The 288,358-nt window shown below is 47.5% G+C and overlaps 1 protein-coding gene and 1 pseudogene across 1 annotated transcript; one reads left to right on the top strand and one right to left on the bottom strand.

Annotated features, from left to right (window-relative positions):
* Positions 1 to 103,675: 103,675 nt before the first annotated feature.
* LOC139260496 (U2 spliceosomal RNA) lies at positions 103,676 to 103,876 on the bottom strand (annotated as a pseudogene).
* Positions 103,877 to 113,317: 9,441 nt separating this feature from the next.
* On the top strand, positions 113,318 to 284,112 carry LOC139255526 (uncharacterized). Its single transcript, XM_070873948.1, has 14 exons — positions 113,318 to 113,464; positions 120,782 to 120,838; positions 125,404 to 125,556; positions 149,334 to 149,459; positions 152,271 to 152,316; positions 156,507 to 156,597; positions 180,058 to 180,199; positions 189,734 to 189,838; positions 208,916 to 209,006; positions 211,054 to 211,144; positions 239,103 to 239,180; positions 272,560 to 272,662; positions 280,904 to 281,040; positions 283,977 to 284,112. The coding sequence occupies exons 1-14, from the start codon at positions 113,318 to 113,320 to the stop codon at positions 284,110 to 284,112; spliced, it is 1,503 nt and encodes a 500-aa protein (XP_070730049.1).
* The last annotated feature ends 4,246 nt before the right edge of the window (positions 284,113 to 288,358 follow it).

Here is a 288,358-nt window from a genome sequence, read left to right as displayed (position 1 = left end):
CCTAAAAAAAACTCACCTATTCTCACCGGCTCCCTGCAGGTCCTCTGGAGCTGGGCGCGGCGCAGCACAAGCTGTAGGGGGCAGAGCTAGGTCCCTGTGCTGAAAACAGTGCTGGGACCTCTGCACAGGCGCGCTACAGTGGGCGCGCATGTGCAGTAGCTCCAGGCGCCCAAAACTGTGGGAGGGGCCCGAAGCACGCAGCCCCTAGCCCTGGCCGAATGGCCTCACTGGGGCTGCGTGGTTAAGGCTCACCTCCCACCCGACCGGACCCAACCCGACTTGACTCCCGCTCTCCCCACCCCGGCGACCCGACCCGACCTCCGCGCTTCCCCCCGACCCCCGGCGACCCGACCTCCACTCCCCACCCCCCCCGACCCGACCTCCGCTCGCCCCCCCCGGTGACCTGACCTCCGTGACTCTCTTCCCCCCCCGCCCCCGACCTCCGCGAGTCTCTTCCCCCCCCCGCCCCTGACCTCCGCGACTCTCTGCCCCCCAACCTCCGCGACTCTCTTCCCCCCCCGCCCCCCGCGACTCTCCTTTCCCCCCCTGACCTCCATGACGCTCTTCCCCCCCCGCCCCCGACCTCCGCGACTCTCTCTCCCCCCACCCCCCCGACCTCCGCGACTCTCTCTCTACTCCCCCCGACCTCCGCGACTCTCTCTCTCCGCCCCCGACCTCCGCGACTCTCTCTCTTCCCCCCCCACCGACCTCCGTGACTCTCTCTCTCCCCCCCGCCCTCCCGATATCCACGACCCCCAGACCCGAGACCCGACGCCACCTACCTGTAAATCCAGCTCAAAGTCTTGGGCCCGGCCGTTCAGCCTCCTTCCCTCCCTCTCCTCTCCTCTCCTCTCCCTCCCCTCTCCTCTCCCTCTCATTCCCTCCTCCCCCTCCCCTCCCCCCCCTCCTCCCCCCTCCCTTCTCTCCTTCCCACCCTCCATCCTCTCTCCTTCCCTCCTCCCCCCTTCTCCTCCCCCCTCTCCTCCCCCCACCCCCCTCTACATCCCTCCACCCCCCCTCTACCTCCCTCCTCCTTCCTCCCCCTCTCCCCACCCACCTCCTTCTCCCCCTCCACTCGCTGTCAGAAACACACATACAGACAGACAGAGAGATCGAGACACTGACAGAGACACACTGGGGGCCGTCCCAGCACGCTGTTGGAGGACTCCCGGTGCTGCAGTCAGTAAGTAGAAAATGTTTTATTTATTGATTTTTTAATTTTTTTAATTTTTTATTAATTTTTTTGGGTTGATTTATTGGTTGATTTATTGGTGTATTTATTATTTATTATTGATGATGGCTCTTTATTTGTAAAACTGAAATGTTTAATGTTTGTAAACTTCCCTTTAAACCCCCCTCCCCCCCATTCCCTACACCTGATTTGTAACCTACGCCTGATTTTCTAAGTGTAGACAAGGTTTTTCTGAGCGTACAAAAATCTACATTTACTCCATTCTAAGTTAGTTTGGAGTAAGTTTACACTGCCTAAACTTTCAAAACGGGCGTAAGTGGCCGGTCACGCCCCCTTTTGAAAAAAGAAATCTGTTCCAAACTGAAACTGTTCTAACTGACTAGAACTGGAGCAAACTAAATGCCGAGAATTGCAATTTCTAAGAAACTCCATTCTAAACCAGTTGCTCCAAAAAAACAGGAGCAACTCAGGCCGAAACTTGGCCCCATAGTCTCTTGTCAAAGCTGTGTGCTTCACGGGAGCTGGTCCAGTGTCCCAGTGGAAATGCAGGAAGATATAAAGCAGTTCCAGCGGCGCAAAGATGAAATGTCTATACAGGCAGACTGCCTTCTGTGGGGCAATCGAGTAGTGGTCCCCAAGAAGGGCAGAGACACCTTCATCAATGACCTCCACAATACCCACCCAGGCATCATAATGATGAAAGCGATAGCCAGATCCCACGTGTGGTGGCCCGGTATCGATGCGGACTTAGAGTCCTGCGTTCACAGATGTAATACATGCTCGCAGTTAAGCAATGTACCCAGGGAGGCGCCGCTAAGTTTATGGTCTTGGCCCTCCAAACCGTATCTAGGGTACACGTCGACTATGCAGACCCGTTCTTGGGTAAAATGTTCCTTGTGGTTATAGATGCGTACTCCAAGTGGATTGAATGTGAGATAATGTTGGCTAGCACGTCCGCTGCCACTACTGAAAGCCTGCAGGTCATGTTTGCCACACATGGCTTACCCGATGTCCTGGTGAGAGACAATGAGCCATGTTTTACCAGTGCTGAGTTCAAAGAATTCATGACCCGTAACGGGATCAAATATGTCACATCCGCCGCGTTTAAACCAGCGTCCAATGGTCAGGCAGAGAGAGCAGTGCAAATCATCAAGCAAGGCTTGAAGAGGGTAACTGAAGGCTCACTGCATGCTCTCCTATCCCGAGTCCTGCTTAGCTACCGCACGAGACCTCACTTACTCACTGGGATCCCACCTGCTGAACTGCTCATGAAAAGAGCACCTAAGACAAGGCTCTCGTTAGTTCACCCGATCTACATCAACAGGTAGAGAGCAGGCGGCTTCAACAAAGTACATACCATATTAGATCAAATGTGTCACGCGAGATTGAAATCAATGATCCTGTATTTGTATTAAACTATGGACAAGGTCCCAAGTGGCTTCCTGGCACTGTCATGGCCAAAGAGGGGAGCAGGGTATTTCGGGTCAAACTTTCAAATGGACTCATTCACCGGAAACACTTGGACGAAATCAAACTCAGATTCACTTGCTATCCTGAGCAACCCACCTTGGACCCTACCTTTTTTGATCCCCCACATACACACCAGTGGCAACCGGCACCATGGTTGACCACGAAGCAGAACCCATCATCCACAGCAGCCCTGCAGGGCCCAACACACCAGGCAGCCCAGCAAGGCCAGCTGCACAGCAGCCCAACGAGGACCCAACAAATGATTCAACAACACCAGCTTTCACACCAAGACGATCAACCGGGGCAAGAAAGGCCCCAGATCGACTCACATTATAAATAGTTACACTGTTGACTTTGCAGGGGAGTGTTGTTATATATGTGGACTTGTATTTACTCTGTACAGCTACCAGAGGGCTCATCCCCTGGAGTCCCAAGGGATCACATAATCCCTTGGGAGCACAGGTATTTAAGGAGGCTTCACAGGTTGGAGAGGCACTCTGGAGACCTGCAATAAAAGACTAAGGTCACACTTTACTTTGAGCTCACAGTATTCAAGTCTGACTCTTTCTCCATACACAAGAGGGTTGCAAATCTATGGAATTCTCTGCCCCAGAGAGCTGTGGAGGCTGGGTCATTGAATATATTTAAGGTGGAGATAGACAGCTTTTTGAGCAATTTGGCAGTAAAGGGTTATGGGGAGCGGACAGGGAAGTTGAGCTGAGTCCATGATCAGATCAGCCATGATCTTATTAAATGGCGGAGCAGGCTAGAGGGGCAAAATGGCCGACTCCTGCTCCTATTTCTTATGTTCTTAAAAAAAAAAGTTTGTGAAAATTTATTTGGCCGACGCATGCACTTCCCCACTGTTACCAGAAATAAATATAGGCTAAAAAAAAAATGAAACTTCTCAACTTATCTTACTCTCTGGACAATACCGCCCTGGGACCCCCGATATACCGACAGCTTTTCCAGTCGGGAAAAGCACCTGCCGGTAAAGCCGCGATCCGATCTAAAGCCCCAGTCGTGGCATGCTCCGTGATGTCATCATGTGGGTGGCGGCAGAGCGCGCAGCGGTACCTCTTGGCACCGCCCCCCACTGCCCAACTCAATTTTTCGGGAGACGAGGAACCCGCTCCGCAGCGACGGTGAGTCCTTAGTCGCCCCTCTCCGGCACCAACAGGTGGCGCTACAAACCAAATTTTGACCCCAAGGAGTTATTGAAATATCACCCAACAAAAAGTTACAATTCCGCACACTCTGGGTGCTTATTATATCATGTTATACAATTGGAGAAAGAAAGAACCTGCATTTATATAGCGCTTTTCACGAGCTCAGGACATTCCAAAGTGCCTCACAGCCAATGTAGTACTTTTAAAGCATGGTCACTTGTTTAATTGTGCTAAGGAAACTTTTACATTCACCCGAGAGGACAGACGGGGCCTCGGTTTAAGGTCTCATCAGAAAGACGAGCACCTCCGACAGTGCAAAACTCCCTCAGTACAGCCCTGGGAGTGTCAGCCTAGATTATGTGTTCAAGTCTCTGGAATGGGACTTTAACCTTCTGATTCCGAGGTGAGAGTGCTGCCAACTGAGCCACGGCTGACACCTTAATTGTAATTTTATTTATTCGTTCATGGGATGTGGGCGTCGCTGGTAATACCGGCATTTATTGCCCATCCCTAATTGTCCTTGAGAAGGTGATGATGAACCACCTTCTTCAACCGCTGCAGTCTATGTGGTGAAGATGCTCCCACAGTGCTGTTACGGAGGGAGTTCCAGGATTTTGATCCAGCGACGATGAAAGAACGGCGATATATTTCCAAGTCAGGATGGTGTGTGTGTGACTTGGAGGGGAACTTGCAGGCGATGATGTTCCCATACGCCTGCTGCCCTTGACTTCTAGGTGGTAGAGGTCGCGGGTTTGGGAAGTGCTGTCGAAGAAGCCTTGGCGAGTTGCTGCAGTGCATCTTGTAGATGGTACACACTGCAGCTACGGTGCGCCAGTGGTGGAGGGAATGAATATTTAAGGTGGTGGATGGGGTGCCAATCAAGCGGGTTGCTTTGTTCTGGATGTGATTAGTTACCATTACAGCACTATCATGGACCAGGTAGATTTCAGCAGTACTGACTCAAAAGTTTTATACAGATAGAAAGATGTAGGAGTGTAGCCATGTGATTATCACTCGGTTGAAAAGTGCCAACATAGTAGGGGAATCCACAATGGTATCAGAGACCCATAAAAAGCAGGTTCTCTTAATCCAACAGGATCTAAGAATATCATGGTACAGATCAGCCATTGAATGGCGTAACAGGCTTGAGATGCCGAATGGGCCTTCAATGTTCCTAATGTGCTGCCAGATTAACTAAATGTAATGTTGGCCTTTATTGCAAGGGGGATAGAGTATAAAAGCAGAGATGTCCTGCTACAACTGTACAGGATATTGGTGAGGCCACACCTGGAGTACTGCATACAGTTTTGGTTTCCATATTTAAAGAAGGATATACTTGCATTGGAAGCTATTCAGAGAAGGTTCATTCGGTTGATTCCAGAGATGAGGGGGTTGACTTATGAAGGTAGGTTGAGTGGGTTGGGCCTATACACATTGGAGTTCAGAAGAATGAGAGGTGATCTTATCGATACATATAAGATAATGAGGGGGCTTGACAAGATGAATGCAGAGAGGATATTTCCACTCATAGGGAAAACTAAAACTTGGGGACATAGTCTCAGAATATGGGGCCGCCCATTTAAAACTGAGATGAGGAAGAATTTCTTCTTTCAGAGAGTTGTAAATCTATGGAATTCTCTGCCCCAGTGAGCTGTGGAGGCTGGGTCACTGAATATATTTAAGGCGTTGATAGACAGATTTTTTGAGAGATAAGGGAATAAAGGGTTATGGGGAGAGGGCAGGGAAATGGAGCTGAGTCCATGATCGGATCAGATCTTATTGAATGGCGGATCAAGCTCAAGGGGCCAAATGGCTGATTCCTGCTCCTATTTCTTATGTTCTTAAGTTTGTTTGAGGTAAATAAGTGCAGGGGGCCATACTTCCCCCACCCCCTCCTTCCCCCAGCGTTTACACTAGGGATTGCCAACTCTGGTTTGGTGTATTCCTGGAGGTTTCATCACATGACCACTTACTTGAACCCCCTCCCCCCACACCCCTGCCATTGGTCCATCCTCCAAGCACCACTGCCGTGCCTCAGCCAATTAGAACAAAACTCTCACTGTTACCCAATTGGATTAATCTTGACTCTTAGTGAAAGAGTCTTTCTTTTTTCCAGATCTCCAATATTTTTCTAACTATAAACAAAAGTGTTCAAAGAAAATGACAAAAACCCTACAATTTTGTTGAACATCTCTGTGACTTCTCTCCTGGGTGTTGCTGCCAGCAGTGCCCTGGAGATTAATAGTCAATTCCCAGAGACTCCAGGCCAGTCCTGGATTGTTGGCCACCCAAGTTTACACTGATACAACAACCGTGTGTGTCTCAACATCCCCCCGTGGAGCCTGGTGAAGATGACCATCCGAATATAAAATGGGGAGACAGTCACACAGAGGTCATAAAGACTTACATTTCAATAGCATTTTTCACGACCACCGGGTGTCTCAAAGTGCTTTATAGCCAATGAAGTACTTTTGGAATGCAGTCGCTGTTGTAAAGTGGGAAACACGGCAGCCGACTTGTGCACAGCAAGCTCCCACAAACAATGCGACAATAACCAGATAATCTGTTTTTTTTTGTTATGTTGATTGAGGGATAAATATTGGCCAGGACACCGGGGATAACTTCGCTGTTCTTCTTCAAAATAGTGCCGTGGGATCTTTTACATCCACCTGAGAGGGCAGGCCTCAGTTTAACGTCTTATCTGAAAGACAGCACCTCCGATAGTACAGCGCTCCCGCAGCACTGCACTGGGAGTATTAGCCTAGATTTTTTATGTATTCAAGTTCCTGGAGTGGGACTGGAGTGGGACTTGAACCCACAACTTTCTAACTCCAAGGCGAGTGTGCTGCCACAACTGACACTATCATCCTCCCTCGGAAGGCGGGAAACAATGAGGCAATGTAAAGACTTCTCATGCGGCAACTGAAACCTTCTGATCGTTCTGAATTAAGTTTGGTTCATTGGAAATTGTAAATATTTTCACTTGAGTGTGAAAATAAAAGGATCTCACAGCTGCCTAACTGTCAGAATATCACCCTCAGGCCTTTCGCTTTGTAAAATAGCATTAGTGCTTTGGCCCGTGACATTAACAGCATTAAGTCCCGGTTTATCTCTCGACAGCACCTGAAATTCCTGGGAAACTGCATTTTTATAGATGGTGACATCCTGCGAGAGACCATCAGCAGCAGGTCGGGGCCATAAAAGGAGGGGTGAGCGGCGGCCATGGGCAGCGTGGCAGTGTACCACTGCAAGGTACAGCGCGAGCTGGTGCAGGAGGGCGACGGCAGCGAACAGTGACGTCATCAAAGTCCAGGTCGGTGATTGGAGTGTGGACAGGTGCAGCAGGAGTGGCGAGGTCGGGGCGAAGGAGCAGCGAGAGAATGTAGAGGGACGTAATCGGGATCCGGGAGAGGCGTGAGTTTGGGGTCAGAAGAAGCAAGAGCCCTGGGGCAGCACGGGCCAGCCCACAATGCGATATGTGTGCGCACCAGGCCCATGCAGCAGAGCTTGTCTCCTGTCATCTTGGGTAACCCTTGCCACTGGACCAAGACCGAGCTCTGTCAAGCCTGTGTGGTGGCTGGTGTGCAACGGCCACCAAACGTTAAAAAAGTCCATATACAGGCATCTTCCACCCTTCAACATGTAGTTTGGGATCTGGAATATTAGGTCCTTCATTGAAACACCTATGAACTCATCCCTTTTTGGTGTGGAAGCAAGTCATCCTCGTTTCGAGGGACTGCCTATGATGATGATCTGTCGACAGCAAAACGGTGGTTGCTCTCAGCCAGGAATGAGCACCCACTTTCAAGCATGTTTGTGCTGCATGAATATCATTGTGCCTTTGAACACCAGTGCCGTGACCCATGGGATTCTTTACACGGTCACCTGTTGACGATGCGGTAACTGACGGAAGACGAGCAGCTCCCCTCGAGCAGCGCTGAACGGTGATCAAATGGGGAATACACTTCACCAGGTAAAACAGAAGAACATAAGAAATAGGAGCAGGAGTAGATCTTACGACCCCTCGAGCCTACTCCGCCATTCATAGAAACATAGAAATCCAAAGCGCAGAAGGAGGCCATTTTGGCCCATCGTGTTCACGCCAGCCGACAAAGAGCCACACGGCCCTCGGTCAGCAGCCCTGAAGGTTACATATAAACCTATGAACAATGAACAATGGCGGAAAGGCAAAGAGCACCCAGACCAACCAGTCTGCCTCACACAACAGCGACACCCCTTACACTGAAACATTCTACACTCAACCCCAACTGGAGCCATGTGATCTCCTGGGAGAGGCAAAAATCAGATAAAAACCCAGGCCAATTGGAGAAAAGAAATCTGGGAAAATTGCTCTCCGACCCATCCAGGTGATCGAAACCAATCCAGGAGATCACCCTGGCTGTATTCGATTCGCTGCAGTACTTACCATCAATAAGATCATGGCTGATCATCGACCTCAACTCCACTTTCCCGCCCAATCTCCATATCACTTGAATCCACAAGACTCCAAAAATCCACCTAGCTCAGCCTTGAAAAGATTGTTTAATAGTAACTCGTGCCTACATAGAGCCGTTAACATTGTGAGATGTCGCAAGATTCCGGGAGGGGGCCGGGTTGGGGGGGTGGGGGCCGGAATCAGTCAATGAACATCAAGCAGGAGTGAAGAGAAAAGAGTTAGGGTGGGCGTGACTGAGGTATGGTTGAGGGTGGTAGTGACAGGAACAGGGGGCGGAGCCCCAGAAACAGGAAATATTCATTTGACCCGAGTTGGAACAGCTGAGAGTGGAACCCGAGTGTTGGGCTGGAGGGGGTTGCAGAGGGAGAGTGGGAGGAGGCCATGAGAGTGTCCACAAACAAAGACAAGGGGCTGGATTTTCAGCTTTGGAGATTTTGGGCGTTAATCACGGCAGAGCGTTCCGGATAGTGCCTGGAAAAGGTTTGCACCTCAGTCAGCAGAATTGGGCAGCTGGGCCCTGGGTTTGGGATGGAGTGCTAAGGGAAGGGTTCCACACCTTTTTTAGGGTGTTAGGCTGGGTGTGCAAATGAAAATCCACTGCTAAAGAGCCAGCTTCAGAGGGCTCGAAGAGAGGCTTCCCGGGGTGGGGGGGGGGGGGGGGGAAATCGCCACAAAAAACATTCCCAATACTTTGCTCACCCCATATAAAGATAAATTGCGCAAATAAACCAAAAAAAAACAATCACGCTTACTCGTTCAGTAATTCCTTCCTTCACTGCTGCTGGGACAGCTCTGACTACCTGATTTGCCAGGCGGTCCCAATAGGGGGCGCTACGGGTCCCACTCCAAACAAACTTCACCGCGCTGTCGCAACCAGGGACGTTGCACGCCGGCTCGACGTTCCCGGGCGGTACTGCCCCGCCCACCCGGAAACCATTTCCATACCCATTACCGCCCCCTCCGGGGCATCAATAGAGATGCAAGCTCGATGCAAATCCTGCTCGAGGAGTTTGACATCACTCCAGAGAGCCCTTGGGGCTTGGTAAGGGCAAGGGGTGGTAGGTGGGATGGGATGGGAGCAGCAAAAGGTTTAGGTGAGCTGGAGCCCCTGTAGGGTGGAACTTGGGAGATGAGTGAGGATAGTGTTGGAGAGGTCAAGCCTGAGTAATGAGTACCTGAGACTTTCAGCTGCATTGGAGGCAAGGCGGGGGCAAGGTGGACAATGTTTGAAAAAGGGAAGTAGGCAGTCTTGGTGATGTATAAGATGTGTCTGACAAATGCAGCAACCCAGAACCAAACATAAGAGTCTCAAAATCAAAATACTGAGAAATCCGCCTAAATAGAGTTTCTGTTTGCCTGATTACAGAGTGCACATGCTCTCCCTCTAAGAAAGAAAGACTTGCATTTATATAGCACCTTTCACGACCACCAGACATCCCAAAAGCGATTTTTTGGAGTGCAGTCACTGTTGCACTGTAGAAAACGCAGCAGCCAATTTGCTCACAGCAAGCTCCCACAAACAGCAATGTGATAATGACTAGATAATCTCTTTGTAGTGATATTGAGGGATAAATATTGAACAGGACACCGGGGAGAACTCCCCATGCTCTTCTTTGAGATGGTGCCTAAGAGAGCAGATGGGGCCTCGGTTTAATGTCTCATCCAAAAGACATCTCCTTCAGTCCTGCACTGGGAATGTCAGCCTAAATGTTTATGCTAAAGTCTCTGGAGTGGAATTTGAACCCACAACCTTCTGACTTTGAGGCAAGGGTGCTATCCACTGAGCCACAGCTGACACCTCCCCATACCAAGCCGACAGAGGTTAGTGTGGTCTTGGACCTGGCCTGGAGACGGTGAAGGTTGAACAGGTTCCCACTGGTTCTGTGGTTTAGTTCCACTCCAGTGGGGAGCTTGTTGAGTGTGAGGTGGAGCATGGCAACGAGGAAAATTGAGAAGAGGGTTAGGGCGATGTTGCAGCCCTGCTGACACCTGGGAGTCCCTGGCCAAAGACTGCCCTAAGTGGAGGAAGTGCATCCAGGAGGGCGCTGAGCACCTTCAGTCTTGTCACTGAGAGCATGCAGAAATCAAGCGCAGGCAGCGGAAAGAGTTGTGGCAAACTTGTCTCACCCACTCTTTTCCTCAACGACTATCTGTCCCACCTGTAACAGGGACTGTGGTTCTCGTATTGGACTGTTCAGCCACCTAAGGATTAATTTTAAGAGTGAAAGCAAGTCTTCTTCGATTCCAAGGGACTGCCCATGATGATGATGATATGATGATACCAAGTCCCAGGGAACTTGGAGCAGGTTGGTAAGAGTCATGGCTTGGGTTCTCCCAAGTGTACACAGGGGTGCTGCTTGATTGTAACTAGCTAAAACCGTATGGCTTAAAGCAGTGCAGAGAAACAGAATGTTTCCTGTTTTTGCGTTAGGTGGGACCACCCTACTCATTCGGTCGCTGGCTTTCAGGCTTTACCAGGAGTTGAGCGGGAAGAATTCCAGCCTCCAGTGACAGGTCTACCCTTCCATTTCCCACCAATGAACGAGGCTGGCTGATCAATCATCAGCAGCATCCTGGAGCACGATGTGTAATAGAGCTCCACCTGGTGGACTACTGTGGTAATGCAACTACTGCTCTCAATACAATAAAGGGTCATCACATGATGACAGTTTCTGTTGGAGCCACCTTGCAGAGTGTGTTTCTTCGTGATGTCGTAAAGAATATATCACACCATGGACCTGCTTGATGTATGTATCGGATTACTAAGGGTTGAATCAGTTCCAGTCTTCCTGACGTGTTATTGTGCAATTATATAGGGCCCTGGTGAGACCACATCCGACGTATTGTGTGCAGTTTTGGTCTTCTTACCTTATGAAGGATTACGTGCCATTGAAGGAATGCAACGAAGGTTCACCAGACTGATTCCTGGGATGGGGGGATTGTCCTATGAGGAGAGGTTGAGTAGATTAGGTCTATATTGTCTAGAGTTTAGAAGAATGAGAGGTGATCTCATTGAAACATATAAAATTCTTACAGGGCTTGACAGGGTAGATGCAGGGAGGATGTTTCCCCTGGCTGGGGAGTCTAGAACCAGGGGGCACAGTCTCAGAATAAGGGGTAGGCCATTTAGGACTGAGATGAGGAGAAACTTCTTCACTCAGAGGGTGGTGAATCTTTGGAATTCTCTATCCCAGAGGGTTGTGGAGGCTCAGTCGTTGAGTATATTCAAGACAGAGATCGATAGATTTTTTGGATATTAAGGGAATCAAGGGAGATAGGGGCAGTGCAGGAAAGTGGAGTTGAGGTCGATGATCACCCCTGATCTTATTGAATGGCGGAGCAGGCTTGAGGGGCTGAATGGCCCACTCCTGCTCCTATTTCTTATGTTTTTATGTTATCTTGGAGCCAACAAGACTCATTGACATCATAATTACTTTCCCTTGAAGAAAGAGCATAGTCACTGGTTAGTTGTAGCATTTCTTCGATGGATGAAGGCTTTATATTGAAAATATTCTCCCAGTAATATCCTTCTTTAAGTAAATTAACTTGCACAGCTGATTGCAATGTCCATCCATTTTTGAGGACTTGATTTTGATCAGTACAAATTTTGCAGCGGGGATATTCTGTCCTCAAGCCTCAATGAGCATTCAAAGTTATTTTCTGCTTGTATAAAAGTGCGGCGGATATGATATTGCAGCTCTGCTTCCACTCAGACTTTCGATATGATGACAGGAATAATGTGGTCAGCAGTCCCTTTGGCTTATATCCATGAATTTCAGAAAACCATTAGTATAAGCTCCGTATTATGCGAGGATGATGAGCACAGACTTATCATTGACTTAAATTAATATTCAGCTAAAACTAAGAGAACCTCGTTTGCTTGGGTGCAAGTTGGCGCTACGTATCCTATATGTTGGGAATAGTAGCACAGTGGTTATGTCACTAGGCCAGTAATCCTGAGGCCTGGACTGATGATCTGGAGATGGGAGTTCAAATCCCAGCATGGTACCTGGGGAATTTAAAATTCAGTTAATTTAATAAATGTGGAAAGGGGGGGAAAAAAAATTGAGTATCAGTAATGGTGACCATGTAATTGCTGGATTGTTGTAAAAACCCATCTGGTTCATTAATGCCTTGTAGGGAAAGAAATCTGTTGCCCTTACCTGGTCTGGGCCTATATGTGACTCCAGACTCCACAGCAATGTGGTTGACTCTTAACTGCTCTCTGCAATGGCCCAGTGTGACACTCAATTGTAATAAATTGGTACAACCAAGTCAGCACTGTGAGAGTACCTTAACTACAATGGCTCACCTGCAAGTTCCCCTCCAAGTCACACACACCATCCTGACTTGGAAATATATTGGCTGTTCCTTCATTGTCACTGGGTCAAAATCCCAGAGCTCCCTCCCTAACAGCACTGTGGGAGCATCTTCACCATACAGACTGCAGCGGTTCAAGAAGGTGGCTCACCACCACCTTCTCAAAGGCAATTAAGGATGGGCAATAAATGCTGGCCTTGCAAGTGACATCCTGTGAATGATTTGAAAAAAAAATTACAAGTGACTACACTTCAAAAAGCACTTCGTTGGCTGCAAAGCGCTTTGGGACATCCTGAGGTTGTGAAAGGAGCTGTATAAATGCAGATCTTTTTTTCCCTCCTTCTGCTCCAAAACTTGCAATGAAAGGGGCACTGTCTCCGCCAGTTCTGCTTCACTCACCTGCCCTCTGGTTCTCTGCCTCCTCCATTATAACAGCTTGCCAGGGGTAGAGCCAGCAAAAGAGCCATTTTTAATTCGCCGATTGAGTGTGATATGGCTGTCTGCAAGGTCATCAAAGTCCAGGTCAGTGCATGGGCAGACACAGCAGGAGCGGCGAGGTTGGGGCGAAGGAGCGGCGAGAGACTGTGGAGGGACATGATCGGGGCCCAGGAAAGGTGTGAGTTCGGGGCCAGGGGCAGCACGGGCCAGCCCACACTGCAATATGTGTGCACACTAGGTCTGTGCAGCAGAGCAGGTCTCCAGTCGTCTTGGTTAATCCTTGCCACTGGACCAAGACCTGGCTCTGTCAAGCCCGTGTGGTGGCTGGTGTGCAACAGCCACCACATGTTAAAAAAATCCACGCACAGGCATTTTCCATCCTTCAGGATGTAGTTCAGGACCTGGAATATTAGGTGCTTCATTGAAACACCTGTGAACTTATCCTTTTTCGGCGTGGAAGCAAGTCATCCTCGCTTCGAAGGACTGCCTATGATGATGATGATAATGGCTGTCTGCAATAACAGGCTGAGAATGGCTTCAAATACTTCCTGCAGCAATTGATTTGTGCCTGCTTCAGGTGACTACGGTTACCTGTGAACTGGAAAATCTGGTCGCAATTTGAAGAGATCATCTGAGCAAATGCAATTGCAATAAACGAGCATCTGTAACTGATGGGGCCAATATTATGGGTGGTGGGCCATAAGAACATTAGAACATAAGAAATAGGAGTCGGAGTAGGCCACTTGGCCCTTCGATCCTGCTCCATCATTCAATACGATCATGGCGGATCTGATCCTGGACTCAGCTCCACTTTCCTGCCCGCTCTCCATAACCCTTGCCTCCCTTATCGCTCAAAAATCTGTCTATCTCCACCTTAAATATATTCAATGCCCAGCCTCCACTGCTTTCTGGGGCAGAGAATTCCAAAGATTCACTACCCTCTGAGGGAAGAAATTCCTCATTTCCGTTTTAAATGGGCGACCCCTTACTCTGAAACTATGCCCCCTCGTTCCAGATTCCCCCACAAGGGGAAACATCCTCTCTGCATCCATCCTGTCAAGCCCCCTCAGAATCTCGTTTCAATAAGATCACCTCTCAATCTTCTAAACTCCAAGGAGTATATGCGCAACCTGCTCAACTTTTCTTCATACGACAACCCCTTCATCTCAGAAATCAGCCGTTTGTGTTTCATGTACAATGACCCCCAGATCCCTCTGTACCGCAGCATTTTGTAATCTCTCCCCATTTAAATAATAATTTGCTTTTTAATTATTCCAAACAAAGTGGATAACCTCACATTTTCCCACATTATATTCCATCTGCCAAATTCTTGCCCACTCACTTAGCCCATCTATCTTCCTTTGTAGATTCTTTGTGTCCTCCTCACAACTTGCTTTTCCACCTATCTTTGTGTCATCAGAAAATTTGGCTACATTACACTTAGTCGCTTCTTCCAAGTCATTAATATAAACTGTAAATAGTTGAGGTCCCAGCACTGATCCCTGTGGCACCCCACTAGTTACAGTTTGCCAACCTGAAAATGACCGATTTATCCCGACTCTCTGTTTTCTGTTAGTTAACCAATAGATGATAGATGACTGTCAAAGTTTGAGGAGATTTGGGCGCTCGATTTTAAAATTCACATTGTTATTTTCAAATATATCCACAGCCTCGCTCCCTCCCTATCTCTGCATCATTCCAGCTCTACAACCCTTCAAGATCTCTGTGCTCCTCCAATTCTGGCCTCTTGCACTTTCCCGATTTGAATCGCATGACCATTGGTGGCCGTGCCTTCATAGAAATATAGAAACATAAAAAATAGATGCAAGAGTAGGCCATTCGGCCCTTCAAGCCTGCACCACCATTCAATAAGATCATGGCTGATCATGCACCTCAGTACCCCTTTCTTGCTTTCTCTCCATACCCCATGATCCCTTTAGCCGTCAGGGCCATATCTAACTCCCTCTTGAATATATCTAACGAACTGGCATCAACAACTCTCTGTGGTAGAGAATTCCACAGGTTAACAACTCTCTGTTAAGAAGTTTCTCCTCATGTATTCAACTATCATTCTAACCTATGTATAAGCTGACCTAAGTTGTACACCTTCAGAACATTGACCACAAGGGGGTGAACTTGTGGGAGACACTCCTAACCTGGATTTTCAGGTATAAAAGGGGAAGCTCCAATCACCTTCATCACTTGAGGTCTTGGTAATAAAGGTAACTGGTCACAGAGTGACCTTCTCTCAAGTATGGGCCTCATGTGCATTTATACTGTAAAGTAGGGACATATCATTGGCGACGAGAAACTGGGATTTAAACCACGCGAGCATGGCCACTAGCAGCACAGAAGAGATGATTGGGGCGACTTTATTGAGAGACTACAGCAAAGTTTTGTCACTAAGGAATGGTTGGGACAGGATTCGGCCGACAAACGCAGGGCTCATCTCCTGACGGTTTGTGGATCCAGAACGTACTCCCTGATGAAGGACCTTCTAGCGCCAGAGAAGCCGGTGGACAAGATGTTCAAAGAGCTCAGTAAGTTGATCGGGGAACACCTTAAACCGGCGAGCAGCATGCATATGGCAAGACTCCGGTTTTACACGCACCGGTGGTGAGAAAGGTAAAGCATTCTAGACTTCGTGGTAGATCTCTGGCGACTGGCGAGTCTATGTAAGTTCCCAGATGCATGCAGAGCGGAGATGCTGCAAGACTTTTTTATTGAGGGCGTCGGGCATGCTGGGGTTTTCAGGAAACTGATTGAGACCTTGGATTTGACCTTGGAAGCGGCGGCTCTGATAGCCCAGACATTTATCTCAGGGGAGGAAGAGACCAGAATGATGTATGACAAAAATCTTGGCTCAAATGCAGCAAATGACCAGGGAGTCAACATTGCTAACACGGCACACAGTTCTCTAGGTAGACAAGGGCAATCGGACATGCCCCAGCATGTAGTCGAACCCAAAGGGGGAATTCAACAGAGACAATGGCTAGCTGAACGGCGATTCATGCCATCGCAATAGACAATGCGGTCAGTAATGGGGCCATCAACACCTGTTAATGGTGCGCTTAAGGACAGTTACAGAGACAGTCAGAGACGATCGACTGATAATGGACCCTTTGTTTCCAACAACGGGGCCTCCAGCTCATGCTGGAGGTGTGGAGGATAACACCCAATATACCTGTAGAAACTGCAACGTCAGCGGTCACTTGGCGCGTATGTGCAGGAAGCCTGCAGCCAGGTTGATATACGAGGAGGCTGGGCCCGATGTAAGCCCTACGAGGCCAAATGAATATTGGGGGAAATCACTGGAAGCTGAAGTTCAGCGAGTTCATGTGACGCACATATACAGTTCATATACCAGGACGCCATCGATAATGATGAAAGTGCTCCTCAATGGCATCCCAGTATTAATGGAGCTAGACACGGGGGCCAGCCAGTCCCTGATGAGTATTAAACAGTTCGAAAGGTTGTGGGTGTCCAAGGCCAGGAGGCCAAAATTATTGCCGATTGATGCACAGCTACGGACATATACAAAGGAAATCATTCCGATGCTAGGCAGCTCCACGGTAGTCATGACCCACAAAGATTCGGAGAACAGGTTGTCACTCTGGATTGTCCCGCACTACTGGGGGGGAGTTGGCTTGCTGTCATGAACTGGAAATGGGATGATGTCAATGCAATTTCTTCTATGGAGCGAGTATTATGTTCACAGGTCCTGGACAAATTTAACTCATTATTTCAACCCGGCATCGGCACTGTCATGGGGGTCAAGGTAGTGATTCACATAAACCCGGATGCCAGTCCAGTACACCACAAGGCCAGAGCCGTGCCGTACGTGATGCGGGAAAAGATAGAATGCGAATTGGGCCGCCTGCTAATGGAAGGCATCATCTCACCAGTCGAATTCAGTGACTGGGCGAGCCCGATCATGCCGGTGCTCAAGGCGGATGGGTCGGTCAGGATATGTGCCGATTACAAGACCACCATCAATCGGGTGTCACTCCAAGACCAGTACCTGCTACCAAGAGTGGAGGACCTCTTTGCAACACTATCCGGTGGCAAACTTTTTTCAAAATTGTACCTGACCTTAGCTTACATGACCCAGGAGCTGACGAGTGAGTCGAAGAAGCTGACCACCATCACGACACACAAGGGGTTGTTTGAGTATAACAGATGTCCATTCTGGATTCGTTCGGTCGCCGCGATCTTTCAGCGAAATATGGAAAGCCTCCTCAAGTCAAGGACGGTGGTTTTTCAAGATAACATCCTCATCACGGGTCGCGATACTGAAGAACACCTCCACAACCTGGAGGAGGTGCTACGCAGACTGGACCGGGTAGGGCTGCGACTGAAAAAGGCGAAGTGCATCTTCTTAGCTCCGGAGGTAGAATTCCTGGGAAGGAGGGTAGCAGCAGACGGCATCAGACCTACTGCGTCCAAAACGGAAGCGATCCAGAGAGCACCCAGACCCTGTAACGCGATGGAGCTGCGTTCGTTCCTGGGGCTCCTGAACTATTTTGGGAACTTTCTTCCCAAATTAAGCACGCTGTTAGAGCTGCTACACATGCTCCTACGCAAAGGTCGCGATTGGGTCTGGGGGGACAGCCAGGAAAGGGCTTTTGATGGAGCATAACAAATAGCGTGCTCTAACAAACTGTTAACATTATATGACCCGTGTAAGAAACTTGTTTTAACGTGCGATGCGTCATCCTATGGTGTCGGGTGTGTGTTGTAGCATGTGAATGCCAATTGTCAGTTACAGCCGGTAGCTTATGCCTCCAGAAGTCTGTCCCAGGCAGAAAGGGGCTACGGGATGGTAGAAAAGGAAGTACTTGCATGTGTATATGCAGTAAAAAAAATGCACCAGTACCTGTTTGGCAGGAAATTTGAGCTGGAGACAGATCACAAACCCCTAATGTCCCTTTTGGCCGACAACAAGGCCGTAAATGCGAATGCATCGGCCCACATACAGAGGTGGGCACTCACATTAGCCGCCTATGACGACAAAATTCGACATAGACCAGGCACTGAAAACTGCGCCGATGCACTCAGCAGGCTCCTACTAGCCACCACTGAGGGGGCAACTGAGCATGATGCTGAGATGGTCATGGCTGTTGAAGCTTTCGAAAGCGAAGGCTCACCTGTGACTGCCCGTCAAATTAAAGTCTGGACAAATAAAGACCCGCTACTGTCTTTAGTTAAGAAATTTGTCCTGAATGGGGACTGGGCAGCCACGATCAGGGCATGCCCTGAGGAATTTAAACTGTTTCATAGGCGCAAGAATGAACTCTTGATTCAGGCCGATTGCCTACTGTGGGGAAACCGAGTAGTCATGCCCCAGATGGGCAGAGAGATGTTTATCAGAGAACTTCACAATGAGCACCCGGGCATTGTCATGATGAAGGCAATTGCCAGGTCACACGTTTGGTGGCCAGGGATAGATGCAACACGTGTGCTCAGCTGGGCAACGCACCCAGGGAAGCCCCCCTTAGCCCCTGGTCCTGGCCCGCCAAGCCATGGTCACGCATCCATGTGGACTATGCAGATCCTTTGATGGGAAATATGTTTTTGGTTGTAGTAGACGCCTACTCCAAATGGATTGAGTGTGCCATTTTAAATTCAAGCTCATCCTCTGTCATGGTAGAAAGTCTACGGGCAACGTTCGCCGCCCATGGACTACCGGATATCTTGGTCAGCGACAATGGCCCGTGCTTCACAAGCACTGAATTCCAGGACTTCACGGCAGGCAATGGAATCAACCATGTCAGAATGGCACCGTTCAAGCCGACCTCAAACGGCCAGGCGGAACGAGCAGTGCAGATATTCAAACAGGGGATGCTTAGAATCCAAGGGGGTTCCCTACAAAGCCGCTTATCACGCCTCCTGTTGACCAATAGATCCCAACCACACTCGCTCACAGGGGTTCCACCCGCAGAACTGCTAATGAAAAGGACACTCAAAACCAAGTTATCCCTTATACACCCGACTATGAAAGAAATTGTTGCGAGCAGGTGTCAGTCACAATGTGACTACCATGACCGGAATGCGAGGGCACGATGTATTGATGTCAATGACCCTGTTTTTGTCCTTAATTACACTGCAGGGCCCAAATGGCTTTCAGGCACTGTGATTGTCAAAGAGGGGAATAGGGTTTTGGTAGTTAAACTTACCAATGGACAAAACTGCTGCAAACACGTGGATCAAATTAAAAGGAGGTTCAGCAACCCCATAGAAGAAGCAGAGGAAGAACACGACGTAGAGTTTACTCCACCACAGGTGACAGAACGCCGGAACCAAGTGGAGAAGAGCCCAGTCACTGTGGGCAGTCCGGACAGGCCTGAGGCACCGCAAACAGCAGACACTCAGGCCAGCGCCCAACAACCGGAGCCCCAACTCAGGCGCTCTACAAGGGAGCGTAAACCTACCAGAGAGACTTAACCTTTGATGCCAATAAGACTTTGGGGGAGAGGTCATGTCATGTATTCAACTATCATTCTAACCCATGTATAAGCTGACCTAAGTTGTACACATTGAGAACATTGACCACAAGGGGGTGAACTTGTGGGAGACACTCCTAACCTGGACTTTCAGGTAGAAAAGGGGAAGCTCCACCCACCTTCATCACTTGAAGTCTTGATAATAAAAGTAACTGGTCACAGAGTGACCTTCTCTCAAGTATGGGCCTCGTGTGCATTTATACTGTATAGTAAGGACATATCAGCTTACCCCTTATCCTTAGACTGTGACCCCTGGTTGTGGACTTCCCCAACATCGGGAACATTCTTCCTGCATCTAACCTGTCCAGTCCCATATGTTTCTATGAGATCCCCTTTCATTCTTCTAACCCCATTGAATACAGGCCCAGTCGATCCAGTCTCTCCTCATATGTCAGTCCTACCATCCCAGGAATCAGTTTGGTGAACCTTCGCTGCAGTCCTTCAATAGCAAGAATGTCCTTCCTCAGATTAGGAGACCAAAACTGAACACAATATTCCAGGTGAGTACAACTGCAGTAAGACCTCCCTGCTCCTATATTCAAATCCCCTAGCTATGAAGGCCAACATGCCATTTGCCTTCTTCACCGTCTGCTGTACCTGCATGCCAACTTTCAATGACTGATGAACCATGACACCCAGGTCTCATTGCACCTCCCCTTTTCCTAATCTGCATTCAGATAATATTCTGCCTTCATGTTTTTGCCACCAAAGTGACTAACCTCATATTTATCCACATTATACTGCATCTGCCATGCATTTGCCCACTCATCTAACCTGTCCAAGTCACCCTGCAGCCTCTTAGCATCCTCCTCACAGCTCACACCGCCGCCCAGCTTAGTGTCATCTGCAAACTTGGAGATATTACACTCAATTCCTTCATCTAAATGATTGATGCATATTGTAAATAGCTGGGGTCCCAGACGGAGCCCTGCGGCACCCCACTAGTCACTGCCTGTCATTCTGAGAAGGACCCCTTTATCCCTACTCTCTGCTTCCTGTCTGCCAACCAGTTCTCTATCCACGTCAATATATTACCCCCAATACCATGTGCTTTAATTTTGCACACTAATCTCTTGTGTGGGACCTTGTCAAATGCCTTTTGAAAGTCCAAATACACCACATCCACTGGTTCTCCCTTGTCCACTCTACTAGTTACATCCTCAAAAAATTATAGAAGATTTGTCAAGTATGATTTCCCTTTCATAAATCCATGCTGACTTGGACCGATCCTGTCACTGCTTTCCAAATGCACTGCTATTTCATCCTTAATAATTGATTCCAACATTTTCTCCACTACTGATGTCAGGCTAACTGGTCTATAATTCCCCATTTTCTCTTTCCCTCCTTTTTTTAAACAGTGGTGTTACATTAGTTACCCTCCAGTCCATAGGAACTGATTCAGAGTCGATAGACAGTTGGAAAATGATCACCAATGCATCCACTATTTCTAGGGCCACTTTCTTTAATACTCTGGGATGCAGACTATCAGGCCCTGGGGAATTATCGGCCTTCAATCCCATCAATTTCCCTAACACAATATCCTGACTAATAAGGATTTCCTTCAGTTCCTCCTTCTCGCTCGACCCTCGGTCCCCTAGTATTTCCGGACAGTTATTTGTGTCTTCCTTCATGAGGACAGAACCAAAGTATTTGTTCAATTGGTCTGCCATTTCTTTGTTCCCCATTATAAATTCACCTGATTCTGACTGCAAGGGACCTACTTTTGTCTTCACTAATCTTTTTCTCTTCCTAAGGCCCTAAGCTCTGGAATTCCCTTCCTAAACCTCTCCGCCTCCCTCTCCTCCTTTAAGACGCTACTTAAAACCTATCTCTTTGACCAAGCTTTTAACCCTAATAGCTCCTTATAGCTAGGTGCTAAATTTTGTTTTGTAATGCTCCTGTAACACTCCTGTGAAGCAGCCTGGGATGTTTAACCAGGTTAAAGGCGCTATATTAATGCAAGCTGTTGTTGTTAACAGCACTATGAGAGTAGGAGAGATCAAAATTTAGTGGCAGCTTGGGGGTGGAAAATAATAAAAAGAAAGAAAGACGGCATTTATATGGTGCCTTTCATGTCTACCGGACTTCTCAAAGCGCTTTACAGCCAATGAAGTACTTTTGAAGTGTAGTCACTGTTGTAATGTTATAATTGTGGCAGCCTAATTTGCACACAGCAAGCTCCCACAAACAGCAACGTGATAATGACCAGATAATCTGTTTTTTTGATTGAGGGATAAATATTAGCCAGGACACCGAGGATAACTCCCCCTGCTCTTCTTCGAAGTAATGCCACAGGATCTTTTACGTCCACCTGAGAGAGCAGACGTTGGTTTAACGTCTCATTCGACAGACAGCACCTCCGACAATGCAGCACTCTCTCAGCACTGCACTGTGAGTGTCAGCCTAGATTTTTGTTCTCAAATCTCTGGGGTGGGACTTGAACCCACAACCTTCTGACTCAGAGGCGAGAGTGCTGCCCATTAAACCACGGCTGGCACTACTGCTGAAATTCAGTTTGAGGAGGACAGATCTTGCGTGGGGCCATTGTGACAGCAAAGTAACAGAGCGAATTCTTTCTCTGATTACTGCTGGAATATATTACCATTGGTTCCCTCTGGTACCTCATGTGTGAGCCTCGATAGTGGGTGCCAGTATTCATCTGTGTTATCACCTGATGGCTAGACATGTATTGCTGCCAAATGTCGACCACATCCCAGCTAACTCAGCACAGTCCTGGACTCAATAATTATAGCAACGTCCATTTATACTCATCATCATAGGCAGTCCCTCGAAATCGAGGAAGACTTGCTTCCACTCTAAAAGTGAGTTCTCAGGTGACTGTACAGTCCAATACGGGAATTACAGTCTCTGTCACAGGTGGGACAGACAGTGGTTGGAGGAAAGGGTGGGTGGGGAGTCTGGTTTGCCGCACACTCCTTCCGCTGCCTGTGCTTGTTTTCTGCATGTTCTCGCAGATGAGACTCGAGGTGCACAGTCCCTTGTGCGTGGTGATGGTGGTCAGTAGTTTGGATTCGTCGGCCAGTTCCTGGGTCATATAGGCTGAAGTGAGGTCCAACTTGGTGAACAGCTTGCCACCTGCCAGCGTGGCAAAAAGGTCCTCCGCTCTCGGAAGCGGGTATTGGTCTTATAGGGACACCCAATTGATGGTGGCCTTGTAGTCGCCACAGATCCTGACAGAGCCATCCGCTTTTAGGACGGGAACGATGGGGCTCGCCCAGTCGCTGAAATCAACAGGCGAGATGATGCCCTCTCACAACAGCCGGTGAAATTCGCTCTTGATCTTTTCCCGCATTACATACTGCACTGCTCTGGCTTTGTGGTGCACTGGCCTGGCGTCCCGGGTGATGTGTATCACTACTTTAGTGCCTTTGAAAGTCCCGACGCCAGGTTGGAATCATGAGTCAAATTGTTGCAGAACTTGTGAGCACGAATTTCACTCCACAGATGACATTGCGTGAACATCCCCCCATTTCCAGTTCATTTTGGCTAACCAGCTCCTCCCCAATAGTGCGGGACCATTGCCCGGGGCAATCCAGAGCGGCAGCCAATTCACTAACCTGTTGTGTGTGACAGCCAAAATTGCACTGCCTTGCACCGGAATGATTTCTTTGGTGTACGTCCGTAATAGTGTCTCAACACGTGCTAATTTTGGTCTACTGGCTTTAAATGGCCATAGCTTCTCAAATTGCTGAACGTCCAATAGTGACTGGCTGGCCCCAGTGTCCAGCTCCATGCATACAAGGATACCATTTAACAAAACCTTCATCATCATGGGTGGCGTTTTGGTGTATGATCTGTGAATGTTTGCCACATGGGCCTGCTGAACCTCGGCGTCCATCGATTCGTCCCAAAAGTCATCCTGCCTCAGAGGACCCATTTCTGGTCCATCCACCTCATATATTAGTCTGGCTGCAGGCTTCCTGCACATTCAAGCTAAATGGCCACTGAGATTGCAGTTCCTGCAGATAAACTGTTGAAATCTGCAAGATCTGGCTGGGTGTTTTCCCCCACACCTCCAGCATGAGTTAAAGCTTCCATTGTTGGGAACAAAGGGACTATGGCCAGGCATTCCACACTGACTGTCCCTTGGGCTGCTATTAAGTACCCTATTAGTGGGTGTCAATGGCTCCATCCCGGGCCGCATTGTCCGCTGTGATGGCGTGAATGTCCGTTCAGCCTGGAATTATCTCTGTTGAAGTCCTACTCTGGGGTCCATTGCTACCTGGGGGGTGTCGAACTGCCCCTGCCTGCCTGCAGGGCTCTGAGCCGCATTGATGATGTTGACTCCCTGATCCCTCGCTGCGTTAGGGGCAGAATTGCGCGCGTATATTATTTTAGTCTCTTCCTTCCCCGCCATGAAAGTTTGAGCTATCAACGCCGCCGCTTCCAAGGTCAAATCCTTGTTCTCAATTAACTTGCGGACCGCATGACCGATGCCCTCGATAAAGAAGTCCTTTAGCATCTCTCCCCTGCAGGCGTCTGTGAACTTAGAGGCTGGCCAAAAGCCGGAGGTCTGCTACGAAGTCCGGTATGCTCTGTCCTTCCTGACGTCGGTGGGTGTAGAATCTGTGTTGGGTCATATATATGCTGCTCGCCGATTTGAGGTGCTCCCTGATCAATTTACTAAGTTCTTCAAAGGTTTTGTCCGCCGGCTTTTCGGGTGCTAGTAAGTCCTTCATGAGCGTGTAAGTCTTTGGTCTGCAGCTGGTCAAAAGATGAGCCCGTCGCTTGTCGGCCGCTGCATCCCCCAGCCATTCTTTCATAACGAAGCTTTGCTGAAGCCTCTTGACAAAATCGTCCCAGTCTTTCCCAACACAGTACCATTCCTCTGTGCTACTGCTGGCCATTCTCGTGGGTCGTGAATTCCCGTTTCTCGTCGCCAATGTAAAGTCCTTACTCTACAGCGTGAATCCACATGAGGCACATTCTAGGAACAAGGGCACTCTGTGACCTTAATTCTTTATTCAAAGGACTCCAAAGACCCAGACCCTGTGTGGGACCTCCTTTTTTAGACCTGTGTGATCAGGTAAGGAGTGTCTCCCACAAGTTCACCCCTTGTGGTCAATGTGTGCATCTAGGTTGAGAGTATACAGTAATACAGTGGTGTTACATTGAGGTTACATATATGACATTTGCCAACCAGAGAATGAACCATTTATCCCAACTCTCTGTTTTCTGTTAGTTAGCCAATCTTCTATCCATGCTAATATATTACCCCAACCCCGTGAACTTTTATCTTGTGCAGTAACCTTTTATGTGGCACCTTGTCAAATGCCTTCTGGAAGTCCAAATACACCACATCCACTGGTTCCCCTTTTTCCACCCTGTTCGTTACATCCTCAAAGAATTCCAGCAAATTTGTCAAACATGACTTCCCTTTCATCTCCGGAATCAGCTTAGTGAACCTTCTCTGAACAGCCTCCAATGCAAGTATATCATTCCTTAAATACGGAGACCAAAACTGTATGTAGTACTCCAGGTGTGGCCTCACCAAAATCAGGGGGAGGGTGCCTGTTTGTGGGGGGGCAGGGATGGGTGCCAGGTTTCATCCCCCCCCTTCCCCAGAAATAACATTAAGTTTCCCCCAGCTATAAACCCCTCCACCCAAAGCCCTATGGAGAATAACAAGAATTAGCACATGGAGAGCAATGGTTCAAGAAGAAGGCCAATTGCCATCTTCTCGGAGCAGCCTGGGATGGGTAATAACTGCCAGTTTTAAATGCTGGCCTTGCCAGCGATGCCCACATCCCAAAAATGATTTAAAACAAAGAGACATCACTGTTGCGGTCGTGGATATAGTTGGTGACTTTGACCAGAGAACAATGTCAGTGTCATGGGTAGGGTGGAAACCAGACAGGATGAACTTAGACAATGTATTTTCATTCGTTCACAGGATGTGGGCATTGCCGGCAAGGCCAGCATTTATTGCCCATCCCTAATTGCCCTTTGAGAAGGTGGTGGTGAGCAGAGGGCAGTTAAGAGTCTTATTTAAGATGGAGATAGACATATTTTGAGTGATAAGGGAGTAAAGGGTTATGGGAAGCAGGCAGGGAAGTGGAGCTGAGTCCATGATCAGATCAGCCATGATCTTATTAAATGGAGGAGCAGTCTAGAAAGGCCAAATGGCCTATTCCTGCTTCTTATGTTTCTTACGAGTCAACCACATTGCTGTGGGTCTGGAGTCAAATATTGGCCAGGCCGGGTGAGGATGGCACATTTCCTTCCCTAAAAGGACATTAGTGAACCAGATGGGATTTTGTGACAATCCGGCAGTTACATGGTCACCATTACTGACACGAGCTTTTTATTACAGATTTATTTAATGAACAGAATCCCTCAGCTGCCGAGGTGCGATTTAAACTCACGGCTCTGGATCATTAGTCCAGGCCTCAGGATTACTAATCCAGTAACATAATCACTTTGCTACCGTACTCTAAATTGGTCCTATAGACTCTGCAATGAGCCTGGGGGAATTTTACAGTGGTGAAGAGATTTCTATAGAAACAGGCAGTTCTTTAAAAAAAAAGGATATTCTGGAATTTTTTTTCAATGTTGTTGACCTCATACCAATGCAAATATTGTGTTTGCACCTTGGTCTGTGGTTAGGTTTGTGCCACATGAATCATAAAGAGGTACTGGACAAACATCTCTTTATTTGAGAAATTAATGTTGTCCACCTAAGAATGCATCGCTATCATAGAATCGTACAACACAGAAGGAGGCCATTCGGCCCATCGTGCCTGTGCCGGAATATCAAATGTATCAAACTAGTGAGAAGCAGTGAGACCCAAATGCACAGCAGGTCTGTCAGTATTCATGACAGTGGCAGCCTTGCTTGGTATAGAATCATAGAATTATAGATTGCAGCACGGAAGGAAGCCATTTCGGCCCAGCGTGTCTGCGCCGGCCGAACAAGAATTATCCAGCCTAATCCCACTTTCCATCTCTTGGTCCGCAGCCCTGTAGGTTACGGTACTTCAAGTGCATATCCAAGTACTTTTTAAATGTAGTGAGGGTTTCTGCCTCTACATCCTTTCAGGCAGTGAGTTCCAGACCCCCACCACCCTCTGGATGAAAAAAACTATCCTCTCTAAACCTCCTACCAATTACTTTAAATCTATGCCCCTGGTTGTTGACTTCTCTGCTAAGGGAAATAGGTCCTTCCTATCCACTCTATCCAGGCCCCTCATAATTTTATACACTTCAATCAGGTCTCTCCTCAGCCGCTGTTCCAAAGAAAACAAACCCAGCCTATCCAATCTTTCCTCATAGGTTAAATTCTCCAGTCCTGGCAACATCTTCGAAAATCTCCTCTGTACCCTCTCTCGTGTAATCACATCTTTCCTGTAATGTGGTGACCAGAACTGCACGAAGTACTCTAGCTGTGGCCTAACTCGTATTTTATACAGTTCAAGCATAACCTCCCTGCTCTTGTATTCTATGACTTGGCTAATAAAGGCAATTATTCCATATGCCTTCTTAACCACCTTATCTACCTGACCTGCTACCTTCAGAGATCTGTGGACCTGCACTCCAAGGTCCCTTTGTTCCTCTACAATTCTCAGTATCCTACCATTTAATGTGTATTCACTTGCCTTGTTAGCCCTCCCCAAATCCATTACCTCACAATTCTCAGGATTGAATTCCCTCTGTGGGGGATCCACGATGAGGCAGGTGGTTGTGAGCCTGGTGGATGAACTGGTATTGTGATTGTTAAACCATTTGCTGATAAATCAGCTAGTTCTTAATAGCAATGTGTTGCTATGGCTTCTTAAGCAATGAACCCATGAAGCAAATACATTACAAAGTCCCAGTCCAAACTTGAGCATATAGATCTAGGCTGACACTTCAGTGCAGTACTGAGGTGGTGCTTCATTTTTAGAGGTGTTGTCTTTCAGATGAGATGTTAAATGAAGACTCCATCTTCCTTCAGGCCATGCTACTATTCACAGATGAGTTCTTCTTGTCTCAGAGTGCAGCGGCAGGTCAGAGTGCAAAGGTAAGAGTTTGGTAAGTGTGAGAGTTCGGGCAAGTGGGAGCAGGAGGTGTTGCTTTATCTTGTTTTCCCCACCAGTGCTGACTCCCTGACTTGGGAGGAAAAGAAAACAAAGTGTGATGTCACAGCAAGAGGTTCGGGGACGTCAGAGCGGCCTATAAAGACCAGCTGGTGTAGCTGCAGCAGGGAGAGAAGGCAAAAAAGTAGAAAGAAATCGAAAGGTGACGTGACAGCCAAGGGGGTAAGTGATTTGCTGATGATTGGTGAGTAGTTTTTCTTTTTCTTTTCTTTATCAGTAAGTAACCTTCAGCGTTATTGTTGCCAAATTAAGTTAATCTAGGGGTTAACTCATGGCAGGAGAGCTCAGAACGTGTTATGCTCCTCCTGTACTATGTGGGAAGTCAGGGATGCTTCCAGTGTCCCTGATGACTACATCTGCGGGAAGTGTATTCGGCTGCAGCTCCTGACAGACCGCATTGCGGCACTGGAGCTATGGGTGGATTCACTCTGGAGCATCCACGATGCTGAGAAGGACGTAAATAGCACGTTTAGTCAATTGGTCTTACCGCAGGTAATGGTTACACAGCCAGATAGGGGATGGGTGACCAACAGGAAGAGCAGTGGAAGGAAGGTAGTGCAGGGGTCCCCTGCGGTCTTCCCCCTGCAAAACAGATACACTGCTTTGGGTACTGCTGAGGGAGATGACTCATCAGGGGAGGGCAGCAGCAGCCAAGTCCATGGCACCATGGGTGGCTCTGCTGCACAGGAGGGCAGGAAAAAGAGTGGGAGAGCTATAGCGATAGGAGATTCTATTGTAAGGGGAATAGATAGATGTTTCTGCGGCCGCAACCGAGACTCCAGGATGGTATGTTGCCTCCCTAGTGCAAGGGTTAAGGATGTCTTGGAGCAGGACATTTTGAAGGGGGAGCATAAACAGCCAGTTGTCGTGGTGCATATAGGTACCAACGATATAGGTAAAAAACGGGATGAGGTCCTACAAGACGAAATTAGGGAGCTAGGAGCTAAATTAAAAAGTAGGACCTCAAAAGCAGTAATCTCAGAATTGCTACCAGTGCCACATGCTAGTCAGCGTAGGAATCGCAGGATAACTCAGAAATATACGTGGCTTGAGAAGTGGTGCAAAAGAGAGGGATTGAAATTCCTGGGATATTGGAATCGGTTCTGGGGGAGGTGGGACCAGTACAAACCGGATGGTCTGCACCTTTGCAGGACTGGAACCAATGTCCTAGGAGGAGTGCTGCTAGTGCTGTTGGGGGGGGGTTAAACTAATATGACAGGGGGATGGGAACCTATGCAGGGAGACAGAGGGAAGTAGAATGGGGGCAGAAGCAAAAGATAGAAAGAAGAAAAGTAAAAGTGGAGGGCAGAGAAACCCAAGGTAAAAAGCAAGAAGGGCCACATTACAGCAAAATCCTCAAGGGGCAAAGGGTGTTAAAAAGACAAACCTGAAGGCTCTGTGCCTCAATGCGAGGAGTATTCAGAATAAGATGGACGAATTAACTGCGCAGATAGCAGTTAACGGATATGATGTAATTGGCATCACAGAGACATGACTACAAGTTGACCAAGACTGGGAACTCTACATCCAGGGGTATTCAACATTTAGGAAGGATAGACAGAAAGGAAAATGAGGTGGGGTAGCATTGCTGGTTAAAGAGGGAATTAATGCAATAGTAAGGAAGGACATTAGCTTGGATGATGTGGAATCAGTATGGGTGGAGCTACGGAATACCAAAGGGCAGAAAACGCTAGTGGGAGTTGTGTACAGACCACCAAACAGTAGTAATGAGGATGGGGACAGCATCAAACAAGAAATTAGGGATGCGTGCAATAAAATTACAGCAGTTATCATGGGCGACTTTAATCTATATATTGACTGGGCTAACCAAACTGGTAGCAATGCAGTGGAGGAGGATTTCCTGGAGTGTATTAGGGATGGTTTTCGAGACCAATATGTCGAGGAACCAACTAGAGGGCTGGCCATCCGAGACTGGGTGGTGTGCAATGAGAAAGGACTAATTAGCAATCTTGTTGTGCAAGGCCTCTTGGGGAAGAATGACCACAATATGGTAGAATTCTTTATTAAGATGGAGAGTGACACAGTTAATTCAGAGACTAGGGTCCTGATCTTGGCGAAAGGTAACTTCGATAGTATGAGACGTGAATTGGCTAGAATAGACTGGCGAGTGATACTTAAAGGGTTGACGGTGGATAGGCAATGGCAAACATTTTAAGACCATATGGATGAACTTCAACAATTGTACATCCCTGTCTGGAGTAAAAATAAAACGGGGAAGGTGGCTCAACCGTGGCTAACAAGGTAAATTAAGGATAGTGTTAAATCCAAGCAAGAGGCATATAAATTGGCCAGAAAATGCAGCAAACCTGAGGACTGGGAGAATTTTGTAATACAGCAGAGGAGGATAAAGGATTTAATTAGGAGGGGGAAAATAAAATATGAGAAGAAGCTTGCTGGGAACATAAAAGCTGACTGCAAAAGCTTGTATAGATATGTGAAGAGAAAAACATAGAAACAGAGAAAATAGGTGCAGGAGTAGGCCATTCAGCCCTTCGAGCTTGCACCACCATTCAATAAGATCATTCCCTCAGTACCTCTTTCCTGTTTTCTCTCCATACCCCTTGATCCCCTTAGCCATAAGGGCCATATCTAACTCCCTCTTGGATATAGCCAATGAATTGGCATCAACAACTCTCTGCGGCAGGGAATTCCACAGGTTAACAACTCTGAGTGAAGAAGTTTCTCCTTATCTCAGTCCTAAATGGGCTACCCCTTATCCTAAGACTGTGTCCCCTGGTTCTGGACTCCCCCAACATCGGGAACATTCTACCTGCATCTAATCAGTCCCGTCCCGTCAGAATCTTATATGTTTCTATGAGATCCCCTCTCATCCATTTAATCTCCAATGTATAAAGGCCCAGTTGATCCAGTCTGTCCTCATATGTCAGTCCAGCCATCCCAGGAATCAGTCTGGTGAACCTATGCTGCACTCCCTCAATAGCAAGAATGTCCTTCCTCAGATTAGGAGACCAAAACTCAACACAATATTCCAGGTGAGGCCTCACCAAGGCCCTGTACAACTGCAGTACGACCTCCCTGCTCCTATACTCAAATCCCCTAGCTATGAAGGCCAACATATAATTTGCCTTCTTCACTGCGTGCTGTACCATAATGCCAACTTTCAATGACTGATGAACCATGACACCAAGGTCTCGTTGCACCTCCCCTTTTCCTAATCTGCCGCCATTCAGATAATATTCTGTCTTCACGTTTTTTCCCCCAAAGTAGATAACCTCACATTTATCCACATTATACAGCATCTGCCATGCATTTGCCCACTCACCTAACCTGTCCAATTCACCCTGTGGCCTCCTAGTGTCCCCCTCATAGCTCACACCGCCACCCAGTTTAATGTCATCTGCAAATTTGGTGATATTACACTCAATTCCTTCATCCAAATCATTGATGTATATTGCAAAGAGCTGGGGTCCCAGCACTGAGCCCTGCGGCACTCCACTAGTCACTGCCTGCCATTCTGAAAAGGACCCGTTTATCCCGACTCTCTGCTTCCTGTCTGCCAACCAGTTCTCTATCCACGTCAGTATATTGCCCCCAATACCATGTGCTTTGATTTTGCATACCAATCTCTTGTGTGGGACCTTGTCAAAAGCCTTTTGAATGTCCAAATACACCACATCCACTGGTTCTCCCTTGTCCACTCTACTAGTTACATCCTCAAAAAATTCCAGAAGATTTGTCAAGCATGATTTCCCTTTCATAAATCCATGCTGACTTGGATCGATACTGTCACTGCTTTCCAAATGCGCTGCTATTTCATCCTTAATAATTGATTCCAACATTTTCCCCACTACTGATGTCAGGCTAAACGTTCTATAATTACCCGCTTTCTCTCTCCCTCCCTTTTTAAAAAGTGGTGTTACATTCGCTACCCTCCAGTCCATAGGAACTGAACCAGAGTCGATAGACAGTTGGAAAATGATCACCAATGCATCCACTATTTCTAGGGCCACTTCCCCAAGTACTCTGGGATGCAGACTATCAGGACCCGGGGATTTATTGGTCTTCAAACGCATCAATTTCCCCAACACAGATTCCCACCTAATAAGGATATCCTTCAGTTCCTCCTTCTCACTAGACGCTCGGTCCCCTAGTACTTCCGGAAGGTTATTTGTGTCTTCCTTCGTGAAGACAGAACCAAAGTAATTGTTCAATTGGGTCTGCCATTTCTTTGTTCCCCATTATAAATTCACCTGAATCCGACTGCAAGGGACCTACTTTTGTCTTCACTGATCTTTTTCTCTGCACATATCTATAGAAGCTTTTGCAGTCAGTTTTTATGTTCTCAGCAAGCTTCTTCTCGTACTCTATTTTACCCCTCTGAATTAAACCCTTAGTCTTCCTCTGTTGAATTCTAAATTTCTCCCAGTCCTCAGGTTTGTTGCTCTTTCTGGCCAATTTATATGCCTCTTCCTTGGATTTAACACTATCCTTAATTTCCCTTGTTAGCGACGGTTGAGCCACCGTCCCCATTTTATTTTTTACTCCAGGCAGGGATGTACAATTGCTGAAGTTCATCCATGTGATCTTTAAATGTTTGCCATTGCCTATCCACCGTCAACCCTTTAAGTATCATTTGCAGTCCATTCTAACCAATTCATGCCTCAAACTATCGAAGTTATCTTTCCTTAAGTTCAGGACCCGAGTTTCTGAATTAACTGTGTAACTCTCTATCTTAATAAAGAATTCTACCATGTTATGGTCACTCTTCCCCAAGGGGCCTCACACAACAAGATTGATAATTAGTCCTTTCTCATTGCACATCACCCAGTCTAGAATGGCCATCTCCCAAGTTGGTTCCTCGACATATTGGTCGAGAAAACCATCCCAATACACTCCAGGAAAGCCTCCTCCACTGCATTGCTACCAGTTTGGTTAGTCCCATCAATATGTAGATTAAAGTCACCCATGATAACTGCTGTACCTTTATTGCGTGCATCCCTAATTTCTTGTTTGATGCTGTCCCCGACCTTACTATTACTGTTTGGTGGTCTGTACACAACTCCCACTAACATTTTCTGCCCCTTGGCATTCCGTAGCTCCACCCATACTGATTCCACATCATCCAAGCTAATGTCCTTTCTTACTATTGCATTAATTTCCTCTTTAACCAGCAATGCCACCCCACCTCCTTTTCCTTTCTGTCTATCTTTCCGAAATGTTGTATACCTCTGGATGTTGAGTTCCCAGCCTTGGTCACCCTGGAGCCATGTTTCCATGATGCCAATTACATCATACCCATTAACTGCTATCTGCGCAGTTAATTCGTCCACCTTATTCTGAATAATCCTCTTATTGAGGCACAGAGCCTTCAGGCTTGTCTTTCTAACACACGTTGCCCCTTTAGAATTTTGGTGTAATGTGGCCCTTTTTGCTGTTTGCCTTATATTTCTCTGCCCTCCACTTTTACTTTTCTTCTTTCTATCTTTTGCTTCTGCCCCCATTCTACTTCCCTCTGTCTCCCTGCATAGGTTCCCATCCCACTGCCATATTAGTTTTACTCCTTCCCAACAGCACTAGCAAACACTCCCCCGAGGACATTGGTTTCGGTCCTGCCCAGATGCAGACCGTCCGGTTTGTACTGGTCCCACCTCCCCCAGAACTGGTTCCAATGTCCCAGGAATTTGAATCCCTCCCTTCTGCACCACTCCCCAAGCCACATATTCATCTGAGCTATCCTGCCATTCTTACTCTGACTAGCATGTGGCACTGGTAGCAATCCTGAGATTACTACTTTTGAGGTCCTACTTTTTAATTTAGCTCCTAGTTCCTTAAATTTGTCTTGTTGGACCTCATCCCATTTTTTAACTTTATCGTTTGTACCTATATGCACCACGACAACTGGCTGTTCACCCTCCCTTTTCAGAATGCCCTGCACCCGCTCCGAGACATCCTTGACCCTTGCACCAGGGAGGCAACATACCATCCTGGAGTCTTGGTTGCGGCTGCAGAAACGTCTATCTATTCGCCTTACAATTGAATCCCCTATCACTTTAGCTCTCCCACTCTTTTTCCTGCCCTCCTGTGCAGCAGAGCCACCCACGGTGCCATGAACTTGGATGCTGCTGCCCTCCCCTGATGAGTCATCCCCTTCAACAGTACCCAAAGCAGTGTATCTGTTTTGCGGGGGGATGACCGCAGGGGACCCCTGCACTACCTTCCTTGCACTGCCAAGATTAATGAAACAAAATGTAGGTCCCTTGCAGTCAGGTTCAGGTGAATTTATAATGGGGAACAAAGAAATGGCGGACCAGTTAAACAAATACTTTGGTTCTGTTTTCACGAAGGAAGACACAAATAACCTTCCGGAAATACTAGGGAACCGAGGGTCTAGTGAGAAGGAGGAACTGAAGGATATCCTTATAAAGCGGGAAATTGTGTTCGGGAAATTGATGGGACTGAAGTCCGATAAATCCCCGGGGCCTGATAGTCTGCATCCCAGAGTACTTAAGGAAGTGGCTATAGAAATAGTGGATGCATTTGGTGATCATTTTCCAACAGTCTATCGAATCTGGATCAGTTCCCATGGACTGGAGGGTAGCTAATGTAACACCACTGTTTAAAAAAGGAGGGAGAGAGAAAACCAGTAATTATAGACTGGTTAGCCTGACATCAGTAGTGGGGAAAATGTTGGAATCAATTATTAAAGATGAAATAGCAGCGCATTTGGAAAGCAGTGACAGTATCGGTCCAAGTCAGCATGGATTTATGAAAGAGAAATCATGCTTGACAAATCTTCTGGAATTTTTTGAGGATGTAACTGGTAGAGTGGACAAGGGAGAACCAGTGGATGTGGTGTATTTGGACTTTCAAAAGGCTTTTGCCAAGGTCCTACACAAGAGATTGGTGTGCAAAATCAAAGCACATGGTATTGGGAGTAATGTACTGGCAGTGACTAGTGGAGTGCTGCAGGGCTCAGTGCTGGGACCCTAGCTCTTTGCAATATATATGAATGATTTAGATGAAGGAATTGAGCGTAATATCTCCAAGTTTGCAGATGACACTAAACTGGGTGGCGGTGTGAGCTGTGAGGAGGACAATAAAAGGCTGCAGGCTGACTTGGACAGGTTAGTTGAGTGGGCAAATGCATGGCAGATGCAGTATAATGTGGATAAATGTGAGGTTATCCACTTTGGCGGCAAAAACACGAAGGCAGAATATTATCTGAATGGCGGCAGATTAAGAAAGGGGGAAGTTCAACAAGACCTGGATGTCATGGTTCATCAGTCATTGAAAGTTGGCATGCAGGTACAGCAGGCAGTGAAGAAGGCAAAGTTGGCCTTCATAGCTAGGGGATTTGAGTATAGGAGCAGGGAGGTCTTACTGCAGTTGTACAGGGCCTTGGTGAGACCTCACCTGGAATATTGTGTTCAGTTTTGGTCTCCTAATCTGAGGAAGGACATTCTTGCTATTGAAGGAGTGCAGCGTAGGTTCACCAGACTGATTCCCGGGATGGCGGAACTGGCATATGAGGAGAGACTGGATCAACTGGGCCTTTATAACTGGAGAGGGGATCTCATAGAAACTTATACGATTCTGACGGGACTGGACAGGTTAGATGCGGGAAGAATGTTCCTGATGATGGGGAAGTACAGAACCAGGGGACACAGTCTTAGGATAAGGGCTGGCCAGTTAGGACTGAAATGAGGAGAAACTTCTTCACTCAGAGAGTTGTTAACCTGTGGAATTCCCTACCGCAGAGAGTTGTTGATGCCAGTTCATTGGATATATTCAAGAGGGAGTTAGATATGGCCCTTATGGCTAAAGGGATGAAGGGGTATGGAGAAAAAGCAGGAAAGGGATACTGAGGGAATGATCAGCCATGATCTTATTGAATGGTGGTGCATGCTTGAAGAGCCGAATTGCCTACTCCTGCACCTATTTTCTATGTTTCCATATTTCTATGTTCCCCCATCTCCTCCTGTGCTCGCTGCCCGTGTCCTAACTTGCACCAAGTCCCACTCACCCATCACCCATGTGCTCGCTGTCCGTGTCCTAACTCGCACCGAGTCCCGCTCACCCATCACCCCCTTTGATCGCTGCCCGTGTCCTATCTCGCACTGAGTCCCGCTCACCCATCACCCCCTGTGCTTGCTGCCCGTGTCCTAACTCGCACCAAGTCCCGCTCACCCATCACCCCCCTGTGCGCGCTTACCTACATTAGCTCCCTGTTAAGCAACGTCTCGATTTCAAAATTCTCATCCTTGGTTTCAAATCCCTTTACGGTCTCGCCCCTCCCTATCTCTGTAATCTCCACCAGGCCCCCGCCCCCGATATCTGCAAGCCTCTAATTCTGCCCTCTTGAGCATCCGTGATTATAATCACTCAACCATTGGTGGCCGTGCCATCTGTTGCCTAGGCCCTAAGCTCTGGAATTCCCTGCCTAAACCTCTCTGTCTCTTTGTTCTTTTGGTCACCTGCCCTAATTTTTCCTTATGTGGCTCGGTGTCAGAATTTTTGTCTTATAACACTCCTGTGAAGCGCCTTGCGATGTTTACTACATTAAAAGCACTATATAAATGCAAGTTGTTGTTGTTGTGTGCTGGCCAATATTTATCCCTTAACCAATTCCACCAAAATAGATTATCTGGTCATTTATATCATTGCTGTTTGTGGGAGCTTGCTGTGCGCAAATTGTCTGCCTTGTTGCCCTGCATTACAACAGGACTACACTTTTTAAAAAAGTACTGAGCTTGTTAAAGGCACTATATAAATGCAAGTTTTTACTTCTCACCTATGACATGGAAGGTGTGAGTTCAACTCTGGTCAAAAGAATGAAACTTTATCTCCAGGTTACGATTCAGCCCCCAATCTAAACTCCCACTTCTCCATCGCCTCTTCGCAATTCCAAAATAAAACATGTTTGGCAAAATATATTTTTCTTGGGGTGGGGAGATGAACCTATGTAGACTCCATGCACAAGTGTTGAGCCTCCATCCAGTTTAGTCTATTATCTACCCTGTTTGTAAACAGATTGAAGGTTTGCCAGATAACATGTTCATAAAGGCAGCGCCCATTAAGGCATCGAGACAGTTAAAGAAGGAAATACTTAGGTTTACATAGCGCCTTTCATGACCACTGGACGTCTCAAAGCGCTTTACAGCCAATGAAGTACTTTTGCAGTGTGGGCACTATTGTAATGTAGGAAACACGGCAGCCAATTTGCGCACAGCAAGCTCCCACAAACAGCAATGTGATAATGACCACATAATCTGCTTTTTAGTTATGTTGATTGAGGGATAAATATTGGCCAGGACATCGGGGATAACTCCTCTGCTGTTCTTCGAAATAGTGACACGGGATCTTTTACATCCACCTGACAGAGCAGATGGGGCCTCGGTTTAACGTCTCATCCGAAAGACGGCACCTCCGACAGTGCAGCACTCCCTCAGCACTGCACTGGGAGTATCAGCCCTGATATCAGAGGGGAAAGAACCATTTTAACTGGGTTAAAGTTGGGGAATAGAGAGGATTCTGCAGTTTTGATACATATCTAGATGAGTATATTCAAAAGGAAAAGAATAAACTTTGCAAGAATGCACAATGATTTATTATTGCTGCAATGTGATCCATTGGAGTGTTGTTTTCTTGGCAATATGACACATTTGGAGAAATGCTCCCTTCATTTCATTATTGTTATATATTTTTGCAAACTGTTGTAGTTGGAAGGAAGTTCTGTATTATAATTTTTTTTTGTAATTTGTTGAATTTGGCAGAGTGCTGATTGTTAATGAAAAGCCAAATACTGCAGATGTTGGAAATTCATAATGAAAACAGAGACCTTCTGGAAACAATCAGCTCTGTTCTGCTGGAAGGTCATCGACCTGAAACATTAACCTTACCTTCCTTTTTCCACAGATGCTACCTGACCTGCTGATTGTATCCAACATTCTCTCTTTTTATTTCTGGCTGTCAATAATTTTGGGTAACGTGTTGTATTGAAACAACACCTTGCATTAATATAGCACCTTTGATATAGTAACACGTCTCAGGGCACTTCACACGAGCGATTTTCAAACAAAATTGGACAAGTCACATAAGGAGATATTAGGACAGGTGACCAAAAACTTAGCCAAAGAGGTAGGTTGTCATCATCAGAGGCGGTCCCTCGAAACGAGGATGACTTCACAGGTGTTCCAATGAAGGATCTAAAATTCCAGGTCCTGAACTGCATGTTGAAGAAGATGCCTGTGCGTGGATTTTTTTAATGTGTGGTGGCCGTTGCACACCAGCCACCACACGGGCTTGACAGAGCTAGGTCTTGGTCCAGTGGCAAGGGTTACCCAAGACGACTGGAGACCTGCTCTGCTGTACAGACCTAGTGCACACATATCGCAGTGTCGGCTGGCCCGTGCTGCCCCTGGGCCCCTGGCCCCGAACTCACGCCGTCCCTTGGGCTTGAGGAGCGTCTTAAAGGAAAGAGGTAGAGAGGTGTAGGAAATTCCAGAGCTTAGAACCTAGGCAGCTGGAGGCACGGCCACCAATGGTGGAGCGAAGGAAATCAGGGATGCGTAAGAGGCCAGAATTGGAGGAGTGCAGAGATCTGGGAGGGTTGTAGGGCTGGAGGAGGTTACAGAAAGTCCATAGATGGATTTGAAAACAAGGCTGAGAATTTTTAAATTGAGGTGTTGTCTGATTGGGAGCCAATGTAGATCAGTGAGCACATGAGTGATGGGTGAATGGGACTTGGGGCAAGTTAGGAATTTTGGATGAGTTCAAATTTATGGAGGGTGCAAGATGGAAAGCTGGCCAGGAGTATATTGGATTAGTCATGCCTAGAGGTAACAAAGGCATGGATGAGGATTTCAGCAGCAAATAAGCTGAGACAGAGGCGGAGACGGGTGACGTTACGGAAGTGGAAGTAGATGGTCTTGGTGATCGAACGGATATGGAGTCAGAAGCTCACCTCAGGGTCAAAAAGGTTGCCATGGTCCAAGGTTGCAAACGGTCTGGTACAGCCTCAGACAGTGACCAGGGAGAGAGATGGAGTATGTGGACTAGGGAATGGAGTTTGTGGCGGGGACCGAAGACAATGGCTTCTGTCTTCCCAATATTTAGTTGGAGGAAGTTTCTGCTCATCCAGTGCTGGACAAGCAGCATAACAAATCAGAGCCAGTGCAGGGGTGGAGAGCGGCGGTGGTGAGGGAGAGCTGGGTGTTGTCAGCACACATGTGGAAGCTGTCATTATGTTTTCGGATGATGTTAGCAGAAAAATAATGAATACTCCCTACGTGTCAGCTGTGGCTCAATTGGTAACACCCTTGCCTCTGAGTCTGAAGGTTGTGGGTTCATGTCCCATTCCAGAAACTTGAGCATAAAAATCTCGGCTGGCAATACAGAGGGAGTGCTGCACTGTTGGAGGTGCTGTCTTTTGGATGAGACGTTAAATCGAGGCCCCGTCTGCCCTCTCAGGTGGACATAAAGGATCCTGTGGCACTATTTTGAAGAAGAGCAGGGGAGTTATCCCCGGTGTCCTGGCCAATATTTATCCCTTAATCAACATCACATAAACAGATTATCCGGTCATTATCACATTGCTGTTTGTTGCAGCTTGCTTTCCACAAATTGGCTGCAGCGTTTCCTACATTACAACAGTGACTACACTTCAAAAAAGTACTTCATTGGCTGGAAAGTGCTTTGGAATGTCCAGTGGTCGTGAAAGGCGCTCTATAAATGCATCTTTATTTCTGTCTATACTAATTCATAGAATCATAGCACGGCCATTCAGCCTGTTGAGCCCGTGCTGACTCTCAGCTAGTCCCACTCCTCCCACCCTTTCCCCGTAGCCCTGTAATTTTTTTTCGTTCAGATACTTATCCAACTCCCTTTTGAAAGATAAAGTTGAGTCTGCCTCCACCACCCTCTCAGGCCGTGCATTCCAGATCCTAAACACTCGCTGCGTAAAGAAGTTTTTTCTTATGTCGCCTTTGGTTCTTTTGCCAATCACCTTAAATATGTGACCTCTTCTGCCAATGGGAACAGTTTCTCTCTATCTACTCTGTCTAGACCCCTCATGATTTTGAACACTTCTATCAAATCTCCTCTCAATCTTCTTTGCTCCAAGGAGAACAACCCCAGCTTCTCCAGTCTATCAACGTAACTGAAGTCCCTCATTCGTGGATTCATTCTCGTAAATCTTTCTCTAAGGCTTTCACATCCTTCCTAAAGTGTGGTGCCCAGAATTGGATGCAATACTCTAGTTGGGGCCGAACCAGTGTTTTATACAGGTTCATCATAATGTCAACACTTTTGTACTCGATAGCTCGAATTTATGAAGTCCAGGATCCCGTAAGCCATTTTAACTGCTTTCTCAACCTGCCCTGCCACCTTCAACGATTTGTGCACATATATCCCTAGGTCTCTCTGTTCGTGCACCCCTTTTAGGATTGTCCCATTTATTTTATATTTCCTCTCCTCGTTCTTTCTACCAAAATGTATAATTCACAGTTTTCTGTGTTAAACTTCATCTGCCACGTGTCTGCCCATTTCACCAGCCTGTCTATGTCTTCTTGAAGTCTATCACTATCCTCCTCACTGTTCACTATATTTACAAGTTTTGTGTCATCTGCAAATTTTGAAATTATGCCCTGTACACCCATATCCAAGTCATTAATATATATCATGAAAAGCAGTGGTCCTAGAACCGACCTCTGGGGAACACCACTGTATATCTTCCTCCAGTCTGAAAAACAACCATTCACCACTATTCTCTGTTTCCTGTCATTTAGCCAATTTCATATCCATGTTTATTCCCTTTTATTCCATGGGCATCAATTTTGCTGGAAAGCCAATTGTGTGGCACTTTGTCAAATGCCTTTTGCAAATCCATGTACACCACATCAACTGCATTATCCTCATCAACCCTCTCTGTTACCTCATCAAAAAACTCAATCAAGTTGGTTAAAAGTGATTTGCCTTTAACAAATCTGTGCTGGCTTTCCTTAATTAATCCACACTTGTCCAAGTGACTGTTCATTTTGTCCCTGATTACTGTTTCTAAATGCTTCCCCACTACCGAGGTTAAACTGACTGGCCTGTAGTTGCTGGGTTTATTGTTACTCCTTTTTTTGAACAATTAATTAATTCCATAATTGTTTTATGCAGTGGATTATATATGGAATGCCAATTATTAATTATTATTTCCTACATTACAACAATGACTACACTTCGAAAAGTACTTCATCGCTTGGAAGAACTGCAACATACGGAATGGATTCCTTATAGAGGACCCCACAGTACAACCTGAAGGATCAAACCTTCCTTGCAAACAGTGAACAACCATCAACCGCCTCAGAACCGGTCATCATCCACTGGTGGAAGTTTAAAGCCTCCCCGTTATGTGACTGTGGAGTTCCTAATCAGACCCTGGAGCACATCATCGAGCACTGCCCTCAGAGGGAATTCGCAGGCAGCCTACAAGATACCCACGCTGTTACACCGGAAACTTTGGCCTGGATACCTGACTTCCTCCAGACGCCCCTTAAAACATACTTCTTTGACCAAGCTTGTGGTCACCTGCCCTAAATTCTTATTTTGCGGCTCGGTGTCAATTTTTTTAAAAATCTCGTAATACTGCTGTGAAGCGCCTTGGGATGTTTCACTACTTTAAAGGCACTATAAATACAAGTTGTTGTTGTTAGATATGGACATTTGATTTGCTATCATACCAAAGAAGAAGATTGGCTGTAAAGCACTTTGGGACATCCAGTGCTTGTGAAAGGCGCTATATAAATGCAAGCCTTTTATTAGAGAGACTTGCATATATCATCATCATCATTATAGGCATTCCCTCGAAATCAAGGAAGACTTGCTTCCACTCCAAAAGTGAGTTTTCAGGTGACTGAACAGTCCAATACGGGAATTACAGTCTCTGTCACGGGTGGGACAGACAGTGGTTGAAAGAAAGGGTGGGTGGGGAGTCTGGTTTGCCGCACACTCCTTCCGCTGCCTGCACTTGATTTCTGCATGCTCTCGGCGATGAGACTCGAGATGCTCAGCGCCCTCCCGGATGTTCTTCCTCCACTTAGGACGGTCTTTGGCCAGGGATTCCCAGGTGTCGGTGGGGATGTTGCATATATATATATATATATATCATCATCATCATAGGCATGCGCTCAGAATCGAGGAAGACTTGTTTCCACTCTTAACATGAGTCCTTAGGTGGCTGAACAGTCCAATACGAGAACCACAATCCCTGTTACAGGTGGGACAGACAGTCGTTGAGGGAAGGGGTGGGTGGGACAGGTTTGCCGCACTCTCCTTCCGCTGCCTGCACTTGATTTCTGCATGCTCTCGGCGATGAGACTCGAGGTGCTCAGCACCCTCCTAGATGCTCTTTCTCCACTTAGGGCGGTCTTTGGCCAGGGACTTACAGGTGTCAGTGGGGATGTTGCACTTTTTCAGGGCGGTTTTGAGGGTGTCCCTGTAACATTTCCTCTGCCCACCTTTGGCTCGTTTGCCGTGAAGGAGTTCTGAGTAAAGCACCTGCTTTGGGAGTCTTGTGTCTGGCATGCGAACAATGTGGCCTGCCCAGCAGAGCTGATCAAGTGTGGTCAGTGCTTCAATGCTGGTGATGTTGGCCTGGTCGAGGACACTGACATTGGCGCATCTGTCCTCCCAGAGGATTTGTTGGATCTTGTGGCCACCCAATGTCTCAAAGCACTTTCCAGCTAATGACATACCTTTGGCGTCGAGTCAGTTGTTGTAATGTCGGAATAATATTAATAGTTTTAATAATTACTAATTTTAATTATTATTAAAAAATATTTTTTACAGGAGGGTGTAAAAGATTGCATTGCACGGGGAGGGAAGGGTGGCCGCACGCTAATCATTTTTGCACTGTGTGGAAGAGAGGAAGCTTCTGCAGCGACCATTCCCTCCGCTAGTGGGGCAGCTTGTGTGAGGCAGCAAGCAAGCGGGGGCTCGGGAGAGTGCGCGCTAGCGGGTGGGTTGCTGAGCCTGGGAGGAGCGGAGCAGCTGGCACTGCGAGTATGAGGAATGCGGGGCGATATGCTGTCAGTCAGACAGCTCTACAGGCTGCTGGGCTTCCCCAGAGGTGAGTTTCTTACACCCCTACCCCCAGCCGCTCCCCCCACCCCCCTCTCTCTCTCTTTTCTCTCTCTCTCTTTCCTTCATGCATACTCATTGAGAAACTTTTCATCAGCTAGAAACACTCCCCGATTGACACTGGAGGGCCCGGCATTCATAATAAAAATTAACTTTTTCAAAGTTAACTTTAAAAAAAAAGTTTTTTTTCTTAAGTTTTCCACACAATCTCCGCACTGAAAATGCTTTGGATTTTTAAAAAATGCCCCAGGAACTTCTGTCTTCTACAGAACCTTTCCTCCCCACCTCTTTTTTTTTACTAACTGTGCTGTCAGTTAAATCAGCGCCATTGTTTCTTTGATATATATATTAACACAAAATGCAATATTTTCTGATCAGATTTAATTGTGTTTCCTGTGGTTCAATGTGTATTTCCTCTCCTTTCATGCAGTAGTAGACCCAGTTTTTATTTTTAGCCACAAGATGTAAAAGGACATCAATCCAAATTTAAGAAACATCTGTGCATTGTTCTGATGTCTTACCAGGTCTCAGAAGTATCTTCGAGCCTCTCCAAGTACAATAGGTTACTTTACCGTACCATAATTATGAGTTCTGCAGGCAAAGATGGCAGCTGCTCGATACACAGCAGGATCCCAGGGATGAGGTGACTGACTGACTAATCTGTGTTGGTTGGGGAACAGTGTTGTCCTGGGCGCTCCCTGTTCTTCTTCACGTAGTGCTATGGAATCTTTAGTGTCCACTGAAACATGCGGCTGTCTTATCTGAAAGGTGGCGGCTTTTGACAGTGCGTCTAAACGTGACTATAAAGTTGTGCTGCCAGGCCAGATCATGTGCTCAGATCTTGGAATAGGGTTTGAACGTATAACCTCCTGAGGGAAACTGGAGAAAAATCATGTACGAAAGCAGCACAACAAACAATTCATTTGTGTTGGGCAACAACAACAACAACAACAACTTGTATTTATATAACGCCTTTAACATGGTGAAATGTCCCGAGGTGCTTCACAGGAGCACTGAGAGTTAAAAACATTTGACACCGAGCCGCATAAGGAGAAATTAGCGCAGGTGACCAAAAGCTTGGTCAGCGAGGTATGTTTTAAGGAGTGTCTTGAAGGAGGAAAGAGAGGTAGAGAAGGAGAGGTGTAAGAGGGAGGGATTCAAATTCCTGGGACATTGGAACCGGTTCTGGGGGAGGTGGGAACAGTACAAACCAGATGGTCTGCACCTGGGCAGGACCGGAACCAATGTCCTAGGGGGAGTGCTTGCTCGTGCTTTTAGGGAGGGTTTAAACTAATGTGGCAGGGGGATGGGGAAGTAAAATGGGGGCAGAAGCAAAAGGTAGAAAGGAGATAAGGAAAAGTGGAGGGCAGAGAAATCAAAGGCAAAAATCAAAAAGGGCCACATTACAACATAATTCTAAAAGGACAAAGAGTGTTAAAAAAACAAGCCTGAAGGCTCTGTGTCTCAATGCGACGAGCATTCGTAATAAGGTGGATGAATTAACTGCGCAGATAGCTGTTAATGCATATGATGTAATTGGGATTTCAGAGTCCGGAAATACTAGGGGACCGAGGATCTAGCGAGAAGGAGGAACTAAAGGAAATTCTTATCGGTCAGGAAATTTTGTTAGGGAAATTGATGGGATTGAAGGCCAATAAATTCCCAGGGCCGGATAGTCTGCATCCCAGAGTACTTAAGGAAGTGGGCCTAGAAATAGTGGATGCATTGGTGGTCATTTTCCAACATTCTATAGACTCTGGATCAGTTCCTATGGATTGGAGGGTAATTAATGTAACCCCACTTTTTAAAAAAGGAGAGAGAGAGGAAACACAAAATTATAGACTGGTTAGCCTGACATCGGTAGTGGGGAAAATGTTGGAAACAATTATTAAAGATATAATAGCAGCGCACTTGGAAAGCAGTGACAGGATCGGTCCAAGTCAGCATGGATTTATGAAAGGGAAATCATACTTGACAAATCTTCTAGAATCTTTTGAGGATGTAAGTAGTAGAGTGGACAAGGGCGAGCCAGTGGATGTGGTGTATTTAGACTTTCAAAAGACTTTTGACAAGGTCCCACACAAGAGATTAGTGTGCAAAATTAAAGCACATGGTATTGGGGTAATGTATTGATGTGGATAGAGAACTGGTTGGCAGACAGGAAGCAAAGAGTAGGAATAAATGGGTCCTTTTCAGAAAGGCAGGCAGTGACTAGTGGGGCACCGCAAGGTTCAGTGCTGGGACCCCGGATATTTACAATATACATTCATGATTTAGACGAAGGAATTGAATGTAATATCTCCAAGTTTGCAGATGACACTAAGCTGGGTGGCAGTGTGAGCTGTGAGGAGGATGCTAAGAGGCTGCAGGATGACTTGGACAGGTTAGGTGAGTGGACAAATGCATGGCAGATGCAGTATAATGTAGATAAATGTGAGGTATCCACTTTGGTGACAGAAAATGATCTGAATGGTGACAGATTAGGAAAAGGGGAGGTGCAACGAGACCTGGGTGTCATAGTACATCAGTCATTGAAAGTTGGCATGCAGGTACAGCAGACAGTGAAGAAGGCAAATGGCATGTTGGCCTTCATAGCGAGAGGATTTGAGTATAGGAGCAGGGAGGTCTTACTGCAGTTGTACAGGGCCTTGGTGAGGTCACACCTTGAATATTGTGTACAGTTTTGGTCTCCTAATCTGAGGAAGGACATTCTTGCTATTGAGGGAGTTCAGCAAAGGTTCACCAGACTGATTCCTGTGATGGCAGGATTGACATATAAAGAAAGACTGGATCGACTAGGCTTATATTCGCTGAAATTTAGAAGAATGAGAGGGTATCTCATCGAAAAATATAACATTCTGATGGGATTGAACAGGTTAGATGCAGGAAGAATGTTCCCGATGTTGGGAAAGTCCAGAACTAGGGGTCACTGTCTAAGGATAAGGGGTAAGTCATTTAGGACCGAGATGAGGAGAAACTTCTTTACTCAGAGAATTGTGAACCTGTGGAATTCTCTACCACAGAAAGTTGTTGAGGCCAGTTCATTAGATATATTCTAAAGGGAGTTAGATGTGGCCCTTATGGCCAAAGGGATCAAGGGGTATGGAGAGAAAGCAGGAATGGGGTACTGAAATGCATGATCAGCCATGATCTTATTGAATGGTGGTGCAGGCTCAAAGGGCCGAATGGCCTATTCCTGCACCTATTTTCTATGTTTCTAGGCGGGGAGTTCCAGAACTTAGGGCCGAGGCAACAGAAGGCACGGCCACCAATGGTTGAGTGATTATAATCGGGGATGCTCAAGAGGGAAGAATTAGAGGAGCGCAGAGATCTTGGGAAGGGTAGAGGAGGATGGTGGGTGGGTGGGTGTGGTGCTTGAGGAGATTACAGAGATAGGGAGGGGCAAAGCCATGGAAGGATTTGAGAACAAGGATGAGAATTTTGTAATCGGCATTGCCTAACTGGGAGCCTCGTAATAATGGAGGCTTGTAATAAAGGAAAGGCAATAATCATGGGTGATTTTAACCTTCATATTGATTGGACAAAGCCAATTGGCCAGGACAACCTTGAGGAAGAGTTCATAGAGTGTATCCGGGATAGTTTCCTTGAACAGTACATTGTGGAATCAACCAGGGAGCAGGCTATCTTAGATTTAGTACTGTGTAATGAGGCAGGTTAATAAATGATCTCATAGTAAAAGATCCTCTCGGAATGAGTGACCATAATATGGTTGAATTTCAAATTAAGTTGGAGTGTGAGAAAGTTGGTTCTCAAACCAGGGTCCTAAGCTTAAATAAAGGAGGACAGAGTTGGTTAAAGTGGACTGGGAAAATAGACCAAAGAATGGGACGGTTGATGAGCAGTGGCAGACACCTAAGGAGATATTTCATAACTCGCAACAAAAATATATCCCAGTGTGAAGGAAAGACTGTAAAAGAAGTGATAACCATCCACGGCTAGCTAAGGAAATAAGGGAGGGTGTCAAATTGAAAACAAAGTCATACAATGTGGTCAAGACTAGTGGGAGGCCAGAGGATTGGGAATTTTTTTTAAGCCAGCAAAGAACGACCAAAAAAATGATTGAGAGGGAAGATAGATTATGAAAGTAAACTAGCACAAAATATAAAAACAGATAATAAAAGTTTCTACAGGTGTATATAAAAATGAAAAGAGTGGCTAAAGTAAATGTAAAGAGGACGAAACCAGGGAATTAATAATGGGGAACATGAAGATGGCAGAGACGTTGAACAAATATTTTGTATCGGTCTTCACGGTAATAGACACTAAAAACATCCCAATAGTGGATAATCAAGGGGCTATCGGTAGGGAGGAACTTAATACAATCACTATCACCAATGAAGTAGTACTAGGTAAAATAATGGGATTAAAGGCAGACAAGTCCTCTGGACCCGATGCCTTACATGCTAGGGTCTTAAGAGAAGTGGCTGCAGAGATAATGGATGCATTGGTTGTAATCTAACAAAATTTCCCGGATTCTGGGGCGGTCCCAGCGGATTGGAAAACCGCAAATGTAACTCCCCTATTTTAAAAAAGGAGGCAGACAAAAAGTGGAAACTATAGACCAGTTAGCCTAATATCTGTCATTGGGAAAATGCTGGAGTCCATTATTAAAGAAGCAGTAGCAGGACATTTGGAAAAGCAAAATTCAATCAAGCAGAATCAGTATGGTTTTATGAAAGGGAAATCATGTTTGACAAATTTGCTGGAGTTCTTTGAGGATGTAATGAGCTGGGTGGTTAAGGGGGAACCAGTGGATGTGGTGTATTTGGATTTCAAGAAGGCATTCGATAAGGTGCACGTAAGAGGTTACTGCACAAGATAAAAGCTCATGGGGTTGGGGGTAATATACTAGCATGGATAGAGGATTAGCTAACTAACAGAAAACAAAGAGTCGGGATAAATGGGTCATTTTCCGGTTGGCAAACAGTGACTTGTGGGGTGCCGCAGGGATCGGTGCTGGGTCCTCAACTATTTATAATCTATATTAATGACTTGGATGAAGGGACCGAATGTAATGTAGCCAAGTTTGCTGATGATACAAAGATGGGTGGGAAAGCAAATTGTGAGGAGGACACACAAAATCTGCAAAAGGATATAGACCGACTAAGTGTGTGGGCAAACATTTGGCAGATGGAGTACAATGTGGGAAAATGTGAGGTTATCCACTTTGGCAGAAATAATAGAAAAGCAATTTATAATTTAAATGGAGAAAAATTGCCAAGTGCTGCAGTATAGAGAGACCTGGGGATCCTTGTGCAAGAAACACAAACAGTTAGTAGCAGCAGCAAGTAATCAGGAAGGCAAGGGGGATAGAACATAAGAACATAAGAAATAGGAACAGGAGTAGGCCATATGGCCCCTTGAGCCTGCTGCGCCATTCAATAAGATCATGGCTGATCTGATCATGGACTCAGCTCCACTTCCCTGACCGTTCCCTATCATCCCTTAATCCCTTATTGATTAAGAAACCGTCTATTTCTGTCTTAAATTTATTCAATGTCCCAGCTTCCACAGCTCTCTGAGGCAGCGAATTCCACAGATTCACAACCCTCTAAGAGAAGAAATTTCTCCTCATCTTTGTTTTAAATGGGTGGTCCCTTATTCTAAGATCATGCCCTCTCTGCATCCACCCTGTTAAGCCCCCTCATAATCTTATATGTCTCGATAAGATCACCTCTCATTCTTCTGAATTCTAATGAGTAGAGGCCCAACCTACTCAACCTTTCCAAACAAGTCAACCCCTTCATCCCCGGAATCAACCTGGTGAACCTTCTCTGGACTGCCTCCAAAGCAGGTATATCCTTTTGTCAATATGGAAACCAAAACTGCATGCAGTATTCCAGGTGTGGCCTCACCAATACATTATATAGCTGTAGTAAGACTTCCCTGCTTTTATACTCCATCCCCTTTGCAATAAAGGCCAAGATACCATTGGCCTTCCTGATCACTTGCTGTACCTGCATACTTTCCTTTTGTGTTTCATGCACAAGTACCCCAGGTCCCGCTGTACTGCGGCACTTTGCAATCTTTCTCCATTTAAATAATAACTTGCTCTTTGATTGATTAAAAGCAGATAAGTCCTGTTACAACTGTACAGGGCCTTGGTGAGGCCACACCTTGAATATTGTGTACAATTTTGGTCTCCTAATCTGAGGAAGGACATTCTTGCTATTGAGGGAGTGCAGCGAAGGTTCACCAGACTGATGCCCGGGATGGCAGGACTGACATATGAAGAAAGACTGGATCGACTAAGCTTATATTCAATGGAATTTAGAAGAATGAGAGGGGATCTCATAGAAACATACAAAATTCTGACGTGATTGGACAGGTTAGATGCAGAAAGAATGTTCCCGATGTTGGGAAAGTCCAGAACCAGGGGTCACAGTCTAAGGATAAGGGGTAAGCCATTTAGGACCGAGATGAGGAGAAACTTCTTCACTCAGAGAATTGTGAATCTGTGGAATTCTCTACCACAGAAAGTTGTTGAAGCCAGTTCGTTAGATATATTCAAAAGGGAGTTAGATGTGGCCCTTACGGCTAAAGGGGTATGGAGAGAAAGCAGGAATGGGGTACTGAAGTGCATGATCAGCCATGATTATATTGAATGTTGGTGCAGGCTTAAAGGGCTGAATGGCCTACTCCTGCATCTATTTTCTATGTTTTTATGTATGTTCCCTCACCTATCAAAGCAAATTATAACTTAAATGGAGAAAAATTGCAAAGTGCTGCAGTACAGAGGGACCTGGGAGTCCTTGTGCATGAAACACAAAAGGTTAGTATGCAGGTACAGCAAGTAATCAGGAAGGGAAATGGAATGTTGGCCTTTACTGCAAAAAAATATAAAGTATAAAGGGATAGAGTATAAAAGCAGAGATGTCCTGCTACAACTGTACAGGGTATTGATGAGGCCACACCTGGAGCACTGTGTATAGTTTTGGGCCCTGTGTTTGAGAAAGGATATACTTGCATTGGAGGCTGTTCAGAGAAGGTTCACTAGGTTGATTCCGGAGATGAGGGGTCGACTTATACATATTGTAGTTCAGAAGAATGAGAGGTGATCTTATTGAAACATAAGATAATGAGGGGGCTCGACAAGGTGGATGCAGAGAGGATATTTCCACTCATAGGGGAAACTAAAACTAGGGGACATAGTTTCAGAATAAGGAGTTGCCCATTTAAAACTGAGATGAGGAGGAATTTCTTCTCAGAGGGTTGTAAATCTGTGGAATTCTCTGCCCCAGAGAGCTGTGGAGGCTGGGTCATTGAATATATTTAAGATGGAGATAGACAGACTTTTGAGCGATAAGGGAGTAAAGGGTTATGGGGAGCGGGAAGGGAAGTGGAGCTGAGTCCATGATCAGATCAGTCATGATCTTATTGAATGGTGGAGCAGGCTCGAGGGGCCAGTTGGCCGACTCCTGCTCCATATTTCTTATGAGGTCATGTGGCAGCACGCGATCTGTTGGGTTAAACTGGAATACAATGATGGATGCCTTGTTCCATCTTGAAATCTCACTACCTTGGCCTGGATACCCCCGGGGTAGGTAAAGACTGCCCCTAATTTGAAGGGAATGTAAGGTCTGCTTATGGGAGTGGTCACTAATGTTGAACCCAAGTTTTAAAGCTAGTGACCCAATGGAGTGCTCTCTACGCGGGAGTCCTCCCTTTATTTATTTGGGACTTGGCCTTGAGAGTGTTGCATGGGGCAGTCCCGTGCAATAAGTTTTTAAAGTCGGTTCACGGACTCCCAGGCCTCCTGCAATTTCTGCGGTCTGGAGGAGTCTGTGTTCCACATGTATGTGGAGTGCGTGAGGTTGCAGCCCCTCTTCCATTATTTGAAGGGGCTGCTCCTCGATTTCTGGCTACACTTCAGTCCCATGCTCCGGCTCTTTGGGCACCCTGTGTGGAGGGGAGTGAGCAGGTCGGAGGGCCTCCTCCTAGGACTGCTCCTGGGACTGGCCAAGGTGGCCATTAGCCGGTCGAGGGGATCGTTCAGCCCGAATGCCTGCCTCTCTTCCACGGCTACGTTCGCGCCAGGGTGTCCCTGGAGATGGAGCACGCGGTGTCCACTGGTACACTCGTGGCGTTCCGCGAGAGGTGGGCACTGGAGGGACTGGAGTGCAACATCACCCCCGACAACCAAATTTTAATTTGACCGTTTTAAGGTTCACAAAGTTTTATTAATTTGTCGGCTCTAGTGGCCTTTTAATAATCTACCCCAACTTGTTCAAAGCTCGACTGCCCATACTATTTCCTGCTCGCACGTCACTCCCGTCCATCCTTATCCACATTGGCTTTTTGTCCTCCAATGCATTAGATTTAAAGTCTTTGTCTTCAATGAGGGTGAGTTAGGATACAGGGAGCAGAGTTTTGGAGGATCTCAAGTATATGGACTACATAGCAGCTAGCAGGTCCACCAGATAGATCCCTGGGATGAGAGAGTGGTCCTATGAGGAGACATTTAGATTGGGCCTATACCCTCTGGAGTTTAGAAGAATGAGTGGTGATCTCATTGAAACATATAAGATTCTGAGGGGATTGGCAGGGTAGAAGCTGAGAGGTTATTTCCCCCTGCTGGAGCGTCTAGAACTAGGGGGCACAGTCTCAGGATAAGGTGTCTGTAATGTCTGGAGCTCCACACTGTGGACTCCTGTGGCACTGCAGCCAGTGCTGTTTATAATAAAGGGACCAGGTCACTTGACCGGTGACTTCTGGAAGATTCTGCCATCTTAAAGCTGTGTGTGCTGTGAGCTCCCTGAAAATATCACAATGGCGACGAGGATGGAATTAAGCGGATAAAAAAAAGCTGCAATTTTTGTTGGTGGAGGATTTTGAGAGCTTCTCTGTTTTGATGAACAGCTACAAATCTGAGATAAATTACAAGCACCTTTGTTTTAACTGCCAGAGTCCAGATGGCCGCGCCTATGGGGGTAATATGGCATTTGGGGGAATTTCAACACGACCGTGAAAGTTTCAGAGCGTATGTGGAGCGGCTAGAAATGTTTTTCACCACAAATAATATCATCAAAGTCCCCGATGATGAGAACCATAACCGGGTGGTGTTGGAACAACAAAGGGCTATTTTCTTAACTGAAGCAGGGTCCGAGGTGTATGAAACTTTGAAAAATTTGATTGTGCCAAAAGACACAACTCTTCAGCAGATTGCACTACAGCCCTGTGCCCTTGAAAATTGCTGAAAGTTATCGTTTTGGAATACGAGATCAGTTAACCATAGAAAATATCAGTGAGTACATTGTATTATTAAAAAAGCTATCTATTCACTGTAATTTCAGAAGCTTTCAGGACCAAGCATTGCGTGACCGCTTTGTGGGATGAAAAATTATGCGATCAGAAGAAAGTTATTGACAACGCCTAACTTGACTTTTGATTTAGCTTGTCAGATAGCTATGTCAATGAACATGGCCGATCAATATTCCCAAGAATTTCATACTATTTTCAGTCGTCAGACAACCGAGGTGAATCGCCTGCAGGTTAAAAGTAATAGGCGGTTGGGCCCCAAAGTCTCAGAAACTGACAATGGTAACAGAGCATTGAAGTCCTGCTATCAGTGCCTGGGACAACACATTGCTCAAAGTTGTCCATATATGAAGGCTTTCAAAGCTATGTATATAAATCCGCAGAGACTACATAGCATGGAAGAAAAACAACAGGACGAGGAGATGTTAGAGCTAAACATCATCAGGCGCACGAGGTTAACTAACAGTGATTCTGAAAGTATCATAATCCGCATAGATGTTGCAGGAATCAAGATACTCATGGAAATCGACACTGGTGCATCCGTGAGTGTAGTACCGGAGTCGTTATACCTCGACAAATTTTGTGATTTCCCATTGGAGAAATCCAAGATAGAGTTGCGAGGCCACTCAGGAGAGAACATTCCTGTGGTAGGTCGTATCACCCTGAAATATAAGGATCAATTTCAGAGCTTGCCTCTAATAGTAGTGACAGGAGACAAGTCTGCCTTACTAGAAAGAAATTGGGTGGGATCACTGAAGTTGGATTGGAATAAGATTTTTCATGTTGAAACGAGATTTGCATCAAAGGATGACGTCATCAAGAATTATCTGAAGGTGTTCTGCGAAAGGCAGTCCGATCCAAGGCTTCAAGGTGAGTGTCAGGGTACAGAAGGACGCTAGATCAGTTTACTACAAGCCACGTTCCGTACCATATGCACTCAAGGAGAAAGTTGAGCAAGAACTCAAAAGACTAGAGCCTGAGAATATTATTTCTAAGATAGATCAATGTAATTGGGCTACACCCATTGTTGTTGTACCTAAATCCGATAGTAAGGTAAGATTGTGTGGTGATTATAAAGTAACCGTAAACCAAGTTCTAGAGGGCAATGTCCCCAATACATTGCCAAATGTAGAAGATTTGTTCACAACAATGACAGGTGGTCAGATCTTCTCAAAGTTGGATCTTACGAATGCCTGCTTACAGCTTGAACTAGATGAGGAGTCCAAGTCATGCTTAACTATAAATACTCACCTAGGTCTATATCAATTTAATAGGCTACCATTTGAAGTGTCTTCCACCCCTGCCATATTCCAAGGTGTGATGAACCAGATTTTGCAAGGTATTGAAGGGGTAGTATGTTATTTGGATGACATATTAATTTCAGCACCAAATAGGCAAATTCATAATAACATATTGAATGAAGTCCTCAAATGGCTAGAGAAGCATAGAGTGTCTGCTCGCAAGTGTGAGTTATTTCAAAACTCAGTGGAGTACTTAGGGTACAAAGTAGACAAAGATGGTTTACATCCAACCAAGGGAAAGCTGGATGCAATCAGAAATGCACACACTCCCAAGAATGTCACTGTACTTCGATCATTTTTGCGTCTTTTGAAATATTATGGGAAGTTCCTACCAAATTTGGTTACAGTATTACATCCACTGAATGAACTATTTGAAAAAACAGGTCCATTGGAAGAGGTCAGAAGAATGCGATACAGCATTCAAGGAGTATAAAAGCAAATTGGTAGAGAGCACCATGTTAGTTCACTATGACGTATCTAAGGAGATCAAGCTAGCATGTGATGCCTCTCCGTATGGAGTTGGGGCAGTGATCTCTCATGTATTACGTAGTGGGGAGGAGAGACCAATTGCTTTTGCTTCATGCACTCTCAGTGCCAGTGAGCGTAATTATGCGCACATCGAAAGGGAAGCTTTGGCATTAATTTTTGGGGTCAAGAAGTTCCACAAATACTTGTATGGTCGTAAGTTTACCATCGTTATAGACCATAAGCCCATGACAGCAATCCTCCATCCAAAGTCCCCAGTTCCAACATTAGCTGCAGCCCGAATGCAGAGATGGACTTTGATTTTGTCAACATATACATATGATATTGAATACAGATGATCAGCTGATCACAGTAATGCTGATGCAATGTCTAGATTGCCTTCCCCATCACAAGTTACACCCGATAAGGAAGAAGTGTTCTATTTTTCATACATTGATGAACTGCCAGTCACAGTTGAAGAGATTGGTCGAGCAACCAAACGTGACCCAGTTATGTCAAAGGTGTATGATTATATTGCAAATGGATGGCCAAACCAGGTAACAGACAAAGATACACATCCATTCTTCATTCGCAGGAATGAATTATCAGTCGATAAAGATTGTATCATGCGGGGTGCAAGAGTGGTTATACCAAATAAATTCAGGTCCACATTATTAGGAGACCTCCATGACCAGCACCTGGAAATGTGCTTGACCAAGAGTTTTGCACGCAGTTACATATGGTGGCCAGGTCTTGATTAAGACATAGAGTACATCGTCAGTCAGTGTACGACATGTCAATCAGTAAGCAAGCAACCACCATCATTACCATTGCATCCATGGAAATGGCCTCCCAGGGTATGGCAAAGGCTACATATTGATTTTGCTGAGCTAGAAGGACAACAATTGTTCATTGTGATTGATAGCCATTCAAAGTGGGTCGAGGTGTTTCCAATGTGGAAAATAACAAGAAGTAAAATATTAGACATTTTACGAAGATTATTTTCTTCGTTTGGCCTCCAAGAAGAAATTGTTTCTGATAATGGAGCACAATTTCATTCAGAAGAATTTGCACAGTTCACGAGCAAAAATGGTGTGAAACATACCAAGGTTCCACCGTATCACCCTGCTTCAAATGGTGCAGCAGAGCGCACTGTACAAATTGTAAAACGTGCCATCATCAAACAGATGTTGGATCCAAATCCAAAGAAATGACAGTTGTCATTGGACCATAAATTGGCTACTTTCCTAATTACATATCTTCAGACTTCTCACACAACTACTGGTAGAACACCAGTAGAGTTGTTTCTCAAATGACAGCCACGAACCAGATTCTCGTTGTTAAAACCAAACTTGGCACAGTCCGTAAAAGAGACACAATTAAGACAGAAAGAGAATCATGATCGAGGTAGAGTACAAGAGAGAAGTATGAAGATGAGAGCGAAGAACCATCACCATAAATGTTAAAGTGATTACTAAAAAGAGTGGTGAAGATATGTGATCCTCGCACATATTTGGTCAACATGTTTGATCATGGACAGGTTAGGTTTGTTTATATTGATCATATTTTACCTACAGACGTGGAAGTAGTTGAATGTGGGAATGATTCAATTATTTCTGACTCATCAGATAGTTTTGATACACCAGTAGCATATCCTACATCAAATGTACTGGAAACAAATCCAAGAGAAAGTTAGCATTTAAGTCTGAGTCCGAGTCAGGCAAACAAACAGTCTGAAGTTAGAGAGAGTTCAATTGGAAATCAAGGGCATCCCTTGGAAGAAATCCTTAGGATCAGCCTCGAATGAGTATAAATTCATCACCATGTTTGGAAGGTTCTGTTCGAGAGCGAAGGTATCCTCTTCGAAACAGAACACAAGTGGTTCAGCTTGATTTGTAAATATGGCAAAATAAGTCCATATCTTTTGTTATGTATAACCATGCAAGTTAAGTATGATGATTTGTTATAATTACTTCTTCATTAAGGAGGGAGAAGTGTAATGTCTGTAGCTGCACACTATGGACTTCTGTGGCACTGCAGCCAGTGCTGCTTATAATAAAGGGACCAGGTCACCTGACTGGTGACTTCTGGAAGATTCTGCCATCTTAAGGCTGTGTGTGCTGTGAGCTCCCTGAAAATATCACCGGGTTGGCCATTTAAGACTGAGATGAGGAAGAATTTCTTCACTCAGAGGGCGGTGAACCTTTGAATTTCTCTGCCTGAGGGCTGTGGACGCTGAGTCTTTGAGTATATTCAAGGCTGAAATCGGTCGTGAAAGGCGCTATAGAAATGCAAGTCTTTTCTTTACTTCTCTTATAACCTTCTTTTATAAACCTTCTCAAAGGCTCATCTTTTTGAATAATCTTGCAGTCATCCATCCTAACTGTCTCACAATTGTTTGGCATTTAGTCCTTTTATCTATTGTTTTTCTTCTCTTCCCCTTTCGCTTCCCCACATAACGCAGCTTGGGGCATTTTGTATGTTAAATGTCGCTTATATAAATGCAAGTTGTTTTTAAGGCAGATAGTTCCTCCTCCGTTAACTTCACAGCAGCTGACCCAAAACAATTTTTGACTATGGACGTGTCCAGTCTCACTGATTTCCAGCTAATCTTCACCCTGTTTGCCCATCAGGGAACTGGTTGAGACTTTTGGTTAGCTTACTATCAACAAAGATAGTATCTCTTTTTAAGTAGCTGGTTGTTCTGAACACAATGGGGGTGTTTTTTAAATGTGCTGCTTATTACATTGTGTAAGAATGTTGTACTCTAGTGTTGTTGCTGGGCTTATTCAGGGTTCTGTTGTGCTGTCAATGTTGTGTTGGGCTTTGATGTAAAGGTGACAGTGCAACTCCGGATTTGGGTCTGGAGTGCAACAGAGTTGGACTGCTTCAGTTGATAATGCATAGATATAATGCTCCTAGACTCAGGTTTGGAATCATGGTCTCAACCTGGTATAACAAAAGTATGGTAGCAGAATACATCAGTTAATTGCACTAAAGCCAATGAGAGACATGTTAAGGTGCTATATAAATGTAAGTTCTTTTCTTGAGTCTGTGTTTTTGCGTTATTTTAATTCATTCATTGGATGTGGACGTCGCCAGCAAGGCCAGCAATTATCGCCCATCCCTAATTGTCCTCAAGAAGGTGGTGGTGAGCCACCATTTCTGGGCCATTTCTCGCAGGGCCATTTCAGAGGACATTTAAGAGTCAACCACATTGCTGTGGGTCTGGAGTCACATATAGGCCAGACTGGGTAAGGACGGCAGATTTCCTTCCCTAAAGGACATTCGTGAACCAAATGGGTTTTTACAACAATCCAGTAGTTACATGGTCACTGATACAGGTTGAACCTCACTTATCCAGAACTCCCTTATCCAGAACCACTCCTCGTCCAGAACCATTCCCGGCCACCGGGTGACATATGTGCAGAACTCCGACATGAACAAATTGAAGTCCTTTCTCGCTACCGACTCCTGCAATCGCTGGCCTGACCCCACGAATTCCCCTAGCTGCCGTGGTGTGATTTGAACTCTTGTCTCTGGATCATTAGTCCAGGCCTCTGGAATTTGAATCCAGTAACATAACCTCTACCGTTCCCCCTATGTGTGTGTGTGTGTGTGTGTGTGTGTGGGGTTGAGGACAGGATTGAGCTCAGTTGTGGTGCCATCCTTGGGAGGGCAGCATTTTTACGCTCACTGTCTGGTGCTCGGATGTGGCCAGTCGGGTGAGATTACTGCGGAGATGCTGATCTTAATAGAATCCAGGATACCTTCAGTAGAGGAGGTGATAAAATGGGGCGGAGAAACAGTGTATCCCTGAATGGCATGGAGTTGGCAGCAAATTTGCAAAGATGTGATTCACGCAGATGATTGTGAAGTTTGTAGTAGTATAGAAACTGGCCATTCCTTCTTGTAGCCTTCATTTCCTGCGGAGCAGCACTGAATTCCAACTCCTCCAGTATCTCACGGGGAACGTGGAGTGAGTACTCTAGGTGAAGGGTAGGCAGGCTACATGCTTGTTTTTACTGATCAGGCTGTGTACAGGAGAATATACTGTGCAACATAAGAACATAAGAAATAGAAGCAGGAGTAGGCCATTTGGCCCCTTGAGCTTGCTGTGCCATTCAATAAGATCATGGCTGATCCGATCATGGACTCCACTTCCCTGCCCGCTCCCCATAACCCTTTACTCCCTTATCGCTCAAAAATCTGTCTATCTCCATCTCCATCTTAAATATAGTCAATGACCCATCCTCCACAGCTCTCTGGGGCAGAGAATTCCATAGATTTATAACCCACTGAGAGAAGAAATTCCTCCTCATCTCAGTTTTAAATGGACAGCCCCTTATTCTGAGACTATGTCCCCTAATTTTAGTTTCCCCTATGAGTGAAAATATCCTCTCTGCATCCACCTTGTCGAGCCCCCTCAGTATCTTAGGTTTCAATAAGATCACCCCCCCTCATTATCTTATGTTTCAATAAGATCACCTCTCATTCTTCTGAACTCCAATGTGTATAGGCCTAACCTACTCAACTTTTCTTCATAAGTCAACCCCCTCAGCTCCAGAATCAACATTGTGAACCTTCTCTAACAACCTCCAATGCAAACATATCCTTCCATAAATACGGAGACCAAAACTGTAGGTACTCTAGGTGTGGCCTCACCAATACCCTGTACAGTTGTAGCAGGTCTTCTCTGCTTTTATACTCTATCCCCCTTGCAATAAAGGCGAACATTCCTTTTGCCTTCCTGATTACTTGCTGTACCCGCATACTAACTTTTTGTGTTTCATGCTCAAGGACCCACAAGTCCCTCTATACTGCAGCACTTTGCAATTTTTCTCCATTTAAATTATAATTTGCTTTTCTATTATTTCTGCCAAAATGGATAACCTCAACCTGCAGACTTAGCTCAGAGTGTGCACTATAGACTGACCACTAAACCGTTGACTCTTACTGTTTGTCAATCACCTGTAACATTGCACGCGGGGCATCTAGACTAAGTATAGTCTGCAGGTGAAGTGGGGAATAATTGGATGTGGATGTACAGATATGATTTGGTCCCCATTTTAAAGTCATACATTCTGTCCTCATTTTTGCATTGCCATTATAAATCTCCACATTTATAATGGAAACTTTCTATGTAAAATTGTCACGCTGTAATTATATCCTTCTGCCAGTGGTGGCACTGCAGCAACTCCACTGCAGGAGAGGATGTAATTAAGAATAGCAGGTGAGGTTTCACAACCTCACTACTTCACTGAACAACAGCAACAACTTGCATTTGTATAGCACCTTAACATAGTAAAATATCCCAAGTTGTTTCACGGGAACTTTAATCAAACAAAATGTGACAATTGAAGGGTATAGGGGAGGAACGAACAAAAGGGAAGGTCCATGATAGGCTGAAAGACAGAAGTGATTAAATGACAAAAGGGATGATGATGTAATAGAAAAAAGGGTGGTAATGGGACAAGTAAAGAAACAAAAGATAAGTCTAGAGAAGATGTAAATGGCAACAGCAGAACCAGGGGAGTAGGACTAGCTGAGAGTTGGCACGGGCTTCTTCCGTGCTATAACCATTCTATGATTCATTACCAGCACCTGCTTTCTGAGAAAATGGGAGTGGTGGTTATAATCTGAAATTGTTGAACTCGATGTTAAGGACAGAAGGTTGTAAAGCACCTAATTGAAAGATGAGTTCTTTTCCTCGACATATTCTCTGCCCCATAGAGCTGTGGAGGCTGGGTCATTGAATATATTTAAGGTGGAGATAGACAGATTTTTGAAGGGAGTAAAGGGTTATGGGCAGCGGACAGGAAAGTGGAGCTGAGTCCATGATCAGATCAGCCAAGATCTTATTGAATGGCAAAGCAGGCTCAAGGGGCCAAATGGCCTACTCCTGCTCCTATTTCTTATGTTCTTATATTAGGACCAAAAGCTTGGTCAAAGTTGGTTTTAAGGAGCATCTTAAAGGTGGATTTAATCGCTCCACCATTGGTGGCAATGCCTTCAGCTGCCTAGGCCCTAAGCTCTGGAATTCCCTCCCTAAATCTCTCCGCCCCTCTTTCCTCCTTTGAGACGCTCCTAAAAACCAACCTCTTATGCCTTAATATCTCCTTATGTGGCTCAGTGTCAAATTTTGTTTGATATTTTCTCCCGTGAAGCAGCTTGTGACGTTTTACTAGATGAAAGGGGCTATATAAATAAGTTGTTGTTGTTGTTGATAATAGAGAGACGGAGGGGTTTAGGGAAGGAATTCCAGAGGGGTCAGTTTAGATTATGTTTCAAGTACTTGAGTGAGGCAACACTCTTCTGACTCCGAGATGAGAGTAGCACTATTGGAGTATCTGTCGACTAAAGTGAGTGAGACTGAGTATTGTGGCGGCGGAAGTCAGGAAAATATTAGTATGCATTTCACACAATTGGACATCTGGGCATGGTTTTTAGAGCAATTCTTTCACAATATTGGAGATGCCCCCAAAATACTTAACAAACACAGTGTTGCATGCCAGTCAGTATCCTTGGTATGCAGTAAGATGTAATTTCCACTTTTGCAAAGCATTGGGCTAATTTGCATGGCTGGCCAGCTTATGCTGCAGAACTATTTCATTACATTGCAACTCCACTTCAGAAGTATGTCATAGATTGTAAAGCTCTTTGGGACATTCTGTGGTTGTGAATGGCATTTTATAAACGCTGCTTTTTTTCTTTCTGCCTTCCTGTCTTTTATTTTCTCTTTCTCTTTTTACTTTCCCCCCCCCCCCTCTTCTTTTCCTTCTGGGTAGCATCCTCACCTCTGAGTCAGAAAGTTGTGGGTTCAAAGTCCCACTCCAGGGACTTGAGCACATAAATCCCAGTGCAGTGCTGAGGGAGTGCTGCACTGTCGGAGGTACCGTCTTTCGCATGAAGCATTAAATCGAGGCCTCATCTGCTGTCTCGGGTTCATAAAAAAGATCCCGTGGCTCTAATTTGAAGAAGAGCAGGGGAGTTATCCCCGATGTCCTGGCCAATATTTATCCCTTTATCAACATCATAAAAAAAACAGATTATCTGGTCATTATCACATTGCTGTTTGAGGGAGCTTGCTGTGCGCAAATTGGCTGCTGCATTCCCTACATTACAACAGTGACTACACACCAAAAGTACTTCATTGGCTGTAAAGCGCTTTGAGTCGTCCGGTGGCCGTGAAAGGCTCTATAAATGCAAGTCTTTCTTTTGCTATGATCTTGGGCTTCTTTACATTGTGAGGCATTCTAAAGCACCATGGGAATAGGAGCTCAAATACAGTTTAAATGACTGCGATGTTGATCTTCTGGCTTTGGAATCGCCTCAATGTTGCCCGTCCCACCATGCATGACGTGCCACTGGAAATAACCTCAACGAGGGAAGAACATTGATCAAAAGGCCTCTCTTCTAGCATGGTGGTCATGCTAGCATAGTGGTTATGTCACTGGGCTGATAACCCAGAGGCCTGGACTTATGGTTCATAAGAACATAAGAACATAAGAATTAGGAACAGGAGTAGGCCATCTAGCCCCTCGCGCCTGCTCCGCCATTCAAAAAGATCATGGCTGATCGGGCCGTGGACTCAGCTCCACTTACCCGCCCGCTCCCCATAACCCTTAATTCCCTTATTGGTTAAAAATCTATCTATCTGTGACTTGAATACATTCAATGAGCTAGCCTCAACTGCTTCCTTGGGCAGAGAATTCCACAGATTCATAACCCTCTGGGAGAAGAAATTCGTTCTCAACTCGGTTTTAAATTGGCTCCGCCGTATTTTGAGGCTGTGCCCCCTAGTTCTAGTCTCCCCGACTAGTGGAAACAATCTCTCTGCCTCTATCTTGTCTATCCCTTTCATTATTTTAAATGTTTCTATAAGATCACCCCTCATCCTTCTGAACTCCAACAAGTAAATACCCAGTCTACTCAATCTATCATCATAAGGTAACCCCCTCATCTCTGGAATCAGCCTAGTCAATCGTCTCTGTACCCCCTCCAAGGCTAGTATATCCTTCCTTAAGTAAGGTGACCAAAACTGCATGCAGTACTCCAGGTGCGGCCTCACCAATACCCTGTACATTTGCAGCAGGACCTCCCTGCTTTTGTACTCCATCCCTCTCGCAATGAAGGCCAACATTCCATTTGCCTTCCTGATTACCTGCTGCACCTGCAAACTAACTTTTTGGGATTCATGCACATGGACCCCAGGTCCCTCTGCACCGCAGCATGTGGTAATTTCTCCTCATTCAAATAATATTCCCTTTTACTGTTTTTTTTCCAAGGTGAATGACCTCACATTTTCCGACATTGTATTCCATCTGCCAAACCTTAGCCCATTTGCTTAACCTATCTAAATCTCTTTGCAGCCTCTCTGTGTCCTCTACACAACCTGCTTTCCCACTAATCTTTGTGTCATCTGCAAATTTTGTGACACTACACTCTGTCCCCTCTTCCAGGTCATCTATGTATATTGTAAACAGTTGTGGTCCCAGCACTGATCCCTGTGGCACACCACTAACCACCGATTGCCAACCTGAAAAGGACCCATTTATCCCGACTCTGCTTTCTGTTAGCCAGCCAATTCTCTATCCATGCTAATACATTTCCTCTGACTCCGCGTAACTTTATCTTCTGCAGTAACCTTTTGTGTGGCACCTTATCGAATGCCTTTTGGAAATCTAAATACACCACATCCATCGGTACACCTCTATCCACCATGCTCGTTATATCCTCAAAGAATTCCAGTAAATTAGTTAAATATGATTTCCCCTTCATGAATTCATGTTGCGTCTGCTTGATTGCACTATTCCTATCTAGATGTCCCGCTATTTCTTCCTTAATGATAGCTTCAAGCATTTTCCCCACTACAGATGTTAAACTAACCGGCCTATAGCTACCTGCCTTTTGTCTGCCCCCTTTTTTAAACAGAGGCGTTACATTAGCTGCTTTCCAATCCACTGGTATCTCCCCAGAGTCCAGAGAATTTTGGTAGATTATAACGAATGCATCTGCTATAACTTCCGCCATCTCTTTTAATACCCTGGGATGCATTTCATCAGGACCAGGGGACTTGTCTACCTTGAGTCCCATTAGCCTGTCCAGCACTACCTCCCTAGTGATTATGATTGTCTTAAGGTCCTCCCTTCCCACATTCCCGTGACCAGCAATTTTTGGCATGGTTTTTGTGTCTTCCACTGTGAAGACCGAAGCAAAATAATTGTTTAAGGTCTCAGCCATTTCCACATTTCCCATTACTAAATCCCCCTTCTCATCTTCTAAAGGACTAACATTTACTTTAGTCACTCTCTTCCGTTTTATATATCGGTAAAAGCTTTTACTATCTGTTTTTATGTTTTGCACAAGTTTACTTTCGTAATCTATCTTTCCTTTCTTTATTGCTTTCTTAGTCATTCTTTGCATTCGGAGACATGAGTTCAAATCCCAACACAGCTGCTGGGGAATTTAAAATTCACTTAACTAAATAAATCTGGAATTAAAAAGCTTGTATCAGTAATTGTGACCATGAAACTATCGGATTGTCATAAAAACCCAGCTGGTCCGCTAATGTCCTTTTCGGGAAGGAAATCTGCTGTCCTTATCCAGTCTGGCCGATATGTGACTCCAGACCCAGTGTTTGACTCTTAACTTCCCTCTGAAATGGAAGCTCACCATCTTCTCAAGGGCAATTAGGGATGGGGCAATAAATGCCGGCCTTGCCAGCGATGCCGACATCCCGTGAACAAATAAATTATAGCTGTTTTGTAGGCCTGTACAAAATAACAATGGGTGACTTGAGAGATGCCCATATTTGTACTGCATCTTGCTCTTGTGGGATTTAAAATTACAGGATCAGTCGACTAACCTTCCACTTTGAGTCTTCAGTACCTCTGGTTGACATTCCTTTATGGTGGTTCCCAGCTGCATGTTGCTGCGTTCATGTGGTGACAATTGTGTAGGGATATGGTGGTGAATGTGACCGGGTGGTTATGGAATGAGTTTATCACGCGGTTCTGACTTGAGTAGGCATTCAGGGAACAATGGCAAAGGTTGGGAGGGGTTGGGTTATCCAGCTGTGAACTGTTTTGCTGGAGGCCGAGACAAGAACGCGGCTGCCATCTTCACGTCGGAGTGAAGTGGCTTTGGGGTGTATGGAGTGGGTGAATAACTCGCTGCAGTTAAGTCCTGGTCTGATCTAAGAATCCACCATCTGTCTCCAGAAGGCTGTCTCACTCTCGCGTCCTGGATATAACACCAGTCCTGTGTGAAGCCAGGTTTGGAAACAGTCCTCGGGGTGGTCCATTGACGCTTGTGGTAACTTCGTAAAATTACTGTGAAGGGTCCTTTTTTCAACGTGATTCTCTGCTCTCTTTGGTAGGAAAAATAAAAAAGCTAATTATTATTTAAATTGGGTCAGATTACAAAATGCTGTGGTACATAGGGAACTGGGGGTCCTTGTGCATGAAACACAAAAAGTTAGCATGCCTGGTGCAGCAAGTAATTAGGAAGGCAAATGGAATGTTGGCCTTTATTGCAATGATGTAACTATTTGTACTGCACTTTTTTTTGACACAGGCGTCTGTCCAGCCCCGCCCGTACTGCACTTTATTGACAGACATGTGACAAGCTCCGTCCCTGTCGAGCTCCGCCCCCCCCTCCCAGTCCGAATCATTTCCTCTATGTGGTGCCGAGAAGCAGGACTTGAGGCCCTGACTCTCTCCCTCCCCCTCCCAGGCGGCGGGGAACCGAGAGCAGCGGTCCTGGGGCTGAGAGAGAGAGAGAGATAGATAAATATTAGCCAGGAAACTGGGGATAACTCCCCTGCTCTTCTTCAAAATAGTGCCATAGAATCTTTTACATCCACTTAAGAGAGGAGACAGTGCCTCGGTTTAATGAAAGACGGCACCCCTGACAATGCAGTGCTCCCTCAACACTGCACTGGGAGTGTCAGCCTAGATTTATGTGTTCAAGTCCCTGGAGTGAGACTTGAACCCACAACCTTCTGACTCAGAGGCGAGAGTGACACCCACTGAGCCACATCTGACACTTTATTTTACATTAGACTTGCTCACAAACATCACTACACTTTAAAAAAAATGTGCCAAACATGCTGCTCATGTTAAGGGTTCATGGGCTTTGGGGGTAATATATTAATATGGATTGAGGATTGCTAACGGACAGAAAACAGAGAGTAGGAATAACAGTTCATTTTCAGGTTGTAACTGGTGGAGTGCCGCAAGGATCCGTGCTTGGGCCTCAGCTATATACAATCTACATCAATCACTTGGATAGATTTCACTCGGTCCCTTCATCTAACTTTGCCGACGATACAAAACTAGATGGAAAAGTACATAAGACCAAAAGAAATAGGAGGAGGAGTAGGCCATTTGACCCCTCGAGCCTGCTTTGCCATTTAATAGGACCATGGCTGATCTGATCATGGACTCAGCTCCACTTCCCTGCCCGCTCCCCATAACCCTTTATTCCCTTTAGTAAGTAAGCTGTGACGAGGATACAGAGAGCCTGCAAAGGGATATAGACAGGTTAAGTGAGCGGGGCATAAGGTGGCTGATGGAGTATAATGTGCAGAAATGTGAGGCTATTCAATTTGGTCGGAAGAATAGAAAAACAGAATATTTTTTAAATGGTGAGAAACTATTTAAAAATGTTGGTGTTCAGAGAGCTTTAGGTGTCCTCATACAGGAAACATGAAGTTAAACATGCAGGTACAGCAAGCAATTCGGAAGTCAAATGACATGTTGGCCTTTATTGTAAGGAAGTCTTGTGCAGGGTATTGGTGAGACCACACCTGGAGTACCGTGCACAGTTTTGGTCTCCTTATCTGAGGAAGGATATATTTGCCTTCGAGGCAGTGCAACAAAGGTTCACTAGATTGATTCCTGGGATGAGAGGGTTGTCCTGTGAGGAGAGATTGAGCAGATTGGGCCGATACTCTCTGGAGTTTAGAAGAATCAACGGTGATCTCATTGAAACATAAGATTCTGAGGGGGATTGACAGGGTAGATGCTGAGAGGTTGTTTCCCTCTGGCTGGAGTGTCTAGAACCAGGGGGCATAGTCTCAGGATAAAATATCGGCCATTTAGGACTGAGATGAGGGGGATTTTCTTCACTCAGGGTTGTGAATATTTAGAATTCTCTACCCCAGAGGGCTGTGGATGCTCAGTCTTTGAGTATATTCAAGGCTGAGATTTTTGGACTCTAGCGGAATTAAGGGATATGGAGATCGGGCAGGAAAGTGCAGTTGAGGTAAAAGATCATCCGTGATCTTATTGAATGATGGAGCAGGCTCAAGGGGCCGTATGAACTACTCTTGCTCCTAATTTTTATGTTCTTATGGGGCCCGTACCTCCAACACAGCAAGATTTGCTTGCGATAGTTTAGCTTCCTCAAACGCTTTCGGGTGGCCTGAGCTTGTGAAAGGTGCTCTATCAATGCCATTTTTTTCCCAGTAGTCCAGTAGGGGAAGCTATATTACACCCATATCCCTTGATTCCCTTAATATCCCAAAATCTATCGATCTGTCTTGAATATACTCAACGACTGAGCCTCCACAGCCCTCTGGGGTAGAGAATTCCAAAGATTCACCACCCTCTGAGTGAAGAAATTTCATAGAGTCATAGAATGGTTACAGCATGGAAGAAGACCATTCAGCCTATTGAGCCCGTGCCGACTCTCAGCCAGTCCCACTCCCCCACCCTTTCCCCATAGCCCTGCAATTTTTTTCCCTTCAGGTCCTTATCCAACTCCCTTTTGAAAGATATAAAATTGAGTCTGCCTCCACCACCCTTTCTGGCAGTGCACTCCAGATCCTAACCACTCGCTGCCTAAAAATGTGGACTCTGGTTCTTTTGCCAATCACCTTAAATCTGTGTCCTCTGGTTCTTGACCCTTCTTCCAATGGGGAACAGTTTCTCTCTATCTATTCTGTCCAGACCCCTCATGATTTTGAACACCTTTATCAAATCTCCTCTCAATGCAAGGAGAACAACCCCAGCTTCTCCAGTCTATCCATGTAACTGAAGTCCCTCATTCCTGGAATATTCCTCGTAAATCTTTTCTGCACCTTCTCTAAGGCCTTCACATCCTTCTTAAAGTGTGGTGCCCAGAATTGAACACAATACTCCAGCTGGGGCCGAACCAGTGTTTTATACAGGTTCATCATCATTTCCACGCTTTTGTACTCTATGCCTCTATTTATGAAGCCCAGGATCCCGTAAGCTTGTTTAACTGCTTTCTCAACCTGCCCTGCCACCTTCAACGATTTGTGCAGATACCCCCAGGTCTCTCTGTTCATGCACCCCCTTTAGGATTGTACCATTTAGTTTATATGTCCTCTCCTCATTCTTTCTACCAAAATGCACGACTTCATAATTTTCTGCGTTAAATTTCATCAGCCACGTGTCCGCCCATTCCACCAGCCTGTCTATGTCTTCCTGCAGTCTATTTCAGTCCTAAATGGCCGACCCCTTATCCTGGTTCTAGACTCCCCAGCCAGGAGAAACAACCTCCCTGCATCTACCCTGTCAAGCCCTGTAAGAATTTTGAATATTTCAATGTGATCACTTTTCATTCTTCTAAAGCTCCTTGACTCGGGAGCAGAAACCCTGCTCGGGTCTTTTTCCACCTGCCCCAGGGGTGAAAAAGGGGGTGCAAAAGAAGGAAGCAAAAGAGAGGGTTTTGCAATGCCAGCAAGCCTGATTCTGCTGCTGAGTTACTGGCATTAACTATCGGCGAAGTGAACTAACCACGCGCTTTACAAAATGCTGGAGAGCTGCCAGCATTTTGCTTGAACTGTACCAGTTCCCGAGTGACCCAGCTGCATTCCTGAATGAATGGAGACTTTTCGAAGCAGTTGGAATTTATCGTGATATCTTAACAAAGCAACTGACCTCTTGCTAACACTAAGCAGCTAACTTTCGGTCCTGAAGGCACTAACATGAAGTGGCCACTCTCTTAAGTGGACCCTTCTTCATGTTATCTGCCCCTACCCCGCCCCATTGACTGGTGACTTTCTCTGCAGGATAATGGAAAAAAACAGACATGCGGTGGTGGTCCCACCAGCAGATGACCGCTCATTCCATTTGCAACAGCTATACAGGCAAAGCGTTGAGAATCCGGAATTCCGGAATACGGATCGATCGGTGGCAGGTTCGTCCGGAATCCGTAAAATCTTCCAAAATGTGGACCCGCCGACCTTGCCGACCTCAAGGTCGGACCTCGCCTCATCCCCTTACCTCGGGGCTTCCTCGCCGGCCCGCCCGACAACATCCTCCTCAGAGGGGCCGGACGGCCTGAACAGCTGCTCGGTGGGAATTCCGACATTCCGAAATCCGGAAATACCCGATCCTGGGCTTGGGTGTTTCCGGATTTGTGACATCAGAAAACAAATCGAAAGTCCGGAAAACCCAGATTCCGGATTTTAGTGGCTGCGCCTGTATTGCAGCTGAAGGTATGGCTGCGTCTCCATTTGGTGTCAAAATCCATGTCTCGGAGGTGGCCTCCGGGGCCTCCACCGACAGCTTCCCCTCCTTGATCTTCCAGCCCTTTACCCTAATCTGGGCTGTTGGACTTCTTTCTTCTTCTTTTTCGTTTGTTTGCATTAAACGTCATATTACACACACTCAGTTGTAGTAATGCAGAATCAGGTCTCTATCAGGTGACGGTGACAGCCGTGGCTCAGTGGGTAGCACTCTCGCCTCTGATTCAGAAGGTTGTGGGTTCAAGTCCCACTCTGGGAACTTGAGCACATAAATCTAGGCTGACACCCCCAGTGCATTGCTGAGCGAGCGCCGCACTGTCGGAGGTGCTGTCTTTTGGATGAGATGTTAAAACGAGGCCCCGTCTGCCCTCTCATTTGGACATAAAATGTCCCATGGCACTATTTCAAAGAGGAGCAGGGGAGTTATCCCAGTGATCAGGCCAATACTTATCCCTCAGTCACATAACAAAAACTGATTATACTAGTTGCTGCGAGATTACTCTATTCAAGATTGCAGTGTGAGCTACTGAACAGTGTTTTCTTACGTTCCATGCATACTACCAATAGATCATGGCTCATCAAAGGTACCTACAAATGCTAAAAGAATAACTACTTAAGCTAAACAACTAGGCACCCAACTCTTCTAATTGCTTTACTATACGCAATAAAACCTAAACAGAGTTATCAAGTTGACGCATTCAGATAGCCTCCAGGCTAGATCCAAGATCGTCCCGTCCTCTGTCATCGAACTACAGTAATTGGACGACACTTGCGTCGGCGCACATTCAAAGGCTGAACTCCAAGCCATCATCAACACCTTCACCAAGGCGTATGAAAGCATAGGCCTTACATGAAATATCCGTCAGACAAAGATCCTCCACCAATCTGCCCCCACCTCACACCACTGCCCCTCGGTCATCAAAATCCACGGCGTGGCCTTGGACAATGTGGACCATTTTCCATACCTCAGGAACCGACTATCAGCAAGGGCAGACATCGACGTCGAGGTCCAACACTGCCTCCAGTGCACCGGCGCAGCCTTCGGTCGCCCGAGGAAGAGAGTGTTCGAAGACCAGGCCCTCACATCTGGCACCAAGCTTATGAGCTACGGAGCTGTAGTGATACCCGCCCTCCTGCATGGCTCAGAGACGTGGACCATATAGAGTAGACGTCTCAAAGTGCTGGAGAAATACCACCAACGATGTCTCTGCAAGATCCTGCAAATCCCCTGGGAGGACAGACGCACCGACGTCAGTGTTCTCGATCAGGTCAACATCCCCAGCATCGAAGCACTGACCACACTTGACGAGCCCTGTTGGGCAGGCCACATTGTCCGCATACCTGACACAAGACTCCCAAAGCAAGCGCTCTACTCGGAACTCCTACATGGTAAGTGATCCCCAGGTGGGCAGAGGAAACATTTCAAGGACACCTCAAAGCCGCCTTGATAAAGTGCAACATCCCCACCAACACCTGGGAATCCCTGGCCAAAGACTTACCTAAGTGGAGAAAGAGCATCTGGGAGGGCGCTGAACACCTCGAGTCTCGACGCCGAGAGCATGCAGAAAACAAGCGCAGGCAACGGAAGGAGTGTGCGGCAAACCAGACACCCCACCCATCTTTTCCTTCAACCACTGTCTGTCCCACCTGTGATAGAGACTGTAATTCCCATATTGGACTGTACAGTCACCTGAGAACTCACTTTTAGAGTGGAAGCAAGTCTTCCTCAATTTCGAGGGACTGCCTATGATGATGACATTCAGATAAGACTGAATGACTCTTGTAAATCCTACTATTATCTTTCCCCTGAAGCCATCCTTTCCCCCAAATCCTCTTAGTCAATTTACAACCCATGCTCATCAGAAAGCTGATTGAACTTTTGGCCCAGCACACGTTGATCTGACGGTCTGCGGAGAGCGAGCTGTGAGGTATTCGGGTAATACGGACATTCGCTCCCACAGAGGCTACCCTCCATTGTTGGTGCAAGTGCAGCATTGACCAGATGACCAATAATGGTGCCTTCTTAACAACAAGACATTGGGAACACAAACCTACCTGGAGACTAATAATTAACAGTGACAGGCTGGGGACCAGTCTGGACTCATGGTGCGTGACAGCAGAGAGAGTTTAAATCCAGACACTGGATGCAGCATCTGTGAGTTGAGAGCAGAGGATTCCAACAGTTTATATGGCCTCGTCTAATTTGTGTACAAGCTAAATGAGACGTGTCCACAAATCTAATCAGTTTGGTGTATTGTAATCCTACCAATATTGATGCTTTCCAAGGAAGTGTGTTTTTAAGCCAATGCTGTTCTGCTTTTACACTGTTGCTGCGACTCTTGAGCTGCTATATATTGGGTTTAGTGCTGTGACCAATGTTCCCTCTATGCCGTGCCATGGGAAAACGTCCCATGCAGGCTGCTCATTAGCTGTGGCTCAGTGGGCAACACTCTTGCCTCCGAGTCAGAAGGTTGTGGGTTCAAGTCCCACCCCAGGGACTTGAGCACAAAAAAATCTAGGCTGACACTCCAGTGCAGTGCTGAGGGAGCGCTGCACTGTCGGAGGTGCCGTCTTTCAGATGAGACGTTAAATCGAGGCCCCGTCTGCTTTCTCAGGTGGACGTAAAAGATCCCATGGTGCTATTTCGAAGAAGAGCAGGGAAGCTCTCCCTGGCGTCCTGGCCAATATTTATCCCTCAATCAACCTAACAAAAATAGATTGTCTGGTCATTATCACGTTGCTGTTTAACTGTTCTCGCTCTCTCTCTCTCAATTTAAAGAGAACGCGCAACAAAAGACACAACGCAGCTCACGGAACATTATTTGTGGCTGTTGCTGTGCATGTTGGCTCCCAGCCAGTGCCAACCCCAGAGCAAGTGGTTTGTTGGGCCACTTCAGAGGGGGTTGAGAGTCAACCACATTAAAAAAAAGGACAACAACTTGCATTTCTCCTGCGCCTTTCACGAGCTCAGGATGTCCCAAAGCACTTCACAGGAAATGAAACACTGATTTGAAGTGCAGTCACTGTTGTAATGTAGGAAATGCAGCAGCCGCTAAAAGTAGCGACACTAAAACAAATCACTAAAGGGTGCTGCACAGGTTAGCAAGGTGCACAAAAAAGCAACCAAGCACAAAGATTTATTTCCAGAGGTATAGAATTGAAAAGTAGTGAACCTTGGATGGATCACACTTGGAGTACTGTATACAATTCTGGTCGCCACATTATAAAAAGGATATCGAAGCACTGGAGATGGTGCAGAGAAGATTTACAAGGATGATACCAGACATGCAAGAGTATACATTTCAGGAAAGGGTGAACAGGCTGGGTCTCTTTTCTCTTGAAAAAAGAAGGCTGAGTGTTGACCAAATAGATGTCTTTAAAATTATGAAAGGTTTTGATAGAGTAGATACAGAGAGAATGTTTCCACTTGTGGGGAAGAGCATAACTAGAGGCCATCAATATAAGAGAGTCGCAAAGAAATCCAATCGAGAATTCAGCAGAAACTTCTTTACCCAAAGAGTGGTGAGAATGTGGAACTCACTACCGCAGGAAGTGGTTGAAGCGAATAGTATAGATACATTTAAGGGGAGGCTGGATAAGCTTATGAGGGAGAAGGGAATAGAGGATTATGCTGAAAGATTTAGATGAGGAAAGACTGGAGGAGGCTCGAGTGGAGCATAAACGCCAGCATGGACTGGTTGGGCCGAATGGCCTGTTTCTGTACCATATATCCTATGCAATCCTATGTAAGCCAATTTTGCACACAGCAAGCTCCCACAACCATCAATGAGCAGATAATCTGTTTTAGTGATCTTGGTTGAGGGATAAACATTGGCCAGCACATCGGGAAGAACTCCCCTGCTCTTCTTTGAAAGACGGCTTTGGGATCTTATATGCCCACCTGAGAGGGCAGATGAAGGTCTCGATTTAACGACACTTTTTTGTTGTTGGAAAAAGCATCTCCGACAGTGCAGCGCTCCCTCAGTACTGCACTGGAGCCTTTCCTGCGCCTCTGGCGAAAGAGGTTGACGGGACTGGCTTTGCAAGGGCCGGGCGTGGAGGTCATCCTCTCGACTCACGCCGATGACTTGCTCCTCATGGTCAAGGATCCCGTTGACCTGTGAAGGATGCGTGAGTGCCAGGAAATTTACTCGGCCGTATCCTCTGCCAGGATCAACTGGGAGAAATGTTCCGGACTCCAAGTGGGTGAACTCCCTACTGGAGGAGCTCAGGCCTTTTGCCTGGAGCACGATCTCTCTATCTCTATCTGGGAGTCTACCTTAGCCCAGACAAGGAACCCTGGCCGGCGAACTGGCAGGAGCTGGAGGCCAAAGTCGCCGCTCGCCTAGGTTCCTGGACAGATTTGCTTCGAGTGCTGTCCTACAGGGGTCGAGCGCTAGTCATAAACCAGCTGGTGGCCGCTATGTTGTGGTACCGGCTGGTCACTTTGACCCCTCCCCCTGCGTTTGTCGCCAAGATACAGAAGAAACTGGTGGATTTCTTCTGGAATAACAGGAAGCACTGGGTCTCTGCTGCGGTCTTGAGTCTCCCGCTTAGGGAGGGCGGTCAGGCGTTGGTGTGTGTCAACACCTTGCATGCGACTCAGACCCTGCAGAGATACCTCTACGTAGAGCCCCCTCCTAGATGGTATGCGCTGGTGACGTTTTTATTCTGCCAGCAGTACTGCCTCAATTATGACACACAGCTCCCGTTTGTGAGCCTGGGGGACCGCCATGCGGAGGCTGCCTGTTTTTTACCAGGAACTCATCAGGGTTTGGAATAGAGTCGCCACCAAACGCAGCTCTCCCTCGTCTGGAGTAGCGGCTGTCCTGCAGGAGCCGCTGCTCAGGAATCTGTACCTCCACGACTGCGGTTTTAAGTGGCAGGCGGACGAGAGGGCTGTGACTGGTGAAGTGACCAGGGTCAGGGACCTGCTCAATGGTGGAGGAGCGGGCTGGATGGCGCCAGACGTGCTGGCACTGCGCCTATCCTGGTCCGGCGCGCAGCCAATGCCATCGAGTCGCTAAAAACAGCGCTGGGCCCGGACTCCATTAGGTATGTCGAGGAGGCTCAGGCACGTGGGGAAATCCCATCCGAACTGACCCCCATCCGAACGGAATTCCTCGTCGGCACCAAGCCTGAAACTTTCCTCGGGAGCCGGCGCCTCACAACTTGAGCCTCCTTGGGGAAATCCCCTCCGTGCCTTTCAATTCTGCGTGGAGGGGATTCCTGTATGAGCTGCTCTTGCACACTCTCCATGTTGCCATCCTCGTCTGTCGTCCGAACATGCCATGGCGCACCATCTTGCCATCCGGAGAGGCGGGAGTCCCCATTGGACTGCACTCTATGCGGGAGTCCTCCCCTTATTTATTGGGGACTTGGCCGGGAGGGTATTGCATGGAGCAGTCCTGTGCAATAAGTTTTTAAGTCGGTTCACGGGCTCCCAGGCTGTCTGCAATTTCTGCGGTCTGGAAGAGTCCGTGTTTCACATTTTTATTGAATGTGCGAGGTTGCAGACCCTGTTCCATTATTTGATGGGGCTGCTCCTCAAATTCTGGTTGCACTTCAGTCACACACTTCTGATCTTTGGACACCCTGTGCGGAGAAGAGCGGGCAGGTCGGAAGGCCTCCTCATAGGATTGCTCCTGGGCATGGCCAAGGGGGCCATCAGCCAGTTCAGGCAGCGAGCGGTCGAGGGGGTCGTTCAGCCCGACTGCCTGCCTCTCTTCCGCGCGTACATCCGCACCAGGGTGTCCTTGGAGATGGAGCACGCGGTGTCCACCGGTACGCTTGCGGCCTTCTGTGAGAGGTGGGCGCCGGAAGGACAGGAGTGCATCATCACCCCCGGCAACCAAATTTTAATTTGATTTTAAATGTCTAAAGTTTAATCTGTTTAAGTTGCCGGTTTTAGTGCCCCCCCCCCCCCCCCCCCCATTTTAGCCAGGGGGCTCTTGTATGAATTGTGTTTTAGTGCTTCAAAAAAAAAGAAAGGGGGCACCTGAAAAGTTTTTGGAGTGTGCCCCCCTCCTCTTTAATCAGGGGGCACTTGACTGTTTTCTACAAAAATAGTTGTAAAGCTGTTGAGTTGTGAGTGGCTTAGCCAGTCACGTGATTTTCACAAGACTCAATAAAACCCCAGCCAGTTGGGTTCGCAGGATCCACGATGAGGCAGGTGGTTGTGAGCCTGGTGGATGAAATGGTAGTGTGTAGTGTGATTGTTAAACCTCTTGCTAATAAACCAACTAGTTCTTAATGGCAATGTGTTGCTATGAATTCTTAAGCAAAGAACCCATGAAGCAAATACGGTGCAACTCGTCTTCCCAAAAATTGGCCTTGGCAATCAGCTGACCCAGCACAGAATGGGGATGGATTCTGCATGGCTCTGTCCTACACTGCGACTGAACCATTGGAGTGGCTAATTGATGAGATTTTCTGTTCATTGGGCAAGTGTCAGCTGTGGCTCAGTGGGTAGCACTCTTGCCTCGGAGTCAAAAGATTGTGGGTTCATTGTCCCACTCCAGAAATTTGAGCACAAATAGCTAGGCCAACACTCCTGTTCAGTGCTGAGGGAGCGCTGCATTTTGGGGGTGCCGTCTTGCAGATGAGATGTTAAATTGAGGCCCCGTCTGTTCTTTCAGGTGAACATAAAAGATCCCATGGCCCATATTTATCCCTCAATTAACATCGCTAAAAAAGCAGATTATCTGGTCATTATCACATTATCTGGGAGCTTGCTGTGCGCAAACTGGCTGCCGCGTTTCCCACATTACAACAAGTGACTACACTTCAAAAGTACTTCATTGGCTGTAAAGCGCTTTGGGACGTCCTAAGGTTGTGAAAAGTGCTATATAAATGCAAGTACTTTGTCTTTCTCTTTTTATTTATCTATCTCTCTCTTGCTTTCTCTGAGAGTGCTTTTTTACATGGCTTTATGTGTGTGTGTATACACGTAAGATGCAGTGATCGTGACCATCTTTAAAAAAGGGGACAAGTCCGACTGTGGCAACTACAGGGGAATCTCCCTGTTATCAGCCACTGGGAAAGTTGTCGCTAGAGTCCTCCTGAACCGTCTTCTCCCTGAGTCGCAGTGCGGATTTTGTCCCCTACGGGGCACAACGGACATGATTTTTGCAGCGGGACAGTTGGAGGAAAAATGCAGTGAACAGCGTCAGCCCTTATACATGGCCGTTTTTGAGGGCGATTTGGAGGGAGCAGCCTGCGACGGCCCGGCCCGGAAATCGGTGCGGTCCCGGCCTGCAAGACCATCAGCAGGCCGGGGCCATTGGAGGGAGCAGCGTGCGGCAGCATACCACTGCAGGGAGCAGCGCGTGCTGCTGCAGGAGGGCGATGGCTATGAAGCCACATCACTGATTGCAGAACGGCAAGAGCCCATAGAGAGAAGTGACCGGGGCCCAAAAGAGGCGAGGGCCTAGGGGCAGCACGGGCCAGCCCACACTGCGATATGTATGTGCGCTCGGTCTGTGCAGCAGAGCTGGTCTCCAGTTAGTCTTGGGTAATCCTTGCCACTGGACCAGGACCAAGACCTAGCTCTGTCAAGCCCGTGTGGTGGCTGGTGTGCAACGGTCACCACACATTTTTTAAAAAATCCCAGCGCAGGCATCTTCCACCCTTTACGATGTAGTTTGTGATTTGGAATATTAGGTCCTTCATTGAAACACCTGTGTACTCATCCCTTTTTGGCGTGGAAGCAAGTTATCCTCGCTTCGAGGGACTGCCTATGATGATGATCTTTGACTTTTGACACTGTCAACTGTGAGGGTCTATGCGGTGTCCTCCTCCGTTTCCGATGCCCCCTAAAGTTCATCACCACCCTCCGCCTGCTCCATGATGACATGCAGGCGGTGATCCTTCCCAACGGATCCATCACAGACCCAATCCACATCTGGACCGGGGTCAAGCAGGGCTGCGTCATCGCCCCAACCTTCTTCTCAATCTTCCTCACTGCCATGCTCCACCCCAGTCAACAAGCTTCCCGCTGGAGTGGAACTAAACTACAGAACCAGGGGGAACCTGTTGAAGCTTCGCCGTCTCCAGGCCAGGTCCAAGGCCAACCCAACCCCTGTCGCCGAGTTACAGTACGTGGACGACGCCTGCGTCTGCACACATACAGAGCCTGAACTCCAGGACATTGTTGACGTATTTACCGAAGTGTACGAAAGCATGGGCCTTACGCTAAACATCCATAAGATAAAGGTCCTCCACCAGCTTGTCCTCGCCACACAACACTGCCACCCAGTCATCAAGATCCATGGCGCGACCCTGGACAAAGTGAACCACTTCCCATACCTCGGGAGCCTCTTATCAACAAGAGCAGGCATTGACGACGAGATTCAACACCGCCTCCAGTGTGCCAGTGCAGCCTTCGGCCGCCTGAGGAAAAGAGTGTTTGAAGAACAGACCCTCAAAACTGCCACCAAGCTCATGGTCTGCAGGGCTGTAATAATACTTTCCCTCTTGTATGGCTCAGAGACATGGACCATGTACAGTAACACCAAGTCGCTGGAGAAATACCACGAACGATGTCTCTGCAAGATCCTACAAATCCCCTGGGAGACGCACCAACATTAGCGTCCTCGACCAGTCCAACATCCCCAGCATTGAAGCACTGACCACACTTGACCAGCTTCGCTGGGAAGGCCACATAGTTTGCATGCCAGACACGAGACTCCCAAAGCAAGCGCTCTACTCAGAACTCCTTCACGGTAAACGAGCCAAAGGTGGGCAGCGGAAACGTTACAAGGACACCCTCAAAGCCTCCCTGATAAAGTGCAACATCCCCACTGACACCTGGGAGTCCCTGGCCAAAGACCGCCCTAAGTGGAGGAATGTACATCCAGGAGGGCGCTGAGCACCTCGAGTCTCATTGCCGAGAGCATGCAGAAATCACGCGCAGGCAGCGGAAAGAGCGTGCGGCAAACCTGTCCCACCCACCCCTTCCCTCAACGACTATCTGTCCCACCTGTGACAGGGACTGTGGCTCTCGTATTGGACTGTTCAGTCACCTAAGAACTCATTTTAAGAGTGGAAGCAAGTCTTCCTCGATTCCTAGGGACTGCCTTTGGTAATGAAAGCCACAAAATAATTACTTTTTCCCCCTGAGATTAATAGGAGAAGGATTAATTGTATTGCATGGGTGAATATTTTTGCCTGCATGTTTCAAGTTTGGACACGCAAAGGATGTAATACTTTGCTGTGAGTAAGCGGTAAGGAATTTATCGAAACAAGTGGCTCAAATAACTTCATAGCCTGCCAAATAATAATACAGCTTGATCAGATTACTGGCTGCAGCAGCCATTTATTGCTATCATAAGAAGTAGGAGCAGGAATCATCCATACATTCCCCCCCCCCGGCCCCATCTAACCCTATCAGCATAACCTTTCTCCCTCATCTACTTACCGAGCTTCCCCTTGAATGCATCTATACTATTCGCCTCAACCTTGTGGTAGCAAGTTCCACATTCTCACCACTCTCTGGGTAAAGAAGTTTCTCCTGAATTCCCTATTGGATTTATTAGTGACTATCCTTTATATTTATGGCCTCTATTTTTGGTCTCCCCCACAAGTGGAAGCATCTTCTCTATGTCTACCCTATCGTACCCCTTCATAATCTTGAAGACCTCGATCAGGTCACCCCTCAGCCTTCTCTTTTCGAAAGGAAAGTGCCCCTGCCTGTTCAGTCTTTCCCGATGGGTATAACGTCTCCGTTCTGGTATCAACCTTGTAAATCTCTCTTGCGCCTTCTCCAGTGCCTCTATAATCCTTGTTTCCCATTCTCTTCATTTGTAGTGATACTCTGGAGTGAACACACGATTGCAACCTGATGGTGCAGTTTGGATGATTTCTTGAATCGGGAGCTTGTGTTTATAACTTGTAATTTGAAACTCCCACGACACCATGGACAAAAGCATGGTTTTTGCATTGCTGTGAAATGAGGAAGGCGATGGGTTTGATCCCTGGGCTGTACCGAGTTACGCAGCATCAGTGAGGGCGACAAAGAGGGTGTTGACATTGGCCTCTGCGGACATGGGCAAGGGATAAAACCTAGCAAGGATTCCCACTCGTCGTTATACTCTTTGTAATACACAGGTACGATGTCCCGAATCTGGAATTCTGAAAACCGGAATTGTCCATAAACCAGACATTTAATTCTGAAAACCGGAATTGTCCGCAAACCAGACATTTAATTCTGAAAACCGGAATTGTTCATAAACCAGACATTTTTTTAGAAAAGCACATTGCAGATGGAGTCGTCCGACGTGTGATTGGTCCGAGCCTTGCCGAATGACCCACATGTGACCTGACCCACATGTGACCCGACCTGACCTGACCTGACTCACGAGCTCCCCCCTCGACCCGAACCGACCTGACCCACATGCTCCCCTCGACTCGACCTGGCCCGACCTAACTCACGTGCTGTTTTAATGTCTGACCCGAAATCTGGAAAAATTCGACAACCGGCATGGCCTCGGCCCCGAGGCTGCCGGATTCGGGATGTCGGATTTTCTTCTCTGAAATCCGGAAAAACCTGAAAACCGTCATGACTTCGGTCCCGAGGTTGCTGGATTCGGGACGTTGTACCTGTATTTGCTTCATGGGTTCTTTGCTTAGGAATTCACAACTACACATTTGATGTAAATAACTAGCTGTTTTATTAGCAAAGGTTTAAGAATCAAGCTGAACCCGACCAGTTCATCCATCAGGCTCACAACTGCATGCCTCATCGTGAATCCCCTAAACCCAACTGACTGGGGTTTTATTGAGTCTTGTGAACGTCACGTGACACACTGAGTGACTTAGGCAAACAGCTCCACAAGGCTGTGAGCATGTTCACGTGTGTATACATTACACTCTCGGCTGAAAGTATGTATGCAGAAATTGAGAAAGTGAACGTGACCTCTCGTATTAGTAGGAAAAGTTAAAAGTTTAATTTTTTTTAAAAAGCAGTTGCTAACTACCAATCCACCACTAAGTATTCTCTACTGATGGCATCATCCTCTCTTCGCCAGCCTTCCAGCTGTCAACATGATTTAATTGATGTCCCAATGCATGTTCTTAATGAAGAGCCGACAAACGGTTGTAATTTAATGTCAAATTTAGCTCTGGTGGTTAATGAGATCATCTGAAACACTGGAGAAATTGCAGCCTTTTTGCTCGCTTCTGGTACCTTTTTATAAGTCCTGTGACACGGCTTCTTTGCTTTACTGTGTAAAGAGATTGTGTATTTTATTTTGTTGCTCAAGATCACAATTGTAGAATGATAGACGTTTGCTGCACAAAAGGAGGCCATTTAGCCCATCTTTGCCTCTACCGCCACTTTGCTAGAGCAATCCAAAACGAATCGCTCTGCACATACCCTGCTGCTTCAAATGTCTCTCCAACTTCTCCTTGAAAAGCTGCAGTGGTATCCGCTCAGCCACTCCCTATGGCAAAGCAATCCCTGCTCCGGGAACAACAACAACAACTTGTATTTATATAGCGCCTTTAACATAGTGAAATGTCCCAAGGTGCTTCACAGGAGTATTAAAAGGTTTGACACCGAGCCATATAATGAGAAATCAGGGCAGGTGCCCAAAAGGTGGGTCAAAGATATAGGTTTTAGGGAGCGACTTGAAGGAAGAAAGAGAGGTAAAGAAGTGGAGAGGTTTAGGCTGGGAGTTCCAGAGCTTGGGGCACAGGCAACAGAAGGCACGGCCACCAATGGTTGAGCGATTATAATCGGGGATGCTCAGGAGGGCAGAAGTGGAGGTGCATCGACATCTCGGAGGGGTTGTAGGGCTGGAGGAGATTACAGCGAGAGGGAGGGATGAGGCCATGGAAGGATTTAAAAACCAGGATGAGAATTTTGAAATCGAGGCGTTGCTTAACTGGGAGCCAATGTAGGTCAGTGAGCACGGGGTGAGCGGGGCTTGGTGCGAGTTAGGACACGGGCAGCCGAGTTTTGGATCACCTCCAGTTGACATAGGGTAGAATGTGGGAGGCCAGCCAGGAGTGCATTGGTATAGTCAAGTCTAGAGGTAACAAAGGCATGAACCCTCTGAGTAAAGACAATTTCCCCCAATCCCTCTCTTGGTGACACTAAAAACCCTTCATAATTAAAAAAAACTCTAATAAATCTCCTCTTGGCCTTCTCTGCTCCAGTGGAAATCAAGTCTCTCCTTGCAACTATAGTTTCTCATCCCCAATATTCTCTTACACTAGATGCTCTATGGCTTAAATGTCCTTTCTATAATGAAGCACCTAAAGCTGCATATGTTGCTCTAACTGTGGCTCAGTGGGCAGCACCCTCGCCTCTGAGCCAGAAGGTTGTGGGTTCTGTCATGTATGTAACCTTTATGTAACAACACTGCAATACTGTATATACGTAAGAAATGCACACCTTGACCACAGGGGGTGAACTTGCGGGAGACACTCCTCACCTGGTCACCCAGGTATATAAAGGGAGGTCCCACGCAGGGTCATCTCTTCTTAGTCCTATGAATAAAGATTCAGGTCATGGAGTGACCTTGTCCATAGAATGTGCCTCGTGTGGATTTGTGGTATTGTGTAAGGACATTACATTGGCGACGAGAAACAGGAATCAACGACCCACGAGAATGACCACCAGCAGCACAGATGAACGGTACTGTGTTGGTGGGGACTGGGACGATTTCATTGAGAGGCTCCAGCAGAGTTTTGTCACGAAGGACTGGCTGGGAGATGCAGCGGCCGACAAGCGAAGGGCTCATCTGCTGACCAGCTGTGGATCTAACACTTACACACTCATGAAAGCACCCGAGAAGCCGGTGGACAAAACCTTCGAAGAGCTCAGCAAACTAATCGGTGAGCACCTCAAACCGGCGAGCAGCATACACATGGCCCGACACAGATTCTATACACACCGACGTCGGGAAGGTCAGAGCATACCGGATTTTGTTGCGGACCTCCGGCGCTTGGCCAGCCTCTAAGTTCACAGACGCCTGCAGGGGGGAGATGCTAAGGGATTTCTTTATTGAGGGCATCGGTCATGCTGGGATTTTCAGAAAGCTAATTGAGACCAAGGACTTGACCTTAGAAGCGGCGGCGTTGATGGCTCAGACTTTTATGGTGGGGGAGGAGGAAACCAAGATAATATATGTGCGCAATTCTGCCTCCAACGTGGCGATGGATCAGAGAGTCAATATCATAAATGCGACACAGAGCCCCGCAGGCAGGCAAGGGCAGTTCGAGACACCCCAGGCAGCAATAGACCGAAGAGTAAGTCTCCAACAGAGACAATGGCAGGCTGAACGGACATTTACGCCCCCCCAGTGGACAATGCGGCCCGGGTTGGGGCCTTTGACACCCACTAACAGGGTGCTCAAGAGCAGTCAAAGGGACAATCAGTGAGGAATGCCTTGCAACAGCTCTTTTGTTCACAACAATGGGAATCTCAGTTCATGCTGGTGGTGTGGGGGCAGACATGCTGCCAGGGCTTGTAGGTTTCAACAGTTCATCTGCAGAAATTGTAACCTTAGTGGCCATTTAGCCAGAATGTGCAGAAAGCCTGTAACCAGGCTAATATACAAGGCAGATGAACCAGATGAGGGGTCTGCGAGGCAGGATGACGCTTGGGGCAAATCAATGGATGCTGAAGTTCAGCGGGTTCATGTGGCAAACATTCACAGCTCATATACAAAAACGCCACCTATGATGATGAAAGTCCTATTAATCGGCTGGACATGGGGGCCAGCCAGTCACTCATGAGTGTTCAACAATTCAAAGCTGTGGCCACTCAAAGCCAGCAGACCCAAACTAGAATGCATTGAGACGCAATTACGGACGTACACCAAAGAAATCATTCCAGTGCAATGTTGGCGGTCACACACAATGGATCGGTGAACCGGCTGCCGCTCTGGATTGTCCCGGGCAATGGTCCCGCACTGGAGGAACTGGTTAGCGGAGATGAACTGGAAATGGGGGGATGTGCACACCATGTCATCAGTGGAGTAAAGTTCACGCTCACAATTCCTACAGCAATTTGAGTCGCTATTTCAACCTGGCGTCGGGACGTTCAAAGGTACCAAAGTAGTGATACGCATCACCCCGGATGCCAGGCCAGTGCACCACAAAGCCAGAGCTGTGCCATATGTGATGCAGGAGAAAATTGAGAGCGAGTTGGACCGGTTGCTGAAGAGAGGGCATCATCTCGCCCGTTGAATTCAGTGACTGGGCAAGCCCCATCGTTCCCGTCCTAAAAGCGGATGGCTCAGTCAGGATATGTGGCAACTACAAGGCCACTATCAACCGGATGTCCCTACAAGACCAATACCTTTTTGCCACGCTGGCAGGCAGCAAGCTGTTCACCAAGTTGGATCTCACTTCAGCCTACATGACCCAAGAACTGGCCGACGAATCTAAACTACTGATCACCATCACCACGCACAAGGGACTGTTTGTAAACAAACAGGTGTCCGTTTGGCATTCGATCAGCAGCTGTGATTTTTCAAAGAAACATGGAAAGCCTGCTCAAATCCATTCCTGGAACAATCGTATTTCAGGATGACATCCTTATCACCGGTCGTGACACGAGGAACACCTCCACAACCTGGAGGAGGTGCTACGCCGACTGGACCGGGTAGGCCTGCGACTCAAGAAGTCTAAGTGTGTGTTTTTGGCTCCCGAGGTCGAGTTTCTGGGCAGGGGGGTTGCTGCAGACGAAATTCGGCCTACCAAATCCAAAACGGAGGCAATTCGACGAGCGCCCAGGCCCTGCAACACATCGGAGTTGCGTTTATTTCTGGGACTCTTGAACTATTTCGGGAACTTTCTGCCGAACTTAAGCACATTGTTGGAGCCGCTACACGTGCTCCTGCATAAGGGTTGTGATTGGTTTTGGGGGGACTGTCAGGAACGGGCTTTCAATTGGGCGCGGAACCTACTTTGTTCAAATAAGTTGTTGACCCTGTATGACCCCCGTAAGAAATTGGTTCTGACATGTGATGCATCGTCCTATGGGGTTGGGTGTATGTTGCAGCAGGGTAACGCTGAGGGCCAACTACAACCTGTGGCTTATGCCTCCAGGTCGCGCTCTCAAGCTGCACGAGGTTATGGGATGGTTGAGAAGAAAGCACTCGCATGTGTCTATGGGGTGAAAAAGATGCATCAGTATCTTTTTGGCAGGAGGTTCGAATTGGAAACGGGCCACAAGCCATTAACATCCCTGCTGTCAGACAACAAGGCCGTCAATGCCAATGCGTCAGCTTGCATACAGCGATGGGCTCTCACGCTCGCTGCGTATGACTACACCATCCGACACCGGCCCAGCACCAAATATTACGCTGACGCGCTCAGCAGGCTTCCACTGGCCACCACCGAGGGGGCAGCGGCACAAAACGCCGAGATGGTCATGGCTGTCGATGCCTTTGACAGTGCAGGCTCCCCCATCAGCCCGCCAGATCAAAATCTGGACCAACAGAGATCCCCTCCTATCATTGATTAAGAAATGTGTCCTGACTGGGGATTAGGCGCCCGCACACGGAGCATGCCCTGAGGAGGTCAGACCGTTCCACAGACAGATGGATGAGCTCTCCATCCAAGCTGACTGCCTACTATGGGGCAGCTGGGTAGTCATGCCCCAGAGGGGCAGGGAAGCATTCATCAGGGAACTCCACAGCGAGCACCCAGGCATTGTGCTGATGAAGGCCATTGCCCAGTCACGTGTGTGGTGGCTGGGAATTCATTCAGACCTGGAACACTGTGTTCACAGGTACATGACGTGTGCCCAGCTAGGTAATGCCCCCAGGGAGGCCTCGCTCAGCCCGTGGCCCTGGCCCACCAGACCATGGTCACGTATTCACGTAGACTACGTGGGCCCGTTCATGGGAAAAATGTTTCTCATTGTGGTTGATGCATACTCGAAATGGATTGAGTGCATCATTTTGAATTCGTGCACGACATCCACCAGCTTTGCGACCCACGGCTTGCCGGACATCGTTGTTAGCGATAATGGCCCATGTTCCGGGAGTTCATGTTTGATGCCATTACCCAACATGTCAGGACAGCACTGTTCAAGCCGGCTTCCAATGGCCAGGTGGAACGTGTGGTCCAAATCATAAAGCAAGGCATGCTCCGGATTCAAGGACCCTCCCTTCAATGCCGCCTATCGCGCCTTCTGCTGGCCTATAGGTCCCGACCACACTCGCTCACGGGGGTCCCGCCCGCGGAGCTACTCATGAAACGAACACTCAAAACTCGGCTGTCCCTCATTCATCCAGTCCTGTCCGACATTGTTGAGGGCAAGCACCAGTCCCAAAACGAGTACCATGACCGAAATTCAAGGGGGAGATGTATAGAAATTGATTACCCTGTACTTGTTCTCAATCACGCTTTGGGGCCCAAATGGCTTGAGGGGACTGTAATAGACAAAGAGGGGAATAGAGTCATAGTGGTTAAACTTAACAACGGGCAGGTATGCCGCAAGCATCTGGACCAAGTTTAAAAAAAAAAGGATCAGCATGGACACTGAGGAACCTGAGGAAGATCATGAGATGGTATTCACACTACCGCCAGTGAACGAGCAACAAGAACATTCAGCAGCATGCACAGTCCCTGCGGTCAGCCCGGACAGGCTGGAATCACCACAGATGACAGACACGCATACCAAGGCTCAACAACCAGAACCTCAACTGCGGCATTCCACGAGAGAGCGCAGACCACCCGAGAGACTTAACCTATGATCCCAATAAGATGTTGAGGGGGAGGTGATGTCATGTATGTAACCTTTATATAATAACACTGCAATACTGTATATACGTAAGAAATGCACACCTTGACCACAGGTGGTGAACTTGTGGGAGACACTCCTCACCTGGTCACCCAGGTATATAAAGGGAAGTCCCACGCAGGGTCATCACTTCTTGGTCCTATGAATAAAGATTCAGGTCATGGAGTGACCTTGTCCATAGAATGTGGCTCGTGTGGATTTGTGGTATTGTGTAAGGACATTACAGGTTCAAATCCCACTTCAGAGACTTGAACACACAAATTTAGGCTGACACTCCCAGTGCAGTGCTGAGGGAGTGCTGCACTGTCGGAGGTGTCGTCTTTCAGAGGAGACGTTAAACCGAGGCCCATCTACCCTCTCAGGTGGACGTAAAAGATCCCACGGCACTAATTCGATAAGCGAAGGGGAGTAATCCCTGGTATCCAGGGGCCAATATTTATCCCGTAATCAACATAACAAAAACAGATCATCTCATTATCACATTGCTGTCTGTGGGAGCTTGCTGTGCGCATATTGGCTGCCATGTTTCCCACATTACAACTGTGACTACAGTCCAAAAGTACATAATTGGCTGTAAAGCGCTTTGAGACATCCGGTGGTGTTGAAAGGTGCTATATAAATGCCATTCTTTAACTGTGGCCTAATGAACTATACTTGCTCTTGTACTATATCGCCTCTGTTACAAGACACACAACACTGTTGGCCTGTCTTTGGCATTGTTTACCTGTACTCACACTTTGACAGAACTATGAATCCCCAGACCTCTCTCTTTATCTACATACTTCAGTGTCTTTCCATTGAGTGTATATTCGAGTCCTGTGCAAACGCACATTAGTGCATAAATGTTACCTTGAAAGATGCCTTTTAAATAAACTTTTTGCAATGCTTTGGCATATGATGATTCTACCTGGCCAGACTGTGGGGGAAGAGCTAACTGATCGCAGTTCCTAACAGTGGAAGAATGGGGTATCGGCTGCAGAATTCATCATCATAGGTGGTCCCTCGTATCGAGGATGACTTGCTTCCACGCCAAAAAGGGATAAGTTCACAGGTGTTTCAATGAAGGACCTGATATTCCCGAACTACATCCTGAAGGGTGGAAGATGCCTGTGTGTGGATTTATTTTAACGTGTGGTGGCCGTTGCACATTAGCCACCACACGGGCTTGACGGAGCAAGGACTTAGTCCAGTGGCAGGATAAACCAAGATGTATAAACCCAACAAAATCCCATGCTGTACAGTAAATTGAATGGGCTTTTAGGTGAAAGCCCATTTACTTTTGCTTTAAAAGAAAAAATAAATGAAACTTGCATGTAGTTAGTGCTGCATCGTGTCTCCAACATCTCTCCAGAGTGCTTCACGTACAGTGAGGTACTTTGTGGTGCAGTTACTTGTTATGGGGGCAGGCGTGATAGCTGTCCTGGGCACAGCAAACTCTCAGAAATGAAAGAAAAGAAAGAAAGACTTATATTTCTATAGCGCCTTTCACGATCACCAGATGTCTCAAAGCGCTTTACAGCCATTAAAGTACTTTTTGGAGTGTAGTCACTGTTGTAATGTGGGAAACGCGGCAGCCAATTTGCGCACCGCAAGCTCCCACAAACAGTAACCTGACAATGACCACATAATCTGTTTTTGTTACGTTGATTGAGAGATAAATCTTGGCCCCAGGACACAGGGGATAACTCCCCTGCTCTTCTTCGACGGAAAGGTTATAAATTTCCCGAGCAGAAGGTGTTCATTATTTGCTCTTTTTTCATTTTAGTTTGTGCATAGCTAGACATACAGGCACATAAGACCCAGGCCAGGTTTCTTGCTCCCCTTCCACCTCCAACATGAGTCACTGAATAGCATGTAAATACTGGACATACAATATACTTACATATACTGTTCAGTAACTCCTGCTAGCAGTGTGAGGGAGCGACTCCATGGCCCATGCCAGGGTATCTATAAATATCATGCACGCACTGGAAATGCAACATATATTTTTTTATTCGTTCCTGGGATGTGGGCGTAGCTGGCAAGGCCGGCATTTATTGCCCGTCCCTAATTGCCCTTGAGAAGGTGGTGGTGAGCCGCCTTCTTGAACCGCTGCAGTCCGTGTGGCCGTAGGGCCTACTCCTGTTCCTATTTCTTATGTTCTTATGTGTCATGAAGGTGCTCCCACATGCTGTTAGGGAGGGAGTTCCAAGATTTTGACCCAGCGACGATGAAGGAATGGCTGATATATTTCCAAGTCAGAATGATGTGTGACTCAAAGGGGAACTTGCAGGTGATGGTGTTCCCATGCACCTGCTGCCCTTGTCCTTCTAGGTGGTAGAGGTCGCGGGTTTGGGAGGCAATGCCGAAGAAGCCTTGATGAGTTGCTGCAGTGCATCTTGTAGATGGTGCACACTGCAGCCACGGTGCGCCGGTGGTGGAGGGAGGGAATGTTGAAGGTGTTGGATGGGGTGCCTGTCATGTATTCAACTGTCATTGTAACCCATGTATAAACTGACCTAAGTTGTTCACCATGAGAACATTGACCACTAGGTGGTGAACTTGTGGGAGACACTCCTAACCTGGACTCTCAGGTATAAAAGGGGAAGCTCCATCCACCTTCATCACTTCAGTGCTGGCTAATAAAGGTTACTGGTCACAGAGTGACCTTCTCTCAAGTATGGGCCTTGTGTGCATTTACACTGTATAGCAAGGACATATTATTGGTGACGAGAAACTGGGATTTAAACCACGTGAGCATGGCCACTAGCAGCACAGACGAGAGGTACTGTGTTGGTGATGATTGGGACGATTTTATTGAGAGACTAAAGCAAAGTTTCGTCACTAAGGAATGGTTGGGACAGGATTCGGCCGACAAACACTGGGCTCATCTCCTGACGGTTTGTGGATCCAGGACGTACTCCGTGATGAAGGACCTTCTAGCGCCAGAGAAGCTGGTGGACAAGACTTTTGAAGAGCTCAGTAAGTTGATCGGGGAACAGTTTAAACCGGCGAGCAGCATGCACATGGTGAGACATCGGTTTTACACACACCGGCGGCGAGAAGGGCAAAATGTTCCAGACTTCGTGGCAGACCTCCGGCGATTGGTGAGCCTATGTAAGTTCCCAGATGCATGCAGAGTGGAGATGCTGCGAGACTTTTTTATTGAGGGCATCGGGCACGCTGGGGTTTTCAGGAAACTGATTGAGACCAAAGACTTGACCCTGGAAACGACGGCTTTGATGGCCCAGATATTTATCTCGGGGGAGGAAGAGACCAGAATGATGATTGACAAAAATCTTGGCTTAAATGCAGCAAATGTACAGGGAGTCAACATTGTTAACGCAGGACACAGTGCCCCTGCCTGCCTGGAGAAATCGGACCTGCCCAAGCATGTAGTCGAACCCAAAGGGAGAATGCGGCCAGTAATGGGGCCATCAACACTGTCAATGGTGCGCTGAAGGACAGTTACAGAGACAGTCAGAGACGATCGACTGGTAATAGACATTTTATTTCCAACAACGGCTCATGTTGGAGGTGTGGAGGCAAACACCCAGCCAGAGCTTGCAGGTATCAGCAATATACCTGCAAAAACTGCAACGTCAGCGGTCACTTGGCGCGTATGTGCAGGAAGCCTGCAGCCAGGTTGATGTACGAGGAGGACGGGCCCGATGTAAGCCCTACGAGGCTTAATGAACACTGGGGAAATCGCTGGAAGCTGAAGTTCAGCGAGTTCACGTTGAGCACATATACAATTCATATACCAGGACGCCACCGATAATGATGAAAGTGCTCCTCAATGGCATCCCAGTATCAATGGAGCTAGACACAGGGGCCAGCCAGTCCCTGATGAGTATCAAACAGTTCGACAAGTTGTGGGCATCCAAGGCCAGGAGGCCAAAAATTATTGCCGATTGACGCACAGTTACGGACATATACAAAGGAGATCATTCCGGTGCTCGGCAGCGCCACCCACAATTCGTGACCCACAAAGATTCGGAGAACAGATTGCCACTCTGGATTGTCCCAGGGGATGGTCCTGCACTACTGGGGAGGAGTTGGCTTTCTGTCATGAACTGGAAATGGGGCGATGTCAATGCAATTTCTTCTGTGGAGCGAGTATCATGCTCATAGGTCCTGGACAAATTTGACTCATTATTTCAACCCAGCATTGGCACTTTCCTGGGGACCAAGGTTGTGATTCACATAAACCCGGACGCCAGGCCAGTACACCACAAGGCCAGAGAGATGCCGTACGTGATGCGGGAAAAGATAGAAGGCGAATTGGACCGCCTGCTGAGGGAAGGGATCATCTCGCCAGTCGAATTTAGTAACTGGGCGAGCCCGATCGTACCGGTGCTCAAGGCGGATGGGTCGGTCAGGATATGTGGTGATTACAAGGCCACCATCAATCGGGTGTCACTCCAAGACCAGTACCCGCTACCGAGAGCGGAGGACCTCTTTGCGACGCTATCCGGTGGTCCACATTTTTCAAAATTGGACCTGACCTCAGCTTACATGACCCAGGAGCTGGCGAGTGAGTCAAAGAAGCTGATCACCATCATGACACACAAGGGGTTGGTTGAGTACAACAGATGTCCGTTCTGGATTCGCTCGGCCGTCGCGATCTTTCAACAAAACATGGAAAGCCTCCTCAAGTCGATTCCAAGGACGATGGTCTTTCAAGACGACATTCTCATCACGGGTTGCGATACTGAAGAAACCCTCCACAACCTGGAGGAGGTGCTACGCAGACTGGACCGGGTAGGGCTGCAACTGAAAAAGGCGAAGTGCGTCTTCCTAGCTCCAGAGGTAGAATTCCTGGGGATGAGGGTAGTAGCAGACGGGATAAGACCAACTGCGTCCAAAACGGAAGCGAACCAGAGAGCACCCAGACCCCGTAACACGACGGAGCTGCGTTCGTTCCTGGGGCTCCTGAACTATTTTGGTAACTTCCTTCCCAAATTGAGCACGCTGTTAGAGCCGCTACACGTGCTCCTACGCAAAGGTCGTGATTGGGTCTGGCGGGAAAGCCAGGAAAGAGCTTTTGATAGAGCACGCAATTTGTTATGCTCCAACAATCTGTTAACGCTATATGACCCATGTAAGAAACTTGTTTTAACGTGTGATGCGTCGTCCTATGGGGTCGGGTGTGTGTTGCAGCATGTTAATGCCAAGGGTCAGTTACAGCCGGTAGCTTATGCCTCCAGAAGTCTGTCCCAGGCAAAAAGGGGTTACGGGATGGTAGAAAAGGAAGCATTGCATGTGTATATGCAGTAAAAAAAAATGCACCAGTACCTGTTTGGCAGGAAATTTGAGCTGGAGACAGGTCACAAACCCCTAACGTCCCTTTTGGCCGATAACAAGGCCATAAATGCAAATGCATCGGCCCGCATACAAAGGTGGGCACTCACGTTAGCCGCCTATGACTACACAATTCGGCACAGACCGAGCACTGCAAACTGCGCCGATGCACTCAGCAGGCTCCCACTAGCCACCACTGAGGGGGCAACCAAGCATGCTGCTGAGATGGTCATGGCTGTTGAAGCTTTTGAAAGCGAAGGCTCACCCGTGACAGCCTGTCAGATCAAAGTCTGGACAAATAGAGACCCGCTATTGTCTTTAGTCAAGAAATGTGTCCTGAATGGGGACTGGACAGCCACGTATGGGGCATGCCCTGAGGAATTTAAACCATTTCACAGGCGCCAGGATGAACTCTCGATTCAGGCCGATTGCCTACTATGGGGAAAACGAGTAGTCATGACCCAGATGGGCAGAGAGGTGTTCATCCGAGAACTCTACAATGAGCACCCGGGCATTGTCATGATGAAGGCAATTGCCAGGTCAGATGTTTGGTGGCCAGGGATAGATGCAGACCTGGAACTTTGTGTTCACAGGTGCAACACATGTGCCCAGCTTGGGCAACGCATCCAGGGAAGCCCCCCTTAGCCCCTTGTCCTGGCCCGCCAAGCCATGGTCACGCATCCATGTGGACTACGTAGGTCCTTTCATGGGAAAAATGTTTTTGGTTGTAGTAGATGCTTACTCCAAATGGATCGAGTGTGACATTCTTAATTCAAGCACATCCTCTGCCACGGTAGAAAGTCTACGGGCAATGTTCGCCGCCCACGGTCTACCGGACGTCTTGGTCAGCGACAATGGCCCGTGCTTTACAAGCACTGAATTCCAGGACTTCATGGCAGGAAATTATATCAACCATGTCAGAACGGCACCGTTCAAGCCGGCCTCAAACGGCCAGGCGGAACGAGCAGTGCAGATAATCAAACAGGGGATGCTCAGAATCCAAGGGAATTCCCTACAAAGCCGCTTATCATACCTCCTGTTGGCCAATAGATCCCAACCACACTCATTCACAGGGGTTCCACCCGCAGAGCTGCTAATGAAAAGGACGCTTAAAACCAGGTTATCCCTTATACACCCCACCATGAAAGAAATTGTTGAGAGCAGGCGCCAGTCACAATGCGACTACCATGACGGGAATGCGAGGGCGCGATGTATTGATGTCAATGACCCTGTCTTTGTCCTCCACTACGCTGCAGGGCCCAAGTGGCTTTCAGGCACTGTGATTGCCAAAGAGGGGAATAGGGTTTTGGTAGTTAAACTTACCAATGGACAAATCTTCCGCAAACACGTGGATCAAACTTAAAGGTTCAGCAACTCCATAGAAGAAGCAGAGGTAGAATACGATGTAGAGTTTACTCCACCACAGGTGACTGAACATCGGAACCAAGTGGAGGAGAGCCCAGTCACTGTGGGCAGTCCGGACAGGCCTGAGGCACCGCAAACAGCAGACACTCAGGCCAGCGCCCAACAACCGGAGCTCCAACTCAGATGCTCTACAAGGGAGCGTAAACCACCAGAGAGACTTAACCTGTGATCCCAATAAGACTTTGGCGGGGAGGTGATGTCATATATTCAACTGTCATTGTAACCCATGTATAAACTGACCTAAGTTGCACACCATGAGAACATTGACCACTAGGTGGTGAACTTGTGGGAGACACTCCTAACCTGGACTCTCAGGTATAAAAGGGGAAGCTCCACCCACCTTCATCACTTCGGTGCTGGCTAATAAAGGTTACTGGTCACAGAGTGACCTTCTCTCAAGTATGGGCCTTGTGTGCATTTATCCTGTATAGTAAGGACATATTAGTGCCAATCAAGTGGGCTGCTTTGTCCTGGATGGTGTCGAGCTTCTTGAGTATTTTTGGAGCTGCACTCATCTCGGCAAGTGGAGAGTATTCCATCACACTCCTGACTTGTGCCTTGTAAATGTACATGTACCATTCAGATCAGCCATGATCTTATTGAATGGCGGAGCAGTCTCGAGGGGCCAAATGGCCTACTCCTGCTCCTATTTCTTATGTTCTGTTCTTATATTCTATTCAGTAACTCATGCTAGAAGTAGGATGCGGTGGAAATCCTAGGCCATGCTGAGACCAGTTTGTTCCCCACCCATCTGCCTCGTTGGATTCCGCCAACTGCAACACAACTTACAGATTAAACGGAAGACTTTGCTGGGCTGCTTGCCACACCACAGGGAGTATTTAACCACAAGATTCTGTCCTTTTTGATTTTAAACAAAAAATATCTTTCTGTGCCAGGACTGGAATGTGAGATTATAGCTGGTTGGCCAGCTGTACAAGGAAGGCAAAACTATCCCTTGCCAATTCTTGAGCGATGCTTAGAATAAACATGCAACACTGAATTCATTAACGTTCACGAATTCCAACTGTTTTGATGTGAGTGCAAGGTCTAGCTGCTATAGTTCACAGCAGCTCGGTCAATATTTCTATACAGGGGAGTTATCCCTGCTGTCCTGGTAAAATATTCATCCCTTAAACAACATCACTTAAACAGATTATCCAGTCATTGTCATGTTGCTGTTTGTGGGAGCTTGCTGTGCGCAACTTGGCTTCCGCATTTCCTACATTACAACAGTGACTACACTCCAAAAGTACTTCATTGGCTGTAAAGCGATTTGAGATGTCCGATCGTTGTGAAAGGCGCTATAAAATTGCAAGACTTTCTTTCTCTCTCTCTCTCTCTCTCTCCCGATTGGGAGAGTGTCGAACCAAGTTTTAATGTGTGTACACACAGTGTAGCGATTTGCAGCAAAAAAACTGGCTGGGCTATTTTTGGATTTAAACCAATTTGAACTAAGCTACCATCACCCCCTTGTATCCACTAACTCGGCACAAGGGAGAGCTGATGGGACCTTGGTTTGACGTCCCTTCCAAAAAATATACCTCTGCCACTGCAGCACTTCCTCAGTACTGCACTGGAGTGTCGGCCTGGATTATGAACTCAAGTCTCTGGTGTGGGAGTTGAACCAACAACCTCCTTATCAGAGGCGAGTGCGCTACCCTCTGAACCACAGCTGATGCAATGTTGGATGTTAAATTTGCTACTTAAAAAAAATATATAGCATTCACGTTATTTTTGTCAGTTTGATTTCTCCCCTCCCCCTCTCCCATGTTATTCCTTATTGAATGTTTTTTAGTCATTTCTTCATTACTCTTTCTATTCTCTTGATTTTGCAGATGACTTTGAGAAGACGGACGAAAATTCCATGGAATGTTGCGAAGCTCCTCAAATGAATGGAGAAAGAGATCAAATCAAACTCTCCTCTTTACAGATGAAAACAAAACCTCCCATGAAACGGGTAAAAGCCCACTTAATGGAATTTTATATAAAAGAATTGCACTTTCTGGGGTTGGTGGGACTGTGGGCATGTAGGCACAATAGGTCTAGGTCATAAGAATATAAGAAATAGGAGCAGGAGTAGGCCATATGGCCCCTCGAGCCTGCTCCGCCATTTTATACGATCATGGTTGATCCGATCATGGACTCGGGTCCACTTCCCTGCCCGCTCTCCATAACTCCATTACCTTATTGGTTTAAGAAACTGTCTATCTCTGTCTTAAATTTATTCAATGACCCAGCTTCCACAGCTCTCTGAGGCAGCGAATTCCACAGATTTACAACCCTCAGAAGAAATTTCTCCTCATCTCAGTTTTAAATGGGCGACCCCTTATTCTAAGATTATGCCCTCTAGTTCTAGTCTCCCCTATCAGTGGAAACATCCTCTCTGCATCCACTTTGTCAAGCCCCCTCTTAATATTATACATTTCGATAAGATCACCTCTCATTCTTCTGAATTCCAATGAATAGAGGCCCAACCTACTCAACCTTTCCTCGGGTCCTGGAGCCAGTTTGGTGGGTGGGTAGGGGGGTGGGTGCCGGGTCAAGGGGATGTCTGGGTCCTTGTGCAAAGCGCGTGCTCTACTACTGAGCTGCACCCCCAAGCCTATAGTTTGTAGGTCAGACTGGCATCACTTCCCTGAAGGACATTGGGTTTTTGGACCATCTGGCAGACTGATCTCCTCTTTGTTTATTCTTCCGGTGCCATCTCACAAATGACAAGATTTATTCAAGTTCAATTCTGCAAACTAACATGGTGGGATTTGAGGTCACTGCACGACCCCAATTCCCCCAACCGTTACTGCCCAAACAACATTTAAAAAAAAAAAAGGATTTATATTTGAGTTGAGAAAAACACGTCTTCCGTTTCTCTGTAATCCCTCCATGGCCCTTGCCCCTCCCGATCTCTGTAATCCCTCCACAGCCCCCCTCGCCCCTCCCTATCTCTGTAATCCCTCCATGGACCTTGTCCCTCCCTATCTCTGTAATCCATCCATGGCCTCGCCCCTCCCTATCTCTGTAATCCCTCCATAGCCCCCCTCGCCCACTCCCTATATCTGTAACACTCCATGGCCTCACCCCTCCCTATCTCTGTAATCCCTCCATGGCCCTCCCCCGTCCCTATCTCTGTAATTTCTTCATGGCCCTTGCCCCTCCCTATCTCTGTAATCCCTCCATGGACCTCGCCCCATCCTATCTTTGCAATCCTTCCAAGGCCTCGCCCCCTCCCTATCTCTAATCCCTCCTTGGCCCTCACCCCTCTATCTCTGTAATCCCTCCATGGCCCTCGGCCCTCCAAATCTCCTGTAATCCTTCCATGGCCCTCGCCCCTCCCTATCTCCGTAATCGCTCCATGGCCCTCGCCCCTCCCTATCTCCGTAATCCCTCCTTTGCCCTCAGTCCTCCCTCCCTCCGTAATCCCTCCATGGCCCTCGCCCCTCCCTATCTCTGTAATCCCTCCCTGGCCCTCGCCTCTCCCTATCAATGGATCTCACCCCTCCCTATCTCAGAAATCCCTCCCTGGCCCTCGCCCCTCCCTATCTCTGTAACACCTCCATGGCCTTGTCCCCTCCCTACCTCTGTAATCCTTCCGTGGCCCTCGCCCCTCCCTATCTCTGTAATCCCTCCATGGCCCCTGTTATGTATGCTTGCTTGTATTGTTATATGATGTTTGTAACACTGAATGTACCTTACAGTGTACTCACCTTACTGTACACCAGAGGGTGCTGCTGCTGGAGACCTAAGGGTTACCTACACACTGCGAGTAACCCAGTATAAAAGGGAGCTCACAGCTTGGTGTCCTCACTCGAGGAGCTGCAAATAAAGGACTACAGTATACACATTTAAGTACCATACCCTGCCTCGTGGAGTCATTAACAAAGGTGCCTGCATACACGACAGGCCCCACCAGTCCCTATCTCTGTAATCCCTCCATGGCCTCGCCCCTCCCTGTCTCTGTAATCCCACCTTGGTCCTCGCCCCTCCCTACCTCCGTAATCCCTTCATGGCCCTCACCCCATCTTATCTCTGTAATCCCTTCATGGCCTTGCCCCCTCCCTATCTCTGTAATCCCTCCATGGACCTTGTCCCTCCCTATCTGTGTAATCACTCCATGGCCCTCACCCCTCCTTATCTCCGTAATCCCTCCATGGCCCTCGCCCCTCCCTATCTCTGTAATCCCTCCATGGCCCTCGTCCCTCCCTATCTCTGTAATCCTTCCATGGCCCTCGACCCTCCCTATCTCTGTAATCCCTCTATGGCCCTCACCCCTCCCTATCTCTGTAATCCCTCTATGGCCCTCGCCCCTCCCTATCTCTGTAATCCCTCCATGGCCCTCGTCCCTCCCTATCTCTGTAATCCTTCCATGGTGCTCGCCCCCTCCCTATCTCTGTAATCCCTCCATGGCCCTTTCCCCCTCTCTATCTCTGTAATCCCTCCATGGCTCCTGTTATGTATGCTTGCTTGTATTGTTATATGAAGTTTGTAACACTGAATGTACTTTACAGTGTACGCACCTTACTGTACACCAGAGGGTGCTGCTGCTGGAGACCTAAGGGTTACCTACACACTGCGGGTAACCCAGTATAAAAGGGAGCTCACAGCTTGGTGTCCTCACTCGATGAGCTGCAAATAAAGGACTACAGTCTACTCAGTTTAAGTACCATACCCTGCCTCGTGGAGTCATTACCAAAGGTGCCTGCATACACTAAAGCTCCCACCCCTCCCTATCTCCGTAATCCCTCTATGGCCTTGCCCCTACTTATCTCTGTAATCCCTCCATAACCTTGCCCCTCCCTATCTCCGTAATCCCTCCATTGCCCTCGCCCCTCCCTATCTCTGTAATCTCTCCATGGCCTTGCCCCTCCCCATCTCTGTCATCATAGGCAGTCCCTCGGAATCGAGGAAGACTTGCTCCCACTCCCAAAGTGAATTCTTTGATGGCTGAACAGTCCGATATGAGAGCCACAGACCCTGTTACAGATGGGACAGATATTCGTCGAGGAAATGGATGGGTGGGGCTGGTTTGCCGCGTGCTCCTTCCGTTGCCTGCGCTTGACCTCTTCACGCTCTTTGCATTGAGAGTCGAAGAGAGCAATGCCCTCCCGGACGCACTTTCTCCACCTCGGGCGATCTTCGGCCAGGGTCTCCCAGGTGTCATTGGTGATGTCGCACTTACCAGGGAGGCTTTGAGGGTGTCCTTATAACGTTTCCGCTGCCCACCTTTGGCTCGTTTACCATGAAGGAGCTCCACATAAAGCATTTGCTTAGGTTGTCTCATATTTGGCATGCGTACTATGTGGCCTGTCCAGCGAAGCTGATTGAGTGTGGTCCGTGCTTCAATGCTGGGGATGTTAGCCTGGACGAGGATGCTAATGTTGGTGCACCTGTTCTCCCAGAGGATTTGCAGGATGTTGCGGAGACATGGTTGGTGATATATCTCCAGCGACTTGAGGTGTCTTCTGTACATCGTTTATGCCTCTAATCCATACAGAAGGGCAGTTATTAACTACAGCCTAGTAGACCATGAGCTTGGTGGTAGATTTGAGAGCCTGGTCTTCAAACACTCTTTTCCTCAGACAGCCGAAGGCTGCACTGGCACACTGGAGGCGATGTTGAATCTCCGCATCAATATCTGCCTTTGTTGATAAGAGGCTCCCGAGATATGGGAAATGATCCATGTTGTCGAAGGCCGCGCCGTGAATCTTAATGATTGGGGGGCAGTGCTTTGCGGGGGTGACAGGCTGGTGGAGGACCTTTGTCTTACGGATGTTAAGCGCAAGGCCCATGCTTTCATATGCCTCAGTGAATACATTGACTATATCCTGGAGTTCAGCCTCTGACTGTGCGCAGTTGCAGGCCTCATCCACGTACTGCAGCTCAACGACAGAGGTTGGGGTGATCTTGGACATGGCCTGGAGGCGGCGTAGGTTAAACAGCTTCCCATTGGTTCTGTAGTTTAGTTCCACTCCAGCGGGGAGCTTGTTGATTGTGAGGTGGAGCACGGCAGTGAGGAAGATTGAGAAGAGGATTGGAACGATGATTCAGCCCTGTTTGATACCGGTCCAGACCGGTCCGGACGTAAATTGGGTCTGTAATGGATCCGTTGGTAAGGATCACAGCCTGCATGTCATCGTGAAGCAGGCGAAGGATGTTGACAAACTTTTGGGGGCATCCGAAATGGAGGAGGACGCTCCATAGACCCTCACAGTTGACAGTGTCAAAGGCCTTTGTAAGACCGAAAGAGGCCATGTATAAGGGCTGGCGCTGCTCCCTGCATTTTTCCTGCAGCTGTCACGCTGCAAAGATCATATCTGTTGTGCCCCGTAGTGGACGGAATCCGCATTGCGATTCCGGGAGGAGTTCCTCGGCCACAGGGAGAAAACGATTGAGGAGAACACTAGCGACAACTTTCCCAGTGGCTGATAGCAGGGAGATTCCCCTGTAGTTGCCACAGTCGGACTTGTCCCCTTTTTAAAAAATGGTCACAATCACTGCATCTCTGAGATCTCCCGGCATGCTCTCCTCCCTCCAGATGAGAGAGATGAGGCCATGTATCCGCGCCAACAGCGCCTCTCCGCCATACTTTAGCGCCTCAGCAGGGATTCCATCCGCACCCATAGCCTTGTTATTCTTAAGCTGTTTTTTGGCTTTGCTTACCTCGTGCAATGTTGGAGTTTGATTGAGTTGGTAACGGGTCGCATGCTGCGGGATGGAGTCGAGCACACTCAAGTCAAAGGCAGAGTCTCGATTGAGGAGATCGTCAGAGTGCTCCTTCCATCAGGCCCTGACAGCCTCGGTGTCCTTGATGAGTATTTCCCCGTTCTTGGCCAGGAGTGGAGTGGGGCCTTGGGAGTTTATACCGCAGGTGGCCTTGACTTCAGTGAAGAATCCTCGCATATCGTGGCTGTTGGCCAGTTGTTGTACCTCCTTTCTCCAGTTGTGCTTTCTCCATCCACCACCTGTTCTTTAGGTCCCGGGTTTTTTGTTGGACCTGAGCCTTGAGCCGTATGTAATGTTGTTTTGCAGCTCCCAAGTTGGGTTATCCTTTGAGGCTCAGAAATGCTTTGTGCTTGTGATCTATTAGTTCTTCGATCTCCTGATCATTTTCATCAAACCAGTCCTGATGTTTTCTGGTTGAGTGACCAAGTGTCTCTTCACAGACACTGGTTATAGAGGCCTGGAGGGCAGACCAAGCACTCTGGGCATTCAGCATCTCAGGGTCATCAAGGCACGCCAGATTGGCTGTGAGGCGCTGGCTGTATAGGGCTTTCTTAGCTGGGTCTCTAAATGCCCCGTCATTAACTTTTTTGGTGAAATGCTTCTGCTGTCCCCTTGGAGCAATGTTAATGTTGATGATGGATCGGATTAGGCGGTGGTCCATCCAGCAATCGTCAACTCCTGTCATGGCACGGGTGATGCGTACATCCTTGCGATCCCTGGCTCGGACGATAACATAGTCAAGCAGGTGCCAGTGTTTGGAGCGAGCGTGTTGCCACGATGCCTTGTATTTGTCCCTCTGGCGGAACAGGGTGTTGGTGATGAGGAGTTCATGTTCTGGACATTTTGTTAGGAGTAGGATACCACTGGAGTTGGCTTTCCCTAGCCCCTCTCTGCCAATCACGCCTCCCCAGAGGGCTGTTTCTTTGCCGACCCTGTCATTAAAATCCCCCGGGAGAATCAACTTGTCGCCCATGGGGACGCGGGACAAGGATGTCTCAAGATTGGAATAAAAACCCTCTTTAGCCTCATCCGTTGCATCGAGTGTAGGGGCATATGCACTGATGACTGTGGCGCATTGGTTCTGGGATATGGTAATACGAATAGTTATGAAGCGTTCGTTAACCCCACTGGGGGAGTCTTTGAGGCGGTAGGTGTACCCTCCACCATGTTCCTTCAACTGGCCTTCTCCTGCCCGCCGGGTCTCACTTAGGGCGGCGATGTCAATGTCAAAACGTCTAAGTTTCCGGGCAACTATGGCGGTGCGGCGTTCCGGCCTGTTGCTGTTGGGATTGTCCATGAGGGTCCTGACGTTCCAGGTCCTGAACTTCATATTGACGAAGTGTAAGATGCCTGTGCGTGAGTTCTTTTAACGTGGGATGGCCGCTGCACACTGGTAACCACACGGGCTTAGCTGAGCAAGGTCTTGGTCCAGTGGCAAGGGGGTCCAAAACAACTGGAGACCAGGCACAGCGAACAGCGGGCCCTGAGCAGCCAGCGGGACAACAAACAAATGTTATCTTGCAGTTGCCGAAGGGACCCCGTGCCAGCCCGCTTCTATCTGGGCCAAAAGGACTCCGCACCGGCCCTGTGCCATCCCGGGCCAAAAGGACTCCACACCGGCCCTGTGCCATCCCGGGCCAAAAGGACTCCACACCGGCCCTGTGCCATCCTGGGCCAAAAGGACTCCACACCGGCCCTGTGCCATCCCGGGCCAAAAGGACTCTGCACCGGCCCACACCCATCCCAGGCTGAAAGGACTGCACACCTGCCCACGCCTGTCCCTGTGGTCATACACCAGCTGTTCATTGTGCTGACAGATCCGGGGGGATGTCGAACCGGTCGAAGGGACTCCAGGGACGTCGAACCGGCCAAAGGAACTCCGAGACCGACGCTGAACCGACCGAAGGGACCGAGGCAGCGGCGTTTCTTAAACTCCTAACCAACTTTTAATCAATTTTTCAACTTTTAATCAACTTTTAAACTTTTTAAACAATTTGGGAGAACTTTTAAAACTTACATTTTAGACTTTTAATCAAAATACTTTTCAACACCTATTATTGATCTACATCTTAGACTTTTTAACAAATCTTCGAAACTTTTTAAATAAATTGGGAATTTTCATCAACTTTTAACTTTTAAAATAACTTTAAGTGACCTTCCTAATGCCTGCCCCCCAACCAAGTCTCAGGCCATCAATGGCGCTACTCGGCGCTGAGCTTGTGGCCAACACTTCGCCCTATCTCTGTAATCCCTCCATGGCCCTTGCCCCTTGCCCCTCTCTATCTCTGTAATCCCGCCATGGCCTTGCCCCTCCCCATCTCTGTAATCTCCTCCAGCCTCACAACCCCCCCCGAGATGTCTGCGTTCCTCTAATTCTGCCCTCTTGAGCACCCCTGATTATAATCACTCAACCATTGGTGGCCCTGCCTTTAGTTGCCTGGGCCCCAAGCACTGGAACTCCCTGCCTAAACCTCTGTGTCTCTCTACCTCTCTTTCCTCCTTCAAGACGCTCCTTAAAACCTACCTCTTTGACCAAGCTTTTGGTCATCTACCCTAATTTCATTTATGAGGCTCAGTGTCCAATTTATTTGTTTTGTCTTATAATACTGCTGTGAAACACCTTGGGACGTTTTACTACATTAATGGCACTATATAAATACAAGTTGTTGTTATTTACAGCACAGAAACAGGCCATTCTATGCCAGTCCATGCCAGCATTTATGTTCCACTCGAGCCTCCTCCCGTCTTTCCTCATCCAACTCTATCAGCATAACCCTCTATTCCCTTCTCCCCCATCTGCTTATCCAGCCTCCTCTTAAATGCATCTATACTATTCGCTTCAACCACTCCCTGTGGTAGCGAGTTCCACATTCTCGCCACTCTCTAGGTAAACAAATTTCTTCTGAATTCCCTATTGGATTTCTCGGTGACTATCTTATATTGATGGCCTCTAGTTTTGCTCTTCCCCACAACTGGAAACCCTCTCTCTGTATCCACTCTATCAAAACCTTTAATATGTTGCGAGACGGTTGAAATGTTTGGCCCATTCTGGCTAAATAAGGTTGCATCATCAATAGTATGCAAGGACCTGTCCGAACACAATCCGATTGCGACTGATGCATTCTCCAATCAGAAAGGAAACCGTAAAGCCCCTGTGGTATGACATAGAAGCAAGAGGAGGCCATTCAGCCTTCGAGCCTGTTCTGCCATACAGTTTGATGATGGCTGACCTGTACATTAACTCCATATCCCTCAATACCCTTACCTAATAAAAATGTCTTGATTTCAGTCTTGAAAATTTCAAGCCTTTTTGGGAAGCGAGTTCCATATTTCCACTATTCTTTGTCTGGGGAAACAGTGCTTCCTGATTCGCTCCTAAATGACCCAGCCCTAATTTTAAGATTATGCGCTCTTGTTCTGGAGCATGCGGAGGGCAACTGGGCTTCTACACATAGTGACATGTGCCAATAACCTCTGTCAAGTCATCAGATGATTGCAGGATCTCCGTCTGCATAAGGCATTGTTTGGGTTGGTGTGAGCTGTGACGTATTGGGGTGGAAATTCATCATTGGGTGGGAGCACAAAACGGGCGGCATTGTTTTCTTGATTATTGGTTCCCGGGATGTGGGTGTCACTTGCGAGGCCAGCATTTATTGCCCATCCCTAATTGCCTAATTGTTCTCAACCTTGGTGTCATATTTGACCCTGAAGTGAGCTTCCGGCCACATATCCGCAGCATAACTAAGACCACCTATTTCCACCTCCGCAACATCGCCCGTCTCCGCCCTTGCCTCAGCTCATCCACTGCTGAAACTCTCATCCATGCCTTTGTTATCTCTAGACTTCACTATTCCAAAGCATTCCTGGCTGGCTTCCCACATTCTACCCTGCGTAAACAAGAGGTGATCCAAAACTCGACAGTCCGTGTCCTAACTCGCACCAAGTCCCGCTCACCCATCAGCCCCTGTGCTCGCCGACCTACATTGGTTTCCGGTTAAGCAATGATGCGATTTCAAAATTCTCATCCTTGTTTTCAAATCCTTCCATGACCTCACCCCTCCCTATTTCTGTAATCTCCTTCAAACCTATAACCCCCCGCTCGAGATGTCTGTGTTCCTCTAAATCTGCCCTCTTGAGCATCCCTGATTATAATCGCTCAACCATTGGTGGCCGTGCCTTCCGTTGCCTAGGCCCCAAGCTCTGGAACTCCCTGCCTAAACCTCTCCGCCTCTCTACCTCTCTTTCCTCCTTCAAGACGCTCCTTAAAACACACCTCTTTGACCAACCTTTTGGTCACCTTATTATGTGGCTCGGTGTCAAATTTTTTGTCTCATAACACTCTTGTGAAGCGCCTTGGGACGTTTCACAACGTCAAAGATGCTATATAAGTACAAGTTGTTGTTGAGAAGGTGGTGGTGAGCCCTCTTCTTGAACCACTGCAGTCCGTGTGGTGAAGGTGCTCCCACAGAGCTGTTGGGGCGGGGGTTCCAGAATTTTGACCCAGCGACGATGAAGGAACAGCGATATATTTCCAAGTCAGGATGGTATGTGACGGAGGGGAACTTAGAGGTAGTGGTGTCACCAAGTGCCTGCTGCCCTTGTCCTTCTAGGTGGTAGAGTTGCAGGTTTGGGAGGTGGTGTTGAAGATTACATCGGATATATGGCAGAAAAACAGGCCATTCGGCTCAACCAGTCCATGCTGGAGTTTATGCTCCACTCGAGCCTCCTCCCGTCTTTCCTCATCTAAATCTATCAGCATAACCCTCTATTCCCTTCTCCCTCATATACTTGTCCAGCCTCCCCTTAAATGTATCTATACTATTCGCTTCAACCACTCCCTGTGGTAATGAGTTCCACATTCTCACCACGCTCTGGGTAAAGAAGTTTCTTCTGAATTCCCTGTTGGATTACTTGGTGACTATCTTATAATGATGGCCTCTAGTTATGCTCTTCCCCACAAGTGGAAACATTCTCTCAGTATCTACTCTATCAAAACCTTTCATAATTTTAAAGACCTCTTTTAGGTCACCCTTGAGCCTTTTTTCAAGAGAAAAGAGACCCAGCCTGTACATCCTTTTTTTAAAAATTCGTTGCCAATCTTTCCAATTCTTTGTCAGATCACAAATGCCAGAGGTCACCTTGCACCTGTCAAGGATCACTCTGCGCCAATGCTCTTAGCCAAAAGGCCTAGAGCCCAAGCACCATTCCTGGAAGTACTGCAATACCAGGTTCTTGCCATGGAGGTGGATGGGTCAAGCCCCCCACCCACCTCCTATTTCCAAAAAGCATAGGAGAACCACCTTCCTGATCCAGGGAGAACCACTTTCTGGTCATGGTTACTCCCCTGTCAGGTCAGTTACGCATGATCTTAGCCAAAAGGCCGAGAAGCGACATCCTTGCCTGATATATTTATACCCTCGCATTTCTGGTATCATCCTTGTAAATCTTTTCTGCACCCTCTCCAGTGCCTCTATATCCTTTTTTATAATATGGTGACCAGAACTGTATGCAGTCTTCCAAGTGTGGTCTAACCAGCGTTCAATACAGGTTTAGCATAACTTCCCTACTTTTCTATTCTATACCTCTAGAAATAAACCCTAGTGCTTGGTTTGCTTTTTTTTTAATGGACTTGCCAACCTGTGTTGCAACTTTTAGAGATTGTGTATTTGTACTCCACGATCCCTTTGTTCCGCTACCCCACCTAGACTCGTACCCTCCATCATCATCATCATAGGCAGTCTCTCGAAATCGAGGAAGACATGTTTCCACTCTAAAAGTGAGTTCTCAGGTGATTGTACAGTCCAATATGGGAATTACAGCCCCTGTCACAAGTGGAACAGACAGTGGTTGAAGGAGAAAGGGTGGATGGGGAGTTTGGTTTGCCACACGCTCCTTCTGCTGCCCGCGCTTGATTTCTGCATGCTCTTGGTGACGAGACTCGAGGTGCTCGGCGCCCTCCCGGATGCTCTTCCTCCACTTAGGGCAGTCTTGGGCCAGGGACACCCAGGTGTCGGTGAGGATGTTGCACTTTATCAGGGAGACTTTGAGGGTGTCCTTGAAATGTTTCCTCTGTCCACCTGGGTCTCACTTACCGTGTAGGAGTTCCAAGTAGAGCGCTTACTTTGGAAGTCTTCTGTTGGGCATGCGGACGATGTGGCCTGCCCAACGGAGCTGGTTGAGTGTGGTCAGTGCGTCGATGCTGGGGATGTTGACCTGAATGAGGCACTGACGTTAGTACGTCTGTCCTCCCAGTGGATTTGCATGATCTAGCAGAGGCAGTGCTGGTGGTACTTCTCCAGCGCTTTGAGGTGTCTACTGTATATGGTCCATGTCTCTGAGCCATATAGGAGGGCAGGTATCACTACAGCCCTGTAGACCATAAGCTTGGTGCCAGATTTAAGGTCCTGGTCTTCAAACACTCTCTTCCTCAGGCGACCGAAGGCTGCGCTGGCAAACTGGAGGCGGTGTTGGACCTCGTCGATGTCTACCCTTGCTGATAGTAGTCTCCCAAGGTATGGAAAATGGTCCACGTTGTCCAATGCTGTGCCGTGGATTTTGATGACTGGGGGGCAGTGCTGTGATCCAAGTAATAAGTGACCTCCCTATTCTTCCTACCAAAATGTAGTACCTCACACTTATCTGTGTTGAACTTAATTTGCCAATTATATGCCCATTCTGCAAGTTTATTAATATCCTCCTATAATTTGTTGCTGTTCTCCTCAGTACTGATTATCCCCCCTCCCCCCCTACAATTTGGTGTCATGTGCAAATGTAGAAACTGTGTTTTTGATTCCAATGTCTAAATCGTTAATGTAAATTGTGAGCAACAGTGGTCTAGCACTGATCCTTATGGAACACCATTACCCACCTTCTGCCACTGTGAAGAGCTATCTTTTTTACCCCTACTCTCTGGTTTCTGTCTTGAAGCCAGCTAGCTATCCATTCTGCTACTTGTCCCCTGACTCCACATTCTCTGACCTTATTCATCAGTCTATTATGGGGTACCTTATCGAAGGCCTTTTGAAAATCTAGATAAATTACATTATAGTTGGAGCATCCGAAATCCAGAAACCTCAGGACTGAGGCCATTCTGGATTTTGGGTATGTACGGATTTTAGAATGTCTTTACAACGTCCCGAATCCAGAAACTCCTGGGCTGTGGTAAGGCGGATGGGGGTCCGAGGCGGGGGTGTCTGCGGAAGCGGGCGAAGTCCTAGGCGGGTCCAGATTTTGGAACTTTTTTCCAGATTCTGGATGACCCCACTACAGATCGGCCTGGATTCCGGAACATTCTGAACTTCGGAACACGAGATTTCGAACGCTCAACCTGTACCATTGTCTACTCTCTCTGTTACCTCTTCAAAAACTTCAATGAGGTTGGTCAAGCAAGACTTTCCCTTTTTGAAATCCATGCTGACTATTCATTATTGTATTTTTGGTTTCTAGATGTTCTGTTTTCTCCTTTAATAGGGATTTAATTATTTTTCCTCCCACTGATGTTAAGCTGACTGGTCTATAATTCCCTGGACATGTTCTATCCCCTTTCTTAAATATAGGTATTACATTAGCTATCCGCCAGTCCTCTGGCGCTACACCTTTTTCAAACGAATTATTAAATATGTGTAGTAATGTCTCTACTATCTCTTCCCTAGATTTAAAAAAAATGTGTGGATGCAATCAATCCGGATCAGGGGTTTTATCCTTTTTGAGTTTGATTAGTTTATTTAATATATTCCTTTTTCTTATTTTAAATGCACTTGTCTCATTACTAATCTCATCATCCAATGTCATGTCCACCTGTTCTATCTCTCTGGTAAATACTGAAGCGAAAAAGTTATTTAATATTTCTTCCATCTCTCTATCGTTACCTGTTTTATACAGTCTATCCCTTAATGGCCCTATTCCCATTCCAACCTTCCTTTTTTTTTTATTGATGTGCCTGTAAAATATTTTAATGTTTTTTATGTTCCTTGGTAATTTAATTTCCTTGTTCCACTTTGCCTTCCTAATTGTTTTTTTTTACTTCTCTCCTAATCTCTTTGTATTCTCCCTTATCATACACACCCCTGCTGCCTATGTACTTAATGTGTGCCTTTTTCCTTCCCCTCATTTGTTCCCTTATGATTTTACTCATCCATGGAGTCTCATTTGCATTTAGTTTCTTCTTTCCTTGTAGCAGAATATATTTCTCCTGCACTCTGTTGAACACCATTTTAAATATTTCCCATTGCTGTTCTACATCGTTATTTGCCGATATTGTTGCCCATTTTATTTTCCTAAGTTCTATTCTCAGCCCCTCATATCAGCTTTTCTCCAATCTATTAACGCATAGTGCCTTTCCGACCTCCGGATGTCCCAAAGTGCTCTACAGCCAATTAAGTACTTTTTGGAGTGTAGTCACTGTTGTAATGTAGGACAAACAGCAGCCAAAATTGTGCACAGCAAGCTCCCACAAAGCAATGTGATAGTAACCAGATAATCTATTTTTTCTTATGTTGATTGAAGGATAAATATTGGCTCAGGACACTGGGGATAACGCTCCTGCTTTTCTTCGAAACATTGCCATGGGATCTTTTGCATGAGAGGGGCAGACGGGGCTCTGGAGTGTACTTGAACCCACAACCTTCTGACTCAGAGATAAGGGTGCTACCCACTGAGCCACAGCTGACACTTGGAAACCAGTATGTACATGTGGTTAGAATGTTGCCATGACTTGTTTTTTTTTAACCAGCAGGACAATGGAATCGGTTTGGACGAACACTTGCCAGATGAGGAAAGGGCGAAAAGGAAAGCAGAACGGCGAAGGGCCAAAAAAAAGGTTTTTCTTTTCGCTTTTAGCTTTTCAGCGGTGACATAAGAACATAAGAAATAGGAGTGGGAGTAGGCCATACGGCCCCTCGAGCCTGCTCTGCCATTTAATACGATCATGGCTGATCCAATCATGGACTCAGCTCCACTTCCCTACCCGCTCCCCATAACCCCTTATTCCCTTATCGTTTAAGAAACTGTCTATTTCTGTCTTAAATTTATTCAATGTCCCAGCTTCCACAGCTCTCTGAGGCAGCGAATTCCACAGATTTACAACCCTCAGAGAGAAGAAATTTCTCATCATCTCTGTTTTAAATGGGTGGCCCCTTATTCTAAGATCATGCCCCCTAGTTCTAGTCTCCCCTATCAGTGGAAACATCCTCTCTGCATCCACCTTGTCGAGCCCCCTCATAATCTTATACGTTTCGATAAGATCACCTCTCATTCTTCTGAATTCCAATGAGTAGAGGCCCAACCTACTCAACCTTTCCTCATAAGTCAACCCCTCATCTCCGGAATCAACCTAGTGAACCTTCTCTGAACTGCCTCCAAAGCAAGTATATCCTTTCCTAAATATGGAAAGGATATACATGGAGCACCAGCATGCGTCATCACAGGGCAGAGCAACGCAGCAAGCTGTGTTTCCTGTATTCTACCGAGCTCCCAATCTAGGTACTGTGGGAAGGGGATGCTTGATTTTGTCCTCCACACTCCCCAACTGGGTTGGGGGTGGGGGGGAGGGGGGGCAGGTTGATGACGGGGCAGTGGGTGTGGAGGGGTGGGGTGGTGGCAGAAGAAAAATGTCCTGGGCCTACTATATATCACACTTGCCATCTTGGCCGTTGAACTAATTTTTAACCTCACTCATGACCCGATTTTTAAAAAAAATCAGTGTTACAAAAATGTAATTCGCTTACAATTGGATCACAACTTTAACACTTTAATTAAAGAAGAAACTTTATGAAATAAGTATTGTAGAAATTGTGTAGAGTTCCCCCAGTGATAGGAGCAGTCCCTCATTTACATTACAATACTGTGACCAAACATGGGGGCTGTAATTGCATGCAGTGCTACACTGCAAAGCGCCCATAAGCGAACACCTAATTGGGGGGGGGGGAGGGGGGAAAGAGCGGGAGGCGAATGGACCCAGGAAAATCTAAACCTACAAACTTCATATGCTGCTACTCCCACCTTCCTTCTGCTCCCTATCTCTGTAATCTCCTCCAGCTCCACAACCCCCCCGCCCCATCCCCGAGATATCTGCGCTCCTCTAATTCTGCCCTCCTGAGCATCCCTGATTATAATCGCTCAACCATCGGTGGCCGTGTCTTCTGTTGCCTGGGCCCCAAGCTCTGGAACTCCCTCCCTAAACCTCTCTGCCTCTCTACCTCTCTTTCCTCCTTCAAGACGCTCCTTAAAACCTACCTCTTCCTGCGCTAATTTCTACTTATGCGGCTCAGTTTCAAACTTTTAACCGTAATACTCCTATGAAGCGCCTTGGGACGTTGCACTATGTTAAAGGCGCTATATAATTACAGGTAGCTGTTGTTGTTATTGTTCCAATCGAAGGTGGAGACCTGTGATCCCACGGCCAAAATCTAGGGAAACTGGCTCTGTGCTCTTAAGTTTGACTGAGCATCTACCCGAAGGCAGCTCACAGGCAGTGTTCCTGCTAAAGCGTGCGGCCGCATGGCGGTCTGGAGTTCCCGCGCAAGCCATTTACCGGGTTTTATACAGGAGAAACCGCGCACGTGCGGATGGGCCATGCGGCCACTTAAAGGGACCGCACGCCAAAGAAAGAGACGGAACATTGCTGATAGGAACCACTAAAACGTCGCTATCCAACGCTGTCCTGTCTCCAGAGGTCGAGTCCTCCCTCGGAGAGTGCCAGGATTGACAGAAGTAGGACGTGACCGGCATCAAGTGTGCTCCGTTAATAATTGATCAAGAAATAAGGTGGGGCGATCTTCTTCACACTGGGCTTTTTGTCTACCCTTCTCCTCCAGTCTTTGCAGCAACAAAGAAAGCAAGCTGCCTTTCACAAACTGCAGAAATGGACTTTCTCGAGTTCATTTATGGGGCAGATCAGAACCCAAACATGAGCTGGAGGGGCGGTGGGGGATGGAAATGTCGCTTTATTTTTTTGTAACGTTTCAGGCTGGGTCTTGGAGCGCGCAATGCAGAATCGTAGAATTATAGAATGGTTAAAAGAAAAGAAAGACTTGGATTTATATCATCACCATCATAGGCAATCCCTCGAAATCGAGGAAGACTTGCTTCAATTCTAAAAGTGAGTTCTCAGGTGGCTGTAGAGTCCAAAACAGGAATTACAGTCTCTGTCACAGGTGGGACAGACAGTGGTTGAAGGAAAGGGTGGGTGGTGAGTCTGATTTGCCGCACGCTCCTTCCGCTGGCTGCGCTTGATTTCTGAATGCTCTCGATGACTAGACTCGAGGTGCTCAGCGCCCTCCCGGATGCACTTCCTCCACTTAGTGCGGTCTTTGGCCAGGGACTCCCAGGTGTCAGTGGGGATGTTGCATTTTATCAAGGAGGCTTTGAGGGTGTCCTTGTAACGTTTCTTCTGCCCACCTGGGGCTCACTTGCCATTCATATACAGCGCCTTTCAAAACCACCGAATGTCTCAAAGCACTTTTCAACCAATGAAATACTTTTGGAGTGTAGTCACTGTTGTAATGTGGGAAACACAACACAAAATTAGGCCATTTGGCCCGTTGAACCCGTGCCGACTCTCAGCTAATCCCATTCCGCTGCCCTTTTCCCCGTAGCCCTGCAATTTTTTTTCCTTCAGGTACTTATCCAATTCCTTTTTGAAAGCCACGATTGAGTCTGCCTCCACCATCCTCTCAGGCAGTGCGTTCCTGATCCCAACCACTCGCTGCATTAAAAAAGTTTCCCCTCATATGTCGCCTTTGGTTTTTCTGCCAATCACCTTAAATCTGCGCCCTCTGGTTCTCAACCCTTCCACCAATGGGAACAGTTTCTCTCTCTCTCTCTCTCTCTCTCTCTCTCTACTCTGTCTAGACCCTGCTTTGCTCATCCACATTTCCGCATGAATAATGCATCTAGTTTCTGTGTAAGATGGCTACAGACCAGCTCCGACTGTTTGTTGTGTACACTAGCTGGCTGTGACTGTTGAGCTGCTGTATGTGCGTGAGGTATGGGCTAACCAAACACATGAAGTCGTTCCACGGCCTCAATGCCATTGTCGCCCGCTTGAGATATTAAAATGAGGGCCCAGCAGTTAGAATTGGCTTTCATGCTATCAGGTGCGCCGCTCATTTTGGGCAGTCTGACCTGTAGTGGCCGCAGTGAGGTAAGTAATGTCCACCTCAGGGAAGTAAGATTGTTTTTTTGGTTTTTTTTGCGATTTATTTTGTGGTGGCGTGGCTATGTATTGGAAATGTTTTTGGTGGGTTTTTTCCCCCACGCCTCACTTAGAGTGCTCCGAGGCTGACTCTTCAACTAGGGATTTTCCCATGCTCGGCCGGCCTAGCGCCCTAAGAGAGGTGTGCAAAGCTTTGCTTAGCACCCCGCCCCACACTTAGGGCCCAGCTGACCGATTTTGCTGACTGAGGCGCAAACTGTTCCCGGGCGCAAACTTTACCGCCCCGCTGCCATTACTGCCCCGAAATCATCAAAGCCAAAAATCCAGCCCCCTCGTCGAGAAACTGTCGGTGAATTACCACCCAGTCTAGCCTCGGAGTTAATTATGCTGAAACTTGGCTCTCTGAACTGATTTACCTCAACCAGTTTGGTTTGCAATGGCATCAGAATCTGGACTTTGGCTCCCATTGCCCCGCCCGATCTAACAATCTTACCCTACTCCTCCCCATCTCCAATATTTTTATAACTAATAAACAAAAGTGTTCAAAGAAACCACTTTAAAAAAAATCCCCCCAATGATTTTTCTCCTGGATCCCTTCAGGAGATTAATCTTCAATTCCTGGAGACTCCAGGGCAACCCTGGAGAGTGGGCAACCCTAATCTGGACATGGTCGTGAGTGAACTTTTCAACCAATTATCAAAAGAAGTCAGACAACAATGTCGTGAACAAATAATTATTAACCTTAGGCTCGGAATTAGCAGTACTAAAATGTTTGAGAGCACTAGTACTTAGTAGATAGGGTCAACTGACAAATAACGGAGCTTACAAAGCCAGTTCAGTTATCTCGCAGGAATTTGCCATTAATTGCCATTAATTAGAAATTTACAGTTGAGATCTGTGTTCAAAATTAACGTAAATTGTTGAAGTTAGATAGGATTAGTCTCATTAAATAGCTGAAAATTCTACAGCATTAACTAGTCAGTCTATTAAATAGATTAAGTTCAATATACTTGTAATTAGCAATCTCTGCATGGCCTTGCCGCTCCCTATCTCTGTAACCTCCTCCAGCCCTACAACCTTCTGTTATCTCTGCGCTCCACCAATTCTGACCTCATTCACATCACTGGTACCCATCCCTCCACCATTGGTGGCCGTGCCTTCAGCTGCACCAAGTCCCGCTCACCCATCACCCCCTGTGCTCGCTGCCCGTGTCTTAACTCGCACCAAGTCCTGCTCACCCATCACCCACTTTGGTCGCTGCCCCCGTGTTCTAACTCGCACCAAGTCCCGTTCACCCATCACCTCTGTGCTCGCTGATCTACATTGGCTCCCGGTTAAGCAATGCCTCGATTTCAAAATTCTCATCCTTGTTTACAAATCCTTCCATGGCCTAGCCCCTCCCTATCTCTGTAATCTCCTCCAGCCCCATAACCCCCCCCGAGATGTCTGTGTTCCTCTAATTCTACCCTCCTGAGCATCCCTGATTATAACCGCTCAACCATTGGTGGCCATGCCTTCTGTTGCCGAGGCCCCAAACTCTGGAACTCGCTGCTTAAACCTCTCCGTCTTTCTACCTCTCTTTCCTCCTTCAAGACACTCCTTAAAACCTACTTCTTTGACCAAGATCTGCCATCACTTTTTCTTATTTGGCTCGGTGTCAAATTTATTTGTTTTGTCTTATAACGTTCCTGTGGTGTCTTAGGACATTTTACTACGTTAACGGCGCTATATAAATACAAGTTGTGTTGTTGCCTATGCCCTAAGTACTGGACTTCCCTCCCTAAACCTCTCCACCTCTCTCTCCTTTTTAATACCTACCTCTTTGACCAAGCTTTTGGTCACCTATCCTAATATCTTATGTGGTTTGGTGACAAATTTTGTTTGATAATCGCTCCTGTGAAGCGCCTTGGGTCGTTTTACTATGTTAAAGCTGCTATATAAATGCAGATTGTTGTAGTTTTAAGCTGACCAGGTTGCCTCGCTGTCCTCTGGGAGGGTGGTGTGAGACAAGAGAGAGATGAACCTCCATCTGTCGAGGTGCTGCCCATTTCTCCTGGATCCTATGCCCCTGGGTAAATGTACCTTCTCTGCTGGTGTCTGCATCTGGACTAACTGTCTAAAATCTTACCTCTCTTAATCTCAGGGGAAAATATGTACATCTACGTGACACATTTATCAATGGCTGCTACAGCCATACAATCTTAATGTCCTTTCTCTCTCTGTCAGAGATGCACTTTTTGATTTTACAGAGGCACCCATCTACATATACCGCCTCATCATACGCAGTTCCTCGGAATCGAGGAAGACTTGCTTCCACTCTAAAAATGAGTCCTTAGGTGGCTGAACTGTCCAATACGAGAACCACAGTCCCTGCCACAGGTGGGACAGATAGTCGTTGAGGGTAAGGGAGGGTGGGACTGGTTTGCCGCATGCTCTTTCCGCTGCTTGCGCTTGTTTTCTGCATGCTCTCAGCGATGAGACTCGAGGTGCTCAGCGCCCTCCCGGATGCACTTCCTCCACTTAGGGCGGTCTTTGGCCAGGGACTCCCAGGTGTCAGTGGGGATGTTGCACTTTATCAGGGAAGCTTTGAGGGTGTCCTTGAAACGTCCCCTCTGCCCACCTTTGGCTCATTTGCTGACCACACTCGATCAGCACTGTTGGGCGGGCCACATTGTCCGCATGCCAGATACGAGACTCCCAAAACAAACGCTCTACTTGGCACTCGTTCACGGCAAACGAGCTTACATATACCAGACAAAGAGCTACTGCACATTCTATGACAAAGAGTGCTGTCTGAGACTGAGAACTCAAGGTTGGGACCTCAAGGTCATAAGCACCATCTTGTATATCCTTAATTTCCAAAGGAGACTCCCTCAGTTCTATTGACCAATCTGAGTGACGTATGTTTTAGAGTTCAGCCCCTATGATATCGATCCCCTCACACAGACCTTTTGATAGCCCTGATGACCTCCAACTCAATGAACCCCCGGTAACTAGACATGCCCGGTCACTCGCTGCACCTTTAGTTTCCTGGGTCTTTGCTCACAAAGGGGTTATGCACAGGTCTGGATAACAACAACAACAACAACAACAACTTGTGTTTATGTAGTGCCTTTAATGTAGTGAAACATTCTAAGGTGCTTCACAGGAGTGTTATAAGGCAATAATTAAATTTGACACCGAGCCAGATAAGAAGGTGATCAAAAGCTTGGTCAAGGGGTAGGTGATCAAAAGCTTGGTCAAGGGGTAGGTTTTAAGGAGCGCCTTGAAGGAGGAAAGAGAGGGAGGGAGCTCCGGAGCTTAGGGCCCAACCAACAGAAGACACAGCCACTAATGGTGGAGCGCTTAATCAGGGATGTTCAAGAGGGCAGAATTAGAGGAGCGCAGAGATCTCGTGGGGGGTTGCGGGGCTAGAGGAAATTACAGAGTTAGGGAGGGGCGAGGCCATGGAGGGATTTGTAAACCAGGATGGGAATTTTGAAATCGAGGTGTTGCTTAACAGGAGCCAATGTAGGTCAGCAAGCACAGGGGTGATAGGTGAAAGGGACTTGGTGCGAGTTTGGACACGGGCTGCCGAGTTTTGGATCACCTCGAGTTTACGTATGGTAGAACGTAGGATTTCAGCCAGGAGTGCATTGGAGTAATCAAGTCTAGAGATAACAAAGGAATGGATGAGGGCTTCAGCAGCGAATGAGTTGAGGCAAGGGCAGAGATGGGCCATGTTACGGAGGTGGAAATAGGTGGTCTTAGTTATGCCGTGGATATGTGGTCGAAATCTCATTTCGGGATCAAATATGACACCAAGGTTGCGAACAGTCTGGTTCAGCATCAGACAGAAGTTGGGGAGAGAGATGGAGTCAGTGGCTGGGAATGGAGTTTGTGGCGGGGAGTTGTTGTTGTTTAATTAGAATTGGCCTTTTATTTCCATTCCGTCTGACTACTTGACTCCGATTTTGAGGACACATTTAATACAATTCATGGGGCATTTTGTTTCCTGTAAGGAGAATGCCATCCGTCGAGAAGATTTAGTAAAAAACTCTTGGCCGGCCACCGGTCTAAACAAATGTAGAATGTTTAGGATGGGTGGCTGTTGACTGGAGGTCCGTGTGTTGGGAGCTCTCGTAATAAGAGCAGGTTTAATGTACGCGTCTCCGGTGCATCCTTTCGAGAGCTGAACGATGCCCGCATTCAAATCTTTTGATGTGGCTAAGGTTACATAATTGATTTGGCATCAAGCCAGCCAGCTGTAGGCTGACTTCTGGATTATGTATCTATTCTGATCCCAGCCGCTCAAACTGCTCTCCCTAAGATATAAATGAACACTCTAACTTGCAAATGCGACAGTTTGCTTGCCAGGCAAAGGATGCGACGTGAATGAGTTTGAGCTTGAGGGGAATTTCTTTATAATATGATCAACTGTTCGATTGTGCTCATAAACTGAATGCTACAAAAGGCAGTTTGGATCGCAGCTTATTACTGTTTCAGTGCCTAGGGACACACATGCTAGCACTTTGATTTGCGCACTCTCGCTCTTTACTTTCTGCCGTTGCTCTTGCTTTCTTTGGTGGATGAATCTGTTTGCTTGGTTATTTTTCCTAACTAAGCTTTCTTTTTCTCCACAGTGTGGCAGCTGTAATGTACGCACCTGTGAGGATGCTCACGGGTTTGTGGAGCTGTTAAGTTGCGAGTGGCTTAGTCAGTCACATGATGTTCACAAGACTCAATAAAACCCCAGCCAGTTGGATTTGGGGGATCCACGATGAGGCAGGTGGTTGTGAGCCTGGTGGATAAACTGATAACTTGTAGTGTGATTATTAAACCTTTTGCTATTAAACCAACTTGTTCTTAATAGTAATGTGTTGTGATGAATTCTTAAGCAGAAAACCTATGAAGCGAATGCATTACAATAGCCTCTCAGCAAAGGCTGTGCCGATTAATTATTTCAAAGAGAAGATGTGTGTTGTGTCTTGTGAGGAACCAGGCTATAGTTTGCAAGCTTGCCTTGGTTGGCAACATCTGGCTGGCATTCTTGCGTAGTGCCAAGGGAGTGCTGAATTGTCAAAGGTGACGTACTTCAGATGGGATGTTAAACTGAGGCCAATGGGTTCAATTAGACACGAACGATCCTCATCACAATTTGAAAAGAAAAGGGTTATGCTCCCCCCTTGACTGATACCATCTAAAGCAGATTCACTTGTCATTTGTTGCTTGTGGGGGACCTCAACGTTTGCAGACTGGCTACTTTTTACCCACATAAAATAATGTCTGCACTTAGAGAATAATTCATTAGATATGAACCACTTTGAGACATGTTGAGATGTGTGATTGAGATGACATAAATGGAAATCATCTTTCTTTTCTCTTTCGCTCTCTTTCTCGCGCTCTCTCGCACTCATTCACTCTCATAAGATCATAAGAAATAGGAGCAGGAGTTGGCCATACGGCCCCTCGATCCTGCTCCGCCATTCAAGATCATGGCTGATCTTCAACCTCAGCTCCACTTTCCTGCATTATCCACATAATCCCTTGATTCCCTTAATATCCAAAAATCTATCAATCTGTCTTGAATATATTCAACGACTGAGTCTCTCTCTCTCTCTTTCTCTCTGTCTCTATCTCTCTCTATCTATCTCTATCTATCTCTATCTATCTCTATCTCTATCTCTATCTCTATGGAGGGCAGTTCAGCAGGTTGAATAATGGAGATGTGAGGAGGAATGAATATTCCAGAGTTCTGCACCATAACCTTTGGAGATCAGCGAGTATTTATGCATGCCTTTATTACCCTCAGCACGTTAAATAAATGGGGTAGTGTCTATGACTGGGAAATTCCTTGACGATGCTCTTGCACCACCAGAGTTACTTTGCTGGAAGCGAGAGGAATCCCAGTTTCTGCCAAACTTGAGCTTTAACGAAAGAAAGAAGGAAAGAAAGACTTACATTTATATAGCGCCTTTCACGACCGCCGGACGTCTCAAAGCGCTTTACAGCCAATGAAGTGCAGTCACTGCTGTGACTAGATCAAGTGTGATCTAGCGCTGCATTTTCTTATTATTTGCCAAATGAACACATCATAATAAGAAAATTGAAACAGCAGGTGACTGACCCTGTTTTGCCAATCCACCTGCTTGTCAACCAATGAGTTCTGACAAAGGGTCATCGACCCGAATCGTTAACTCTGTTTCTCTCTCCACAGACATAACCTGACCTGTTGAGCGTTTCCAGCATTTTCGTTTTTTATTTCAGCATTTCTACAATCTTCTTCTTTGATTCTTTGTAACTCCATGCAATGCGCAAGTTTTACTTGTCATTTAGTTGGTTTTGCTTTCATATTTTTGCACTTCAAAGTAATTCAATGCTGGCGAATGTGTTTGAGAGAGGCGATGGAAAGTGCTGTATCAGTGCAAATATTTCCTCATTCAAAGTCAACCTTGAAAGGTTAATATTCTAGGAATTGGGCGGTAAAAGTGGCAGACAAAACTGGAAGAAGGGACTTGACGATAGATGCTGAGAGGTTGTTTCCCCTGGCTGAAGTGTCTAGAACCAGGGGTAGACCATTTAGAACTGTGATGAGGAGGAATTTTGTCACTCAGAGGGTGGTGAATCTTTGGAACTCTCTGCCCCAGAGGGCTGTGGAGGCTCAGTCTTTGAGTATATTCAGGGCTGAGGTCGATAGATTTTTGGAGTCTAGAGGAATCAACGGATATGGGGATCGGGCAGGAAAGTGGAGTTGATCAGCCATGATCTCATTGAATGGTGGAGCAGGCTCGAGGGGCAGCATGGCCGACTCCTGCTCTTATTTCTTATGTCTTAAGGCTAAAGGAAGCCAAACCCTACAACCCTGGAGCAGAAATGGTTAAGGGGAGATTTAATTGAGGTGCTCAAAATCATGGAAGGGTTTTGAGTAGAGTAAATAAAGAGAAACTAAAGAGAAGGGTCGATAACCGGTGGACTCAGATTTAAGGTCATTGGCAAAAGAGACAGAGGTGAGATGTGATTCTTTTCTTATGCCGTGAGTTATTATGATTGGGAATGCACTGTCTGAAAGGGTGATGGAAGCAGTTTCAATAATAACTTGCAAAAAAAACTTGCATTTCTAATGCGCCTTGCATGACCATTGGAAGTCCCAAAGCGCTTTACAGCCAATGAAGTACTTTTTGAATTGCAGTCACTGTTGTAATGTAGGAAACACAGCAGCCAATTTACGCGCAGGAAGCTCCCACTAACAGCAATGTGATAATGACCAGATAATCTGTTTTTATTATGTTGGCTGAGGGATAAATATTGGCCCCAGGACACCGGGGATAATTCCCTTGCTCTTATTCGAAATAGTGCAATGGGATCTTTTATGTTCACCTCAGAGAGTAGACGGGGCCTCGATTTAACGTCTCATCTGAAAGGGGGCCCCTCCGACAGTGCAGCGCTCCCTCAGTACTGCCTCTCTGACAGTGCAGCGCTCCCTCAGTACTGCCTCTCTGACAGTGCAGCGTTTCCTCAGTACTGCCTCTCTGACAATGTAGCGCTCCCTCAGTACTGCCCCTCCGACAGTGCAGCGCTCCCTCAGTACTGCCCCTCCGACAGTGCAGCGCTCCCTCAGTACTGCCCCTCCGGCAGTGCAGCAATCCCTCAGTACTGCCCCTCCGACAGTGCAGCGCTCCCTCAGCACTACACTGGAGTGTCAGCCTGGATTTTTGTGCTCAAGTCCCTGGAGTGGTACTTGAACTCACAGCCTTCTGGCTCAGAGGCATGCGTGTGTGCTACCCACTGAGCCACGGCTGACCAAAGATAATTGGGGAGAATGCTATCACATTGTGTCATCATCTGACACACTCTTCCTTTTCATGTGGAAGTTTGAACAAAGCTGAATTCAACCGCTCGAGCCTGTTCTGCCATTCAATGAGATCATGGCTGCTCTGCATTTTAACTCTATCTACCCGCTTTGGTTCCGTAATTCTTCATACCCTTACCCAACAAAAATCTATCTATCTCAGTTTTTAGATTTTCAGTTAACCCCCAGCCTCAACAGATTTTTTAGGGAGAGAGTTCCATATTTCCACTACCCTTTGTGCTTCCTGACATCACCCTGGAAAGGCCTGGCTCTAACTTTAAGGTTAATGTCGTCATGTTCTTAGAACATAAGAATTAGCAGCAGGAGTCGGCCATTCAGCCCCTCGAGCCTGCTCCGCCATTCAATAAGATCACGGCTGATCTTCTACCTCAACTCCACTTTCCTGCACTGTCCCCATATCCCTTGATTCCCTTACTATCCAAAAACCTATCAATCTCTGTCTTGAATATATTCAACGACTGAGCCTCCACAGACCTCTGGGGTAGAGAATTCCAAAGATTCACCACCCTCTGAGTGAAGAAATTTCTCCTCATCTCAGCCCTAAATAGCCGACCCCTTATCCTGAGACAATGCCCCCTAGTTCTAGACTCCTCAGCCAGAGGAAACATCCTCCCTGCATTTACCCTGTCAAGCCCTGTAAGAATGTTGTATGTTTCAATGAAATCACTTCTCATTCTGAAGACAGAGGAAATGGGATAGATCTTAAACAGCACCATACATCCCTTTTTATCGTCTATACTCAAAAGGAATACTAGTTGAGTCTATGCAACCTACTGAGACCTGCAGGCTCTCCTGTGGTAATCAATAGTCGAAGCTCTCACCTAAAGATGACCATTTGAGTAATTCACTGGTGGGCTACCAACACCTGTACAGTTGTATCCCAGTAAGGGTTGACACCCCATCCACCAGCTTCAACATTCACTCCCTCCACCACCGGCACACCATGGCTGCAGTGTGTACCATCTTCAAGATGCACTGCAGTAACTCGCCAAGCCTTCTTCAACAGCACCTCCCAAACCCGCGACCTCCACCACCTAGAAGGACAAAGGCAGCAGGCGCATGAAAACACCACCACCTCCACGTTCCCCTCCAACTCTAAGCGAATGTTTCCACTGATGGGAGAGACGGGAACTAGAGGGCATAATCTTAGAATAAGGGGCCGTACATTTAAAACTGAGATGAGGAGAAATTTATTTTCTCAGAGGGTTGTGGAATTCGCTGCCTCAGAGAGCTGTGGAGGCTGGGTCATTGAATATATTTAAGACAGAGATAGACAGTTTCTTAACTGATAAAGGAATAAGGGGTTATGGAGAGCGGGCAGGAAAGTGGACCTGAGTCCATGATCGGATCAGCCAAGGTCGTATTAAATGACGGAGCAGGCTCGAGGAGCCGTATGGCCTACTCGTCCTATTTCTTATGTTCTTATAAGTCACACACACCATCCTGACTTGGAAATATATCGGCCGTTCCTTCATTGTCGCTGGGTCAAAATCCTGGAACTCCCTCCCGAACAGCGCTGTGGGAGCACCTTCACCACACGGACTGCAGCGGTTCAAAGCGGTGGCTCATCACCACCTTCTCAAGGGGAAATTTGGGACGGTCTTGCAGCAATGCCCACATCCCAGGACAAAAAAAAAGTTAGCTGCTCCGGAAGATGAGAGGATAAAATTGGGAGATTTTGAAGTGGGAATACTGGATCCAGGTTTATGCCATGATTACCATCCTAGTCGGCAAACATGAACTTGACAGATCACTCTCTTTTTCAACCCCTATTCCCCCCCCAAAATAGCTCCTTTGTATGTCCACCAATCTATTCAGATCCAGTTTCAAATCCCCTCCCTATCTCTGTAATCTCCTCCAGTCCCACAACCCCCCGAGATGTCTGCGCTCCTCTAATTCTGCCCTCTTGAGCATCCCTGATTGTAATCGCTCAACCATTGGTGGCCGTGCCTTCTGTTGCCTAGACCCTAAGCTCTGGAATTCCCTTCCTAAACCTCTCCGTCTCTCTTTCCTCCTTTAAGACACTTCTTAAAGCTTACCTCTTTGACCAAGCTCTGTCCTAATATCTCGTTATGTGGCTTGATGTTGGATTTTGTTTGATAAAGCGCCTTGGGATGTTTTACTAGTGAAAGGTGCTGTATAAATACAAATTTTTGTTGTTGAATGTTGATGTGATATTTTTTCTTTGTTTTTAGCTGTAAATGTCACCTTGTCCTGAACAACCTAATTCTATAGATGCTGCTTGAAAGATGAAACCTTTGTATTGATCCTTCTAATCTGCCTTTTTCTTCCAGCGACAGAGAGAAAGAAGAAAATTAGAAAAAGGAAAAAGCAATGAAGACAACGAACAGGTAAAGAAAGGCTGTAGTGTAACCAACTCTTCCAGTCGAATTTAGGAATTAAGTTTTAGTAATTTACTAAATTATTGCTTCCTTTTATCCTATCTTCTCTCCTGTTTGCCTGAAGTCCGTTGACTCTTCCACCAGGTTTCTCAGTTTAAAAGAAAAAGTAAGCTATTGTCTGCTGAGCATTGCCTGGGGAATGTAACTAATGTCAAACTGGTTTTAACAATAAACTAACTTCCACATATAAATCCTTCCTTTCTTGAGGCCGTCTTAGGTAAATGACAGAATGGTCGATGTGGTTCAAATAATATTTTGCTGGGTTTTAATATTTTCAGATACAACAACGCAGCAGGATAAGGGAGGGCTGGGCTCAGAGCAGTGAGGGCAAATTTCGGGATAAGTGTCAACTGTAGCTCAGTGGGTATCACTCTCGCCGCTGAGTCCGAAGATCATGGGTTCAAGTGTCACTCTTGGAACTTAAGCACATAAATCTAGGCTGACGCTCCAGTGCAGTGCTGAGGGAGCGCTGTACTGTCGGAGGTGCCGTTTTTCAAATGAGACGTTAAACCGAGGCCCCGTCTGCTCTCTCAGGTGGACTAGGCCTGTATTCACTAGAGTTTAGAAGAATGAGAGAGGATCTCATTGAAACGTATAAAATTCAGACAGGGTTGGATAGACTGGATGTGAGGAGGATGTTTCCCCTGGCTGGGAAGTCTAGAACAATGGGGTCACAGTCTCAGGATACGGGGTAGGAAATTTAGTACTGAGATGAAGAGAAATTTCTTCACTCAGAGGGTGGTGAACTTGTGGAATTCTCTACCACAGAAGGCTGTGGAGGCCAAGTCACTGAATATATTTAAGGAGGAGATAAATAGATAGATTTCGAGACACAAAAGGCATCAAGGGGTATGGGGAGAAAGCGGCAATAAGGTGTTGAGATAGAGGATCAGCCATGATCATATTGAATGGCGGTGCAGGCTCGAGGGACCGAATGGCCTACTACTGCTCCTATTATCTATGTTTTTATGTTTTACAATCCTATGGCACTATTTCAAAGAAGAGCAGGGGAGTTATCTCCGGTGTCCTGGGCCAATATTTATCCCTCAATCAAAATCATTAAAAAAAACAGATTATCGGGTCATTATCACATTGCTGTTTGTGGGAGCTTGCTGTGCGCAAATTGGCTGCTGCATTTCCCACATTACAACAGTGACTGCACTCCAAAAAGTACTTCATTGGCTGCAAAGCGTTTTGAGACATCCGGCGGTCGTGAAAGGCGCTATATAAATGCAAGTCTTTCTTTGTTTAAGTGAGGGCAGGATTCAGAGCTGTGAAGGGCAAGTTTAGGATATACAATCGACAACCACTTGCATTTATATAACCACCTTTTTTTTTAATGTAGAAAAATGTCCCATGGCATTTCACAGAGGGCACAATGAGACCAAGGCGATATTTGGAGGGGGTCACCAACAGCTAGGCCAAAGAGATTGGTTTTAAGGAGAGACTTAAAGGAGGTGAGGGAGGTGGAATTATGGAGGGATTTAGGGGGGAGCATTAGTGTAGGGAGAGGGTAATCAAGAAACGAAGTGGGTTCAGACAAGGTTGATTGAGGTCACCCTTGGACTAATTCAAGAAAGATGAGTCATGATTGGGGGATGGGGGTGGGCAGTGGGCCCTTGCAGCATGGGTTTTAGGGGTAGGAATGTACTTTGGGGGGTCGAAGTTAGAGCCAGAAGGGGCTTAGACAGTAGGAGGGGAAGGTTGAGGGAGAGAGAGTTGAAAGATGGCAGCAGATAGCCAGAGGAAAGGATTGTTTGGGGAGCACTCCCTAGGGAGCTGCTATCCCATTCGCCATCTTGGAAGGCTCTGTTGGGCAGGCCACATTGTTCGCATGCCTGACGCATGACTCCCAAAGCAAGCACTCTGCTCGGAACTACACGGCAAGCGAGCCCCAGGTGGGCAGAGGAAACGTTTCAAGGACACCCTCAAAGCCTCCTTGATAAAATGCAACATTCCCACTGACAGCTGGAAGTCCCTGGCCAGAGACCGCCCTAAGTGGAGGAAGTGCATCCGGGAGGGCGCTGAGCACCTCGAGTCTCATCGCCGAGAGCATGCAGAAAACAAGCGCAGGCAGCAGAAGGAGCGTGCGGCAAACCAGACTCTCCACCCACCCTTTCCTTCAACCACTGTCTGTCCCACCTGTGACAGAGACTGTAATTCCCGTATTGGACAGTACAGTCACCTGAGAACTCACTTTTAGAGAGGAAGCAAGTCTTCCTCGATTTCGAGGGACTGCCTATGATGATGATGAATTCAAGAAACCACCAAGGGACGAGTGGAACGATAGTAATCAGGATGGTTGAGGGTGCCTTCATTCAAATGCACCTTGAGATCCTCTGCTTTGACCTTGGATTTGGCCGGGTCCAACCCACACGGTGCGGGGGCTCCCGGGAGACAACGGGACACCCAAAAGGTGGGTTTCTCGGCTGTAATGTATGCACCTGTGAGGATGCTCACAGGTTGGTAGAGCTGTTGAGTTGGGAGTGGCTTAGCTTGTCACATGATGTTCACAAGACTCAATAAAACCCCAGCTACTTGGGTTTGGGGGATCCATGATGACCCATGCAGTTGTGAGCCTGGTGGATGAACTGGTAATGTGTGTAGCGTGATTGTTAAACCTCTTGCTAATAAACCAACTAGTTCTTAACAGCCAATGCGTCGCTATAAATTTTTAAGCAAAGAACCAACCGGCATGTTGTGGAAAGGACGGGTTACTCGCCTGGGAGTTCAGCCTGATCCAGTCACGAGGGAGGGAACACAGACCAGTGGGCCACAGGACCAGGTGGGTGCCGAGGGGAAGCACCCCTGCTCCTCTCGGCCCACAAGGATTACTCCCCGAGGCTGAGGCTGCCCTTGCTGCAGCCACTGGGAACCCCAAGCCCTTGAATCCCCAACCGCCTGCAGTGAAAATCAGGTTAAAGTGGAGGCTTCGGTCCTCATTATAATATGTAAATTGCCATTGGAGGAATCGAATACTTGTGTCACCTCGTGTCAGCATGAAGGATTTCTAAATCAGAGTGGCAAAATGCAGAGTAAAGCTCTTGGTTTGTCAGAACTTGTTTGCTAACCCATGGCTTAGAAGAGGTACTGTTTGCCTGGTGAGTAATTCAGGGACATGATTACAATCTTATGGCACGGTTTTAAAAAATGTTTTATTTGATCACAGGATGTGGGCGTCACTGGCAAGGCCAGCATTTATTGCCCATGAGAAGGTAGGTGGTGGTGAACCGCCGCAGTCTGTGTGGTGAAGGTGCTCCCACAATGCTGACTTTGTTACAACGGAGTGTCTTGTTAGGCTATTTCAGAGGGCAGTTAAGAGTCAACCACATTGCAGTGGGTTTGGAGTCACATATCGGCCAGACCGGGGTAAGGGTGACAGATTTCCTTCTTTCTAGGTCATTAGTGAACCAGATGGGTTTTTCCGACAATCCAGTAATTTCATGGTCATGGTTACTAGCTTCTTTTAAATTCCAGATTTATTTAATTAACTGAATTTAAATTCCGCAGCTGCCATGGTGGGATTTGAACTCGTTTCCCTGGATTACTAGTCCAGTAACATAACCACTATGCTACCGTATCCTACATCCTGTTCAAACACTCCTGGCCAGCATTTCTTCTTCAAACAACAATGTTTGTGGGATTGCTGCGTGTTCTGTGCAAATTCTTCTGACGCAGTGCCCCGGAGTCGAGGATGACTTGCTTCCACACTAACATGAGTTCTAAGGTGACTGATGAGTCCAGGATCTACAGACTCTGTCACAGATGGTGATTGGAGGGACGGGTGGGTGGGGTACTTGACTGTCGTGAGCTGCTTCTGCTGTTTGTGCTTGGCTTCCGCGTGCTCCCGGCGAAGAGACTCGAGGTGTTCGGCGCCTTCCCAAATGTTTCTGCTCCACTTTGAACGGTCTTGGGCCAGGGATTTCCAAGAGTCAGTGGGGATGTTACATTTTTTCAAGGAGGCTTTGAGAGCGTCCTTGAAGCATTGTCTCTGCCCTCCTGGGACTCGCTTGCCGTGACGGAGCTTGGAGTAGATCGCTTGTTTCGGGAGTCTAGTATCGGGCATGTGGACAATGTGACCCATCCATCGGAACTGATCGAGCATGGTCAATGCCTCGATGCTGGGGATGTTGGCCTGGGAGAGAACACTGACGTTGGTGTGCTTATCCTGCTAATGGATTTGCAGGATTTTGCAGAGGCAGCATTGATGGTACTTCTCCAGTGCTTTGAGGTGCCTTCTGTATGTTGTCCATGTCTCTGAAGCATATAGGAGGGCGGGTATCACTGCTGCTCTGTAGACCATGAGCTTGGTGCCGGGTTTGTGGTCCTGGTCTTCAAATACTCTTCCAGTAGTGTGAAAATAACCTGCAATAGTCAATCCACTTCAGAGTAATTCCTTGAACACAAAGCGCGTTGGGACTTCTCTGAGAGGTGCGATAAAGCACGGTTTAATGCTAGCCTTGTTTTCTTCTAATGGTTTATGGAATTGAGCACGAGAACCTTTACGTTTGTAGGAAGATGAAGACAGCGATAGTAATGAGGAGATGGAAGAAACAGTTAAAGTACAGAATGCTGCGGAGCTTACAGAAGGTGGGAAGAAGATGTCACCGCTACTGGGCGTCTTTGGAAATGGAAATACTACACTGACACCATCAACAGTGGATGAGGTACAAACTCAAAAATCTCGGCTACTTTATCACCGGGTCTCTTTACAATCAAGAACATTTGATCATTTTAAAATAGCGATTGAGTTATTTTGGCCATTTCGAGGAAGAAAAAAAAGTTGTGTTCAAAGCAAAATATATTCTCATTTCTTTTTCTCAAAAATGGGCATTGAGCCAATATGTGATTAAAGTGATGATGAGCTTGGCTTTAGAAGCTGCTTCGCTAAAGACCGTAACCAATTAGCAATAAGTTAGCCACTTCACGGTATCTCACACCCATTGTGTTGGGAGGTCATAGAATTATAGAACAGTACAGCACAGAAGGAAGCCATTCGGCCCATCGAGTCTGCGCCGGCTCTTTCGAATAGCAACCCAGTCAGTCCCATTCCCCTCGCTATTTCCCCATATCCCTGCAATGTTTTCCTCTTCAAATATTTATGGAATTTTCTTTTGAAGGCTACTGTTGAATCTGTATCCATTACCCTATCAGGCAGTGCTTTCCAAATCCTAACCACTCGTTGCGTAAAAATGTTTTTCCTCATGTCGCCTCTGGTTCTTTTGCCAATCACCTTAAATCTGTGCTCTCTGGTTATCGATCCTTCCATCAATGGGAACAGTTTCCCTTTATTTACTCTTTCTGAAACCTTCATGATTTATTATTAGGAAAAACTGATACACAGGCAGTCACGTTTTTAAACAACAACAATAGCTTGCATTTATATAGCAGCTTTAAGGTAGTGAAACATCCCAAGGCACTTCACAGGAGTATTATGAAATTAAAAATTTAACACCGAGCCGCATAAGTAGAAATTAGTGCAGGTGACCAAAAGCGTGGTCAAAGAGATAGGTTTTAAGGAGTATCTTGAAGGAGGAAAGAGAGGTAGAGAGGTTTAGGCAGAGAATTCCAGAGCTTGGGGCCTAGGCAACAGAAGGCACGGCCACCAAAGGTTGCACGATTATAATTAGGGAGACTCGAGGGCAGAATTAGAGGAGCGCAGACAGCTATGAGGGCAAGCTTTTACCAGGCTTTGAAGTAAGGTAATGTTACGTATGGAGAAAGAGTCAGACTGAACACTGTGAGCTCAAAGTAAAGTGTGACCTTAGTCTTTAATTGCAGGTCTCCAGAGTGCCTCTCCAACCTGTGAGGCCTCCTTAAATACCTGTGCTCCCAAGGGATTATGGGATTCCTTGGGATTCCAGGGGATGAGCCCTCTGGTGGCTGTACAGAGTAAATACAAGTCCACATATATAACAACACTCCGCCCTGCCCCCCGCCACCCCCAAAGTCACTAGTGTAAGTATTTACAATGTGAGTCGATCTGGGGCCCTTCTTGCCCTGGTTGATCATCTTGGTGTGAAAGCTGGTGTTGTTGGACCCTCGCTTGGCTGCTGTGCAGCTGGCCTTGCTGGGCTGCCTGGTGTGTTGGGTCCTGCTGGGCTGCCATGGATGATTGGTTCTGCTTCGTGGTCAACCGTGGTGCTGGTTGCCACTGGTGTGTATGTTGGGGGATCAAAAAAGGTAAGGTCCAAGGTGGGTTGCTCAGGATAGTCCGTAAATCTGAATTTGATTTGGTCCAAGTGTTTCCGGTGAATGAGTCCATTTGAAAATTTGACCCGAAACACCCTGCTCCCCTCTTTGGCCATGACAGTGCCGGGAAGCCACTTGGGACCTTTGTCCATAATGCAATACAAATACAGGATCATTGATTTCAATCTCGCATGACACATTTGCGCTATCATGGTATGTACTTTGTTGAAGCCGCCTGCTCTCTACCTGTTCATGCAGATCAGGGTGAACTAACAAGAGCCTAGTCTTAAGTGCTCTTTTCATGAGCAGTTCAGCAGGTGGGATCCCAGTGAGCGAGTGGGGTCCCGTGCGATAGCTAAGCAGGACTTAGGATAGGCGAGTCTGCAGCGAACCTCTTCAAGCTTTGCTTGATGGTTTGCACTGCTTTCTCTACCTGACCATTGGACCCTGGTTTAAATGGGGCAGATGTGATGTGTTTGATTCCATTACGGGTCATCAATTCTTTGAACTCAGCACTGGTAAAACATGGCCCATTGTCGCTCACCAGGCCTTCGGGTAAGCTGTGAGTGGCAAACATGGACGCAGGCTTTCAATAGTGGCAGCAGACATGCTAGCCGACATAATCTCACATTCAATCCACTTGGAATACGCATCTACAACCACAAGGAACATTTTACCCAAGAACGGGGCTTCATAGTCGACGTGTACCCTAGACCACGGTTTGGAGGGCCAAGACCATAAACTTACCGGCGCCTCCCTGGGTACGTTGCTTAACTGCAAGCATGTATTACATCTGTGAACGCAGGACTCTAAGTCCGCATTGATACCAGGCCACCACAGGTGGGATCTGTAAAGTCCTGTCCCCTCAGTACAGATTCACACGAGGCATGTAGTGAAGTCAAGGTCACTCTGGACCTGCACCTTTATTTCACAGCTCTGGAATGCTGCACTTGCCTGAGACCTGTCCTTATATACCTGTCTCTTGCAAGTGCACCCCTGGTGGTAAGGTATGCTGGTGGTTACAGGTCATATCTTATTACAGTCATGTATAGCATGTTAGGATACAGTTATATATAATAATGTAAGATACATGACATCACCCTCCCCCAAGGCCTTATAGGTTCAGTCTCTCAGGTGGTCTACGCTCTCGCGTGGAGCGTCTGAGTTGTGGTTCGGTTGTTTGCCTTGGTGTCTGTTTTTCTTTGGGTGTGGTTGCTGGTATCTCGCCTGGGCTGTCTGTTTTGATTGGTGTGATTGTTGTTGACTCGCCTGGGCTGTCTGTCTGTTGGGATTGCCCTTTCCTCAGGTTGTTCCCTCTGTCTGTCCACCAGGTGTGGTGCGAGTTCCACATTGTAGTCTGCCTCTGGTTCCGCAGTGTTGTTGGTAAATCTGCTTTTGACTTGGTCGACATGCCTCCGACAGGTTTTGCCATTGTCCATTTGTACTACCAGTCGCCTGTTTCCTTCCTTGCCCGTTACTGTCCCTGCAAGCCATTTGGGACCCATGCCATAGTTTAATACAAACACTTTGTCCCCTATCTCATTCCACCTCCCCCTTGAGTTTCTGTCATGGTACTCAGTCAGCTTACGGCGCTTTGCCTCAACGATTTCGTGCAAGTCTAGGAGGATTAATGAGAGCCTTGTTTTTAAAGTTCTTTTCATCAACAGTTACGCGGGGGGGAATCCCAGTCAGTGAGTGCGGATGAGATCTGTATGCCAGCAGCAGTTGCGACAGGCGAACCTGCAGTGTAGGACCTTGGATTTTAAGCATACCTTGTTTAATGATTTGCACTGCTCTCTCCGCCTGGCCGTTGGAGGTTTGAACGGTGCCGTCTTGACGTGATTTATGCCATGGTCAATTATAAAGTCTTGGAATTCTGCGCTGGTGAAGCACGGACCATTGTCACTGACCAATATGTCAGGGATTCCGTGCGTTGCAAACATGGTTGCGAGGCTCTCCACAGTGGTGGAGGTTGTGCTCGAGTTTAAAATGGTGCATTCGATCCACTTTGAAAATGCATCTACAACTACGAGGAACATTTTGCCCATGAATGGGCCCGCATAGTCTACGTGCACCCGCGACCACGGTTTGGTAGGCCAGGGGCTCAGTGGAGCCTCCCTGGGGACATTGCTGAGTTGGGCACAAATGGTGCACCTTCAGACGCAGAGCTCCAAGTCCGCGTCAATAGCAGGCCACCAGACGTGGGATCTGGCTATGGCCTTCATGAGAACGATCCCCGGGTGCTTGTGGTGGAGCTCCTGGACAAATGCCTCTCTGCCTCGCAGAGGCATGATTACTTGGCTGCCCCACATCAGGCAGTCTGCTTGTGGTGATAGCTCATGCATGCGCCTGTGAAAGGGTTTTAATTCCTCGGGGCAGGCATCGCGAGCCTCTGCCCAGTCACCGGTTAGGACACATCTTTTTACTAAGGCTAACGTGGGGTCGCTGGCCATCCAGGCTCTGATTTGGCGAGCCGTCATGGGCGAACCTGTGGACTCAAAGGCATTGATTGCCATGACTATCTCACAGTCCTGTTCGTCAGACCCTTCCGTGGTCGCCAGGGGTAGCCTGCTGAGTGCGTCGGCACAGTTGTCTGTGCCTGGTCTGTGCCTTATGGTATAGTCGTAGGACGCCAGCATGAGTGCCCACCATTGAATTCGCGCCGAGGCGTTGGCGTTTATTGCCTTGCTCTCGGATAGGAGGGACGTGAGGGGCCTGTGGTTGGTTTCTAACGCGAACATGGCCCCGAAAAGGTATTGGTGCATCTTTTTGACACCGTACACGCACGCGAGCGCCTCTTTCTCTACCATTCCGTACCTGTGCTCCGCTCGCGAAAGTGACCTGGAGGCATAAGCTATGAGTTGTAATTTGCCCGCACTATTTGCCCGCTGACGCATCGCATGTGAGAACTAGCTTTTTACCTGGGTCAAAGAAAGTCAAAACACTTCTGGAACACAGATGGTTGCGTGCCTTATTGAAGGCGCGTTCCTGGGCATCCCCCCAAAACCAATCGCACACCTTCCTGAGTAGCACGTGGAGAGGCTCCAGCAGCGTGCTTAAGTTCTGCATAAAGTTCCCAAAGTAATTGAGTAGCCCGAGAAAGGCGCGCAGTTCTGAGACATTCCGGGGCCTGGGTGCCAGGCGAATTGCTTCTGTTTTGGACTCTGTTGGGCGGATTCCATCAGCGGCAATCCTTCTGCCCAAAAATTCAACCTCGGGTGCGAGAAACAGGCACTTGGATTTCTTGACTCGTAGGCCTACCCGATCCAACCGCTTTAGTCCTTCGTCCAAATTACGGAGATGGGAGTCGGTGTCCCTGCCCGTGATAAGTATGTCGTCTTGAAATACAACCATCCCCGGGATGGACTTGAGCAGACTCTCCATGTTGCGTTGGAATATGGCAGCTGCCGACCTGATGCCGAATGGGCATCGATTGTACATGAAAAGGCCTCGATGTGTGTTGATGGTGGTGAGTAGCTTGGATTCCTCGGTCAATTCTTGCGTCATATACGCAGATGTGAGGTCTAATTTTGAGAAAAGTTTACCTCCAGCCAATGTGGCAAATAAGTCCTCTGCTCTGGGCAGCGGCTACTGGTCCTGTAGGGAGACTCTGTTTATGGTAGATTTGTAGTCCCCACAGATTCGTACGGATCCATCAGGCTTCATGACTGGGACGATGGGACTTGCCCAGTCGCTAAATTCCACAGGTGATATAATGTCTTCCCGCAGAAGCCTGTCTAGTTCGTGTTCAATCTTTTCCCTCATCACATAGGGTACAGCTCTGGCCTTGTGATGGACCGGTCTAGCATCCTGTGTGATATAGATTTTGACTTTGGCCCCTTTGAAAGTGCTAACACCTGGCTGAAAGAGATGTTCAAATCGCTTTATAACTGTTGAGCAGGAGGTCCGTTCCTCTAATGTCATGGCATGGACATCATCCCATTTCCAGTTTAGTTTTGCCAGCCAGCTTTTCCCCAGCAGTGCTGGGGGGTCTCCGGGGACAATCTACAGGGGAAGTCGGTTCACTGTCCCTTTGTGTGTGAGAGCGAGCATGGCGCTGCCGAGGACTGGTACGATTTCTTTGGAATAGGTCCTTAGTTTGGTGTCGACCCTTGTGAGTTTTGGTCTGTCTCTTTTATGCGGCCACAGTTGTTCAAATTGTTGAGCGCCCATGAGAGATTGACTCGCTCCTGTATCCAGCTCCATGTTGACAGATATCCCGTTGAGTAGGACCCTCATCAGTATAGGAGGCATCCTGTTGTAGTAATAGCAGCCATTGATCGTGTTGACCCGCTATACATCGGTGTCCCGGGTACTGTTCCCACCATCTTCTGGTCCGCTTTCCGACCCATCCGATTCGTATACCAGCCGAGCTGCCGTTTTTTTGCATATGCGGGCCAAATGCCCTGTATATTCACAATTTCTGCAAACAGCCTGCTGAAATTGACATCCCCTTGACAAGTGCCCACCCCCACACCTCCAGCACAGACCTGTTCCATTGTTCAAAGTATTCCCAAAGAATGAGCTGCGTCTGGCTGATCTCTCTTGAGCTTCTCTCAGTTTGTAGTTGATTGCTTGCATTGTGGGTTGATGAGGTGTGAACGGCCGTTCCTGTGGCCCTTGATGGCTTCTGCCTGCTGTCGAGAGCCTGTTCTCCCGGTTTTGTCTGTGTGTGGGGGTAGCAGCTTGTTTAGTGCTGTGAACTTCTTGTTCCGATATTTCGTTAGTTGTCGTACCTGCATTGTAAATCAACCTCGTTTCTTCTTCCCCTACCAAGAATGTCTGTGCAACCAGTGCTGCTGCCTCTAAGGTCAGGTTCTTGGTCTCTATGAGATTTCGGAATATGCCTGCGTGGCCTATTCCTTCAATGAAAAAGTCTCTCAGCATTTCTCTCCTCAGTTCATCGGAGAACTCACATAAACTCGCCAACCTCCGAAGTTCCGCCACGAAGTCGGGTATGCTCTGGCCCACACAGTGTCTGTAGTTGTAGAACCTGTGTCTGGCCATGTGTAGGCTGCTCACTGGCTTCAGGTGGTCTCTTACCAGTGTGCTCAATTCTTCAAACGACTTGCTTGCTGGTTTCTCAGGTGCCAACAGATCCTTCATTAAAGCGTATGTTTTCGAGCCACAGCTGTTCAAGAGATGGGCTCTTCTCTTGACTGCCTTATCGTCGCCTAACCAGTCTTTGGTTACAAAGCTTTGCTGGAGCCTTTTTATAAAGTCCTCCCAGTTGTCTCCCGCATTGTACTTTTCATCTGATCCATTGTTCGCCATTCTGTGGATTCTGTAATCCCGTAACTCGTCGCCACTGTAAAGTCCTGTCCCCTCAGTACAGATTCACACAAGGCATGTAGTGAAGTCAAGGTCACTCTGGACCTGCACCTTTATTTCACAGCTCTGGAATGCTGCACTTGCCTGAGACCTGTCCTTATATACCTGTCTCTTGCAAGTGCACCCCTGGTGGTAAGGTATGCTGGTGGTTACAGGTCATATCTTATTACAGTCATGTATAGCATGTTAGGATACAGTTATATATAATAATGTAAGATACATGACAGGATCTGTCTATCTCTTTCATCATTACGGTGTCTGGGTGGGTACCGGAGGTTATTGATGAAGGTGTCTCTGCCCTTCTTGGGACCATTACTCGATTGCTCCACAGAAGGCAGTCTGCTTGTATGGACATTCCATCTTTGCGCCGCTGGAACGGCTTAATCTCTTCCTGCATTTCCACTGGGATACTGGACCAGCTCCCGTGAAACACACAGCTTTTGACTTGAGATAATAAGGGGTCCTGGCTTGTCCAGGTTTTGATCTGCCGGGCAGTGACGGGTGATTGCTCACTCTCAAATGCTTGCATAACCACGGCTAGATCTGCGGACTGCGCCATTTCCACCCGCGTGGTGGGCAATGGCAGCCTACTGAGAGCATCGGTGCAGTTTTCTGCGCCTGGCCTGTGGCGGATGGCGTAGTTGTATGCGGACAACATGAACGCCTATCTCTGGATGTAGGCCAATGTGTTGGTATTTATCCCTTTACTCTTGGAAAACAGGGATATAAATGGCTTATGGTCAGTTTCCAATTTGAATTTTAGCTCGAACAGGTATTGATGCATTTTCTTTACCCCATTGACACACGCTAACGCTTCTTTCTCAATCATGCTGTAGGCTCTCTCAGTCTTAGACAGATGCCTGGATGCATAAGCAACCGGTTGCAGTTTCCCAGAATCATTAGCTTGTTGCAATACATACCTGACGCCATATGACGACGCGTCACATGCTAATCCCAAACGCTTACATGGATCATACAACACAAGCAATTTGTTTGAGCATAACAATTTTCTCGCTTTTATAAAGGCATTTTCTTTGTGTTTGGGGCAAAAGCCTTCATCCCCTTTTCGTAGTAAAACATGCAGTGGTTCTAACAGTGTGCTAAAACCCAGTAAGAAGTTACCAAAGTAGTTCAGGAGTCCCAGAAACGACCGCAGCTCCGTCACATTCTGTGGCCTCGGTGTGCTCTTGATTGCCTCCGTCTTTGCGTTGGTGGGCCTGATGCCATCCGCCGCAATCCTCCTTCCCATGAACTCCACTTCAGGCACCAGGAAAATGCACTTCGAGCATTTTAACCTGAGCCCCATGTGGTTGAGTCGACTAAGAATCTCCTCCAGGTTCTGCAGGTGCTCGACTGTGTTCCGACCTGTGACCAAGATGTCGTCCTGGAAGACCACGGTGTGCGGGACCGACATCAGTAAGCTTTCCATGTTTCTCTGGAATATCGCTGCTGTTGATCAGATTCCAAACAGGCATGTGTTATAAACAAAAAGACCTTTGTGCATGTTGATGCAGGTGAGGGCCTTCGATGATTCCTCCAATTCCTGCGTCATGTAGGCTGAAGTCAGATCCAGCTTCGTGAACGTCTTTCCTCCCGCCAGCGTTGCAAAGAGGTCGTCGACCTTTGATAGTGGGCATTGGTCCTGCAGGGAGAAATGATTGATAGTTACTTTGTAATCGCCACAGATTCTGACGGTGTCGCCTTCCTTGAGGACAGGAACGATCGGACTGGCCCACTCGTTGAACTTGATCGGTGAAATGATGCCCTCTGATTGCAGCCGATTTAGCTCGCTCTCTATCCTTTCTCTCATCATGTACGGTACTGCTCTCGCCTTGTGATGGATGGGTCGCGCCCCGGAATTAGGTGGATCTGTACTTTTGCTCCTTGGAATTTCCCAATGCCCGGTTCGAACAGCGAAGGAAATTTGTTTAAGACCTGGGCACACGAAGTGTCGTCAGCAGGCGATAGCACTTGGACGTCGTCCCAGTTCCAGCGTATCTTTCCCAGCCAGCTCCTGCCGAGCAGCGTGGGACCATTGCCCGATACCACCCAGAGTGGCAGCTTGTGCACCGCTCTATCATAGGAGACATTTACGGTCACACTGCCGATTACATGAATCAGTTCTTTTGTGTAAGTTCTTACTTTTGTGCGAACTGGAGTTAAGACTGGCCTTGAGGCCTTGTTGCATCACAATCTTTCGAAAGTCTTTTTGCCCATGATGGACCGGCTTGCGCCCGTGTCCAGCTCCATTGACACTGGAAGTCCATTTAGTTCAACATTCAGCATTATCGAGGGACAATTCGTGGTGAATGTGTGCACCCCATGTACCTCTGCCTCCTTGGTCTGAGGCTCTGGTTCGTCGTGATCCTCCGTGGATCTGTCCCCCTCTGCAACATGGTGGTTTGCAGGTTTAACAGGATTTGCAACTTGCCTGCACACTCGTTCGAGGTGCCCCATTGTTCCACAGCCGTTGCAAACGTACCCTTTGAATCGGCATGAATGGAAATGATGATCAACCCCGCAGCACCAACAAGGTGTTAATGGTTGCATTTATCACCCTTGATGGTGGACTCTGAGTCATCTACGGACGTGCAGCTGCAGGTATGTCCTGCAGGTTACGATTCGAAAACAACATCACTTTGTTCACAGTACTTGTAGCAGCACTTGTGTGCTGAGAGATTTGCTTCGTATTGTCACTGATGGCAATGAACGCCTGGGCTATCGCTATGGCCTTACTCAAGGTTGGGGTCTCTACAGTCAAAAGTTTGAGAAATATTGTTTCGTGGCCAATGCCAAGTACGAAAAAGTCTCTGACCATGTGCTCCAAATGTCCTTCAAATTCGCAATGTCCTGCAAGGCATCTTAACTCAGCGACATAACTCGCCACTTCCTGGCCTTCAGACCTTTTGTAGGTGTAGAACCGGTACCTCGCCATCAAAACGCTTTCCTTCGGGTTCAAATGCTCTTGGACCAGTGTGCACAAATCATCGTACGATTTCTCTCTGGGTTTCACTGGAGTGAGCAGATTCTTCATGAGGCCATACGTTGGTGCCCCACAGACGGTGAGGAGGATCGCCCTTCGTTTGGCAGCGCTCTCTTCCCCATCTAGCTCATTGGCCACGAAGTATTGGTCGAGTCGCTCCACAAAAGTTTCCCAATCATCTCCCTCCGAGAATTTCTCCAGGATGCCCACTGTTCTCTGCATCTTTGGGTTCACTATCTGTATCTCGTCACCAGTTGTTATGTATGGAGAAAGAGTCAGACTGAACATTGTGAGCTCAAAGTAAAGTGTGACTGTAGTCTTTTATTGCAGGACTCCAGAGTGCCTCTCCAACCTGTGAGGCCTCCTTAAATACCTGTGCTCCCAAGGGATTATGGGATCCCTTGGGACTCCAGGGGATGAGCTCTCAAGTGACTGTAGAGAGTAAATACAAGTTCACATATATAACAGGTAATGAGAAGTTATTTTGTTTAAATCAAACAAGATGATATTTGTAAGTGTAGTGTATATGTTATTTTGTACTATTATGTAAAGATAAGTTGTAGTGATTGAATTAAGTTGCTGTGCACATTCACTTGCTGGGAGATAGAGCAGCTTAATTATTTTTATTTGGCCTTGTGTTACCAAATGTTTCCCTGTTAAGGGAAGGTCGTTTCTGACTAACTAACTTGATTGAATTTTTCGAGGAAGTAACCAGGAGGGTCGATGAGGGAGGGCCGTTGTATGACGTAGTGTATATGGATTTTAGCAAAGCTTTGGACAAGGTCCCACATGGCAGACTGATCACGATAGAAACAGAGTTAATGTTTCAGGCCGATGACCCTTCTTCAGAACATTTTCCAGTTCTGTCGAATGTTTCTCTCTCCACAGATGCTGCATGACCTGCTGAGTATTTCTAGCATTTTCTGTTCTCATTTCAGATTTACGATATCCTCAGTATTTTGCTTTGTGTATCCAAACTTCTAACATCAGTTCTAAAGGTTGTGGATTCCTGTTTGGTCTTTCAGTCTCAAGTAATTTTATTTTGTTGTGGTCTCCTCCATCCATCACAAAGTCTTGTCTTGTCTTCTTTGGGTTTTAGTCTTGATTACAAATGTTGTTCTAGTTTGAACTTGGTGACAATAATCCAATAATTTCACCAATTTTCCTCTGCAAAATGGTCCTGGAGTCGAGACACTGAAAGAATTGCATTTATATAGCGCCTTTCACGGCCACCGGACGTCTCAAAGTGCTTTGCAGCCAATGAAGTACTTTTTGGAGTGCAGAAACTGTTTAATGTGAGAAACCAATCTGGCAGCCAATTAGTGCACAGCAAGCTCCCACAAACAACAGTGTGATAATGACCAGATGTTCTGTTTGATGATGAGGGATAAATATTGGCCCCAGGACACTGGAGATAACTCCCCTGCTCTTATTCAAAATAGTGCCATGGGACCTTTTAAATTCACCTGAGAGAACAGACGGCACCTCCAACAGTGCAGCGCTTCCTTAGCACTGGGAGTGTCAGCTTAGATTTTTCATATTCAAGTCTCTGAAGTGGGACTTGAACCCACAACCTTCTGACTCAGAGGTGAGGGTTCTACCCACTGAGCCACTGGCTAAGACTGAAGGTCTGTGCAGCTTGTACAGTATAAAGCAGTCAGTCAACATTTAACTGGATTCCGTGGAGGGAAAGAGAGACAGATGGCCAAAAATAATCTCATTCATCATCATTCATTAGTAGACAGTTCCTCGAAATCGAGGAAGACTTGCTTCCACTCTAAAAGTGAGTTCTCAGGTGACTGTACAGTCCGATACGGGAATTACAGTCTCTATTAAGGTGGGACAGAGAGTCGTTGGAGGAAAGGGTGGGAGGGATTAACTTGCCGCATGCTCCTTCCGCTGCCTGCGCTTGATTTTCGCATACTCTCGGCGATGAGACTCTAGGTGCTCTGCACCCTCCCGGATGCTCTTCCTCCACTTAGGGCGGTCTTTGGCCAGGGACTCCCAGGTTTTGGAGGGGATGTTGCACTTTATCAAGGAGGCTTTGAGGGTGCCCTTGAAACATTTCCTCTGCCCACCTGGGGCTCGCTTGCCACGTAGGAGTTCAGAGTAGAGCGTTTGCTTTGGGAGTCTTGTGTCGGGCATGTGGACGATGCGGTCCGCCCAATGGAGCTGGTCAAGTGTGGTCAGTGCTTCACTGCTGGGGATATTGGCCTGATCGAGAACACTGACGTTGGTGCATCTATCCTCTCAGGGGATTTGTAGGATCTTGCGAAGACAGCGTTGGTGGTATTTGCCCAGCAGTTAAGTCAACCTATGGCCCAAGCACCCAAGGCCCCACCCCACTGCTGGCCAAGAACGGGGAGACACTCATCAAGGACACCGAGGCAGTCAGGGCCCGCTGGAAGGAGCGCTTTGAAGATCTCCTCAATCGAGACTCTGCCTTTGACACGAGTGTCCTCGACTCCATCCCGCAGCATGCTACCCGCCACCATCTCAGCAAAACCTTAGCCCTGCACAAGGTAGAAAAGGCCATCCGCCAACTCAAGAACAACAAGGTATCAGGAACAGATGGAATCCCTGCCGAGGCACTAAGCTATGGCAGAGAGGCACTATTGGCACGAATGCGTGACCTCATCTCTCTCATCTGGAAGGAGGAGAGCATTCCTGGAGATCTCAGTAATCGGACAAAAATGATCTAATTAGATAAACGTAGTAGATTAAATGTAATCATTTTTAGAACTGATGTTAATTTTGATGGAATGACTTAGAAAAAAAATAACCGAATGGAGTTCTCATTCACGCCGCAAGTTATTATTTCCCATAGCTGGTCCCAGGGATGAGGGACTTCAGTTATGTGGAGAGACTGGAGAAGCTGGGGTTGTTCTCAGAGCGGAGAAGGTGAAGGGGAGATTTGATAGAGGTGTTCAAAATGATGCAGGGTTTTGATAGAGTAGATCGGGCAACACTGTTTCCACTGGCAGGAGGGTCGATAAAAAGAGAGCATGCAGATTTAAGATTATTGGTGGAAGTTCCAGAGGGGAGATGAGAATTTTTTTTATAACGCAGCGAGCTGTTCTGATCTGGAATGCACTGCCTTAAAAGGCGATAGAAGCAGATTCAACTATTCGAAAGGGAATTGGATAATTTCTTGAAACGGAAACATTTTCAGGGCTATGGGGAAAGAGCAGGGGTAGTTGGGAATAGTTGGATAGATGTTTTAAATAGCTGGCACAGGCACGATGGGCCGAATGGCCACCTCCTGTGCTGCATTATTCTATGATTCTATCTGAACCTTGTGAGTTATGCGAGAAGTGAAAGAAAACCAACAGGGGCAACTTTGAAACATTGGGCTCAAGTTTTGAACCCCCGCTAGAATGGTGCACATTGGAGAGGCCCGCCTAATTTGTAGAGCAGAAATTGGGCCGAATACTCACCTCATGATTCTCCGATATCTGTAGGCCCTTTTCCAGCTTGGCGCGGCGCAGCAGGAGCTGCTGGGGGCGGAGCTACAGCCCTGCGCCAAAAACAGTGCCGGCAGCTGCGCACGTGTGCAGTAGCTCCTGGTCCTCCCAGCGCGTCCTGTCTCCAGGCGACGATCCTATCCCTGGCCGAAGGGACGTTGCCCCTATCCCGGCTCGAGTGGCCTGACAGCCCTTACCTCGTCGGCGGTGGCGCCCGGCATCTCGCTGGGGTCAGGCCCCGCCCAAAGTCCTCGGCGGCGGCCTGGCATCTCCTGGGTGCGGGCCCCGCCCGAAGTGGCGGCGGTGGTGGGGCCTGCCCGCCCGGTATCTCGCTGGGGGCGAGCCCCGCCCGAAGTCCTTGGCAGCAGCGATCATCTGCTGGGTGCGGGCCCCGCCCAAAATGGCGCCGGGGGCCCTGCCTGAAGTCCTGGGCGGTGGCAGGCCCGGCCTGACCAACATCTCCTGGGGGGGGGGGCTCATCCCAGCACACTGTTGGAGGGCTCCCGGTGCTGCAATAGGTGAGTAGAAACTTAATTTTTTATTTATTGATTTTTTTTATTTTTTATTTTTTAAATTTTTTTCAATTGATTTTTTGGTTGATTTATTGATTTATTTATTATTGATGATGGCTCTTTATTTGTAAAAGTGAAGTGTTTAATGTTTGTAAACTTCCCTCTCTCCCCGCCCAATCTCTCGCTGCCTGTGCCTAATTTCTAAAGTGTAGGCAAGGTTTATCTGAGCGTACAAAAATCTACACTTACTCCATTCTAAGTTAGTTTGGAGTAAGTTTTCGCTGCCTAAACTTGAAAAACAGGCGTAAGTAGCTGGACACGCCCCCTTTTGAAAAACAAATCTGTTCTAAAATGAATCTATTCTAACTGACTAGAACTGGAGCAAACTAAACGCCGAGAATTGCAATTTCTAAGATGCTCCATTCTAAACTAGTTGCTCCAAAAAAATAGGAGCAACTCAGGCCGAAACTTGAGCCCATTAATTCATTCTTGCAAAGACAAGAGTGAAAACACAGAAATCAAAAACTACTTTTTTTTTTCTGCCCCAAGGTGGAAAAATAAAATATTTGGGAACAAGTTTCCTACATTACAACAGCGACTACACTTCAAAAAAAATACTGTATTGACTGTAAAGGCCTTTAGAGCGTCCTGTGGTCATGAAAGCCGCTATAGAAATGTGAGTTCTGTCTTTCTATAGTTGCAAAAGCAAGTCTGTTGCTAAAATGCGATCTAGGCCAGGCAGTTCCTCAAGCAAAACAGCTGCAGAAAGTTCCAGAGAGAAGGAAAATATTTTCTCTTACCGCAATTATGCCCTGCGAACAATGTCTGATTTTTCTTCTGGCATGTGACCTCTCCGCACTGCTTCACTTAAGATTTCTACTTGGTTTGCTGCTGGGGGGGTCCAACCATTTATGCTGCCTGCGGTTATTTTGGGCAACCGTCTATATAAAGGCCATCAGCGGTAGGTCGGGGCCATAAAAGGAGCGGCGTGCGGTGGCCTGGGAACAGCGTGGCGACATACCACTCCAGGGAGCAGCGCGAGCTGGTGCAGGAGAGGGCAACCGGATTGGACTTCACCATAACCCAGGTCGCTGATTGAAGCGTGGGCAGATACAGCAGGAGCGGCGAAGTCGGGGTGAAGGAACGGCGAGAGATTGCAGAGCGACGTGATAGGGGGCCTCGGAGAGGCATGAGTTCAGGACCCGGAAGAGCTGTGGGCCCAGGGGCAGCACAGACCAGCCCACACTGCGATATGTGTGTGCACTAGGTCCTTGCAGCAGAGCTGGTCTCCATTCGTCTTGGTTAATCCTTGCCACTAGGCCAAGACTGAGCTCTGTCAAGCCCGTGTGGTGGCCCACACACAGGCATCTTCCCCCCCCTTCAGGATGTAGTTCAGGACGTGGAATATCAGGTCCTTTATTGAAACACCCGTGAACTCATTCAACTCATCCCTTTTTGTGGGCAGAAGCAAGTCATCCTCGATTTGAGGAACCGCCTAAGAGAGAAAAAAGGCCGTATATTATGTTAAATGTTCCGGCTATTTCAGGCAGACTCCATGGTTTAATCAACCTCGATAAGTGGCGGCTGAATGAAAAGGGTGGTGGTTTGGGGGGGCGGGGGGAGAATGTAACATTATCGGGCTGTAATTCGCGGCCCCTATGACCACGTACGAGGTGCACACGCGTCTGCAGGGGCCACACAAGTTTTGGGTTAAGGTATGCGAAGCGCGTGCGTTAGAAACCGGAACTTACAACTCTCATCCCCGGGAAAAGGGCCTCTGCGGGCAGAGAGTTGGGCTATTTGCACAGCGAATGCCCGTGAAATTCTTACGCCTAGTAAAAGCAAGTGTAAGGACCTGCTTTTACCAGCATAAGACTTTCAAAGGACAGAAAAATGTATTTTTTCAATAATTTATACATTTATAAACTTATGAAATAAGGTAAGTTGTTTTTCGACCCTTTGCAATATGTAAATTAATTTTTCAAAAAGTTACATTTTTGTTTCAAATAGTGAATTTAATGCCATTTTGATTAATTTTAAATGTGATTTTAATTTTAATTTTGTCTGTGTTTTTGGGAGTATTCCCATTCATACTTATGGTGATTCTGGACAAACGCATTCCCCATAAGTATGAATGGCAATCCCCCTTCTTTCATTGGTTGGTCCGGCTCATGTTATCCCAGGGGCGCTTGCAAACCACCTACGCCCCTGGGATACATGGGCCTTGAAAGGATGCAAAATTCACAAGAACCCCCCCCCCGTGTTTGGGCTCATTCGAAAGGAAATTTAATTTGGGACTATCTACCGAAAAGAGTGAAATCCTAAAGTGCTTATGGAAAAAACTACGAACTTTAATCGAATTTTGGATTTTAAAAGACAAATCCAAGGTTGTGGGCGGACCTAAAGAACTAACAGGAGACAACTTGATTATTGGAATTGTCTGGGTGTTGGGACTAAGTTAACTTGTCTGCAAAAATGGGTTTTCGAGAATCCTTCTCCACAAGAGACATTAACATTACAACAAATAACCCGGAGATAGCTAACCATCAACATGAATCTGGAAAACCATTTCAACATATACATCACAAAGAGGCCCAAGCCAGCCTGTATGCGAAAAACTAAGTACAAAATTATATTGCAATTATCAAGCTAATATTTTCCATCAGGTAACAGTTTTCGAACATCAACCCACCCAAAACATGTCAACTTTTAACGAGCCCGCCAAGATATTACAAAGAAGAGTCAAGCCCGCCAAATTTAAAGAAAGAATTCCGAACTGATTTGGCGCCAAGATAGGAACCACTCAAACCATATAACTGGCCCCCTGTTTCAACAGAGAGTATGACACACTTTGCCATACAACCGAGACCAAGCTGATGTCATCAAGACAAGGAGAGAAACCAACGCGACAGTTGTAAACTAACTTTTCCAGCCTCGAAGTCCTGAAGTCCTGAAGGAAGGAAGAACATCACTATCGCGGCAGCCAGCGACCACAACCAACGTGGTATCAACGAAAAACCACCGTGATCGACCAAACTCGAAACAAAACTCCAACGGGGAAAAAAAACGAAGAATCGAAAAGTTTCCACTCTACAATCTAATCCTGACCTACCAATGGGTAAAACATTACCTAAAAGACTGTAGAAACCTATTCTAACCAAAGAAAACGGGTACTTACCCTACAGATCCAAAACGCTCCTTACTGCATCAGTGGACTCAACCCAACTGAAGATTGCGCAGCAGAAAGTCTTCTCCGACGTTCGGGGTACGGCAAGCAGACCCTACTGCATCCAGCAAATCCTGAAACCACGATCTACCGCTAACTGTCAAAGGGATTGGTAAGCATAGTCCCTGCCTGCCCTAGAGTCCAACCTAGCTAGGATTAGGAATTGGAAGGTGGGAGGTGTAATTCTACTGTAATCCCCTTTGAATATGTAATGTATTGTCTATTGTAACTCCTTCTGAGTGTGTAAGGTACTGTTCTTTAATAAGTTTGAATAAGTTTTGACATTGTACTTTCTTATTAGAGCAATTATAAGTGTAATTTTCTTGACTAATAAAATCAAAGTTCTTTTGCATCAAAAGTGTCCTTTGCACGTTGTCACATCCCCCAAATAAATCCAGAGTCTAGAACCCAAGGGAGTGGGAGCGATTCAAACCGCTCAAGTTGGTCAGAAGTGAACCTGACCCCCTCATAGAGACCACCCCTTACAGCCTCTACCCGCGGGTACCTGGAGAGGCGAAGGACCGCGAGTCTCCAAACCTTAGGTAAGTGCGTAGATTTTTTGCAGGTCGGAGTCGTCCGTTCGCAGGAAGCCTCTGACCGCCATTTCAGGCCCATCATTATCATATTAGTGTCAGCCGTGGGCCAATGGATAACACACTCTCTCGCTTGTGAGTCAGAAGGTTGTGAGTTCAAGTCCCACTCCAGAGACTTGAGCACAAAAATCTGGGCCCATATTCCAGTGCAGTGCTGAGGGAGTGTCGCACTGTCGGAGGTGCCGTTTTTCAGATGAAATGTTAAACCGGTGGACGTAAAAGATCCCACGGCACCATTCAAAGAGGAGCAGGGAAGTTATCCCCGATGTCCTGGGCCAAAATGTATTCCTCAATCAATATAAAAAAACAGATTATCTACTCATTATCAAGTTGCTGTTTGTGGGAGCTTGCTGTGTGCAAATTGGCTGCTGTTTTTCCTACAATACAACAGTGATTACACTCCAAAAAGTACTTCATTGGCTGTAAAGCGCTTGCGGACATCCTGAGTTCGAAAAGGCGCTATAGAAATCCAAGTCTTTATTAATAATGCAACAATCCTTTTATTTTTTTTTAAATTCACGTCAAAAAAAACGGAGCCGTCTTTTGTGCAGAGCGATGGAGTGAGAAATGAATTCTCACCATCTCCGTCCCTCTGACAACATTCATTGCCCTTCCTGAGGGAGACTGACAAAGAACTGGGACAGAACCAAAACGGCTGCAGATAAACCACTCTGAACTTGTGACCGATTTTTATTTTATTGAGAGTGACAATTCGCTGACTCTGTGAATCGCAGAGAGCGAGATCTGAGTGAGAGAAAAGCAAGAATTGCCAAGCACGGTGCAACATCAAATCTGTGCATGCATTACTTCCCTGACCTTATGGGTACCTAAAATCCGTCAGTTTCTGCAATAAATCACTGCATTTGCAATTATTAAGCGAAGTTCATTTTTTTAAAAATCCAATCGATCAATTAATCTATTCATGCCCAATTTTTTCCAGTCACACTAATGCATTACTTCCAGTAAACAAATTGATCTTTCCTAATCAGTTTTTCTAGTTTTATTTTTCTCGTATCGGTGACAGTTTAAGAAAGACTTGCATTTCTATAGCGCCTTTCACAACCTCAGGATGTCCCAAAGCGCTTTACAGCCAATGAAGTACTTTTTGGAGTGTAGTCACTGTTGTAATGTAAGAAACGCAGCAGTCAATTTATGCACAGCAAGCTCCCACAAACAGCAATGTGATCATGACCAGATAATCTTTTTTTGGTGATGTTGGCGAGGTCGAGTGTGGTCAGTGCTTCGATTCTGGGGATGTTGGCCTGATCGAGAACACTGACGTTGGTGGGTCTGTCATCCCAGTGGATTTGCAGGATCTTGCGGAGGCAACGCTGGTGGTACTTCTCCAGCGCTTTGAGGTGTCTACTGCATATGGTCCACGTCTCTGAGCCATACAGGAGGACAGGTATCATTACAGCCCTGTAGACCATAAGCTTGGTACCAGATTTGAGGTCCTGGTCTTCAAACACTCTCATCCTCAGGCGACCGAAGGCTGCGCTGGCAAACTGGAGGCGGTGTTGGACCTCATCTTCGATGTCTGCCATTGCTGATAGTAGGCTCCCGATGTATGGAAAATTGTCCACGTTGTCCACGGTGACAACGTGGATTTTGATGACCGAGGGTCAGTGCTGTGAGGCGGGGTCAGGTTGGTGGAGGATCTTTGTCTTATGGATGTTTAGTTGTAAGGCCCATGCTTTCGTACGCCTCGGTGAAGATGTTGGCGATGGCTTGGAGTTCGGCCTCCATTGGGCAGGCCACATCGTCACCATGCCCGCCACGAGACTCCCAAAGCAAATGCTCTACTCAGATCTCCTAAACAGCAAGCGAGCCCCAGGTGGGCAGAGGCAGCATTTCAAGGACACCCTCAAAGCCTCCTTGATAAAGTGCAACATCCCCACTGGCACCTGGGAATCTCTGGCCAGAGACCACCCTAAGTGGAGGAAGAGCATCCGGGAGGGCGCTGAGCACCTGGAGTCTCGTCGCCGAGAGCATGTAGAAACTAAACGCAGACAGCGGAAGGAGCGTGCGGCAAACCAGACTCTCTATCCACCCTTTCCTTCAACCACTGTCTGTCCCACCTGTGACGGAGACTGTAATTGGAATATACAGTCACCTGAGAACTCACTTTTAGAGTGAAAGCAAGTCTTCTTTGATTTTGAGGGACTGCCTATGATGATGATTATAAACAAAGGTTTAATAATCACACTGCGCATTTCCAGTTCATTCACCAGGCTCACAATCACCTGCCTGATCGTGGATCCCCTGAACCCAACTGGCTGGGGTTTTATTGAGTCTGGCTAAGCCACTCACAATGTAACAGCTCTACAACTATTTTGGTACAAGTGCTCCCTTTGTAAGGGCACAAAAAACCAAAAATTAACTAACAAACATTAAAGGGAACCTTGACAAATCAAATTAAATTAAAATGTTCTTCCCTGTTGAAATGATGCATTCCAGTCCCTCCGGCGCCCACCTCTTGTGGAAGGCCGTGAGCGTACCGATGGATACCGCATGCTCCAACTCCAGGGACATCCTGGCGCGAAAGTAACCGCGGAAGAGAGGCAGGCAGTCGGGCTGAGCGACCCCCTCGACCGCCCGCTGCCTGGACCGGTTAATGGCCACCTTGGCCAGGCCCAGGAGTAGGGCCACGAGGAGGCCCTCCGACCTGCCCGCTCCCCTCCGCACCGGGTGCCCAAAGATCAGGAGCATGGGACTGAAGTGCAGATGGAAATCGAGGAGCAGCCCCTTCAAATAATGGAAGAGGGGCTGCAACCTCACACACTCCACATAAACGTGGAACATGGACTCCTCCAGACCGCAGAAATTGCAGGCAGCCTGGGAGTCTGTGAACTGACCTAAAAAGTTATTGCATGGGACTGCCCCGTGCAACGCCCTCCAGGCCAAGTCCCCAATAAATAGTGGGAGGACTCCCACAGAGAGAGCCCTCCACTGGGGACCGCTGCTTCCACTGGACGGCAAGGTGGTGCGCCATGGCATGTCCGGACGGCAGACGAGGATGGCAAGGTGGAGAGTGTGCAAGAGCAGCCGTACAGAAAACCCCTTGGCACAGAACTGAAAGACACGGAGGGGATTTCCCGGAGGCGGCTCAAGTTGTGAGGCGCCAGCTCCCGAGGGAGGTTTTGGGGCTTGGCAGTGATGTGGGCAACAGCTCTACAAACCTGTGAGCATCCTCACCGGTGCATACATAACAGCTTTATTCAATCGTGAGCAACGCTGCCTTTGATTTTCCTTTTTTGTGTCCACTAAAGTTCACCGGAGGATGCAAAGTTTAAACAAAAAAGTCATTTTGAGTCTTTTACCTTGGATGCCCTGGAAGAGTTAATTCATGTAATGTTTCTGATCAGGCCAGATTCAGCGTAGGAGGTTTGCAGAGATGCATCAGTCGTTTAGAATGTTCATTAGGGATAATGGGAAATAGTTGTGTACATGGCATTGCAGCTCACACCCTGCTGATGGAAGGTTTCCGAGAGAGCCAATCCAGGCATGTCACATTATGCCAGGCAATGTCAGACCACACAGTCATCGCTGAACTTACACCTAATGTCACATTAACTTTGGACGACAGTATCACAGAACAGTACAGCTCAGAAGCCCATCGAGTCTGCTCCGGCTCTTTCGAGGAGCAATCCAGTTAGTCCCACTCCCCCTGCCCTTCTCCCATATCCCTGCAAGTATTTCTCCTTCAAGTATTTATCCAATTCCCTTTTGAAAGCTGTGATGGGGTCTGCCTCCACCACCCTCTCAGGCAGTGCATTCCAGATCCTAACCACTCTCGTGTCGTCTTTGGACCTTCTGTCAATCACCTTAAATCTGCGCCCTCTGGTTCTCCACTCTTCCGCCAATGGGAACTTTTTCCCTCTAGCTACTCTGTCCAGACCCCTCCATGATTTTGAGCACCTCAAATTGTGGGTAGCAAGCTCCCCCAAACAGCAATGTGATAACGACCAGATCATCTGTTTTAGTGATATGATTGAGGGATTAATATTGGCCAGAACTTCCCCCCCCCCCCCAAGATAGTGCCATGGGATCTTTTATGTCCACCGGGCACTCCCTCAGCACTGCACTTGGAGTGTCAGCCTAGATTTTTGTCCTCAAGTCTCTGGAGTGGGACTTGATCCCACAACCTTCTGACTCCAAAGTGAGAGTGCTGCCCACTGAGCCACAGCTGACACCAAATGTATTGGGAAATCGCAAGTGTGCCCCCCCCCATTATTTTTTAATCCCTGGGATTACAGACCTGCGAACCTTCTTTATATTGTCAGGCATTTTTTTGCAGACTGTATGGGAGATTATCTGAAAAGACGAGGTGTGATTAGAGAGAGCCAGCATGTCTTCAGAAGGGACTGGTCACGTCGGAGCAATTTATTAGATTCTTCTAATATTGTTACAGAACTGGTGGGTAAGGCAAAGGCAGGCATTTACTGTCTGGATTTCAGGCAGGCATTTACACCTTGCCCAATGACTGATTTTCCATGTATGTGCCAGTTGGATAGATGCCAAAATATTAATCATGATTTATTGCTGAAAGGTAGTACAGAACAATGATGCGTGGAGATATGCCAGACTGGAAACACGCTGCCAGTGAACTGCCACAGGGGGGCGCTACTTTAATTGCTGCTGTTTGGAATATTGACCAAGTTTGCGGATGAGACCAAGCACGAGAATTTCCTCCGAGCCTTTCCCGGTCTGCTGCCATAACTTCAGTGGAAACCCCTTTTTGCACTTGTAGACGGAGTTTCTGCACAACCTCTGCCAATCATAGAATCATAAAAATTTACAGCACGCAAGGAGTCCATTTGGCCCATCGTGTCCACGCCAGCCGACCAAGAGTTATCCAGTCTAATCCCACTTTCCAGCTCTTGGTCCGTAGCCCTGTGAGTTATCGCACTTCCAAGTGCACATCCAAGTACTTTTTAAATGCGGTGAGGGTTTCTGCCTCTACCACTCTTTCAGGCAGTGAGTTCCAGACCCCCACCACACTCTGGCTGAAGAAATTTCCCCTCAAAACCCCTCTAAACCTTCTACCAATTACTTAAGTCTATGCCCCCTGGTTATTGACTCATCTACTAAGGGAAATAGGTCCTTCCTATCCACTATATCTAGGCCACTCAGAATTTTATACACCTCAATAAGGTCTCCCTTCAGCCTCCTCTGTTCCAAAGAAACCAGCCTATCCAATCTTTCCTCATAGCCAAAATTCGTCGGTCTAGGCAACATCCTCGTAAATCTCCTCTATACCCTCTCTAGTGCAATCACATCTTTCCTGTAATGCGGTGACCAGAACTGCACGCAGTACTCTAGCTGTGGCCGAACTAGTTTCTGTCAAAACTGTTTTTTTTCCTCTTTGTCTCCAATGGCAGCTAGTCATTATTCTGCCATTCACACCCTATCTAGACTAACCTTTCTCTAATTTCTGCCATTACCATTTCAATTCGGCCCATCATCCCTTTTGTCTCTCTAACCTGTCCTGCCTCCCACCCTATCACAGACCTTCCCTTTTGTTCTTTCCTCCCCTCCCCCTTTCAGTGCTCCTTAAGAATCTGTTCATTTCGAACATGCGCCAGTTCTGACGAAGGGTCATCGACCTGAAACGTTAATTCAGATTCTCTCTCCACAGGCGCTGCCTGCCCCACTGAGTATTTCCAGCATTTTCTGATTTAATTTCAGGTTCCATCCAGCATTCGCAGTAGTTTGTTGTAGTTTCCATTGAGCTCGGCATTTGAGGGCCTGATCTGACACAGCGGGGAGATTGTAACGGGGAAAGATTCAAAGCACCTATATAAATGGCTGCCCCGATCTCCAGTGCACTGTGCCCATGAAATGGGAGGGTGTGGGGTTTGATCTCAAACGTTCATCTTTTCCTCCCCTCCACGTACGTGGAGTTAATGGTCTCGGCCATGCTTGTCTAGTGGGGGGGGGAGGTTAGGGGCGGGTGTTTGGGGGGGGGGTGGTGGTGGAAAGAGGGGGTTGGATGTGGTGAGGGGGGTGGGGGCATGGGGTGGGTGTGGGTTTGGGGGGTAGGGGGCAGGGTTGGGGGGGTAGGGGGTGGGGGGGGGAGTGGGATGAATCTTTGAAAAGGGGAGAGACAATGCACTTACAGATGTTGTTTGATTCTGTTGTAGGAACCTGAATGGGACGTGAGCAGTGCTTTCGTTGCCAATGCTGCGAGTCACATTAAACCCAAGAGCAAAGCCAAAATGGACAAAAGATCAAAGGAAAACAAAGAGAATCAGGCAAAAAGTCACGAGGTAGGTGTGTGTGCGCAAATGTCAGTGCCCCTCGAGCCTGCTCCGCCATTCAATAAGATCATGGCTGATCTGATCATGGACTCAGCTCCACTTCCCTGCCCGCTCCCCATAACCCTTCACTCTCCTATAAGTTCAAAAATCTGTCTATCTCCACCTTAAATATATTCAATGACCCAGTCTCCACAGCTCTCTGGGGTAGAGAATTCCACAGATTTACAACCCTCAGAGGAAAAATTCCTCCTCACCTCCATCTTAAATGGGCAGCCCCTTATTCTGAAACTATGCCCCCTAGTTCTAGATTCCCCCATCTACAGGGGAAACATTCTCTCTGCATCTACCCTGTCAAGCCCCCTCAGAATCTTACATGATCTTATAAGATCACCTCTCATTCTTTTAAACTCCAGTGAGTACAGGCCCAACCTGCTCAACCTTTCCTCATAACTCAACCCCTTCATCTCAGGAATCAATCCAGTGAACCATGCCTGAACTGCCTCCAATGCAAGTATATCCTTCCTTTGATAAGGAGACCAAAACTGTACACATGCATGTATTTTGCATGAATCTACATTATATTGAAGTTTTGTAAAGAGTGCCTGTAACACTTTGCATAAAACATGGATAAATCACAAAGGAGCAAGCTAAAATAAAAAAGAAACTGCTGAGAATACTCAACAGGTCGGGCAGCATCTGTGGAGAGAGAAACAGTTAACGTTTCGGGTCGATGACCTTTCGTCAGAACTGGAAAAAGTTAGAGATGCAACAGGATTTAAGCAGGGGCAGGGAAAGGGGGGATGGGGAGGAAAGAACAAAAGGGAAGGTCTGTGATAGGGTGGAAGGCAGGAGAGATTAAATGATAGAGTGCAAGGCAAAGAGAGATGGCAATGGGACAAGTAAAGGAACAAGAGATGGGTCCAGATAGAGTGTAAATGGGAATGGCAGAACCAATGGGGGCAGAGGTTATAAGAACATAACATAAGAAATAGGAGCAGGAGTAGGCTACGTGGCCTCTCGAGCCTGCTCTCCCATTCAGTAAGATCATGGCTGATCTGATCTTGGCTTCAACTCCACTTCCCCGCCTGCTCCCCATAACCCTTGACTCCCTTATGATCTGAAAATAAAGGGGTCGGGGCTGGGGGAGGGGAAAGAGAGAAACAGTTATTTTTCATGAGGTTTTTTTTTCCAGATTGAGACAACTAGGTAAATGCTGCTGTGATAAGCAACGGCCAATTTAGAGAACTTCGGAGCAATGCTTTGCTGTGCATTGACCCCGCCACCTAATTAGACCATTTCCTCACGGGCAGTAACTGGACAGCGGCCGAACGGGACCGGCCAGGCTTGCTCCACCTTGCTCCATTGATATGGCGACCAGTGCCACAGGAGAACGGAGGGTACATAACGGCCCTGAAATTGCGGGCAGACGCCTCCGAGTGCAAAAATATTTACGGAAAGTACCTGGCGGTCCCGAAGGAACGAACACTTGCGCTGACGAGGTCTCTGTGCGCATTCCAGCGTAGGGGCCCACATATTCCAGGAGCGTGTGGGATCACGTGGGTCAGACCGACCAATGACAATGGCGTATCCCCATTAACAGTGATGGTAAGATCCGTTTGTACAGAGATCACCGTTTCTATGAATGGAGATACCCCCAAAACCACACAAACATTTTAAATAAATAAGAAAAACACTTCATAGATTTAAAATTAATTGAAATTGAATTTAAATGAAATGTTTTGGATAACAAAAAAAGTTTAGAATTTTTTAATGGGGTAAAAATAAACTTACCTTCATGGACAGGGTTTTTAGTACAAATATTATTGACCATTTTATTTTTCTATCTTTTAAAACTCTTACGCTTACTCTTAGGCATAAGAGTTTGAAGGACATTCGCTGGGCAGGAGTTGGACAAATAGCCCAAATCTCCGCTCGCAAAGGCCTTTCTCCCGGGATGCGTTGGAACTGTCCAAAAGAAATTTTGACAGATCGCAAGTGCCGGGTTTTGACGCATGCGCTTTGCGTGCCTAAAACCCGGAGCTTGTGGGGCCTCTTTGCGCACCCCGGAGAGGCCGCAATTTCAGGGCCAATAATAATAATAATAAAGCTTGTCCATTCACGGTAATTGCTACTAAACCAAGCCTTTCTTTTCAGGCATTCTGATTGAAGCGATACATAGTACGTTTGACTCCCCCCCACCCCCACTGAATTAACTGATTGTAGGTGGGCTTTGGGTTCCCCCTTGAAGAGAGCGAGGGGGTTGTTCATCCTGACTGCCTGCCTCTCTTCCGCGGTCACATCCGAGCCAGGGTGTCCCTGGAGATGGAGCACGTGGTGTCCACCGGTATGCTTACGGCCTTCCACGAGAGGTGGGCACTGGAGTGCATCATCACCCTCGGCAATCAAATTTTAATTTGATCTGTTAGTGTCTTAAGTTTAATTTGTTTATTTGTCGGTTTTAGTGCCCCCTGTTAATAAAGGGGCATTTGATTTACCGGTTTTACAAAATAGTTGTAGGGAAGAGAGGGGAAAAAAATTTAACTGGGGTCCCTCAGGCTGCTAGGCGAGAGCAGGGTCCGGCTCAGCCGCGATGCCCCCACAGTGGAATAGCACATCACACTCACTGTGCAACACATACAACAGATCGGACGGTTACATCTATGTCTGAAATGCAATTTTGCACCCAACCCCTCCGCCCGTTCTCCCTGTGCTTTGCGCTGATCTTGCCCCTGTTATTTTTGTGGTATGTTTTAGTCAACGAACAATATTTGTTTTATTCAGACCAGCTGGTGACCTGTGACTTTTCAATTCACTTTTCAGGTTATTGCCTTGGATCCATTTATATTGAAAAGCAGGCAACTGGCTGGTAGGTCACCGACCGCACACCTTTACAGTATTTCAGTAATCTTGTGTTTGTCACTTGTATTTTTTTCTCCCCCTGCCATTAAACTTCAATTTTGGGCTCTTCAAAAACATTCCTTACAGGCAACGCAATTCTTCATTTCTGCCCCATCGCCTTCGGCAGCACTCCGTCCCTCTTCCTGACCCATGCCTGAGGCTGAGCCAGATCGTTTGCTACCTTGGTGGGTTATTTCACCCAGAGATGAGCATCCGGTCTCATATCCGTTCCATCACCTAGACGGTCCATCATGGAATCATAGAAGTTTACAGCACGGAAGGAGGTCATTTCGGCCCATCGTGTCTGTGCCGGCCGACAAAGACCTACCCAGCCTAATCCCACTTTCCAGCTCCCGGTCCATAGCCCTGTAGGTTATGGCACTTCAAGTGCACATCCAAGTACTTTTTAAATGTGGTGAGGGTTTCTGCCTCTACCGCCCTTTCAGGCAGTGAGTTCCAGACCCCCACCACCCTCTGAGTGAAAAATGTTCTCCTCAACTTCCCTCTAATCCTTCTACTAATTACTTTAAATTTATGCCGCCTGGTTATTCTGCTAAGGGAAATATGTCCTTCCTATCCACTCTATCCAGGCCCCTCATAATTTTATACACCTCAATAAGGTCTCCCCTCAGCCTTCTCTGTTCCAAAGAAAACAACCCCAGCCTATCCAATCTTTCCTCACAGCTAAAATTCTCCAGTCCAGGCAACATCCTCGTAAATCTCCTCTCGTGCTATCATATCTTTCCTGTAATGTGGTGACCAGAACTGCATGCAGTACTCTAGCTGTGGCCTAACCAGTGTTTTATACAGTTCGAGCATAACCCTCCTGCTCTTGTATTCTATGCCTCGGTCTACTTCCACGCGACTCCGCCCGCCTCAGCTCATCTGCTGCTGAAACCCTCATCCGGGTCTTTGTTACCAGTCGACTTGACCACTATGACCCTCTCCTGGCCGGCCTCCCATCTTCCATTCTCCATAAACTTGAACTCACCCAAAACTCTGTGTCCTAACTCTCACCAAGACCCGTTCACCCATCACCTTTGCGCTCGCTGACCTACATTGGCTCCTGGTCCGATTACACCTTGGTTTTAAAATTACCGTCTTTGTTTTCAAATCCTTCCAAGGCCTCGCCCCTCCCTATCTCTGTAACCTCCTCCACCATTGGTGGCCATGCTTTCAGCTGGCTGAGCCCTCAACTCTGGAAATCACTCCCTATCTCTCTCTCTTCTTTAAAACTTATCTCTTTGACCAAGCTATTGGTCACATATCCTAATTTCTCCATGTGGCTCAGATTCAATCCTCATGATGACCCACAGCGCTTGACAGCCAATGAAGTACTTTTAGAGTGAAGTCACTGTTGTAATGTGGGAAATGCGGTAGCCAATTTATGCGCAGCAATCTTCCATACATGGCGGGTTATTTTTGATAATGTTGGTTGGGGATAAATATTGGCCAGGACACCGGGGATAACTCCCCTGCTCATGTTCGAAATAGTACCATGTTTTCTTTTACGCCCACCTGAGAGGGCAGACGGGGCCTCGGTTTAATGTCTCATCCGAAAGACAGCACCTCCGACAGTGCAGTACTCTCTCAGTACTGCCCCTCCGACAATGCCATACTCCCTCAGTACTGCCCCTCCGACAATGCAGCACTCCCTCAGTACTGCCCCTCCGACAATGCAGCACTCCCTCAGTACTGCCCCTCCGACAATGCAGCACTCCCTCAGTACTGCCCCTCCGACAATGCAGCACTCCCTCAGTACTGCCCCTCCAACAATGCAGCACACCCTCAGTACTGCCCCTTTGACAATGCAGCACACCCTCAGTACTGCCCCTTTGACAATGCAGCACTCCCTCAGTACTGCCCTTCCGACAATGCAGCACTCCCTCAGTACTGCCCCTCTGACAATGCAGCGCTCCCTCAGTACTGCCTCTCCGACAATGCAGCACTCCCTCAGTACTGCCTCTTCGACAATGCAGCACTCCCTCAGTACTGCCCCTCCGACAATGCAGCACTCCCTCAGTACTGCCCCTCCGACAATGCAGCACTCCCTCAGTACTGCCCCTCCAACAATGCAGCACACCCTCAGTACTGCCCCTTTGACAATGCAGCACTCCCTCAGTACTGCCCCTCCGACAATGCAGCACTCCCTCAGTACTGCCCCTCTGACAATGCAGCGCTCCCTCAGTACTGCCTCTCCGACAATGCAGCTCTCCCTCAGTACTGCCTCTTCGACAATGCAGCACTCCCTCAGTACTGCCTCTTCGAAAATGCAGTACACCCTCAGTACTGTCCCTCGGACAGTGCGGCACCCCCTCAGTACAGCCTAGATTTGTGCTCAGGTCTGTGGAGTGGAACATGAACCCGCAACCCACATTTAATCTCTCCTGCCTTCCACCCTATCACAGACCTTCCCATTTGTTCTTTCTTCCCCTCCCCCTTTCCTGCATTTGCTTAAAAACCTGTTACATCTCGAACTTTTTCCAGTTCTGACGAAGGGTCATCGACCTGAAACGTTAACTGTTTCTCTCTCTCTCCACTGACGCTGCCTGACCCGTTGACTGTTTCCAGCATTTTCTGTTTTTATTTCATATTCCGGCATCTGCAGTATTTTGCTTTTGCAATGCATTTCTAGTTCCCGGTTTGCATGGTCTGAAGCATGTGACGGTAATGGGGGACATCTTGATTCGTTGATTTTTGATTTATTGTACAATCCACTCAGCAGCTGCCAGTTTCACTGCCTTCGGGATACTTGTGATACTGGGGCAACAAACGGTGTTCACCCGCTAAGTATGGGAAATGGCAGGGTGGCGAGTTGTCTTCCATTAATTAGAATCATAGGATCATGCAGTACAGAAGGAGCCATTTGACCCATCGTGCCTGTGTTGGCTCTTCGAAAGAGCTATCCAGTCAGTCCCATTCCCGCCTCTCTTTCCCCATATTCCTGCAATTTTTTTCTCCTTCAAGTACTTATCTAATTCCCTTTTAAAGGTTGCTATCAAAATCCGTTCCCACCACCCTATCAGGCAGTGCAATCCAAATGCTAACCACTCGGGTAAAAAAAAATTTTTTCCTCATGTCGCCTCTGATTCTTTTGCCAGTCACCTTAAATTTGTGCCCCCTGGTTATTGGACAGAACAGAAAGAACAACTGGGATTTATATAGTGCCTTTCACGATCACTGGACGTCTCATAAGAACATAAGAAATAGGAGCAGGAGTAGGCCATAAGGCCCCTCGAGCATGCTCCACCATTCAATAAGATAATGGCTGATCTGATCATGGACTCAGGTCCACTTCCCCGCCCGCTCCCCATCACCCCTTATCCCCTTATCAGTTTAAGAAACTGTCTATTTCTGTCTTAAATTTATTCAATGTCCCAGCTTCCACAGCTCTCTGAGGCAGCGAATAACACAGAAGAAATTTCTCCTCATCTCAGTTTTAAATGGGCAGCCCCTTATTCTAAGCTGATGCCCTCTAGTTCTAGTCTCCCCCATCAGTGGAAACATCCTCTCTGCATCCACTTTGTCAAGCCCCCTCATAATCTTATACGTTTCGATAAAAGCACCTCTCATTCTTCTGATTTCGAATGAGTAGAGGCCCAACCTCCTCAACCTTTCCTCATAAGTCAATCCGCTCATCCCTGGAATCAACCTAATGAACCTTCTCTGAATTGCCTCCAAAGCAAGCCTATCCTTTTGTAAATATGGAAACCAAAACTGCACGCAGTATTCCAGGTGTGGCCTCACCAATACCCTGCATAGCTGTAGCAAAACTTCCCTGCTTTTATACTCTATCCCCTTTGCAATAAAGGCCAAGATTCCATTGTCCTTCCTGATCACTTGCTGTACCTTCATACTACCCTTTTGTGTTTCATGCACAAGTACCCCAGATCTCAGATCTTATGTCATATTTAACACTGCCCTGCAGTGAATGCAATGGGTCTATCACTTTGAGCTGTGAGGTTTGGTTACAGTGAGTGCAGAGAGTGCTACCCACTGAGCCACCCCATGGTGGAGGAAGTGGGAGTGAAGGGGTTAGAGGGATGGGAAAGAGTGACTCCACTACCAATGATGGCGGGGGGGGGGCAGGTGGGGTACTACTGCCTGGTTAATTGTTTTAAACGTTGACCTCACCTGTTGCACATTGTTTTTTCACAGAACACGGCATCGATCTGGCTAAACAAGGCTCCTACTCTCAGGCTGTGGAGCTCTTCACGGAAGCTGTTCAGTTCGATCCCAAAGATCACAGGTAACGAAACGACCCATGCTCAGTCTTTCCAGAGCTGCTTTCAGCGTCATTTTGCAAGTCGTCCCTGGAATAGTTCCATGGTCCCGAGAGGTGCTGAGCTCCTTGCTGATCCTCTTTGGCCGTTACCATCCTCATTGAGTATCGTGGATATATTTTAAAAGGTCGACAGTGCAGTGTGATCATCTCGCAATCGCCTCTGAGTCAGAAGGTCGTAGGTTCAAATCCCACTCCAGAGTCTTGAATACAAAAAAAAATCCAGGCTGACACTCCCAGTGCAGTGCTGAGGGAGCGCTGCACTATCGGATGAGACGTTAAACCGTGACCCCGTCTGCTCTCTCAGGTGGACGTAAAAGATCCCATGGCACTATTTCATGGAGATTGGGGAGGTGACAAACAGCTCAGTCATAAAGATGGGTTGTGAGACATTTCATAATCATAGGCAGTCCCTTGAATCAAGGATGACTTGCTTCCACGTCAAAAAGTTCACAGGTGTTTCAATGAAGGACCTAACATTCCAGGTCTGAACTAAATCTTGAAGGGTGTGTTATGTCTTCAGATGCTCTAATAATGACTCCACGAGACAATGTGTTGTGCTTGAACTGTAGTGACCTTAGTCCATTTAATGTAACTCCAGAGTGAGGATCACACATGGTGGCCTGCCTTTTATACTAGGCCTGGCACACCTGTACAGGTAACCTACAAGTCTCCCACTGCAGTGCCCTCTGGTGGCACACCTTGTAATAGTACAAGCAGTAACCATGTAGGATACATGACATCACTCTCCCCCAAGACCTTAGTGCAAATCGCCTTTGCATTGACTGCTCTGGGCTTAGCTCTATCTGGTTGACCCTTGGAGGGTCGTTTCCATCTTGAATGAGTAGGTGGTGTTTCGTTGGCAGTAGAGGTGCTGGTGGTTTCTGTTTGAGCGTCCCTGACCACTCCATTCTCTCATCCCCCGACATACAGATTGTGCCGTTGGCTCATTACATTCATATTCATTCAAGTACCCCAAAAAATTTGCATTTACAGTATTGCGTTCGTGGTACTGTAGTGAGGTGAATGGTGAGGTATATACTTGGAATATACTTGGAGTCAGTGCTGGGGTCAGCACCGGTGTGTGAGGACAAACTAATGCCAGAACTGTTGGATGGTGCCCAGGTAGTCTGGTGGCGGCGCGGTGCCCAGTGCTGGCAGTGGGAACCCGGTTGGCTCAAGTTGCCTGCTCTCGGGGCCTTTGCCGTTGCTCCTAGTGTCGGGCAGCTTCACAGATACCTGTGACCTCCCTGTCCTCTCCTTGTGTCCCGGGTCGCTGCTGCGCCCTGAGGAGCAGTCGTCTACCAGTGCACAGGGAACTGCTGACTCGCTTGCCTGGGCATTATTTGATTTGGGATTGGGATCCTGGCTGGTCCCGGTCCCATTTGGGAGAACTGTTGCGGGTGACCCTTCGTTCCCGGGTGTGGCCTTGGTGGCGATAGGGTCTGGGGGCTATGTCTTAGCGCAGTTTGCTCTTTCAGGCTCATGGCGGTTGGTGCCATTGGGTGCCTGAGAGGTGGAGCCGATCGGGGGCAGGGTATCGATACCGGTGCCGTTGCCCTCCTGAGATTGCTTGCTTTGCAGCTTGTATGTGGCCACTTCCATGAAGACTGGAACGCTATTTATCTCGACTTCCATCCTCAACATAGAACATTCGGTGGTGCTGCATTAAAGGCACTATATAAATGCAAGTTGTTGTTGACAAACGAGCGAGGGGGCTGTAGCGATAGGTTGGAGCGAGGCTTTAGAAAAGCCAGCAAGCTCATATTAGCTGTTTGTGGCCACACTCCATGGTGCATAACTCTGGTCCCAGGGATGCAGGCTACAGCATTGGGTAGCTCGCTGGACCTGTGTGCTCCCGATGGGTGTTTGCCTGCTGCATTGACTGTATGCAGTTGAAATCCTACATTGCACAACGTTTCATTACTTATGGTAAATAACCTGCAGCTCCGATCGCAATTGCGCGACTTTTCCTTGCTTATTGCATGTACACAGCTCTGATCATCAATTACACATTTTACGCCTAACTCATAGTTGTTGTTACATTTATTAAGAGCGTGGAACTGTCCCTTTAAGAGTGGTGAGTTGTGGGCCTCCTTTAAGAGAGCCTTGCTATCTTTACCCCAATCCTCTTCTTTGTTTGGTACCACGTGTTGCTCCATCAGCGCTGCACCTCGTAGTCCGGCCGCCGCCATCTTTTTCTTCAGCGCTTCACCTCGTGGTTTGGGCGCCATCTTTCTTCCATCTACAATGTCAACTGCTGTGATCCTCTTCTCCCCGGGTTCTGCCACCGAAGCTGGGAAGTCGCCTTTGGATCCGATTTTCTTCCTCCGGAGTCCTGCCACTGGAGCCTGGAAGGTGCGTTCGGGTCGTCTCAGCTGGATCATCTCCACACAGTCGTGCTGGGCGGTCTGTGCCTCGGGTGCTGTGCTGGTCTGCTCTCTGGTGCCGGATCCAACCTCAGGTGGGGGGTTTGCTTTGCCTCAACGCGGAGGACATCGATCGCTGGAGGGATGAAATCTTCCCAACTCCAATGGATCTTCTCCATCCACCACCTTCTAAGTAGCGTTGGTCCATCACCTGCAGCAATCCACAGAGGTAACTTGTGCACCGAGCTGTCATGGAGTACCTTTACATCCGCACTACCAACGACTGGGATAAGTTTATCGGTGTTGGTGCGCAGCTTTGCCTGAACCGGGACCAACTTGGGTCGTTCAGCCTGATTGTCCCATCGCCTCTCAAAGACTTCTTGATTCATCACTGACTGGCTCGCCCCTGTGTCCACTTCCATGAAGACTGGAACGCTATTTATCTCGACTTCCATCCTCAACATAGAACATTCGGTGGTGCTGCATTAAAGGCACTATATAAATGCAAGTTGTTGTTGACAAACGAGCGAGGGGGCTGTAGCGATAGGTTGGAGCGAGGCTTTAGAAAAGCCAGCAAGCTCATGTTGGAACCCCAAACCTGCTGAGGGCAAGACTTCTATATGTGAGATTGTTTACTATTGTCCAATTGTGAATGTTAAGTAGGTGTTCCACCTCAGTATGTAGTTTTGTTATTGGAGAAACGCTGCGATTCTGGCCACCCGAGGGCGCTGTTGTTCAGCTTTAGTTTATTTTATGATAGTTGAGCAGGGGTTGGATTTTACATGTCCTGTCAACTGGCTGTCTTGCTGCACGAGTCCTGTTACTGTGCAGAGAATCCATCTCAGCTAGGCACTGGATTCCCACACACCACACGCGAGGTTAATGTTAAGTATGGAAGAACTCCACAAAACTGAATACTGTGAGCTAAAACTGATGTGACCTTAGTCTCTTTAATACAACTCCAGAGTGCCTAAGTAACATGGCAGACAACCTTTTATACTTCCTTGCACGAGGTGTGCAGGTGACCTTTGGGCCTCCAACAGTTGCGCTCTCTGGTGGCAAGTCTTACACAGTTACAATGTTTACATACATAACATTACTCCCCCCACCCAAGGTCTTTGATACAAATTATTTACAAGTTGAGACGATCCGGGGCCCTACGCTCCCTGGTTGATATTCTGAGTTCAAACTCTGGTATGGGTGAGTTGGTCGGACCTTTGCTGCACTGTGGCGCGGCTGGTCTGACAGGACTGTTGGGAATGGTGGGTTCATCCTCTTGATTGACAGCGAGGTCGATTGCTGGTTGGGTGTGTGTTGGTGGATCGATGATGGTGATGTCCTCTTCAGGTTGTTCCTGGTTGTCAGTGAACCGCAGTTTGGTCTGATCCAAATGCTTTCTGCACGTTTGTCTATTGAATAGTTTGATTATAAACACTCTATTCCCCTCCTTGGCCAAGACAGTGCCAGCGACCCATTTAGGACAAACACTGGATCGTTAACATCAATGTCACACGATACAGCCGCGCGATCGTGGTACATGTTTTGCCAGTGACGCCGGGTTTCCACATGATCATTTAGATCCAGGTGGACTAGGGAGAGCCTGGTTTTGAGTGCTCTTCATTAACAATTCTGCAGGGGAACTCCAGTGAGCGAGTGGGATCGCGTCCGGTAGCTGAGCAGAACCCGAGATAAGCGGGTCTGCAAGGAACCTTCCTGTAAAGTCCTGACCCTGCAGTACAGACTTACACGAGGCACATGCTGAAGTCAAGGTCACTCTGGACCTGCACCTTTATTTCACAGCTCTCGTGTGCCACACTTGCCTGAGACCTGCCTTTATATACCTGTGTGGAACAGGTATGCAGTGTCTCCTGCAAGTGCACCCCTGGTAGTAAAGTATGCTTGTGGTTACAGATCATATCTAGTTACAGTCATTTATAGCATGGTAAGATACAGTTATGTACAGTGGTGTGAGATACATGACACTTCCGTCACGCGTTTCAAGCTCAGCTTGATAGTTTGGACTGCCTGTTCTGCTTGACCGTTGGATGCGGACCTAAACAGGGCAAACCTGACATGCTTGATGCCATTGCGGGTCATAAACTCGTTGAATTCAAAGCTGGTGAAACATGGTCTATTGTCACTGACAAGGACGTCGGGCAAGCCATGGGTGACGAACATAGGCCAGAGGCTTTCAACGGTGGCAGTGGATGTGCTGGATGACATGATTATGCATTCAATCCATTTAGAGTAAGCGTCCACAACAACTAAAAACATCTTTCCGAGAAAGGGGCCAGCAAAATCTACGTGGATCCTGGACCACGGTTTGGAAGGACATGACCACAGACTCAAAGGAGCCTCCCTTGGTGCATTGCTCAATTATGAGCACGTGTTGCACTGGTGTACGCATGATTCTAAGTCGAGTAACTGCCGGGCCATCAAACATGCGACTTGGCTATAGCCTTCATCATGACTATGCCTGGGTGGGTATTGTGTAGGTCGCATATAAACGTTTCCCTGCCTTTTTTTGGCAAAACCATGCAATTACCCCATAGAGACAATCCGACTGGATGGACATTTCATCTTTGCATCGGTGAAACGGCTTAATTTCATCTTGCGTTTCCCCGGGAACGGCCGACCAGCTCCCATTGAGGACGCAACTTTTTACAAGTGATAGCACAGGATCCTGGCAGGTCCTGATTTGGCGAGCAGTGATGGGTGACCCCTTGCTCTCAAAAGCATCCAAGACCAGAAGCAAGTCTGTGGGCTGCGCCATTTCCACCCCGGTAGTGGGCAATGGTAGCCAACTAAGGGCATCAGCACAGCTCTCCGTGCCTGGTCTGTGGCGGATAACATAGTCATAAGCGGATAATGTTAATGCCCATCTTTGGATGTGGGACGAAGCATTGGTGTTTATACCTTTGCTTTCTGAAAACAGCGAAATGAGCGGTTTGTGGTCGGTTTCAAGCTCAAACTGAAGTCCAAATAGGTATTGGTGCATTTTCTTAACCCCATATACACATGCTAAAACCTCCTTCTCGACTATACTGTAGGCTCTTTCAGCCTTAGACAGACTTCTAGACGTGTATACAACCGGTTGAAGTTTGCCCGATACATTGGTTTGCTGTAACACACAGCCGACCCCGTACGAAGATGCATCACAAGCTAACATTAATCGTTTACACGCGTCATACAGTACAAGTAACTTATTAGAACAAAGTAGGTTTCTGGCTTTCTCAAAGGCTGTCTCTTGACATTTACCCCAAACCAGTCATCACCCTTACGTAGCAACATGTGCAACAATTCCAAAAAGTGCTTAACCCCGGTAGAAAGTTACCAAAATAGTTGAGGAGTCCCAGGAATGAACGCAGCTGTCACATTCTGTGGTCTGGGTGCATTCTTGATGGCCTCTGTCTTTGAATCCGTGAATCCGTGCAGCAATCTTTCTCCCCCAAAATTCGACCTCTGACGCCAGGAAAACACACTTGGAGTGTTTCAGCCTGAGTCCCACTCTGACTAGTCGACTTAGAACCTCTTCCAGGTTGTGCAGGTGTTCGATGGTGTCAGGGCCAATGATCAGGATGTCGTCTTGAAACACAACGGTGCGCGGAACCGATTTCAGCAGACTCTCCATCTTCTTCTATAAGAAACAGCAGCCGAGCGAATTCCAAAAGGGCATCTGTGATATATGAACAGTCCTTTGTGCATGTTGATGCACATCAATCTTTTCGAAGATTCAGCCAGCTCCTGTGTCATGAAGGCGGAGGTTAGGTCCAACTTGGTATACTACTCCTCCCCCCCACCCCCCTGCTAACGTTGCAAACAGGTCATCCACTTTGGGTAGTGGATACTGGTCTTGTAACGAGATGTGGTTGATCGTTACCTTGTAGTTTCTGCCGATTCTGACCGTACCATTGCATTTCAACACCGGAACAATCTGACTGGCCCACTCGTTGAACTTGACTGGCGATATGATTCCCTCTCGTCGAAGTCTGTCCAGTTCGATCTCGACTTTCTTCCTCATCCTATATGGAACCGCTCGAGCCTTGTGATGAACGGGCCTTGCGTCGGGGACTAGATGGATCTGCACCTTGGCGCCTGTGAAGTTGCCGACGCCTGGTTCAAATAGCAATGGAAACTTGCTCAGTACTTGGGCGCACGAAGAATCATCCACTGGAGATAGTACTTTGATGTCATCCCAGTTCCATCGAATCCTTCCCAGCCAGCTTCTGCCGATTAGTATTGGGCCATCGCCTGGTATAATCCACAGTGATAAATCATGCACAGCTCCATCGTACGATACCTTAAGTGCCGCACTGCCAATGACTGGTGTGAGCTCTTTGGTGTAGGTGCACAGCTTTGTCTGAATCGGCCATTGTGCCTTGTTGCCCCACAGTTTCTCAAAAGCCTTCTGGCTCATAATTGACTGACTTTCCCCCGTGTCCAACTCCATTGATATCGGGATATCGGGATACCGTTCAGTTTGACTTTCAGCATGACAGGAGGGCTCTTGGTGGTGAAAGTGTGTACCCCATACAATTCTTCCTTGGGTTGAGTTGCCTCTCTTGTTTGTTCTGCGTGATCCACGCCGGATCGATCATCCTCTGCCAACTCTGCCACGTGGTGAGTCGCAGCACTCTTGCACATTCGCTGGAGGTGCCCCATTGTTTCGCAGCCTTTGTACACGTAGTGCTTGAATCGACATTGATGGGCTCGATGATTATCCCCGCAGCGCCAACATGGTGCTAATGTGTTTGCATTCACGCCCAATGGCAGACTCTGAATCATCCTAGGTCTTGCAGCTGCAGACATGCAGTTCTGGCTGCTAGCGACATTATTTTATGCACAGTACTTGCCAGTGAGCTTCGTTGCTGGGAAGATATCTATCTGGTATTATCGCTCGTGGATATGAATGCCTGGGCGATCATGATGGCCTTGCTCAGGTCTAGGAATTCGGTGGACAGCAGCTTGCAAAGAATGAGCTTGTGGCCGATGCCAAGCACAAAAAAGTCCCGCAGCATTTCCCCCAAAAATCCAGCAAATTTGCAAGTTCCTGCAGGGCGTCTCATGTCGGCGACATAACTCGCCAAGTCCTGGCCCTTGGAGCGGTGGTGTGTGTAGACGCGATACCTGGCCATTAAGACGCTCTCCTTCGGCTTGAGGTGGTTCTGAACTCTGTTATATGTCTTCTCCGCTGGTTTCTCCGGTGCTAGCAGGCTCTTGGTGAGGCCGTATATTGTGGACCCACACACGGTGAGGAGAATCGTCCTGCGCTTGATCGCTTTATCGTCCCCATCCAGCTCGTTGGTCATGAAGTATTGGTCGAGACTCTCAATGCAAGCTTCGCAATCATCACTCTCTATAAATCTTTCTAAAATACCAACGGCAGCCATGACCGCGTGAAAGTTTGTAATCTGTTACTCGGCGACAATTGTTAAGTACGAAAGCACTCCACAAGACTGAGTACTGTGAGCTAAAACTGATGTGACCTTAGTCTCTTTAATACAACTCCAGAGTGCCTAAGCAGCATGGCAGACAACCTTTTATACTCCCTTGCACGAGGTGTGCAGGTGACCTTTGTACCTCCAACAGTTGCGCCCTCTGGTGGCAAGTCTTACACACTTACAATGTTTACATACATAACAGGTAACATTTACAAGGTATAGTGGCTTACCTTCCAACTGTTCATCAGTTGCAGCATTGCAGTACAACTTGCAGCACCCCCAACATGTCACTGCATAATTCTTTCTCTCACTCTCTTTTTCTCGCTTTCTCTTCCTCTCCTTTCTCGCTTTTTATCTCCCTCTTTCTCTCTTTCTGTCTCTCTATCTCTTTTCCTCTCCCTTCTCTCGTTTTTTTTCCTCTTTCTCTCCCTTTTCTCTCACTCTTTTCTCTCTCACTTTCTTCTCTCTCTATCTCTCTTTCCTTCTCTCTCTATCTCTCTTTCCTTCTCTCTCGCGCTCTCTCTCTCCCCTTTCTCTCTCTCCCCTTTCTCTCTCTCTCTCCCCTTTCTCTCTCCCCCCCTCTCTCCCCCCCTCTCTCTCTCTCTCTCTCTCTCCCCCCCCCCTCTCTCTCTCTCCCCTTTCTCTTCCTATTCTCGCCTTTCTCTCCTTTCCCCTTTCTCTTTTTCTCTATTTACTGCCATGTGTTCAGTTGTGGCCTACCTCTATGTAGCAGCACTGGTAACTCTATATCATCCTCAGTCTTGAAGACTGATTTAAAAACCCCAGCCATCTCTCGGGATTGTGCCCATGCCTGCCCCCGCACTACAGGAGCACTGGCTCCTGACTATCACTCGTGGGAGAGTTGAGAGGTGGCTGAATGCTTGGTTGAAGAGACGGTCTTTAGGAGGATTTTAAAGGTGCGGAGAGAGGATGAGCAAGTGGATGAGGAAGCTCGAGAGAGCTGAGTCGAGGTGTTGGAAGCCTTGGATAAACATTTATAGCAGAGGGAGATAGTAGGACGGTGGGATTAGATTTGGAGTAATTCAGACAAAAGCCATTGCACAGACACGATGGGCTGAATGGCCTCCTGCTGTGCACTAAGCATCTATGGTTCGATAGGAGGCGATTTTAGCCCTTCTCGCTCAGCAGAAACCTGGTGGGTGGGCGTTTAAAATCGCCCCTGGCTCGTAACCTGTTCTAAGGCCATCATGATCGCAATATCTGTGATTTTAACCTGCTCTCCTGAGCCAGGCAGCAAGGACATGTGCCCCGAGCCAACAGGGACATAAGAATTAGGAGCAGGAGTCGGCCATTCGGCCCCTCGACCCTGCTCCGCCATTCAGCAAGATCATTGCCTGATCTTCGACCTCAACTCCACTTTCCTGCACTATCCCCATTTCCCTTGATTCCCCTCGAGTCCAAAAATCTATCGATCTCTGCCTTGAATATAAAAGACTGAGCCTCCACAGCCCTCTGGGGTAGAGAATTCCAAAGATTCACCACCCTCTGAGTAGTAGTAGTAGTTTCAGCCCCGGGCCTGTGCTCCACGGTCCCAAGCTGGGCGACCCCCTGCCCCCGCCCCGAATTACTGCACTACAAAGATCATTGGCCGTCGAAATGTCTGTACTCATCAAAGCACCGCTTCCTGCTCTGTGACGTCGCCCCACAGCTAACTGGTTCCGGCTACAGAGGTCGTTTCAAGTATTGTAGAATATATCGTCCACACTTCATCGCTGGATCGATCGTGATCTTTCTCTCTTTGTTTTTTTTGAACGATAACTGGTTGGATTTGCCCGTGATGTGCAGTTCACGGACCGGAGGGTGAACTCACACAGCTAGCAGAGAAGTCCTGCTACAACTGTACAGGGTATCGGTGAGGCCACACCAGGAGTACTGCGTACAGTTTTGGTCTCCGTATCTAAGGAAGGATCATCATCATAGGCAGTCCCTCGAATCGAGGAAGATTTGCTTCCACGTCAAAAAGTTCACAGGTGTTTCAATGATGGACCTAATATTCCAGGTCCGAAGTAAATCTTGAAGGGTGGAAGATGCCTGTGCGTGGATTTTTTTTTAACGTGCGGTGACTGTTGCACACCAACCACCACACGGGCTTGACAGAGCTAGGTCTTGCTCCAGTAGCAAGGATTAACCATGCTCTGCTGCATGGACCTAGTGCGCGCACATATCGCAGCATGCTGCCCCTGGGTCCTCGCCTCTTCTGGGCCCCGAACTCACACCTCTCCTGGGCCCCGGTCACCTCCATCTGCATTCTCTTGCCGCTCCTTCGTCCCAATCGCGCCGCTCCTGCTGTACCTGCCCACACTCCAATCACCGACTTGGACCTTGATGACGTCCCTCTTCACTGCCATTGCTCTCCTGCACCAGTTCGCGCTGTACCTTGCAGTGGTACGCCACCACACCTCTCCTTCCGCTCCCCAGCCTGCTGCGATGGTGCTCGCAGGCTGGGGGCTGCGCAGAAAGGATATACTTGCATTGGAGGCTGTTCAGAGAAGGTTCACTAGGTTGATTCCGGAGATGAGGGGGTTGACTTATGAAGATAGGTTGGACCTATACACATTGGAGTTCAGAAGAATGAGAGGTGATCTTATTGAAACTTATAAGATAATGAGGGGGCTTGACAAGGTGGATGCAGAGAGGATATTTCCACTGATAGGGGAAACTAAAACTAGGGGGCATAGTCTCAGAATAAGGGGCCGCCCATTTAAAACTGAGATGAGGAGGAATTTCTTCTCTGAGGGTTGTAAATCTGTGGAGTTCTCTACCCCAGAGAGCTGTGGAAGCTGGGTCATTGAATATATTTAAGGCGAAGATAGACATATTTTTGAGCGATAAGGGAGTAAAGGGTTATGGAGAGCGGGCAGTGAAGTGGAGCTGAGTCCATAATAGGATCCACAATGATCTTATTGAATGGTGGAGCAGGCTCGAGGGGCCAAATGGCCAACTCCTGCTCCTATTTCTTATGTTCTTATGTTTTTAACCATTCCCGTTTAATTTAACAAAGTCCATTTCAATATCTCCCAGAGCAAACCGATCGGAGATTTTGCAAGGGCTGCTCATTTTTAAAGAGGCTTCTATATTTCATGATAATGTGGAGGGAGTGGGGGCGGGTGGGGGGGGGGCTGGGCGTGGGTGGGAGTCGGGTACCATTCTCTCATCCACCTGCTGGACAACCCTGACTGTCAGCACAAGAAAGAAAGACTTTCATTTATATAGTGCCTTTCATGACCACCGGACGTCTCAAAGTGCTTTACAGCCAATTAAGTACTTTTGGAATGTAGTCACTGTTGAAATGTGGGAAACGCGGCAGCCAATTAAGAGCAAAGCAAGCTCCCACAAACAGAAATGTGATAATGACCAGATCATCTGTTTTTGTTACATTGATTGAGAGAAAACGTTTCAAGAACACCCTCAAAGCCTCCCTGATAAAATGCAACATCCCCACTGACACCTGGGAGTCCCTGGCCAAAGATCACCCTAAGTAGAGGAAGTGCATCCGGGAGGGCACTGAGCACCTCGAGTCTCATCGCCGAGAGCAGGCAGCGGAAGGAGCGTGCGGCAAACCAGACTGCCCACCCACTCTTTCCTTCAGCCACTGTCTGTCCCACCTGTGACAGAGACTGTAATTCCCGTATTGGACTGTACAGTCACCTGAGAGCTCACTTTTAGAGTGGAAGCAAGTCTTCCTCGATTTCGAGGGACTGCCTATAAAGTTATAAAGTGCTTTTCATAACCTCATGACTTTCCAAAATGCTTTATAGCCACTTTTATATGTACTATATTACTTTTTGATGTGAAAAACGCGGCAGCCAATTTTTGCACAGTAAACTCCCACAAACAGCAATGTGATAATGACCAGATAATCTGTTTTAGTGATGTTGATTGAGGGTTAAATATTGGCCCCAGGACACCGGGGATAACTCCTGTACTCCTCTTCGAAATAGCACCATGGGATATTTTACATCCACCTGAGAGAGCAGACTGGGCCTCGGTTTAACGTCTCATCCGAAAGTCGGCACCTCCGACAGTACAGCGCTCCCTCAGCACTGCACTGGGAGTGTCAGCTTCGACTTATGTGCTCAAGTCCCTGGAGTGGGACTTGAACCCACAACCTTCAACCACTGAGCACTGACGCACACAATATTGGCCCAGGACAACTCCCCTGCTCTTCTTCAAAATAGTGCCGTGGGAATTTTTGCGTCCACCTGAGAGGGCAGACGTGGCCTCGGTTCTGGTCATCAAGATACGAAAGCTGCAACTTACATTTTGAAATTCTCAATCTGCTCGAAGGGTCACACCTGAAATGTTGCCATTCCTTCCTTCCCTATCTGCATCATGCTGCCTGACCTGCTGAATGTGTACAGCATGTTCTGTTTCTGCATTTGGATAGCAACTTTCACACCCTCAGGATGTCTCAAAGTGCTTCACAGCAAATCAATTTGTCTTGAAATGTAATCACTTTTTTGTAAGTAAACTTGGCAGCCAAACTGCACGGTCCCAGAAACAACAATGAGATAAATGACTAGTTTATCTGGTGGGAAGTGTTGTTTGAGAAATAAATATTGGCCTCAAAGCAGGAGAGCTCCCCCTGCTCCTCTTCAAAGGATGCCGTGGGATCTTGTACATCCACCCAAACGGGCGGACCTCAGTTTAACGACTCGTTGAAAAGATGCCACTTCTAGCAGTACAGCACTCGGTACTGCACTGCAATAAGAACATAAGAAATAGGAGCAAGAGTAGGCTATTTGGCCTCTCGTGCCTGCTCCGCCATTCAATAATATCATGGCTGATCTGCCCTCAAAACTGTCACTAAGCTCATGGTCTACAGGGCTGTAGTAATACCCGCCCTCCTGTGTGGCTCAGAGACATGGACCATGTACAGTAGACACCTCAAGTCGCTGGAGAAATATCATCAACGATGCCTCCGCAAGATCCTACAAATTCCCTGGGAGGACCAACATTAGTGTCCTCAATCAGGCCATCATCCCCAGCATTGAAGCACTGACCACACTTGATCAACTCCGCTGGGCAGGCCACATAGTTCGCATGCCAGACACGAGACTCCCAAAGCAAGCACTCTACTCGGAATTCCTTCACGGCAAATGAGCCAAAGGTGGGCAGAGGAAACGTTACAGGGACACCCTGAAAGCCTCCCTGAGAGAGTGCAACATCCCCACTGACACCTGGGAGTCCCTGGCCAAAGACTGCCCTAAGTGGAGGAAGTGCATCCGGGAGGGCGGCGAGCACCTCGAGTCTCATCGTCGAGAGCATGCAGAAATCAAGCGCAGGCAGCGGAAAGGGCGTGCGGCAAACCAGTCCCACCCACCCTTTCCCTCAACGACTATCTGCCCCACCTGTGACAGGGACTGTGGTTCTCGTATTGGACTGTTCAGCCACCTAAGGACTCATTTTAAGAGTGGAATCAAGTCTTCCTCGATTCCGAGGGACTGCCTGTGATGATGATGATGGCTGATCTTCTACCTCAACTCCATTTTCTCGCCCGATCCCCATATCCCTTGGTTCCCTTAATGTCCAAAAATCTATCGATCTCTGTCTAGAATATATTCATCAACTGAACCTCCACAGCTCTCTGGGGCAGAGAATTCCAAAGATTCACCACCCTCTGAGTGAAGAAGTTACTCCTCATCTCAGTCCTAAATGGCCGACCCCTTATCCTGAGACTGTGCCCCCGGGTTCTAGACTCTCCAGCCAGAGCGAAACATCCTCTCTGCATCTACCCTGTCAAGCCCTCTAAGAATATTATATGTTTCAATTCAATGACATCACCTCTCATTCTTCTAAACTCCAAAGAATATCGGTCCATTCATACCCACAACCGATGTATCAGTGCCCCTCACATCCCAGGCTGTTAATTGCTGGATGATATGATGGAATAAGGAGAATATAGGCCTAGTCTACTCGATCTCTCTTCAAAGGGCAATCCCCTCATCCCAGGAATCACTGTGGTGAACCTTTGTTGCATTCCCTCCAAAGCAAGTTTATCTTTCCTTGGATAAGACCACCAAAACTTGCATTGGAGGCAGTTCAGAGAAGGTTCACGAGGTTGATTCCTGAGATGAAGGAGTTGTCTTATGAAGAAAGGTTGAGCAAGTTTGGCCTATACTCATTGGAGTTTAGAAGAATGGGAGATGATCTTATTGAAACGTATAAGATTCTTAGGAGGTTCGACAGGGTAGATGCAGAGAGGATGTTTCCCCTCATGGGGGAATCTAGAACTAGGGGGCATAGTTTCAGAATAAGGAGATGAGGAGGAATTTCTTCTGAGGGTTGGAATTCTCTACCCCAGAGAGCTGTGGAGGCTGTGGAATATATTTAAGATGGAGACAGACACATTTTTGAATGATCAGGAAGTCATGGATTAGGAGGAGCGGGCAGGGAAGAGGCCAAGATCAGATCAGCCATGATCTTATTGAATAGTGGAGCAGCCTCGAGAGGCCAAATGCCTACTCCTGCTCCTATTTCTTATGTTCTTGTGTTCTTTACTAGAAAGGTTCCTGGGATGATGATAGAGTCACGTGAAGAGACTGGAGAAGATGGTTTGTTCTCCTTGGAGCAGAGAAGGCTAAGAGGAGATTTGATAGAGTTGCTTAAAATCGTGAAGTGTTAGATAGAGTAAATAAAGAAAAACTGTTTCTAATGGTTGAAGGGTCGACAACCAGAGGGCACAGATTTAAGGTGATTGGCAAAAGAACCTGAGGCGACATTAGGAAAAACCTTCTTACGCAACGAGTGGTTAGGATCTGGAATGCACTATCTGATAGGGAGGTGGAGGCAGATTCAATAGTAGCCTTCAAAAGGGGATTGGATAAATACTTGAAGAAAAAATTGCAGCGATCTGGGGAACGAGCGAGGGGGTAGTGGAACTGACTGGATTGCTCTTCGAAAGAGCTAGTCCAGGCTCGATGGGCCGAAAGACCTCCTGTGCTGTACTATTCAATAATTTAAAACGAACTGAAATACCACTGGACTCACGCATTGTGATAACATAAAAGTTTAATTGCAAACTATGAACTGAAAGCATTATTTTTTTCTGCAGTGTAAGGCTAATGGAAAATTTTTTGATTCTGGGCTGTTCGCTATTGTTGTCATAACTTGCCCATTCATCAGCATACAGTGAAGGCCGAGCCAGTCCCCCCTGAAAGGAAGATTGACGGGTTTTTAATACGGAGAGCAATCTTCCAATATCTAATTTCCAGCAAAAAAATGTAATTGATTTTTTTGCTTTGTCTATGCAGCAGAAATGTGTTTATTTTTTGAAGTTCGGGAATAATTACCTGCACCGTCTAACTGTCTCTGAAGTTAGAATCATAGAATTGTACAGCACAGAAGGAGGTACTTCGGCCCATCCAGTCTGTGTCGGCTCTTTCAAAGCGCTGTCCAATTAGCCCCGCTCCCCCTGCTCATTCCCCGCAATCCTGCTCATTTTTTTCCTTTTGAAGTATCTATCCAATTCCCTTTTGGAAAGTTACTATTGAATCTGCTTCCATTGTCCTCTCAGGTAGCGCACTCCAGATCATCTTAACTCGTTGAGTTTAAAAAAAAATCTTTGTATTTCTCCCCTGGACTTTTTTGGCAATATTGTCAGGTCAAAATTCTGCAACTCCACAGATTAATATAATTAGGAACATAGGAACAGAATGATACCCGGACTCCAAGGATTAAATTACGAAGAGAGATTACACAAATTAGGGTTGTATTCCCTAGAATTTAGATGGTGAAGTGGTGATCTGATCGAAGTTTTCAGGATATGAAGGGAACAGATAGAGTAGATAGAGAGAAACTATTTCCGCTGGTTGGAGAGTCTAGGACTAGGGGACAGAGTTTGAAAATTAGAGCCAGACCTTGCAGGAGAAACACTTCTACACACAAAGCATGGCAGAAGAATGGAACGCTCTTCCACAAATGGGTAGATCAGTTGTTAATTTTAAATCAGAGATTGATAGCTTTTTGTTAAGCAAAGGTATTAAGGGATATGGGCCAAAGGCGGGTATATGGAGTTGGATCAGAGTAGTGTCGGCTGTGGCTCAGTAGGTAGCACACTCGCCTCTGAGTCAGAAGGGTTGTGGGTTGAAATCCCACTCCAAGGCCTTGAGCACATAAATCTTGGCTGACACTCCCAGTGCAGTGCTGAGGGAGTGCTGCACTGTCAGGGGAGCCAGCTTCCAGATGGGACGAGACCCAGTCTACTCTTTCAGGTGGACAGAAAAGATCCCATGACATTATTTCGAAGAGGAGCAGGGGAGTTATCCCCGGACTCCTGGCCAATATTTACCCCTCAATCGACATAACAAAAACAGATGATCTGGTCATTATCACATTGCTGTTTGTGGGAGCTTGCTGTGCGCAAATTGGCTTTCGTGTTTCCCACATTACAATGGTGACTACACTCCAAAAGTACTTCATTGGCTGTAAAGCACTTTGAGACGTCTGGTGGTTGTGAAAGGCACTATATAAATGCAAGTCTTCTTTCTTTAGGTCGCAGATCAGCCTTGATCTTATTGAATGGCAGAACAAGCTCAAGACACTGAGTGGTCTCCTCCTGTTTGTATGTTGCCGTGTCCCTAATGATCTGAAATCTGTGGCGTTCCAAGATTTTGACCCAGCTCTTGTGGTGTGGCACAGCTGCCAACTCCAGGTGATGTGCGGGCCTTGCACTCCAGAGTGCCTTGCGGCCACACAGCTTCACGGGAAGGTCCTGCGTAGGCTGTTTGCCGGCTTCACAATGGGGAAAAAAACCTTACCTGCGCTGGAACTTGAATGGATGGTGCAGTCCCTTAAAGGGGCACCCGCCAAAAAAGAGGCAACATTGCTGCCAGCAACACCAAAGTAAGCTTGCTGGATGTGCTGAGCCTGGTAACTAAGAAAGAAAGACTTGCGTTTATATAGCATCTTTCACAACCACCGGACATCTCAAAGTGCTTTACAGCCAATGCAGTTCTTTTGGAGTGTAGTGGGATAAAGTAGGAAACTGTCATGTATCTCACATTACCGTATATAACTATCTTACCAAGCTATACCTGACTGTAACTGGATATGACCTGTAACAATAAGCATACCTTACCACCAGGGGTGCACTTGCATACACTCCATACCTATCCCACTGAGGTAGATAAAACGGAGGTCTCAGGCAAAGGGCAGCACTGGAGAGCTGGAATTAAAGGTGCAGGTCCTGAGTGACTTTGACTTCAGCATGTGTCTCGTGTGAGTCAGTACATTAGAGTCAGGACTTAACAGAAACGCTGCAGCCAATTTGCACACAGCGAACAGCAATGTGATAATGACCAGATAATCTGTTTTTAGTGATGTTGATTGAGGGATAAATATTGGCCCCAGGACACTGGGGATAACTCACCTGCTCTTCTTTGAAATATTGCCATGGGATCTTTTATGTTCACCTGAGAGAGCAGATGGGGCCTCTGTTTAACATCTTACCTGAAAGACAGCACCTCCAACAGTGCTGCACTCCCTCAGTACTGCACTGTGAATGTCAGCCTAGATTTTTGTGCTCAAGTCCCTGGAATGAGACTTGAACCCACAACCTTCTGACTTGGAGGCAAGAGTGCTACCCACTGAGCCATGGCTGATACAGTTTAGGTTGAAGAACAAGTGCTGCCTGGTAGCTGGAGTTGGCACATCCTTGAATGTTTGCCGTAGTTGTTGCCACAGACTGCAAGACCTATGCATCAGGAGCCGGCACCACCAGCTGAGTAGCAAAGATTAAAGAAACAACTAGTCATTTTTATAGAACTGCCTCATGTTTATCAAACGTTCCAAAGCACTGCACGTATAATTAATTATTTTTGAAGTATTGGCTTTGTTTCTATTTAAGTAACTAGAGCACGATATGAAAGCAGGTTTAATATGCATACAAGCTGTTGTTGTTTAACACGAATTACTGGGACTTAATGAGTAACTGAGAAAAGTGCAAATCTCTGGATGACTTTCTGTGGATTATTCCCCCTGCCCCAACCCCCTCTCCCTCCCTGCAGGGGAAGTGACTGGACTCCATTTGGCTTCTCCTCCTGGCATCATCATCATCATCATCATCATAGGCAGTCCCTCGGAATCGAGGAAGACTCGCTTCCACTCTAAAAATGAATCCTGAGGTGGCTGAACAGTCCCCGTCACAGGTGGGACAGATAGTCGTTGAGGGTAAGGGAGGGTGGGACAGGTTTGCCGCACACTTTTTCCGCTGCCTGCGCTTGATTTCTGCATGCTCTCGACGACGAGACTCGAGGTGCTCAGTGCCCTCCCGGATGTACTTCCTCTACTTAGGGCGGTCTTTGGCCAGGGACTCCCAGGTGTCAGTGGGGATGCTGCACTTTATCAGGAAGGTTTTGAGGGTGTCCTTGTAACGTTTCCTCTGCCCACCTTTGACTCGTTTGCCATGAAGGAGTTCCGAGTAGAGCACTTGCTTTTGGGAGTCTCGTGTCTGGCATGCGAACAATGTTGCCTACCCAGCGGAGCTGATCAAGTGTGGTCAGTACAGAGATTGAAAGCTCGACACGTGGGGAAAGCACAGCCCTTAGACAGTGTCCCATCACTCCACTGGGTCGCTCTTTGGAGATCTCAATGTGCTACTGAATGGTTGAGTTTGTGTCCCCTCATTCACCGCCCCCCGCCCTCCCCACAAAGTGTAGCAGGCCAATTAATGCACAGAATATTTTGTTCTGGGGCACAGAGGATAGTTAATCACTGGTGTCAGCTGTGGCTCAGAGGGTAGCACACTCGCCCCTGAGTCAGAATATTGTGGGTTCAAGTGCCACTCCAGGGATTTGAGCACATAAATCTAGGACTGACACTCCCAGTGCAGTGCTGAGGGAGCGCTGCACTATCGGAGGTGCCGTCTTTCAGATGAAACTTTAAACTGAGGCCCCGTCTGCGCTCTCAGGTGGAAGTAAAAGATCCCATGGCATTATTTTGAAGATGAGCAGGGGAGTTATCCTCTGTGCCCTGGCCAATATTTATCCCTCAATCAACATAACAAAAAGCAGACTATCTGGTCATTATCACAGTGCTGTTTGTGGGAGCTTGCTGTGCGCAAGTTGGCTGCTGCGTTTCCCACATTACAACAGAGACTGTACTTCATTGGCTGTAAAGCGCTTTGGGACACCTGGTGGTCGTGAAAGGCGCTATATAAATGCAAGTCTTTCTTCTTTCTGGTGAAAAGATGCTTTGATGATGTTTTACTGAGGCACATCAACATGCCATTGATGTTTTTAGTTTCCTGCATACCGTCCATCACCTGACATCAGAGATTGCTATAAATTCTCCCCTCATCTCTGCTAATGGTGGTGACCAGGTAACTCGAGAATATGGAGGGAGTGTTGGCACGAATACATGACCTCACCTCTCTCATCTGGAGGGAGGAGAGCATGCCCGGAGATCTCAGAGATGCAGTGATCATGACCATCTTTAAAAAAGGGGACAAGTCCGACTGCAGCAACTACAGAGGAATCTCCCTGTTATCAACCACTTGGAAAGTCATTGCTAGAGTCCTCCTCAACCGTCTTCTCCCTGTGGCTGAGGGGCCACAGAGCGGATTTCATCCCCTACGGGGCACAACGGACATGATTTTTACAGCGCGACAGCTGCAGGGAACAGCGCCAGCCCTTACACATGGCCTCCTTCGACCTTATAAAGGCCTGTGACAATGTCAAAAGCGAGGGTCTATGGAGTGTCCTCCTCCGCTTCAGATGCCCCCAAAATTTCGTCACCATCCTTTGCCTGCTCCACGATGACATGCAGCCCGTGATCCTTACCAACGGATCCATTACAGACCCAATCCACATCCGGACCGGGGTCCAAACAGGGCTCCGTCATCGCCCCAACCCTCTTCTCCATCTTCCTCGCTGCCATGCTCCACCTCACAGTCAACAAGCTCCCCGCTGGAGTGGAACTAAACTACAGAACCAGTGGGAACCTGTTCAACCTTTGTCGTCTCCAGGCCAGGTCCAAGATCACTCCAACCTCTGTCGTCAAGCTACAGTTCGCGGACAACGCCCGCGTCTGCGCACATAGAGGCTGAACTCCAAGTTATAGTCAATGTATTTACTGAGGCGTACGAAAGCATGGGCCTTACGCTAAACATCCATAAGACAAAGGTCCTCCACCAGCCTGTCCTCGCTGCACAGCACTGCCCCCCAGTCATCAAGATCCACAGTGTGGCCCTGGACAACGTGGACCATTTCCCATTCCTCGGGAGCCTCTTATCAACAAGAGCAGACATTGACGACGAGCTTCAACACCACTTCAAGTGCAGCCTTCGGCTGCCTGAGGAAGAGAGTGTTTGAAAACCATGCCCTCAAATCTGCCACCAAGCTCATGGTCTATAGGGCTGTAATAATACCCGCCCTTCTATATGGCTCAGAGACATGGACCATGTACAGTAGACACCTCAAGTTGCTGGAGAATTACCACCAACGATGTCTCTGCAAGATCCTACAAATTCCCTGGGAGTACAGATGCACCAATGTTAGCGTCCTCGACTAGGCCAATATCCCCAGCATTGAAGCACTGACCACACTTGATCAGCTCCGCTGGGCAGGCCAACACTGTTCGCATGCCAGCACGAAACTCCCAAAGCAAGCACTCTACTCAGAACTCCTTCACGGCAAATGAGCCAAAGGTGGGCAGAGGAAATGTTCCAAGGACACCCTCAAAGCCTCCCTGATAAAGTGCAACATCCCCACTGACACCTGGAGTCCCTGGCCAAAGACCGCCCTAAGTGGTGGAAGTGCATTCGGGAGGGCGCTGAGCACCTCGAGGCTCATCGCCAAGAGCATGCAGAAATTGAGTGCAGACAGCAGAAAGGGAGTGCAGCAAACCAGTACCACCCACCCCTTCCCTCAACAACTATCTGTCCCACCTGTGACAGGCACTGTGGTTCTTGTATTGGACTGTTCAATCACCTAATGACTCATTTTTAGAGTGGAAGCAAGTCTTCCGCGATTCCGAGGAACTGCCTATGATGATGATGATGGAGAATATTGGTATGGTGCTTCCTATGAAGGTGAAAGAATAAGGTTATATAGTGTGCAGACTTTTATTGAGAACCCTCGGGGAAGGGACCTTGTCTTTGCAGCAGGGCAGCATTGTGGTTGAAACGAGTGGGGAGAAGTCTAGATCTATCACGAAATAGTGATGAGGCCAATGTTCCCTGAAAACTGCACTTCGCTTTGCGTGGCCTGTTTCTCTCACTGCGCGGACCCTTTTAATTTCTGTGCCTGCGCGATCCTTTCAATGGAAAAGCTGATGAGTGGCAAGTGTGGATCCTGTCCCATCGTGGTCACGCAGCTTACAGGGAACGTTGGTCAGGGGACAACCAAACTCGTGGTTAAAAGCCTGTAAACAGCAGGAGGAAGTGTGGACTGAGGGAGGTGAGTGTAATATAGCTCCACCTTGTGGTGAACTGATAATATAACAACTCTCGATGTAATAACAATAAGGTCATATGGCACGGACATGTGACACAGTCCTGTAAGGAGCCATCCTTTCGAGTGTGTGTGTTTGTGCAGTGGTGCCTAAAGATATCACAGTAAGAAATTCCACAGTTTTGAGTTCCGGGGCAACGAATGGGTTGGGATTGTCGATGGAATGATCAGTCTTGATTTGTTGAGGAAGAACATCAGAAATAGCAACAGGAGTAGGTCACTTGGCCCCTCGAGCCTGCTCCGCCATTCAATAAGATCATGGCTGATCTGATCATGGACTCAGCTCCACTTCCCTGCCCGCTCCCCATAATCCTTTATTCCCATGCAGGACAGTGCTTCTATAGCAATTGAGGAACAGAGTTCAGAAGAGCACTGACCAAAGTATTGTTGGATAGAATAGGAAGAGGCAAGAGAGGCTGCGATTGAGTTGAGCAAGAGAAAGAGAGAGACTGGAGGTGAGAGAAAGATCACTATCAGATGAGAGCCCACAGGATATACGGCACAGAAACAGGCCATTCAGCCCAGCCGGTCCATGCCGGCGTTTATGCTCCACTCGAGCCTCCTCCCGTCCTTCCTCATCTAAATCTATCAGCATAACTCTCTATTCCATTCTCCGTCATAAGCTTATCCAGCCTCTCCTTGAATGCATCTAAACTATTCGCTTCAATTACACCCTGTGATAGCGAGTTGCACAATCTCACCACTCTTTGGGTAAAGAAGTTTCTTCTGTGTTAACAAAATATTGGAGTCTAGTCTTGGTCTTTACAATGGCCTTTCCTCATCCATCGTAATGCTTCTGTTTAATGAACTCCTTTGCTGCCCCATAACATAGCTTTGAGGAACACGCAGTGAATAAATCAGCAGCTTTCCTACCAGTAAACCTTAACTTCCTGCTCTTGCTGGCTACTTCTTGAACAGGGTACGCTGGCATCGTGGTTGTGTTGCTGGACTAGTAATCCACAGGCCTGGACTAATGAATTCAAACCCCACCACGGCAGCTGGGGAATTTAAATTCAAGTTAGTTAAATAAGTCTGGAATTAAAAAGCTAGTGTCAGTAATGGTGACCGTGAAACTACCGGATTGACGTAAAAGCTGGATTGTCGTGGTTCACTAGAGTCCTTTAGGGAAGGAAATCTGCCGTCCTGACCTGGTCTGGGCCTATATGTGACTCCAGCCCCCATAGCAATGTGGTTGACTCTTAACTGCCTCTCTGAAATGGCCCAGTGAGACACTCCGTGGTACCAAACTGCTACAAAGAAGTACATTCACTGTGGGAGCACCTTCAAGCCACTGACTGCAGCGGTTCAAGGAGGTGGCTTACCACCACCTTCCCGAGGGCAAGAAGGGATGGGCAATAAATGCCAGCGACGCCCACATCTCATGAATGAATTTTTAAAAATAATAATTTTGATGTCTCGGCTCTCTCTACTTGTGGTGCTAGTTTGAGAGACTCTCGAAGCTCCGGAGAGGGAAAGGCTCACTCAAGGTGCACCCAGGTGTCAAATGTTTGGCAGCACGAGTCCATTTGCACTTTGTGCTGACGCTGCACAGGTGTCGTGTAAATCTAATGCTGAGGCCTGAAACCACTCCAGAGTGAAGTATAGTGCCTTGTGTGGATGGGAGCAGGAAGTTACAAAGGAGCATGGGAAGATGAAGTGAGTGGGCAAGCCTGTGGCAGATGCAGTTCAGTGTGGGGAAGTGTGAGGTCATAGGGTTTGGATCTGAGAACATCAAATTTGGAATTGAGGGGTGCGAGCGAGAGCATAGTATGTCAAAAAATTTGCGACCACTTGGACGGGTTGCATTGTTCTGATGAATTTGCGTCCCTTGATTTCCCACTCGCAGTGAGCCCAGGAGTGCACACTTGCACCTCCTAGCAGGGAGGTTCAATGAACCGTTGTCTCCTCTGATGTTTTGGGCAGTCTGTTCCAATCTTTGTGGATGTGACCCGGCCAACCGTATTCCTGGGGTTCCGTACCCATGGGACTCTTGAATGCTGCAGAAAGATGTCTTCAGAGCCACCTTTTGCTCCAGTGCAAACCGTTTACATTTCCAATGCATCTCCTTGTAGCTAAAGATGACTCTTTGCTGGACTGCCTTGCCTATGGTGGAACTGTATTTTTAAAAGTTCTTTGTGTGTGCAGGTATTTTGGGAATAGATCCTATTGCTATGACAGACTTCAGAAGTATAATCTTGCACTAGAAGATGCTGAAACCTCCATCAGGCTTGCTGCTGACTGGCCGAAAGGGTACTTCAGAAAGGGAAGGGCACTACTTGGGATAAAGGTAAGTGTAGTGTATTGATCCATTTCCAGTTTTGACAGTGTATTGATCCATTTCCAGTTTTGACAGTGTATTGATCCACTCCAGGTTTTGACACTGTATTGATCCATTCCAGGTTTTGACAGTATATTGATCCACTCCAGGTTTTGACAGTGTATTGATCCACTCCAGGTTTTGACAGTGTATTGATCCAATCCAGATTGTGTATATACATTCCATGAGCCTATTTCATAAATGTGATGTGGAGGGGGATATAGGGTGTGGTGGGAGGGGGTATGTATGCCTTCTACCCCAGAATCCCATCCAGTTTTTCTCCAAACAGAATTTGTCTTAGTTGCTGTAAGCCGGTAGCCTTGATTATCAGGAACATTAATCCCCATGGCAGAGTTTTCAATGTTTACCAGAAACTAAACCGAATCAAGACATGTGGTTCCCAATGCGACATCAAAAGTCTTTGAAACCTGTGTAATAATAACACAGAATCTCACTCATTCAGTCACCATAAACTGGTGGCTCAGCAAACAATAATAAAATATAAAACTAATTAGCCTCAAGCAAGACTAGATATAAGAAAGCACTTATTTTCTCCATTTTACCCCACGCCCTTTACACTACTCCCATTTACATAGCACTTTTAACGTAGTAAAATGTCCCAAGGCGCTTCACAGGAGTGTTAGCAAACAAAATTGGACACAACCATATAAGGAGATATTACAACAGGCATCCAAAAGCGTGGTCAAAGGTAGGTGTTAAGGAGCAACTTAAAGGAGAAAAGCGAAGAGGAGAGGTTTAGGGAGGGAATTCCAGAGCTTGGGGAGGTGGGGGTGGGATGTGTGAGGCAGCTGAAGAACAGAACATAAGAAATATGCCTAACCTGTCCAAGTCACCCTTCAGCCTCTTATGCACCACCATTCAATAAGATCATTCACCTCAGTACCCCTTTCCTGCTTTCTCTCCATACCCCTTGATCCCTTTAGCCAAAGGGCCATATCTAAATCCCTCTTGAATATATCTAACGAACTGCCATCAACAACTCTCTGCGGTAGAGAATTCCACAGGGTCACAACTCTCTGAGTGAAGAAGTTTCTCCTCATCTCGGTCCTAAATGGCTTACCCTTTATCCTTGGACTGTGACCCTTGGTTCTGGACTTCCCCAACATCGGGAACATTCTTCCTGCATCAAGCCTGTCCAGTCCCGTCAGAATTTTATATGTTTCTATGAGATCCCCTCTCATTCTTCTAAACTCCAGTGAATGCAAGCCCAGTCGATCCAGTCTCTCCTCATATGTCAGTCCTGCCATCCCGGGAATCAGTCTGGTGAACCTTCGCTGCACTTCCTCAATAGCAACAACATCCTTCCTCAGATTAGGAGACCAAAACTGAACACAATATTCCAGGTGAGGCCTCACCAAGGCCCCGTATAACTGCAATAAGACCGCCCCGCTCCTATACTCAAATCCCCTATCTATGAAGGCCAACATGCCATTTGCCACCTTCACCGCCTGCTGTACCTGTATGCCAACTTTCAATGACTGATGTACCATGACACCCATGTCTTGTTACACCTCCCTTTCTTCCTAATCTGCCGCCATTCAGATAATATTCTGCCTTCACGTTTTTGCCCCCAAAGTGGATAACCTCACATTATACTGCATCTGCCATGCATTTGCCCACTCACCTAACCTGTCCAAGTCACCCTGCAGCCTCTTAGCATCCTCTTCACAGCTCACACGGCCACCCAGCTTAGTGTCATCTGCAAACTTGGAGATATTACATTCAATTCCTTCATCTAAATCATTGATCTATATTGTAAATAGCTGGGGTCCCAGCACTGAGCCCTGCGGCACCCCACAAGTCACTGCCTGCCATTCTGAAAAGGACCCGTTTATCCCGACTCTCTGCTTCCTGTCTGCCAACCAGTTCTCTATCCACGTCAATACATTACCCCCAATACCATGTGCTTTAATTTTGCACAACAATCTCTTGTGTGGGATCTTGTCAAAAGCTTTTTGAAAGTCCAAATACACAACATCCACTGGTTCTCCCTTGTCTACTCTACTAGTTACATCCTCAAAAAATTCTAGATGATTTGTCAAGCAAGATTTCCCTTTCATAAATCCATGCTGACTTGGACCGATCCTGTCATTGCTTTCCAAATGCACTGCTATTTCATCTTTAATAATTGATCCAACATTTTCCCCACTACCAATGTCAGGGGAACCGGTCTATAATTCCCCGTTTTCTCTCTCCCTTCTTTTTTATAAAGTGGTGTTACATTAGCTACCCTCCAGTCCATAGGAACTGATCCAGAGTCGATGGACTGATGGAAAATGATCACCAATGCATCCACTATTTCTAGAGCCACTTCCTTAAATACTCTGGGATGCAGACTATCAGGCCCTGGGGATTTATTGGCCATCAATCCCATCAATTTCCCTAACACAATTTCCTGACTAATAAGGATTTCCTTCAGTTCTTCCTTCTCGCTAGATCCTCTTTCCCCCAAGTATTTCTGGAAGGTTATTCGTGTCTTCCTTTGTGAAGACCGAGCCAAAGTATTTCTTCAATTATAAATTCACCTGATTCTGACTGCAAGGACCTACGTTTGTCCTCACTAATCTCTTTCTCTTCGCATATCTATAGCAGCTTTTGTAGTCAGTTTTTATGTTCCCAGCAAGCTTCCTCTCATACTTTATTTTCCCCCTCCTAATTAAACACTTTGTCCTCCTCTGTTGGATTCTAAATTTCTCCTCATCCATAGGTTTGCTGCTTTTTCTGGCCAATTTATTTGCCTCTTCCTTGGATTTAACACTATCTCTAATTTCCCTTGTTAGCCACGGTTGAGCCACCTTCCCCGTTTTATTTTTACTCCAGACAGGGATGTACAATTGTTGAAGTTGATCCGTGTGATAATTAAATGTCTGCCATTGCAGGAGTCAGCCATTTGTCCCCTCGAACCTGCTCCGCCATTCAGTAAGATCATGGCTGATCATGGACTCAGCTCCACTTCCCTGCCTGCTCCCCATAACCCTTCACTCACTTATCCCTCAAAAATCTGTCTATCTCTGCCTTGAATATATTCAATGACCCAGCCTCACAGCTCTCTGGGGCAGAGAATTCCACAGATTTACAACCCTCTGAGAGAAGAAATTTCTCCTTATCTCAGTTTTAAATGGGCGGCCCCTTATTCTGAGACTATGTCCCCTAGTTTTAGTTTCCCCTATGAGTAGAAATTTCCTCTCTGCATCCACCTTGCCGAACCCCCTCATTATCTTATGTTTCAATAAGATCACCTCTCATTCTTCTGAACTCCAATGTGTATAGGCTCAACCTACTCAACCTATCGTCATAAGTCAACCCCCTCATCTCCGGAATCATAGAGACATAGAAAATAGGTGCAGGACTGGGTCATTCGGCCCTTCGAGCCTGCAGCACCATTCAATATGATCATGGCTGATCATGCACTTCAGTACCCCATTCCTACTTTCTCTCCATACCCCTTGATCCCTTTAGCCGTAAGGGCCACATCTAAATCCCTTTTGAATATATCTAACGAACTGGCCTCAACAACTTTCTGTGGTAGAGAATTCCACAGGTTAATCACTCTCTGGGTGAAGAGGTTTCTCCTCATCTTGGTCCTAAATGGCTTACTCCTTATCCTTAGACTGTGACCCCTGGTTCTGGACTTCCCCAACATCGGGAACATTGTTCCTGCATCTAACCTGTCCAATCCTGTCAGAATTTTATATGTTTCGATGAGATCCCCTCTCATTCTTCTAAATTCCATTGAATATAAGCCTAGTCAATCCAGTCTTTCTTCATATGTCAGTCCTGCCATCCCGGGAATCAGTCTGGTGAACCTTCGCTGCACTCCCTCAATAGCAAGAATGTCCTTCCTCAGATTAGTAGACCAAAACTCTACACAGTATTCAAGGTGTGGCCTCACCAAGGCCCTGTACAACTGTAGTAAGACTTCCTTGCTCCTATACTCAAATGCTTTCGCTATGAAGGCCAACATGCCATTTGCCTTCCTCACCGCCTATTGTACCTGTATGCCAACTTTCAATGACTGATGTACCATGACACCCAGGTCTCGTTGCACCTCCGCTTTTCCTAATCTGTCACCATTCAGATAATAATCTGCCTTCCTGTTTTTACCACCAAAGTGGATAACCTCACATTTATCTACATTATACCGCATCCGCCATGTATTTGCCCAGTCACGTAACCTGTCCAAGTCACCCTGCAGCCTCTTAGCATCCTCCTCACAGTTCACACTGCCACCCAGCTTGGTGTCATCTGCAAACCTGGAGATATTACATTCAATTCCTTCGTCTAAATCATTAATGTATATTGTAAATAGCTGGGGTCGCAGCACTGAACCTTGCGGCAACCCACTAGTCACTGCCTGCCATTCTGAAAAGAACCTGTTTATTCCTACTCTTTGCTTCCTATCTGCCAGTTCTCTATCCATGTCAATACATTACCCCAATACCATGTGTTTTAATTTTGCACACTAGTCTCTTATGTGGGACCTTGTCAAAAGCCTTTTGAAAGTCCAAATACACCACATCCACTGGTTCTCCCTTGTCCACTCGACTAGTTACATCCTCAAAAAATTCTAGAAGATTTGTCAAGCATTATTTCCCTTTCATAATTCCATGCTGACTTGGACCGATCCTGTCACTGCTTTCCAAATGCGCTGCTTTTACAGCTTTAATAATTGATTCCAACATTTTCCCCACTACCGATGTCAGGCTAACCGGTCTATAATTCCCTGTTTTCTCTCTCCCTCCTTTTTTAAAAAGTGGGGTTACATTAGCTACCCTCCAGTCCATAGGAACTAATCCAGAGTGTATAGAAAGTTGGAAAATGATCACTAATGCATCCATTATTTCTAGGGCCACTTCCTTAAGTACTCTGGGATGCAGACTATCAGGCCTTGGGGATTGATCGGCCTTCAATCCCATCAATTTTCCTAACACAATTTGCTGACTAATAAGGATATCCTTTAGTTCCTCCTTCTCGCTCGACCCTCGGTTCCCTAGTATTTCTGGAAGGTTATTCGTGTCTTCCTTCATCTGATTCTGACTGTAAGGGACCTACATTTGTCTTCACTTATCAACCTAGTGCACCTTGTGGATATACAAGAACATTGGTTAACCCCTTCAAATTATGCACCTATCTAGTTAGAAATGGGATTGCAGGTTAGAGGGAGACGAGTGTCTTTCAAGTCCCTGGAGACGAAACTTCTGCCATTATTCAAGAGGCAGTTACTCGCTATAGCGATGAGACTATGGCTTTTGATAAAAGGAAAAAATGACATTTTTATTTTTTTAATTTATTCATTCATGGGATATGGGCGTCATCGGCGTTGCACACCGGGCCGGGCCGCTAACCGCGGGGAGCGATGTTGCCGGGACAGCGCCAAATCTCCCTGGGACATTTTCCCAGGAGGCAATAGTGCCCCCCTCCTTCGAGTGAAAAAGCTGTTGCGCTCAGTTAGCGCCTCCCGGAAGCACTAACGTGGCTATAAAAAAGAACAGTTTTGTCCCTTAAGCGCCCAGACTCCTTCAGGAAATTCAAGGGGCTTCAATCAGCTGTTCGGACCAGGTTACAGGGCCATTACCCCATTGATGTGCCTGTCTGTAAACGGCGACTTTGTTTTTGTCCTATCATGATTCCGGCGGCTTGGAGCAAGCAGTCCCGCCCCACCAAGCTTTTGGTCTCCTGTCCTGATAGCTCCTGATGTGTCCAATTTTGTTCGATAACGCTCCTGTGAAGTGCCTTGGGATACTTTACAACATGAAAGGCGTTTCTATAAATGTAAGTTGTTGCTGTTGTTGATAGACATTGCTCTCTTGCAAGTGGCCCAGCGACAGAGTGTTACAGTGCAGAACAGCGCCTGCAGGGCTTGTGGGTTTACAACCAATTATGCAACAGTTCCCATTTCTGTGGAAAGCAACAGCTGTCGTGAAACGAGACGCGGGGCATTCGAGTTATATTTTATTTGTTCGTTCATGGGATGTGGGCGTTGCTAGCAAGGCCAGCATTTATTGCCCATCTCCAATTGCCCTCAAGAAGGGCAGTTAAGAGTCCATCACATTGAAGAGTCAACTACATAATAAACCAGAGTTTTCTAAGCCTATGTTACATCTGAATATTACATCGGGTACATCGATCCAGGGTACGAGGTCTCGCTCTCATCGGAATAAACTCTCGGTGTGTCTGGCAAGGAATGACCTCTTGGACAATGTACCAGCGGGCTGAATTTGGGACATACTCAGTCGTGTCAAATTCTGTTTGATAACACTCCTCTGAAGCGCCCTTGGATATTTTACTAAGTTAAAGGCACTAGGTCATAGAATGGTTACAGCATGGAAGGAGGCCATTCAGCCCGTTGAGCCCATGCTGACTCTTAGCTAGTCCCACTTCCCCACCCCTTTCCCCATAGCCCTACAAATATTTTTCCTTCAGGAACTTATCCAACTCCCTTTTGAAAGCTGTGATTGAGTCTGCCTCCACCACCCTCTCAGGCAGTGCATTCTAGATCCTAACCACTCGCGTAAAAAAAAGTTTTTTCTTATGTCATAGATACATAGACATAGAAAATAGGAGCAGTAGTAGGCCATTCGAGTCTGCACCGCCATTCAATATGATCATGGCTGATCCTCTATCTCAACACCATATTCCCGCTTTTTCCCCCATACCCCTTGATGCCTTTTGTTTCTAGAAATCTATCTATCTCCCTCTTAAATATATTCAGTGACTTGGCCTCCACAGCCTTCTGTGATGGAGAATTCCACAGGTTCACCACCCTCTGAGTGAAGACATTTCTCCTCACCTTGGTCCTAAATTCCCTACCCCGTATCCTGAAACTGTGACCCCTTGTTCTCGACTTCCCAGCCAGGGGAAACATCCTCCCCGCATCCAGCCTCTCCAACCCAGTCAGAATTTTATACGTTTCAATGAGATCCCCTCGCATTTTTCTAAACTCTAGTGAATACAGGCCCAGTCGACCCAATCTCTCCTCATACGACAGTGCTGCCATCCCAGGAATCAGTCTGGTGAACCTTCGCTGCACTCTCTCTGTGGCAAGTACAGAAAACGCTCGTTTATCCGGATACAAATGTAACAGAAAACCTGCCTAGAGTTTAGAGGAATGAGTGGGAATCTCATTGAAACGTATAAAATTCTGACGATGTTGGATAGACTGGAATTTAAAATAACTGTCACACACATGAATGCCTCGCTCACTTCAACTATCGCAAACGTGAACAGGTTGGTCAAGCACACATAAATTGACGCAGGCGTGAACAACTTTCTCACTTTTCAACTGTCACACGCATTGAAAGCAGTTCAAGCAGTCGGGTGCACAATTTAAAATGTCTTGTGACAGCACTAAAAGGAAACAAAATATTGCGCATTCTGCAGCAAATAGAAATTATAAAGAAGTCAGAAGCTGGCAGAAATGTGCGTACTTTGATGGACGAATATGAAGTTGGATCATCAACAATTTACGATATCAAGAAGCAAAAGAAAGATTTAGAAAGTTTCACCGATGCTTCTGAATCTTCCGTCAAGGCAATGTCCCGCAAGAATTTGCGAAAGCCAAAGCTTGACAAACTAGACCAAATGCTTTATGAATGGTTTGCTTTGAAACAGTCTGAAGGTGTGACAATTTCAGGGCCAGTGATTATAGCAAAGGCCAAGGACTTCAAGATGAGAATGAATCTAACTGAAGAGTGCATTTTTTCAGAAGGCTGGCTCACACGTTTTAAGCATCGCCACGGCATTCGCCAGCTGGATGTGTCGGGCGAGAAAAATCAGCAATCAGGCCGCACAGAATTATTCAAGAACATTTGCTGAAATGGTGCAGGAAATTAACTGCAGATCAGGTATACAATGCCGATGAGACTGGCTTACTATAGAGGTGTTTGCCAACTGCTACGTTGGCTGCAGCAGGGGAGAAGGAAGCTGTAGGCTTTAAAATGAATAAGGAGAGGTTAACAATCTTTAATTGTGCCAATGCCTCTGGCAAACATAGACTTCCACTTTTAGTGATTGGCAAATCAAGGAAACCACGTGCTTTAAAAGGAATTGTTCATTTACCAGTTAGCTATAAAGCTCAGAAAAGTGCATGGATGGACAAGGACATATTGATGGAAAGGCTTTCAACAGAACTCATCCCCCAAGCTCGAGAAAACATGAAGAAAATAGGCAAACCTAGTGGAAAGTGTGTGCTGCTTCTGGACAATTGCAAAGCACACCCGCATGAGTCAAAATTAGTGTCTAGTTGTGGCAACATCTTTGCATGCTATTTGCCCCCCAATATGACCTCATTCATTCAACCTATGGATCAGGGTGTCATACAAAACTTCAAGTGCCACTATAGGATGCGCAAATTGATTAATAGCGATCAATCAATCTCTGATTTCCAGAGAGCATACAATATTAAAGATGCCATCTATGCGTGCTTGCTGGCATGGAGAGAAGTAAAAAATGCTACATTGAAGAGGTGTTGGTGCAAGTTGTGGCCCAATGTCATATTCGAAGACAGTGCTTCTGGTGACGAAGAACTCAAAGGTTTATATGTACGGGCTAATAAAAAACAGGCTGTAAAAGAAATCGTGGAGATTGTCAGCAGTGCACACGAAATAAATGCACTTATATCCCTAGCAGAAGATGACATTGCTAAGAGGATAGATATTGACACAAACTTATACTGACGAGGAACTTATCGGCATAGTCACAATAAAGACAAATCTGATGAAGAGATGAGCGATTCAGACAATGAAATTGAAGAAAAACAAAAAAAGACTTGGACACGCGCTGAAGAAGCAATTAAATATGTTGTTTTTTTTTTGGAGAATTCTCATGAGGTTCTGCAAACTCATATCATCCACAACATTTTAATTAAGAAGAAAATGAATTCGTTTAAACAAGCAGATATAAGATCGCTATTTTAAAAATCAATCACAGTTTTAACAGTATAAAATAATTTTTAATTTTGAAACGTTATGAATCAATTTTCATTTATTTTATTACATTCATGTTCAAATAACATGAACTAAATCTTCGTGGCTGGTTCTATCACCTTCAAATATTAGCTTTAAAATGTAAACTCGCCCTCTCGGAGAATTTGTTTATCCGGAATTGCCGAATCCCTGAGCGAGCCGGATAAACAAAAGTTTCCTACATATCCTTTCTTGGGTAAGGAGACCAAACCTGGACACAATACTCCAGGTGCGGTCTCACCAAGACCCTGAGTAACTGTAGTAAATGTCGCCTTTGGTTCTTTTGCCAATCACCTTAAATGCATATCAATGCATGTTGCCATTGTGAGAGCTGGGCAAGCACTCTGCTCTTTGGTTACGTGTCAAGAGCTCGTTGGCGCCCACTAGAAAACCAGCCAGAGCCTTGGTCTAACATCAAATTCGATGCAGGAAAATCCAGAACAAAAGAAAGAGGCAAAAACGTTGAAGGTATTATTTTTTTTTTAATTTCAAAATTAATGTCAAAATCCTTTTTCCACAGAGATACGCTGAGGCTGAATCTGCGTTTGAAGTGGTGTTACAGCTCGACAAAGACTGTGATGATGCTGTCAATGAGCTGTTCAAGATTCGCATACTTAGGCTGATGGTAAAGAAGATATTTTTACTCAAATCTCTGATCACTTTCGAAAGAAGGATCTTCCGCTTATGTAAAGTCTTTATCGCATCCTCAGGGCGTCCCATAAGAACATAAGAAATAGGAGCAGGAAACATAGAAATATAGAAAATTGGTGCAGGAGTAGGCCATTCGGCCCTTCGAGCCTGCACCACCATTCAATAAGATCATGGCTGATCATTCCCTCAGTACCCCTTTCCTGCTTTCTCTCCATACCCCTTGATCCCCTTAGCCGTATCCAACTCCCTCTTGAACATATCCAATGAACTGGCATCAACAACTCTCTGCGGCAGGGAATTCCACAGGTTAACAACTCTCTGAGTGAAGAAGTTCCTCTTCATCTCAGTCCTAAATGGCTTACCCCTTATCCTAAGACTATGTTCCCTGGTTCTGGGCTTCCCCAACATCGGGAACATTCTTCCTGCATCTAACCTGTCCAGTCCTGTCAGAATCTTATAAGTTTCTGTGAGATCCCCTCTCATCCTTCTAAACTCCAGTGAATAAAGGCCTAGTCGATCCAGTCTCTCCTCATATGTCAGTCCTGCCATCCCTGGAATCAACCTGGTGAACCTTCGCTGCACGCCCTCAATAGCAAGAATGTCCTTCCTCAGATTAGGAGACCAAAACTGAACGCAATATTCCAGGTGAGGCCTCACTAAGGCCCTGTTCAACTGCAGTAAGATCTCCCTGCTCCTAAACTCAAATCCCCTCGCTTTGAAGGCCAACATACCATTTGCCTTCATCACCGCCTGCTGTACCTGCATGCCAACTTTCAATGACTGATGAACCATGACACCCAGGTCTCATTGCACCTCCCCTTTTCCTAATCTGCACCATTCAGATAATATTCTGCCTTCATGTTTTTGCCCCCAAAATGGATAAATTCACATTTATCCACATTATACTGCATCTGCCATGCATTTGCCCATTCACCTAACCTGTCCAAGTCACCCTGCAGCCTCTTAGCTTCCTCCTCACAGCTCACACCACCACCCAGTTTAGTGTCATCTGCAAACTTGGAGATATTACATTCAATTCCTTCATCTAAATCGTTAATGTATATTGTAAAGAGCTGGGGTCCCAGCACTGAGCCCTGCGGCACTCCACTAGTCACTGCCTGCCATTCTGAAAAGGACCCGTTTATCCTGATTCTCTGCTTCCTGTCTGCCAACCAGTTCTCTATCCACGTCAGTACATTACCCCAAATACCATGCGCTTTGACTTTGCACACTAATCTCTTGTGCGGGATCTTGTCAAGAGCCTTTTGAAAGTCCAAATACACCATATCCACTGGTTCTCCCTTGTCCACTCTGCTAGTTACATCCTCAAAACATTCCAGAAGATTCGTTGAGCATGATTTCCCTTTCATAAATCCATGCTGACTTGGACCGATCCTGTCACTGCTTTCCAAATGTGCTACTATTTCATCCTTAATGATTGATTCCAACATTTTCCCCACCACTGATGTCAGGCTAACCGGTCTATAATTACCCATTTTCTCTCTCCCTCCCTTTTTAAAAAGGGGTGTTACGTTAGCTACCCTCCAGTCCATAGGAACTGATCCAGAGTCGATAGACTGTTGGAAAATGATCACCAATGCATCCACTATTTCTAGGGCCACTTCCTTAAGTACTCTGAGATGCAGACTATCAGGCCCCGGGGATTTATCGGCCTTCAATCCCATCAATTTCCCGAACACAATTTCCCGCCGAATAAGGATATCTTCAGTTCCTCTTTCTCACTAGACCCACTGTCCCCTAATACATCCGGAAGGTTATTTGTGTCTTCCTTCGTGAAGACAGAACCAAAGTATTGGTTCAATTGGTCTGCCATTTCTTTGTTCCCCATTATAAATTCACCTGAATCCGACTGCAAGGGACCTACTTTTGTCTTCACTAATCTTTTTCTCTTCTCATATTTATAGAAGTTTTTGCAGTCAGTTTTTATGTTCCCTGCAAGCTGCTTCTCGTACTCTATTGTCCTCCTCTTAATTAAACCCTTAGTGCTCCTCTGTTGAATTCGAAATTTCTCCCAGTCCTCAGGTTTGTTGCTTTTTCTAGCCAATTTATATGCCTCTTCCTTGGTTTTAACACTATCCTTAATTTCCTTTGTTAGCCACGGTTGAGCCACCTTCCCCGTTTTATTTTTACTCCAGACAGGGATGTACAATTGCAGAAGTTCATCCATGTGATCTTTAAATGTTTGCCATTGCTTATCCACCGTCAACCCTTTAAGTATCCTTTGTCAGTCTAATCTAGCCAATTCACACCTCATACTGTCGAAATTACCTTTCCTTAAGTTTAGGACCCTAGTTTCCGAATTAACTGTGTCACTCTCCATATTAATAAAGAATTCTACCATGTTATGGTCACTCTTCCCCAAGGGGCCTCGCACAACAAGATTGCTAATTAGTCCCTTCTCATTACACATCACCCAGTCTAGGATGGCCAGCTCTCTAGTTGGTTCCTTGACATATTGGTCCAGAAAACCATCCCTAATACACTCCAGGAAATCCTCCTCCACCGCATTGTTACCAGTTTGGTTAGCCCAATCAATATGTAGATTAAAGTCGCCCATGATAACCGCTGTACCTTTATTGCAAACATCACTTATTTCTTGTTTGATGCTGTCCCCAACCTTACTACTACTGTTTGGTGGTCTGTACACAACTCCCACTAGCGTTTTCTGCCCTTTGGTATTCCGCAGCTCCACCCATACCGATTCCACATCATCCAAGCTAATGTCCTTCCTTACTATTGCATTAATTTCCTCTTTAACCAGCAACGCCACCCGGCTCCTTTTCCTCTCTGCCTATCCTTCCTAAATGTTGAATACCCCTGGATGTTGAGTTCCCAGCCTTGGTCACCCTGGAGCCATGTCTCCGTGATGCCAATTATGTCATACCCGTTAACTGCTGTCTGCGCAGTTAATTCGTCCATCTTATTCCGAATACTCCTCGCATTGAGGCACAGGTGCTTCAGGCTTATCTTTTTAGAATTTTGCTGTAATGTGGCCCTTTTTGTTATTTGCCATAGGTTTCTCTGCCCTCCATTTTTACTATTCTCCTTTCTATCTTTTGCTTCTGCCTCCATTTTATTTCCCTCTGTCTCCCTGTATAGGTTCCCATCCCCCTGCCATGTTAATTTAACTCCTGCCCAACAACACAAGCAAACACTCCCCCTAGGACATTGGTTCCGGTCCTGCCCAGGTGCAGACCGTCCGGTTTGTACTGGTCCCACCTCCCCCAGAACCGGTTCCAATGTCCCAGGAATTTGAATCCCTCCCTTTTGCACCACTCCTCAAACCACGCATTCATCTGAGCTATCCTGCGATTCCTACTCTGACTAGCATGTGGCACTGGTAGCAATCCTGAGATTACTACTTTTGAGATCCTACTTTTTAATTTAGCTCCTAGCTCCCTAAATTCGTCTCGTAGGACCTCATCCCGTTTTTTACCTATATCCTTGGTACCTATATGCACCACAACAACTGGCTGTTCACCCTCCTTTTTCAGAATGTCCTGCACCTGCTCCGAGACATCCTTGACCCTTGCACCAGGGTGGCAACATACCATCCTGGAGTCTCGGTTGCGGCCGCAGAAACGCCTATCTATTCCCCTTACAATCGAATCCCCTATCACTATAGCTCTCCCACTCTTTTTCCTGCCCTCCTGTGCAGCAGAGCCACCCACGGTGCCATGAACTTGGCTGCTGCTGCTCTCCCCTGATGAGCCATCCCCCTCAACAGTACCAAAGCGGTGTATCTGTTTTGCAGGTGGATGACCACAGGGGACCCCTGCACTACCTTCCTTGCACTGCTTTTCCTGTTGGTCACCCATTTACTATCTGGCTGTGTACCCTTTACCTGCGGTAAGACCAACTCGCTAAACGTGCTATTCACGTCATTCTCAGCATCATGGATGCGCCAGAGTTCATCCACCCACAGCTCCAGTGCCGCAATACGGTCTGTCAGGAGCTGCAGGCAGATACACTTCCCGCACACGTAGTCATCAGGGACACCGTCCCTGACTTACCACTTAGTACAGGAGGAGCATAACACGAGTCCGAGCTATCCTGCCATGACTTAACCCCTAGATAATCTTAATTTGGCAAAAACAATGCTAAATGTTACTTACTGATAAAAAAAAGAAAAAAGAAAAGCTACTCACCAATCACCAGCCAATCACTTACCCCCTTAGCTGTGACGTCACCTTTTGATTTCTTTCTACTTGTTTTTTGCCTTCTCTCCCCACTGCAGCTGCACTGGCTCGCCTTTTGTAGGCCACTCGCCTCACGAACTCCCGCCTCCCGACTGCCGCCGCTCTCCTTGAACTGTTGGGCCTTTTGTAGGCTGCTCGCCTCACGAACTCCCGACTGCTTCCCGAGTGAAATAGTAAAATGGGAGCAGGAGTTAAATAGGTTTGGCAGGACCATGGAGCACAAATTTAAGTCAGGAGGTCTACTAGACCTCTGGAACAAGCTGCCGTTTCATGTGGTGGATGCAGACTCACTGAACTCCTTCAAGCGAAAGCTGGATTTGTTTCTGGCTGCGGCAGAGATCACCTCCGACAGAAGTTAGGTACTGCAGGGAATTTAATAGCCAGAGTGGTGATTTGGACTCGTTTCAATCGCCTAGATGGGTGGGAGAGGAATTTCCCAGATTTTCTTCCCCAAATTGGCCTGGACTGTTTGTGTTTTTTGCCTCTCCCAGGAGATCACATGGTTCCGGGTGGGGTGGGGAGTGTATATGTTGTGATACACAAGGTATGGCGATTGTGTGGGACAGGCTCGATAGACCAGATGGTCTTTACCTGTTCGTCATTGTCCGTATGTTCGTAAACCATACGGCCCCTCGAGCCTGCTCCGCCATTCAATGAAATATGGCTAATCTGATCTTGGCCTCAACTCCACTTCCCTGCCCGCTCCCCATAACCTTTCACTCCCTTAGCGTTCAAAAATCTGTCTATCTCCACCTTAAATATATTCAATGATCCAAAAGCTCCCTGGGGAAGAGAATTCCAAAGATTCACGACCCTCTGAGAGAAGAAATTCCTCCTTATCTCCGTTTTAAATGGGCAACCCCTTATTCTGAAACTACGCCTCCTAGTTCTAGATTCCCCACGAGGGGGAAACATCCTCTCTGCATCTATCTTGTCGAGCCCCCTCAGAATCTTGTAGGTTTCAATAAGATCACCTCTCATTCTTCTAAACTCCAATGAGTATTGGCTCAACTTTTAGCTCAAATTAAAGGTTTAAAATGTATATTCTATGTGTGTGTGTGTAGGTTGCACACCTTCACAAATGTTGTCCTCGGATCATGCTTCCCGTTTGCTTGATTTAAAGCCAAGATTTTGTGTCGTGTCACGGTTTATTGACTTAAGCAGCTGTGTCAACAATTGAAGGCTCTGGCCACTAGGTGTCTCCATAGTGTGTGTTTCTGAAGTCTCTCTATAATCTCGATGCACGACCTTTTCTGTACAAGAAAAATGTATTCATCAACCGGCTGCAAGCACAGACAATTTATGAGTGAGATTTAAATGTGGGAAACACGGCAGCCAATTTTCACATAGCAAGGTCCCACAAACAACAATGCGATAATGACAGGATAATCTGTTTTTTAGTGAAGTTGGTTGCGGGATAAATATTGGCCAGGACACCGGGGAGAACTCCCCTGCTCTTCTTTGAAATAATGCCCATGGGATCTTTTTACATTCACCTGAGAGAGCAGACGGGGCCTCGGTTTAACGTCACATCTGAAAGAGGGTACCTCCGACAGTGCAGCGCTCCCTCAGTACTGCCCCTCCGACAGTGCGGCGCTCCCTCAGTACTGCCCCTCTGACAGTGCAGCGCTCCCTCAGTACTGCCCCTCTGACAGTGTGGCGCTCCTTCAGTATTGCCCCTCCAACAGTGCAGCGCTCCCTCAGTACCGCACTGGAGTGCCAGCCTCGATGGGCATGAACCCAAAGTCATGTCAAACTATTGCCTCGAGAAGCTCGATGCGTGAACTCACTTTTGGCAGCATCACACCCATATTTACTCCTGACTTGAGTTAATTAATATCTTATTTATTCAGGATTAATGGGGGCATATTGCTCTCTGTATTTTTGTTTTTGTCTTGCCTGCTTTTTGATGACTGGGACTTTCCTGGGATGCAGGGCAGGCTTGTGAAAACAGTCATCCCACCTGTCTGAGATATTACTTCACAGAGGCAACTTTCGCTGCTGCTCCTGCAATTGGAGCCATGAGACTGGCTCCTCATCAAACAGTCATTACAAAGGCGGTTATTTGGGTGAAACCGAATATATACTTTGTGTGTGTGTCTCGAAACACAGCCAGGGAATCTTCTTCACCCAGAGAGTGGTTACATAAGAACATAAGAAATAGGAGCAGGAGTAGACCATTTAATACAATCATGGCTGATCCGATCATGGACTCATGTCCACTTCCCTGCCCGCTCCCCATAACCCCTTATTCCCCGATCATTTAAGAAACTGTCTATTTCTGTATTAAATTTATTCAATGTCCCAGCTTCCACAGCTCTCTGAGGCAGCGAATTCTACAGATTCACAACCCTCTGAGAAGAAATTTCTCCTCATCTCAGTTTTAAATGGGCAGACCCTTATTCTAAAATTATGCCCCTGAGTTCTCGTCTCCCCTATCAGTGGAAATATCCTCTCTGCATCCACCTCATCGAGCCCCCTCATTATCTTATATGTTTCGATAGGATCACCTCTCATTCTTCTGAAATCCAATGAGTAGAGGCCCAACCTGTAAAATCCTCACTCTACAGCATGAAACCACACGAGGCACATTCCAGAGACAAGGCCACTCTGTGACCTTAGCTCTTTAGTACAGGACTCCAGAAGTGATGACCCTGTGTGGGACCTCCCTTTATATACCTGAGTGACCAGGTAAGGAGTGTCTCCCACAAGTTCACCCCCTGTGGTCAAGGTGTGCATCTAAGTTGAGTGTATACAGTGGTGTTACATTGTAGTTACAAATATGACATCACATTCCCCCTCCCCCCAAAGTCTTACTGGGATCATAGGTTTAGTATTTCAGGTGGTCTACGCTCCCTCGTGGAGCGCCGCAGTTGGGGCTCTGGTTGTTGGACACTGACGTGAGTGTCTGTCACCTGTGGTGATTCCGGGCTGACCTCAGGGACTGTACATTTTCCGATTGCTCTTGTTGCACGTTCGTTGACGGTAGTGTGAGCTCCATCTCATGGTCTTCTTCAGGTTCCTCCGTGTCCATGCTGAACCTTTTTTTTTTACTTGGTCCAGATGCTTACGGCATATCTGGCCATTGTTGAGTTTTACCACGATGACCCTATTCCCCTCTTTGCCAATGACAGTGCCCTCAAGCCATTTGGGCCCCATGGCGTGATTGAGGACGAATACAGGATCATTTATTTCTATACATCTCCCCCTCGAATTACGGTCATGGTACTCGTTTTGTGACTTGCGCTTGCCCTCACCTATGTCGGTCAGGACTGGGTGAATGGGGGACAACCGAGTTTTGAGTGCTCGTTTCATGAGTAGTTCCGCGGGTGGGACCCCCGTGAGCGAGTGCGGGCAGGATCTATAGGCCAGCAGGAGGCGCGATAGGCGGCATTGTAGGGAGGGTCCTTGAATCCTGAGCATACCTTGCTTAATGATTTGGACTGCCCGTTCCACCTGGCCATTGGAGGCCGGCTTGAACGGCGCAGTCCTGACCTGGTTGATGCCATTGCCCGACATAAACTCCCGGAATTCATAGCTCGTGAAACACGGGCCATTGTCACTAACCAGGATATCCGGCAAGCCATGGGTTGCAAAGATCGCACGTATACTTTCCACGGTGATGGATGACGTGCATGAATTCAGGATGATGCACTCAATCCATTTCGAGTACGCATCTACTACAATGAGGAACATCTTACCCATGAATGGGCCCACGTAGTCAACGTGAATGCATGACCATGGCTTGGTGGGCCAGGGCCACGGGCTGAGCAGGGCCTCCCTGGGGGCATTACCCAGCTGGGCACAGGTCGTGCACCTGTGAACACAGTGTTCCAGGTCTGAATCAATTCCAGACCACCAAACGTGTGACCGGGCTATGGCCTTCATCATCACAATGCCTGGGTGCTTGCTGTGGAGTTCCCTGATGAATGCCTCCCTGCCCCTCTGGGGCATAACTACCAAGCTGCCCCATAGTAGACAGTCGGCTTGGATGGAGAGCTCATCCATCCATCTATGGAACGGTCTGACCTCCTCAGGTCATGCTCCATATGCGGGCGCCCAATCCCCAGTCAGGACACATTTCTTAATCGAGGATAGGAGGGGATCGCTGTTTGTCCAGATTTTGATCTGGCGGGCTGTGATGGGGGAGCCTGTGCTGTCAAAGGCATCGACAGCCATGACCATCTCAGCGCTTTGCTCAGCTGCCCCCTCGGTGGTGGCCAGTGGGAGCCTGCTGAGCGCGTCGGCGCAGTTTTCAGTGATAGGCCGGTGCCGGATGGAGTAGTCATAAGCAGACAGCATGAGAGCCCACCGCTGTATGCGAGCTGATGCGTTAACATTGATCGCCTTGTTGTCTGACAACAGGGATGTTAATGGCTTGTGGTCTGTCTCTAATTCAAACTTCCTACCAAAGAGGTACTGATGCATTTTTTTTACACCAAAGACACATGCAAGCGCTTCCTTCTCGACCATGCCATATCCCCATTCTGCTTGAGAGAGCGACCTGGAGGCATAAACCACAGGTTGTAGCTGACCCTCAGCATTACCTGCTGCAACACGCACCCAACCCCATAGGACGATGCATCACAAGTCAGAACTAAACATTTATGGGGAGGTCGTACAGGGTCAACAATTTGTTTGAACAAAGTAGGTTTCGCGCCCGATCAAAAGCCCATTCCTACAGTCCCCCCAAATCCAATCGCACCCCTTATGCAGGAGCACGTGTAGCGGCTCCAACAACGTGCTCAAGTTCGGCAGAAAGTTCCCGAAATAGTTCAACAGTCCCAGGAATGAACGCAGCTCCGATGTGTTGCAGGGCCTGGGTGCTTGTCGAATCGCCTCTGTTTTGGATTCGGTCGGCCGAATCCCATCTGCAGCAACCCTCCTGCCCAGAAACTCAACCTCAGGAGCTAAGAGAACACATTTAGACTTCTTGAGGCGCAGGCCTACCCGGTCCAGTCGGCGTAGCACCTCCTCCAGGTTGTGGAGGTGTTCCTCGGTGTCTCAACCCGTGATGAGGATGTCGTCCTGGAATACAATCGTTCCAGGAATGGATTTAAGCAGGCTTGCCATGTTACGTTGAAAAACCACGGCCGCTGATCGAATGCCAAACGGTCACCTGTCATACGCAAACAGTTCCTTGTGCATGGTGATGGTGGTCAGTAGTTTGGATTCGTCGGCGAGGTCCAACTTGGTGAACAGCTTGCCGCCTGCCAGCGTGGCGAAGAGATGCTCCGCTCTTGGGAGCAGGTATTGGTCTTGTAGGGACACCCGATTGATGGTGGCCTTGTAGTCGCCACAGATCCTGACAGAGCCATCCGCTTTTAGAATGGGAACGATGGGGCTCATCCAGTCGCTGAAATCAACAGGCGAGATGATGCCCTCTCTCAACAGCCGGTCCAATTCGCTCTCGATTTTCTCCTGCATCACATATGGCACCGCTCTGGCTTTGTGGTGCACCGGTCTGGCGTCCGGGGTAATGTGTATCACCACGTTAGTGCCTTTGGAAGTCCCGATGCCCGGTTGAAATAGTGACTCGAATTGTTGTAGGACTTGTGAGCACGAACTTCGCTCCACTGAGGACATTGCGTGAACCCCCCCGCCATTTCCAGTTCATCTCGGCTAACCAGCTCCTCCCTAACAGGGCGGGACCATTGCCCGGGACTATCCAGAGTGGCAGCCGGTTCACTAGCCCATTGTGTGTGACAGCCATCATTGCACTGCATAGCACCGGAATGCTTTCCTTGGTGTAAGTCCGTAATTGTGTCTCAATACGTTCTAATTTGGGTCTATTGGCTTTGAGTGGCCATAGCTTCTTGAATTGCTGAACACCCATGAGTGACTGTCTGGCCCCAGTGTCCATGTCCATGCGTACTGGGATGCCGTTCAACAAAACCCTCATCATCATTGGTGGCGTTTTGGTGTATGAACTGTGAATATTTGCCGCATGGACCCGCTGAGCCTCGGCGTCCATCGATTTGACCCAAAAGTCATCCTGTCTCACAGAACCCTCTTCTGGTCTCTCTGTCGTTTCTGCGGCCGCAACCGAGACTCCAGGATGGTATGTTGCCTCCCTGGTGCAAGGGTCAAGGATGTCTCGGAGCGGGTGCAGGACATTCTGAAATGGGAGGGAGAACAGCCAGTTGTCGTGGTACACATTGGTACCAACGACATAGGTAAAAAAAGGGATGAGGTCCTACGAAACGAATTTAAGGAGCTAGGAGCTAAATTAAAAAGTAGGACCTCAAAAGTAGTAATCTCGGGATTGCTACCAGTGCCACATGCTAGTCAGAGTAGGAATTGCAGGATAGCGCAGATGAATACGTGGCTTGAGCAGTGGTGCAGCAGGGAGGGATTCAAATTCCTGGGGTATTGGAACCGGTTCTGCGGGAGGTGGGACCAGTACAAACCGGACGGTCTGCACCTGGGCAGGACCGGAACCAATGTCCTAGGGGGAGTGTTTGCTAGTGCTGTTGGGGAGGAGTTAAACTAATATGGAAGGAGGATGGGAACCAATGCAGGGAGACAGAGGGAGACAAAAAGGAGGCAAAAGCAAAAGATAGAAAGGAGATGAGGAAAAGTAGAGGGCAGAGAAACCCAAGGCAAAGAACAAAAAGGGTCACTGTACAGCAAAATTCTAAAAGGACAAAGGGTGTTTAAAAAAACAAGCCTGAAGGCTTTGTGTCTTAATGCAAGGAGTATCTGCAATAAGGTGGATGAATTAACTGTGCAAATAGATGTTAACAAATATGATGTGATTGGGATTACGGAGACGTGGCTCCAGGATGATCAGGGCTGGGAACTCAACATCCAGGGCTATTCAACATTCAGGAAGGATAGAATAAAAGGAAAAGGAGGTGGGGTAGCATTGCTGGTTAAAGAGGAGATTAATGCAATAGTTAGGAAAGACATTAGCTTGGATGATGTGGAATCTATATGGGTAGAGCTGCAGAACACCAAAGGGCAAAAAACGTTAGTGGGAGTTGTGTACAGACCTCCAAACAGTAGTAGTGATGTTGGGGAGGGCATCTAACAGGAAATTAGGGGTGCATGCAATAAAGGTGCAGCAGTTATAATGGCTGACTTTTAATATGCACGTAGATTGGGCTAGCCAAACTGGAAGCAATATGGTGGAGGAGGATTTCCTGGAGTGCATAAGGGATGGTTTTCTAGACCAATATGTCGAGGAACCAACTAGGGGGGAGGCCATCTTAGACTGGGTGTTGTGCAATGAGAGAGGATTAATTAGCAATTTCATTGTGCGAGGCCCCTTGGGGAAGAGTGACCATATATGGTGGAATTCTGCATTAGGGTGGAGAATGAAACAGTTAATTCAGAGACCATGGTCCAGAACTTAAAGAAGGGTAACTTTGAAGGTATGAGGCGTGAATTGGCTAGGATAGATTGGCGAATGATACTTAAGGGGTTGACTGTGGATGGGCAATGGCAGACATTTAGAGACCGCATGGATGATTTACAACAATTGTACATTCCTGTCTGGCGTAAAAATAAAAAAGGGAAGGTGGCTCAACCATGGCTATTTAGGGAAATCAGGGATAGTAATAAAGCCAAGGAAGTGGCATACAAATTGGCCAGAAATAGCAGCGAACCCGGGGACTGGGAGAAATTTAGAACTCAGCAGAGGAGGACAAAGGGTTTGATTAGGGCAGGGAAAATGGAGTACGAGAAGAAGCTTGCAGGGAACATTAAGGCGGATTGCAAAAGTTTCTATAGGTATGTAAAGAGAAAAAGGTTAGTAAAGACAAAAGTAGGTCCCCTGCAGTCAGAATCAGGGGAAGTCATAACGGGGAACAAAGAAATGGCAGACCAATTGAACAAGTACTTTGGTTCGGTATTCACGAAGGAGGACACAAACAACCTTCCGGATATAAAAGGGGTCAGAGGGTCTAATAAGGAGGAGGAACTGAGGGAAATCTTTATTAGTCGGGAAATTGTGTTGGGGAAATTGATGGGATTGAAGGCCGATAAATCCCCAGAGCCTGATGGAATGCATCCCAGAGTACTGAAGGAGGTGGCCTTGGAAATAGCGGATGCATTGACAGTCATTTTCCAACATTCCATTGACTCTGGATCAGTTCCTATCGAGTGGAGGGTAGCCAATGTAACCCCATTTTTTTAAAAAAGGAGGGAGAGAGAAAACAGCGAATTATAGACCGGTCAGCCTAGTGGGTAAAATGATGGAATCAATTATTAAGGATGTCATAGCAGCGCATTTGGAAAATGGTGACATGATAGGTCCAAGTCAGCATGGATTTGTGAAAGGGAAATCATGCTTGACAAATCTTCTGGAATTTTTTGAGGATGTTTCCAGTAAAGTGGACAAAGGAGAACCAGTTGATGTGGTATATTTGGACTTTCAGAAGGCTTTCGACAAGGTCCCACACAAGAGATTAATGTGCAAAGTTAAAGCACATGGGATTGGGGGTAGTGTGCTGACGTGGATTGAGAACTGGTTGTCAGACAGGAAGCAAAGAGTAGGAGTAAATGGGTACTTTTCAGAATGGCAGGCAGTGACTAGTGGGGTACCGCAAGGTTCTGTGCTGGGGCCCCAGCTGTTTACATTGTACATTAATGATTTAGACGAGGGGATTAAATGTAGTATCTCCAAATTTGCGGATGACACTAAGTTGGGTGGCAGTGTGAGCTGCGAGGAGGATGCTATGAGGCTGCAGAGTGACTTGGATAGGTTAGGTGAGTGGGCAAATGAATGGCAGATGAAGTATAATGTGGATAAATGTGAGGTTATAATGTGGTAAAAACAGAGAGACAGACTATTATCTGAATGGTGACAGATTAGGAAAAGGGGAGGTGCAATGAGACCTGGGTGTCATAGTATATCAGTCATTGAAGGTTGGCATGCAGGTACAGCAGGCGGTTAAGAAAGCAAATGGCATGTTGGCCTTCATTGCGAAGGGATTTGAGTACAGGGGCAGGGAGGTGTTGCTACAGTTGTACAGGGCCTTGGTGAGGCCACACCTGGAGTATTGTGTACAGTTTTGGTCTCCTAACTTGAGGAAGGACATTCTTGCTATTGAGGGAGTGCAGCGAAGATTCACCAGACTGATTCCCGGGATGGTGGGACTGACCTATCAAGAAAGACTGGATCAACTGGGCTTGTATTCACTGGAGTTCAGAAGAATGAGAGGGGACCTCATAGAAACGTTTAAAATTCTGACGGGTTTAGACAGGTTAGATGCAGGAAGAATGTTCCCAATGTTGGGGAAGTCCAGAATCAGGGGTCACAGTCTAAGGATAAGGGGGAAGCCATTTAGGACCGAGATGAGGAGAAACTTCTTCACCCAGAGAGTGGTGAACCTGTGGAATTCTCTACCACAGAAAGTAGTTGAGGCCAATTCACTAAATATATTCAAAAGGGAGTTAGATGAAGTCCTTACTACTCGGGGGATCAAGGGGTATGGCGAGAAAGCAGGAAAGGGGTACTAAAGTTTCATGTTCAGCCATGAACTCATTGTATGGCGGTGCAGGCTAGAAGGGCTGAATGGCCTGCTCCTGCACCTATTTTCTATGTTTCTATGTCTCATATATCAGTCTGGTTGCAGGTTTTCTTCACATTCGAGCTAAATGGCCACTGAGATTGCATTTCTGCAGACAAAATGTTGGAATCTGCAAGATCTGGCTGAGTGTTTTCCCCCACACCTCCAGCATGAGTTAAAGTTTCCATTGTTGGGGACAAAGGGACTATAGCCGGGAATTCCGCGTTGATTGTCCCTTTGACTGCTCTTAAGAACCCTATTAGTGGGTGTCAATGGCCCCATTCTGGGCCGCATTGTCCACTGTGATGACGTGAACGTCCGTTCAGCCTGCCATTGTCTCTGTTGAGATCCTGCTCTGAGATCTATTCCTGCCTGGTAAATGTCAGACTGCCCTGCCTGCCTGCGGGGCTCTGAGTAGCATTTATAATATTGACTCCCTGATCTATCGCCGCATTAGAGGCAGAATTGCGCGCTAAATCATTTTTGTCTCTTCCTCCCCCGCCATGAAAGTTTGAGCTAACAACGCTGCCGCTTCCAAGGTCAAGTCCTTGGTCTCAATTAACGTGCGAAAAATTCCCGCATGACCGATACCCTCGATAAAGAAGTCCCTTAGCATCTCCCCCCTGCAGGCATCTGTGAGCTTAGAGGCTGGCCAAACGCCGGAGGTCCGCTACAAAATCCGGTATGCTCTGTCCTTCACAAAGTTGGTGGGTGTAGAATCTGTATCGGGCCATGTGTATGCTGCTCGCCGGTTTGAGGTGCTCCCCGATTAATTTGCTGAGCTCCTCAAAGGTTTTGTCCGACGGCTTTTCGGGTGCCAGTAAGTCCTTCATGAGCTCATAAGTCTTTGGCCCACAGCTGGTCAGGAGATGAGCCCGTCGCTTGTCGGCCGCTGCATCCCCCAGCCAGTCTTTAGTAACGAAGCTTTGCTGAAGCCTCTCGACAAAATCATCCCAGTCTTCCCCAACACAGTACAGTATCTCTGTGCTACCGGTGGCCGTTTCTCGTCGCCAATGTAAAGTCCTCACTCTACAGCATGAAACCACACAAGGCACATTCCAGGGACATGGCCACTTTCTGACCTTAGCTCTTTATTATAGGACTCCAGAAGTGATGATCCTGCTTGGGACCTCCCTTTATATACCTGTGTGATCAGCTAAGGAGTGTCTCCCACAAGTTCACCCCCTGTGGTCAAGCTGTGCATCTAAGTTGAGTGTATACAGTAATACAGTGGTGTTACATTGTAGTTGCACACATGACACAACCTACTCAACCTTTCCTCATAAGTCAACCCCCTCATCCCCGGATTCAACCAAGTGAACCTTCTCTGAACTGCCTCCAAAACAAGTATATCCTTTTGTAAATATGGAAACCAAAACTGCACGCAGTATTCCGGTTGGAATGAAGAACTCACTACCACAGGGAGTGGTTGAGGTGGTCAGCGTGGATGCATTTAAGGGGAAGTGCATGAGGGAGAAAGGAAGGGAAGGACATGTTGATGGGGTGAGATAAAGCAGGGTGGGAGGAGGCTGGTGTGGAGCACAAACACCGACATGGACCAATTGGGCCGAATGGCCTGTTTCTGTGCTGTAAATACTATATAAAGACAGGCACTTTTCTAAGTGCAGTGACTGGAATGAATAGTTTATTGTCAACTACTAGCATGACTTAACCGAAACAATTGTGCAAAAGACTTAATGGTGAAGGTGGCTCTATGGCTAAATACCAGACCTGATGGTAGTCCTGTTGGATTCTTCTTTGGTAAATTACCATTTGCTCTGTAACAGAAGGGCACTGAGTGACAGAGTTCCTCCCTGGCGAGCAATTGTGTATATTATTTTTACTCCCATTGTAATTTCTTTTTTTCTGGTAATCTCTGTACTGAGTGATAATAGTTAGATATAACCTACTATCTCGGTACAAAAATGGCGCTTAAGGCCTTGGATATTTCTGTCGTTGACATCAGCCTAGTATTTCTACAGGAGACACCTCCACTGAGGTTAGATGTACAAAAGAACATAAGAAATAAGAGCAGGACTCAGCCATTCGGCTCCTCCAGCCTACTCCGCCATTCAATAAGATCATGGCTGATCTGATTTTCCGCTCAGCTCCTCTTCCCTGCCCGCTCCTCATAACCCTTGACTCCCTTAATCGCTCAAAAATCTGTCTAGCTCCACCTTAAATATATTCATGACCCAGCCTCCACAGCTCTCTGGGCAGAGAATTTCGCAGATTTATGACTCTCAGAGAAGAAATTTTTCCTCATCTTAGTTCTAAATGGGTGACCCCTTATTCTGAAACTATGCCCCCTTGTTCTAGATTCCCCCACGAGGGGAAACATCATCTCTGCATTTACCCTGTCGAGCCCCCTCGGTACATCAGGAGACCCATCAAGTAAAATGTTGACGGCACTTGAATGTACATTAATCGTCCCCTTTTACGTGAGCAAACCGGGTTAGATGAGGTCTAAGGTATTCGTTTTGTTCAAATGTTTTTCTGAAATAATGAAGTCGTTGAGTTGGATGGGCATTGAGTTGTTGCTCTGCTTTGTCCGACTAGCGTACCTCAGTACAAACCCCCTCCGAGTTCTCCTGCTGCACCAGTGCAACATTTTCCCATTTCCCACTTCGCCTATCTTGCTGGCTGCACTGGGCGGCACTGGCTCATAGCTAAAATTCTCCAGTCCAGGCAACATCCTCGTAAATCTTTGTATAGGTTTCTTCTTAAAAAAAACTTGAAACCGGATGTTTGAGGACTGGGTAACCCATTTGCTTAGCACCTCTGGGACCTTAATTCACATCAAGCCAAGACAGGTGAGGAGAGGAGATGTTTCCATTTGCGGGCGAGACCAGAACTAGGGGCCATAAATAAAAGTTGGTCACTAATAAATCTAATAGGGAATTCGGGAGAAACTTCTTTACCCAGAGAGTGGTGAGAATGTGGAACTCGCTGCCACAGGGAGTGGTTGCTGCGAATAGCATTTTTAAAAATTCCTTCCTGGGATGTGGGCGTCGCTGGCAAGGCCGGCATTTATTGCCCATCTCTAATTGCCCTTGAGAAGGTGGTGATGAGTCGCTTTCTTGAACCCTGCAGTCCGTGTCATGGCAGGGGCGGGTTTGTGGCCCACATGGACCTGGGTTCTAGACCGCCCCAAGTTACATTCATGTCGGACCTTTTACAGCCAGTGGAATAGAGGGAACTTTACAGAGTATTCACAGAAACAGGCCATTCAGCCCCACAGTCCTCACTGGTGTCCGTGCTCCACACAAGCCTCCTCTCACCCTTCTTTGTCTAACCCCATCAACCTGTCATAGAATTACATAGGATCTACAGCATAGAAACAGGCCACTTGGCCGAACTGGTCCGTGCTGGTGTTGGTGCTCCACATGAGCCTCCTCCCACCTTACTTCATCCAAATAAGGTTCGCCAGACTGATTCCTGGGATGGCAGGACTGTCGTATGAGGAGGGATTAGGTCGACTGGGCCTGTATTCACTAGAGTTTAGAAGAATGAGAGGGGATCTCATTGATAAATATAAAATCCTGACTGGGTTGGATAGACTGGATGTGGGGAGGATGTTCCCCCTGGCTGGGAAGTCTAGAACAAGGGGTCAAAGTCTCAGGATACGGGGGAGGAAATTTAGGACCGAGATGAGGAGAAATGTTTTCACCCAGAGGATGGTGAACCTGTGGAATTCTCTTCCACAAAAGGCTGTGGAGGCCAAGTCACTGAATATATTTCAGAGGGAGATAGTTAGATTTCTAGACATAAAAGATATCAGGGGTATGGGGAAAAAACGGGAATGTGATGTTGAGATAGAGGATCAGCCATGACATATTGAATGGCGATGCAGACTCGAAGGGCCGAATGGCCTACTACTGCTCCTATTTTCTAACCCTATCAGCAAATCCTTCTATTCCTTTCTCTCTCATGTCCCTATCTAGCTTCTCCTTAAATGCATAAAATACTTGCCTATATCTGTGGCTTGCTGGAACTAAAGAGGAAAGTTACCACTCTTGCATTGTTATTTGCATATGATCAAGGCAGTGAAATGATGGCCCAGATTACCCTGAAAACTTGCGCATCAACGTCATTGTTCTATCCTTCTATTCCTTTCGCCCTCGTGTGTTTATCTCGCTTCCCCTTAAATGCATCGGCAGCAGCTCCCAAACCCGTGACCACTACCACCTAGAAGGACAAGGGCAGCAGGCGCATGGGAACACCATCACCTCCATGTTCCCCTCCGAGTCACACACCATCCTGACTTGGAAATATATCGGCCTTTAGTTCATCATCGCTGGGTCAAAATCCTGGAACTCCCTCCCTCATAGCACTGTGGGAGCACCTTCACCACACGGACTGCAGCGATTCAAGATGGCGGCTCATTACCTTCTCATCAACTTCTCAAGGGCAATTAGGGATGGGAAATAAATGCTGGCCTTGTCAGCGATGCCCACATCCCGGAACGAATAATTAAAAAAAACTATTTGCCTCAACCATTTCCTGTCGTAGCGAGTTCCACATTCTCACCACTCTCTGGGTAAAGAAGTTTCTCCCGAATTCTCTATTGGATTTATTAGTGACCAACTTTTATTTATGGCCCCTAGTTCTGGTCTCGCCCACAACTGGAAACATCATCTCTGCATCCACTTTATTCCCATCTGTCTCGGCTTGATTTGAATTAAGGTCCCAGAGGTACTAAGCAAATGGGCTACCCAGTCCCCAAACATTCTGTTTTACATGTTTAGAAATATAAACCTATACAAAGATTTACGAGGATGTTGCCTGGACTCGAGAATTTTAGCTATGAGGACAGATTGGATAGGCTGGGGTTGTTTCCTTTGGAACAGAGGAGGCTGAGAGGAGACCTTATTGAGGTGTATAAAATTATGAGGGGCTCAGATAGAGTGGATAGGAGGGACCTATTTCCCTTAACAGAGGGGTCAACAACCAGGGGGCATAGATTTAAAGTAATTGGTAGGAGGTTTAGAGGGGATTTCAGGGGAAACTTCTTCACCCAGAGGGTGGTGGGGGTCTGGAACTCACTGCCTGAAAGGGTGGTAGAGGCAGAAACCCTCACCATATTTAAAAAGTACTTGGATGTGCACCTGAAGTGCCGTAACCTGCAGGGCTACGGACCAAGAGCTGGAAAGTAGGATTAGGCTGGATAGCTCTTGGTCAGCCGGCACGGACATGAAGGGCTGAAATGGCCTCCTCCCGCGCTGCAAATTCCTCTGATTCTATAATTCCAATACAGAAATGTTAACTGAACTGTGTAAAGTGTTTTGAGAGCCGTTCTTTTGACATTTGTTTCAGAATATGGGTTTCACCCAGCAACAAAGCTTAATGGCTTTACGGCAACATAGATCTGTCGAAGCAGCTCTGGATTCGTACGTAGTGTTACAATGTAAGTGTTCTTGATTTGCCGATAACTTCATCCAGCTGATTCTTAGTCATTTAGTTGGTGTTTAGTGGACGAGCTGAGGTGGAATCTGAAATGTAATGGTTTCCTATGTTAGAATCCTACAGCACAGAAGGAGGCCATTCGGCCCGTCATGACTGTGACGGCTCTTTGAAAGAGCAGTTGTGTTTAGTCCCACATCCCCCCCCATTTGTCCATAACCCTGCAAGTTCCTCATCCTCCTTTACCTGTCCAACTCCCTTTTACAATTATTGATAGAATCAGCTTCCACCACCTTTTCAGGTGGACCGTTCCAGATCCCGACAATTCTCCGGGTGGAAAAGTGTCTCCGCTCTTCAGCCACATTTGGCCTCCTTCTCTCCCCATGCCACACACTGTTGAGTGGGTGCTAGGTCGGGTTACCAACCCTTCAGTATTGCCCTTGAGTCTCTAGGGATTAAAGCCTAATCTTTAGGACACTGCTCCCGAGCAGAAACCCAGGAGAAGAATCATGGGGGCATTTTAATTTTTTTTAAAAAGCTGCTTTTCCCCCAATGTTTTTGGAACACCTTGTTCTTCTTGGAGCAGAGATGGTTAAGAGGAGCTTTGATCGAGGTGTTCACAATCATGAGGGGCCTGGACAGAGTAGAGAGAGAGAAACTGTTCCTATTGGCGGAAGGGTCGAGAACCAGAGGACACAGATTCAAGGTGATTGGCAAAAGAACCAAAGGCAGCATAAGAAAAAACATTTTTACACAGCGAGTGGTTAAGATCTGGAATGCACTGCCTGAGAGGGTGGTGGAGGCAAACTCAATCACAGCTTTCAAAAGGAAGTTGGACAAGTGTCTGAAGGGGAAAAAAAAATCAGGGCTACGGGGAAAGGCCGAGGGAGTGGGACTAGCTGAGGGTTAGCATGGGCTCGAGGGGCCGAATGGCTGCCTTCCGTGCTGTAACCATTCTCTGATTCTATTCTGTTATAATAATGATGCAGATGATGGGGGTGGGGGGGTGTTGGGGGAAAGATTATCTGACTGACGAGAGAGAAAGACTTACATTTATATAGCGCCTTTCACGACCACAAGATGTCCCAAAGCGCTTTACAGCCAATTGAAGTATTTTCTGAAGAGAAGTCGCTGGTAGTCACTGTTGTGTAATGTAACAAGTGGAGAATCATGCGATCAGGTAATGAATCCATTTGGTGTGGGAGGGCAGTGCATGGTGAGGGCGGACATGGCAGGAGTGTTGGGGCGGCTGGAGGCCATGGGATGAAATCTCCCGGAATGCATCTCACCAGAGTTGGCAGACCTGGTGCTGAGATAACAACAACAACTTGTATTTATATAGCGCCGTTAACGTAGTGAAACGTCCCAAGGCGCTTCACAGGAATATTATGAAATAAAAATTTGACACCGAGCTGCATAAGTAGAAATTAGGGCAGGTGACAAAGAGGTAGGTTTTAGGGAGCGTCTTGAAGGAGGAAAGAGAGGTAGAGAGGTGGAGAGGTTTAGGCAGGGAGTTCCAGAGATTGGGGCCTAGGTAACAGAAGGCACGGCCACCAATGGTTGAGCAGTTATAATCAGGGATGCTCAAGAGGGCAGAATTAGAGGAGTGCAGAGATCATGACCCCTACCACCTAGAAGGACAAGGGTAGCGGGCGCATGAGAACACCATCACCCCCAAATCACACACACCATCCTGACTTAGAAATATATCGGCCGTTCCTTCAATGTCACTGGGTCAAAATCTTACAACTCCCTCCCTAACAGCACTGTGGGAGTACCTTCACCACACGGACTGCAGCGGTTCAAGAAGGCGGCTCACCACCATCTTCTCGAGGGCAGTTAGGGCTGGGCAATAAATGCCGGCCTTGTCAGCGACGCCCACATCCTGAGAGTGAATTTAAAAAAAAAGATTAAATGCGAAAGTCTCCTTTTGTGACGATGTAACCTGGGATTGCTTTTCTGTCTACAGTTGTTCTATTTGTGAATTCACTGAGCTATGACAAACATGGAGTATTAATTTCTAATTTGTACCTTTCCTTGTGTTTTCTCAGTTCAAGAGACGAATCTTGGGACCTTGGAGATGCCTGAGGAAGATGACCATTTATTTTTAATCGATTTTCCTATAGTTGAGGATCAATCTGAGTATGTAGCCTGTGCGCACTCGTATTTGATCTTGTGTGTCTGTACTGCTATATGTAGCGGGTGCGTAGATGGGATCTTTTACAGACGCAGTCTCTTCTGGGTTCAACAACAACAACTTGTATTTATATAGCACCTTTAAACTTAGTAAAACATCCCAAGGTGCTTCACAGCAGTGTTATAAGAGAAAGCAGGTAAATCTGACACTGAGCCACATAAGAAATTATGGCAGATGACCAAAAGCTTGGTCAAAGAAGTAGGTGTTAAGGAGCGTCTTGAAGGAGGAAAGAGAGGTGGAGAGGTTTAGGGAGGGAGTTCCAGGGCTTAGGGCCCAGGCAGCTGAAGGCACGTCCACCGATGGTTGAGCGATTATAATGAGGGATGCTCACGAGGGTAGAATTTGAGGGGTGCAGACATCTCTGGGGAGGTTGGTTGTGGGGCTGGAGAAGGTTACAGAGATGGAGAATGGTGTGACCTTGGAGGGAGTTGTAAACCAGGATGAGAATTTTGAAATCGAGGCAGCCAATGTAGGTCTGCGAGCACAGGTTGTGATGGGTGAGTGGGACTTGGTGCGAGTTAGGATACGGGCTGCCGAGTTTTGGATGACCTCAAGTTTACGTAGTGTAGAATGTGGGAGGCCGGCCAGGAGTGCGTTGGAGTAATCACATTCTTTGTTCAGTGGTAACATTCTTGCCTGAGCCAGAAGGTTGTGAGTCCAAGCCAAGATTAGAGTGCGTGGTCTCGGCTGACACTGCAGGGCAGTACTGAGGAAGTGCTGCATTGCCAGAAGAGCTGAGCTTCAGGTGCAATGTTAAACCAAGCCCTGTTCTCCAGTTCAGGTTTCTGTGGGAATATTTGAAGAAGATCTGGTACTTGTCCCACTGTCCTGGCCATCTTTTGTTCCTTGAAAAAACACAGTGAATTGGCAAGTCGCTGTTTGTGGGAGCTTGCTGTGCATAAACTTGCTGCCATCTTTCCTACAAAGCAACAGTGATTACACTTCGAAAGTAATTCACTGTTGCTGAGACACTTTGACACGTCCTGAGGATGTGAAAGGCCCTTATATCAATGCAGATTCTTGTACTAATATCTAAACCGAGCCCTGAAATCAAGGTGCATTTCCCCCAATAGCTTAGTTGTTAAGGACCAGTGTGGCACTGAATGCATGCAGTTAGAAAGGACCTGATGGCCTACATTCTAGAGTTTTGAAAGAGATGGCTGTCGAGATAATGGATGCATTGATTGTCATTTTCCAAAATTCCGTAGATTCAAGAACGGTTCCCGCAGATTGGAAGGTAGCTAATGTAACCCCGCTATTTAAGAAAGGAGGGAGAGAGTAAAAGGGAACTACAGACCAGTTAGCCTGACATCAGCAGTAGGGAAAATGCTAGAATTTATTATTAAGGCTGTGGTAACAGGGCACTTAAAAATAATAATAGGATTGGGCAGAGTCAACACAGATTTATGAAAGGGAAATGATATTTGACAAATCTGTTAGAATTTTTTGAGGTTGTAACTAGTAGAATAGATAAGGGGGAATCAGTGGATGTGATGTATTTGGATTTTCAGAAGGCATTCTAAAAGGTGACACACGAGGTTATTAAACAAAATTAGGGCTCATGGGATTGGGGGTAATATACTAGAATGGATTGAGGATTGGTTAACGGAGTGTGTTATAGATATACTCTCTGTGTAGTCACTGTACAGTTGCATAAGATGGAGACTTGTTTACCGGAGGTACCATCAACAAGGTTCACACTGTATACACTATGCTGGCACCACCAGAGGGTGTAACTGGTGGAGGCCCAGGGGTCACCTGTACACCACAGGTACCCAGGTATAAAAGGGAATCCGCCATGTGGTATCCTCACTCTGGAGTTATATTAAATGGACTAAGGTCACTACAGTTCAAGTACAATACTTTGCCTCGTGGAGTCATTATCAGAGCATCTAAAGACATGACAATTGGCGATGAGATTACGGACTTTCACCCGAAAATGGCTAACCTTGGTATGTTGCAGCAGTTCGCCGATGGGGATGATTGGGACGCCTTTGTGGAGAGGCTCGACCATTTCTTCACTGCAAACGACCTGGCAGGCGATGATCCGGCCACGCTGGCTGATAAGTGCAGAGCTATCCTGCTCACCAGTTGTGGGCCCACTGTCTATGGCCTCGTCAGGGACTTGCTGGCACCAGCGAAGACAACGACCAAGACGTACGAGGAGCTTGTAACGCTAATCCAAGAACAACTCCAGCCCAAAAAGAGCATCCTCACAGCCAGAGACAGGTTTTACACCCACCGATGGCCCGAAGGCCAGGAAATTGCGAAATATGCTGCAGACCTCAGGAGGCTGATGGCACCGTGTGATTTCGGCGAACACCTCACCGAAGCGCTGCGGGATCTCTTTGTCATCGGAATCGGCCACGAGGGCCTTCTTCACAGGCTACTATCTGTGGATACCACAGTCAAACTGCAGAAGGCCATCACCATGGGCCAGGCATTCATGACCTCGACCTGCGGCTCTAGGCAGATGACTCATCCTCAGGACTCAAACCCAGCAAGTACTGTACACAGATTGGCGCCTTTTAGAGGCAGGACTGTAGAACATGAATCTCCTCAGGGGAGAGAGAACAGGCCCCCCGAGTCCCTTAACTCTTAGTCCGCCACGGGGGGGCTAATCGGTTAGCACCATGCTAGCGTTGTGGAGGAAATCACAGGGCTCATCAGTGCCATTTTAAGGACTATGTGTGCAAAGGGTGCAGCATAAAAGGCCACCTCCAGCGAATGTGTGAAAGAAATAGGACTCACTGTGTTGATGAAGAGTCTGCAGAGGGCCATGAATCCAGCGCGGATTATGAAGAGGTGGTCAGAGAGGCAGCTCAGCCCCACGATGAGGTGTACGGAATGTTCACCTGCACCACAGAATGTTCCTCGTTGAGAATGGAAGTTGAGATAAACGGCGTTCCAGTCTTCATGGAGGTGGACACAGGGGCGAGCCAGTCAGTAATGAATTGCTTTGAGAGGCTATGGGACAATCAAACTGAGCGACCCAAGTTGGTCTCGGTTCAAGCAAAGCTGCGCACCTACACCAATGAACTCATCCCAGTCATTGGTAGTGCGAATGTTAAGTTACTCCATGATGGTGCGGTGCACAAGTTACCTCTGTGGATTGTTGCAGGTGATGGACCAATGCTACTCGGAAGAAGGTGAATGGAGAAGATCCATTGGAGCTGGGAAGATTTCATCCCTCCAGCGATTGACATCCCCCGCGCTCAGAGGCAAAGCAAGCCCTCACCTGAGGTTGGATCTGGCACCAGAGAGCAGACCAGCACAGCACCCGAGGCACAGACCGCTCAGCACGACTGCGTGGAGATGATCCAGCTGAGACGACCCGAATGCACCTTCCAGGCTCCAGTGACAGGACTCCGGAGGAAGAAAATCGGATCCAAAGGCGACTTCCCAGCTTCAGTGGCAGAACCCGGGGAGAAGAGGATCACAGCAGCCGACATCGTGGATGGAGGAAAGATGGCGCCCAAACCACGAGGTGAGGTGCTGAAGGAAAAGATGGCGGCGGCCAGACCACGAGGTGCAGCGCTGATGGAGCAACACGTGGCACGAGGCGAAGATGATGATTGGGATAAAGATAGCAAGGCTCTCTTAAAGGAGGCCGGCAACCCACCACACTTAGTGAGAATGTGGGACTGTCCCTTTATGTAATAACAACTATCAGCTAAATGTAAAGCTTGTAATTGATCAGAGTTTTATACATGTAATAAGCAACGAAAAGTTGGGCGATTTGCGTTCGGAGCTACAGTTTATCCACAATAAGCAATGAAACGTTATGCGATGCAGGATTTCAACTGTATTCTGATAATGTAGCAGGCAAATACCCATCGGAAGCACACAGGTCCAGCGGGCTACCCAAAGCTGTAGCCTGCGTCCCTGGGACCAGAGTGATGCACCACGGAGCGTGGCCACAAGCAGCTAAATAGACAAGCACCGGGATCGATACCCTGCCCCTGATCGGCTCCACCTCTCAGGCACCCGATGGTACCAACCGCCATGAGCCTGAAAGAGCAAACTGCGCTAAGGTGCAGCCCCCAGACCCCATCGCCACCAAGGCTACACCAGGGAACGAAGGGTCACCAGCTACGGTTCTCCCAATTGGGACCGGGACCAGCCAAAATCCCAAACCAAATAACGCCCAGGCAAGCGAGTTAGCAGTTCCCTGTGCACTGCCAGACGACTGCTCCTCTGTGAGCAGCAGTGACCCAGGGCGCAAGGAGAGGACACGGCTTCACAGGCATCTGTGAACCTGCCCCACGCTAGGAGCAACGGCAAAGGCCCCGAGAGCAGGCAACTCGAGCCAACCGGGTTCCCACTGCCAGCACCAGGCAACGCGCCGCCACCAGGCTGCCTGGACACCATCCAGCAGCTCTGGAACCAGCTTGTCCTCATGCACCAATGCTGACCCCAGCACTGATCCCAAAGATGTACGATCAATGTATCTCACCAGTCAAATGTACTTGCCTCACAACTGTACCACAAATGCAATGATGTAAATTCAAATTTCCTTTTCTGGACTTGAATGTGTATGAATGTGATGAGGCACCGGCATGATCTACATGTGGGGTGGGGGGGGGGGAATGGATGTATGTAGCCATGGACACACCCAGAACCCAATGAAGCCCCACTGCATCATCGAACCATCCCAACTGGTAACCACTACCCAACGTTTTGGCAATAAGGACTTGGGGGTTAACAGGGAGAGAGCCAAGCCAAAGCACAGCCAAGGTGCAAGAGCTATTGGCACTTAAGTCTGGGGAAAGCTACGCCAGAGCATATAGTGCAAAGATATTGGCACAAAAGACTTGGGGGAGAGTGATGTTGTATATGTATAGTATAGATATACTCTCTGTGTAGTCACTGTATAGTTGCATAAGATGGAGACTTGTTTGCTGGAGGTACCATCAACAAGGTTCACACTGTATACACTATGCTGGCACCACCAGAGGGTGCAACTGGTGGAGGCCCAGGGGTCACCTGTACACCACGGGTACCTAGGTATAAAAGGGAGTCCACCATGTGGTATCCTCACTCTGGAGTTATATTAAATGGACTAAGGTCACTACAGTTCAAGTACAATACTTTGCCTCATGGAGTCATTATCAGAGCATCTAAAGACATAACAGAGAGAAAACAGAGAGTAGGAATAAACTGATCCTTTTTGGGCTGGCACACTGTAACTAGTGGTGTACTGCAAGGATTGGTGCTTGGGCCCCAGCTATTCACAACAGTGAGGGGACCAAATGTAATATATCCAAGTTTTCTGATAATACAAAGCTAGGTGGGAATGTCAGTTGTGAGGAGGATGCAAAAAGGCTTCAGGGGGATATAGACAGGCTAAGTGAGTGGGCAAAAACATGGCAAATGGAATATAATGTGGAGAAATGTGAAGTTATCCACTTTGGTAGGAAAAATAGAAAAGCAGAGTATTTTTTAAATGGTGAGAGATTGGAAAATGTTGGTGTTCAGAGGGACCTGGGTGTCCTTATACACGAATCACTGAAAGTTAACATGCAGGTACAGCAAGCAATTAAGAAAGCAAATGGTATGTTGGCCTTTATTACAAGAGGATTTGAGTATAAGAGTAAAGACGTCGTACTGCAATACCGCACCTGGAGTATTGTATACAGTTTTTGTTGTCTTACCTAAAGAAGGATATAGTTGCCATAGAGGGAGTGCAATGAAGGTTCATCAGACTGATTCCTGGAATGGGGGGATTGTCCTATGAGGAGAGATTGAGTAGATTAGATCTATATTCTCTAGAGTTTAGGAGAGGTGATCTAATTTAAACTTACAACATTCTTATAGGGCTTGACAGGTTAGATGCAGGGAGGATGTTTCCCCCTGGCTGGGGAGTCTAGAACCAGGGGTCACAGTCTCAGAATAAGGGGCCAGTCATTTAGGACTGAGATGAGGAGAAATTTCTTCACTCAGAGGAATTCTTTACCCCAGAGGGCTGTGGAGGCTCAGTCTTTGAGTATATCCAAGACCAAGATTGATAGATTTTTGGATATTAAGGGAATCAAGGGATATGGTGATAGTGCAGGAAAGTGGAGTTGAGGTAGAAGATCAGCCATGATCTTATTGAATGGTGGAGCAGGCTCGAGGGGCCGAATGGCCTACTCCTGCTCCTAATTCTTATGTTCTTATGACCAATGTTCAAACCCCCTTAGACTGTACTGTATTGCAATTCAAGGGCTACTATTGCTCCAAGTGCCTTTGGACTAGGCAAAAGAAAAGGCAGGTAGGCAGTCAGGGGCTTCTGATTGTTGGCGATTGACCCCTCGTGTACAGTGCTTACGCGTTCCCCTCCCCCCCCTTCCCCATGAAGCATAGCCGGCTGACATCACTATCCACGCTTGCGCATGAAAAGCGCATCGACTCGATTATTCCAACGCTCTCTTGGCTGGTCTCCCATCTTCCACCCATTATAAACTTGAGCTCATCCAAAACTCATCTGCCCGTATTCTTAACTTTTACCAAGTTCTGTTCATCCATTACCACTGGTCTCGGTGACCTTCATTGACTATTGGTCTAGCAACACCTCGATTTAAAAAAATATATAGTCTCATCCTTGTTTTCAAATTCCTCCATGGCCTCGCCCCTCCCTATCTCTATAATCTTCTCCAGCCCCACAACCCCCCGAGATCTCTGCGCTCCTCTAATTCTACCCTCTTGTGATTTCAGCTGCCAAGTCCCTGAGCTCTACAATTCCCTCCCTATCCTCTCACCCCTCGACCTCTCTCCTTTAAGACGCTCCTTAAAACCTACCTCTTTGACCAAGCTTTTAGTCACCTGTCCTAATGTCTTCTCACGTGGCTCGGTGTCAATTTCTGTCTGATTTACACTCCTGCGATGCACCTTGGGACATTTTTGCTATGTTAAAAACGCTATATTAATGCAAGTTGTTGTTATAAGTGAGGCAAAGTTGTTCAGCCAGTCTGCCTTCGGTAGTGTTGCCTGAGGGAAACATGCCGATCGGGATAATAGCGCCACAATTTATTTCACATCCACCTGAATAGGCAGTCTGGGCCTCAATCCAACGAATCCTGCAAAAGACGACAGCCTCGATAACACAGCATGCCCCCAGTGCTACGCTGAATCGCCAGACCAGACCATGAGCACAGGCTGCCGGCAGCAATACAGCTATTCCACCAGGGCAAATCAGCTCCTGCTGAGGTGGGGGCGGGAGAGGCGATGATGGGCGAAGTAAGGTAAAGAAAAACTTGCATTTATATAGCGCCTTTCACGACCACCGGACATCTCAAAGTACTTTACAGCCACCGAAGTGCTTTTCGAGTGCAGTCACTGTTGTAATGTAGCAGCCAATTTGCCACAGCAAGCTCCCACAAACAGCAATGTAATAATGACCAGATAATCTTTTTATGTTATGTTGATTGAGGGATAATTAGGACATCAAAGATAACTCCCCCATTCCTCTTCGAAATAGTGCCATGGGATCTTTTACGTCCACCTGAGAGAGCAGACGGGGCCTCGGTTTAACGTCTCATCTGAAAGACGGCTCCTCCGACAGTGCGGTGCTCCCTCAGTACTGTACTGGCAGTGCCAGCCTAGATTTTTGTGCGCAAGTCTCTGGAGTGGGATTCGAATCCACAACCTTCTGACTCGGGGCGAGAATACTATCCACTGAGCCACGGCTGACAGTGTGATAGAAGTCTCTACCACAGAAGGGTGTGGAGGCCAAGTCACTGAATATATTTTAGATAGATTTCTAGACACACAAGGCATTAAGGGGTATGGAGAAAAAGCGGGAATATGGTGTTGAGATAGAGGATCAGCCATGATCATATTGAATGGCGGAGCAGGCTCGAAGGGCTGAATGGCCTACTACTGCTCCTATTTTCTATGTTTCTATGTTTCTTGATTCCTGCAATTGTGATGTATCAACAGTACTTGGGGGAGAAATGCACTGTGTGCGTGAAGCTAGCTTTACTCCATATACTGTGAGGGGGAAAAATAACATTTGGAGAAGGGAGACATTTGATCTCCGGATTTTCTGCCACCACTCTGGTTTTGCAGTGGCCCTTGGCTCTTGCTCTGTGTACAACACCATTGGGTCTGTGGCAGATCACCGCCCCAACGGTTAGTGACCTTCTGGGAGCAATTAACAAAGGCGCATTTCTTTTATGCGATTGGAAAAATAGGGATTCTTTTCAGCACCTGTGAATTTTAAGCAGAGCAAAAGAAAAAGACTTTGTTAAATACTCGGCAGCTCTTTGTGAAATAAGTATTCTCGAGCAAATGGGAAAATGGTACAATAATATTCATGCTGTTAAAATTGGCCATCAGGTGACAAAATAACTATGATTGGAGCAGTTGAAAGTGCTTCTACTGAAATTCTTTACATTGTTCCTTGTGCTGTAAGATTTTTGTCATGCAATGTAGTGACCCTGAGTCTAGAATTCCTTCCTCAGAATCCACAGAATTACCTTGAGAAGCCACACAATTAGTTCGTTCTTTTTGTTTTTGTATGGCAACTCGCTCTCCTCTAACTGAACAGAAATTGTGAAGACCAGCAATTGTATTTTTACTAGCAAGTGGTGACCCTCTCATATTTTCTGCCCTTCCAATTTATCTTTGATCTGCCACGAGTTGCATCAAGTCTAGTCTTCACATCTTGTGAGGGTTGGAGGGAAGGAGATAATTGGACGGAATGCACAGGTGTAATTGAGTGCCCATTTTAAAATCATGCATTCCGTCCTTAATTTTTTGTTTGCCAGTATAAGTTCCTATCTGCACATTTAGAATGGAAATTACTCAAGTAAACTGTCATGCTGTAATTACACCTCCCTGCCAGTGGTGTCGCTGTAAAAGAAAAACTTGCATTTCTACAGCACCTTTCACGACCACCAGATGCCTAAAAGCGCTTTACAGCCAATGAAGTACTTTTGGAGTGTAGTCACTGTTGTAATGTGGGAAACGCGGCAGCCAATTTGCACATAGCAAGCTCCCACAAACAGCAATGTGATAATGGCCAGATAATCTGTTTTTTGTTTTGTTTATTGAGGGATAAATATTGGCCCAGGACACCGGGAATAACTCCCCTGCTCTTCTTCAAAATAGTTCCGTGGGATCTTTTATGTCCATCTGAGAGAGCAGACAGGGCCTCGGTTTAACGTCTCATCGGAAATAAGGCACCTCCGACAGTGCAGTGCTCCCTCAGCACTGCACTGGGAGTGTCAACCTAGATTTATGTGCTCAAGTCCCTGGAGTGGGACTTGAACCCACAACCTTCTGACTCAGAGGCAAGAGAGTGCTACCCACTGAGCCACAGCTGACACTACACTATAGCCCCTCTACTGGCACGAGGATGTCATTGCAGTGTGACAATCTTACAGAGGTCGTCTCCATTACATTATAAACACGGACATTGCAGGTTATAGTGTAAATAGCTGGGTGCTTGCAGATGTTAGGATTTTTAATATAGATTTTTTTTTTGTTCCACTCATTTTCTCCTCTTCTTTCCTGAAGACATTTAATAGGAGAGGGTGCTGATATTAAATGGATGGAGATTTACTCGAATGGTACCAGTGATGAGGGACTTCAGTTATGTTGACAGACTAGAGAAGCTGGGGTTCTCCTTTCGAGCTGAGAAGGTTAAGGGGAGATTTAATAGAAGTGTTCAAAATGTTGGAAGGGTTTTCATAGAGCAGATAGGGGGGAACTGTTTCTAATGGTAGCAGAGTTGGTAACCAGAGGGTTCAGATTTACAGTAATTGGCAAAAGAATATTGGAGGAGATGAGGAAAAATTTATTTACGGAGCGAGGTGTTCGATTCTGGAATGCGCTGCCTGAAAGGGCGGTGGAAGCAGATACAATGGTGACTTTGAAAAAGGGAATTGGATAAATATTTGAAAAGGAAAAAAAATACAGGGCTATGGGGAAAGAGCAGTGACAGATTGGATAGCTCTCGCTCACGCTCTCCCTCTCTCTTTCGCGCTCTCTCTCCCTCTCTCTCACAGAGTTGGCACAGGCACGATGGGCCGAATGGCCTCCTTCAGTGCTGTATGATTCTATGCTGTGCCTTGTGCTGGAGCAGTTGCCCCAAGGGTGCCAGCATCCTTCTCCAATACCTCGCTCAAGGGGCCATTCATAAGAACATAACATAAGAAATAGGAGCAGGAGTAGGCCATACGGCCCCTTGAGCCTGCTCCATCATTTAATACGATCATGGCTGATCCGATCATGGACTCAGATCCACTTCCCTGCCCGCTCCCCATAACCCCTTATTCCCTTATTGGTTAAGAAACTGTCCATCTCTGTCATTCTCCATGTGTCTGCATGCTGATTGTGGAGCTGGGGGCAGTGGGGGATGACTTTATCTTAACCTCCCCTAATGCCCACAAAGTCTCTGATCACAATCAGAAGCGGCCGTCATATATTTTCTTCCCCTTTTCCATGTCCCAACGCAGGCGGGGTTGTTCCGATCACATTGGCCCCGCAGCAGCCTCGGCTGAGATTGGGTCATCCAACACAGAACCGATATGGAGCCAAGACCTTCCTGATCTTTGTGGTTGTGTAGCATGCTGGTCAGTAAATTTGGCAGCAGAGCATGGTGAGGGGAGAGGGAGTGCTTCCCATTTACATACAATTGCTACAAAATCCATTTTATAAACTACTCTTTCATTGAAAGCACATTATATAGGTGTCAGCCTCTGCGTCCCAACCCAGAGAATTGAGCACAAAAATTTAGACTGACACTCAATGTTTCCCCCCCCGCCACCCCCCCCCCCCCCCCCACTACTTTTCTTTTGGGGTGCATGTCCCCTTTAAGGGGCTGCGCGGGACTGGCAGAGGTTGCGCAGCTTGGAAGAAATATTGCTGATACTCCCAGTGCAGTGCTGAGGGAGTGCCGCACTGTGGGAGGGGCAGTACTGAGGGAGTGCTGCACTGTCGGAGGGGCAGTACTGAGGGAGTGCCGCACTGTCGGAGGGGCAGTACTGAGGGAGTGCCGCACTGTGGGAGGGGCAGTGCTGAGGGAGTGCCGCACTGTGGGAGGGGCAGTACTGAGGGAGCGCCGCACTGTCGGAGGGGCAGTACTGAGGGAGCGTCGCACTGTCGGAGGGGCAGTACTGAGGGAGCACGGCACTGTCGGAGGGGCAGTATTGAGGGAGCGTCGCACTGTCGGAGGGGCAGTACTGAGGGAGCACGGCACTGTCGGAGGGGCAGTACTGAGGGAGCACGGCACTGTCGGAGGGGCAGTACTGAGGGAGCGTCGCACTGTCGGAGGGGCAGTACTGAGGGAGTGCCGCACTGTCGGAGGGGCAGTGCTGAGGGAGTGCCGCACTGTGGGAGGGGCAGTACTGAGGGAGCGCCGCACTGTCGGAGGGGCAGTACTGAGGGAGCGTCGCACTGTCGGAGGGGCAGTACTGAGGGAGCACGGCACTGTCGGAGGGGCAGTATTGAGGGAGTGCCGCACTGTCGGAGGGGCCGTCTTTTGGTTGAGACATTAAACCGAGGCCCTGCCTGCTCTCTCATGTGGACGTAAAAGATCCCACGGCCGCTATTTCGAAGAAGAACAGGAGAGTTATCCCCTGTGCCCTGGACAATATTTAACCCTCAATCAGCATTAAAATAAAAACAGATTATCTGGACATTATCACATTGCTGTTTGTGGGAGCTTGCTGTGCGCATATTGGCTGCTGCGTTTCCCACATTACACCAGTGACTACCTTTCAAAGAGTACTTAATTAACATTGGGACATCCTGAGGTCATGAAAGGTGCTATATAAATGCAAGTCTATCTTTCTTTTTCTATACTTAGCACTGGTGTGCAATTAGATTGCTGTGTAATCATTTACTAGCCGATGTCTGTTGCTCTGTCTCGTTAAAAGTGCACGTTGTGCACTATTGGTAGTGTTCTCCTTTGGGTAGTTAACAGATGTGGGGGGTGTTATGTATGTAAACTTTACTCGTGTGTAAGACTTGCCACCAGGAGGCGCACCTGTGGGAGACCCAAGGGTCACCTGCACACCCTGGGCAAGCAGGTATAAAAGGCAGTCTACCATGCTGCTTCCTCACTCTGGAGTTACGTTAAAGAGACCAAGGTCACAACAGTTTGAGCTTACAGTATACAGTCTTGTGGAGTTATTTTGAACATAACAATTGGCGATGAGTAATAGATCACGAACTTTCACGCGGTTATGGCTGCCGTTGGTATTCTTGAGAGATTTGTTGAGTGTGATGATTGGGAAGCCTTCATTGAGTGCCTTGACCAGTACTTCGTGGCCAACGAGTTGGATACAGAAGAGACCATGGTCAAGCGCAGGGCGATTCTCCTCACCGTTTGTAGGTCCATGATATATGGCCTCATCAAAAATCTGCTAGCACTGATGAAACCAATGGAGAAGACATATGCAGAGCTGTGCACGCTGGTTTGGGAACACCTCAAGCCGAAGGAGAGCATCTTAATGGCCAGGTATCACTTTTACACACACCATTGCTCCGAGGGCAAGAACGTGGCGAGCTATGTCGCTGACCCAAGACATCTTGCGGGATCGTGCATATTTGATGGACTTTTGGGGGAAATGTTGCGGGACGTTTTCGTGCTTGGAATCGGCCACGAGGTCATTCTTCGCAAACTGCTGTCTGCCGAATCCCTAGATCTGAGCAAGGCCATCACGATAGCCCAAGCTTTCATGTCCACAAACGATAACACTAAACAGATATCTTTGCATCATCGAAGTTCACCGGCAAGTACTGTGCATAAAATAACGCCTTCAGCAGGCAGAAATGTACATGGCAGGACCTACACGCCTGCAGAGGCCAGATCTAGGATGACTCCGAGTCCTCTGCGAATCCATTAACACCATGTTGGCGCTGCGGGGGTAATTATTGTGCCGATCAATGTCGATTCAAGCACCACGTGTTCAAAGGATGCGGAACAATGGGGCACCTCCAGCGAATGTGCAAACGTGCTGCGACTCACCACGTGGCAGAGTCGGCAGAAGATGACCGATCCGGCGCGGGTCACGCTGAACGAGTAAGAGTGGTAACTCAACCCGAGGCTGAAGAGGAAGTGTATGAGGTACGCACCTTCACCACCAAACGCCCTCCGATAATGTTGAAAGTCAAATTAAACGGCATTCCACTTTCCATGGAATTGGACACACGGCGAGTCAGTCAATTATGATCCAGAAGACTTTTGAGAAACTGTGGGGCAACAAGGCACAATGGCCCAAACTGAGCCAGATTCACACCAAGCTGCGCACTTACACCAAAGAGCTCATACCAGTCATTGGCAGTGCGGCAGTGAAGGTATCGTTTGATGGAGCTGTGCATGATTTATCACTATGAATTGTACCAGGCGATGGCCCAACATTGTTCGGCAGAAGCTGGCTAGGAAAGATCCGATGGAACTGGGACGACATCAAAGCACTGTCTTCGGTGGATGATGACTCATGCGCCCAAGTGCTAAACAAATTCCCGTCATTATTCGAGCCAGGCATTGGCAATTTACTAGCGCCAAAGTGCAGATTCATCTAGTCCCTGATGCATGACCCGTTCATCACAAGGCCCGAGCGGTCCCATATATGATGCGAGAGAAAGTCGAGATCGAGCTGGACAGACTGCAACGCGAGGGGAATATAACGAGTGGGCCAGTCCAATTGTTCCGGTGTTGAAAAGCGATGGGTTGCATATGCGTCCAGAAGTTTATCCAAGGCTGAAAGAGCCTACAGTATGGTTGAGAAAGAAGCATTAGCATGCGTATACGGGGTTAAGAAAATGCACCAAACCTATTTGGACTCCGGTTCGAGCTCGAAACCGACCACAAGCCACTCATTTCGCTTTTCTCAGAAAGCAAAGGTATTAACACCAATGCTTCGTCCTGCATCCAAAGATGGGCACTAACGTTATCTGCGTATGACTATGTAATCAGTCACAGACCAGGCACTGAGAACTGTGCGCATGCCCTCAGTCGGCTACCATTGCCCACCACCGGGGTGGAAATGGCGCAACCCGCAAACTTGCTTCTTGTAATGGATGCTTTTGAGAGCAAAGGGTCACCCTTCAAGGCTCGCCAGATCAGGACCTGGACTAGCCAGGACCCTGTGCTATCACTCGTAAAAAGCTGTGTTCTCAATGGGGGCTGGTCGGCGGTTCCCGGGGGAAATGCAAGACGAAATTAAGCTGTTTTACTGACGCAAGGATGAAATGTCCATCCATTTGGATTGTCTCCTATGGGGGAAATCACATAGTTTTGCCAAAAAAAGGCAGGAAAACATTTATACGCGAACTACACAGTATCCACCCAGGCATAGTCATGATGAATGCTATCGCCAGGTCGCATGTTTGATGGCCCGGCATTGACTCGGAATTGGAGTCATGCGTACACCAATGTAACACTTGCTCACAGTTGAGCAATGCACCAAGGGAGGCCCCACTGAGTCTGGGTCATGACCCTCCAAACCGTGGTCCAGGGTCCACGTAGATTTTGCTGGCCCCTTTCTAGGAAAGATGTTCCTAGTAGCAGTGGATGCTTACTCTAAATGAATTGAATGTATAATAATGTCATCATATACGTCCACTGCCACCATTGAAAGCCTCCGGGCCATGTTCGCCACCCATGGTTTGCCTGATGTCCTTGTTAGTGACAACGGACCATGTTTCACCAGCTCGGAGTTCAACGAGTTCATGACCGACAATGGCATTGCATGTCAGGTCTGCCCTGTTTAAGCCCGCATCCAATGATCAAGCGGAATGGGCAGTCCAAACTATCAAGCAGAGCTTGAAACATATGACGGACGGTTCCCTGCATACCCAGTTTTCTCGGATTCTGCTCAGCTAGTGGACGTGACCCCACTCACTCACTGGTGTTCCCCCGGCAGAATTGTTAATGAAGAGAGCACTCAAAACCAGGCTCTCCTTAGTCCACCTGGATCTGAATGATCATGTAGAAACCTGGTGTCACCGGCATAACATGTACCATGATCGCACGGCTGTATCACGTGACATTGAGGTTAATGACCCTGTGTTTGTACTTAATTACGGTCATGGTCCCAAATGGGTTGCTGGCACTGTTTTAATCAAGGAGGGGAATAGAGTGTCTGTTGTCAAACTTTTGAATGGACAAATGTGCAGAAAGCATTTGGATCAGACCAAACTGCGGTTCACTGACAACCAAGAACAGTTTGAAGAGGACATTACTATCATTGATCCACCAACACACACCCAACCAGCAATCGACCTCGCTGTCAACCACGAGGATGAACCCACCATGCCCGACAGTCCGATCAGACCAGCCGTGCTGCAGTGCAGCTTTGATCCGACCAACTCACCCATGCCAGGACTTCAACTCAGGCGATCGACCCGGGAACGTAGAGCCCCGGATCGCCTCAACTTGTAAATATCTTGTATCTAAGACTTTGAAGACTTTGGCTGGGGGGAAGGGGGGGGGGGGGGGGGAAGTGATATTATGTATGTAAACTTTACTAGTGTGTAAGACTTGCCACCAGGGGGCGCATCTGTGGGAGACCCATGGGCCACCTGCACACCCCGGGCAAGCAGGTATAAAAGGCAGTCTACCATGTTGCTTCCTCACTCTGGAGTTACATTAGAGAGACCATGGTCACAACAGTTTGAGCTTACAGTGTACAGTCTTGTGGAGTTATTCTGAACATAACTGGGGAGGGACGTCCCTGGGGATTTGTGACTGGGTTTGGAAAGAGCTACCACAAATCCAGACATTTGCAAACTGGTGTCCAATGCGTAAATTATTCCCAATTGAAGCGTTTGTGCTGACTGGGTGAATGGAAAATATCTCTTTGCTGATGTCAAGAGGTTGACAGACTTCGTAATCCCAGCCTCATAAATTATAATGGCTTCTGGTGCTATTTCAGAGCACATTATATGAGAGTCTACTGCACAATGAGCACAAGTATCCTTTTTTATTAAAGAATCCGTCTGTGTCTGAGAAAAGTGTTGTGTATCTGTAAAGCATGCACTCCCATGTTCCGCCACCAGGGAGCACACCCCCTGAAGTTCCAAGGGATCCCAGCATGCCTTGGGAGCACTGTATATAAACCGGCCCCTAAGGCCTGTTCCTCACTCTGGAGTGTCTTAATAAAGACTGAGGGCACTGTTACTTTAACCTCCCTGTGTGCAGTCTCATCTGTGTTCGGAACACAATAACTGACGACGAGTATACGAATCCAATGCAAAGATGCAGCAAACTGTGGGCATCCTGGAGAAGTTCTGGGAGGGTGAGAACTGGGAAGCCTATGTCGAAAGGCTAGACCAGTACTTTGTAGCCAACGATTGCTGGACGGAGAAGGAAGCGCTGCAAAAAGGAGAGCGGCCCTCCTCACAGTCTGCAGGGCACCGACCTACAACCTCATGAAGAATCTTCTGGCTCCGGTGAAACCCACAGATAAGTCATATGAGGAGCTGTGTACACTGGTTCAGGAGCATCTTAACCCGAGGGAGAGCATGCTGATGGCGAGGTATCGGTTCTACTCGTGCTAGTGATCTGAAGGTCAGGAAGTGGTGAGCTACGTTGCCAAGCTAAGGCGACTTGCAGGGCAATGTGAGTTTGATGGCTACCTGGAGCAAATGCTCAGAGACTTTTTTGTACTGGGCATTGGTCACGAGACCACCCTACGAAAACTTTTGACTGTAGAGACACCGACCCTCAGTAAGGCCATTGTGATAGCACAGGCATTTATGTCCACCAATGATAATACCAAACAAATCTCTCAGCACACAAGTGCTAGCAATGTTCACAAATTAACTGGAACTGTGTTTGCGAGCAGAAATGTACAGGGCAGAACCCACGAGTCTGCAACTGCCAGCAGGCCTCAGGTGACCCAGAGTCCCCAACAAAGGATGAATGCAAATCAATTCGCACATTTGTCGACGTTGTGGAGGCTTCCATTCATCCTATTCATGCCGCTTCAAAGGGTATGTTTGCAAGAGCTGTGGAACAATGGGGCACCTCCAACGGGCTTGCAAATGAGCTGCAAGCTCTGCAAAACCTGATAACCACCACGTGGCAGAGGAAGATCAGTCCATGGTGGATCAAAGCAATTTCGAGCCTCCAAGAGAGTAGGCAGATGCTGAAGTACACGGGGTGCACACATTTTCGACTAAATGTCCACCTATAATGCTAAATGTAAAATTGAATGGCTTACCCGTAGCCATGGAACTGGACACTGGCGCTAGCCAATCCATCATGAGTAAAAAGATGTTTGAGAGACTGTGGTGCAACAAGGCACTCAGACCAGCCCTGAGCCCCATCCACACGAAACTGAGAACGTACACCAAAGAGCTCATCACTGTCCAGGGCAGCACCATGGTCAAGGTCACCTACGAGGGCACGCTACACGAACTGCCACTCTGGATTGTCCCGGGCGATGGCCCCACACTGCTTGGAAGGAGCTGGCTGGACAAAATCCGCTGGAACTGGGATAACTTCCGAGCGCTATCACATGTCGATGAGGCCTCATGTACCCAGGTTCTTAACAAATTTCCTTCCCTTTTTGAGCCAGCCGTTGGAAACTTTTCTGGTGCGAAGGTGCGGATCCACTTGGTCCCAGAGGCACGGTGGTTTTTCAAGACGACATATTGATCACGGGTCGGGACACCGTTGAGCACCTACAAAACCTGGAGGAGGTCCTCCAGCAACTGGATCGCGTAGGGCTGCGGCTGAAGAGGTCGAAATGCGTCTTCATGGCAACAGAAGTGGAGTTTTTGGGGAGAAAGGTCGCGGCGGACGGCATTCGGCCCACAGACGCCAAGATAGAGGCTATCAGGAACGCGCCCAGGCCAAAGAACGTCACGGAGCTGTGGTCGTTCCTGGGACTCCTCAACTATTTTGGTAATTTCCTACTGGGGTTAAGCACTCTCTTAGAGCCCCTACATGTGTTATTGCGTAAAGGTGAGAACTGGGTATGGGGAAAAAAACAAAGTAATTGCTTTTGAGAAAGCCAGAAACATTTTATGCTCCAACAAGCTGCTTGTATTGTATAACCCGTGTAAAAGACTTGTGTTAGCATGTGACGCGTCGTCGTATGGAGTCGGGTGTGCATTGCAGCAAGCCAACATTGCGGGGAAGTTGCAACCTGTCGCCTATGCCTCCAGGAGCTTGTCTAAGGCCGAGAGGGCCTACAGCATGATTGAGAAAGAAGCATTAGCGTGTGTGTTCGGGGTAAAGAAAATGCATCAGTACCTGTTTGGCCCCAAATTTGAGCTGGAAACCGATCACAAGCCCCTCATATCCTTGTTCGCTGAAAACAAGGGGATAAATACTAATGCCTCAGCCCGCATACAAAGGTGGGCACTCGCGCTATCAGTGTATAACTATACCATCCGCCACAGGCCAGGCACCAAGAACTGTGCAGATGCTCTCAGTCGGCTACCATTACCCACCACGGGGGTGGAAATGGCACAGCCTGCAAAATTGTTGAAGGTGGCGCAGCCTGCAGACTTGTTGATGGTCATGGAAGGGTTTGAAAATGATAAATCACCTGTCACAGCCCGCCAGATTAGGACTTGGACCAGCCAAGATCTTCTGCTGTCCCTAGTAAAAAAACTGTGTACTGCATGGGAGCTGGGCCAGCATCCCTGTTGAAATGCAAGAGCTAATCAAGCCGTTCCAGCGGCGAAAGGACAAGCTGTCCATTCAGGGACACAGCCTGTTGTGGGGTAACTGCGTAGTGCTACCAAAAAAGGGCAGGGAGACGTTCATCTCGGTTCTCCATAGCACACACCTGGGTATAGTAATGATGAAAGCGATAGCCAGATACCAAGTGTGGTGGCCTGGTATCGACTCTGACTTAGAGTCCTGTGTATGGCAATGCAGCGTGTGTGCTCAGTTCAGCAACGCGCCCAGAGAGGCACCACTAAGTTTGTGGTCCTGGCCCTCCAGACCATGGTCGAGGATCCATGTTGACTATGCGGGCCCGTTTCTCGGTAAAATGTTCCTGGTGGTGGTGGATGCTTTTTCAAAATGGATTGAATGTGAAATAATGTCGGGAAGCACCGCCACCATTGAAAGCCTGATGGCCATGTTTGCCACCCACAGCTTGCCTGACATACTGGTCAGTGACAACAGACCATGTTTCACCAATGCCGAATTTAAAGAATTCATGACCCGCAATGAGATCAAACATATCACCTCGGCCCCGTTTAAACCAGCCTCCAATGGGCAGGCAGAGCGGTCAGTACAAACAATCAAACAGAGCCTTAAACGAGTCACAGAAGGCTCACTCCAAACCCGCCTGTTCTGAATACTGCTCAGCTACCGCATGAGACCCCACTCACTCACAAGGGTGCCCCCGGCTGAGCTACTCATGAAAAGCACACTTAAAACCAGACTCTTGCTGGTTCACCCCAACCTGCATGATCAGGTAGAGAGCAGGCGGCAGCAACAAAATGTAAACGATGGTCACGCCATTGTGTCACAGGAAATTGATTTGAATGACCCTGTGTATGTGCTAAACTATGGACATGGTCCCAAATGGATCGCGGGCATGGTGATAGCTGAAGAAGGGAGTAAGGTGTTTTTAGTCAAACTAGACAATGGACAAATATGCAGAAAGCACCTTGACCAAACGAGGCTGCGGTTCACAGACTGCCCTGAACAACCCACAGCAGATACCACCTTTTTCGAGCCCACAACACACACCCAAAGGATCAACGACAACACCCCGGACCAGGAAATTGAACCCATCATGCTCAACAGCCCAGCAAGGCCAGGCTCACCCAGCAGCCCTGCAGGGCCAAGAACACGCCAGCCCAGCGAGGGCATAGCCAACACACCAGAACAGACATTTGTACCGAGGCGGTCCACCAGGGAAAGAAAGGCTCCCGACCGCCTCACCTTGTAAATAGTTTTCACTTTGACTTTGGCGGGGGAGTGATGTGTATCTGTAAAGCATGCACTCCCATGTTCTGCCACCAGGGAGCGCATTCCCTGAAGTCCCAAGGGATCCCAGCATCCCTTGGGAGCACTGTATATAAGCCAGCCCCTAAGGCCTGTTCCTCACTCTGGAGTGTCTTAATAAAGACTGAGGTCACTGTTACTTTAACCTCCCTGTGTGCAGTCTCATCTGTGTTCGGAACACAATAAAAAGCTTAAAAGATACAAGTGTAGGAAATGGAAATAGCCAGTGATATAAACAGTCCCGCATATCGTCCGCGTCTGTCATTTTCCAGATGTCTCTCTTCAAACGTCACTCTGTGCCAGAGGTGCAGAACAAAATGTTTGGAAACTGAAATCGCATCATCCTTCCATCAGGGTTCTTTTGACCCGGAGCCTGAAATTTCCTGACCTCTAATCTGCCTGGATTTTCACAGGCATTGCTTAACCGGCGGCCTTAAAGTGGCAGACCCAGCTAGCACAGCTAAACAGATGAGTTTATACCACGGAGTCCCGCTGTGGAGACCGAGAAGAGTCACGGCGGGATAAATGCGGCATTGATTGGTCTGGAAATGTTTCAGTGATCCAGTCTGGTACAATCCTGCAACACAAGAATTAGCAGCAGGAGTCAGCCATACGGCCCCTCGAGTCTGCTCCGCCATTCAATGACATCATGGCTGATCCACTTTCCTGCCCGATCCCCAGATCCCTTGATTTCCCCTAGAGTCCAAAAATCTATCTATCTCAGCCTTGAGTATAGAAACATAGAAATTTACAGCGCAGAAGGAGGCCATTTTGGCCCATCATGTCCGCGCCAGCCGACAAAGAGCCGCACGGCCCTCGGTCAGCAGCCCGAAAGGTTACATATGAACCAATGAACAATGACGGAAAGGCAAAGAGCACCCAGCCCAACCAGTCCACCCCACACAACTGCGACACCCCTTACACTGAAACATTCTACACTCCACCCCAACTGGAGCCATGTGATCTCATGGGAGAGGCAAAAACCAGATTAAAAACCCAGGCGAATTGGGTGAAAGAAATCTGGGAAAATTCCTCTCCGATCCATCCAGACGATCGAAACTAGTCCAGGAGATCACCCTGGCCATATTTGATTCCTTGCAGTACTTACCATCGTATCTGCGCCGGCCAACAAGAGGTTATCCAGTCTAATCCCACTTACCAGCTCTAGGTCCGTAACCCGGCAGGTTACGACACTTCAAGTGCCCATCCAAGCACCTTTTAAATGAGGTGAGGGTTTCTGCATCCCACCCTTCCAGGCAGTAAGTTCCAGACCCCCACAACCCTCTGCATATATATTCAGAGACTCAGCATCCACAGCCCTCTGGGGCAGAGAATTCCAAAGATTCACCACCCTCTGAGTGAAGTCTCAATCAACCAATGCTATTTCCCCTTTTTGTGTGAATCCTCCATCAGGCATTGCTGCTTTAGTCACTATTACACTGTAAGCTTGCGCTGGGATTCATCACCCAGCATCGTACTACTAAATCCAGAGAATATTTACAAGGATGTTACCAGAAATGCGAGGGTATACATATCAGGAAAGGATGAACAGGCTGGGTCTCTTTCCTCTTGAAAAAAGAAGGCTGAGGGGTGACCTAATGGAGGTCTTTAAAATTATGAAAGGTTTTGATAGAGTGGATACAGAGAGAATGTTTCACTTGTGGGAAAGAGCATAACTAGAGGCCATCAATATAAGATATTCACCAAAAATCCAACAGGGAATTCAGAAGGAACTTCTTTACCCAGAGAGTGGTGAGAATATGGAACTCGCTACCACAGGGAGTGGTTGAGGCAAATAATATAGATGTATTTAAGGGGAGGCTAGACAAACATATGAGGGAGAAGGGAATAGAGAGTTATGCTGATAGATTTAGATGAGGAAAGACAGGAGGAGGCTCGAGTGGAGAATAAACGCCGGCATTGACTGGTTGGGCCGAATGACCTGTTTCTGTGCCGTATATTCGATGTAAATGCAGATAACTTATCCAGATCACTGCCTTTTAGACCTACTTTGTTTTATGAATTTGAAGGGGGTAGTGTTAACCTAATTTGCAGGGCGGGCGGGGTTGGTTGGAAGGGAGACCCTACAGTATCGGGTGGAACACTGGTTTTATACACCCTGCCCGATATTCAATCACTTGAACAGAGAGTAAAATCAAGCGGGGAGTAAAACAAGCATTGCACATGGTGCCATCTGTTTCCCGACGGGCAGGTTACTGAGTTAGCTCCTGAGATAAGGGAGCAAGACATAAGAACATAGGAATTAGGAGCATTGCACACAGTGCCATCTGTTTCCCGACGGGCAGGTTACTGAGTTAGCTCCTGAGATAAGGGAGCAAGACATAAGAACATCGGAATTAGGAGCAGGAGTCGACCATTCGGCCCCTCGAGCCTGCTGTACCATTCAATAAGATCATGGCTGACCTTCGACCTTAACTCCACTTTCCCCATATCCCTCAATTCCCTTAATATCCAAAAATCTAGCGATGTCTGTCTTGAATATACTCAAAGACTGAGCCTCCACAGCACTCGGGGATAGAGAATTCCAGAGATTCACCACCCTCTGAGTGAAGAAGTTTATAAGGAGTTTCCCATGTAAATGCCAGGATCTGAGAAGATTGGAATCCAAAGTGAAACAAGCCCCAGAAACAGGGTTACTCCTAACTTGCTAATTTTTAACTTTTTTGTATATATCCACACCATAAAACAGATTCTTTCTTATCCCTCACATTCTGCCTTTTAAGCACATACTCCTGATTAGCCAGCACTTAAAAGAAACGTGTAACTATGCTAGCGCACTCCCTAAATATTCACGTTCCTCTCACGCGCTGGCAATTACCAACTGTTCAGCTGGGATGATTTAGACTACAGACATGATCATAGACATTAAGCTTCAGTAATTTAAAAAGTAATCATTTTAATCTTACCAATTTTGATCCTTGTTCTTTCCCCTCCCCTCCCGTCCCAGAATGTGTTTGTTGAGTTCTTCTTGTTCCACGGGTGCCTCAGTCACGTGCTCGTTTCTCCGATGGCAGTTCTTGTTGGTGACTCCGATATTCCCATTTTCATCTCTTTCAGACCCATCTTTCGTTCAAAATGCTCATCCTTGTTTAGCGTTAGGACACTGGGGATAACTCCCCTGCTCTTCTTCGAAATAGTGCCGTGGTGTCTTTTACATCCATCTTAAAGAGCAGACGTTTAACATCTCATCCAAATGATGGCACCTCCGACAGTGCGACTCTCCCTCAGCACCGCACTGGGAGTGGCAGCCTGGATTTATGTGCTCAAGTTCCTGGAGTGGGACTTGAACCCACAACCTTCTGACTCCGAGGCAAGTGTGCTGCCCACGGAGCCACAGCTGACACTGTAGGTGGGTCCAGAGGAGGTGTAAATGTGACCGTACTTGATCAGCTCCGCTGGGCAGGCCACATTGTCCGCATGCCAGATACGAGACTCCCAAAGCAAGCGCTCTACTCGGAACTTCTTCATGGCAAACGAGCCAAAGGTGGGCCGAGGAAACGTTACAAGGACACCCTCAAAGCCTCCCTGATAAAATGCAACATCCCCACCGATACCTGGGAGTCCCTGGCTAAAGACTGCCCTAAGTGGAGGAAGTGCATCTGGGAGGGCGCTGAGCACCTCGAGTCTCATTGCCAAGAGCATGCAGAAATCAAGCGCAGGCAGCGGAAAGAGCGTGCGGCAAACCTGTCCCACCCACCCTTTCCCTCAACGACTATCTGTCCCACCTGTGACAGAGACTGTGGCTCTCATATTGGGCTGTTCAGCCACCTAAGGACTCATTTTAAGAGTGGAAGCAAGTCTTCCTCGATTCCAAGGGACTGCCTATGATGATGATGGCTGATCTTCGACCTCAACTCCATTTTCCCACCCGATCTCCATAATCCGTTGATTCCTCCAGACTCCAAAAATCTATCTCTCTCAGCCTTGAATATATTCAGAGACTCAGCATCCACAGTCCTCTAGAGAAAGGAAAATATCCAGCACAGAAGGAGGCCATTTGGTCCATTGTGCCCGTGCCGCCTCTTTGAAAGAGCGATCCAATTAGTTCCCCTCCCTCCCCTGCTCGTTCCCCATAGCTCTGCAAATCTTTCCTCTTCAAAATTCCCTTTTGAAAGTAATTATTACATTAAATTAGTAGACCGCCTTTTCATTCAGTGCATTACAGATCATAGCAACTCATTGTGAATAAAGATTCTCCTCATCCTCCCCCGTTCTGGATTTGTTTCCAATTATCTTAATTATCTGTCTCCCCTGATTACCGACCCTTCTGCCACTGGAAACAGTTTCTCCTTATTCACTCTATCAAAAGCCTTCAAGATTTTATCATGTCTCCCCTCAACCTTCTCTGTTCTAAACATATTTTAAAACTGTATTTGAAACCCAACTGTATTTGCTCGTGACTTGCTCAAGCAGCACGTCATCATTGATCATGCTTGCAATCAAGAACATGGGAGGAAAAAGAAACAAGGGAAGAAGAGAAGGTTAGAATGAACGGGGAGAGATGGTAAAGAGGAGAGAGCTTGGAAGGGGAAGGAAATAACTAAGTCAGAAATGGAGAGAGAAATATGGAGAGAGGAGGAGGAGACGTGAGGAAGAAGGAACGAGAATGCAAAGGGGAGAGAGGGAGCGAAGGGAAGAAGGATAAAGAGGTAGAGAAGAGAACTGAGAGTTTGAGAACATAAGAATTTAAGAAATAGGAGCGGGAGTACAGAGGGACCTGGGGGTCCTTGTGCATGAAAAACAAAAAAGTTAGTATGCAGGTACAGCAGGTAATCAGGAAGGCAAATGGAATGTTGGCCTTTATTGCAAGGGGGATGGAGTATAAAAGCAGGGAAGTCCTGCTACAACTATACAGGGTATTGGTGAAGCCACACCTAGAGTACTGCGTACAGTTTTGGTCTCCGTATTGAAGGAAGGATATACTTGCATTGGAGACTGTTCAGAGAAGGTTCACTAGGTTGATTCCGGAGATGAGGGGGATGACTTATAAAGATGGGTTGAGTAGGTTGGGCCTCTACACATTGAAGTTCAGAAGAATGAGAAGTGATCTTATTGAAACATATAAGATAATGAGGGGGCTTGACATGGTGGATGCAGAGAGGATATTTCCACTCATAGGGGAAACTAAAACTAGGGGACATAGTTTTAATTGGGTGGCCCCTTACTCTAAGACTGACATGAGGAGAAATTTCTTCTCTCAAAGGGTTGTAAATCTGTGGAATTCTGTGCCCCAGAAAGCTGTGGAGGCTGGGTCACTGAATATATTTAAGGTGGAAATGGACAAGTTTTTGAGCGATAAGTGATTATGGGGAACGGGCAGGGAAGTGGACCTGAGTCCTTGATCAGATCAGCCATGATCTTATTGAATGGCGGAGCAGATTCGAGGGGCCAAATGGCCTACTCTTCCTATTTCTTATGTTCTTATGAGTAGGCCATCCAGCCCCTCGAGCCAGCTCCGCCATTCAATAAGATCATGGCTGATCTTCAACCTTAACTCCACTTTCCTACCTGATTTCCATATCCCTTGATTTCCCTAGAGTCCAAAAATCTATCTCTCTCGGCCTTGAATATACTCAATGATTTAACATCCGCAGCCCTTTGGGGCAGAGAATTCCAAAGATTCACAATCCTCTGAGTGAAGCAATTCCTCCTCATCTCAGTCCTAAATGGCTGACCCCTTATCCTGAGACTATGACCCCTGGTTCCAGACTCTCCAGCCAGAGGAAACATCCTCCCTGCATCTACCCTGTCAAGCCCTCTCAGAATCTTGTATGTTTCAATGAGATCATCTCTCATTCTTCTAAACTCCAGAGAGTTTAGGCTCAATCTCTCCTCATCGGATAACCCTCTGGAGAAGGGTATCGCCCTTGCTGTTGATGCCCTGCCTTCCAGGGGATTTGCAGAATCTTGTGGCGACATCGTTGGTGGTATTTCTCCAGCGATTTGAGGATAGACGCACCAATGTTAGTGTTCTCGATCAGGCCAACATCCCCAGCATCGAAGCACTGACCACACTCGACCAGCTCCATTGGGCGGGCCACATTGTCTGCATGCCGGACATGAGACTCCCAAAGCAAGCGCTCTACTCGGAACTCCTACACGGCAAGCAAGCCCCAGGTGGGCAGAGGAAACATTTCAAGGACACCCTCAAAGCCTCCTTGATAAAGTGCAACATTCTCACCGACACCTGGGAGTCCCTGGCCAAAGACTGCCCTAATTGGAGGAAGAGCATCCGGGAGGGCGCTGAGCACCTCAAGTCTCGTCGACAAGAGCATGCAGAAAGCAAGTTCAGGCAGCGGAAGGAGTGTGCATCAAACCAGACTCCCCACCCACCCCTTCCTTCAACCACTGTCTGTCCCACCTGTGACAGAGACTGTAATTCCCATATTGACGGTGCAGTCACCTGAGAACTCACTTTTGGAGTGGAAGCAAGTCTTCCTCGATTTCGAGGGACTGCCGATGATGATGGTGATGATGCCCTGTCTGAGATCAGCTAATCAAAGACCAGAAAATGAGCCTGGGCTTGCACGAGTCTCTGTAAAGCTTAACTCTTCGCTGGGTGAGCCAGGCATCCACGTCTTTAATTGCTGCTGTTCAAACTAATGGGGATGTTGAAAATGCTTTTTATTTGCACTCAGCAATTAGTCTGTGTTTGGGTTAGATTATGGTAAACATGTGGCTAGGAGCTTTTGAAAGACTTGAGTAATGTATGGAAAAAAATCTCTTCCATTGCAGTCGGCAGGGATATGCAGGGATTAAAAAAAAAAAATACGTGGTGGGTCAATGGGTTGCCAAGGGAGATTTTCTAGATTGTGCAGTGTAATAAAAATACAATCATAGAATCATAGAAATTTACAGCACGGAAGGAGGCCATTTCGACCCATCGTGTCTGCACCGGCCGACCAAGAGCTGTCCAGCCTAATCCCACTTTCCAGCTCTTGGTCCGTAGCCCTGCAGGTTATGACACTTCAGGTGCACATTCAAGTACTTTCTAAATGTGGTGAGGGTTTCTGCCTCTGCCACCCTTTCAGGCAGTGAGTTCCAGACCCCCACCACCCTCTGGGTGAAAACATTTCCCCTCAAATCCTCTCTAAACCTCCGACCAATTACTTTAAATCTATGCCCCCTGGTTGTTGACCCCTCTGCTAAGTGAAATAGGTCCTTCCTACCACTCTCTCCAGGCCCCTCATAATTTTATACACCTCAATGAGGTCTCCCCTCAGCCTTCTCTGTTTCAGAAGAGGAAGTGTGTCAGCCGTGGTTCAGTGCATTCCACTCTCTTCTCCGAGCCGGAATGTATGGCAAAGAATATCTTCCAGCAGTTGCCTCTGGTTCAAGTCCCACTCCAGAGACTTGAGCACAAAAATCCAGGCCTACACTCCCAGTGCAGTGCTGAGGGAGCGCTGCATTGTCGGAGGTGCCGTCTTTCATATGAGACGTTAAACCAAGGCTCCGTTTGCCCTCTCAGTTGGATGTAAAACTATTTTGATGAAGAGCCAGGGGAGTTCTCCCTGGTGTCCTGGCCTCAATCAACATCACTTTAAAAAAAAACAGACTATCTGGTTGTTATCACATTGCTGTTTGTGGGAGTTTGCTGTGCGCAAATTGGCTGCCGCGTTTCCTACACTGCAACAGTGACTACACTTTGAAAAAGTAATTCATTGGTTGTAAGCCGCTTTGGGATGTCCTGTGGTGATGAAAGGCGCTATATAAATGCAAGTCTTTATTTAAAAAAAAACACTTGTATTTACATTCTTGCATCTCAGAAATATCTCAAAGCAAAACTTAATCATTTTGAAGTGCAACCACTGCTTTTATGCAGGCCAACATGGCAGCCATTTTTTGCATGGCAACACCCCACAAGCAGCGATCGGCTGAATGATCAGTTAGTCTGCATTTGGGGGCGGTGATGGAGGGAGGAGCATTGTCTTGGACAATTGTCTTTAAATGATATATATTTGTTCCCTCAGGCTTCCCTGTGCGTCGCTGTGGGTTGGAAATGTTACTGTGCATGTCAAAGAAAAACAGCTTAAAGATCTGTTTAGAAAGTAAGTATAAAACATACTCGGCGTTTGTATTTACAGATTGCCAAACTGCTCGTATTTTGCTTGAGTTGAAATGTAGCCCAAATCAATGGGACTGAAGTCTCTCTCTGCTGGTTCTGGTTTCTAAGTGAGTTGTGATGGGGAGGTTGCAAGCTAGGTTCCAAACAACTGCACATTCACATGTTCGAGTTAAAAGGGCAGGGGATTGGGGCTAAGTGAATAACTCCCTTAAGAGTTGGCATAGGCACGATGGGACAAATGGCCTCTTTCTGTGCTGTACAATTCTGCGATTCTAACACCGTCCGGATTGGGCAATTACATTACATAAGAACATAACAAATAGGAGCAGGAGTAGGCCATACTACCCCTCGAGCCTGCTCCATCATTTAATACGATCATGGCTGATCTGATCATGGACTCAGGTCCATCATCATCATCATAGGCAGTCCCTCGAAGCGAGGATGCCTTGCTTCCATGCCAAAAAAGGATGAGTTCACAGGTGTTTCAATGAAGGACCCGAACTACATCCTGAAGGGTGGAAGATGTCTGTGCATCGATTTTTTAATGTGTGGTGGCCATTGCACACCAGCCACCACACGGGCTTGACAGCTAGGTTTTGGTCCATTGGCAAGGATTACCCAAGACGATTGGAGACCAGCTCTGCTGCACGGATCTAGAGCGCACACATATCGCAGTGTGGGCTGGCCCATGCTGCCCTTGGCCCCCTGGCCCCAAACTCACGTCTCCCCTGGGCCCCAATCACGTCCCTCTACAATCTCTCGCCGCTCCTTCGTCCCAACCTCGCCACTCCTGCTGTGCCTGCCCATGCTCCAATCATCGACCTGGACCTTGATGACATCACTCTTCGCTGCCGTCGCCCTCCTGCACCAGCTCACACTGCTCCCTGAAGCAGTGTGCCTCCACGCTGCTCCCGAGGCCGCTCCTTTTATGGCCTCAGGTCCACTTCCCTGCCCGCTCCCCATTGGGCAGAAATTGTGGGCGGATGCCCATGTGCAACGTGCAAAAAATCTGGTGGTCTGGGAGGTTCGTCGATTCGTGGCTCCTGGGCCTTTCTGGGTACCCGTTGGTAGAGGCCCACGTATCCCGGGGTGCAGGCGGTTCGCGAGCGTCCCTGGAATCACGTGGGCCGGCCCAACCAATCATAGAATGGGGATCCCCATTCATACTTCTGGTGATTCTGTATGTATGGAACTCCCATAAGTATGAATGGGGATCACTTAAAAAATACACAAACACATGAAATTAAACTTTTTTAATTATATACTTTACATTAATTTAAATGGCATTTAATTAAATATTTTTAAACAAAAATTTAATTTTTTGAAAAATAAATTATATGTTTTAACAGTGCTAAAAAATAACCTAACTTTTTTGCACAGGGTTTTCAATGTATAAATGAGTGATTTAAAATTTAATTTTTCTGTTTTTTAAAACTCTTACGCTGGTAAAAGCAGGCCTTACGCTTGCTTTTACCAGGCATAAGAATTTCAAGGGCATTCGCTGGGCAGAAGTCCAACTCTCAGCCCGCAGAGGCCCTTTTCCTGGGGATTCATATGATCTGTCGAGAGGATTCTTGACCGATCGCAAGTTCGAGCTTTCAGCGCGTGCGCAGTGCGTGCCTAACCCAGGAACGTGCGAGGCCCATAGGGGCCGTAAGTTCAGCACCATAATCACCCCGGTCCAGTGGGAAAGCTCTCCTGAAGTTGGATGCGTTCCTTGGACCGGCTTGAAGAGTGAACCCCTTGCTTTACCTGACATCAGAGTGTCTGCAGCTGAGCACAAGTATCCAAAGGCAGACATTAATTGCATCCAACATCACCAATAAAAATAAAAAGATTTAGAGAGTATCATGATCTTGTGCTATTTTAAAATCAATCTGTGCAAAAAAGTTATTCATTAACTTTAAAGATGTTTTATTTGTTTATTCTGCTTGATAGCCTCGGGCATTTCCTTGGATGTGGGCATCGTTGGCAAGGCCAACATTTATCACCCATCCCTAATTGCCCCTTGAGAAGGTGGTGGTGAGCCATCTTCTTGAACCGCTGCAGTCCGTGTGGTGAAGGTGCTCCCACAGTGTGGTTAGGGGAGGGAGTTTCAGGATTATGACCCAGCGACGATGAAGGAATGGCCGATATATTTCCAAGTGAGAACGATGTGTGACTTGGATGGGAATGTGGAGATGGTGATGTTCCCATGCTCCTGCTGCCCTTGTCCTAGGTGGTAGAAGTTGGGAGGTGCTGCCGAAGAAGAACGAATATGTCAGAGAATATGACCTCTCCCTTGCATATCGCTGATCTTATGTTGCTGTTTCTCTCCCCTGAACTTCTCTTTTTACATCTCTCTCAAACCTTTCTGTTTTGCTCTCACGTCTTTTGGCCTTTATTGCAAGGGGGATGGAGTATAAAAGCAGAGCAGTCCTGCTACAACTGTTCGGGGCATTGGTGAGGTCACACCTAGAGTACTGCGTACAGTTTTGGTCTACGTATTTAAGGAAGGATATACTTGTATTGGAGGTTGTTCAGAGAAGGTTCACTCGGTTGATTCTGGAGATGAGGGGATTGACTTATGAGGAAAGGTTGAGTAGGTTGGGCCTCTACTCATTGAAGTTCAGAAGAATGAGAGGTGATCTTATTGAAACATAAGATAATGATGGGGCTCAACAAGGTGGATGCAGGAAGGATATTTCCACTCATAGGGGAAACTAAAACTAGGGACATAGTATCAGAATAAGGGGCTTCCTATTTAAAATTGAGATGAGGAGGAATTTCTTCTCTCTGAGGAATTCTCTGCCCCAGAGAGCTGTGGAGGCTGGGTCATTGAATATATTTAAGGCGGAGATAGACAGATTTTTGAGCGATAAGGGAGTAAAGGGTTATGGGAGCGGGCAGGGAAGTGGAGCTGAGTCCATGATCAGATCAGCCATGATCTTATTGAATGGCGGAGCAGGTTCGAGGGGCCAGGTGGCCTACTCCTGCTCCTATTTCTTATGTCTTTTTGTCGAGAAAATCAGTGGCTCCCATCTCATCTGGTCTCCCATTCTCTCCTACTTTGCCTCATTTCCCCCTCGCTCCCATTGCAACCCATACCCCTGCACATTTCCACGATTTTTGCCCTTCCTACCACCCCCTCACTGATCCTTTTGTCCTTCAAACATCAACTTGCATTTACATAGCACCTTTTGACGTAGTCAGAAGTCCCAAGGCGGTTCGTGAGAGGGTTATGAAACAAAATTTGACACCGAACAGCATCAGAAAATATTGGGGCCAGGTGACCAAAAGCTTGGTCAAAGAGTTAGGTTTGAAGAGAGGAGCTTAAAAGGAGGAAAGAGAGGTGTAGCGAGGCGTAGAGGTTTAGGGAGGGAATTCCAGAGCTTCATCATCACCTTAGGCAGTCCCTCGAGATCGAGGAAGACTTGCTTCCACTCTAAAAGTGAGTTCTTAGGTGACTGAACAGTCCAATATGGTAATTACAGTCTCTGTCACAGGTGGGACAGACAGTGGTTGAAGGAAAGGGTGGGTAGGGAGTCTGGTTTGCCTCACAATCCTTCTGCTGCCTGCGTTGGTTTCTGCATGCTCTCGGTGATGAGACTCAAGGTGCTCAGCGCCCTCCCGGATGCTCTTCCTCCACTTAGGTCGGTCTTTGGCCAGGGACTCCCAGGTGTTGGTGGAAATGTTGCATTTTATCAGGGAGGCTTTTGAGGGTGTCCTTGAAACGTTTCCTCTGCCCACCTGGGGCTCGCTTGGCGTGTAGGAGTTCCAAGTAGAGCGCTTGCTTTGGGAGTCTTGTGTCAGGCATGAGAACAATGTGGCCTGCCCAGCAGAGCTAATCGAGTGTGTGACCAGGCCAACATCCAGAGCTTGGGGCCCAGGCAGCTGAAGGCACAGCCACTAATGGTGGAGCGATTGAAATCCGGGATGCGCAAGAGGACAGAATTAGAGGAGCGCAGAGATCTCGGATCAACCTGATTACCTGCTGTCTCCTCCCCTACCCTTGCACTGCTGTCACTCAGCACATCCCCTAACTCGTCCATCGATTCCCTCCACTCCTGCTCATGTGCACAATCTGAATTCAGCTCAGAGTCACAGCTCTAGTTAATTATATCAAATCCACACCCAAGCTTTTGGCAGAGGCTGAGGCCTTTTAGTAAGAAGTCTAATGAAGGCATTAAGAGACACAATTTATTATTATTTAAAATGTAATTATAGTATTGTTAAATACGTTTTTAATATTTTTAAAATTTTGTTTCAACCTTTATTCTTGACATTCAAAATGTCAGCTACTGAGAGAGGATGCAATGTCAGCTGAAAAAGATTTTCGGGAAATAATTTTGAGTGATTTATGGGAACCAGATTAAACAATCTCAAAATAATATATTCGAACTGGAAAATAGTAGCTATTGTGTGTCACACCATATGACACCTTTAACATTGGAACGACCTGTCACAGTGCCACCTACAGGAGTAACAGGTACTGCAAGTACCTGTAATGAGTTTTCAATGAAATGCGTGACCCAGTTACCAAATTTAATATATATCATGGATAGATTAAAGTAGATTTTAAGGAGGATTTAATAGTTAAGAGATCTGTGGAGAGAGAAACAGAGTTAACATTTCAGGTCGATGACCTTTCATTACAAATGGAAAATGTTAGCGATGTAACAGGTTTTAAGCAGGTACAGAGGCAGGGAAAGGGCGGGAGGGAAGGAAGAAAGAACAAGTGGGAAGGGCTGTGATAGGGTGGAAGGCAGGAGAGATTAAATGTCGGTTGTGGGTTCATGTTCCACTCGAGAGACTTGAGCACAAATTTCTAGACTGACACAGCAGTGCAGTGCTGAGGGAGCGCTGCACTGTCGGCGGTGCCATCTTTTGGATGAGACGTTAAACCGAGGCTCCGTGTGCTCTCTCAGGTGGACGTAAAAGATCCCACGGCCACTATTTCGAAGAAAAGAAGGGGAGTTATCCCCGATGTCCTGGGCCTAATATTTATCCCTCGATCAACATCACTTCAAAAAAACCCCAGATTATCTGGTCATTGTCACATTGCTGTTTGTGGGAGCTTGCTGTGTGCAAATTGGTTGCCGTGTTTCTTACATTACAACAGTGACTGCACTGCGAAGAAAGAAAGTACTTAATTGACTGTAAAATGCTTTGGGACGTCCTGAGGTCATGAAAGGCGCTATATAAATGCAAGTCTTTTACGCAGGGAATGGATTGAAGCAGTATAAAGCAATTGGATTCAAGTGCAGCAAGAATGTAAAGATTTCTGAAAAATCTCCTGGTTAATGACTGCCTACTAATGTTCAACCTCATTTAGTCCTATTTGCACTTTTATATTCTCCTCCAGGAGAACTCATTCTCGCGCGCATACTCTTGCCATCGCGGGGTTAACAGTCACGCGCTCATCGAACACTCCCTCTGTAGTTTATCTGCATCAACATGGTACAGCTGCTCTTTATAGAGCGATTTTCAAGCTTGTTGCACGTACCTGTACTGTACAGAGAGAATGCTGTCGGAGGTGCCGACTTTCTCCCTGCGATTCAGGGAATCCCTGATGTCAGTTTTCTAGATAATGACACCGGCACAAAAAATAAGCGGTCTGAAATAGGGAAAGGCAAAAATAAACACTGACATTGTATAATTTAATGTTTCACTTGCCCTGTCGAGACGCATTGCTCAAGAGGCTTTGAACTAATGATATATTACATCATGCGGTGTTTAGTCAAAGGCTACACGATAGATGTGTACCGTGCCCAGGGAACGATAGCTACTTATATCTTGCCGAAGACCGCCCTAAGTGAAGGAAGTGCATCCGGGAGGGCGCTGAGCACCTTGAGTCTCATCGCCGAGAGCATGTAGAAATCAAGCGCAGGCAGCGGAAAGAGCGTGCGGCAAACCTGTCCCACCCACCCCTTCCCTCAATAACTATCTGTCCCACCTGTGACAGAGACTGTGGCTCTCATACTGGACTGTTCAGCCACCTAAGGACTTATTTTAAGAGTGGAAGCAAGTCTTCCTCGATTCCAAGGGACTGCCTATGATGATGATGATGATGATACTTTGCTCAGAACCTGCGTCCGTTCTGCCTACTCTCGACTAGATTAACAAAAAACAAATGTCGGCCCTGAATTCGCGGCCCCTATGGGCGGGTACAAGGTGCGCACGCGCTCGTAGGGGACCCACATGTTCCGGGTTAAGTTGTGCGAAGCGCATAAACCCGGAATTTGAGATCTGTCAAGAATCCTCTCGACCGATCGCACGCATCCAGAAGTGAAGGGCCTCGGCGGGCAGAGAGTTGGGGCTATTTAGAACATAAGAAAGGAGTAGCCAAATGGCCCCTCGAGCCTGCTCCGCCATTTAATACGATCACGGCTGATCCAATCATGGACTCAGCTCCACTTCCCTGCCCGCTCCCCATAACTCTTTTATTCCCTTATTGGTTAAGAAACTGTCTATCTCTGTCCTATTTGCCCAGCGAATGCCCTGGAAATTCTTACGACTGATAAAAGCAGGCGTGAGGCCTGTTTTTTTAAAATCAGCGTAAGGCTTTTAAAGGACAGAAAAATATTTTTTTTCAAGACTTTAAACATTTAAATCCTGTTAAATAAGGCAAGTTCATTTTTAGACCCCTTAAAAAAAAATTTTAATTTATTTTTCAAAAAATTACATTTTTGTTTTAAATAATTAATTCAATTCCATTTTGATTAATTTTAAATATGTGATGTTTTTAAATATATATTTTAAGTGTTTGTGTGTTTTGTGTGTATTCCCATCCATACTTATAGTGATCCTGTGTATACGGAACTCGCCACAAGTATGAACGGGAACAGCCCTGCTTGGATTGGTTGGGCCGGCCCATGTGATCCCAGGGACGGGTGCGAAGCGTCTACATCCCCGGGATAGGTGGGCCTCTACGCAGGCCTTCACCTGGAGGCCCAACACCACAAGTCTCCGAACCTTCCGGAGCACCAGGTAGATTCATGTAAAATTTTTCAAGTTGCCCGCGGGAAGCCTCCGACCGCAATGTATGGGCCGTTGTCTCGTTCACCGGCCTTATCGAATCCAGCAGCTTCTCTTTGGGTTTACCATTGGCCACGTGACAGTTGCATCTTGGGAAGCAGCTGCACTCGCGCAGCACATAACCTGACGTAAAAACCGCGCGATTCCACTTTAGCAGAAGTGAGAGATTGCCATCCATTCGAAGTGTGGTCACATTAGCGCCAGCTCGTTTACATTGGCAGACAACAGCACTCCGTTTTGCTTTTGATATTCAAATTGTTTTCTCATCTTTGGCTTCAGATTCCGCCCCCCCCGGGTCTCGCCCTGACCGGTCTCTCTAACCGCCTCCAGCCCTGCAACCCTCAGAGGTCTCTGTGTTCCTCTGTGCTCAGTGTCAGATGTGACTCAGTGGGCAGCACTCTCGCCTCTGAGTCAGGAGGCTGTGGGTTCCAGTCCCACTCCAGGGACTTGAGCGCATAAATCTAGGCTGATACTCCCAGTGCAGTGCTGAGGGAGTGCCGCACTGTCGGCGGTGCCGTCTTTCAGATGAGATGTTATATCGAGGCCCCGTCTGCTCTCTCAGGTGGACGTAAAAGATCCCACTATTTCTAAGAAGAGAAGAGAGGAGTTATCCCCGGTGTCCTGGGCCAATATTTATCCTTCAATCAACATAACAAAAACAGATTATCTGGTCGTTATCACATTGCTGTTTGTGGGAGCTTGCTGTGCGCAAATTGGTTGCTGCGTTTTCTACGTTAAAACAATGATAACACTCCAAAAGTACTTCATTGGCTGTAAAGCGCTTTGAGATGTCCGGTGATCATGAAAGGCGCTATATAAATGCAAGTCCTTTCTTTCTAAATTTCCTTCGCTCCACCATTGGCAGCCATGCCTTCAGCTGCCTCGGCCCTAAGCTCTGGAATTCCCTCCCTAAATCCCCCCGCCTCTTTACCGCTCTCCCGTCCTTTTAAGATGATCCTTAAAACCTTATGTGGTTCGGTGGCAAATTTTGTTTGACAGTCACTCCTGTGAAACGCCTTGGGATGTTTATAAGAATTAGGAGCAGGAGTAGGACATATATTGCCCTTTTCCGCCTGATCCCCATATCCCTTGATTCCTCTTGAGTCCAAAAATGGTATCTATCTGAGCCTTGAATATACTTAACAATTCAGCATCCACAGCCCTCTGGGGCAGAGAATTCCAAAGATTCACAACCCTCCGAGTAAAGAAATTCCTCCTCATCTCAGTCCTAAATGGCCGACCTCTTATCCTGAGACTGTGACCCATAATTCTAGACTCCCCAGCCAGAGGAAACAACCCTGTCAAGACCCCTCAGAACCTTAAATGTTTCAAACTACGTTCAAGCCGTTATATAAGTGGAAGTAGTTGTTGCTGTGTGAACCAAAAACTTTTGTATCAGACTTGTAAATCTAACAACTACTGTATGCCGCAAACTATAATGGTAGTGGTTCGGTGCTGGGTTCCGTCAACATACTGTAAATGTAAGCAACACATTGATCCTGCCACCAGATAGAAAATGTTTATTTGTTTAAATTTCAGGATATTAGTAATTAAAACATCTCCAGAGTTGGGAAAGCGCCTTGGTGTAGAAATTCGGTGGTTTGGCGCCCCTGGAAAGGGTGGGAACGGGGGTCGCTAGAGGAGTTGGAGCCGCGAGCGCTGGTATTCATGCCGCTCGGCGCCTTCAGTGTGCCAGTACCGGTGGCGCTGACCAGTACCGCCTGGGAGCGCCGAGCCGGTGTGCAACGGCCCCCGGTTACGACAGCACAATGATTTCCATTTGGCGCTGACCCCGTAGCGCCCCCTAGTGGGACCACCTGGGAAAGCGGGCGGTCCGAGCTGTCCTGGCGATGGTGAGGGTAGGAATGACTATGTGTTTTTGTTATTTTTGTGATTTATCTTGATGTGGGGTGAGCAAGGTATTGGGAATGATTTTTGTGTGTCTTTTTGGTGATTTCCGCCTCCCCCCCCCTTCCCAGGGAAGCCCTCCCTCAGAGCACTCTGAGGCTGGCTCTTTAGCTCGGGATTTTCAGTTGCTCAGCTGGCCTAGCACCCTGAGAGAGGTGTGGAACGCCTCGCTTAATGCTCCGCCCCACACTCAGGGCCCAGCTGATGAATTTTGTGGCAGCCGACATAAACCATTTCCTGACGCAAAATTTAGCGCCCATTTAGCGCCCAACCGAATTTCCACCCCCTTGTATGTGTGGGTCCCCCTCCTCCAGGAAGACTCCTCTCTCCACAAGCCCCCTCCAGCTCCCACGGTCTCGGAGTACCCTGGTCGACTGATGCGCAGACAATTCCCATCAGCCTCACTCTGTTTCCTGCCCCTCCTCCCAATCACCCACAGAGATCGCTCACTGGTCAAACGCAGGCCCCAAGTGTACCTCTTTGCCTTGGTACTCTGCGCTTTGACCTCAGTTCCTGGCCAAGTGACACCTTTGGTGCTAAACTGTGAAAGATGCTCAATGCAGAGAAGCATGTACGGTGTAGCACAGCAAGTACTCCCCATCGTAACAGGAATGGTATCGATAGATTTTTGTTAGGTTACGGGCATTGAAGGATATGAAACCAAGATGGAGGATACAGAACAGCCATGATCTAATTGAATGGCAACAGGCTCGAGAGGCTAAATGATGGGAATGATAGCATTGTGGTAATGTTACTGAACTAGTAATCCAGAGGCCTGGACCAATGATCTGGAGACGTGAGTTCAAATCCCATCCACGGCAGCTAGGGAATTTAAATTCAGTTAATTAAATAAATCCGCAATAAAAAGCTAGTGTCAGTAATGGTGACCGTGAAACTACCGGATTGTCATTAAAAACCCAACTGGTTCACTAATATCCTTTAGGGAAGGAAATCTGCTGTCCTTACCTGGTCTGGGTCTATATGTGACTCCAGACCTACAGCAATGTGGTTGACTCTTAACTGCCCTCTGAAATGGCCAATCAAGGGGCAATTAGGGATGGGCAATAAATGCTATCCTTGCCAGCGACGCCCGCATCCTGTGGAAAAAAAACAGTACTGCAACGTCGAAGAGAGGAATGCAAATTTCTCTCTCTCACCGAGGAAGAAAGATTTCCTCATTAAGCTAGTCCACGTTACCAAACTTAAATTGTTTTTTTTTCTTCCTATTCTGCCCTCCCCTTGCTGACGGACATGGTGACGATCCCATTATACAGCTGAGTGCTGAAACTGTATCAGTGTTTGCCAAGAAGTGTTCTGCTTGGATTAGGATTCGGCTGGCTACAAATGAACAACTAATTTAATTTTTCCATTGTAGCTTCTGCTGCAGCAAACCATTTTCATCTTTCAACTTGAACAGAAACTCACTGTGTGACTCCAACATGATCAGACTCCAGAAGGACTCACTGCCTGACTATATTTAAAGCACCCTCCAATCGTTTTACAAAGGGTAAATAAGCACCCTTGGTGTCTCAGTGGTAAATGGACTGTCTGTTGTACAGATCCGTGAAAGCTACAGATAACACGATCCTTTATTTAGTCTAGCCAGATCTCTGGTTCTATCTATATATGGAAATGGGTGTAGTTTATGATAAATAACAACCATGAAGTGAGCCAGTAACTATCAACACCTGGTCTTCTATCTCTTTTTTCCGCTAGAGAAACTTCTGGCTTTTTGCCTTGTATAAGAACGTAAGAAATAGGAGCAGGAGTCGGCCATTCGTCCCCTCGAGCCTGCTCCGCCATTCAATAAGATCATGGCTGATCTTCTACCTCAACTCCACTTTCCCGCACTATCCCCATATCCCTTGATACACTTAATATCCAAAAATCTATCGATCTCTGCCTTGAATATACTCAAAGACTGAGCGTCCACAGCCCTCTGGGGCAGAGAATTCCAAAGATTCACCATCCTCTGAATAAAGAAATTTCTCCTCATCTCTGTCCTAAATGGCCGACCCCTTATCCTGAGACTGTGACCCCTGGCTCTAGGCTCCCCAGCCAGGGGAAACATCCTCCCTGCATCTACCCTGTCAAGCCCTGTAAGAATTTTGTATGTTTTATCGAGATCACCTCTCATTATTCTAAACTGTAGAGAATATAGGCCTAGTCTACTCAATCTCTCCTCATAGGACAATCCCCCCCTTGCCCCCCCCCCCCCCAGGAATCAGTCTGGTGAACCTTTGTTGCACTCCCTTTATGGCATGTATATCCTTCCTTAGGTAAGGAGACCAAAAATGTACACAGTACTCCAGGTACAGCCTCACCATGGCTTTATATTCAACAAGATCATGGCTGATCTTCTACCTCACTCCATACTCAGCATCCCCTCCCCTAAGGGATGGGAGGTGATTCGATGCGTGCTTCCCACAGCCTTGCCCCTCCGGATCATCGCCCCAGCTTGGAACTGAGCCATAGAGTGCACGGCTTCGATCCCCGATCTGTGACCATGAGCTGATTTCGACCATGCCGACAGTAGGGGTGTTTTTTTTAAATGTATTCATTCACGGGGTGTTGGAGTCGCTGGCAAGGCCAGCATTTATTGCCCATCCCTAATTGCCCCCTGAAAAGGTGGTGGTGAGCGGCCTTCTTGAACCGCTGCAGTCCATTGTTGCAAGTTTTTTTGATACGACTGAGAGGCTTGCTAGGCCATTTCAGAGGACAGTGAAGAGTCAACCACATTGCTGTGGGTCTGGAGTCACATATAGGCCCAGACCAGGTAAGGACGGCAGATTACTTTCCCTAAAGGACATTAGTGAACCAGATGGATTTTTACGACAATTCCGTAGTTTCATGATCACCGAGCTCATGGTCTACAGGGGTGTAGTGATACCCGCCCTCCTGTATGGCTCAGAGACGTGGACCATATACAGTAGACCTCAAATCGCTGGAGAAATACCACCAACAATGTCTCCGCAAGATCCTACAAATCCCCTGGGAGGACAGACGCACCAACGTCAGTGTTCTCGATCAGGCCAACATCCCCAGCATTGAAGCACTGACCACACTCAACCAGCCCCGTTGGGCAGGCCACATTGTCTGCTTGCCCAACACAAGACTCCCAAAGCATGCGCTCTACTCGGAACTCCTACACGACAGGCGAACCCCAGGTGGATAGAGGAAACGTTTCAGGGACACCCTCAAAGCCTCCTTGATAAAGTGCAACATCCCCATCGACAACTGGGAGTCCCCGGTCAAAGATCGCCCTAAGTGGAGGGAGAGTATCTGGGAGGGCGCTGAGCACCTCGAGTCTTGTCGCCGAGAGCATGCAGAAATCGAGCGCAGGCAGCAAAAGGAGTGTACGGCAAAACAGACTCCCCACCCACCCTTTCCTTCAACCATTGTCTGTCCCACCTGTGACAGAGACTGTAATTGCCGTATTGGACTGTACAGTCACCCGAGAACTCACTTTTGGAGTGGAAGCAAGTCTTCCTCGATTTCGAGGGACTGCCTATGATGATGATGACTACTGTTATTAGCTTTTTATTCCAGAATTATTTAATTAGCTGAATTTAAATTCCCCAACTGCCCATGGTGGGATTTGGACTCAACTCCCCGATTATTAGTCCAGGCCTCTGGATTACTCATCCAGCCATATAACCACTATAACATCGTATCCTAGTTGAGACCGATCTAGGAAAGGGAACAATTAGCCAGATTCCTGATTCTTAACAAAAGCCCCACTCCTGGACTGTGAGTGTGAGTGGGCTAATTTAAACTTTCGGCGATTGTATAATGGTAGCGAGTGATATGGAGCAAAGGCGGGTAAATGAAGTTGAAGTACGCATCGGCTATGATCTAGTAGAATGGCAAAAGAGTCTCTCGGGACTTTATGTTCCAATATAAATAAATAAAACAATTGCGTTGCATTGTGAGGTATGCTGGATGTAGCATTTCCCAGTGATTATTTCTTGAGCTTGCAGTAATGACTCCAGTTATTATCCTTTGGTGTGAGTGGCATTTTGCAACAATGTTGACACAAGGTCGTCAGGCAACAGTTGAACGATTTGAAGGAACTGATCTCACCTTGGACATCGCTTGATCCTGAGACGTCCCAGCTGGTCTTTCATGGTTGAGCACCGTCTGAACTCCTGCATTAGATTACTGCCTGTAATTACTGCCAGGCATATGCTATTCCTGCACCAGTCTTCATGTTCTCTTACAATTTGGGTACAAAGATGCAGACTGCACCATTACTTTTAGACATGCACCAGATTGACTGGTCCAGAAATGCCAGCTTTGTAGCGGGTTGTTTCGCGTTGTTCCCAGTCTGCACACTCCATTTCCATAATCTCTGGATTACTGTTCTTCCCCATACTTAATTGTTGTGCATTTACAAGCATGCCAACGCAACAACAACTTACATTTATATAGCGCCCTTAACGTAATAAAACGTCTCCAGGCGTTTCACAGACACGTTAACAAAAAAAGAATTTGACACCGAGACAAATGAGACATTAGGGCAGGCTTGTTCAAAGAGGCGGGTTTTAAGGGACCTTCTTAAAGGAGGAAAGGGAAGCGGAGAGATTTAGCGAGGGAATTCCAGAGCTTGGGACCTGGCAGCTGAAGGCATGGCTGCCAATGGTTGAGCGATTAAAATTGGGGATGTTCACGAGGTTGGAATAGACGGAGCGCAGATATCTCGGGGGATTATAGGGCTGGAGGAGATTGGAGATAGGGAGAGACGGGGCCGATTAATGGAATACAGGGTGTAATATATATATAGCTCCACCTGTGGACTACTGTGGCACTACAAAGAGGGAACAGGTCACCTGACTAGAGTTTCAGAGTGTTCTGCGGTCTTAAGTCTGTCTGTGTGTTTGTGAGCTGTACTGAAGATATAACACAGGGCTTTGGACTAAGGGGTATAGAATATAAACGGTGAATCTATAGAAAGCTTTAGTAGGACCTCAGTTTAAGTAGTGTGTGGAGCTTTTTGGGCTCCACAGAATAGGAAGGACATCAAGGCAGTAGGGAGGGTAAAGCGCCGATTCACTTGAGTATTGCAAGAGCAAAATTACTGCGGTTGCTGCAATCTGAAATAAAAACAAAATGCTAGAAACACTCAGTGGGTCAGGCAGCGTCTGTGGAGAGAGCAACAGAGTTAATGTTTTGGGTCGATGACCCTTCGTCAGAACTGGGTTTTGACAGTGAACTGGATTCGCTGCAATGTTGCTTGGTCAAAGAAAATGCAAAGAAAGACTTAAAAAATGTAAGCTATTGTTTTTAGAAAAGTGGCGGTACGGAAAGAATTACGGAGTATAAATGCAAGTTGTTGCTGATTTGATATAGTTGATTAAGATTATGAAGGGATGGGAGAGAGTAACTGGAAACAGATTGTGTTTCCAATAGTTGAGGGGCCGGAGAAAGCAAGAAATACTTGCATTTATATAGCACCTTTCACGACCATCGGATGTCTCAAAACGCTGTACAGTCAATGAGACAATTAAGTACTTTTGGAAGGTAACCACTGTTGTAATGTGGGAATCCAATTTGCGCTCAGCAAGCTCCCACAAACAGCAATGTGATAATGACCAGATAATCTGCTTTTATTGATTGTGGGATACATATTGGCTAGGACACCGAGGAGAACTCCCCTGCTCTTCTTTGAAATAGTGCCGTGAGATCTTTTACGTCCACCTGAGAGAGCAGACGGGGCCTCGGTTTAAAGTCTCATCTGATAGAGGCAAGAACCATGTCAAAATTTAAGAATAGTTTAGAAAGGTGGTTAAACGAAAGTGAAATAGAGAGATATGGGAATAGATAGCTGATAAATCCCCTGGACCTGATGGCCTGCATCCTAGGGTTCTAAAAAAGGTGGCTGCATTGATTGTGATCTTCCACAATTCCCTAGATTCTAGAACGGTCAGTAAATGTAACCTCGATATTCAAGAAAGGAGGGAGAGAGAAAACAAGGAAGTACAGGCCATTTAGCCTGACATCAGTCCTCTGAAAAATGCTGGAATCTATTATTAAGAAAATGCCACCAGGGCACTTGGAAAATCAGATTATGATTAGGCAGAATCAACATGGTTTTATGAAAGGGAAATCATGTTTAACAAATTTATTAAAGTTTTTTGAGGATGTAACTAGCATGGTAGATAAAGGGGAACAAGTGGATGTAGTATATTTGGATTTCCAAAAGTCATTCGATAAGGTACCACATAAAAATTTGCTACCCAAGATAAGGGTTTATGGGGTTGGGGGTAATAGGTTTGCATAGATAGAGAATTGGTTAACAGGCACAAACAGAAAGAAGGAATAAATGGGTCATTTTCCGTTTGACAGACTGTAACTAGTGAGGTGCCGCAAGGATCAGTGATTAGACCTCAGCTATTCACAATTTATATCAATGACTTAGATGAAGGGACCGAGTGCAATGTATCCAAGTTTGCTGATGATACATCATCATCATAGGCAGTCCCTCGAATGATGATGACTTGTTTCCACGAGTTCACAGGTGTTTCGATGAAGGACCTGATGTTCCAGTCCTGAACTCCAATTGAGGGAGTAGAAAATGCCTGTGTGTGGATTTTTTTTTAATGTGTGGTGACCGTTGCACACCAGCCACCACACGGGCTTAACAAAGCTAGGTCTTGGTCCAGTGGCAAGGGTAAACTAAGACGACTGGAGACCTGCCCTGCTGCACAGACCTAGCACGTGCACACATCGCAGTGTGGGCTGGCCAGTTCTGTCCCTGGGCCCTTGGCTCTTCCGGGCCCCGTAACAGCTCTATGCAGAGTTAGTCGAGACCAGCTAAAGCAGAAGTTGGAACATGAGAATTCGCCTCAGTGCTGAGCACCATGTCCATCTGCATCAGAATTGAAACAGTATCAGGTACACGGGGCTCAGTTTAATGTCTCATCTTAACAATGCAGCACTAAAACTGAAGTGTCATTCAAGATAATGGGCCCAAGTTTTAGTTGAGGATTAGAACGGTGCACCTTTGAGAGATCCGCCGATTTCCTGGAATAAAAAGCGCGCCTGTGTCCTACCTTGCTATTCTCTACTTCCGCGAGGCCTCCTGTGGCCTCGGCGCAGCGTAACAGCAACAGCGGGGAGCGGAGCTACAGCCCTGCGCATAAAAGACTGCCGGCAGCTGCGTGCGTGCGCAGTAGCTCCTGGCCCCCAGATTCTGTGTGCATGTGCTGCAGGCTGTGTGGGAGGGGCCCGAAGCACGCCACCCCTAGCCCTGGCCGAATGGGCTCCTGGAGCGGGTGACCGACTCTGCGGAGGAGAAGGAGATTCTGAGCTCGGACCTGGAGATAGCAATGTCCGTCATCAGAGACAGGAGACCCGGGAACAGAAAGCCAAACAAGAAAGGGAGAAGGAGCTGGCAAAAGTGACCATCAAGAAGGAAGATGTCGATTGCTCTCACTGACTGAGGTCTAAAGTGTTCCTTGGGACTGTATCGGAAATGTTCGGAGGGGCAGGGATAGCAGGAAAGCAAAGAGATTGGGGGCAAGACGTGAGTAGGATGGGACCTGGGCAGGCTCGTCTGTTTAATGTTGCCCCCTCTCTTCCTCCCCCCACCCCTGTTCCCCCCCCCTCCTCTCCCCTGCATCCCTCCCCCCCTCCCCTCTCTCTTTCCCCCCCCCCCCCACCCCCACCCCCAACCCCCCAATCTCTGGCTAGCTGCGCTGATTTCTTAACTCTACACAAGGTTTGTCGTGGCATACAAAAGTGGACACTTACTCCGTTCTAAGTTAGTTTGGAGTAACGTTTCGCAGTTCAAACTTGCAAAACAGGTGTAAGTGGTTGGACATGCCCCCTTTTGAAAAAAACGGAACTAAAACAAAACTAAACTAACTCACTCGAACTGGAGCAAACTAAGTATGGGGAATTGCAATTTCTAGGATACTCAAAAAAAAAACTAGTTGCTCCAAAAAATTAGCAGCAAATCCAGTTGAAACTTGGGCCTTACGTGCTTAAGTCCATATTCAGACACAAACTCATGACCTTTCTTACTCAGAAGATTATGGGTTTGAGCTCGAGTATGATGTAAGCACATATAAATAATGTTTAACATGGCTCATTAAACTCATCAAAGAGACAGAGCTCAGCAACAAATCGACATTAAAACACAACAGAAACATGAAAGCAGCATGATACGAGAACTGAGAAGTTATAACTATCAGCAAATATTGCACAGGCTGGGGCCATGTTCTCTAGAAAAGTGAAGACTGAAGGGTGATCTGATAGAGGTCTTTAGGATCATGAAAGGGTTTGATAGGGTATATGCAGAGTAGACGTAGAGAAGATGGTTCCATTTACAGGCGAGACCAGAACTAGGCGTCATGAATATCACATAGTCATTAATAATTTCAATAGGGAATTCAGGAGAATGTGAAACTCGCTATCACAAGGAGTGGTTGAAGCGAAGAGCATAGATGCATGTTGATGGGGTTACATGAAGAAGGGTCGCAGGAAGAGCATGTGGAACATAAACACCAGCATACACCAGTTGGACCGAATGGCCTGTTTCTGTGCTGTTAATGCTTTGTAATACTTTAAATTTAAAGAAAGAACCTGCCTTTCTTTAGCACCTTTCATAACCTCAGGACATCCCAAACCATTTAGCAGCACAATTCTTTTCACCTCTATTCTATGCTGTAGATTTTATGGATTTTCACAGTGCACTCCAGCTACAAATTGGCTGTCCATACCACTAATACAGACCCCATCGTTTATAGCGGGCAACTGGTGTTAACACGATTCTCCCACTATACCCGGTGGCGGTAAAATCAAAAAGCAAAGTAACCGATATATTTAAAAAATACAGGAAATCTCACTACATACACACAAACTCAAACATACTCCGACTGTCCTCCTTCCTTCCTTCCTCCTTCCCAGAGGACCTCTCTCTCTACGTGGAATTTATAGTACGCAATGTGAGCCTCACGACCTCGCAGCCTCGCTATTGGCCTGTGCTGCGCCTTCCCTTGGTCTTGTCCATGCTGCTCCAGCTCTGGGCTCTGACCTCTCCGCTCCTCTGTGCCTCGTCTGTCCACTCCTCTTCCGATCTCTGGACTTCACCGCTTCCGACCTCCGCTCCACACCCCTCCCGACCTCCGCTCCTCGCCACTTCCGACCTCCGCTCCACGCCCCTCCCGACCTCCGCTCCTCGCTGCTCCCGACCTCCGCTCCACGCCCCTCCCGACCTCCGCTCCTCGCCGCTTCCGACCGCTCCACGCCACTCCCGACCTCCGCTCCTCGCTGCTCCCGACCTCTGCTCCACGCCCCTCCCGACCTCCGCTCCACGCCCCTCCCGACCTCCGCTCCTCGCCGCTTCCGACCTCCGCTCCACGCCCCTCCCGACCTCCGCTCCTCGCCGCTTCCGACCTCCGCTCCACGCCCCTCCCGACCTCCGCTCCTCGCCACTTCCGACCTCCGCTCCACACCCCTCCCGACCTCCGCTCCACGCCCCTCCCGACCTCCGCTCCACGCCCCTCCCGACCTCCGCTCCACGCCCCTCCCGACCTCCGCTCCACGCCCCTCCCGACCTCCGCTCCTCGCCGCTTCCGACCTCCGCTCCACACCCCTCCCGACCTCCGCTCCTCGCCACTTCCGACCTCCGCTCCTCGCCACTTCCGACCTCCGCTCCTCGCCGCTTCCGACCTCCGCTCCTCGCCGCTTCCGACCTCCGCTCCTCGCCGCTTCCGACCTCCGCTCCTCGCCGCTTCTGACCTCCGCTCCTCGCCGCTTCCGACCTCCGCTCCTCGCCACTTCCGACCTCCGCTCCTCGCCACTTCCGACCTCCGCTCCTCGCCACTTCCGACCTCCGCTCCTCGCCACTTCCGACCTCCGCTCCTCGCCACTTCCGACCTCCGCTCCTCGCCGCTTCCGACCTCCGCTCCTCGCCCCTCCCGGCCTCCGCTCCACGCCGCTTCCGACCTCCGCTCCTCGCCGCTTCCAACCTCCGCTCCTCGCCGCTTCCAAACCTCCGCTCCTCGCCGCTTCTGACCTCCGCTCCTCACCGCTTCCGACCTCCGCTCCTCGCCGCTTCCAAACCTCCGCTCCTCGCCGCTTCTGACCTCCGCTCCTCACCGCTTCCGACCTCCGCTCCTCGCCGCTTCCAAACCTCCGCTCCTCGCCGCTTCCGACCTCCGCTCCACGCCCCTCCCGACCTCTGCCTCTCGCCGCTTCCGGCCTCCGCTCCATGCCCCTCCCGACCTCCGCTCCTCGCCTCTCCCGACCTCCGCTCCTCGCCTCTTCCGACCTCCGCTCCACGCCCCTCCCGACCTCTGCCTCTCGCCGCTTCCGGCCTCCGCTCCACGCCCCTCCCGACCTCTGCTCCTCGCCTCTTCCGACCTCCGCTCCACGCCCCTCCCGACCTCCGCTCCTCGCCTCTTCCGACCTCCGCTCCACGCCCCTCCCGACCTCTGCCTCTCGCCGCTTCCGGCCTCCGCTCTACGCCCCTCCCGACCTCCGCTCCTCGCCGCTTCCGACCTCCGCTCCTCGCCTCTTCCGACCTCCGCTCCACGCCCCTCCCGACCTCCGCTCCTCGCCGCTTCCGGCCTCCGCTCCACGCCCCTCCCGACCTCCGCTCCTCGCCCCTCCCGACCTCCTCTCCACGCCGCTTCCGACCTCCTCTCCACGCCGCTTCCGGCCTCCGCTCCTCGCCACTTCCGACCTCCGCTCCTCGCCTCTTCCGACCTCCGCTCCTCGCCCCTCCCGACCTCCTCTCCACGCCGCTTCCGACCTCCTCTCCACGCCGCTTCCGGCCTCCGCATTGTTGATTCTGCTGCTGCAGTAGATAGCTTTTTTTGATTTGCTCACAGCTCCAACCTCGTGCTCCAAACTCCAAACTGCTCCTCTGACTGTCCCATGAAATCGGGCTTTTTTTGTTTTGCCCACAGCTCCAAATGGCAAATGGCTGCCCGTGATAAGCGGAGACGGTATCAGTGTGGGGCTGTACTGAAAATCATAAAAGAGCCTAATGATTGCAAACGCTTGCAACTAGTTTAAATGTGGATGAATAATACAACATATGTGCTTTTTATTCACAAAACATTCATACAAAATACTGTCACAGTTCTGTTTCCTGTTACCGAGTCAGACACATTTCAATTTTAGTTTGATTGTGCATGGTGGCAACTTCTCACTGATATCCAATCTTAATACAGTTAAAGACCATTTCGACATTCAAGTCAATGATGAACCCAGCAGGCTGTCAGAACAGCATTACTCGGAGCTGACAGGAATCAGGGTGTAGGGCACCACGTCTGTCAGTATCAGGGTCAGATAGTCAGTGTCATGTAAACACATTACAGGCATCAGTCGAAATGTGACCGGAGGCATTAGTTGACACGTAACCAAGCTGCCATTCAGCCTTGGCCATCAAACCCATCTCTTCTGTCTAGCGGGCAGAGTAATTCTGGAGAATCTCATTCTTCAATAAAAATAAATAATTTTTAACATCATCAACATAGGCACTCCCTCGAAATCGTGATTTGTTTCCACTCTAAAAGTGAGTTCTCAGGTGACTGTACAGTCCAATGCGGTAATTACATTGTCTGTCACAGATGGGGCAGAGAGTGGTTGAAGGAAAGGGTGGGTGGGGAGTTTGGTTTGCCACACACTCCTTCTGCTGTCTGCGCTTGATTTCCGCATGCTCTCGGCGACGAGACTCGAGGTGCTCAGTGCCCTCCTGGATGCTCTTCCTCCACTTTGGGCGGTCTTGGGCCAGGGATTCCCAGGTGCTGGTGGGGATGTTGCACTTTATCAAGGAGACTTTGAAGGTAGCCTTGAAACGTTTTCTTTGCACACTTGGGGCTCGCTTGCCATGTAGGAGTTCTGAGTAGAGCACTTGCATAGGGAGTTTTGTGTTGGGCATGCGGACGATGTGGCCTGCCCAACGGAGCTGGTCGAGCGTGGTCAGTGCTTCAATGCTGGGGATGTTGGCCTGAGCGACAACACTGATTTTGGTGCGACTATCCTCCCAATGGATTTGCAGGATCTTGCGGAGGCAGCGCTGGTGGTACTTCTCCAGCGCTTTGAAGTGTCTGCTGTATATAGTCCACGTCTCTGAGCCATATAAGAGGGCGGGTATCACTACTGCCCTGTAGACCATAAGCTTGGTGCCAGATTTGGGGTCCTGGTCTCAAACACTCTCTTCCTCAGGCAACCAAAGGGTGCGCTGGTACACTGGAGGCAGTGTTGGACCTCGTCATTGATGTCTGCCCTTGCTGATAGTCATCATCATCATAGGCAGATGATACAAAGCTAGGTGGGAAAGTAAGCTTTGAGGAGGAGACAAAGAGCCTGCAAAGGGATATAGACAGGTTAAGTGAGTGGGCAATAAGGTGGTGGATGGAGTATAATGTGGGGAAATGTGATGTTATTCACTTTGGTAGGATTGTCTTAAATGGTGAGAAACTATTAAATGTTGGTGTTCAGAGAGATTTAGGTGTCCTCGTACAGGAAACACCAATTGTTAGCATGCAGATACAGCAAGCAATTAGGAAGGCAAATGGCATGCTAGCTTTTATTGCAAGGGGTTTGGAGTACAAGAGTAAGGAAGTCTAACTGCAGTTATACAGGGTGTTACATATGCAAACTTCACCAATAAGTAAGACTTGCCACCAGGGGGCACACCTGTGGGAGACCTAAGGGTCACCTGTGCACCTTGGGCAAGCAGGTATAAAAGGCAATCTACCATGTTGCTTCCTCACTTTGGAGTTACATTAAAGAGACCAAGGTGACAATGGTTTGAGTTTACAACACAGTCTTGTGGAGTTATTCTGAACTTAACAACTGGCGACGAGTTACAGATCACGAACTTTCACACAGTAATTGCTGCCATTGGTATTCTTGAGAGATTTGTTGAAGGTGATGATTGGGAAGCCTTTGTTCAGCATCTCGACCAGTACGTCGTGGCCAACGAGCTGGAAACAGCTGAGCCAGCGGTCAAGCGCAGGGTGATTCTCCTCACCGTATGTGGGTCTTCGATATATGGCCTCATCAAAAATCTGCTGGCAGCGGTCAAACCAACGGATAAGACTTACACAGAGTTGTGTACGCTGGTTCGGGAATACCTCAAGCCGAAGGAGAGCATCCTCATGGCCAGGTATCGCTTTTACACGCACCATCGCTCCGAGGGTCAGAACGTGGCGAGCTTTGTCGCTGACCTAAGATGCCGTGTGGGACAGTGCAAATTTGCCGGATCTTTGGGGGAAATGTTGCGGGACTTTTTCGTGCTTGGAATCGGCCACGAGGTCATTCTTCACAAACTGCTGTCTACTGAATCCCTAGATCTGAGCAAGGCCATCACGATAGCCCAGCCTTTCATATCCACGAGCGACAACACGAAACAGATATCTTCACAGCATCGAAGCCCACCGGCAAGTACTGTGCATAAAATAATGCCTTCAGCAGGCAAAACTGTGCAAGGTAGTGTAAGGTCCTTACTTTACAGTATGAAACCACACGAGGCACATTCTGGGGACAAGGTCACTCTGTGACCTTAACTCTTTATTCATAGGACTCCGAAGACGATGACCCTGCGTGGGACCTCCCTTTTTATAGCTGGGTGATCAGGCAAGGAGTGTCTCCCACAAGTTCATCCCTTGTGGTCAAGGTGTGCATCTAGGTTGAGTGAAGACAGTAATGCAGTGGTGTTACATTGTGGTTACATACATGAATCACCTCCCCCCCCCCCCCCCAAAAAGTCTTATTGGGATCATAGGTTTAGTCTTTCAGGTGGTCTATGCTCCCTCGTGGAGCGCCGCAGTTGGGGCTCTGGTTGTTGGACACTGATGTGAATGTCTGTCACCTGTGGTGATTCTGGCCTGTCCGGGCTGACCGCAGGGACTGTGCATTCTTCTGATTGCTCTTGTTGCTCATTCACTGGCGGTGTTGTGAGCTCCATCTCATGGTCTTCTTCAGGTTCCTCCGTGTCGATGCTGAACCTTTTTTTACTTGGTCCAGATGCTTACGGCATATCTGACCATTGTTGAGTGTTACCACGATAACCCTATTCCCCTCTTTGTCAATTACAGTGCCCTCAAGCCATTTGGGTCCCATGGCGTGATTGAGGACGAATACAGGATCATTTATTTCTATACATCTCCCCCTCGAATTACAGTCATGGTACTTGTTTTGTGACTTGCGCTTGCCCTCAACTATGTCGGTCAGGACTGGGTGAATGAGGGACAACCGAGTTTTGAGTGTCTGTTTCATAAGTAGCCCTGCGGGCGGGACCCCCGTGAGCGAGTGCGGTCGGAATCTATAGGCCAGCAGGAGACGCAATAGTTGGCATTGCAGGGAGGGTCCTTAAATCCTGAGCATACCTTGCTTAATGATTTGGACCGCACGTTCCGCCTGGCCATTGGAGGCCAGCTTGAACAGCGCAGTCCTGACGTGGTTGATGCCATTGCCTAACATAAACTCTCGTAATTCGTAGCTTGTGAAACATGGGCCATTATCACTAACCAGGATGTTCGGCAAGCCATGGGTTGCAAAGATCGCATGTAGACTTTCCATGGTGATGGATGACGTGCATGAACTCAGAATGACGCACTTGATCCATTTCGAGTATGCATCTATCACAATAAGGAACATCTTACCCATGAACAGGCCCGCGTAGTCAACATGAATGTGTGACCATGGCCTGGCGGGCCAGGGCCATGGGCTGAGCGGGGCCTCCCTGGGGGCATTACCAAGCTGGGCACACGTCGTGCACCTGTGAACACAGTGTTCCAGATCTGAATCAATTCCGGGCCACCAAACGTGTGACTGGGCAATGGCCTTCATCAGCACAATGCCTGGAAGCTCGCTGTGGAGTTCCCTGATGAATGCCTCCCTGCCCTTCTGGGGCATAACTACCCGGTTGCCCCATAGTAGGCAGTCGGCTTGGATGGAGAGCTCATCCATCCATCTGTGGAACGGTCTGACATCCTCAGGGCATGCTCCGTGTGCGGGCGTTCAATCCCCAGTCAGGACACATTTCTTAATCAAGGATAGGAGGGGATCTCTGTGTGTCCAGATTTTGATCTGGCGGGCTGTGATAGGGGAGCCTGCGCTGTCAAAGGCATCGACAGCCATGACCATCTCAGCGCTTTGCTCCACTGCCCCCTCAGTGGTGGCCAGTGGAAGCCTGCTGAGCGCATCGGCGCAATTTTCAGTGCCGGGCCGGTGCCGGATGGAGTAGTCATAAGCAGCCAGCGTGAGAGCCCATCGCTGTATGCGAGCTGATGCATTGGCATTGATAGCCTTGCTGTCTGACAACAGGGATGTTAATGGCTTGTGGTCCGTCTCTAATTCAAACTTTCTATCAAAGAGGTACTGATGCATTTTTTTTACACCATAGACACATGCAAGCGCTTCCTTCTCGACCATCCCATATCCCCGTTCTGCTTGAGAGAACGACCTGGAGGCATAAGCCACAGGTTGTAGTTGACCCTCAGCATTGCCCTGCTGCAACATGCACCCAACCCCACAGGACGATGCATCACATGTCAAAACCAATTTTTTACAGGGGTCGTACAGGGACAACAACTTGTTTGAACAAAGTAGGTTTAGCGCCCGATCAAAAGCCCGTTCCTAACAGTCCCCCCAAAACCAAACGCAACCCTTACGCAGGAGCATGGTGTAGCGGCTCCAACAACGTGCTCAAGTTCGGCAGAAAGTTCCCGAAATAGTTCAACAGTCCCAGAAATGAATGCAACTCCGATGTGTTGCAGGGCCTGGGCGCTCGTCGAATCGCCTCTGTTTTGGATTCGGTGGGCCGAATCCCATCTGCAGCAACCCTCCTGCCCAGAAACTCAACCTCAGGAGCTAAGAACACACATTTAGACTTCGAGTCGCAGGCCTACCCGGTCCAATCGGTGTAGCACCTCCTCCAGGTTGTGGAGGTGTTCCTCGGTGTCTTGACCTGTGATGAGGATGTCGTCCTGGAATACGATCATTCCAGGAATGGATTTAAGCAGGCTTTCCATGTTTCGTTGAAAAATTGCGGCCGCTGATCGAATGCCAAACGGGCACCTGTTATAAACGAACAGTCCCTTGTGCGTGGTGATGGTGGTCAGTAGTTTAGATTCGTCGGCCAGTTCCTGGGTCATATAGGCTGAAGTGAGGTCCAACTTGGTGAACAGCTTGCCACCTGCAAGCGTGGCGAAGAGGTCCTCCGCTCTCGGGAGCGGGTATTGATCTTGTAGGGACACCCAATTGATGGTGGACTTGTAGTCGTCACAGATCCTGACACAGCCATCCGCTTTTAGGATGGGAACGATGGGGCTCGCCCAGTCGCTGAATTCAACAGGCGAGATGATGCCCTCTCTCAACAGCCGGTCCAATTCGCTCTCGATCTTTTCCCGCATCACATATGGCACCGCTCTGGCTTTGTGGTGCACTGGCCTGGCGTCCGGGGTGATGTGTATCACAACCTTAGTGCCTTTGAAAGTCCCAACGCCAGGTTGGAATAGTGAATCGAATTGTTGTAGGACTTATAAGCACGAACTTCTCTCCACGGATGACATTGCGTGAACAGCCACCCATTTCCAGTTCATTTCGGCTAACCAGCTCCTCCCCAACAGTGCGGGACCATTGCCCGGGACAATCCAGAGCGGCAGCCCATTGTGTGTGACAGCCAACATTGCACTGCCTAGCACCGGAATGATTTCTTTAGTGTAAGTCCGTAATTGTGTCTCAATACGTGCTAATTTGGGTCTACTGACTTTAAGTGGCCATAGCTTCTCAAATTGCTGAACGCCCATGAGTGACTGTCTGGCCCCAGTGTCCAGCTCCATGTGCACTGGGATACCATTTAATAAAACCCTCATCATCATTGGTAACGTTTTGGTGTATGAACTGTGAATATTCGCAACATGGACCCGCTGAACTTCGGCGTCCATTGATTTGCCCCAAAAGTCATCCTGCCTCAAAGAACCCTGTTCTGGTCCATCTGCCTCATATATTAGCATGGTTGCAGACTTCCTGCACATTCGAGCTAAGTGGCCACTGAGATTGCAGTTCCAGCAGACAAACTGTTGAAATCTGCAAGATCTAGCTCAGTGTTTTCCCCCACACCTCCAGCATGAGTTAACGTTTCCATTGTTGGGAACAAAGGGACTATGGCCATGCATTCCGCGCTGCCCGTCCCTTTGACTGCTCTTAAGTACCCTATTAGTGGGTGTCACTGGCCCCATCCTGGGCCGCATTGTCCACTGTGATGGCGTGAATGTCCGTTCAGCCTGCCATTGTCTCTGTTGAAGTCCTACTCTGGGGTCTATGGCTGCCTGGGGAGTGTCAGACTGCCCCTGCCTGCCTGCAGGGCTCTGAGTCGCATTGATGATGTTGACTTCCTGATCCATCACTGCATTAGAGGCAGAATTGCGCGCGTATATTATTTTCGTCTCTTCCTCCCCTGCCATGAAAGTTTGAGTTATCAACGCCGCCAGTTCCAAGATCAAATCCTTGTTCCCAATTAATTTGCGGAAAATTCCCGCATGACCGATGCCCTCGATAAAGAAGTCCCTTAGCATCTCCCCACTGCAGGCGTCTGTGAACTTACAGAGGCTGGCCAAACGAAGGAGGTCGGCTACGAAGTCCGGTATGCTCTGTCCTTCACGACGTCGGTGGGTGTAGAATCTGTGCCGGGCCATATGTATGCTACTCGCCGGTTTGAGGTGCTCCCCGATCAATTTGCTAAGTTTTTCAAAGGTTTTGTCCACTGGATTTTCGGGTGCTAGTAAGTCCTTCATGAGCGTGTAAGTCTTTGGTCCGCAGCTGGTCAAAAGATGAGCCCTTCGCTTGTCGGTCGCTGCACACCCCAGCCATTCTTTCGTAACGAAGCTTTGCTGAAGCCTCTCGACAAAATCGTCCCAGTCTTCCCCAACACAGTACTGTTCCTCTATGCTACCAGTGGCCATTCTCGTGGGTCGTGAATTCCCGTTTCTCGTCGCCAATGTAAGGTCCTTACTCTACAGTATGAAACCATACGAGGCACATTCTGGGGACAAGGTCACTCTGTGACCTTAACTCTTTATTCACAGAACTCCGAAGATGATGAGCCTGCTTGGGACCTCCCTTTTTATACCTGTGTGATCAGGTAAGGAGTATCTCCCACAAGTTCACCCCTTGTGGTCAAGGTGTGCATCTAGGGTTGAGTGTATACAGTAATACAGTGGTGTTACATTGCGATTACATACATGACAGGTAGGACCCACACGACCGCAGAGGTCAGGCCTAGGGTGACTCAGAGACCGCTGTGGAGTGCTAATGCGAACCACTAACATCATGCTGGCGCTGCGGGGGCAGTCATAGAGCCCATCAATGTCGATTCAAGCACTATGTGTCCAAGGGCTGTGGAACAATGGGGCACCTCCAGCAAATGTGCAAACGACCTCTGACTCACCACGTGGCAGGGTCAGCAGAGGACGACCGATCCAGCGCGGATCACACTGAACGAGCAGGAGAGGCAACTCAACCGGAGGCTGAAGAGGAAGTGTATGGGGTACACACCTTCACCACCAAAAGCCCTCCGATAATGTTAAAAGTGAACCATAACGGCACTCCAGTCTCCATGGAATTGGACATGGGGGCGAGTCAATCAATTATGAGCCAGAAGGTTTTTGTGAAACTGGGGCAACAAGGCACAGAGGCCAAAACTGAGCCCGATTCACACAACGCTGCGCAGTTACACCAAAGAACTCATACCTGTTATCGGCAGTGCAGCAGTGAAATATCATACGACGGAATGGTGCATGATTTATCACTGTGGATTGTACCAGACAATGGCCCAACGCTGTTTGGCATAAGCTGGCTAGGAAAGATCCGATGGAACTGGGACAACATCAAAACACTGTCTTCGGTGCATGATGCCTTGTGATCCCAGGTGCAAAGAAATTCCTGGCATTATTTGAGCCAGGCGTTGTCAACTTCACAGGCGCCAAGGTGTAGATCCATCTTGTTCCTGGGGCATGGTCCGTTCATCACAAGGCCCGAGCAGTCCCATATAAGATGCAAGAGAAAGTCGAGATCGAGCTGGACAGACTTCAATGAGAGGGAATCATATCGGCAGTCGAATTCATTGAGTGGGCCAGTCCAATCGTGCCGGTGCTAAAGAGCAATGGGACGGTCAGAACCTGCGGGGACTACAAGGTAACGATCAACCGAGTCTCATTACAGGACCAGTACCCACTACCTAAAGCGGAGGACCTATTCGCAACGCTAGCAGGGGGAAAGTCGTTCACCAAGCTAGATCTAACCTCTGCTTACATGACACAGGAGTTGGCTGAACCATCAAAGATATTGACGTGCATCAACACACACAGAGGACTGTTCATATACCACAGATGCCCCTTTGGGATTCGCTCGGCTGCGGCCATCTTCCAGAGGAACATGGAGAGTCTGCTGAAATCGGTCCCTCGCACCGTAATGTTCCAAGATGACATCTTGATCACTGGTCGCAACACCACCAAACACTTGCACAACCTGGAAGAGGTTCTAAAGTGATTGGACAGAGTGGGACTCAGGCTGAAATGCACCATGTGTTTTCCTGGCGCCAGAGGTTGAATTTTTGGGGAGAAAGATTGCAGCAGACGGCATCAGACCCACGGACTCCAAGACGGAGGCCATCAAGAGTGCACCCAGACCACAGAATGTGACGGAGCTGCGTTCGTTTCTGGGACTCCTCAACTATTTTGGTAACTTTCTACCGGGGTTGAGCACTTTGCTGGAACCCTTGCATTTATTGTTACGCAAAGGTGACGACTGGGTTTGGGGTAAATCTCAAGAGACAGCCTTTAATAAGGCCAGAAACCTGCTATGCTCTAACAAGTTACTTGTATTGTATGACCATGTAAATGTTTAGTACTAGCTTGTGATGCGTCGTTGTTCGGGGTCGGTTGTGTGTTACAGCAAGCCAATGTGTCAGGCAAACTGCAACCGGTTGCATATGCATCCAGATGTTTATCCAAGGCTGAAAGAGCCTACAATATGGTTGAGAAAGAAGTGTTAGCATGTGTATACGGGGTTAAGAAAATGCACCAATATCTATTTGGTCTCCGGTTCGAGCTCGGAACTGACCACAAACCGCTTACTTCACTGCTCTCAGAAAGCAAAGGTATCAATACCAATGCTTTGTCCTGCATCCAAAGATGGGCACTAACACTATCTGCGTATGACTATGTAATCCACCACAGACCAGGCACTGAGAACTGTGCTGATGCCCTCAGTCGGCTGCCATTACCCATCACCGGGGTGGAAATGGCACAACCCGCAGACTTGCTTCTTGTAATGGATGCTTTTGAGAGTGAGGGGTCACCCGTCAAGGCTCACCAGATCAGGAACTGGACTAGCCAAGACCCTGTGCTATCACTAGTAAAAAGCTGCATCCTTAATGGGAGCTGGTCGGCGGTTCCCGGGGAAATGCAAGATGAAATTAAGCCATTCCACAGACGTAAGGATGAATTGTCCATCCAATCGGGGTAATCGTGTGGTTTTGCCAAAAAAAGACAGGGAAACGTTTATACGTGACCTACACAGTACCCACCCGGGCATAGTCATGATGAAGGCTATCGCCAGGTCGCACATTTGGTGGCCCAGCATTGACTCCGAGTTGGAGTCATGTGTACACCAATGCAACACTTGCTCACAGTTGAGCAACGCACTCAGGGAGGCCCCACTGAGCCTGTGGTCATGGCCCTCCAAACCGTGGTCCAGGGTCACATTGATTTCGCTGACCCTTTTCTGGGAAAGATGTTTCTTGTAGCAGTGGACGCTTACTCTAAATGGATTGAATGTATAATAATGTCATCATGTATGTCCATTGCCACCATTGAAATCCTCCGGGCTATGTTCACCAGCCATGGTTTACCCAACGTCCTTGTTAGTGACAATGGACCATGTTTCACCAGCTCGGAATTCAACGAGTTCATGACCCGCAATGGCATTAAGCATGTCAGGTCTGCCCCATTTAAGCCCACATCCAATAGTCAAGCGGAACGGGCAGTCCAAACCATCAAGCAGAGCTTGAAACACGTAACGGACGGCTCCTTCCAGACCCGGTTATCCAGGGTCCTGCTCAGCTATCGGACGAGCCCCCACTCGCTCACCGGGGTTCCCCCTGCAGAATTGTTAATGAAGAGAGCACTCAAAACCAGGTTCTCCTTAGTCCACCCGGATCTCAATGATCACGTAGAAACCCGGCGGCACTGGCATAACATGTACCACGATCGCGCGTCCGTATCGCGTGACATTGCGGTTAGTGATCCTGTGTTTCTCAATTATGGTCATGGTCCCAAATGGATTGCTGCCACTGTTTTAGCCAAGGAGGGGAATAGAGTGTTTGTTGTTAAATTGTTGAATGGGCAAACGTGCAGAAAGCATTTGGATCAGACCAAACTGCGATTCACTGACAACCAAGAACAGTTTGAAGAAGACTTTACCATCTATGAGCCTCCAACACACACCCAACCAGCACAATCGACCTCGCTGTCAACCATGAGGATGCACCCACCATGCCGGACAGTCCGATCAGACCAGCCGCGCTGCAGTGCAGCAATGATCCGACCAACTCTCCCATGCCAGGACTTCAACTCAGGCGATCGACCCGGGAACGTAGACCGCCAGATCGCCTCAACCTGTAAATAACTCGTACATAAGACTTGGGGGGGGGGGGGGGGCAGGGGGGGAAGTGATGTTATGTATGCAAACCTCACCAATGAATAAGACTTGCCACTAGGGGGCACACCTGTGGGAGACCTAAGGGTCACCTGTGCACCCTGGGCAAACAGGTATAAAAGGCAATCCACCATGCTGCTTCCTCACTTTGGAGTTACATTAAAGAGACAAAGGTCACAATGGTTTGAGCTTACAACACAGTCTTGTGGAGTTATTCTGAACTTAACACAGGGCTTTGATGAGACCACACCTGGAGTACTGTGAAAGGACATACTTGCCTTAGAGGCGGTGCAATGAAGGTTCACTAGATAGATCCCATGGATGAGAGAGTTGTCCTAGAATGGGCCTATACTCTCTGGAGTTTAGAAGAATGAGAGGTGATCTCATTGAATCATATAAGATATTGAGGGGGATTGACAGGGTAGATGCTGAGAGGATGTTTCCGCCCCCGGCTGGAGAGTCTAGAACGAGGGGGTATAGTCTCAGGATAAGGGGTTGGCCATTTAAGACAGAGATGAGGAGAAATTCTTCATCATGAGGGTTGTGAATGTTTGGATTTCTCTACCCCAGGGCTGTGGATACTGAAACATTGAGTATATTCAAGGCTGAGATCGATAGATTTTTGGACTCATGAAGATCGGGCGGGAAGGTGGAGCTGATGACAAAGATCAGCCATGATCATTTTGAATAACTGAGCAGGCTCGAGCGGCCTACTCCTATGGCCTGATCCTGCTCCTAATTCTTATGTTCAGAGTGGGAACATGATATTGGGACTACTGTTAGTCCATGTTGGTGTTTATCCTCTACACTTTGTGGGCCGAATGGCTTGTTTCTGTGTTATAATGTGTATATAGGGATAAAGGACTTTAGTTATGTGGCGAGACTAGGAAAGCTGGGCTTGTTCTCTTTAGACAGAGAAGGTTAAGGGGCGATTTGAAAGAGGTTTTCAGTATTATGAAGGGGTTCGATGGAGTAAATAAGGAGAAACTGTTTTTACTAGCAGGAGGTTCAGTAACCAAAGGACACAGATTTAAGATCATTGGCAAAAGAACCAGAGGCGAGTTGAGGAGAATTCTTTTCCACGCATGGTCTGGAACACGCTGCCTGAAAGGGTGGAGGAAGCAGATTCCATAGCAACTTTCCAAAGAGAATTGGATAAATACTTGAAAAGGAAAATTTGCAGAGCCACGGGGAAAAGGCAGAGGAGTGGAACTAATTGGACAGCTTTTTCAAAGAGCCAGCACAGGCACCATGGGCTAAATGGCCTCCTCCTGTGCTGCGTGAATCTCTGCATTTCCTTCAGTCGCTTTGTCCTTGCTCTGTAGTAACCTCTCTCCAAATCATTGTGCTTCATTATATCTCTCCATTTCTTCAAAGTCGGTATCTAACAACACATTACTTTGATTGCGCTTACAGATCTTCCGTTTGAATTTGCCTACATAAGTGACTGCACTTCAAAGTACATCAGTTACATGGGTAGAACTTGGTGGTGATTGGGAGATGTGATTAGGATCTATATAGGTTACAATCTTTCATGATCTCTTCAACCACATGCTTGGCAGCACAGTTACCCCTCCCCCATTGTACCTGAGGGGAACCTTGTACAAAGGCAAATTGTTCATTGAAGCACCGTGTGCTTTTTTTAAAAAAAATTCATTCATGGAATGTGGGCGTTGCTGGCAAGGCTAGCTTTTATTGCCTATCCCTAATTTCTCCTTGAGAAGGTAGTGGTGAGCCGCCTCCTTGAACCGCTGCTGTCCTTGAGGTGAAGGTACTCCCATAGTGCTGTTAGGGAGAGAGTTCCAGGATTTTGACCCAGCAACGATGAAGGAACGGCCAATATATTTCTAAGTCAGGATGGTGTGTGACTTGGAGGGGAACTTGCAGGTGATGGTATTCCCATGCGCCTGCTGCCCTTGTCCTTCTAGGTGGTAGAGGTTGTGGGTTTGGGAGGTGCTGCTGAAGAAGCCTTGGCGAGTTGCTGCAGTGTATCTTGTAGATGGTACACACTGCAGCCACGGTGCGCCGGTGGTGGAGGGAGTGAATGTTTAAGGTGGGGGATGGGGTGCCAAACAAGCGGGCTGCTTTGTTCTGGATGGTGTTGAGCTTCTTGAGTGTTGTTGGAGCTGCATCCATCCAAGCCAGTGGAGGGTATTCCATCACACTCCTGACTTGTGCCTTGTAGATGGTGGAAAGACATTGGAGAGTCAGGAGGTAAGACACTTGCCGCAGGATACCCTGCATGTGACCTGCTCTTGTAGCCACAGTGGTTATGTGGCTGGTCCAGTTAAGTTGCTTGTCAATGGTGACCCCAGGATGCTGATGGTGGGGGATTTGGTGATGGTAATGCCGTTGAATGTCATGGGGAGGTGGTTAGACTCTCACTTGTTGGAGATAGTCATTGCCTGACACTTGTGTGGCATGAATATTACTTGCCACTTACCAGCCCAAGCCTGAAAGTTGTCCAGGGCTTGTTGCATGCGGGCACGGACTGCTTCATTATCTGAGGAGTTGCGAATGGAGCTGAACACTGCAGTCATCAGCGAACATCCCCACCTGTGACCTTATGATGGAGGGTAAGTCATTGGTGAAGCAGCTGAAGATGATTGGGCTCTAAAATACTCTCCTGTGACTGACGCAAATGTGTGCTGCCAATACCACTAACGTCGTTCCTGTTTTATGAGGACACGTATTGAACAAAAATGACAGTGTGCGGTCAATACTTATGTTAATTATTTCTAACCACTTCCTTCTAGTTACGGGGAGATTGACAGTATCCGGGTACTACACAAACGCTTCTGTGCATTTGTCAACTTTAAGTGCCATGTGGCAGCTGCTAAAGCATTGGAGGCATTGCAGGTAAGGTCTGAAAGATGTTGCAGTTTCACCACCTCTTCTGCAAAACCGCAGTCCCCCGATTTATCAATAAATTAACGGGGATGGCGGGGTGGGATTGCCAGTAAATGGGACAATAAGAACATGAGAAATAGGAGCAGGAGTAGGCCATACGATCTGCTCGGAGACGACATTTACAGACGCCTCTCAATTTGTTCATTGCAAGTGTTCATTCAGCTGGTAAATTGCACCAAATCACTTGCCCCGTCAATCAGTTTTCCGGAGTGAGTAATGACAGCACTGTGTCAGCCGATGAGTGCGAGGCAGGCCAGGGTTTGCAGCAAACGGTATATCTTTAACAGCAAACCCACTCAATAAGAACACAAGAAATAGGAGCAGGAGTCAGCCATTTGGTCCCTCGAGCCTGCTTCATCCGCCATTCAATAAGATCATGGCTGATCTGATCATGGACTCAGCTCCACTTCCCCGCCCACTCCCCATAACCCTTTATTCCCTTATCGCTCAAAGATCTGTCCATCTCCGCCTTAAATATATTCAATGACCCAGCCTCCACAGCTCTCTGGGGCAAACAATTCCACAGATTTACAACCCTCTGAGAGAAGAAATTTCTCCTCATCTCTGTTTTAAATGAGCGACCCCTTATTCTAAGACTATGCCCCCTAGTTTTAGTTTCCCCTATGAATGGAAATATCCTCTCTGCATCCACCTTGTCAAGCCCCCTCATCATCTTATAAGTTTCAATAAGATCACCTCTCATTCTTCTGAAGTCCAGTATGTATAGGCTCAACCTATCTTCATAAGTCAACCTCCTCATGACCGAAACGACAGCAACGCCCCCCTCAATAAAAGCAGGATTATTTTTGCAGCAAAATACAGTGAGTGGCAGATGGTAAGAGCTTAAAGTCAATCCCTGCAGTGCGGACTCCAGACGTGACTGACTGGGGAATTACACAATGACCTCCATTCTGGTCGGGACTTGTGCTGTCACTATAAGCAGCCTAAAATTTTAAACCTTCACGATATTTCCCTGTTAAAGTTGCAGTTGCAAGGATGCGCCTGTTGAGGGTAGTGTAACTCGTCCACAATGACTTCTCCACCCACTCTGGCATGGTGGTCTTGAAGAGTACTTCAAAGCTCCATTTTATTTTTGGCCCCTTCCTCCTCTTGACCTGCAGACTGCCCCTTGGTGACATGATCCACATCATCATCATCATAGGCAGTCCCTCGAAATGAGGATGACTTGCTTCCGCTCCAAAAAGGGATGAGTTCACAGGTGTTTCAATGAAGGATCTAATATTCCAGGTCCCGAACTACAGTTTGAAGGGTGGAAGATGCCTGTTTCTGGATTGTATTAACGTGGGGTGGCCGTTGCACACCAGCCACCACACGGGTTTGACAATGCTAGTTCTTGGTCCAGTGGCAAGGGTTAACCAAGACGAGTGGAGACCAGCTCTGCTGCACGGACCTAGTGCACACACATATCGCAGTGTGGGCTGGCCCATGCTGCCCCTGGACCCCTGGGCTCTGATCACATTCTTCCACAGTCTCTCGCTGCTCCTGCTGTATCTGCCCACGCTCCAATCACCAACTTGGACCTTGATGACATCACTCTTCACTGCTGTCGCCCTCCTGCACCAGCTCGCGCTGCTCTCTGAAGTGGCCTCCACACTGCTCTCAGGCCGCCGCTCCTACACTCCTTTTATGTCCCCAACCTGCCGCTGGTGATCCACAGGCACAAGGGCAGCTTCCATACGTATGTAGATGGCACCATTCAAGTGAAGGTGCGAGTCTCACTGTCAGCTGTGGCTCAGTGGGCAGCATTCTCGCCTCTGAATCAGAAAGTTGTGGGTTCAAGTCCAATTCCTGGGACTTGAGCACATAAATCTAGGCTGACACTCCCAGTGCAGTGCTGAAGGAGTGCTGCAATGTCGCAGGTGCTGTCTTTCGGATGAGACATTAAACCGAGCCTCCATCCACTCTCTCAAGTGGATGTAAAAGATCCCACAGCACAATTTCGAAGAAGAGCAGAGGAGTTCTCTCTGGTGTCCTGGGCCAATATTAATCCCTCAATCAACATAACAACAAAAACAGATTATCTGGTAATTATCACATTGCTGTTTGTGGGAGCTTGCTGTGAGCAAGTTGGCTGCCGCGTTTCCTACATTACAACAGTAACTACACTCCAAAAATACTTCATTGTCTGTAAAGCGCTTTGGGATGTCCGGTGGTCGTGAAAGGTGCTATATAAATTGCAGGATAGCTAAGATGAATATGTGGCTTGAAGAGTGGTGCAGAAGGGAGGGATTCAAATTCCTGGGACATTGGAACTGTTTCTGGGGGAGGTGGGACCAGTACAAATTGGACGGTCTGCACCTGGGCAGGACCGGAACCAATGTCCGAGGGGGAGTGTTTGCTAGTGCTGGTGGGGAGGGTTAAACTACTATGGCAGAGGGATGGGAAGCTATGCAGGGAGACAGAGGGAAGTAGAATGGGGGCAGAAGCAAAAGATAGAAAGAAGAAAAGTAAAAGTGGAGGGCAGAGAAACCCAAGGCAAAAATCAAAAAGGGCCACATTACAACAAAATTCTTAAGGGGCAAAGTGTGTTAAAAAGACAAGCCTGAAGGCTCTGTGCCTCAATGCGAGGAGTATTCATAATAAAGTGGACTAAATAACTGCGCAGGCAGCTATTAACGAATATGATATAATTGGGATCACAGAGACATGGCTCCAAGGTGACCAAGGCTGGGAACTCAACATTCAGGTGTATTCAACATTTAGGAAGGATAGACAGAAAGGAAAAGGAGGTGGGGTAGCGTTGCTGGTTAAAGAGGAAATTAATGCAATAGTAAGGAAGGACATTAGCTTGGATGATGTGGAATCTGTATGGGTAGAGCTGCGGAATACCAAAGGGCAGAAAACGCTAGTGGGAGTTGTGTACTGACCACCAAACAGTAGTAGTGAGGTTGGGGACAGCATCAAACAAGAAATTAGTGATGCGTGCAATAAAGGTACAGCAGTTATCATGGGCGACTTTAATCTACATATAGATTGGGCTTACCAAACTGGTAGTAATGTGGTAGAGGAAGATTTCCTGGAGTGTATTAGGGATGGTTTTCTAGACCAATATGTCGAGGAATCAACTAGAGGGCAGGCCATCCTAGACTGGGTGATGTGCAATGAGAAAGGACTAATTAGCAATCTTGTTATGCGAGGCCCCTTGGGGAAGAGTGACTATAATGTGGTAGAATTCTTTATTAAGATGGAGAGTGACATAGTTAATTCAAAGACTAGGGTCCTGAACTTAAGAAAAGGTAACTTCGATGGTATGAGACGTGAATTGGCTAGAATAGACTCACGAATGATACTTGAAGGGCTGACGGTGGATAGGCAATGGCAAACATTTAAAGATCACATGGATGAACTTCAACAATTGTACATCCCTGCACGGAGTAAAAATAAAACGGGGAAGGTGGCTCAACCATGGCTAACAAGGGAAATTAAGGATAGTGTTAAATCCAAGGAAGAGGCATATAAATTGGCTAGAAAAAGCAGCAAACCTGAGGACTGGGAGAAATTTCGGATTCAGCAAAGGAGGATGAAGGCTTTAATTAGGAGGGGGGAAATAGAGTATGAAAGGAAGCTTGCTGGGAACATAAAAACTGACTGCAAAAGCTTCTATAGATATGTGAAGAGAAAAAGATTAATGAAGACAAATGGTAGGCCCCTTGCAGTCAGAATCAAGTGAATTTATAATGGGGAACAAAGAAATGGCAGACCAATTGAACAAATACTTTGGTTCTTTCTTCATGAAGGAAGACACAAATAACGTTCCGGAAATACTAGGGGACCGAGGGTCTAGTGAGAAGGAGGAACTGAAGGAAATCCTCATTAGTCAGGAAATTGTGTTCTGGAAATTGATGGGATTGAAGGCTGATAAATCCCCGAGGCCTTATAGACTGCATCTCAGAGTACTCAAGGAAGTGGCCCTCGAAATAGTGGATGCATTGGTGATCATTTTCCAACAGTCTATCGACTCTGGATCAGTTCCTATGGACTGGAGGGTAGATAATGTAACACCATTTTATATAAAAAAGGAGGGAGAGAGAAAATGGGGAATTATAGACTGGTTAGCCAGACATCAGTAGTGGGGAAAATGTTGGAATCAATTATTAAAGATAAAATAGCAGAGCATTTGGAAAGCAGTGACAGGATCGGTCCAAGTCAGCATGGATTTATGAAAGGGAAATCATGCTTGACAAATCTTCTGGAATTTTTTGAGAATGTAACAAGTGAAGTGGACAAGAGAGAACCAGTGGATGTGGTGTATTTGGACTTTCAAAAGGCTTTTGACAAGATCCCACACGAGATTGGTGTGCAAAATTAAAGCACATGGTATTGGGGGTAATGTATTGACGTGGATAGAGAACTGGTTGGCAGAGAGTCGGGATAAACGGGTCCTTTTCAGAATGGCAGGCAGTGACTAGGGTGCCGCAGGGCTCAGTGCTGGGATCCCAGCTATTTACAATATACATCAATGATTTAGATGAAGGAATTGAGTGTAATATCTCCAAGTTTGCAGATGACGCTAAGCTGGGTGGCGGTGTGAGTTGTGAGGAGGATGCTAAGAGGCTACAGGGTGCATTGGACAGGTTAGGTGAGTGGGAAAATGCATAGCTGATGCAGTATAATGTGGATAAATGTGAGGTTATCCACTTTGGTGGCAAAAACGTGAAGGCAGAATATTTTCTGAATGGCGGCAGATTAGGAAAAGGGGAGGTGCAATGAGACCTGGGTGTCATGGTACATCAGTCATTGAAAGTTGGCATGCAGGTACAACAGGCGGTGAAGAAGGCAAATGGCATATTGGCCTTCATAGCTAGGGGATTTTAATATCGAAGCAGGGAGGTCTTACTGCAGTTGTACAGGGCCTTGGTGAGGCCTCACCTGGAATATTGTGTTCAGTTTTGGTCTCCTAATCTGAGGAAAGACATTCTTGCTATTGAGGGAGTGCAGCAAAGGTTCACCAGACTGATTCCCGGGATGGCAGGACTGACATATGAGGAGAGACTGGATCGACTGGGCCTGTATTCACTGGAGTTTAGAAGGATGAGAGGGGATCTCATAGAAACATAAAATTCTGACAGGACTGGACAGGTTAGATGCAGGAAGAATGTTCCCAATGTTGGGGAAGTCCAGAACCAGGGGTCACAGTCTAAGGATAAGGGGTAAGCCATTTAGGACCGAGATGAGGAGAAACTTCTTCACTCAGAGTGTTGTTAACCTTTGGATTTCTCTACTGCAGAGAGTTATTGATGCCAGTTCATTGGATATATTCAAGAGGGAGTTAGACATGGCCCTTATGGCTAAAGGGATCAAGGGTTATTAAAAGAAAGCAGGAAAGGGGTACTGAGGTGAATGATCAACTATGATCTTATTGAATGGTGGTGCAGGCTCGAAAGGCCGAATGGCCTACTCCTGCACCTATTTTTTATGTTTCTATGTTAAATGCAAGTCTTTCTCTCTTTCGTACATCAGACCCTTTATCAATGACTTAGATGAATGAATGGAGAGCTGTATGTCCAAGTTTGTTGGTGATGCTTACATTGGGTGGCACAGTAAGCAGTGTAGATGGGAGCGGATCGTTGCAAAGGGACATTGATAAACTAAGTGAGCGGCCAAAACTGTGGCAGATGGAGTTCAACGTGGGCAAGTGTGAGGTCATCCGGATTGGATCTAAGGAAGATAGATCCGAGTTTTTTCTAAATGGTCAGAACTATGGTGAGTGGAAAAATTTAGAGGTCCAAGTACAGAAAACACTAAAAAGCTAGTGACAGGCACAAAAAATAATAAGATAGGGATTGTAGAGAAACTCTTTCCTCTGGTGGGCTAGTCCAGAACAAGGGAGCATAACTTTAACTTTAGAGCCAGGCCGTTCAAGGCTGAATTCAGGAAGCACTTCTTCACACAAAGGGCAGTGGGAATCTGGAACTCTCTCCTCAAAAGCTGGGGGGTCAATAGAATGTTTCAAAACTGAGCTGGATAGATTTTTGTTTGGTTAAGGGTATTAAGGGATATGGAGCCAAGGAGGATAGATGGAGTTAGGACACAGATCAGCCATGATCTAATTGAATGGCAGAACAAGCTCGAGAGACTAAATTATGGGAATGGTAGCATAGTGGTTGTTACTGGGCTAGTAATCCGGAGGCTTGGACTAATGATCCGGAGACATGAGTTCAAATCCCACCACGGCAGCTGAGGGAATTTAAATTCAGTTAATTAAATAAATCTGGAATAAGAAGCTAGTATCAGTAATGGTGACCATGAAACTACCGGATTGTCTTAAAAACCCATCTGGTTCACTAATGTCCTTTAGTGAAGGAAATCAGCCGTCCTTACCCGGTCTGGGCCTATATGTGACTCCAGACCCACAGCAATGTGGTTGACTCTTAACTGCCCTCTGAAATGGCTCAGCAAGACACTCAGTTGTAAGAAGGCAGCCCACCACCACCTTCTCAAGGGCAATTATGGATGGGCAATAAATGCTGGCCTTGCCAGCGACACCCACATGCTGTGAATGAATTTTTTTAAATGGTCTGCTCTTATGTTCCGAGAACTTAGAGCCCCAAGTTGCAGAATCATTTGCTCTCTGCTCCCTCTCTCATTTACCAATTCCCTTTAATTTCACCCTCTTCCATTTTTCTCCTCTGACCTTACCCTTGGCATTGAGCTCACCCTTGGGTAGTGAGTCATGGCTATTGGGTGCCCTTTGCTTACCTCGCCCAAGTGATCACACTTCATGTTTGCGTCTAGCCAATGAGTGTCAGCGGGCTATATGACTGGGGAGGGCAATGTAGCCAGACCCTATTTGTCCACACCAGACATTCTCATACACTTTCACACAGTACTGCACAGGGACCTGCAGCAGCAACACTGGCTGGCTTCCCCCCCCTCCTGCCCCCCAGTCCAGGAGTGCTGTGGCCAATTGTCACACACAATTGAAAAGCAGAGAAGTTAAACTTATATCGGAGCTTGGTTAGACTTCATTTGGAGTGCTGTGTACTGTTGCGGTATCCATACTATATACCTGTACAGGATATAGAGGCACTGGAGAAGATGCAATTTTTTTTTTTACAAGATTGATACCATAACTGTGGGGTTATAACTATCAGGAAAGACTCAACAGGCTGGAACTTGTTTCTCTCGACAAGAGAAGACTGAGGGGTGACCTAATAGAAGTCCTAAAAATGATTGAATGGGTTCGATAAGGTAGTGGATAGAAGATGTTTCCACTTGTGCGGGGAGATCCAAAACTAGGGGCATCATCATCATAGGCGGTCCCTCAGAATCGAGGAAGACTTGCTTCCACTCTTAAAATGGGTCCTTATGTTGCTGAAAAGTCCAATATGAGAGCCACAGTCCGTGTCGCAGGTGGGACAGATAGTCATTGAGGGTAAGGGAGGGTGGGACTGGTTTGCCGCACGCTCTTTCCGCTGTCTGTGCTTGATTTCTGCATGCTCTCGGCGATGAGATTCGAGGTGCTCAGCGCCCTCCCAGATGCACTTCCTCCACTTAGGGCGGTCTTTGGCCAGGGACTCCCAGGTGTCAGTGGGGATGTTGCACTTTATCAGGGAGGCTTTGAGGGTGTCCTTGTAATGTTTCCTCTGCCCATCTTTGGCTCGTTTGCCGTGAAGGAGTTCCGAGTAGAGCACGTGCTTTGGGAGTCTCGTGTCTGCGTTGCGGACAATGCGGCCTGCCCAGCGGAGCTGATTAAGTGTGGTCAGTGCTTCAGTGCTGGGGATGTTGGCTTGGTCGAGGACGCTAATGTTGGTAAATATAAGATGGTCACTAATAAATCCAGTAGGGAATTCGGAGAAACTTCTTTACCCAGAGTGTGGTGAGAATGTGGAACTCGCTACCACAGGGAGTGGTTGAGGCGAGTAGCATGGATGCTTTTCAGGGGAAGCTGGATAGACATATGACGGAGAAAGGAATAGAAGGGTATGTTGATGGGTTGAGATGAAGTAGGGTGGGAGGAGGATTGTGTGGATCATAAACACCAACAGAGACCAATTGGGCTGAATGGTATCTGTTTCTTCTAATTGCTGTAAATTGTAATTGCTGCCTGGTGCCGCTCCTGATGAGGTTGGCTAACTCAAGGATTGAACCTGATCTCTATGACTGATGACCACATCAGGCAATACCTCGTGTCCTTTTGGTGCCAGTAATTCTCTCTTTAATTAACAGGGTAAAGAAATAGGAAACACAAAGCTGCTAATCCGATACCCTGACCGACACAAGAATAAAAGCAGCTGCCCATTGCAGAGCCTGCCTGTCCCGGAGCGCGTGTCACCACAACCAAAAGTCATGGCAGTTGCGTGCGGGTAAGTTCATAGAAAAATAGAAAATAGGAGAAGGAGTAGGCCATTCGGCCCTTCGAACCTGCACCGCCATTCAATATGATCATGGCTGATCCTCTGTCTCAACACCATATTCCCGCTTTTTCCCCATACCCTTTGATGCTTTTTGTTTCTAGAAATCTATCTATCTCCCTCTTAAATATATTCAGTGACTTGGCCTCCACAGCCTTCTGTGGTAGAGAATTCCACAGGTTCACCACCCTCTGAGTGAAAACATTTCTCCTCATCTCAGTCCTAAATTTCTGACCCCGTATCCTGAGACTGTGACCCCTTGTTCTAGACTTCCCAGCCAGGGGAAACATCCTCCCCGCATCCAGTCTGTCCAACCCCGTCAGAATTTTATACGTTTCAATGAGATCCCTTCTCATTCTTCTAAACTCTAGTGAATACAGGCCTAGTCGACCCAATCTCTCCTCATACGACAATCCTACCATCCCAGGAATCAGTCTGGTGAACCTTCGCTGTGCTCCCTCTATGGCAAGTATATCCTTTCTTAGGTAAGGAGACCAAAACAGCACACAATACTCCAAGTTCGGTCTCACCAAGGCCCTGTATAACTGTAGTCATCCTTGCTCCTGTACTGAAATCCCTCTTGCAATGAAGGCCAACATAACATTTGCCTTCCTAACTGCTTACTGCACCTGCATGTTTGCTTTCAATGACTGGTGTACAAGGACACCCAGATCCCTTTGTACATCGGCATTTCCCAGGCGATCACCATTTAAATAATACTTTGTCTTTATGTTTTTCCTACCAAAGTAGATAACTTCACATTTATCCACAGTACACTGCATCTGCCATGTGTTTGCCCACTCACTCAGGAGTGGGGCAGGTATATAGACATTGATTGTCACAGATCATGTGACTATGTGTGCTTGGTGCCACTTAGGGCCATATTGTCCGCATGACAGACACAAGACTCTCAAAGCAAGCGCTCTACTCGAAACTCCTACATGGCAGGCGAGCCCCAGGTGGGCAGAGGAAACGTTTCAAGGACACCCTCAAAGCCTCCTTGATAACATGCAACATCCCCTCCGACACCTGGGCGTCCCTGGCCCAAGACCGTCCTAAGTGGAGGAAGCGCATCCGGGAGGGCATTGAACACCTCGCGTCTCATCGCCGGGAGCATGGAGAAAGCAAGCACAGGCAACGGAAGGAGCGTGCGGCGAACCTGTCCCACCCACCTTTTCCTTCAACCACTGTCTATCCCACCTGTGACAGAGACTGTAATTCCCGTATTGGACTGTTCAGTCACCTGAGAACTCACTTTTTGGAGTGGAAGCAAGTCTTCCTCGATTTCGAGGGACTGCCTATGATGATGACTCTAACTTACCCCCATTGACATTACCCCATCACCGCCTCCCTATCTCAAAACCTCCTCCAGCCGTACAACCCCTCGAAATCTCTGCATTCTTCCAATTCTGGCCTCTTGCGCATCCCTGACATTCTTCACTTCAAAATTGCCGTGCCTTCAGCTGCCTGGGCCCTAAGCTCTGGAATTCCCTCCTTCAACCTCTCTACCTCTCCTTCCTCCTTTAAAGACCTACCTTTTCGACCAAGCTTTTGGCCACCTATCCTAATATCTCCTTATGTGGTTCGGTGCCAAATTTTGTTTGATAATCGCCCCTGTGAAATGCCTTGGGACGTTTTGTTAAAGGCGCTAAATAAATACAAGTTTTTGCTGTTGACATTGTCCCAGCATCGTTATGTTGAAGTATAAAGAGGAGCAACTGCCCCAAATCCAATCTGGAAGGTATGTGCTTCTGGGCATCTGCTAGGCTCTTCTGCATGGAACTTTGGTCACATGGATAGAAGAAATGCAAACCAACTCGTCTTGGGCTGTGACCAGAGACGGTGTAGCTCTCTGCGTGGAGATGCCCGAGAACGGCTTGGTTTGATATGTTACCTCACACACTGAGGGGAATACCAGGCTGCCTGTTGGCGGCCTGGCTGAACCCGCGGCCATAATTGTCGGACCGACCTGGCAGTGGGCGGCAAATAAAAAACATGGAGTCGCCGGTAGCGGCACTTCCCCTTTAAGGACGGCCGCGCCGCCAAGTCACAAAAAATGGGTACCGGCAGCAAAAGCTGTCGGGGGCACCGCCGCTCCTGCAGGGCAATTTCTGGAAGGGGTCACCGCCGGTCGGTATGGGGTCGGCGCATGCACGCTGCGGCAGTAAAACGGGTGGAGCGGTTCCACCCGCTCCAAAACTGAGGACGGGCAATGTCTAAAATGGCGGCCCCACTGCTGAGACTCGGCGGCCATTCCGCACCGACCGGTGGGGGCCACGGGCCTTATAGAAAGGGGCAATTTTGGCTGTTAGACTCTTTATCGGGCTCAATTTTCCCCAGTGATTTGCGCCGTTTTTTTTGAGCAGGCTGTTCTTTTTGGCCTAAGTTGGAAAAACCACAGTTTCCCCAATCAATTTGAACCAGCGTCACTCAGTTACTTGAGAGAGAGAGATAGAGAGACAGACAGAGAGAGAGAGACACACACAGAGAGAGGCAGAGACACACAGGACTGAACCGGAAGAATGGGGTCCGAGAATGGGACCGGACCGGACAGCCTTCGGGCGGGGTTGGAAGTAAGTTGTTGCTATGTGTTTTTCAATTCTTTTAATGTGTTGGTAGCTGGCTCTATGCTTCAGCTCGCATTGTGTCCCTGGTTACCATGGCAGCCCGATTTTTTTGGCGCAGATCAAGGCTCCACCCCCAAAACTAAAGGTCAGGTTAGGCCAAGCCAAAATGAAGAAATCCAACGGGCGCACTTAGGCCCCCAAAAAATCGGGCGCAACTCTTTAAGTATGCCAAAAAAATGCTTTGGGGAAAATTGAGCCCATATATAAGTGGCTACAGAGTCTTTTCCGCTTTTAACGCTTTTCACCATTTCAAACCCTTAGGTCGAAGCGCAAAGGCCCAGTCGACGGTGACGGGTGCTACTTTTGGCGCACCACCGGCTGCCACTTCGGAGACAAATGCCGTTACAAGCACATTCCCGAGCACAGAGGAGTTGACAAGAAGCCCTGGCAGCACTGAAGGAGACATGCTGGACCTGGAGACCAAAAAACCCCACCCCCAAAGTAATAAAAATGCACTAACGTCCAGCACAGCTTCCCCGAGCTCGGGGCCAATCTGATGGGCCTCGGTGTACGCACTAGATACATCGCCGTCGCTTTGAAAGAGGTTGTGATTGGATATTTGCACTCCAAAGCTAACCTGTTGGATTAAGTACGAGTACGGGTTGAGGAAAGATTGACTCCGACGCTCTTAGCTCCAGTTTTTGGGACATGTTTATCCCCGTCACTGTTGAAGCCATCTAGTATGTTGCATATGCTTGTGTGGTATTTTTGATCATTGCCAATGAGTTGAAATGTCTTGGAAGGATTTTTCCATGCAAGCACTGTTACAGGAATACAATGGGGAGAATTACATACAATCTATGGAACACGAAGCCAAGTTCAGCCTCACCTTTTGGTGTAAGGAAGTCTCCCAAGATAATCGGACACTATTTTCACGTCTTTTTATTTTTCTCTCGTAAGTTATTCTCGCTTGTCTTCAATCTGCCTGGACTTTGCCCCTTTGTTCTAATGACTCCCAGACTTTTTGCCATGTTCCCCCACCCACCAAACAAAGTAAAATCTCGCAGTTGCCGGAGATCCCGAGATAAAATTCTGGCCGCGCTCAGCGGGTCAGGCTGTCCCTGCGGAGAAGGAGTTGGGAGGGTTAACATCTCAGGGTGGTGACCTTTCGTCAGAATCCATGCCCGCTTTGGTCATCTGCTGGAAGGCACAAGGGACCGTTCTGCCACGACTTCCCCATAGGGCTTTATCTCCTCGGCAAGCACACGTCACGGCCTCTGCCTTGACGTGAAGTGGATCGTTGTGCTGGGCAGTGAGGAAAATGGGCTGTACCTCCTCCCGGACCCCAACACTTAAAAGGGGGTGATTTTAACCCCACTCGCTCAGCAGAAACCTGCGGGCGGGCAGTCAAAATCGCCCCCTGGCTCTTAACCTGTCCCAAAGCTGCCATAATCGCAACATCTGCGATTTTAACCTGCTCTCCTGAGCCAGGCAGCGAGGACAGGGGCCCCGAGCTAACAGTGTCCTTCTCTACATGGCATGTTGCTGCCCAATGACATCATTGAGACCCAACTGTAATTTTAACTCTGGCCTGAGCGGGGAATCCACCTAGGGTTAAAATCGGGGCCAATAGTGCGGGAGTGATCAAACTTTCGGTATACATTTATTTTTGCCAATGCAGCACAGGTTTACTGCATAATACATTTTTATGTGGACTGGGAGTGAATTAAGTGGGATGAAATTCTCACTTCCACAGTCTTGGTGCAGGAACAACTTTTAATTTATTACAGGTTAGACCATTTGCAGCCAAGTGACTAAACCAACGATGAATTTAGGTTTGGACACGATGTACATATTGATTAGTCTGTATTGTTCACTGGACATTGGGACCATTCACCTGTTGCTGCATCCAGTGACCATTCAATACATTAATCTCCTAACGTATTATATTATGGTACAGTGATAAAACCACATGACGGAATACTGCAGAAGAGAGTTCTAATGGGAATGAAGTACCGAATATTGAGTAAGCTATTTATTCCTAACTCCTTTCGGTAAACATGTGCAATATTTTTTTCTTGTATTCTCTCTCCTACCAATGGCTCCTTTTATGACAGGTCTATTGCGTCAGGCTGCTGGGGCTTTGGGTTTCACTGTAACCCTTGTGTTGGTTCTCCTCCATAATTGTTTAACATGAGTTATGAATTTGAAATCGGGATTGTGGGGGGGGGGCGGTGGTTTGGTGCATTTTCTGCTCCCTTTCTTCCTCGTCCCCGCCAAGAAAAATCTGGTTGGAATATCTGGTCCAACACACATAAGGCCTGATTAAATTACTTGACACAACTTGCTCAATTGAGAAGAATTCGAGATACAGACCACCCCCCCCCACCCTCGCCACCCCCATGCCTGGGACCTCACTGAAGGAGAGTCAGCAATTGCAGAATGCTCAACAAAGGAATTTTAGATAATAATGGCTGTAATGGATTTTGAAATGAAGTTCAGATTTTTAGGTATCCCTTGACCCTCTCAAAAGGAAACAAAAGGCCTCCCTCACCCGCCCCTTTACCCGCCCCCCCCCCCCACCACCCGCTAGCACTCAAGACACTTTCTTAATCCAAGTAATAGCCCATGTCAGGTTTTATTAGCTGCCGCATTCTGGAGCCCATCCCACAATGCAACATGGACAGCGAAAGAATGAGAGGTGGCGAAAGTCTGGAGTCAAGTAGTTCGAAGGCACTGGAGTATTGCACCATCATCATAGGCAGTCCCTCGAAGCGAGGATGACTTGCTTCCACGCCAAAAAGGGATGAGTTCACAGGTGTTTCAATGAAGGACATAATGTTCCAGATCCCGAACTCCAAATTGAAGGGTGGAAGATGCCTGTGCTTGGATTATTTTAATGTGTGGTGGCTGTTGCACACCAGCCACCACACGGGCTTGACAGAGCTAGGTCTTGGTCCAGTGGCAAGGATTACCCAAGACGTCAGTAGATCAGCTCTGCTGCACGGGCCAAGTGCGCACACATATCGCAGTGTGGGCTGGCCTGTGCTGCCTCTGGGCCCTTGCCTCATCTGGGCCCCAGATTCACGCCTCTCCTGGGCCCCGGTCACTCTTGCCGCTCCTTCGCCCCTCCTGCTGTGTCTGCCCGCACTGCAATCAGCGACCTGGCTTCATAGCCATCGTCTTCCTGCAGCAGCACACGCTGCTCCCTGCAGTGGTATGCCGCCGCACGCTGCTCCCTCCAATGGCCCCGACCTGCTGATGGTCTTGCACCACACTGTGAAAGGACATTGGATTCACATCCACGGTTCCGTGTCTGTTGGGGTTTGGGAGATGCAAGTGCTCGGGCGGAGGCCGGGTGGGTTTTTTCGTTCTTTCCTTTCCGAATGGATGGACAGAAGAACCTTGAGTGAGACGCACAAAGGGAGCATCCGGTCTACATCCAGGCAGCCAGGGTGATGAGGGGCAGAGGCAGCAGCCTGGCTTAAGGCGATCTGCCCAACTCTTTTGTCCACAGAATGTCGATGGGGATCGAGCAGAAGAAGAGTGTTCATGTGGTTTTCCACCACCAGGAGTTGTTCTGCTTGTTCGCGAACGTTGATCACAGCTTACCCAAATCCAACATTGTGTATTTAGGAGTGTGGTCAGTGCTTCCATGTTGGTGTTAGTGTTCTCGATCAGGCCAACATCCACAGCATCGAAGCACTGACCACATTTGACCAGCTCCATTGGGCGGGCCACATTATCTGCATGTCCGACACACGACTCCCAAAGTAAGCGCTCTACTCGGAACTCCTACACGGCAAGCGAGGTGGGCAGAGGAAACGTTTCAAGGACACTCTCCAAGCCTCCTTGATAAAGTGCAACATCCCCACCGACACCTAGGAGTCCCTGGCCGAAGACCGCCCTAAGTGGAGGCAGAGCATCCGGGAGGGCGCTGAGCACCTCGATTCTCATCGCCGAGAGCATGCAGAAAACAAGCGCAGGCAGCGGAAGGAGTGTGCGACAAACAGTCCCACCCACCCTTTCCTTCAACCACTGTCTGTCCCACCTGTGACAGGGACTGTAATTCCTGTATTGGACAGTACAATCACCTGAGAACTCACTTTGAGAGTGGAAGCAAGTCTTCCTTGATTTCGAGGGACTGCCTATGATGATGATTTAGGAAAATACACTGCGGCCTGCACAGAGTGGACCCCAATAGGTCAACTTAAAAAGGCCTATTGGTGCGTGTATCACAGTGAAACAGATCAGTGTACATACCTCAATTTTTTTTTTAAAGTGCTGGAAATTTAAAGTCAGTTTCCACTTAGCAAAATTCCTGGCAAAAAAAACAGACAAGTCAGTCACCAAAGTCACCTGATCATTGTGCAATTGATTTATTTTTTTAACTTAGAAAGAAAGACTTGGATTTATATAGCGCCTTTCATGACCACCAGACGTCTCAAAGCGCTTTAGCCTACTGAGTACTTATGGGGTGTAGTCACTGTTGTAATGTAAGAAACGCAGCAGCCAAATTGTGCACAGCAAGCTCCCACAAACAGCAATTGTGATACTGACCAGATAATCTGTTTTTGTTATGTCGATTTGAGGGATAAAAATATTGGCCCAGGACACCGGGGATAACTCCTCTGCTCTTCTTCGAAATAGTGCCGTGGGATCTTTTACGTCCACCTGAGAGAGAAGACGGGGCCTTAGTTTAA

This window comes from Pristiophorus japonicus, chromosome 3, assembly GCF_044704955.1.
Source record: "Pristiophorus japonicus isolate sPriJap1 chromosome 3, sPriJap1.hap1, whole genome shotgun sequence".
Taxonomy (NCBI): domain Eukaryota; kingdom Metazoa; phylum Chordata; class Chondrichthyes; family Pristiophoridae; genus Pristiophorus; species Pristiophorus japonicus.
This window is presented reverse-complemented; position numbering and strand designations above follow the sequence as displayed.

Excerpts from the sequence above, each read along its gene's own strand:
- LOC139255526 (XM_070873948.1), top strand. The coding sequence starts at position 113,318 with ATGCCAGATACGAGACTCCCAAAACAAACGCTCTACTTGGCACTCGTT. Across the intron at positions 272,663-280,903 it reads AAGCATTGGAGGCATTGCAG|GGTAAAGAAATAGGAAACAC; the intron begins GTAAGGTCTGAA and ends TTTAATTAACAG. Across the intron at positions 281,041-283,976 it reads GTCATGGCAGTTGCGTGCGG|GTCGAAGCGCAAAGGCCCAG; the intron begins GTAAGTTCATAG and ends TCAAACCCTTAG.